A 261,436-nucleotide genomic window follows, 5' to 3' on the forward strand; every position below is an offset into this window, starting at 1 on the left:
CACGCGCACACACTCACTCACGCGCACACACGCACGCACCACCCCCTCGCCCTCGCGCGCGCCGCCGACAGCCGGGCTGCGCGTGCGGTTCGGCGTCGGGCGCTCCGCTACTTCCCGCGGGACCTGGGCTGCCGGCGCGCGCACGTGCCCGCCGACCCCACACACCCAGCCGCCCGCACTCAGCCGTCGCTAACTCCCCAGCCCCAGCCGCCGGTTCACACCGCGGGCCCGCCGCGCGCCGCCCCGCCCTCCCTGCACCTATCTGCCAACGCCACCCCTGGAACCAATCGTGGGGCTCCGGGGGCGGGGCCTGCCGCGCGGACCTTAAAAGCCACGCGCTCCAGCTCCGCCCCGGCGCGTGGGCAGCTGTCAAGAGGCTGGGCTCGCGCTCGCCGCCGGCTCGGTGCTGACAGTCGGCACTCAGGGGAGCCGCGCGGCTGTCTGCGCGGGGATTGTGGAATGCGGGGCCGCGGAGAGACCCGAGCTGGTTACGGACCCTTACCTGGAGTCTGGCTTTAACGGCTGGGATCTCTAGCTTTAAATGGCTGATTGCTGTCCTGGAAACCGACTTCCAAATTCTATGGCATCTTTGGCTAAGGCGCCGAGAAGGCAGTGGTGCTGGCTCTTGCACCCGACCTCAGGGCCTGACTCCCAGGAAGGAAATGGGGTTTGTCCAAATGCTCTCCCCTGGACTGATACACAGCTACAAATAGCCCAGAGGGAAATGACTCGTATAATATCCGTCCTGGGGTGTCTGGTGGTGGGATTTCTTGACCCTCCAGGTCCCCCCAGCACTGCCTGCAGCCAAGACTGCCCACGTAAAAACCAGCGCGGTGCTCAGTCTTCTGCACCCTTCTACTGTCCGGGGCAGCGACCCCGGAATTGGGTGGGAGCGGTGAGCCTCCTGGCAGTTTGGTCTTCCCCAGGGTGCTCGCTGAGAGAGGCAGGGAGGGCTACCTCGTCACGCGGATTCAGAACCTAGCGTCCACTTTTCCAGAGCTTCTCCCCCGCCCCAGTCTTACTAGCAGGGAGGTCCTAGCTTCCGGCCCTGCGTTCTCAGGCACCCACCTAAGTTGATGGGTCAGTTCACCTCCCTTTGCATATCCCTGTGGGACCTACCTAGCAGGTTCTCAATAAACATTTATTAAACTTAACTTGAAGAAACCTTTGGTATTATTTTACTGAAATTTTGGTTTGCGTGGCTCCAAAATCCATATAACTTTCGCCTCTGGTTTTGCAATTTCTCTCAAAAAATGTTAGAGGATATATAGTTTAGTGTAGATATCGCCATACTTTATGTATATTACATGTATATCAGGAGATACTCAATGTTGAATGCTTTCAAAATACAAAATTTTGTGTAATGACACTGTAGACTACTAATTTCCGAGGTCATAAAACACTTTTTAATCTCTATTTTATTATTATTTTCAAATATATTTTATTGTTTTTTTTACAGAGAGGAAGGGAGAGGGATAGAGAGTTAGAAATATCGATAAGAGAGAAACATTGATCAGCTGCCTCCTGCACACCCCCTCCTGGGACTGTGCCCGCAACCCAGGTACATGCCCTTGACTGGAATCGAACCCGGGACCCTTCAGTCCGCAGGCTAGAGCTTTATCCACTGAGCCACACTGGTTAGGGCTAATCTCTATTTTAAATCATCGGGGCAAAGACTGAGCCCTTTCAGCTACTAAATATAATCACAATAAGATAAAACTTTGTGCAAGAAAAAAATATTTGCCTTAACTATTTTACTATAATAAATAAATTTAGTTTTATATTAAAATTATAAGAAAATAAGTTAGACAGGCTTTACATTTTATATTTTACCAGTAAAAACAGGAGGGTTTTCTAGGTCAGCGCATGTGTTCCCAAACATTTCTTGTCTGCTCTACAGAGACATAGAGACTCATCAGAAGGATTACCCTCCCAGGAGCTCCAATTTAACTTGTTTCTTCTTGCTACCCCAAAAGTTTGCATTTAGAAGTGGCCATCTGGAAGCAGATGCACTGGCTATGCAGGCAAGTCTCAGCAAAATATTTGCACTGGCAATGACCAATGCTGTCTAAACTGAACTTGTTGTTTAAACACACATTAAAACTGCACAGGGAGAAGCGTGGAAAGCCATCAATTATCAAGAAAACTCCTAGACACCCGCTGGTTTGTCCTGAGGGAGGGAGCAAACACATACCTGAAACACCCAGAAGACAAAACCAAATGATCATGTCAAACAGAGAAAAGTGAGGTGCAATTATTCTCAAAATTAGCTTTCTAGACTCGAGTACAGATTCATGATACTAGTACTATGACTGAAATCTTGGTAAAACAACATCTTAGATGATTAGGTAAAATTTTATTTTTCAAATTTACTTTTAGAGGGATTCAGTTGACATTGGTACTTGCTAAACAAGATTTTGCTTTAAAACAAGCCATTTTTTGTACGTACGGTGTGTCATTAAACTACCACATGGGGGCCTTGTTTGATAAAGCGAATTTCTTAATTTTCCTGAGTAATATATCCTGGATCACATTCTTTCTCTAGATTACTAATCTGAAGATAATTAATCAATTATAGCCAGTACCAAGTACACTACTGCTGTAGTACCACATGATTTTTCACAGTGCTTCCTGAACTTCTTTTGACATGTTACAATTCTTTATTTTATTTATCTGAGTATGTGCACAAAGCTTATTCAGAGCTGTAAGAAGATTCACAGTAAAAACAATGAAAACTGTAAATGCCAAATTTAACCTAAAAGAATCCTGTAGAACTGAATGGGCAAAGCATATTCATTCACTATTTTCCCAACCTCCTCTTTCTCCTCATCAGAAAAGACAACCTTACAAGTATAACATATAGAATGTCCTCAAATCTAAAATGCTATAAGCCAGAGATATTACCAAACCATTGTTTATTTTAATCTCAAAGAAGTAGACTTTCTAAGTACACCCAAACCCAGCAGCCATTCAGAAAAGATTGATAAAAGTGAAGACACAAACTTTTTTAAAAACCCACAAAGCAAGTTTCTCCATAAACAAAAGCTAAAGTAAAATGACAGCCTAGAAAACATACTTGAAACTCATATCATGGACAAAAAGCTAATTGCCTTTATGTACACAGATCAATAAGTACTGTTTCAATAGAACAGTGAAGGTGGAAGCCAAATAGGAGCCAGTAAAAGCATCAATGGGAAGTAAAAATAATATAACTCTTAAAAAGTTGTGAACAGAGTCAGGGGGGCGGGGATGGGAGTGTCGTTGAGGAATGTTGAGTAGAGGGATGTTAGTATTTTATCCCTATTGTATTATTTTTTATGGAAGTGACTTGAGTACATTGCAAAGCTGGTGGAATGAAACCACTGAGAGGGAAAGGTTAGAAAAGCAAGAGAGAGAGAGAGAAAATTGATCAGAAGTGAGAATGCAGAAAAGCAGTGGGATTCAAGGCACAGATGGATGGATTGAGCTTTGGTTGAAGGTACCAATTCTCACTTGTCATTAGGGAGAACTGGTGAGAGTATGGGTGCAGATGTAGTTTTGATTTTTTATTATTAGAAAGTTGGAGGTTCCCATCTGATAGCTTCTGCTTTATCTAGAAATTAAAAGACAATGTCACCACCTGAAAGTTTTAGTCCCTCTTAGTAGAATAAGTTGACTAATAAAATTTAGAACTCCTGGTCAATATTTGAGGACTCATCGAAGATTGGTAATGATGAATTTACGAGGCACATCCACTTGATTGTGTGACTTTCTTTGACATTATTAGTGTCTTAGCCCAGGCTGCCATACAAAAAAAATAATCATAGTCTAGGTGGCTTAAACTACAGAGATTTATTTATTTTTTTTTCACAGTTCCAGCGGCTTGGAAGTCCAAGATCAAGGTACCAGATGATTTGGTTCCTGGTGAGGACTCTCTTTCTGGCTTGTAAGTGGCCACCATTTCCCTATGTGCTCCCATGACCTCTTCTTTGTGTGCAGAGGGTAAAGTAGGGAGTGAGAGAGAAAGAACAAACTTTCTGGCATCTCTTAAAAGGTCACTAATCCCATCATTAGGGACTATTCTCAGCATGTCATCTAACCCTAATGACCTCCCAAGGGTTCCATATCCAAATGACTTTACATTGAGGGTTGAAAGCTCAATGTTTAAATTTGGGAAGACACAGCATTTGGCACAGAAAAGCTAGACTGCTGGCATGCAGGTAATCAGGAAGATGTTGATTTCATGCAGAACTGAAATGTTACAGAGGGTAAAAAGAAAAGTCATAAATACAAGGAAGTCTGGAATATTAACAAGAGTGTGATTCGAATGCAATTTAAGTTGGATATGGAGGAAAAGAAGAGAGAAGTGAAAGGTTGAGGTAGAGAAGAGAGGGTCAAACGACTGGATGATCTGTTGAGTTCCAAGAATAATCATAATGGATATAGTAAACAAGCAAACAGGGAGACTAGATTAGAGGTTGTGGTCAGGTAGTGGCATATGTGAATGAGCAATTTTGGAATTAGAGCAGTTATGGGTGATGACAAAAATCCAAGGTTTGTAATCATGGTAATGTGTGGCAGTGGAGGGCTATGTCTGGTGATGGCAGGAAGTGAAAAAAAAATTCAGAAGTCAGAGTGTTGAATGGACATTTATGTTGTTATGAAGTCACCCAGAATTATGGCAGGATTTGGAATACACAACAGCTGCTGTGTTATCTTCAATAATTTAGGGGGAGTAAGTGGAAGATTAGTAAATGCCAATACTGTCAAGTAATATAAACCTCAAGGACTCAAAGCAAATTTTGTTGGTTTGCTTGCTTTTTACAAGAGGGTGGAGAAATAATGGTTTAGAAGTGACAATAGAAACCAGGAAGAACACTACTTCTCTGGCTCTGAGGTATGAAAGAGATGAAAATATTTAAAAACAAAACAAAAACATCCGTTTGAAAGTACAAGGGAACTGAAGCCATCAGGAGAGATCCAGGTTTCCACTGAGGAAAGAGGGTGGAGTGACCACTCAGAAGAAGTGGAGACCATAGGTAGTATTGGTCACAGAGCAAAAGTTCCAGAGGGCATCATAGAAGGAGGTGGCAGAGAGGGTCAAGGTCAAGGAAGTACAAAACATGTATTCAAGAGGGTATGACTGGTAAGGCTGGCATTACAGGCTATTAGTGAGGCAGGTCCAACAAGCTGTTCTTTGTAAAAGAGCTTACTCTTTGGGTAAAGACTGAGCAGAATTAGGTGGATTTGGTCTTACAGTTTCTTTAAGGAGAGCAATATGGGCCCTCATCTCAGAGAGCTTTTTCTTTTCTTTCTTTTTTTTTTTTTTTAAACTTGGAAAGGGGTGTTAACAAACCAAAAATTACTGACTGCAGATACTGCATGGAATATCATCAATTAATCAATCTTCAGAGCCATTCTTTGAAGTAGGGTCTGTTATAGTCTGCCATTTACAAACAAGGAAACAAAGACTTAGTTTTAGTAACTTGCAGAAAGTCACAGAGTAAGTGGCAGAGCCAAGATTAAAGATCTATTGAACCATGTCCAGCATGGCCAGTGGTGAACCTGAGGGGGTGCGGTGAAGGATTAAAACAGACAAGAGAATATAGCTGGGGCTAGGTGTGTCACTGTGCCTGGATGAGGAAACAGTGATACAACCTGTAAGCTGAAGCTTTATTTTATAGTCAGATCACACAAAGCAAAACAAGGGCAAGATATTTACAATGTTCTTGTGAGTTTCAAATCTGCTTCTTTCCTGTTGTTGCCATGCTCTGAACTCTATCAAGCCTTGTTTTGGCAGCACTTGCTTCACCGCCCACAGCCCATATATCCCTTAGCTACCTAGGACTGCAGGGTCGGACTATAAGGTCAAGCTTACAATCATAGCCTTTTGGCTATAATTGTGCTAGGAGGACTTTGCCCTCCAAGTTGGGATTTGTATGTGGCTTTGCCACAGTCAGTCCGAGGCTTGATCCTGTCCAAATGCTGTAGCCGCTCTCCACAACCTATAAGATGCAAAATGGATACATTCTTTCTTAAAATATATTTTTATTGATTTCAGAGAGGAAGGGAGAGGGAGAGAGAGATAGAAACATCAATGATTAGAGAGAATCATCTACTGGCTGCCTCCAGCATACCCCATGCAGGAAGCTAGTCCACAACCCAGGCATGTGCCCTGATCAGGAATTGAACCATAACCTCCTGGTTCATAGGTCAATGTTCAACCAATGAGCTAAGCTGGATGGGCAAAATGGATACATTCCTTTTCTTAACATGTTGTACTGCTTTATAAAAAAATAATGTGAAATGAGCCCTAGCCTGTGTGGCTCAGTAGCTAGAGAGTCGGCCTGTGGACTGAAGGGTCCTGGTTTCAATTCCAGTCAAGGGCAAATGCCCGGGGTTGCAGGCTCAATCCCCAGTAGGAGGCACACAGGAGGCAGCCGATCAATGATTTTCTCTCATCATTGATGTTTCAATATCTCCCTCAAAAAAAATACATATATTTTTTAAATGTGGAATGAATTTCACCTTTGGAGCTAGCAAGACAATCACCTGATCAACTTAGAGAGGGTAGCAGTTCTTTTATTTTCCTCCTCCCTCTTACTCTTCTCTTTAGATTAAGACCTTAGCCTCATATTGTACCAGATTGAATTATTTTACATCAAAGGTCTTGTCAGAATTCTCCAGCACATCAATTTCATTTTCTACCCACTCCCCTCCTCTTCTGTGTTTCTATCACATCTCATCAACATTTTTCTGTCACCTTAATGACAATAAATACTCTTCTACAATATAATAACAAAATAATATTCGGTAATGTAATTGTATTATGATTTACTTAATCAATGCTTCAATGGTGAACTTTTCCTTGATCAATCCTGCAATGTTGAACTTTTAGCATGTTTCTAATTATGTTATTATAAACAGCATTAGCATTGCAATATCTGCATATCCATGATTACTGCCTTAAGAGAAATTGTTGTATATACTTTTTTTTTAATATATTTTTTATTGATTAAGATATTACATATGTGTCCTTGTCCCCACGTTACCCTCTACCCCCCCACCCCCCCCACCCCCGCTCATGCCCTCACCCCCCCCGTTGTCCATGTCCATTGGTTAGGCCTATATGCTTGCATATAAGTCCTTTGGTTGATCTTTCCCCCTTACCCCCACCCTCCCCTACCTTCCCTCCAAGTCCCGACAGTCCAATCAATGCCTCTCCGTCTCTGGATCAGTCCTTGTTCATCAGCTTATGTTGTTCATTATATTCCACAAATGAGTGAGATCCTGTGGTATTTATCTGCTCTCAAGTTCCATCCATGCTGTGGCAAATGGTAAGAGTTCCTTTTTCTTCTTCCTCTTCTTAAAGAATACCTTTCAGCATTTCATATAATGCTGGTTTGGTGGTGATGAACTCCTTTAGCTTTTTCTTATCCGTGAAGCTCTTTATCTGACCTTCTATTCTGAATGATAGCTTTGCTGGATAAAGTAATCTTGGTTGCAGGTTCTTGCTATTCATCACTTTGAATATTTCTTGCCAGTCTCTTCTGGCCTGCATGGTTTCTGTTGAGAAATCAGCTGACAGTCGTATGGGTACTCCCTTGTAGGTAACTGACTGTCTTTCTCTTGCTGCTTTTAAGATTCTCTCTTTATCTTTTGCTCTTGGCATTTTAATTATGATGTGTCTTGGTGTGGTCCTCCTTGGATTCCTTTTGTTTGGGGTTCTCTGCGCTTCCTGGACTTGTAAGTCCATTTCTTTCACCAGGTAGGGGAAGTTTTCTGTCATTATTTCTTCAAAAAGGTTTTCAATATCTTGCCCTCTCTCTCCTTCTGGTACCCCTATAATTCTGATGTTGGTACGCTTGAAGTTGTCCCAGAGGTTCCTTACACTATCTTCATATTTTTGGAATCTCTTTTCTTTTTTCTTTTTCGGTTGGGTATTTTTTGTTTCTTTGTATTTCAAATCTTTGACTTGATTCTTGGGATCCTCTTTTCTGCTGCTGGATCTCTGTAAATTATTCTTTATTTCAGTCAGTGTATGCTTAATTTCTAGTTGGTCCTTTTTCATGTCCTCCATGGTCTCCCTATACTTATTGAGGGATTCATTAAATTTATCGGCGGTTTCCATAAAATTCTTGAAAAACCTTATAACCGTGGCCTTGAACTCTATATCCAATCGTTTGCTTTCCTCCATTTCTGCCATTTGTGACCTGTTTCTTTGTCTCCGCATTTTGGCAGCTTCCCTGTGTTGATAGAGTGGCCCTGTGCGCCAGGTGTCCTGTAGGGCCCAGTAGCTCAGCCTCCCCAGTTACCTGGGGTGGACACTCTTGGTGCACTCTTGGTGCCTTGGTTGTTGTAGAATCACTGGGAGGAATTGACCTCCAGGCCAATTGGCTGTGAGAATCAGCTGTGTCTAAAGTGGGAGAACTTCTGTGCTGAAGACACCCTTCTGGGGCAAGACTTGCTTCAGTGGGGCTTTGGTGCTCACTGAGTCTGCTCCCTGAGTGCGTCCCTTATGGATCTGAGGAGTTGCAGTCTGGATGGACCCCCTCTGACCACTGGGTACAGTGGCTCCTGGATCTAAGGAGGTGCTAATTCAGCCTCTGCCTGAGGCCACACAGCAGGAGCCACGAAGAGGCTCAGCTGTGAAGCAATGCAAGCCGCTGCGGGGCCTTGGGCCTTCTCTTGGAAGTTCCAGGTCTGCCTGGTTCGGCTGCAGTTAGGTACATTCACATGCAAAAGCCTCTGCCGCAGCCTGGGTGGGGCGGGGTCTCAGGGAGTCAGAGGGCGGAGAAAGCGGCCATGGCCGATTCTCCGCCCGGAGTCGCGCGTCTCAGTGTTCCGGTAACGGCTGCAAGCACCTCTGAGGGAAAGCCGCCCTCAAGTTCGCTCGCTGCCGGACAGACCAGCTTCTCCCCGTATGAGACCTGGGTCCCCAGAGACTTCCCGGAACCGGAGTTCAGAGCCGTCGGGAGTTTGTGATTCAAAAAGACAGCCGCGTCCTCAGGCGCCACCCCCTTTCCTCGCGCGCGCGCCGCCGTACCTCTGCACTTCACCTCCGCAGCGCCTCTGGCTCTCAGCGTGCTTTTCTTTCCTTCTAGTTGTGGAATTTACACTCAGCCAGCCTTCCTGTTGTTCTGGATGATGTTTGCTCAGTCCTTTGCGGTAATTTTCAATTGTTGTGTGAGGCGATAATTTCCCGGTGTTTACCTATGCTGCCATCTTAGTTGCTCGTCCGTGATAAAAGAACCTTTATTGTGGGTGATTTTCTATAAAACTCCTTTCAGTCCCATCACGGGTCCTGGTCATCCCAGTTCTTCCCTGCGGTGTCGTTGTATATACTTTTGAATCAGAGAATATGTGTTGAGTCAAAAGATATGAGAAATTTTAGTGGATACAAATTAAATTTTTCTATAGAGAAGTTTTACCAATTTATGTCTAGTAACAGTACATAAGAGCATTTTTCTACACCCTTGCTCTCTTGCAACTACCATTGTTTTTGCTGTTTCTCCATATAATAAGCAAAGAACAACATCTTATTCATACTTTTTATCAGTAGCACAATTGTGTACTTATTTCATGTGCTTATTGGTCCCTTATATTTTGTCTTTGGGTTTTACCTATTATTGTTCTTTGCCTATATTTTCCAAAAGAGAATTAGTCCTTTTTATAGTGGCTTATTTTCCACTGGTCTATTGTATGTAGGCAAATACTTTTTCTAGTTTGCTGTTACCATATTTTGGTGCCTATGAGAAGGCTAAAAAGGGCTAATTCCAATGTAACCCTGGTATTTGGGGGGCTAGCAATTGGAATCCATGCCGGCCAGCCCAGTGTATATTCTTGATAACCTATAATTAAGTCACTACCTCCTTCCCAGAAACTGGTCTTGCAGAACCTGTTACAGAGACCATAAAACTGTGAACAGTGCACTGCCCCGGAGGGATGGTTATTAACGCTGGTGCTGGCTCCAGGCCAAACCATCAGATATGGCCTGGAGACCCCCAACACCTGGGGGCCTTCTTGCAAAACCTGCAAAAAGGAACCGGAAGCATAATCCGTATTTGCGGGACAAAGACCACAGGAAGATATAAAGAGAAGCCCCCTGCATGTTACTTAGATTTGGCAAGTTATTCCCTGAGTCTGCTGGTGTAAGTAAACAATGTCACTCCTTTTCTCTAAGGTGTCACTTGGTTTTTCTGTGGTCTTCTGCAACACCTATAGAGTTATTATGAGGAGGAATATAGGAGGCAACCTGCGGCGGGGAGAGGGGGGGTAGCAATCTGAATCAGTGCCAGTGACCTGTGTCCTAGTGCACATTCTTATTAGCCTATAATTAAGTCACTGCCCCGTCCTTAGGCAATGATCTGTTTTCCTGTTTTCCTGGGTGCTCCCAGTTTGCAGGAGCCTCGGCCAGGAATTTGGCAGCTTGCCGAGGGTGGGGGCGCGGGGCGGGGGGGGGGGGGGAGGGGGATTGATGGCACCACCCAGGCCAGGCATTTAGCTACAACCTAACTTCCCCATTCTAGTTGACTCAGGAAGGTCAGTGAAAGCCTGCCACAAAAGCCTGGTAGTAAGGAAACAGATAGGAAACAAAGAAATTAAGGATTATATATATATATATATATATATATATATAGAGAGAGAGAGAGAGAGAGAGAGAGAGAGAAAGAGAGAGAGAGAGAGTGTAATCTCATTGTATAAGGGGTTCAGGCTTTGGATCTTCAAATCCCCTGAGCCAGCAGCACTGCTTTAAATAAAGGGTTTTCCTGAATCTCCAGTACTCCTTGTGTATTTTCCCGTCACCTGGTAAATTCTGCAGCAATTTTAGTACCAATTTATGTCCACAGAGAATTTTGGTTATGCAAGCTAAAAATATATCAAAGTGACAATGATAGTAATGATAGCTCCCTGAAATTTTTGGGTCAATTTAATCATATATATTGATACAAGCAAAGAGAAGAAAATGGTAAGACAAAAATCTTTGAGGGTTAAAGTGTATCCATATTTCTGTTGGTGTCCACTTTTGAACTTCATAGACCTGAAGTATTGAATTTTGAGGATAGGTTATTAAGCTAGAAATTGAAATATTCTGACTCTACTGTGACCACTTGTCAAAAGTTATGCGACCCCTTGGCAAATTGCTTTAATTCTTTGCTCCTAAATTCGTTCTCTAATACTGTGCAGCTGATATCTGTACAACCTACCTCATAATGTTATTATGAAGATACTTATTCAAAGGACTGTTACTGTCATTTGGATTTATAAAAATATTTAATATCCTCTACTTGCTCAATCCTCATTTAAACTGTCCTAAATGCTTTAGTAATTTTTTACTATTTGAAGCTAGTTTTCTATTCCCCCCTCCAAAAAAAAAAAATAAAATTATAATATGATGAAAAGAAAAAAACCTGATTGATATTTATGTACAGACTCTTACAAAAATTTCCAGATTATAGTATTTCAAAGTTCATGCATGACCTTGCATTACAAAGCATCAGATCAAATAAAGATATGCTTCAAGGTGAAATGTGTATTGAGTAAGAAGAGGGCTGCAATCGAAAATAAAGTAACCCAACGTGTATTCAAAGTCAGCCAGGTTAAGTATTTATAATAATTTCTTTTGGTTTTGGCTTATTTTTATGACTTGTTTGTTCTTTTCTCTCCTGCTACACTGTAAATTCACAAAGGAAGGAGCTCTCTCTTGTCCACTTCTATAATCCCCCAAAGCCTTTGACAGAGAGGAATTTAGTATATGTTGGTTAAATTAATTAGCGAGTAAGGTTGAGCTGTTGACTCCACTGAGGGTTAACAAGAGGCTTAGCAGTGAGGAAGGCAACAGCGGAGAGTTACTCTGAAATAACCCACCTGCTCCTTGCCTCTGATCTTAATCGCTCCCATTTTAATGTTTCCACTAGAGTGACCTTTCTAAAGTTGCTAGAAAAACAAATCCAACCTTGATACATTCCTGACTAAAATCTTTCAGTGTCTCTCAACTACCTACATGGTACAGTCCAAACTCTTTTGCAAACAAGGTTCTCTGAATTCTGGCTTCTGTCACCCTTTTCGGCCTTCTCTCTTGTCACCAGTCTTACCTAACCAGGTGCCATGTATCTAGCTATTGCTATCTTAGCATTTTAAAGGCATCAGTTTTCTTCATATTTTTGTATTTGTTTAATAAAAAGAAATTCATTAGTTGCTCACTATGTGCTAGGCTATTTTCATACATTATTTCATCTAATTCTTATAGACATCCTGTAAGAGACTGCTTTATCTCCATTTTAGAGATGTGGAAATGGAGACAGTAGAGGGAAATATAAATTTTTTATGTTAGTATGCTCACTGGTCAGTAAATATATTAACTTTTTGTCTTTTGTGTCTGCTTTAAACATTTTCCCTAGTCTGGGTTTGCTGTTTAATTATTTTTACAAACAAAAGTTTTATGTTGTCAAATCTGTCAAACTTTTCTCTAGTGATTTTTTTTCTATTCTAAATTTAAAGAGTCCTCTCTTTGGCAGCTTGATACATATCTAACTAACATTCTCTTCCAATATGTCTGCGGTTTGTTTTTTTCCTGTTTATTTTAATGCACATGTCTAGGATTACCTTGGTAGGTGATATAACGTTAAAAAAAATCTAAATGGATCTATTTTCAGGTAAATAGTCAATCGTGTAAATACAAGTTATTTAAAAATCCCCTTTACACCATTACTTGTGAGGTTTTCTAAAACATAACAGAATTTGTTTCTGAGTTGGCTGTTCTGCTCCCTTGATCTGATAATCCAGTTGGTGACACTACCACATGGCTTTAATTTCACTAGAAAATGCTAATACTGCCTTAATATTTTTTCCTTAGATTTGGACATCTTCCACTTTTAGAAATTAGTATGTCAGTTTTGTGGATAGAAACTGTAACTTTTAAACTAAATTATGTTCTATAAATAAACACATTTCAAAGACTTGTTGTACGGTGACCATTATCTCCTAGGGCCAATGTTTAAAACAGATTGCTGTAACATGTCCATAAACTGTAAGGTATCTAGGAGACAAGATATTCATTGACAATCTGATTGCATAAATTCAGTTAGAAAGATAGTGTTACCATTTATGAAGTGTATGATAGTTTATCATTAACTTGTTTTTTTAAAAAAAATCTTTTCTTGTTAAATTTATTGGCATGACATTGGTAAATAGGATCATATAGATTTCAAGTGTACATTTCTGTGATACATGATCTATATATTGCACCACCCAAAGTCAAATCATCTTCCCTCACCATATACTTGGCCCCTATATCCTTTACTACCACCTGACCCCCTTCCTTCTGGTAACCACCATACTGTTGTCTGTGTCTATGAGTTTTAGTTTTTTCCTTTTTATTACATTTATTGGGGTGACGCTGGTTAAGAAAATTATACAGGTTTCGGATGCACAATTTTAGAACACATCATCTGTGTACTTTACTGTGTTCACCACCCCAAGTCAAGTCTCAGTCCATCACCATTTATCCTCCTTATACCCTCCTCCATCTCTCTCTGACAACTGTCAGCCTGCTCTCTATTTATGAGTCTGTCACTGTTTTGCTTGTTAGTTCATTTTGTTCATGAGATTCCCATATATGAGTGAAATCATATGGTACTTGTCTTTCTCTGACTGGCTTATTTCAGTTAGCATAATGCCCTCCAGGCCCACCCATGCAGTTGCAGATGGTAAGATTTCCTTCTTTTTTTACAGCTGAGTAGAATTCCACTGTGTAAATGTATATGAGTTTCAGTTTTATATTCCATATATGAGTGAAGTCATATGGTCCTTAGCTTTTTCTGACTGACCTATTTCTCTTGGCATAATATTCTCAAGGTCCGTCCATGTTGTCGCAAATGGCAGTTTTTCTTCTTTTTTATGTTTGAGTAGTATTCCATTGTATGTATGTACCACATCATCTTTATCTAATCCTCTACGGAAAACACTGATTATCTCCATGTCTTGGCCACCATTAATAATACTGCAATGAACATAGGGATGCATATATCTTTGCGAATACATGTTTTCAAGTTTTTTGGGTAGATACCTAGGAGAGAGATTTCTGGGTCATATGGTAACTCTATTCTTAATTTTTTGAGGGCCCACCGGACTATTTTCCATAGTGGCTTTACCAGTCCAGATTCCCACCAGCAGTGAATAAGGGTTCCTTTTTTCCATAACCTCTCCAGCACTTATTATTACCTATCTTGTTGGGAATAGCCATTCTAACAGGTGTGAGGCGGTATCTCCTTATAGTTTTGATTTGCAGTTCCCTAATAGCTAGTGAAGTTGAGTATCTTTTCATTTATCTGTTGACTGTGTGTATGTCTTTCTGGGAGAAGTGTCTGTTCAGGTCCTCTGCCTATTTTTTTTAATTGGATTTTTTGTTTGTTGGATGTTGTATGAGCTCTTTATATATTTTGGATAGTAGCCCTTATCAGAGCTGTTGTTTGCAAATATATTTTCTAATTTGATTGGTTGCTGTTTTGGTTTGTCGGTTGTTTTGTTTGCTGTATAGAAGCTTTTTCAGTTTGATATAGAATGAAGCCAGAGGTATCACATTACCTGACTTCAAATGACACTGTAGAGCTATAATAATCAAAACAACACAGTATTGGCAGGAAAACAGACACACAGATCAGTGGAACAGAATTGAGGGCCCAGAAATAAAACCACATGTACCTGGACAAATAATTTTTGACAAAGGAACTAAAAACACACAATGGAGAAAAGAAAGCCTCTTCAATGAATGGTACTAGGAAAATTAGAAAGCCACATGCAAAAGAGTGAAACGAGATTAGTTTGTGATTTTATGAATTTGGCCCCAAAGGCAAGGGAAGTAAAGGCAAAAATAAATGAATTCGACTATGGATGAGATTTTCTTTTAAAAAATCGTAGTTACTGTCATCTTCCTTGAGAAAAGGCTTACTCTTGGCTGAATTTTTTTCTTACTATACACCATGTTCAGGACAGTGAGAATATTCACTGGATATTGTAGTTGTATAAACATTGTCTTCCATCAAGTGAAAGTTATGGGCTTAAGTAATGTCAGAATGTTAGGGAAACGAAGAAAAGGCCTTAATATATACACATTCGTGCCTTCCCATTTTATGTCTTTTCCCATTCCTCCGATTATTCCCATTTCCCCAGGCATTTCCTTTGCTTACTTTAAAGGAAATAATCACATAAATCCTGTAATCTTATTGATGTAAAAGACTTATTTAGAAAGAATAGGGGTGTGTGTGTGTGTGTGTGTGTGTGTGTGTGTGGTGTATGTGTGTTCATTTTAAAATGTCTAAGTTTATATCCTGGCTTGGACTGCCTCATCAGAACAGGAAAGGCAAAATTTTAATAAAGTTTCAGAAGTCCTTTTTTAAAAAATATATTTTATTGATCCTTTACAGAGAGGAAGGGAGAGGAACAGAGAGTCAGAAACATCGATGAGAGAGAAACATCAATCAGCTGCCTCCCGCACACCCCGCACGGGGGATGTACCTGCAACCAACATATATGCCCTTGACTGGAATTGAACCCGGGACCCTTCAGTCCGCAGGCCGATGCTCTATCCACTGAGCCAAACCGGTCAGGGCCAGAAGTCCTTTTTATCTTTCTTATGAACCCTGCCATGAATCTCCAATTATGGATGAAGGACCCTAGGAAGGACACTGAGAAAACTGACACCTAGATCAACTAAGGTTTAACTCTCCAGGATTTTGTTTCCTATCTGTTTTTTTCTAAACTGTAGAACTTCATTATGAAGCCACTACAGTAGGACACTGATGTTCCTTCATGATCCTATACATCCAAGGTAACCCTCTTAGTTTAAATTCAAGATAGGATATAGTGGTTTGGACAAAGTTTTTGTCACTAGAATATTAACTGCAAATTAAATGCCAGTTTCCAAAAAAGAGCACTGCAGTATGACTTGTCAGTTAGAAGGAGCACAACTACAAGGCCATGGCATGCTATATCAAGCAATAGAGACAACGCAGGCAAATATTTGTCAGAGTTACAGATTACCTCACTGGGAAGGACTAAAGCAAGGGAAACCAACTAAAGATAAGAAAAGGAATTCATCAGTGACTCACAAAAAGGTCACACAATAAAAGTTTTGCAATATTTTACACTACTGTGGTTATCATCATCCCCCCCCCCCCGTTTTCTATGTGTTCATATCATTTAAAGCCTTTTAATAGATACTTTTATTATTAAGCACAAAAATGCTACTTGTAATGAGCAATGTTTATTTCACCCCCTTTTCAAGGATTGTGCAATAAACTCAGGCCTCAGCTGGCCAGCTTCGGAATCTTAGATAATTGGAATGCAGATACTACTAGGGCACATAGAATGCACTGTAGAAGGAACCTAAAGCCCTTCTCCTGGGTCCTGAAGAATGGCAGTTAAAACAGGCTGAGACTCATGAAGGGCAAAAATACAAATCAAGATGAGAGAAACTTCACACAAAGGTGAAGTAAAACGGCTAGAGAAAATGATGCACCGGAGCCCCTAGTGAGTAACCCACACTAGCCAATCTGAAATCCCCAACATTTAGAATCTCCTCTCAATATGATAGGAAGAACAGCAACCTCACTGTGAGAAAACCTACATTGTAAACTTGATCCTCTTTCTGATTATGCGGCCTTGGTTAATTAGCATCAGAGACTTGGTGTAATGAATAAATAACATAAAATATCCTCTACATACATTGCCTAGGCATCCATGAATTTAGAGGGAAACACTGGAGCATGGGAATTACCTGAAATAACAGAAATAATTTTACAAGCATTAATATTCAAAAATTTTGAATATCTTAACTGCATTATTCAAAACTTTGCTCTATTCTGTCTTGGCACAAATGAGGACATCCTACTTAAGATTGTAATCTTTTGCTGACTGGCATACCCAGTCTCCTTCCTCTGCTGTTTTCCCCAATCGCACTTTCCAACTTTTAACATGCTAAATCACTTATGTTTTGTGCTTTTATCAATCTACCTAAATATAATATCTACCTGGGTGGGGAGTTTTGTTTATTTTATTCATGGATGTATTTCAAGCACTTAGAATAGTACATAACATACAGTAGGTACTCAATATTGTTGAATGGATGAATGAGTGATTTCCTAATACAATTTTAAGATGAAACATTTTCAAGTTAAGTAACAATTATGAAATCAGATTTAACCAAATATGCACTGATCCAATTAGTATGGTGTTCCTTTCATATGGAAGTATATTTTACGTAGATTTGTCTTTTGAAATTACACAAACCTTTAAAAACAAAACAAAACATGTATGAACATTGGCTCATTGAACTGAGTTGACCTTGTTCCCAGGAGAGAGTTCATTTATAAGATCAGGAAAGTTCAAAGTCAATGAATCATAAAGCAATAATAATAAAAAAGGAAATGACACTTTTTATGAACTCTGCAAGTTCAGAACCATTTAGGGTAATATTATTATATTAGAAATTCCTCAGAGCTGATGTCTTAGGGTGAAAGGTTTGGCTATAAAGAGAATGATAAACAGATATATACTAGGATTGATCCAACCAAATATGTATTGAGCCTCAAAGGAATTTCCCTTGAAAAATAATCTTCAGAACAAATTTACTAAGCACAAGAAAATTGGGCTCATTACTTTATAACCATATTTTTCATTTTTAACTGAAATTTCTCTCAAGTAAGCCGCTCACTGTTAGGTCTGATCAAGTAATTGAATCAATACCGCCTCCCTGGGAACTGACCTTTAGGCCTTTTGCTTAGACAACATTCCACTTGCTCAGACCATTATCTCTCCTCTCCGGACTTTCCCAAGATCTGGACTCCCCCAGAGAGTTCCCTGTCTAGAGTCCTTTAAAACCTCTGATTTTCCACCCGTGGGTGCTGGTGCCATTTGGAGGCTCAGCCCATCTGGTATCCTGACAACCTAATAAATTTATAATCCCTTACCACTTTTGGCTCTTGCATTCCTCCTTCGGCGACCCTAACACTCACTAATCTATATGTATAAAAGCTTAAGCAACCGTTAAGACTAAACAACCAGAACAACCGGAACAACCTGTTGACCAGTCGTTATGACGTGCACTGACCACCAGGGGGCAGATGTGTGCTCCCACAGCGGGAGTGCCACTCAGCCAGAAGCCGGGCTCATGGCTGGCGAGCATGCAGCTGCGGTGGTGGGAGCCTCCCCTGTCTCCATGGCAGCACTGTGGAGCAGCAAGCTACGAGCAGCGAGCAGCAAGCAGCGAGTGGCAGGTGGCGAGCAGCGCCCGGCCCAGCTGAGGCTCCTCCCAATCTGCCTGCTGCTTTGCATACTGCTACATCCCCCGAAGGGTCCCGGATTGCAATAGGGCGAAGTCCAGGCTGAGGTACCCCAATGGGTGCACAGATCCATGCACTGGGCCTCTAGTGTATGTATGTATGTGTGTATATATATGAAGCTAATATGCTAAGTGTCCCTCCAACCACCCGACCAGTCACTATGACATACACTGACCACCAGGGAGCAGACGCTCAATGCAGGAGCTGCCATGACGTGCACTGACCATTTACAAAGAAATGGTACCATGGACCTGGTGCTGACAAAGCAACACTCGACTTCCCCCAAGTGGGACACAGGCCCAGCCACCACCACGAAGTGACAGCCCACCAAATCGCAGCCAACACTGCCGAGACCCCATGGTGCAAAATGTGGCCCACAGTCCAGCCCAGCCCAGAAATGGTTGCTGTGGGCTCAGGGTAATAGCGCACACACACACACACACACACACACACACATAGCAACACCCAGCTTCCTCTCCCTAGCGACTAGCCTCCTTGGAGTTTCTTCAGCCCAGGAACATGACTTGCTTTATAGCCAGGTGCAAACATTGTACACTTTAACCAAATGTCTGTGAAGCGTTTTCACATGCCTCATTTTATTTGATCCTCACAGAAGTCCTGGAGTAGGTAGATAGGAGACTTGGTAGAATCCTATTTTCTTTTCATTAGCCGGAAAATGGAGATTTAGAAAGTTTAGAAACTTGACCTGACTGAAAAGAAGTAAGAAATGGTGGATCTTGTAAATGACTTCAGGTTTTCTCACTGCGCAGAATATAGTCAAACACTGCTGCAGTTAAATATTTTACCCTTTGTTGTTCCTGCGTGATCTACAATAAGAATCTGCTCCGTGTTGATATGTACTGCTGTGTTGCTGACAATTACTTGAAAGAGAAGATGGGGTGCTTCACTGGGCTGGAAAAAGTTTAGCTAAATCAGAAAGCAGGTCTCATTAAGCAAGTTTATTCTATGTAGATAAAAGGCTAAATTGACTTGCGCATGCGCGGTACATATAAAGCTCCCACTGGCGCCATTAGTACATGTGTTTTGATCTGTCATTGTCAATCGTGAATTTGGTTGACACTTCTATTATAGAGAAAGGGCAAATAGTGATATTAAAATATTTCTTCTGATTAATTTCCTTTCAATGTGCATGAATCCATGTACCAGGCCACTAGTCTATTAACAATAGTAATAATAATAATAGCAATAACAACAGAAGTAAAGGTTCAGAACTTCCACATGCAGGTAGTAAGCTCACTGCTCTACATTTACTGTCTCATTTTACAAATGAGGAATTTCAGTAGTGGTGAGAATAAATAAATTCTTCAATGTCAAATGATCTGAACTTAAATTCAATCTCAGTGTTAAAGCCCGTGTTCTTTACTGAAATGCTCGCTTGTCTCTTGTTTCTAAAACTTAAGTTTATCAGTAAAAGGCCAAATTTGATACTAATGAGCACATTCAAAACATACTTCTGTATATTCTGAAGACAAATACAAAAGTAGTTCAAACTACTTTATTTCTTGGCAGGCCATCTTGAAATCAATTCATAGCTACCTTCAGTATTGACTTGGGAAAGGATAGTGCTCATTTCTTTTTATTACTGACTTTATGGAGAGAAAGAGAGGGAAACATCAATGTGAGAGGGTAACATCAATTGGTTGCCTCCTATACACTCCCTAACCTGGGATCAAAACCACGTGTGTGCCCTGACCAGGAATACAACCCACCACCTTCTGGGATGATGCTCCAACCAGCTGAGCCACTCCAAGCCAGGGAGATAGTGCTCATTTTAAATGTAAACGTTCAGTTTTGTTTGTTAAAAACAAAACAATACAACCACCCTGTATACTAAAATTACACCAATCTTCATCCTTGAATGCAAACATATGACTTGAAGGACTGTGTGCCCATTCATCTTCATATTGTCAGCATCTAGCAGAGTACCTACCATATAATTAGTGCTCAATAAAAATATTAAGAAGAATCAAGAAAAATATTTGCTTCAGCTAAGTCCATCTTTTTTGTGTGAATATGCTTTAAAATGTCAAATAATGCTGTTAATGGGAATTTCTCATGTCTATTCAACAGACTAAAATGGAGTACAGTACCTGCTATCTATCTCTACTCCACCTTGTATTAGGCACTAGCAACACAGCACACACACACACACAACACAAGATTCCTCCCCTCATAGAAATCTACTTTTTAGGGCAGTGATGGCGAACCTATGACATGCGTGTCAGAGGTGACACGTGAACTCATTTTTTGGTTGACTTTTCTGTTAAATGGCATTTAAATATATAAAATAAATATCGAAAATATAAGTCTTTGTTTTACTATGGTTGCAAATATCAAAAAAATTTCTATATGTGACACGGCACCAGAGTTAAGTTAGGGTTTTTCAAAATGCTGACATGCTGAGCTCAAAAGGTTTGCCTTCACTGCTTTAGGGGAATGACAATCAAGTCCTTAGTCTTTCCTCCTTATTCTCTTCCTCAGTGGAGTTATGAAGTGATTTAAAGGAAAAGTACCTCCAGATCTTTTCATCTTCTGGATGATTCTTTGAGGTTGATATGGAAGCAGCAATTAGATATATGGAAGCAGCAATTAGATAAAATGCATCCAAGTTACCCATACAGTTGATGGCAGAACCAAAGCTGGACTCATTACTTCAGTCTACAGTATACTTTTTTATTAGCTTACGTATCACCTCTATTTTTACCTCTGTCTTTTCTTAGAAACATGCTACAGAAATTTTCAGGAATATGAGGATTTTTGAAGAAATGTAGACTATTGGGAATTCTTAATGTTACTTGCTTTAACCAGTTAATTTTGGCCTCCACTATATTTGACTGTTTTTTAATAAAGTCTCACTGAGAAATGAATAATTGTAATTAGGATCCTGGACTCTCTTCTTTATCCACATCTCCATGCCTTATAAAAAAAAATTTTTCCTTGTTAAAATAATACACTTTTAACATAAAAAAATTGTAAAATCGCCAAAACCGGTTTGGCTCAGTGGATAGAGCGTCGGCCTGCGGACTGAAAGGTCCCAGGTTCGATTCCGGTCGAGGGCATGTTACCTGGGTTGCGGGCATATCCCCAGTGGGAGATGTGCAGGAGGCGGCTGATCGATGTTTCTCTCTCATCGATATTTCTAACTCTCTATCTCTCTCCCTTCCTCTCTGTAAAAAAATCAATAAAATATATTTTTTTAAAAAAATTGTAAAATAAAGAACTTTAAAAAAAGATACTGACCTAAATTTCATCACTAAAAAACCATTCTTGTCTATCTACTGAACTTACTAGTATAGTCAATCTTCCAAACCCAACTGTGCTATAATAAAGAATTTGTCTCATCTTTGTCCAGGGTTCCTGGCATGGAGCTCCTAAGGCTTTGGAATTTCCGGAGTGGTGTCTTTGTTATGCGAATGAGGTGACTCAGGGTGAGCCTCTAGGATGGGGCTAATCACTAGAAAGTCCTACTACATGATTAGAGGATTGAAACTTTGGGCCAGTGCTTCCTCTGGGTAGGGGTTGGGGGCTGGAGCTTGAGTTCCATCACATGGCCAATATAATCAAGCACGCCTATATAATGAAACCGCCATAAAAACCCTGGCCACCAAAGCTCAGTGGAGCTTTGTGGTTGGTGAACACATCAAGATGCTTGGAGGAGTGATATGCCCTAACTTCATGGAGAGGGCACAGAAGCCCTGCATCCTTCCTATACCTCATCCTATGTATATCCTTTATAATAACACTATAAGATTAAGTATATAAAAAACAAAAACAACCCGTTTTCACATTTTGAGGTATTTCTTCCTATTATTACAGCAATTAATTTGCTTTACATAGCTAATATTATACAATTTCCTCCTGCCTTTTTCCTTGTATATTAACATAGATATTTTCCAATGTTATTACAAACTCTTTTCAAGCACATTTTATTGTGTCCATTTCAACGATGCAGGAATGAAGTTATGAAAGACTGAGCAACCTGTCCAAAGCCACTCAGCTAAGAGATGAAGTTGGAATTCAAACCCTCCTGAGACCCCACTTTATTCTCACCTTTTTCTTGATCTTACTCCTTTGTCCCTCTCCCATTAATTCCATAATTCATTTAAAAAATCTTGTGCTTTTAAAAATATATATTTTTGTATTTATTTCAGAGAGGAAGGAAGAGGGAGAGGGAGAGGGAGATAGAAACATAAATGCTGAGAGAGAATCATTCATCGGCTGCCTCCTGTACATCCCCCACTGAGGTTGAGCCTGCAATCTGAGCATGTGACCTGACCAAGAATGGAAACGTGACCTCCTGGTTCATAGGTTGATGCTCAACCACTGAGCCACACCAGCTGGGCTTCTTGTGCTTTTAAGGTAGATTTATTTTAATAGAGGACAGTGCCTCACTCAGAGGGATGATTCTGTAGTGAAGTTTTAAGGCTGACAGAGGTTATAGAACTTTCAAAGAACCCTAATGATAACTTAGGCAGCTACCCTACTAATCTGATTTCTATAAAGTTGTCTCTGATATCACACTCTTGACAATATTTTCAACAGGCATTTATTAAAGCTTTATTTTTGTAGGTTGCTGTACTGTTAAGATAGAAAGAGAAATTCCTCGTCATAAAAACATTAATAATAAATAACAAATGAGAAGTACAGATGATGAGCTGGGGAGGGCTAGAAATCATTTCTGACTAGTATAGACGGAAGGGTTCACAGAAGAGTAAAATTCAGGCTTTTATTTGCCATTGACTTGACACATAGCTAAGTCACTTAATTTTAAATTAAGCCAATTTATTATCACCTGATTACCACTTCAATGTTGCAGCATTGGCTAAATAATGTTAAGAGAAATAACCTCTTTAGAGATTATTAGAATACTAGAGGCCCGGTGCACGAAATTTGTGCACAGGGCAGAAGGTCCCTCAGCCTGGCCTGCACTCTCTTGCAATCCAGGACCCCACTGGGGATGTCTGACTGCTGATTTAGGCTGCAGGATCGGGCCTAAACTGGCAATTGGACATCCCTCTCGCAATCCGGGACCGTTGGCTCCTAACTGCTCGCCTGCCTGCCTGATCACCCCTAGCCCCTCTGCCTGCCTGCCTGATTGCCCCTAACCACTCCCCTGCCTGCTTGCCCTTAACCACTCTGCCTGCCTGCCTGATCGCCTCTAACCATTCTGCCTGCCTGCCTGATCACCCCTAACCACCTTTGCCTCGGCCCCCGCCACAGCGGCTTTGTCCAGAACGTCCGGAAGGACATTGGGAAGGTCGTTTGGCCGACTGGTCTAATTAGCATATTATGCTTTTATTATTATAGATTAGAGTTACAGAGAGTAAGGTGGGTTTTTTTCTTTTCTTTTAAGTGCACGTGTGCATAGAATCAATCTGATGTAATCCAACGTGAGTTTAGGTACAGTCATCATTCAATGTTCCTTGTCATCAAGTACAATCACATGTCCTTTATACATAAAAATCAATCACACCTAAATGGGTGGAGAGTGTGTGGGTCCTTTATTTATTGTTGCCACAAATGAGTCATTTGTCTTGCTCTTTGGACTGGAAATCTCAGGTATATTCTTTCTCTGACTCAGGTCAATTAAGTTCACCAAGGTAGACTTCTTTTAGAGTATTGAACTTTTCATTCATACTCAGATTGGCTAAATAGAGGAGCTTGGAGAAACAGGGGAAATGAATTACTGGAGTAATCAGGGAAAGAAACACATAGGATTGATAACAAAAGAAGCATGGGAAGACCCTCCTGAAGAATTTGTTTTCCTTCTTAGAAGTAGGGAAAGTAGATGGAAAACATAATAGATATGTTGTACATTTATTGACAACACATTTACAGACATTAAAAAGGAAGAAATTTGAATTAATATTCATTTGTGCATGTTTAATGGGCTATAAGAGAAAGACAACTAATGAGTATACTAAAACACTGGTGAACCTTCGACATCTAATATCTAATATTTCAATGCACTGGGAGAAACTCACTGTTTATGGAATTTATATGGCAAATACTCTTTCACATTTAAGATTGAGTTGTTCGATAGATCTTTGCATATTAGATTTGCTTAAGGTAGAGTAGAAATGTGTGTTTCAGAAAAGATTAATGGGTGGCAAATAGGTTCAAACAAAATAAGGCAACTAGCCTGTCAATAGTATTCATAGAATTCCTATCACTGGAAAAGCACTGTACTAACTATTATACAAACAAATAAACAAAACACAATTTCTGTCTATCTGGGACAATAAAACTTACAAATAAAATAATCTACACTATCCCTGAAGGCAAAATATAATGTTTAAATCACCTATCACTAAAATTTAGCACAATATTTAGCATATGGCAAGCACTTAGTAAATGTTTGTGGAACAAATATTGACTGAACTGAAGCCCAAATTTATGGAGAAATATCCCAATAAGTATAAGTTTAAATAATTTAAAATATTTTAAGCAGCATACAATATATGTAAAATATTCTTAGAATAAAAAGCTTTTATATAATTTTATAAGTCAATCTGCTCATTCATTTTTCCATTTATTCATGTCACACATATTTATTGAGCATTTACTATGTGCCAGACACTGTTTCTAGCTTCTTTGAGCAAATAGCATGACATTTTAATAAAAACCTGGAAAAAAAATGAGGAAATGAGCTATCCTGCACAGCTAACTTAAGGAGAAGGAGTTTCAGCCAGAGAAAATGTGAAGTGCAAATGCCCTAAGCTGGGAGCATGCTCCGATGTTCAAGGAACAGAAGGCCGATGACACCGGAACAGAATTAATAAGAAAAGAGTAATAGGAGATGAGGTCAGAGTTAAGAGGGGGGCAGATCATGTAGGAACTTGGGGAAAACCTTGGATTTACTCTGAGTACGAGGGGAAAATGGTTGGATAGTGACAATTAGACTTGACCGACTCTTAACAATACACCGTAGGGAGGGGAGGGTGGAGAGAGACTGTAAAGAAGGGTAAAGGTAGGAGCAGAAAGACCATCAAGTTAATCACATTCCCTTTATACATAAAAATCAATTGTTGATGTTATTTCAATATTCATGATGACAGATGCTAGGGGAAGTGGCAATGAAGGCATAAAATGGCATTGCATTTGTTCATTTTCCTCCACTGTAAAATGGGGGTGAGAATAATAGTACTTACTTCACAGGGTTCTTATGAGGATTAAATAAATTAATCTCTTTGGACAGTTTCTGGTATATGGCCATTGCTTAGTAAATGTTTTTTATTATTATTCCCACAGATATGTATAGGACAGACTGCAGCAGGAATGCGAATCTTGAGTATTGGGAGAGTACATACAAGTTTGTGAAAGGGCTACATGCTGGTGGAGGACAGGAAGATGCAGAATTATGGGGAAGCACACTTCAAAAAGGGAAAGTAGCTGCTTGCATGAAAGTGTGTGTGAAGACTTGGAAAGGAACTGCTTGGGCTTCCCTGAGGAATTGCCAAGTGCAGCTGTGACGTGTTCCCAGAAGTGGTGGGCAGTAATGTGAGACTGGAGTCCGTCTTAAAGGTCAAGGACTGTGGCATGGAAGTAGCTAGAACTGTCCATTAGTTTAGGTCCATCATATGTTATATCCATATTTTCATGACCATGGAGCAAAAAAACTAAAAAATACGTATTAGAAAAATAGAGCCCTTTTGAAAACTCTGGTCTATTCTGATCCTTCAACTATGTATGTCCTTGATAGAGATTTTTCACTTGAAGTTCAAGCATGTAGACATAGTATAAGCAGCATAATATTATACTTAAAAAAATATCTGCATTGTTTTAGGGAGGAATTAGGGTAGTTTACAAGTGTACACATAATATAACAAGATCTCAAACTAAAAGTGGGACAAGTAAAATAAAGATGGAAACAGAGCAGAGGCATAAATCAGATTAAAAATCCATGTGATGAAGAGGAAAGCTGTACCCATTTGCTCCAGGTGGGACCACAGGGTTGGTGGTAAGCCTGTAAGCAGTTGAACAGATGCTGCACACATGCATATCCAGTTAGAACAGAGAGAAAATCAGTGGCCTGTTAGAAAGTCTAACAGTTTGTAAAGAAAGAAACCTGACTATATGACTAAAACAAAAACCAAGGCATGGAAAATTTCGAGTAAAGAATGGAAAGAAAATGATGGCTTTGAAGTATGGCTTTAAAAAGCAGGGAAAATGCTCATACTATGCAGTTAAAAAAAAAGAGTTTTATTTTAAACCTTTGCAGTGAGCTGAGAGGCAACAGGCAGAGAATGCACTATTTCTATCCTAAAATGTCCGTTTCAATGTACACATTAACATTTTTTTCCTATTTATGTCCTTCCCTTGATCTTCAAATAAAAGACAGATGAACAGATAACCACAGAAACTGTCAAACACACCGAATAAAGTCTCTTGCAGAAAACGTCCCCTGGCTTATTTAAAGGTGCTGCTAGGAAGGAAAGTTTAACTTGTTTTAACTTCAAAATGGACCAGGTCGGAGATTGTTTTATTAACTATATTAGATGTGATGCCAAAGAAAGTTTCCCTTATCTCCTTCAGACCTGGGGAGCCAAATTATGTCTCTCTCGAGAGGAGAGAGAGAGAAGAGAGAGTTTTCTGGACATGTAGAGACATAACTCTATAAACGTAAGCGCCCCCAAATGATTCAGCTGGTAGGCGGTTCTCTACCGGCCCTTCTGTGGAGGGGCAACGGTAGCAAGGACATTCCTCCTGGAAATACAACCTGTTTCATAACTAGTGCAATCAGCAGTCAATCGAGCGGGGCGGGGAGCAGTCCTAACTGGTCTGGCTGATTGGCTGGCCAGGAGAGCCCCAGGGTGCTGGCTGCGCACGCCCAGCGGTTCACTCCCTTGGCCGCAGGAAGCCCCGGCGCAGTTGAGCTTGGGCTCCTCCTCACGCGCATCCGCTCGGGCTTTCCACTCAAATCGGCCTCTTTTCTAACAGAATTCACGTCTTGGTGGACAATCCGAGGAAAGCCCGAGGTAGGGGTGTGGGAAGTTGGGGGCTGGGTGGGGACAGGACGCAGAAAAGATGGGGCTCTCCAATTTCTTGAGTTTGGTACCTGTTGGAGAAGCGCTTCGGAGGGGATGGAGGCGGTGATTCCAATTGGGAAGTCCGTGGGGACCAAGTGGGGGTGAGACCTAGAGTCCCCCTGGGAGCTCCTGGAGCACCCCCAGCCCGAAGCTTTCGGCGCTAGCCACGCGTGCTGGACTCTAGTCCAGAGCGCGGAGAGCCGGCGCGGTGCCGATGGCGCGGCTCTGAGTCCGTGGCGGGTGGACCGGGGCGCACTGTCCGAGGCGGGAGGAACCGGGAGGGAGAGCCTCCTAGCCGGCGGGCAAAGTTCAGGTCGCGCCGCTGTCCTCCAGCTCTGCTCACGTGCGGAGGCCGGAAGCCGGGCGCGCACGCAAGCCCCCCGCGGCGCACATCACCCCGGGAGCGGCTGGGGCACTGCGGGGCGAGCGCACCGCTCTGCGGCTCGCCGCCCGGCTCCGCGCGGGACTCGGTCTCCCCTCCGCCTCCTGCGCATCACACTTGGTTCATCCGCTGTGGTTTCATCTCCTCAGGTCGCGATGGATCACGAAGAGGGCCGCAATGGCGGAGCAGGGGAAATCTTGAAAATGGACAAAAAAAGGTAGCCAGTTTGTTTCACTTTCGTATCTTCCATGGCCTGAGAGATTTGGGCTGTGTGTTTCTAGCCCCCGGCATTGAAATCAGTGAACAGGTGATGATGATTTTAATCTTAATCTAACGGAGCTAGCCATCGCTCTGTGGGTATTCACTGGCCGAGTTGAGCACCGCGTTTGCAGTTTCCCCTTCGCCTCGGTGAGCTTCTTCCTGGCCCTTTGAGCTTTAGGACAAGGCTCGCATCCTCTGCTGTGTTTGATGACCTTCTGCTTCACAAGCCTCAGGTCTCATCTGCTCCCTGGTTATGCTCTGCTCCCTGGACCATTCTCTTGCTTCTGGTAAAACAGTCAGAAGCTTTGCATTGTTGGCGGCATGGCAGGTGGGACAGAAGACCAAAACTACATTTAGGTGTGAGTGTTTTTAAAAGGGCAATGAATATCTGACCCTAGTTAGAAATCGTGAAAAGAGAAGACTTGCAGTACCAAAAACCGACTAGCGTGGTGTGATAATATCCGGATGTATAAAGAATTGGCCACTCGGGGAAAATAATTTAAGTAAATTCTGGTCGAAGTGCAGTGTCTACACAGGAAATGTTAAACTTCACACAGTGGGTTCATTGTTAGTAGAAAATCGTAAAATAAAAAAATTAATAAATATGTTATTAGAAACAGCTTTTTAGTGTTAAGAGAAAAGAAATATAAATGTGGACATCAAGTAAGTGTTTTTTTTTTACTAGTAAATGTTAAACTTTAATTGGAAACTTCAATATGAACTTATGGTTTTAAATAGTTCAATTTCTTTCCAGTGAAAGGGACAATAGCAGTGAGGACACGGAGTGCCAGATGTTGGTTTCTAAATACCATACCTCACTCAAAGAACTGTGGACCCCAGAGAGAAATGGCTAATTCCAACCAGGTCTGGACAGGGAAAAAGAGGGCTTGGAGTATCTTGTGCAATGCCAAAACAAGGGAGTGGAATTTAAGTTTTCAAAGGATAGGAGAATAATTGAACTTGATTGTGAAATACTGAATATGATACAGGAGTTCTTAATAAAATTCTGAGAGGAGGAGGAAAGTTAGTAAAGGGTGAGAGAAGTAGAGAGAATAAAGGAACATTCTTTTTTTAAAAAATTATTTTTTTTATTGATTTCAGATAGGAAAGGAGAGGGAGAGAGAGATAGAAACATCAATGATAAGAGAAAATTATTGACTGGCTGCCTCGCATGACCCCCACTGGGGATCAAGCCTGCAACCTGGGCATGTGCCCTTGACTGGAATCGAATCTGGGACCCTTCAGTCTGCAGGCTGACGCTCTATCCACTGAGCCAAACTGGCTAGGACAAAGGAACATTCTTTACAGAAAAACGCCAGTGGTCATTTTTGAACCTGCATTGTTATAATTGATTCAGGCAAGGATTGTAATGGATCCTAAACCACTAGTTATACCTAAGAATTACATGTTTTTCCTATGGGGAGATTTTGCAGTTAGTATTTTAACCCAGTGATCAGACTTGGCATCACTCATTGTAGAAATCAATGTATTAGTGACAAGACACCACCTAGGAAGTATGTTAGCAATCCAGTCAAGCTTCTAGACTGATGTTGTCCAATAGGAATATAATGTGAGCCACACTTGTGACTATTAATTTCTAGTAGCAACATTCAGAAAAGTAAAAAGAAACAGGTGAAATTACTTTGAAAATATATTTTAAGGAGCCCAGTATATACAAAGTATTATCATTTCCACCTGTAATCAGAATTATTAATCAGATAGTTTACATTCTCTTTTTCATACACCTTTTAATTGCAGGGGATATATTCCAAGACCCCTGGTAGATGCCTGAAACCAAAGATAGTACCTAACCCTATATATACATTTGATCCTTGAAGAGCATAGGGTTGAGCTTCACAGGTCTACTTATACTCACTATTTTTTCTGTTGACCCATTGTTGACCAATGCAGTTCAAACTTGTGTTGTTCAAGAGTCAACTGGTGATTGTAACCCAAGTATGCAGAGGGTTGACTAAAGTTATATGTAGGTTCTGCACAGTTGGCACCCTTCACCCTCCTGAATTGTTTAAGGGTCAACGGTACCATATTTTTTCCTATGCATACATCCTATGATAAAGTTTAATTTATAAATTAGGCACAGTAAGAGATTAACAACAATAACTAATAAAATAGAACAATTATAATAATACACTCTAATCAGAGTTATATGAATGGCTTTGGAGCCATTATTAAATAAAATAAGGGTAATTTGAGCATAAGCACTGCACTATCATGACAGTAGACAGCTACTAAGAAACTAACAGGCACATGGCAGTACAGCATGGGGACTCTAGACAAAGGGATGAGTCATATCTTCAGTGGATGGGTGCTAAATTTCACCCCTCTATTCACAGTGCACCATTTAGAACTTATAAATTCTCTATTTCTGGAATTTTCCATTTAATATTTTTGGAGAACAGTTGACCACAGGTAACTAAAACTGTGGAAAGTGAAACTACAGATATGGGAGCACTACTAAGTCTTCAAGTCTACTATGATTTTATACTTATTGCACATCAACTTGAATTTAATTTGAAACGGGCATATCCAAGATGTGGGACATTCTATAAGATATCCATGCGTGTTCCTACAAAAAGTCAATGGGGTGAGGGGGAGGAGCAGAAGGATTTACAGATTTTAAAAAGAGACTAAAGAGACAAAACTACGATATGTAATGTGTGGACCTTGATTACATTGGTTCCAAAAAAGGGAAAAGCTATAGAAAACTTGCTATTATTTTTTAGATGTGATAATGGTAGGAAAGCATGTGAAATGTCATGGTGTTTGCAACTTACTTTAAAATAATTCAATAAAATATTAACAATGAGCCCTGGCCAGGTGACTCAGTTGCTTGGAGCATCATCCTGTGCACCATTCCCCATCAAGGCACATACCTAGGTTGTGGGTTCCATTCCCAGTGGTGCACATGTGGGAGGCAACCAATCGATGTATCTCTCTCTCTCTGTCCCCTTCTCCCTCTGCCTCTCCCTCCCTCTCTCTCTAAAATCAATGAAAACATATCCTTGGGTGAGGATTAAAAAAAATTAACAGTGATAGTATATACTTTCTTATATAAAGAAAATATGCTCAAAAAGTTAACAATTGTTGAATTTAGGTGAACGTTATATGGGTAGTCATTACTATTTCAGTTTTTCTGCTTACTTAAAAAAATTTTTAAATAAAAAATTTTCATAAAAATAAAAAGGAAAAATATCCATAGAGTGGAAAGTATACATTTTTCTTTTGTTTTTAATTAAAAAACAAACAAACTTGGTACTTTAAAGAACTTATGACACAAACAGGGATATTGGAGTAAGAAATATTGAGGGTATGTGGAGGGAAATGGCAAAGAAATTGGTTCAAGCCAGCACATACCTTTATTTTATTACTAGAGGCCTGGTGCACTAAATTTGTGCACGGGGCAGGGGGGTGGTTTGTCCCTCAGCCCAGCCTGTGTCCTCTCACAGTCCAGGAGCCCTTGGGGAGCGAGCCTAAGCCAGCAGTCAGACATCCTTAGCGCTGCTGTGGAGATGGGAGAGGCTCCCACCACCGCCACTGCATTCGTCAGCTGTGAGCCCGGCTTCTGGCTGAGAGGCACTCCCCCTGTGGGAGCGCACTTACCATCAGGGGGCAGCTCCTGTGTTGAGCGTCTGCCCCCTGGTGGTCAGTGCGCATCATAGAGACCGGTCCTTCCGCTGTGGTCTATTTGCATATTACCCTTTTATTATATAGGATTGGTTCTTATTATGGCCTACAGACTTTTATTTTTCAAACTAGATTTTTTTTAAGTTAAATTGTGCTCATCCTCATTGATATTAATCTGTTCTTAATAAAACTATATCTTTTTCCCCTAGTTTTATTGAGATATAGTTGACATACAGCACTGTATACATTTAAGATATACAGCATAATGGTTTGACTTACATATATTTTGAAATGATTACCATGGTAAATTTAGTTAACATCCATCATCTCATACGGATACAATAAAAAGTAAAACTTTTTTTTCCTTTTGAAGAGAACTCTTAGGTTCTCCTTTCTTAACAACTTTTCTGTATATCATTGTTTACTACTAGTATAGTCATCATGTTGTACTTCTTCATATTTTTTGTTGATACATCCCTGGTACTTCTTTATTTTGTTGTTGTTAATCCTTACATAAGGATATTTTTTCCATTTTATTTCTTTCTCCTTTCTTTTTTTTTTTTTTTTTTTTTTTTGTAGAGAGCGTGGCGTGGAGAGAGGGAGGAGGCAGGGAGAGAGAGAGAGAGAGAGAGAGAGAGAGAGAGAGAGAGGAACACTCATGTGAGAAAGATACACTGATTGGTTGCCTCCTGCACATGCCCTGACCTGGGCTGGGGATAGAAGCTGCAACCCAGGTATGTGCCCTTGACTGCGCATCAAACCCATGACCCTTTGGTGCAGGGCTGATGCTCTAACCACTGATCCGCACCAGGCATGGCTTTGGTACTTTATCTTATAACTGGAAGTTTGTACCTTCCTCCTCAGTCCTCCTCCCTCCTCCCTGTAACCACAAATCTGATCTCTTTTTCTATGAGTTTGGGGTGTTTTTTTTTTAAACTATACAGTATATTCTCATTTGTAATTATAAAGAAGCATATGTCTTTGTTAATAGGTTTAAAGCTTGGATGATCAATCGTACCCCTTGGAATATCTGTATTTATAAATATTCTTATTTACAATGAGGTTTAATGAACGAGTTGCCTTTGGTCAGCCCTGTGTTTCAAGCTGATGGGTAAATGGGTAATCTAGTGGGGCGGAAAGTCATTGTGGAAGAGCATATCCTTGCAATGCAGTGACTCAGAAGGCTGAGGTTGCCCTGAATCTGTGGTGTTGAGAGGCTAGCCAGCCGTGGACAAACTACCGGATCCGGCCGTTTGAAATGAATAAAACTAAAAAAAAAAAAAAAAAAGACCATACCCTTTTATGTAATGATGTTTACTTTGAATTTATATTAGTTCACACAAACACTCCATCCATGCTTTTGTTCCGGCCCTCCGGTCCAATTTAAGAACCCATTGTGGCCCTCAAGTCAAAAAGTTTGCCCACCCCTGGGCTAGACTTTTCAGTTGAAATCTTGGCTTTGCTCTAGCCCTGTGCCCTTGGATAAGCTAGTTAATTCCTCTCGCCTGCAGTGTTCTTATCTCTAAAAGAACAGAAATGTGCCTGCCTCACAGAGATCAAAATTAAATGATTTTGGATGTTGAACACACAGTGAAATATACGGATAATGTGTTATAGACTTGTATGCTTGAAACCTATATAATTTTATTAACCAATGCCACCCAATAAATGTAATACAATTAAAAATTATTAAATGAGATTATGTATGGGAAGTGTTCACTTAGCTAGTGCTTCAGCACCATTATAACTTCTTCAAAGTAGCAGCAATATTAAGAAAAAAATAAGTAGAAAGCTTTTAGAGCTCAACTTCAATTATGTATGGCTACTTTTCTCCTCTCACCCTGGTCCCAGGGTTACTGAAACCATGCCTTTACTGGGCGTAGGGCGGGACCACATTTGAAGAGTTATGTTTGTGTATTTTGTGTGTTTATGTTCGTCTCACATCACTCCAAAGCCAAATATGGGATAAACTCTGGATTTTTTTTTTCGTTAGAAGTCTCTTCAGCTCTTTGACCTTGCTTAGTGTAAAGAACAAAGACAAAGATGAATTAACTTTTTGAACTTGAGAATCTGTGTAAAAATAATATGGTCATTCTCTGAGATAGTCTTTCTTTTGTACATTTGAAAATATAGATGCGGCGGCTGGGGATGGTGGGTTTGCCTTCATGTCTTTGGTGGCAGTTACGTAGAGTGGAAAAGGGTTGCAGTTAGATTCATTTGAAATCTAGGCTCAAAATAATAATTGACTGTAGCTTTTCTAGGTTACATTTATTGCCATAATGGTCCATTTAGGGCTCCAGACATCCTTTCAGAATTAGATTTGTTCATAGTGATTCAATTACTTTCTTATGAGGTTATTTTATGCTCAGTATCTGACTGCCAATACCCTCCATTAGCAGAGAGAGCGATTAAGGTTAATATCTGGGTAGTAGATGGAATATCTACTTCTAGAATTCTTAGATGATAATTCAGGAGATTACCCTGGGAGAGCATGAATAATTTTCTATTAGTAAAAACAGAAATCTCTCTTTTTTTCAGTAATTTTTCTAATTGCAAAAGTCGTGTGTCTCTGTATGTTTTTATCATAGAAAATTAGGAAATGCCAAAGGCACAAGGAATAAAATATATTGGTAAATATCTCAACACCCAATGATAACCACACATATAGATTTCTAGGACACATGTTAACATGTTTAAACTTCATAAATAGGATCAGACTATTAACCTGCTTTTTTACTGAATAATACAGTGGGGCCTTGACTTATGAGCATCCCAACTAACGAGTTTTTCGAGATACGAGCCGTCTCTCGGCCGATTTTTTGCTTTGAGTTGCGAGCTAAAATTCGGGTTACGAGCCAGCTTCAGATACCCCACCGCTAGTTGGCGCAGCAAACGTCACAGTGAACGCCACAACATCAGCCCAGCATCACGTGTCTCACTCGTTCACTTTAAGATTTGAAATACGAGTAATTTGAGTTACGAGCTCCGTCACAGAACGAATTAAACTCGTAAGTCAAGGTCCCACTGTATATTGTAAGCAAGTTATAAACTCTATGTTAATTTGGTAATTTACAATTTTATATAGTTTTAAAAGTTTTGTGTAATTCTATTGCTATGTTTTTCAGTAAAAAAAAAGAGAAGAAAGAAAAGAGACCAACTGTCAGTGTACTTACAATGGTGAGTTTTGAACTTATTCACTATTCAGAATACATAGGAATTGACTTCTCCTTACCTAGAAAAGAGATTTTTTACCTCGTATGATTATTTCTGGGAAAGCATTTGAATGGAGAGGTAAACCAAATTGGTTTAATTTAGCTTATTTTCAGGGTAATGCCAATCATAGCTTGCCATGTGAATTGAGCCTCAGTAGCCACCCTTTTTGTCCTAGGTTTCATTATCCTCCTAGTTAGTTATGTCACCAGTGATCTGTTAATCTGTGCCAAGCACTGGGCGAGATGCTTGCATAGATAACAGATCTCTCAGCCACCTGGATGAGACCAGCCACATAGGACACAAGGTTCCCTGTCTGCAGTGGCTCTGATCAGAATCCTGGCAGTTTTGAGGTCAAAGTCCCCGGTATTCATATAATAAAAGTTTACAATAGATTATTTATTACTGTGACTTGGTACATGTAATCATTCTTCTGTGCTGAATAATTGGCAGTTCTACAATGTGAAAACCTTAATTCTTTATCTCATTTTCTGGTTGCACAAAGGTTGCTCAGAAACTTTATTTTCATCAATTGAAAATAAGAGAGGGGTTTTATAGATGTGACTGGTTGATGGTCTCTCTCTCTACCTGAATTGAAATTAAATTCATTTTGAGACCAAAACATTTCTGTCTTTCATAGTTTAGTTTTTATTTTATTTGTAGCTTAAATTTTAGAACAAACCTTAGATTTTAGAAAATTTAACAGACTTAATACACAGAGGTAATACTACCAATACTATTCAAGGCACAAAAGAATAAAAATCTAGAATTTCAATGTGAGGTAATAACACACATACTGCTCTATATGCCATGTATTGTTCTAAACACTATATATATGACCTCAGTTTTTCCTTACATAGGTACTATTCCTTCAGATAGATATTATTATTCTAATTTTACAGATGAAGAAGGCCGCACACATTAACTTGTCCAACGATAAAGTATGGGGCCAAGATTCAGACCTGGGAAGTTCATGTTCTAAATCACAGTGCTCAGTATGGCATAGAAAGAATGTATTCTAAGCCTGTGCTAAAGTGCTGTACTACAAATATGGCTTTCCCTTGTGTCTTTTTCCTGAAGAGTTGACACAGAAAACTGTGAACTTAACTTATATGTAAAACCTATAAACACAAGGACCCATTAAGAAAGTTTAACAGTAAAATGCTGATGTGATTGGCATTGCATATTAATAACATTATCCGGTTAAGACAAAAACTTATGTGTGTCAGGGGGTTTCCAAGAACCCCAGGTTTGATGATTCACTAGAAGAACTCACAGGACTTGGCATGTAATTACATTCATGGGTAAGATTTATTGCAGCCGGATGCAAAGCAGAACCCGCCATGGGACAAGGCACATAGAGGGACATCCAGGAGAAACCAGACACAAGCTCTCCCAGCGAGTCCCACTTCATTCCCCCAGCAATGAGCTGTGACAACACATGTGAAAGGCTATCAGAGGAACTCAAGACTCAGCATGCAATGTTTTTACTGGAGGGGGAGGGGGAGGGGGGGCTGACCCTGGGGGCAGAGCACGTACTGAAATTCCAAACTCCCGGAAGGAAGGCAGGTTTTCAGGATCCACCACATTGTCCAAATAGTTCCGGCCTCTTTATCAGCTAGGGTGGTCATAACCCTCCCCAAATCTAAGTTCTAGGCACCAGCTAAGGGCCAATCTTGTATGCAGGCCACTCTTAATAGCACATAGCTAGCAAGTTCAGTGCTTCCTCTCCGCCAGGCATCTGTTAAGCACTCCCTATATATTATTTAACTTCGTCCTCACAACAACTCGATGATACAGGCACTTGTGTTGTCCTTATGCTCCAGATGATGAAACAGACTCAGAAAAGTTAAGCAACACATTCAGAAGTCACAAAGCTAGTAAAGCAGCAAGCCTAGAATGTTGCCCACATCTGCATAATCTAGAGCCAGTGCGTTTAACAACGTCATTTATGATCGTTTGTGGCGGGGGAAACGTTTATCTGCTTGGAATTGAAGAGTCCTTTGTTGATGCTGTTCTCTTCTGATCACCTGGTCATTTCTCAGTCATTGAAGACCACCTGGTTCATTATCTCCCTTTTTACCCCTGGTGCCCCTACTATCTTGGGTGACCTTTATAGGCTTATAGAGACCAACTCTTGACCTTCACAGATGCAATAATCTTGTCCTCCCCTTCACCCCAGCCATCACTCATATACTCACATCCTGGATTTTGTTATTTGAAACGGTTCTATTTCCAAAGTGACCAATTGAAGCAGCCAGTTTGAATTAGCCAGCCATCTCCTCTCTTTGCAATCTGGTCACTGGTCTCTCTGGATCTTGAGACTACTGACTCACCAGTTTCCCTCAGCCCCTCCCTATCTTCTTCCTCTTTCTTATCTAGCTTCAAGTAATGACTATCTCTTTAGTTATTCACTTGCCCAAACTATAAACTTCTTCTTACCTCTCTTTTATCATAGATAGCCCAGGCAAATGCAGATACCTGCTTTGGTGCTGGAGAAAAATCTCACAACAGGGTGTATCCAGCACAGACTGGGTACTGTTCTTCTGTTCTTTCCCCAGTGTCAAACCTATACTCTTCCAATTTCCTACCACTTCCTCCCTGGCCCTCAAAACTGCCTCTCACTCTTGGTGGATAACCTCTTATTTCACAAACAAAATGGAAGCCACCTGACATAAGTTTCTCAGCTCTTCTCTTCCAATCCACAGACACCTGGATCCGTTCCCTTTTCCTTCCCTCCTTTCATAACAGGGAAGCATCTGGTCCTTAAAACTCACTACTCACTTGAACTTTGACTCCTATATAATTTGCCTTCTCACGAACCTTATATTATTTAATATTCTTTCTTCTATGTATCTTCAATCTCTCCCTCTCAACTGGGTCTTTTCCATTGGCATTTACACATCAAGTGTCTAATTTTATTAGTGCCCCCCTCAATAGATTTTTTTGTATTTTCATTGTTGACACTATTACAGATGTTCCCATTTTCCCCATCTTTGCCTGCCTTCACCCAGCCCCCTGTCCAACCCCTTCCCTCTGGCTATCACTACACTGTTATTTGTGTCTATGGGTTATGAATATACTAGAGGCCCGTTGCACGAAGATTCACACAATAGGCCTTCCTTCCCCTGGCTGCCGGCACCGGTTTTCCTCTAGCACCCAGGACCCAGGCCTTTGGTCTGGCTGCAGCGGAGCAAGGCTTGGCTTCTCTGCTCCAGCTGCAGCAGAGAAGCCAAGCCTCTTCAGTCTTCAGTCTTCAGTCATCTTCAGTCTTCACTTGGGCCAGAGCCTTCAGTCTTCGCTCAGTGCCTATGTATGCAAATTAACCCGCCATCTTTGTTGGGTTAATTTGCACACTCATCCTGATTGGCTGGTGGGTGTAGCGAGAAATTTACATATTTCTCTTTTATTAGTGTAGCTGTTTGGCTAATTCCTTCACTTTCTTTCATCCAATTTCCCCTCCACTTGCCCCATTTAGCTAGCAAGGCTGAATTCCTTCTGCAGGCTCTAAGAGAGAATCTGTTTCCTTCCCTTTTTCAGCTTCTAGAGCAGTGGTTCTCAACCTTGGCAGCACATTAGAATCACCTGGGAATCTTTTTCAAATCCTGATTTCTGGGCCTCATCCTCCAGAAATTCTGTTTCTTTGTTACTGGCCCCATAACAAAGAAACAGAATTTCCGGAGGATGAGGCCCAGAAATCAGGATTTGAAAAAGATTCCCAGGTGATTCTAATGTACAGCCAAGGTTGAGAACCACTGTTATAGAGGCTGCCTGCGTTCCTGAACTCGTGTCCCCTTCCTTGCATCACTCCAGCCTCTTATTTCAGTAATCATTCATTGCTCCTGATTTTGATACATTTGGCTCCCTCTTACAAGGACCCTTGTGATTGCATTAGGCCCATTTGGATAATCCAGAAAAACCTCCCTATTTCAAGATCCTTAACATCTACAAAGGCCCTTTTCCCATGTAAAGAAACCTATTCACAGGTTCCTGGGATGAGGATGTGGACATGTTTAGGGTGAACAGGGCATTATTCCACCTTCCACTCCTGGTCTAGACTTCGTTTGCTCTCCTAACCACTCTCTTTACTGCTAGTCCCCCTCCTCCATTTCTGCTCGTCTAAAAACTTTCCTCCATAGTAGCCACATCACATCACCTCAGTTCCATCCTGAAGATGCTCTAGATGGGAAATTTAGAGTAGAACCCAAATTCCCTCCTGTGGCTATAAAAGGCTCTCCGTATGACCTCTGTCTCATCTCTGACTTCACTATGGACTCTTCTTCACTCTGCTCTTGCCGCAGTAGTAATTCCGTTTGGTCCTTGAGACATACCATCCCAGGACAAAACTTCGCATTTGTTCTTCCTGCCTGGAAGGTTCTGCCTCCAGATTGTCACATGACTGATTATATCCTTCCTGTCACTGAGGTCTCAGCTCATATATTGCCTCCTCAGAGAGATGTCCCTGGTCAGCCAGTCTAAGCCAGTAGATCCTGCGTGTCACTGTGGTCCAGGCTCCATGAAGGCAGGGGTTTCGTGTGTGTTCTTCGTTGATAACCAATCCTGTAGTTAGCTAACAAGGAATCTACAATAGCAAGCAATGGGAATAAGCTTCACTTTTTCTATCTGCTTTATGGGCTGCCATTCACTACCTCCAAGAGCTGTTCTGCTCTTTATTTCTCTTCTCCACTTGTCAATTCAATAACTTATTCCTATTTCTTGCTACTGTAAGTTCCTTGGTAGCTAACTATAGGATTGGTTTCTGTTTCTATAAAGAGTATATAGTAGTTCTAAAATTTTGCTTTTTGCTGCTGTGTTTTTTATCTTGATCTTGAGCTTTCTTTTGGTTTACATGACCTGCCCAGACCCAGTTTTTACTCAGTTTCCTCCCTACAAACCTCCTGACTAGCCCTACGCAGTTTGGCTCAGTGGATAGAGCGTTGGTCTGCAGACTGAAGGGTCCCAGGTTCGATTCTGGCCAAGGACATGTGCCCGGGTTGCAGGCTTGATCCCCAGTTGGGGGAGTGCAGGAGGTAGCCAGTCAATGATTCTCTTTCATCATTAATGTTTCTATCTCTCTCTCTCTCCCTCTCCCTTCCTCTCTGAAATCAATTTAAAAAAACACCTGCTGACTATATCTATATCTTGCATCCACAGAAGGAGCACCTGCCACAAATAGCCACAGCTGGCATCCTCCTGTTTCTTTGTTTTCTTCTATTTGGTTTTCTTTCGGTCCTTAACTAGTTCTTTGAATTATACAGGTGAAATATTGTTTCCCAGGTGGGCCTTTCAAAGAGCCTCAATACCATTTCCCTTACCGCACCCTCTTTCTGTCGCTTTTTAGATCCAGAGAAGTCTTTCTTTTCTTCTTGTGACTGGCCTGCAGTAAAAGAGGTTTTGCAGGTCTACACTTGCAGTCATTATGACCACCATCTGTCTTCTCAGGAAATCTGTTCTTTAACAAGCATCCATCTTAATTCATCATTTTCCTCTTCCCTCTCACTAGAGAGGCCTAATTACATTAAAATCACTTTACATTTATGCCAGTGCTATTATGCAGCAGATCTGTGACCCAAGCCACTTTCTTAGAGCAATAAAACGAGTGCTCAATGGGGTTTGCTCAATGGGGTCCTCCTAGGAGCCTCTGGCAATCCAGATTTTTCTTGACTAAAAAATTTTAAGTTAAAAAATGGCTTCTGTTCTTGGAAATCAGAGCAACATATACTATTACTGTACCATTAAAGATTTTACAACTCCCAAGAGGAATGTCTTATCCCTCTCATCAAACCTCATGCATAAGAAAAGGAGACATAATGAATTCAATATGAAGAAGTAGGTCAGAGCTCAGTAGAGGAATCAAATGCCCTTTTTTGTCGTTGTTGTTAATCCTCACCTGAGGATATTTTTTCCATTGATTTTTAGAGAGAATGGAAGGGAGGAAGAAAAGGGGAGGGAAAGAGAGAGAGAGAGAGAGAGAGAGAGAGAGAGAGAGAGAAAGAAAGAGAGAGAGAGAAGGAAACATCAGTGTGAGAGGTGTGAGAAACATTGATTGGTTGCCTCCCGCATGTGCCCAGGTATATGCCCTTGACTGGGAACTGAACCCTTGACCCTTTGGTGTGTGGGAGACATTTTAACTACTGAGCATACCAGTCAGGGCGCAAACACCCATTTCTAATTAGGCTATTGCAATAGTTTGGCTTGGACCAGGGTGGTAGTATAAAAAATGTTTGGGTTTGGGGTATGTATTGAAAGTAAAGCAAACCATCCGTGAAACTGTGCTAATTGTTCCTCTTCTCTTTTTTTTTTAGTTTCGCTATTCAAACTGGCTTGATAGATTGTATATGTTGCTGGGGACTATGGCCGCCATCATCCACGGTGCTGGACTCCCTCTCACGATGCTGATTTTTGGAGACATGACAGATAGCTTTGCAGATGCAGGAAAGTTTCAGAACACAACTTTACCAAACATAACTTTTACAAATATGACTAATCAAAGTAAGTATTATTTGTGGTTCTGGTTTTATTGGAAGCTTAGGAAAAAACAATGACTTAGAGTGATATTACTACATATGCACTAGTGTGTTTAGTGCGGTGGGAGGTGGAGGGATCTGAGCTACAGTCCATATTTGTAATGAGTTTGATAAGAGAATATTCATGGGCATTAGGATGCACAGTGGAAGTGCTGGCAGAGGTATATAAAAAAAGAGAGCTCTATGAAATCAGAAATGTGTCAAGAAGTTTCAGGAAGAGGTATAGGAACCTCATCTTGACCTTGAATGATAATTAGGAGCCAGTAAAACTCTCTGACATAGTGGATATGGGTGTAACAGACAGGAGTCCAAGATGGTTCTAAAGTTTATAGCCTGATAAACTGGATTGGGCTCTTCGGAAACAGATGCTAAAATGGAAAAATGGGTCTGAGAGAAGGGGTGTGTGTGTGTGTGTGTGTGTGTGCACGCTAGAACTGGGGAAATAATCGCTTGTTTGTATACAAATGGAAATGATCCAAAAGAGGAGAAGGTGATGCCTTAAGAGAGGGGAGAGATTTGCTTGCTTTTGCGATATCCGTGAGAAAGAATGGGATATAATGCTCAAGAAGAACCATTTGCTTCAGGTAGGAGCACAGGTGGTTCATCTATAATAACAGGTGGGAAGAGAGAGTGTTTGAGTACCAATGAGGAGGTGAGAATTTGTGAACATTTTCTTTTGATTACTTCACTTTGCTCAGTGAAGTAGGAAGCAAGACATTTGGCTGACTAAGGAGATCTAAGACAATCCTCTAGGACTGATTTTCAGCCCGTGTGCCACAGGAAGTTTTAAAACATGTAATACCTGACTATTTAATCAGGGACACTGACCTCTTTTTCCTTAGACTGTCAAATAAAAAAAAAAAAAATGACAACAGCCAACACAACAATAGCCATCTGGTATAAACACCCTGTCTTGAACCATAAATATATAGGTCATATAATAGAGTTGCACCTTACTGATCATGTTCCATAAGATTGCATATGATTGATTAATTCTTGATACCAGAAATCCTTATATGGGAAAGTGAATGGACTGTTAGAGTACTTTGGGTGTCCACAGATACACTCCCTCACACTTGATTGCGGAAGGGCTGTTTGATCGCTCTGAGCTTCCATGTCAACTTTGGTCACGCATAGATTGATTTAAACCAGTGATGGTGAACCTATGACACGGGAACTCATTTTTTTGGTTGATTTTTCTTTGTTAAATGGCATTTAAATATATAAAATAAATATCAAAAATATAAGTCTTTGTTTTACTATGGTTGCAAATATCAAAAAAATTCTATATGTGACACGGCACCAGAGTTAAGTTAGGGTTTTTCAAAATGCTGACACGCCGAGCTCAAAAGGTTCGCCATTACTAATTTAAACTAAGCTACCCAAAGACTTAGTTTAAAACTTGTGTGCACTCAAGTGGTAGAAATGTTGAAAATGCCTTTTTGAAAAAACACTTGCGAATATAGTGATAGCCTGTAGCTTTTACAATGACCCTGCCACCTTCCCATCTTTAAGTCTCTGATGAGAGCCATGAATCCTTTCCCCAGAAGCAAGCACATGAATATTCGTAACATTTTGGGGTGTTTAAGGAATTTTTATACCTGTCTGGTGATCTGGAGAACCCCTTCTTTGTGATCCTGAAGAGTACATTGTTTATCCTAAGGCAGGACTACTTCAATTCTGTGAATGCAGGTAATGAGTTAGGCCAGGCAATGCTACTGTATGTTTGAGCTATGTAAAATCCTTATGCATTTATTACATCCCTTTGTGGAATTCAAAGGAAGGTAACAAAAGGTTTGTGCCACCTTTGAATTGACACCTTACCACTCACCAAAAGGGGAGGGGGGATAGCATCAAACATTTTGATGCTGGACCTAGAGATGAGGGCAAATGAATTCTCTGATGCTTCTGGAGGGAGAGCCAGGCTACTGGGCCTCCAGATACTCTCAGACTGTTTTTCTTCTTGACGTCCCCCGGGTGTAGAACCTCATAACTTTGCCCTGGGGGTAGACTAGGTACCAGAGCCTCCTTGTTGGACAAGAAGTATTCCTTCCTTAAGGAGATTTGGATTTGCTAAGGCTCGTGAAAGTCTGAGCGTTTAAGCTAAACAGAGGGTTTAACTAGACAGCGCTAACATCTTTCTGAGAGCAGATCTTTCTCTGCTGTGCACTGGATCCCTCCTTAGCGCTCTCTCTTGATACCTCACCCTGATGGTCAGACACCGGCCTTTTCCCTGCTCTTTTCGTTGTGGACCTGATTTCCTGATACCCGACTCCCAACGCTCTCCATCTTCTTGCCACATTTGCCTTTGCCTTGAAGTCTCTGATGAATTGAGCCTAGGGAACTCCACTGTGTGAGCAAAGGTGAACCGCTGCTGAATTTCAGTAGGATTCCCGTCTTCCTCGGGACTGTCCACTGTCTGGAAGTGAGCCCAGATAGAGGTGATTTTGACTTTAGGCATTTTGCATTAAAGGTGACAGGTTGGAAACAAGTGTAAATGACATTCAGGCCGTTGAAGAAATGAGACTGAATCTTGGTATAAAGAGTAGGCCTAGAGATTTGGCAATATTTGAGTTGAAGGGATATTAAATCTCCTGTGATAGGATATGGAGGAAAGTAGAAGGAATTTGAGCCTTAAGCCTTGAGGAAAAACTCAGTTAGCAATAACTAAAGCTAACATTTACTGAGCATTAAATATGGACTGAGCACTGTTCGTAGTGTTTTACATGTATTAGCTCCTTTATTCATTTCATGAACATGAGGTTGAGACTACTTTACAGATGAGGACACGGGGCCCAGAGGGTTGAGTACACTTAAAGTGCCGGAGGTCATAGAGTTAGCAATTTTAGTATTTGAACCCATGCAGACTGGCCCCGAGTCTATACATTGAAGGAAATAGAGCAGTGGTTCTCAACCTTCCTGATGCCGCGATCCTTTAATACAGTTCCTCATGTGGTGGTGACCCCCAACCCTAAAATTATTTTTGTTGCTACTTCATAACTGTAATTTTGCTACTGTAATGAATCGTAATGTAAATATCTGATATGCAGGATGTATTTTCATTGTTACAGATTGAACATAATTAAAGCATAGTGATTAATTACAAAAACAATATGTAATTATATATGTGTTTTCCGGTGGTCTTAGGCAACCCCTGTGAAAGGGTCATTCGGCCCCCAAAGGGGTCGTGACCCACAGGTTGAGAACCGCTGAAATAGAGGGACCCCAGAAAGGAGGACACTGAGGTTAACATGCTAATCCAGAAACTGGAGGACACAGGGGAGATTTGCCAGGTCTCATAGTGGTTAAGAGTCAGAGATACTCTTTACATAGTTCCTGATTCTTTATTGTCTCTAATGATTCACTTTATGGCACATCCACATTGACGGCCTTTCTCTTTCTCTGTAACTATATTATGGTAGTTTCTGTTCAATCTTCTACCAGGTTGTGGGCCAAGGAAAGGAGAAAATGAGACACTCAAATTTTAATATGAGTTAATAATTCAGATAAAAAGGGATAAATTGGAACTAATTTATTTTTATATTTACCATTATAATCCCTACTCTCACTGCTCTAAAACTCATCTGAGAAACCTGGAAACTATTTGTAAAATGCCATTTCTCAAAATAGAATCTATATTTAGCTGCTAATCTATGAGTGCATGTATTGAGTGCAGATCTTGAATGTGTATTTCAAGACTTTAGTGTTGTAAGCAAAGGAAACATTGCCATCTGAGTCCTCAAGGCCAGCATTACAAGTATGCTCCAAACTCTCTAAAAATTTCCAGGATGGATCTGTTTTCTTTTACTTATTCAAGGCTTTTCTCTGCTGCTGACCATTTCATTGGAAAAATTCTTATAGATAGATTTCTAGAAGATTAGGTACCAAGTAATGGCAATATAATTCCAAGTATATTATTTTGTGTGGCAGTTTATTTTTTAAGTTTGAGTTAAAACTTAAAATATGACTAATTTTTCTAGAATTAGTGAAACATAGTCAGATTTTTTTTTTTTTAGTTGCTATCAAAGGAATGCTTTTCAGCCAAAAAGTAGATTAGTTACAACATGCTATCTGCAGTATATTATAAAAACATCAAAAAATAAATAGATAGGCAGCGAGTACCTGACCCATTCTAGGTGCTTAAAAGTGGGATGAATAAAGCAAGCCTGAATTACAGAATTGTGTGGGTGAAACAGAGCCTAGAAATTATCTTGCCCGAACCCATATTTTTATAGGTGTAGAAGCCAGTGCCCAGGAACTGGAAACCACATGGCCACGATGGAATTGATGGCTAGTTGACAGAGCTGAGTTCCTGAGCCAGGAGTCCTCCCTTTGAGTGTCTGTTTGTGTGTTTTTTCTGCTCTACTAGTGGTTTCAGACTCTGCCTAAAATTGTAGCAAGCATCATTATTTTCACTTGGTCTTTCCTTCAGGTGCCATCCTGGTGAAGTAGAGTTGCTTATTAGTAAGTCAGGTAGGTCAGCCCTGGGGCCTGAGGTGTGAAGCAGCACACACCAGGAGAGCGTGGCTCCTGGAGTCCTCTTTGTCTGCAATAGGCCCAGCCACACCCAGTGGCAGGCACTAGCCTGAGCAGTGCACAGGAATTGATCATCTAGGCCAGTGGTCGGCAAACTCATTAGTCAACAGAGCCAAATATCAACAGTACAACGATTGAAATTCCTTTTGAGAGCCAAATTTTTTAAACTTAAACTATTTATGTAGGTACATTGTTATTAACTTAATTAGGGTACTCCTAAGGCTAAGGAAGAGCCACACTCAAGGGGCCAAAGAGCTGCATGTGGCTCGCGAGCCGCAGTTTGCCGACCACAGATCTAGGCAAAAGGTCTAAATTTCTGCACAAGAAGACCAGAAAACTTGGAATCATGGTATTCCTGAGTTAGAAGGACCTTGTGGATCAAAAGTCAGGGGTTGACTATCTTCTATAATCAGAGAACCACCCTATGTAAATAACCTCTGTCACGGAAGCTTACCTGATCAGATAGTTGGAAGGGAGGCTTCCGTGGCTGAAAGTGGTAGATGGGAGCCCAGAGCCAGGATAGTCACTGATAGCATTCTCTCCCACCTGGCTACACCTGATGCAGAGACAACGTGAAAGTAGCAAAGAAGCTTGACTTTCACGTTCTGTCAATGCAACAATAAATGTGTCCAGGCTGATTTTTTTTTTCTTTATTAGTTATAAGATTTCCTTCTGCTCCAAAATTAAAACAGGATAATAAGTAGCGGGGTAAGGATTCATTTCCTTATCAGTCCTGGAATTTTCTATCTTATCCGGCTATCCAGGAAGTGTTTCTAAATGGTATTAATTCTCACTAGTGTGTATCACGACCAAATAAAGACAAACCAGCACTTGTTATTTGTTGATTTATTGATGGTAGCCATTCTGACAGGTATGAGGTGATATCTCATTGTTGTTTTAATTTGCATTTCTCTGATGATTAGTGATGTTGAGCATCTTTTCATGTATCTGTTGGCCTTGCCTATATTCTCTGTGTCTCTTTATTCCTGCCTTACTTTCTGTATTCCCCTAAGTGTGGTCTTCCCCAGAGTTCTATGCTTGCTAGCCGTTTTCTCCTTGCCTGCCATCCTGTCCTCACAGGTGAGGAGAGATGGCTTTTTTCTCTCCTAAATTTAGCTATGGCCAGTAGTACATGACTCCTAAGTCTTTGGATCTGAACTCTCTCCAGAACTGGAGAGCCACCGTCTGAATACTTATTGGACATCTTCAGTTGAATGTCCCAGGTACCACAAAAGAAAAATCTTCAAAACTGAACTAACATCTGATCAGACCTGCTGCTTTGGCTGACTGCTTATTTCCCACCATGACCCCACCCCGCTCCAGAAGCTCACACCTGAGGTCTCAATGGTCCTTTGTTTGGACTCTCTCGACTTCTGTTCTATCAGTTGCTGAGACCTGTAACTTCTCCCTCTCTAAATCTTATGGGCAGTGTCTGTCTTTTCTGCTCCCACTTAGATCCTCTTTCTTTACATAATTTCAGTAGCTCAAGTCTCTCAGTCTCTCCCTGTTTTAATCTTATACTTTGCTGGCAGCTAAATCATCCTAGATCATACCTCTGGTTATGGTTTGTCTTTTGTTTTTTCTGAACAAACTGCTAAATGACTACTAGTTTTTATACACCATACCTGTGGGGCCCAGATTATCTTTCCAGCTACATATCCACCTTTTCCCATCCTCAAAACACACCCCACACCCCAGTTGAACTGGTTCACTCATTCTTCAAACTTGCTGTGGACTTTTGTCCATGTTGTTCCCTTTGCCAGAAAAAGATTTCCTCCCCTTTCCCATACCTGTCAAAATCAGACCCATCAGAGCCAGGCCCTCTCATATCCTATCTACACTAATAAAAAACCAACATGCAAATTTACCATACCTCCACTATGCCTTAAGCCACGCCCACCAGCCAATCAGAGCAACTGTATGCAAACCAAGATGGCGGCTGGCAGCCACGGAGCTGGAGCGAGCAGGAGGCTTGGTTGCCCCAATGATGGAGGAAGCTAAGCTTCCTGCCTGCCGCGGCCGGCTCTGAGCTCCATTCAAACCAACAAAGTTTCAATTATATAAGGTAAATAAATCCCAGACACCTGCTTTCAGCCCGTCGTGGCCACGGAGCTGGAGTGAGCAGGTGGCTTGGGTTGCCCCCTGGCGATGGAAGAAGCCAAGCTTCCCTCCCTCCCGTCCTGGCTGGCTCTTAGCTCCTTTCAAGGCTACAAAGTTTCAATTATAGAAGGTAAATAAATCCCAGAATAAAAAAGAAAAAAAGGAGAGACTGGGAGCTTCCATTGCCAGAGGGTGCTTGGCCAGCCTGAAAACGGCCCTCAGCCCCTCACCCAGACTGGCCAGGCACCCCAGTGGGGACCCCCACCCTGAAGGGGGTGTGACCAGCCTGAAAACACCCATCAGCCCCTCACCCAGGCTGGCTAGGCACCCCAGCCCCCACCCTGATCCAGGACACACTTCAAGGCAAACCAGCCGGCCCCCACCCATGCACTAGGCCTCTATCCTATATAATGAAAGGGTAATATGCAAACTGACCCTAACAGCAGAACAACTGGGAATGACTGGTCACTGTGACACACACTGACCACCAGGGGGCAGACGCTCAATGCAGGAGCTTGCCCCCTGGTGGTCAGTGTGCTCCCACAGGGGGAGCTCTACTCAGCCACAAGCCAGGCTGATGGCTGCCAGTACAGCGGTGGTGGTGGGAGCCTCTCCCGCCTCAGCAGTGCTAAGGATGTCCAACTGCAGCTTAGGCTTGCTCCCCGCTGGCAAGTGGACATCCCCCAAGGGCTCCCAGGCTGCCAGAGAGATGTCTGACTGCCAGCTTGGGCCTAATCCCCCGGGGAGCAAGCCTAAGCCAGCAGGTGGTCATCTCCCGAGGGGTCCCAGACTGCGAGAGGGCACAGGCCGGGCTGAGGTACCCCCCACCCCCAAGTGCACAAATTTTTGTGCACTGGGCCTCTAGTACTATAATAAAAGCCTAATATGCAAATTGTCCCCTTGACCTGGAGGAGTTCAACTGGGAGTTTGACCACTCACTATGATGTGCACTGACCTCCAAGGGCTGTGTGGAACATGGCAGGTGTCGGCAACACCGCGCTGGCAGTGGGCAGCAGTGGAGGCGCTGCCAGCCCCGATGGGCACCAACAAGGGTGGGACTGTGGTGGGATGGTAGAGCAAGTGATGGTGGGTGGCGCCAGGCCAAGGCGGATGCAAGTGGGGCCCAATTGCCCTCCTGATCGCCACTCAGATGGTGACCAGAGGCAGCCGTGGGGGACAGGGCTGCTGCCCCACTCCCAGGCACTGAGGGAGCCTGGCAGGGGCCTGATGACTCAGGCACAGGGGGACGCACGCAGGGACCCGGGGGCCCATGTGCTGCCCAGTGTCCAGAAGTCAGCTGGGACCTTCCCTTCCACACCAGATGCTCGCGCTTCAATCGACAGCCAGGCCTAGGGAACACACCCATGCATGAATTTCATGCAACGGGCCTCTAGTTATATTATAACATAACTTTTTAAATTATTACAAGATTAAAGGTGTGCTTCCCCAATGATCCAGCAATCTTGATTATGTCATTTATTCTATAAAAATATATACCGTGTATTCATATGTGTGTGTGTAACTATGTTTAATGCAGCATTGCTTATAACAGTAAAATATTGGAAACAATTAAAATAGATGTAATTTTGAAAAAATAGAGGTACACATATAAACACACATACTGACATGGAAAATTGGCCACTGAATATGGACTGTAATTCTATTTAAAAAATAAGCTTGTATATGTATTTGTGTATCTGTATACATGTATTCAGAGAAGAAAACATGAAAAAATATACACCAAATATCAAATAGTGATTATCATGTGTGTTGGTGGAGGTGGGGTATTAAAGTTTTAGTGTCCAACAGTGTCAACATTTGCTAATACTATGTGATAAGCTCACTGGTGTTTATTACATTATCCTTTGTATTTTATATATTGTAAATAAAAATAAAAACTGGAAAAATGCAGTGTTAGATTTTAAATACTAAGTGCTTTGGTGTCAAGTCTGCACTGATATTTATTTATCAGGACAGAGACCCTAGAAAGACTTTTTCCTGTCATCTTTGAGTATATTTCACAAAATTATTTTAATTCAAGGATACTGATATTCCTGCTGAGAAACTGCTTCTTCTTAGTAAATGTATGTTTCTTCTTGCAAATAAGCTGCATTGAATTTGTGTGTGTGTGTGTGTGTGTGTGTGTGTGTGTGTGTATGATTGTTGCACCTGGTGTGTGTGTGTGTGTGTGTGTGTGAGATTGTTGCACATGGCCAGCAGTGAAGGATTTGAATGGATGCTGTAATGTTTACACACAATTAAAACTGAATCAGTTTGAGCCATTTTTTGTGTAAGTTGTTAAGTGACACAAATGTGATTCATTTTTGTATGCTTATTTTTAATGGAGGACGAAGAGACATAATGGTATAATGGTATTTTTTTTTTTGTTTTTGTCTGCGGTGATCTAGGTATGATCAGCATTACAGATCCCTACAAAAAGCTGGAGGAGGACATGACCACGTAATTTGACATTTTCCTTACTCTTGTTAAGCTTTTCTGTATCTAGAGTGATTGTGGCAATGTTTAAAAGTTTGCATTTAATAAAAATTTACAGTTTTGAGGAGAACAATACTATTGTTAGTTTTCTAGGAGGATATAATGCAGAATTTTTTTAAGAAAATGATTAGCTGCAAAAGATATAGGGTTACTAGTAAGTCTAGATTAGATTTACATATGCATTGGTAAATATAGAATACATATAAAGGGCAATAAGATTTCAAAGTGGCCTTTTGAAATGTAGAATCAATTAAGAATCACATTGATTTCAATAGCTTTGTAATGATTAGTTTGCTTCCGGGATGTTTTCAATAATGATGTAATAATGAGATCAGTCAACAGGATTTTTTAAAAACACAGCATGTAATTTTAAATAATTAAACAAAAATATCCCAGAATAAATATAATCACTCTTACCTTAACTCACCTCAGGGAAGCTTTTGTTAATGACTTACGCATCTTGAAGTTTGTGCCCAAGAACAGGTTATAAAAGATGTCCAAAGGTATGAGTTGATGAATCAGAAGATAATTCCACATTATCCTATAAGCGATCTGGTAGATTTGAAGAGAATGGATACGCTTGATCATTTATTGAAAGATGAGAAGCAAGTACTTCCAATATTCATATGGGAAATTTAATATTGGGGAAAATGAAACTGTCCTATAATCACCTTGTAAAGTCTTAAACATAAATATATTTATTTGAGTAATCATAGACTGACAGTTAAAATACATTCATTGATTTTCAAAGCATGAGTTCTACTTGTTAAATAGGATTCCTTTTTAGCTTTGCCTGCTAGATCATTCACACTTAGATAATAATTAATCCTTGAGTTACCTATTAACTAAAATTTAATATCGGAATTGAATCTTCCCTGATAGACATTGTAAATGACAAAGTGTAGCTCTGGGAGGGTCTGTTTACCAGGGTTCCTGCTGAGTCGTGAACAGTGCAATCAGAGACTGGTTATTACATAACCATTTTTATAGCTTTTGTATGGTTCATTCAAACATAGTTATTTGAGGATGGCAAGTAATGAACTTTTTAAAAAGTGGGAATATTGATATATTTAATTTTAGAATGTGTGTCTCAATTGCTTAGTAAAACCCAACAGTTGTTTGGCATTCTTAAACAGGAAGAGTCAGAGTGAGGAAACATAAATTCAGTATTTTTAGATGATTGAGGGCCTGGTTTTAGAAGATGTTCATGGTTTTCACTGTTAGAGTTTAAACTAGAAGGACTATACGGTTTGCTTCATTAAGCATTTTAGGCTAGCTCACGATGGCCAGTTGGGCAGATGATATAATAATACTTCTTATTTTCAGTTGTCTCTTGGCATCCCAGCTGTGCCAGATTAATAACAAAAAAGCCAGGGGACCATTTCCATCTCTTGGTTTCACTTTCTGGCAAGGGCTGTCACGTCTTTCCACGTGCTAATGTGCAAAAACACCACCTCAACGTGCGCATCAACTGATGCTGAGGTGTTAGAAGCAGGTAGGACAACCGTGGTGCTCTGATGCTCGAAGCCTTTCACAGCAACTTGCAGTCTCTGTGCTGGGCACTGGCCAAGTGTGTTACATGCATTACTGCATTACGGTTCTTAGTTCCATTTTACCAACTAGAAACCTGAGGCTTAGGCAGGTTAAGCAGCCTGCCTGAGATTGCACATCAGGCAAGTGAAGAGCTGGAATTGGAGCCGACGCAGAAAGTGCACTCTTAACCGTCCCACTCTACCAGCACAGAACATAGTTGGAGGTCAACCTGCTCATTACAGCCCCTTCCTATTTGTTAAGGACCGAAGGGTAGCCTGAGAGCCAATGAGATAAAATGAGTGGTGTGTTTGGGAACGGTGCCCTAATCAGAAAACAGTGTATGCAGTTCTTTTCTTGCGTTTCAGGTACGCCTATTATTACAGTGGAATCGGAGCTGGTGTGCTTGTTGCTGCTTACATTCAGGTTTCATTCTGGTGCCTGGCAGCTGGAAGACAAATATTTAAAATTAGAAAACAGTTTTTTCACTCTATAATGCGTCAGGAGATAGGCTGGTTTGACGTGCATGATGTTGGGGAGCTCAACACTCGGCTCACAGAGTAAGTACCTAGTTTTATGTTGAACTCAGACGTGGTTCTGATTCTTATTAAGATAAAAGAGATGTCATGACATCTGTTAGGAGATGTGAGTACATCACTTACAGTGGTTCTCAACCTTCCTAATGCCGCGACCCTTTAATACAGTTCCTCATGTTGTGGTGACCCCAACCATAAAATTATTTTCGTTGCTACTTCATAACTGTAATTTTGCTACTGTTACAAATCGTCATGTAAATATCTGATATGCAGGATGTATTTTCATTGTTCGCGACCCACAGGTGGAGAACCACTGACTTAGAAGTAATTGGGAGACTAAGTCTCTTCTGAGCAGCGGCCATGTCTTGTGCATCTTTTTGTCCCCAGAACATGAGATGGGACATGAGGGGGGGCATGCATGGCTAGCGCTGAATGAGGAACTGACTTCCCAGACAAAAGGTGGTCTGCCAGCGAGCAGTAGAGCAAAGCATGACACTTCCTGGGGCTAGAGCTGAGATGTAAACTAGTTAACCCCACATCCAAACCAACAAAAACTGGATTCAGGAGAAAAGTTCTGTGTTCACAATTCTGACGTTTGTCTCTAACACTGTTTGTTCTTTTAGTGACGTCTCCAAAATTAATGAAGGAATTGGTGACAAAATCGGAATGTTCTTTCAGTCAATAGCAACGTTTATCACTGGCTTTATCGTAGGATTTACACGTGGTTGGGAGCTAACCCTTGTGATCTTGGCTGTCAGTCCTGTTCTTGGACTGTCAGCTGCCATCTGGGCAAAGGTAGGTGACGCCTGTGAATCCAGGCCCTCAACCTATGGCTGCTTTTACCAAATGATGACCCTGACTCTGTACCTGATCCATGGTTTTAAATCTTCTGTTCAAAATCAGTGGGAATCAGCAGAGGCCACCTCACTGAGTTCCACCCCTGCTGGGACCCACGCTGTCCTGGGCTCTGGGGTTATTTGGGGAAGAGCTGAGAAAGTAGTAGCTCTCCTATGTCATCCTCTGCCTTCTTAGAAAAGGCATGCTCACCTCTTTAAAGAGCTGTGTTCTCTAGTTGACAATTCCATACTCACACAGCAGATAGAAACCCAAGTTTAGTGAACCACACACGTGTCCCATTCAATTAGCTTGATTAGTGTTAATGTTTCTGGTTTGGTAGATTTTTTAAATTTATAAATCAGTTTTATCAGCATTAGGAATGGTTTTATGTTTATATATATTTAAATCCATTGGTATGAAAATAATTTTAAAAAATACTTCCTACTCCGATGTGCATTGTAAATACTAAGCCTGTAGTTCTCTCTCCCGATCACAAAGGCAGAGTAAAACTTATTTTCCCTTTTAAGGCTCAGTGTGGTATTCATTTTAAACCTATAAGATGTAAGAGTGGGCTGTGGTGGAGAGATTGGCTCAGTATGTAATTTCTGTTGGGTTTAACACAACTTAAAGAAGGTGCTACAAATTCGTGTGGCAAAAAAGATATCAAATAAAGGAGGGCCCACCAAAGCTGAGGCTAACAACATTAATCAGGCTGCAAACATTCAGAAGTTTCAGATTTTTATTCTGTAGGATAGATGTTGTTTTGCTCTTGCACACAGTAACTACCAGTTATTGGGCATCTACTATGTCAGGGCACTACATGTGTTATCTTCCTGAAGTATAGCTATTAGATCATCTTACAGAGGAAGAAACTGAAGTTTTGAAGATTCTGTTAATTTGCCGCTCAGAGTAACAGGGTTTCAATGGTATTCTTGGTGGTTAAATTGCATCTCAGTATCAGTCAGCTGAAATATTTGGCAAAAGCTTTTCATGTTAATCAGTTTTTCTATTGATTAGAATATTAAGCGAGTCAGGTGACCAATTCTTCATATGAGTATTTGTTGATAAGCTATATAAAATGTACTGATGTCCGTGCTAGTTAAGTTAGGAAAATAACTCATCTTTTATTAAGTAATTATGCATTGCTTCAGATACTATTTATTTGATAACTTGCTTATTACTGGAGACATACATTTTAACCCTCACTCTGCATTCTCTGGGTATCAGCCATTTAAAAAGGAATGTGGTCCAGTCTGGAAAGCCTCTTTGCCCCTGTGAGCCTGAGGCTGTTGTACCCAACCCAGAGACACCAGGGCAAGAAGGAAGAACAGGAAGGGACTCAGTCCCGGCAGCCTTCCTGGTCCAGGACGCCTTTTAGATGGGCACGGGGAATCTCTTTCCCACCCAGGCACAAGTAGGAGCACCCAGCACGCTCTGCTCCTAGCAGGCGATACCTGGTGGAATTACCTTGAGAAGTCCCTTTCACTCCCTTAGGTAGCAGAGGCAGGCTCCATAGGAGCCCCAGCAGCTCCAGATAAACCCCTCTGACCAAAATAATACTAGCAAGGCTCTGAGTATTAAACTGCCAGTAGAACCACAACTCACAAAAGTAGGCCAAAACGAATACAAAAAAAATGATGAATGTGAACTGCAATTGAAAGTTTTTTAAAAAAAATAGTAGGCCAAAACTCACATGCTAAATCCAAAGAGGGTTACTCCTTGTTAAAATAAAGGTTTAAACAGGACTCAGAGTCTCCTAACATAATAGATAAAGGGTCCAGGATATAATAAAATTTTACTTGTCACTCCTAGGACCAAGAAAACCACAACTTGAATGAGAGAAAGACCAACTAAACTGACTATAAGTCAGATGCTAGAATGATTTGACAGGAATTTTAAAATAGCTAGTATAAAAATGCTCCACTAAGCCATTACAAATTCTCTTGAAACAAAAGAAAATATCAGCAATGAAATAGTTATTGAAAAAGAACAAAGTGAAATTAGAGAAATGGAAGATACAACAACAGAATAATCAGGATGGATGAGCTCTTTCAGTGCGTGGAGATGATAGGATAGGATCAGTGCATCTGGAGATGGAACAATAGAATTCATCTATTCTGAAACGGAGAAAATGAAAAGGCTCAGGGACCTGTGGGACAATAGCAAAAGATCCAAAAGACAATCGCATTTATTATCATTGGAGTCCCAAAAGGTGAGGAGAAAGAGAGTGGGACTGAAGGAATATTGGAAGAAATAATAGCTGAAAATGTCGACCCAACAATAGCAGGCTATCCTTCAATAACTGAATGGTTAAACGAACTATGGTACATGGATACCGTGGAATACTACCTGCCAATAAAATGGAAAAAAACTCTGGATATACTTAACAACCTCATAGAATTATACAGGGAGTGGGGGGTGAGGGAGGGAGAGCCAATTCAAAAAGGTGACAAACCATATGATTTATATAACATTCTTGGAATGACAAAATTATAGACAGAGAACAGATGAGTGCTTTCCTGAGGTTGGGGGTGGTTGGGGAGGGGAGGAGAGGTAAGGGGTAGGGTAAAGGTGGCTATGGCTATGAAAACTAACATAAGGGATCCTTGTAATGAAATTTCTCTGTGTCATGACTGTAGTCACATGAACATACAGAGGTGATAACATTGCTTATATCTAAATACATACACCCACACAAATGCATGTAAAACCGGTAAATCAGAATAACATTGATGGATTATATCAGTGTTAAATTCCTAGTTGGGACACTGTTGTGTTGTTTCCCAGATGTTACTATTGGGGACAGTAGATGAAGGGTATATGGGATCTCACTGTCTTGCTTCTTACTACATGTGAATCTATAGTTATTTCAAAAACAAAAGGTATACATTATCTCAAAACCAAAACTTCGTTGAGAAATAGAAAAATGAAGGTCAAAATATCTATAGTGGTAAAAAACATATTGCTTCCAAACACATTAGTTTGAATAATATAAAATTGCCTCTAGTAGACAGTTTTTAACTTAAAGAAATAACAATTTCATATGTCTCAAACTGATACTAATTAAGCTTTGTTAAGAAATTGTCAGCCTTTGGAAGGAGGGATGGGTCAGTGATTCTTCGTATTGTTTATATGGGTAGTTGTAATAATGGAATCATCACCATTTGATTACATTAGACTAACAGTGGAAGTTGCCTTTTTATATCCCCAAGAATAGTTTGGAAGGTTTCATTTTTTCTTTTAACAGGCATGATCTCTTCAAGTACAAAAGCAAAACAAAACACTTAATGAAGATTCTCCCATAGTTTTGCTTACCCATATGCTTACAATTATGGAATCTCATGGGGCGGGGGGCCGGGGAGGGGGGAGAGCCAGGTTTATTGAATTTTGTATGGTACTTGATATATTTAACAGTGACTTAAAATAGCATATTTTGAAACTCCTAATTCAAAAATATTTCTGTTAATCTTCTTGTTGCCTGCCTCAGTTGTGGGTGACTGTTGTGGGGTGATGTTTTAAGAGAAGCAGAGAAAAATAGCTGAAGCATATTGGATGTGCCTCTCATATTATGCAGCGTGTTTGCTCAGGGATGGCATTGAGCTCCCTGGCTCAGACCCAGCGTTGTGAATGATTCAGGCAGGTGCCGCCCTGGGAAAATGGCTGTGAGAAGTCAGCAAGGCCTAGTGTGTTGGGGGATATTAGATAAGTGCATGCAGCGCAGTATCTGCCCGTAGGACATAGTTAATAAGTGTTTGCTTGCTTTCACCCACCCATTCCTACATCTGCCACAGCTCCTTTTTACTTTGACACACAGCAAAGGAAGAAGTGCACTGTTAAAACTAAAACAGCTTTGAGCTCTTTATGACGAGAAGGAATAGATTCATAGTACTTATGCAAGTGAGTCCACAAATGCCTGTAAATTATTGATGAGACGGTGTAATACGGTTAATCAGTATTGTATTATGAACTGCTTGTGTGTAACCTTTAGCTAGATGGTTGACTACGTAGGCATTCCAGATATAAATAGTAACCTTGGCTCTTCGCCCATGCCAGGTGATTTGATTTTCATAATAGGGCCCATTAGGACTAGAGTTCACAGATGTCAATGGATGGTTTCAGAGAGTGAATCCCTCTAGGCGAGCAGTTCTCAACCTGTGGGTCGCGACCCCTTTGGCGGTCGAACGACCCTTTCACAGGGGTCGCCTAAGACCATCCTGCATATCAGATATTTACATTACGATTCATAACAGTAGCAACATTACAGTTATGAAGTAGCAACGAAAATAATTTTATGGTTGGGTCACAACATGAGGAACTGTATTTAAAGGGCCAGAAGGCTGAGAACCACTGCTCGAGGCTGTTCATTCAGGCCATATGGTTCATTCAGGCCATATGGCGTCAGGCTTGAATCCTGGGTATTTTCTTTCTTTTTTATTTTATTTTTAAATATATTTTTATTGATTTCAGAGAGGAAGGGAGAGAGAGAAAGAGAAACATCAATGATGAGAATCATTGATTGGCTGCCTCCTGCACACCCCCTACTGGGGATTGAGCCCACAACCCAGGCACGTGCCTCCAGGACCGGAATTGAACCCGGGACCCTTCAGTTCACAGGCCGATGCTCTATCCACTGAGCCAAACCAGCTAGGGCCTGGGTATTTTCTTTATTTGTAAAATGATGTAATCTCTTCATCCCTCCATTTCCTCACAGATATAGTGGGGGCAATAGTACCTACTTCACTGTGCAGTTGAGAAGAGTAAATTAGATAGATCCTGTGTATTTAAAGTACCCTGTACTGTTCCTTCCACAGAATAAATGCCCAGGAACCAGACAGAGGAATCAAAGAACACCCATAAAACAGAGCCCTCCCTGGTGGCTGCATGTATTGTTTTGCTCAGCAGTGCCAGCTTTCCTGGCATGTGAAACTTGCTTGTCGCCAGCATTCTTCTGGCTCACACTTCTGAACCAGAGTACCATGAGCAATTGCTGTGTTTCCTTGGTGTAATGCTTTTTTTCCACATTTGCTTATGACTACATGCATATGTTTAAGATCTCTCTAGACTCCTAGTTTTATTTATTCAGATGAGGATTCCTGAAACATTCAGTGAGAAAATAATATTTTAATGGAAGTTATTATATACTAGAGGCCCAGTGCATGAAATTCCTGCAAGGATAGGGTCCCTAGCGGCTGCCGGCTGTCGACTGGGGCCTTCCTTTGTTCCACGTCGCCCCCTAGTGGTCAGCACACGTCATAGTAATCGATCTAACTCCCAGTCTCAGGGACACTTTGCATATTAGGCATATATATATATATATATATATATATATACTAGAGGCCCGGTGCACAAAAATTTGTGCACTCGGGGGGGAGGGGGGCCCCTCAGCCCGGCCTGTGCCCTCTCGCAGTCTGGGACCCCTTGGGAGATAACGACCTGCTGGCTTAGGCCTGCTCCCGGGTGGCAGAGGGCAGGCCCAATCCCTAGGTGCAGCCCCTGGTCGGGCTCAGAGAAGGGCCGATTGGGGAGTTGGGGTGCCTTCCCCTGTCATGCACAGAGCAGGGCAGATTGGGAGGTTGCGATGCCACCCTCAGTCACACTCAGGGTAGGGCCGATTGGGGGTTTAGGGCACCGCCCCCTGTCACACTCAAGGCAGGGTCGATGGGGAGGTTGCGGCGCCACCTCCTGTCACGCACAGAGCAGGGCCCATCAGGGGGGTTGGGGCTCCGTAACCTGTCATGCACAGAGCAGGGCCAATCAGGGGATTGAGGAGCTCCCCCCTGTCACTCACAGATTAGGGCCGATAGGGGAGTTGGGGCACCGCCCCCTGTCACACTCAGGGCAGGGCGGATCAGGGGGTTGGGGCGCTGCCCTCTATCACCCACAGAGCAGGGCCGATCAGGGGGTTGGGGCGCCGCCACTCTCACACTCAGGGCAGGGCCGATGGGGAGGTTATGGCTCTACCCCGTCACACACAGAGCAGGGCCCATGGGGGGGGGGGGGGTTGGGGCGCCGCACCCTGTCACACTCAGAGCAGGGCCGATCAGGGGGTTGAGGCGCCGCACCCTGTCACACACAGAGCCGCAGGGCGATAAGGGGGTTGGGGAGCTCCCCCCTATCAGGTATAGAGCAGGGCTGATCAGGGGGTTGGGGTGCCTTCCCCTGTCACGAACAGAGCAGGGTGGATAGGGAGGTTGTGGCCCCGCCCCCTGTCACACACAGAGCCGCAGGGCGATCAGGGGGTTTGGGCGCTGCCCCCTGTCACGCTGATCCTGGTGCTGGGAGGCATATTACCCTTTTACTATATAGGATAGAGGCCTGGTGCATGAGTGGGGCTGGCTGGTTTTCCCTGAAGGGTGTCCTGGATCAGGGTGGGGGTCCCCACTGGGGTGCCTGGCCAGCCTGGGTGAGGGTATGATGGCTGTTTGCAGCTGGTCACACACCCTTCAGGGTGGGGGTCCCCACTGGGGTGCCTGGCCAGTCTGGGTGAGGGGCTGAGGGCTGTTTTCACGTTCGGACTGAAGCTGCCAACCGCTCCTTTTTTTCTTTTTTCTTTTTTAATTCTGGGCCAGCTTTAGCTCTGGCTTCAGCTCTGAGGCCTCTGCTGCTGAAAGAAGATATCTGGTTTGTTTCGGTTCTATAATCGAAACAATGTATAACTACAGCTCTGAGATCCCAGCTCACTGAAAGCAGGTTTCTGGGGTTTTGTTTAGCTTCTGTATTTGTTACATAGTTGCTTAAAGTTGCAGGTCAGAGGCCTGCAGTGGCAGGCGGGGAATGTTGGAGTCCTCTGTCACTGAAGCAAGCAAGCCTTATGTTAGTTTCAAGCTGCCTGGCTGCCGGCGGCCATCCTGGCTGGCAGTTAATTTGCATATCTCGCTGATTAGCCAATGGGAAGGGTAGCGGTCGTACGCCAATTACCATGTTTCTCTTTTATTAGATAGGCTATATCAGCTCAGTTCTAAAAGAATTGAAGTGTCTTACAGAGTGAATATCCATATATTAAAATTTAGAATGTCATGACCAAAACCAAGTAAAAGACAGATTTTGTTCAATGAATATATTAATGTACCAGCAGCATCTGTGTATATATTTGTATTTTACAAATGATAAAATGAACTTGTTAAAAAATTTACATGATCTGAAATTGCATTTTTAAACAGATACTATCTTCATTTACTGATAAAGAACTCTTTGCATATGCAAAAGCTGGAGCAGTAGCTGAGGAGGTCTTAGCAGCAATTCGAACTGTGATTGCTTTTGGAGGACAGAAGAAAGAACTGGAAAGGTTTGAATCTCTTTTTAAGTTTATAGGAATGTTAAATTCTGTGTCATCTTTTATGCCCTTCAGGTTGACAGTGTTGTTGACAATGTATATGTTTCTTTAAACAGCTTCATCCATATTTCAGCATGTCTAATATTCTGGAGAAGTTGTGATTCTAGTTGTACTCTTCTTTTTTGTTGTTGTTGTTAATGTCATATACTTGGGTGTGTTTTTTTAACCATTTAAACAATTTTTCAGTTACAGTTTACATTCAATATTATTCTGTATTAGTTTCAGGTGTACAGCGTAGTGGTTAGATAATTATATACTTTACAAAGTAGTCCCCTGATATTTCTAGTACCCACCTGGCACCATACAATATTATTGACTGTATTCTCTATGCTATAATTTACATCCCCATGACTATTCCTAACTAACAATTTGTACTGCTTAATCCCTTCCCCCTTTTCACCCAGTCCCTCAACTCTCCTCCCCCTCTGGCAATAATCAATCTGTTCTCTGTATCTATGAATTTCTTCTTATATCTGCTAATTCAAAGCATTTCCTAGAGTCTCCTACGTGGGTAGTGACATAAAAATAGTTCCTCGGTGCTGAACCATTTTATCCCTGGTGATAATGTTTCCATCTAAGAAATTCTTATTTCTTTCTGTATTTGATATAATTGACACATACCATCCTTGATTTTCTAAGATTGAATGAGTATTTTGTGTAATATCTATGGGGACATGTTAATTTCTGGTTCACTTCCCCTCTTGCCTGGCCCCTGATCAGTAGCTATGCTCCATGATTTAGAAAATAAAAATATAATTAAAAAGCACATATGTGCAAAAGTTCAAAATCTTTTTAACTGTGTGTTAATATTTCCCTTACAACTACTTATATTCCCTCTTATTAGATTTCTGAGAGTATACACGGTAATTTATTGAAATTTAGAATATCAGATTCATTGATTTCTGAGCAGCAATCGAATTTACTTAAAATGACATCTGATATTATAGTATTTTAGGTTACGAATATTTCTTTTAGAAAATAGGAAGAACTAAACTATATTGTTTGGGAGGTTATGCATTGTTTGTTAAAGCCATAAAGGAAAACGGGAATTTTTGTAACCAGGATAATGATTACCTGTCCAAGGGATAAGGAGTTGTGAGTCATAGTGGGACACAGAGCAGGGGGTTTCTGTGGGGCTGACGGTGTTTCATTTCTTGACCTCAGTTGTGATTACGTGGCTATTCACTGTATAAATTCTTTAAACTGTACATATGTGTTTGGAGTAGCCTTTTGTTCATATGCAATATTTTACCCCACAAAGATGTCCTCTGAGAATGATTTGTGATGATGCAGTACTATAGTCCAAAGGAAAGACCCATCTTGATTTTTTGCTAAGGTTTTTGCTCTTCCCTTAAGATACATCTGACTACTAAACTGAGAAGTCTTCCTTAGTGACCAGGCAAACATCCAGTGAGATAAATCCCTTCTTCTCCTAGAACTTAAATTCTAACAGGGCAGAGGAAGGGTACAGACAACTCCAAAAAAATAAAATAAAGCAGGTGGGATAAATATTATTGGGAAATAAAATATTTTTTTAGAGTCATAGGGGTTTCTGTGTAGAGATGTTATTCAGAAAGTCCTTTCTGAGCAGTTGATGCTTGAATAGACAGAGAATGGAGGTTTTAACTTGGGATTCTTTCCAGTTTTCCTCAATGGAAAGGTGGACCAGAAAAGTACGATGGCCACCAGCACAGAGAGACAAGCAAAGCATATCTGCATCTTCCTCATTTCTGAGCCAGAGGAAAGCATTTCCCCATAGAAATTAAAACCTCAGGCCTATACCTCTGCACAGTAGGGTCTGAATTTATATAGTCTACAGGCCAAGGAAACAAAGAGTAAGAATACTAAATAAAAATAAAAGCTATAATGATTGGAAAATAAGAAACAACATTTTCATTATTCATAGATGATATGATTGTATGCATGGAAATTCCTGTAGAGCCTGCAGACTAACAGCATAAAGTAAGGTCTGAGAACCTGATCAGGATTCAGAAAAATGGCATTCTGGGAACCAGCAGCAGCCAATTAGGAAGTAGATAGTATTGCACAGTTCTAAGGTGCACATTTTTCTGTCACAACTCATCTTCTCTGGCATTGAGATAAATCCTACGATCAGTGTCTTTTTACAATTGCTGTGGATCTGGATGGAGGTCGATTCTTCCAGGTGGGACTTGGGTTTGCGCCATTCACTGGGGTCACTGATCCGAGACCACCTTACAGTAACTTCTTTGTCTACACTGGTAGTATGAATGCACACTCCAGACCTGCATGGATACTGCCTTATGGTTCAGATTCTCAGGGGAGGTTTTTCCCTGCCTTTACCTATTGCCAAGGTTGAAACACAAGTTCTCCTGCTGTCACTTTCCATGTGGCATATGCTTATTATACTGAGGCTCTAGCCCTTTGGGTCCCACCTGTATATGAACTGATGCTACATAAAATAACAGAATAGGGCCTAACCAGTTTGGCTCAGTGGATAGAGCATCAGCCTACGGACTCAAGGGTCCCAGGTTCGGGCACAACCCCAGTAGGGACTGTGCAGGACGCAGCTGATCAATGCTTCTCTCTCATCGATGTTTCTACTTCTCTATCCCTCTCCCTTCCTCTCTGTAAAAAATCAATAAAATATATATTTTTTAAAAAAATAACAGAATAGCAATACTTCCTACAATTAATCACATCTTAAACTTGAGAAATATGATATTTTTGAAAGATTATTAGCAACAACATTATAATGAGATATGGGATATACCCTGGGTAGAAGGGAGAGGGCATTATGGGAGTCAAGTCCAATATGCAGAACTTAGGTGAATCTGATCATTTTAGTTCACTAAAAGTGTAAAGAAATCAAGATATTTTTTAAATGAAGTGTTTTAATTAGTAGGTACAGAAAGAATTTTGTCCCCTAGAGAAGATGGTGATCAACTTTTTATTATAAGAATAAGCAAGTGAAGTGGGCCTACATAGTCCTATTTAAAGATTCATTTTATATGTGGAAGCATTTCTTCAGATGATAAGTTACTGGGATGTATCTTTGAAAGAACAACCTCCCCTGGAAAATTGGAAATTAGTTTTGTCTGAGATTAAGAGTTGATTTAAGACTATAACCTGAAGGCCTAAGGTCCTTTCCAGCTTGCCCATTTCTTAAAAGTTCATTTATTCAACAAATTTAACCAGCATCTACCACATGACAAGCACTGTGCTAGGCTCTGGATTGTCAATGAATCAGAAAGAGAGGATATTTGCCCTTATGTGATCCTTAGTCAAAATAGTAAGGTAGAAAAAAAGGGAAGGAAGGAAAGTAAGAAGGAATATAAGAAAGACATCAAATAATCAGATTATAGATTTTTAAAACATGCAGTGAACTAATCAAAGAGTGTGCTGATGAAGGTGAGGAGGGCAAATTTGCTTTAAATATGGTGGTCAGGAATGCATCTCTGAGGAGGTTCCATCTAGGCTGAGACGGAAGGGATGAGAAATGGCCTTCCCGGGTGAGGGCCCGGATAGTAGAGGCTTTTGGATGTCCTGAGGTGGCAATGACTGTAGGAAATATAAGGCTCCTGTGGCTGGAGCTCAGCTAAGCCAGGGGAGATTGTGATAAGAGAAGCTGTTGAAGGTGGGTCAGGCCATAACGTGGGGAATTGCAAGTTGTGATGAGGAATTAGGATTTTATTCCAAGGGCATAGAGAAGGGGTCGAGGATCTTAAAGAAGGGAACGGGTGTCCACATCATGTTTAAAAGTAGAGGCCTGATGCACGAAAATCGTGCAAGAGTAGGCCTTCCTGTGCTCTGTACTAATCCGTGCGGGTGCCCGACGACCGTGATGCTTTATCTCACAGGCTTATTGGCCAGGTGAGGGGCACACTTGGCGTCACACATTGTCATGGTGCTCTGCCTCTTCCCTCATGGCTTGATTTGGACTGAAGGTAAGAGTAGGCCTCCCTTCCTCCAGCTGCTGGCACCAGCTTCCCTCTGGCACCTGGGACCTGGGCTGGCTTCCCTCCAGCCCTGGCTTTGTCTGGAAGGATGTCCGGAAGGACGTCTGGTCTAATTAGCATATTACGCTTTTATTATTATAGATTATTTCTCTGTCTGTAATTGGTCTGGTGAGTAGAAGAGAGCAGTTAAAGAGTAGAGCCAGGTGGGCTAGTGGGAAGGCTTCAATAGTGGTCCAGGTGAGAGGGCTTACTGTGGCCTTATTGAGACTGCTGCCCGGAGATGGGTGACTGGTACATAGATTTGGGATATAATTTGGTGGTAGAATTGATAAAACTATTCTGAGACCAAATATAACCCTTCAGTTTCTTCCCCTACCCTTCTCTGCTTCCAAATAGACAAGCAACTAAGGTCTCTCAGTCTCCCTCTTCAGATTAGCAGGTGCAGGAGGAAACTTAAAATGAAAATTAACCAGGATTTAAAATGAATTTAATCATTAGTAGAGAATTGTTTTGTTCTCCTTAATTAAATTTTTTTTCTCTCTGCATGTGTCTTGCAAATGTTTATCTATTAGTGTTGCTTTTTATTTGCTTAATTAAAATTGTTCCTTTTAAGCAATAAAAAAAAAATAAAAAAATTGTTCCTTGCTCTTGGAAGTGGCTGGTAAATATTTTTATAATATTTAAGAAGAAGATTTTTTTTCTAAATATCAATGTTTTTGTTGTGTAACTTTATTCCATTTTAGGAACTCCTGCTTTAATTACCATTTTCATACTAATGCTTTTAGTGAATTTAATAGCTGATTTTGTATTGTGACATTTTTTATGGAAATGCTAATCAAAAAGTAAAAGGAGTGTTGTTTATGTCTCCCCCCTTCCCTCCTTACCCCTTTCTGTTTTTTCATTTATCTTTTCTGGTATCTAAATGATTTTCTTCCTTGTTGCTTCTTCCTACGCAAATGTTTCCTCTGGCCCCATGCGACATCAGTGAAAGATTTCTACATTAGTCTCTCGGTAAGCAAGAACTGAAATAAAGGAGATAACAGGGTGTGAGTCATAATTGTTAAAGTTCCTTACATGTAATAATGTAATCACGTATAATTTATGCTTAGTAGTACTTTTCACCCCAGATCAACTCATGAAGTGGGAGATACATATATATATAGATACATAGATATATATATATATATGTGTGTGTGTGTGTGTGTATATATATATATCAACCATTGAAACATCTTTCTCAAAGATAATTTTTTTGTTCAAAGGTTAAAACTGGCAAGTTGGGGATTGACATTTTTGGAGGAAGAAACTCTAATAATATGTTACTATTTTATCACCATAAAGTTCTGTTTAAATTTGGTCTTCGGCGAACATGGGGGCCATGTAAATTTCATTCGACAGACTTTCCCACCTAGTAGAGTAGCTGGTTAAAAAAAGTCGTGAGGCCAGGAAAGAATGCATGTTTCCATCCAAGCAGGGCTTGAACCACTCTGTACATGCGAATGGAACAAACATCCAAAGAAAATTAGTATAACATTTAAATGGTCCATGTTTTTGTAGATTAAAGACCTCAAAATATGAATTCTATATGGAAGTAAGTTCTTTTATCACAATTATGAACTCCTTTCCATAAGGCAATGGTCTAAGTTCTGCAGGGCGTTGTGATTAAGAGGATAAAAACAGATTTAAAGCTTAATTATAATCTGTCCTATTTCCCTACTAATATTACCTTGATTCTATATTTTCAAAGATCCTTTCTTTACTTTAAATTTGGTCCCCATGATCTTATCTCCACATCTGTCTTTTTGAGCAAAATAGCCTGTTGTGTTCCTTTCAAATGAAGATGAAGTTACAGACAGCATCTCCTTTCACTTTAACATCAGATATTCACTGCTCCCCAAGGGTTTAAAAAGTATGAGAATTAACGTTTGGGAGAGAGCTTTACATCATTAGAACTGAAGGAAGAAAATCTTATCAGCGGACACCAACATTATTTTTGTTTTTTATTTGCTTCCTTGCTGTTGCCCTCTTTTGTATAATTTGAAGTGCTATGTAATACTCTTTACATTTAAATAAACTGTATGGTTTATCTTATTTCCAGAGTGATTATTTTTGAAATAATCAGTTGAAATTTGCTGTACTTTCTGTGAGAAGTATTCATGGGTATTCTCCAAGTTTGGCTAATATAATAGAGACCTTTGTGCTGTGAACAGGTTACAAGGTCCTCAGTGTGCTGAGATTTTTATTTTCTCAGTCCTTGAGGCCTGGGGTGGGTGACCCGAGCCACCAGGCCAGAGCCCCTTCTTCAAGCAGCAGGCAGCCATGACATGACCATGTTGGGAGCGGTGACTGAGGAACTAGGATGTAGGCAATGTGTAGAAAGAGTAAGAAAGGGGACACTGATACATAATGAGGGATTATTATATACTAGAGGCCCAGTGCACAAAAATTTGTGCACTCGGGGGGGAGGGGAGGAGGCTCCCTCAGCCTGGCCTGTGCCCTCTCACAGTCTGGGACCCCTCAGGGGATGACCACCTGCTGGCTTAGGCCCGCTCCCTGGGGGATTGGCCCCAAGCTGGCAATCAGACATCCCTCTGGCAGCCCAGCAGCCCTCGGGGGATGTCCACTTGCCAGTAGGGAGCAGGCCTAAACTGCAGTCGGACATCCTTAGCGCTGCTGAGGAGGCAGGAGAGGCTCCCACCACCACCGCTGTACTGGCAGCCATCAGCCTGGCTTGTGGCTGAGCATGTGAGAGTGCCCTGACCACCAGAGGGCAGCTCCTGCATTGAGTGTCTGCCCCCTGGTGGTCAGTGTGTGTCATAGTGACCAGTCATTCCCAGTCCTTCCACTGTTAGGGTCAGTTTGCATATTACCCTTTTACTAAATAGGAAAGAGGCCTGGTGCATGGGTGGAGGCCCGCTGGTTTGCCCTGAAGGGTGTCCCGGATCAGGGTGGGGGTCCCGCTTGGGTGCCTGGCCAGCCTGGATGAGGGGATGAGGGCCGTTTTCAGGCTGGCGGGTGACTGAAGCTCCCAACCTCTCCTTTTTTTCTTTTTTTCTTTTTATGCTGGAATTTATTTACCTTCTATAGCTGTCACTGGAACTGAGAGCCGGCTTTAGCTCTGAGGTTCGGCTCCAGCTCTGAGACCTCGGCTGCTGAAAGCAGGTATCTGGGTTTGTTTGGCTTCTATAATTGAAACACTGTTGCAACTCCAGCTCTGAGGCCCGGCTGGCTGAAAGCAGGTTTCTGGGGTTTGTTTAGCTTCTATAATTGCAACATTGTTTCTTAGAGTGCAGCTCAGAGCTGGGTGGTGGCAGGCAGAGAACCTTGGCTTCCTCCATCACTGGAGCAAGCAAGCCTCATGTTGGCTTCAGCTGCCTGGCTGCCGGCCGTCATCTTGGTTAGCAGTTAATTTGCATATCACCCTGATTAGCCAATGGGAAGTGTGTCGAAGGTACGGTTAATTACCATGTTTGTCTATTATTAGATAGGATTTTTAAGCCTGGTCATTTTTTCAGGTCAGTGATTTTTTAAAATAAATGTCAATGGAAATAAGATAAACTACATAGTTTATTTAAATGTAAAATGTATTACATAACAATTCACGGCTCTCAAAATGCTCCTACACCTATGTCCAACAAACTCAAAAGATTCTGGGGGCTTTGCTAGAAATAAATGACTAAGATTTATTCCTGGTTCTTATAGTATGCAAACTAGAAACACAGCGAAGCAAAACCCCAGAAGTGTTCTGATGAGGAAAGAAAAGTTAAGAGTTCTTATAATAAAAATCACATCCTTGAGAATAATCAGCCCTGCATTCTTAGCCCCACGATTGGCCCAGAACTGTTACCAGTCAGATGTCAGGTTATCTGGATGATGGATGCTACTTGGTGTGGAGGATAGGCACCAGGAGGTCTGGTCTTGTCCCGAGTTCTTTTGTGGATAGTCAGAGGGTTATCTGCAGTTAAGTAAATGTCTGGGCATTGAAGCAAGACTGGAAAGTTCAAAAGTTTTCGTTTCCCGGCTCGTTAAAGCAGGAATAGAAACACTTCATGCCTCAGCCTACTGGCTTTGAATGTTTTAGCAGCTTGACCATAGTGACTCCATTTTATTTCTTCACCCTTTTCCTCACTTTTTTCTTTCAGTTGGTTCTTCTAGTAGACACACAGGGATGCAGGATGGGGTGCAGACTGTCTCCAGAGCTTCTGTAATATTCAGAGACTTAAAGGACTTACTTAATGTTGAACACCATCTAGCATTATATCTTCGGATTATTAATACATTTTAAAAGCATGCAGATTGTAAGGGAAAGTACAGTGTTCATAGTGTCTGTTTTGTTTTGTGTATGAAACAATGCCAGTGTTAGAAGTTTGCTAACTATTATTCCACTTATTTCACTGTTGCTTAGGCCAACAGAGAAGGGGCTTTTAGAAGACTTCCCCCACCAACTAATCTCTGTAAGACTCAGTTTCCTCTTCTACAAAAAGAGATTAGATAGTTCTAACATCCTAGGGTCAATGTATGGAAAAAAAGAGAAAATATGTGTAAAACACCTACCATGGGGCTGGGCACATTCTAAATCGTCAACAAGCATCATGCTATATTGACCCATTTCACATGTTTATGAGTATATGTGATCATTTTTGTTACTCCTCCCAGGTACAACAAAAATTTAGAAGAAGCTAAGAGAATTGGGATAAGGAAAGCTATTACGGCCAACATCTCTATGGGTGCTGCTTTCCTGCTGATCTATGCTTCATATGCTCTGGCATTCTGGTATGGGACCTCCTTGGTCCTTTCAGGAAAATATTCTATTGGAAAAGTACTCACTGTAAGTGATATTATATTAAGAAAAGAATCACTGTTTAAAATGCCAATGAGATTGCAGTGTGGTCTTGGCTTGACTATTGGAGAATATATCTTGAAGAAGGAATGAATAACACAGACATGCACTATTAGGTTAAAAAGGAAATTAGATGTATTCAACAACCAGTTTTGTCTTTTTTGTAACCCCCCTTGAAAAGTCTATCCTGTGGCCTACGTTATACTAACATCACCCGTCTCTATAGCATAAACTTTTCATTAGTTGAGATTATTTCTTTGTGCCATACGCTATGCTAAGCACTTTATTTTTATTTTCTGATTTACTATTCATAACAATAAATGGCAAAATACACTTGAACTTCTTTTCAGGATCTTTTGAATGACAGCTAATACAGCAAACGAATTTTTGGAAGCATAGAGTGCTATTCTTCCTAAAAGAATGTGCTGTTTGGAGTTTCTCTGCCATATAGATCTTTGTACAAGTATAGAAAGAAGGCTTGCCATTTGATGCTATCCTTTTGTATTTAAAGACAATGAACTATTCACTAACCAAGCTCAATCTACATCTTTTTAAAAAAATGTTTTTATTGATTTCATAGAGAGGAAGGGAGAGGGAGAGAGAGAGAAACATAAATTGACTGTCTCCTGCATACCCCCTACTGGGAAACGAGCCCACAACGGGGCCATGTGCCCTGACCGAGAATTGAACTGACAGCCTCCTGGTGCCTGGGACGATGCTCAATCAAATGAGCCACACAGACTGGCCTGGCTCAGTCTGCATTTTGATCTAATAAAGTACATATTGTTAGATGTGTCACTTGGTCCCTTTTTGACAGGCTAAGTAAAAGTACCTATATTCAGTAAATGACAGACCCAACTATTTGGTTGAGTCCCTTAAAAACAGTTCCCGTTCTCAGGAAACAGGTTGGTAGTGTGGATCTGATAATTGTGTCTCTTGTTTTTTCAGACTGTTGCCTCACCCACAATGTATAGGGCTCTTCAGTTAAGAATGGTTTTAACCAAAAAGCTTTTATTAGGATAGTGATACTGTGGGTGAGCCTAGGTTGGCAAGAGAAGTGTTCTGCTTGCTTGTGATGTAGATAGGCAGCTTTAAATGCAGTATTCACTGAACACAGATCTGCCTTTCCAACTGGAACCATCAAGAGTAGGAGCAAGCACAGGATTTGATATTCAGGCCGACGTGTTTCAAATTCCAGCCTATAACTTTTAGCTGTAAGATTTGGGGCGGCCAAATACAGACTTTTCAAGCCTTCTTACCTCTTTTGCCAAATATAAATGGCAGTATTGTTGTAAGGACTAATTGATAAAATAAATATAGAATCACTTAGCAACATTCCTTGTATGTAAATTCTTGGGGACTAAAATTACTGTGTGTTTTAGAAAGAAAGGACTGGTGACATTAGTTCTCTTTAACCCAGATGAGAAACAAAGTCAAAGCCAGGTCTTTATCCATAAGACACTGATTTGGGCAAAATAAAACACTGTTTACCAGACCTCAAAGAGAACACAGTTTGGTAGGGGGATGGGGGGAAGACAACCTGGTAAAGAGTAATGCCTTAGGTGTGTGTGCTTTATAATTTACAAGATATTTTTATATATACTGTTTCATTTGATACACCAGCTCTAAGGTTGCTGGGTATGGAAAATAAAATCTTGCCTGTTTTTGCAAATGAAGAAATTGAAACCCAGAAACTCTAGAAGAATTGCCTGGAGACATATAGCCAGTTAGTGCTTAGCCCAGGATTCAGACCTAGACCTTGTGTGTCTCCTACTAGGGTTTATTTCCTCTATCCTCTGCTGATGATCTAAACCAAAATTCTTGGCCATTCAAGAAATATTAAAATGTTCTATTATACTAGTAATAGTCTGGTCCTATAGAATTTACACACTGAGCAAGTAAGACTAACCCTGCATTCTAAGTTGAAAAGTACTTAAACTTTTAAATATTTAAAAATATTTTTAAAGATATTTTTAACACCCAGTATTTATATGTTGCCTTGCCATTTTAAAATTTAATAAGTTGTATTAAGAAAAAAGAGTATAAAAAAATTGTCTAAACAGGACCTCGGTAACTTGACGATTTCCCTTCACATTTCTCAGGTCTTCTTCTCGGTGTTAATTGGGGCTTTTAGCATTGGGCAGGCGTCACCAAGCATTGAAGCATTTGCAAATGCAAGAGGAGCAGCATATGAAATCTTCAAGATAATTGATAATGTAAGTCTCCGCTGGCTATTTACCCAGATATTTAAAAGTTTTTCTAGTGATAAAGTAGATTTCTTTATCACTTGTTCCAACTCTCCACAAATGTCACTCAAAGTAGTTGTTGTAACCTAGTTAAATCTTCTGGTATTTTATTCTGTTTAGAAGCCAAGCATTGACAGCTATTCGAAGAATGGGCACAAACCAGATAATATTCAGGGAAATTTGGAATTCACAAATGTTCACTTCAGTTACCCATCTCGAAAAGAAGTTAAGGTACAATGATAAATGACTAATTAATGATTCAATGATGTATTGAATAAAGAATTTCTCATACTTTCCTTTAGAGACTTTAAAAGACTGTGAATATTTAAACCTCATTTTGAATTCATTTGTCCATTCATAGTCCTGTGCATTGCTCTTAATAAGTTTATTTCTCATTCGTCCTGCTAGATCTTGAAGGGTCTCAACCTGCAGGTTCGGAGTGGGCAGACAGTGGCCCTGGTGGGGAACAGCGGCTGTGGGAAAAGCACCACGGTCCAGCTGATGCAACGGCTGTACGACCCGACGGAGGGCATGGTGAGAGGGCGCTGGCTGGGCTAGATGCTGCAGCGATCACAGTACCATTGCAGACCACACGCTACAATGCCACAGTGAATAAAATTCACACTTTTCATTTCAGGTCAGTATCGATGGACAGGACATCAGGACCATAAACGTGAGGCATCTGCGGGAAATTACTGGTGTGGTGAGTCAGGAGCCTGTGCTGTTTGCCACCACAATAGCTGAAAACATTCGCTATGGCCGTGAAAATGTCACCATGGATGAGATTGAGAAAGCTGTCAAGGAAGCCAATGCCTATGACTTTATCATGAAACTGCCTAATGTAAGTCCTTTTTTAAAAAAATATTTTTTATTGATTTTTTTACAGAGAGGAATAGAAAGTTTGAAACATTGATGAGAGAGAAACATCAATTAGCTGCCTCCTGCACACCCCCTACTGGGGATGTGCCCGCAACCAAGGTACATGCCCTTAATCGGAATCGAACCTGGGACTCTTCAGTCCGCAGGCCAACACTCTATCCACTGAGCCAAACCGGTTAGGGCGTAAGTCCTTCTTGATCTTTGTCATGCTAGAGGTTCAGAGAATAGAATGCTGACCTAATGCTTAACAAGTTAGGAAACTGTGATCTGGAGGAATCTTCTAAGAAGGGAAATCCAGACGACTTCAGATTTTAAAGCTCTAGCAGCCAGTCATATTTTTGAAAAGGCAGGTTGGTTATTGATAAGTTTTAAGGAACTGGATTGTATTACCTGTGAGGCTGGCATGGTCTAGGGCAGTGGTTCTCAACCTTCCTAATGCCGCGGCCCTTTAATACAGTTCTTCATGTTGTGGTGACCCCCAATTTCATTGTTACAAATTGAACATAATTAAAGCATAGTGATTAATCACAAAAACTATGTAATTATATATGTGTTTTCTGACGGTCTTAGGTGACCCCTGTGAAAGGGACATTCGAGCCCCCGAAGGAGTCGCGACCCACAGGTTGAGAACCACTGGTCTAGGGCAGTGGTCGTCAAACCGCGGCTCACAAGCCACATGCGGCTCTTTGGCCCCTTGAGTGTGGCTCTTCCACAAAATACCATGTGCGGGCACACATGTACAGTGACAGTGCGAAGATGACTTAAAACTTTAAGTAAAGTTTATTAAGTTAATTTTAGGGAACGTTGTGGAGTGAAAGAAGATGTAGTGTTGAGGATTGAGAAAGGTATGTTGAGATGGTTTGGACATATAGAGAGGATGAACGAAAGGAGATAGATGAAACAAGTATACAAGATGAGTGTGGATGGGAGAGTTGGAAGGGGTCGCCCTCAGCGAACATACCTCAATCAGATTGAGGACGTTTTTAGCAAAGGCCAGCTTAGGAGTACCCTAATTAAGTTAATAACAATGTACCTACCTATATAGTTTAAGTTTAAAAAATTTGGCTCTCAAAAGAAATTTCAATCGTTGTACTGTTGATATTTGGCTCTGTTGACTAATGAGTTTGCCGACCACTGGTCTAGGGGATTCCTTCCCATCTTAAAACGGGAGCTGAGATAGCTTGTGCTTCTGCTAAATCATCCTGTGTTTTCTGCTGTAGAAATTTGACACCCTTGTTGGAGAGAGAGGGGCGCAGCTGAGTGGCGGACAGAAACAGAGAATCGCCATCGCTCGGGCCCTGGTTCGCAACCCCAAGATCCTGCTGCTGGATGAGGCCACGTCTGCCTTGGACACTGAAAGTGAAGCAGTGGTTCAGGCGGCTCTGGATAAGGTCTGTGAGCCTCAATTTAAACAACCCTGATTCATAAGTGTAAGATCATCTCACCATAAGTTATTCTTAGTATTTTTATTTATTGATTTCTTTTGAGAGAGTGCAAGGTAGAGAGAGAGAAAAAGAAGCATCAGTTTGTTGTTTCACTTATTTATGCATTCATTGGTTGATTCTCTTATGACAAACTTGGCGTATCAACACGATGCTCTAATTAACTAAGCTACCTGGCCAGGGCCTTAGTATTATTTTTTTTTTTTAAGTAAATTTTCAGCCGCTTCTAAAGTGATTCCTTCCACTATCAAAATAAAATAATCAGGCCTCTGGATCTGTTTGTTTCGTTTCTATTTATTTATTTTTTTAAATAGAAATGAATAAACTTCCATTAAAAGGTACTTGCACATTTTTAAAATTAAACAATGAGAAATACAGACTCAAAGGAAAATGGGTCTTTATTGTAATCTTGAAAATGTAGTTTTAGAGAAAACCTGTTATTGAGGTTTTGTGAGTTTTTACTTTTGTCGACAAGAGAGAAATATGATCCGAAGGTTCACGTTTAATTTCCAAGATGTTAAAGGCTTAATGAAGACTCCATGCGAAATGAGAAACCTCTTATCCCCCAGAGAGAGACCATGAAATGTCCTTGACTAGCAACAGGATTTTTAACTTCCTCCAATTCTTCAGTTGGTGTGACTCATTCACCAAAGAGGATTTGAGTGCTTCTTCTGTGCCAGGCACTAGGTGCTGTGTCCCTGGCATACAGCGTAACCAGGCCAGCTCCGTGAGGACGAGGAATGTGGAGACCTTTTAACCCAAAAGCACTCTGAGTGGAAGTGTCACAGTAGAATTCAAAGATGAACTTGTATTTGTCCCAACTCTTCCCCTCTCTAATAATAAAACAACACTGCATGTTCCTTTAAACATCCTGTCATTGTGCTTAATAGATTGTTGAGGGAGGAAAAAGGTTATAAAAATTGTGTGGTGTTTTCCGCCTTCGCTCTGGTTATCTGTAATTTCACATCTGTGCTTTCTTATTATTCTACAATAGTATTAACTTATAAATAAAAACTATTTTAAAAGGTTGCATTTAAAAATACTTTCTGCTGCCCTGACTGGTGTGGATCAGTTGGTTGGGCATCTTCCCATGCACTGAAAGGTTGCTGGTTCGATTCCCAGTCAGGACACATGCCCAGGGTGCGGGCCCAATCCCCCATAGACGGCTTGCAGGAGGCAGCTGATAGATGTTTCCCTTTCACACCGATATTTCTCTCTCTCCTGCTCCCTTCCTCTCTCTCTAAAAATCAACAAAAAAGTATTAAAAAATTTAAAAACACGTTTTTGTTATCCTTTCCTTGAAAACATCCAAAGCATTGAGAGCCATTGTCTTCTCTACTTTTTGGTGCCACTACCTAATTTTCCTACATGTATTTTTCTCCTTAGAGTTTTCCACTTTTTCTCATATTGATCTTGATATCTTTTTTGGTAATTTTTTTTGAGATTTTTATTGCCAGTTCCAAAAGGAAAATATAGAGTACCAAATATCATAAGCATTGGAAAAGTTACAAAACCTAAAGAAATCTCATACAAGTTCTGGTTATCTGGCTGTGTTTAGTATTAAAATAACAATGAGATTGACATTAAAATTATCTATAGCTCTTCAGTGTTTCCATAGTGCTTCACCTAGGCAAAGTATCATTTACTTAGAACTTCCTGTGTGTACGTCACAATGCTTCATGTGCATTATTTTATTTAGTATCACACTTATTCTAAAAAAAATGGGTACTATTATCATCCCCATTTTTTGTTTGAATAAATTGATCCTCACGCAGGTTAACAGATTTGGATAAAACACTGGAATTCATAAATGGAAGAACTAAGATATGAGGTGAAATCAATGTGACGCTGAAGTCTGTCTGGACTGTGCTGCCTCCTAGTTACTGTCTGTCTCGATCCTCCAGAAATCCTGTGAAATTGCTAGTGTGCACCAGTGTGGCACCCTGGCCTGTATCTGCTCTGATTGGCCAATGCCTGAGCTGTAGAGTTTTTTACTTTGAATAAGCCCTTAAACTGTAAACTTAGGGGTGTACATAATATTAACATGTGACTATCATATTTATACTTATCTTTATTATAAGTATAAAGCATCATTTAAGCCAGTATCAATTGACTGTATATTTACTAAAGCCAGAGACTACATTATATAGCTTGGATGGTTTTACAATGTGCAAGGCATTGATACTCAGTAAACACAAGTTGAATGAATAAATTTTTGCCTAAAATTGTTCATGTGTTCAAAAGACAAATTTTCCTCTCTTTAGGCCAGAAAAGGTCGGACCACCATCGTGATAGCACATCGGTTGTCTACAGTTCGTAATGCTGATGTCATCGCTGGTTTTGATGATGGAGTCATTGTAGAGAAAGGAAATCATGATGAACTCATGAAAGAGAAAGGCATTTACTTCAAACTTGTCACAATGCAGGTACAGTCTACCTCCAGATTTTCCTAAAGTACCTCAGGTATACACTGATTTTGCTGTGCTTAGTACTATAAGTAAAGGTAAGTTGATTTGATTATCTTGAGAAGTGAGGAAAAAAAAAATACTTGAGGGATTTAGGATAAGACCACTGTTTTAGATATCTTATTTCTCTTTAAAGGAGGGAAAATAAAGAAGGCTTATTAGAGAAAGTTAAAGAAAAGTCTAAAAAGGTTTAAATGTGGCTGTTGAGCAGAATAATGGTTAATCTGAATTGAAGTGTTTGTAAGCAGAAAATGCATTCCAGATTCTGAAGACTTAATACAAAAGAATGCAAAATATTTCAATAAATATCTGCACTGATTACATGCTCAAATGCTAATGTCTTCAATACATTAGGTTAAATAAAATATGTAATTAAAATTGATATTACTGGCCAAGAGACATATGAAAAATGCTCAAAGTCACTGATCATCAGAGAGATGTAAATTAAAACGACAATGAGGTATCACCTCACAGCTGTAAGAATGGCTGCCATCAACAAATCAACAAATGACAAGTGCTGGTGAGGATGTGGAGAGAAGGGAACCTTAGTACACTGCTGGTGGGAATGCAGGCTGGTGCAGCCATTATGGAAAAGAGTATGGAGTTTCCCCCCAAAATTAAATATGGAGCTGCCATTTGACCCAGTGATCCCACTTCTAGGACTATATCCTAAGAAACCTGAAGCACCAATCAGAAAGAATGTATGACCCCTATGTTCATAGCAGCACAATTTACAATAGCTAAATCTGGAAACAGCCCAAGTGCCCATTAGTAGATGAGTGGATAAAAAAAAGCTATGGTACATTTATAGCATGGAATACTACGCAGCATAAAAAAGAAGAATCTCTTACCCTTTGAGACAGTATCGAGGGACCTGGAGAGTATCATGCTAAGTGAAATAGATCAGTCAGAGAAAGACAAGTATCACATGAATGCACTCATATGTGGAATCTAAATAACAAAATAAACTGATGAACAGAGTGGATCCAGAGACATGGAAGCATGGAACAGAGTGTGGAATCTCAGAGGGAAGGTGAGGGAGAGTGGGTGGGGGAGTGGGAGGTAATCAATCGAAGACCTTATATGCATATATGCATAACCCATGGACACAGACAATAGGGTGCTGAAGGCCTGGGGCAGGAGGATGGGGGCGGGTTTAAGGGGGTCAATGGGGGAAAAGGGGGATATATGTAATACTTTCAACAATAAAGAATTATTAAAATCAAAATATAAAAAAATAAATTCACACAAAAAGATTGTTAGTACTTGTCTCACACTTTTTAATGTGGCCACTGAGAAAATTTAAAATGACAGCTGTGGCTCACAGTATGGCTTATACCATGTTTTTGTTGACAGCACTGGTCCAAAGCAAACATGATTGAGCCAAAAACACCCACAAAACAGATGACTAGATCAGCTATGTGGAGTGATGCCATGCCATTTTAGCATATTTAGTGGGAATACTTCTTATTTAGTGGTTTTAATTTTCAAATATATTATAAAAAACGAAATAGCGGTTTAACTTTACCCTTTCCTGTATGTTTACTCAGATTGCCATTTTCCTGGATACCTGATATTCAGTGATTAATTTTAATGGGTTAACTGAGCCTAACCAGCTTATGCATATATCTTGTTTATTTTAGACAAGAGGAAATGAAATTGAATTAGAAAATGAAACAAGTGAATCCAAAAGTGAAACAGATGCCTTGGAAATGTCTCCAAAAGACTCAGGATCCAGTCTAGTAAGAAGAAGATCATCTCGCAAGAGTATCCGTGCACCACAAAGCCAAGACAGAAAGCTTAGTGAAAAAGAGGCCTTGGTACGGAGGGCTAGGGCTGGGGTAGGAGTGGGAATAAGAAAGGATTACCCAGAATCCTCCTGTCCTATCCCCCAGAGTGTTCCACAAACCAAAATCTCAACATGTTAGACTTGGGCTAGAATTTATGAATGATAATTTATAGGTCAAGAATTATAGAATTATAATGCATAATGTGAAGAGAAATATTGTTATAGGGCTTCAAATATAAACATTTCTATTCTTGTATCCCTACTTGCAAATATTCTTGTCATGTTTGTGGAAATATCATTTAGTTCTTTAAAAATAGAGGAGTAACAACCAGTCAGTGCTTTTTTAAGTACTTATATTTTTTATTTTAGAGAAAGAGAAAGGGAAAGATGGAAACATCTTTGAGAGAAACATTAATCTGCTGTCTTCTGCATGCCCAACTAGGGATTGAGCCCACAAGCTAGGCATGTGCCCTGACTTAGAATCGAACCAGTGACCTCTTGGTGCATGGGTCCACGCTCAACCAACTGAGCTACACTGGCCGGGCATGCTTTTTTTTTTAAAAAAAGCTAAAGAACCATCAATTGATTAGGAAATAAGAATTAGATACATTCATTAAAATTTTTTTTGTATATGGAAGAACGGTTCATCATTAAATCAATTAAGTATCAATTCTTTTTCTTACTAGCCTGTTGAACTATTTTGTGTTTTCCAGGATGAAGATTTACCTCCAGTTAGCTTTTGGAGGATTCTAAAGCTGAATATCACCGAATGGCCTTATTTTGTGGTGGGTATATTTTGTGCCATTATAAATGGAGGCCTGCAACCAGCATTTTCAGTGATATTTTCAAAGATCATAGGGGTGAGTGTTTATGTTTACTTCTGGACTTACTTGTGAGTCCTGACTAAAGAATGAACTGTTTATATTTGTAATCCTATATAATAAAAGGCTAATATGCAAATCTACCGGACGTCCAAATGACCAGTCGCTATGATGTGCACTGACCACCATGGGGCAGATGCTCAACGCAGGAGCTTCCCTCTGGTGGTCAGTGTGCTCCCACAAGGGGAGCACCACTCAGCCAGTAGCTGGGCTCATGGCTGGCAAGCACAGCAGTAGTGGCGGGAACCTCTCCCACCTCCACAGCAGTGCTAAGGATGTCCAACTGCTGTCAGTCGAAATTCCCCCGAGGCCTCCCAGACTGCAAGAGGGCGCAAATTTCATGCACTGAGCCTCTAGGTGTATATAAAAGCCACAAAGAACATGTACCTTTTTATGAAACTAAGCAGCTTGAAGATGTAAGAATAGAAGTCTGGTAGTCGCTTTCTCTAGGGCCCAGGAGACCAGATCCCTGAAGTAGTCAATGAAACTGACTAGGTGACTGAACCTTACCTGCCATCACTAGGCTCTGAGTAAACGTCATGAGCTGTCCTATCACCACCAGGCAGAGAGAGTCCCTCGTGTATTTGTCAGAGGGAACTCTTCTCTGACATATGCACTTATCAAGACGTGAGCAGGCCTAGCTTGCTGCCTCCATAAGAAGTCCATCTCGTTTATTAAGATGCAAACAAATGGAGCAGCTTCCAAAAGATTGCAATTGTCATACGTTGGTTGCACTTGCTTTTAATGATGGCATTTTCAACAAAAAAGGTACAATCCAGGCAGGAATGCTTTCTTTTTAGTGACAGATATTCAGACCTCAAGCTGAGGATACCCTGGTCCTAACTTCTGGAAATACTATGGAAAAAGAAATTGATCACTACATAAAACATAAGCCAAACACTAACTTTTGATTATGTCAAAAACTGCCATAAATGTTCAGGCCTACCCATGCCTGGCTAACTTATTTCAGGTTGCCATTCATATGCTTAATATATTCATTCAAGAAATATTTTTCCAGTGTCTGCTTTGTGCCAGCTACTGTTCTAGGGGCTGAAAAGGTAGCAAGAAGGAAAACAGGGTCTCATTGCATGGAGCATATGTTCTAGGTCAGGAGTTTAGCAAATTTTTTTTCTATAAAGGATACGATAGTAAATTTTTCAGGCTCTGTAGGCCATATGGTCTCTGTGGCAAATACTCAACCTTGCCATTGTAGTGCAAAAGTTGTCATGTTAAAACGTTATATAAACATTTGGCTGGTGGCCTATATTTTGCCAATTCCTTTTCTAACATTGGTCTTGCAGGCAGAGAGGGAGATAGTGGTATCATTAGAGGGGAAAAAAAAGGAATTGGATTAGTTAGAAATGGGTTTTTGCTGTGTACAACAAAAACTCAATTTAAGCATCTTTTGTTTCTCTCACTTCTTGCATAACAATAGGTTTAAAAGCAAGTGGTCCCGCCCTAACCAGTTTGGCTCAGTGGATAGAGCATCGGCCTGCGGACTGAAGGGTCCCAGGTTCGATTCCAGTCAAGGGCATGTACCTTGGTTGCAGGCACATCCCCAGTAGGGGGTGTGCAAGAGGCAGCTGATCAATGTTTCTCTCTCATCAATGTTCCTAACTCTCTATCCCTCTCCCTTCCTTTCTATAAAAAAATCAATAAAATATATTTTTTTTAAAAATAAACTTAAAAAAGCAAGTGGTCCAGACTGACACATTAGCTCCTAGATATTATTAGGTAGGCAATCAGCCATCGGCCTCATTGAAGGTTTGTAACACAGAGTTTAAGGTTGTGGGCTGTGAGTTAGATTGCTTGGGTTTATATCCCTGGATCACCGCTTACTTGGCTGTGTTACTTTGAACACGTTAATTAACCTCTCTGTGCTTAGTTTTCCTCTGTGTAAAACAGTGATGATAATAAAACAAACCTCAGGAGGTGATTGTGAGGATAAAAGAATAGTATACAGGAATTTGCTTAGAATAGTACCTGGCACAGAGTAAGAACTCACTGATTGGTAGCTATTATTTTTGTTGGAATGACACGAAGAAAAATTAATTTTTTCCTAAAAAGCTTTTTTTCTTTACAAAGAATAAAATTGTCTGGGTTGGGTTAGGAATGTGGCTGTTACAACACTGATTTGGGCTCACTGTTTAGAGCAGCCGTGGGCAAACTACGGCCCGCGGGCCGGATCCGGCCCGTTTGAAATGAATAAAACTAAAAAAAAAATAAAAAAAAAAGACCGTACCCTTTTATGTAATGATGTTTACTTTGAATTTATATTAGTTCACACAAACACTCCATCCATGCTTTTGTTCCGGCCCTCCGGTCCAGTTTAAGAACCCATTGTGGCCCTCGAGTCAAAAAGTTTGCCCACCCCTGGTTTAGAGCGATGTTTGCTGTCTTCCCCTGTGGAGTGGTTATTCTCTGCGTTCCTAGAGCCCAGTACATCCTAGTAGCTCTTCTGCCCATCTCTGGGAGTGTCTCCATGTGTGGTGTTGGGTCGGCTGGCTGTAGCTCCCCACTGGCTTCCTAACTGGCCATGCTACAGAGAAGGCTGGGTCAAGAAAGCACCTCTCTTTTTTTTGCACTGAGTGAACGACCACCGCTTTCTGATTCACCCAAATCACATCAGCAGACTTGTCTCCAGACACCTTGGGACAATTTGAAACGTCCGAATTGTAAAACAGTGAATGGCCATACAGCGTAGTTTCCCACCAAAGCAGGAGCAGAGCATTCGGTCTCAGTTCCACTTCACAGAGTAGGTGTGGCACTCATGGCTCCAAGGGGGAGTCTGAGCAGAAAAGGGGTTGGGTTGATTTGGGAATGACAGACCCATTATCAGTCTCTAAGGAAGGGGATGCATGTACACCTTTCACTTTGGGATTAGGGAAGCCAACCCCAACCTTCAGTATGCCAAAGGCCTCTTGACCCCTGGTTACTGTGCTAGATGGGAAATGGGTCTGACTGTGAATGACTTCTTTAGTGATTGAACCCTTTAATTATTTTCTTAACAGATTTTTACCAGAAATGATGATCCTGAAACAAAACGGCAGAACAGTAACTTGTTCTCACTGTTGTTTCTAGTCCTCGGAATTATTTCTTTTATTACATTTTTCCTTCAGGTAAATGTCTATATTTTCACTTTATTGATTTTGAGAAATGCATCATTATTCCACTCTGGGAATTTAAAAACATCTATTTAATTTGCTTTCTACTAGAATTGCTCCTATACTAACTGGGCTATTCGCAGCTAAATTTCTTTGGGTATTAAAAAAAATGTTTTGCCTCCTCTGGCTCCCTTGCTTACCTCCTTCTCTTCACTCTTAACATCCCCAGCTGTAACCTTAATGAGATTAGAGGGAACAGAGCAAAGGAATTCAGTGCCCTAAGAGATGAGTATTGTAAGGCATTATGGGTTTTCGTGTTATACATAGGTCAAGTACAAGTTGAACCAGTTTTTAATGGCAAATAATTAATTTAAACTAAGTTTTCTCATTTGTTAAATAAGGATCATTAACTGCCCTAGATCCGTGGTTGGCAAACTGTGGCTCTTTGGCCCCTTGAGTGTGGCTCTTCCTAAGCCTTAGGAGTACCCTAATTAAGTTAATAACAATGTACCTACCTATATAGTTTAAGTTTAAAAAATTTGGCTCTCAAAAGAAATTTCAATCGTTGTAGTGTTGATACTTGGCTCTGTTGACTAATGAGTTTGCCAACCACTGCAGATGATTAAAAGAGATAACGTGACTAAGTGCCTAGGCCTGTGTGAGGTGGTTCTTTCTTCACTTGTGCTATTTGCATCTGTTTCTTCCCTCTCTCTCAGTCGTGCCCAGCATGCTACCCGGGAGCACAGTGGAGCTGTGGTTGCCTTCCTCCTCTCCTCTGATTCTGCAGGAGGCGCGGGCTGTCAGGACGGCCTCTGCTCTGCTGATGCCCCAGCCAGGCACTTCCTCTCTGCTTTCGCCATGCCACCATGCCATCTGCACCTCGGCCTCTGACAGGTCCCCTTCCTTATGGTGTCTTCTCATTCTCCACAGGGCTTCACATTTGGCAAAGCCGGAGAGATCCTCACCAAGCGGCTTCGATACCTGGTGTTCAGGTCCATGCTGCGACAGGTATGTGCATTGAGGACTGTGCCCTGGGATGTGCAGAGCTCCTGGGCCCGTGGATGCAGGTGGTGGGGGCGTTCTCACGTCACTCTTAGGAGCTCCTGCATTGCTCTTCCCTGGGTCTCGTGGGGAAGATGAGGCTGGATGCCGCCAGGTGCAGGCTCAGGCCCTGCCGGGGGGCAGGCTCAGGATGGCTGCGAGGCAGTCTCCAGAGCAGGTTCACCCCCCAGCTTGGCCTCAGCAGCTGTTGGCAGAGCAGGCAGAAGTGATCTTCAGTCCCCCTCCTCCCTCTCCTCTCTCTTTCCTTCTTTCCCCTGGGAAATCCAGGGGACTGGTGTTTCTTCCCAGCAAGGGATGCCCTCTTGCTTCCCACAAGGCACAATGCACCCCACGCCCATTTCTTCACTGCCCCGTTCCTTTGCTGGGGCCAGGCTGATGGACTAATGTAAGCTGCAGTGTTACTAGCTGATGATGACTTAATTTAATGGCGCTCGCATTTTACTCCTTCAAAACCCTAACTGATAGGGTGATGTTTTCCTGGGGAAAGGGGTCAGGAGATTCGAGGAATGTAGCCCGAAGAAGTCCAGTTCAAACAGGAAAGTTTCTTTAATAACCATCATGAACATTTTGCGTGTGACTTTGTAATGTAATTTTCCACTAGTCATTTACCAGTGAGTAAAAGGATGCCCCCGAGATGCCGGGGCACTGGAACCTGCCTGAGAAACATCTGTGTGCTGTCTTAGAATTCCTGGGTGATATTCGCTTTGGTTCCTCCGTGCTTTCTCACTCCTACCACTCAATGCCACTTTAAAAGAAGACCGAGTTATCAGACTGGCTAGCTAGTCACCCACAGAGCCAGGGCTGAATCTAATGAGCGACAGAACACTATTCGATGGAGGGCCCTGACTTAGGACCCTCAGTCAGGTTTTGATAGCTGAGATTCCTCTTTGGCTCGAGGCTGACCCTGGTCCAGGGCCAAATGCCGCGTTACCTCCTCGGCCCCTAGGCCAACTCCTAGGTCCAGTACACTTTGAAAGGTGAGCAGATGGTTTGTGTAATGCCCTCTCCATAAATTATGAAATCCAGTCATCATACATTTAAGTGTTTTCTGCTTACAATACTTAGTATTTTATAAGTCATTCAAACCTGAATGGACCCCATCTTCAAGGAAGTTAAGTTCCAGTGCGGGAGGCACCTGGGGGCTTGCTTTACAAAGCAAGTTGACACATGCTAGAATAAGTTATAATGCTGTTTTTTCTTAATTCTTTGGGCGGGGGGGTGGGGGATGATAGATACTGCTTTAATGCAAATCACCAGTTCAGATAACTTTTTAGGACCATAGTAATTTTTGTAACAGACATAAATGTATACCTCAAACATACAATCTTTTTCGTATTTGTGTATTTAAAAACGTAAGTGGTTTTACAAAGAAAATTCTATTTTACATTGAATGTGAGTTTTTAGTCTAGATTTCTTTTGGTGAGTTTTTAAAAATCTAACTCTTTTATTTTGCCCTGAACAATAGTTACCTAACTGCTCTTCAGCTTCTCCGTTTGGCCATCTAATAAACATTTCATACTTATTTCCAGAATTGAATTTTAGACTCTCCCCTCCCCACAGGGCCCATTCTTGTCTTGTCTTCCTCCATATTAATAAACAGCAGCTTCATTCCACCAGTTGTTCAGGCTAAAAGTCTTAGCGTCATCCTTGACTCCTTTCTCTCTGTTTAATATTACAATAGCCTTCGAACTAGTCTCTCCACCTCCATCTTTATCTCAATCCAGTAGGTTCATCTCCCAAGAACCAGAGTCATTCTTCTAAAATAAAATCAGATCACAAACCTCTGCCCAAAACCTACTGAAAGCTTCCCATATCTCTCAGGGTAAAAATCTGGAATCTTGGCAGTTGACTGGAAGGTCACACAAGGTGTGGCCCCCCACTACCTCTCAGACCTCATCACCCACAGCTTCACATATTTTTCGATATATGCACATAGTCAATATATGCACTGACTCTCTGAATATGAGAGTGGAGGAGTGGGAGAGACAACTGAGAAAGGAAATCTGTCTAGAGGAAGAGGCAACTTTTACAAATGCACACAAAGGTGCTTTTAAGACTAGTGGCAGCCCTTCGGACATTCTTGTTTGTGCATGAGCCTTTGCCACAGGGCCTTTGCACTTGCTGTTTCTTCCTTCTCTCGGAAATTCTCTTTCTTCTCTTTATGCAGATCTCTTCTCAAATGGCACCTTGGAGAGGCCTTCTCTGTCACCTCCCTGTCTATAAAATAGCACCTTTCCTCACTTTTATCCTTCTTACTCTGCTCTATGTTTTTGCATAGCATTATTACCACCTGGCATGGTATATATTTATTTGTTTGTGGCTTTCACCTCTAGAATTCAGGTTTCCTGAAGGCTGCAACTTTGTCTTTTGTTGTTGTTGTTGTTGTTCACTACTGTATTGATTGATCACTTAGAAATTATCTTTGGAACAAATTAGGCATTCAAAAAAATTTGACACATTTATGTGTTGGTCTGCTAAGTCCCTTTTCTTCTCTATTGAGTGTCAAATCCTGAGTGCTAAATGCAGGCGATATAAATGATAAACAGAACAGACCCTCTCATTGTCTTTGGAGCTAAGAGTCTTTGGGCTTTAAGAGAATAAAACCATTTTCTGTGCCACAGGATGTGAGCTGGTTTGATGACCCCAAAAACACCACTGGAGCATTGACGACCAGGCTGGCCAATGACGCTGCTCAAGTCAAAGGGGTACGTGCCTCCTTCCTGTGGGTGTTTGTCTCAGTGGCCACTTTGAATCTCAGCATGAAACTAATTTCCTCATTTCCAGTGTTAGTTCCCATTATATTTAAGAAAATGTTAAATAAACATATAACCTACACAGTATATCATGTGCCTGATAACAAAAATGTTAACTATTTAAACATCATATACTGTTTAGTGTATAGATAACTTAAAAGCTTTCTTTTGTTATTTGCTATCTTGTTTATGCTATTAACAGTATACACGTGGAAAGATGATTATTTAGCAAAGGTATTTATCAGCATATCACACAGGAATCAGTCTGTTTTAATGTTCAATTAATCGATAAAATTTTAATTGTCTCCAGAAAAAAAAATGTATGTAGTTGCTATAAGAAAGTTTGGGGGCCATAGCTGGTTTTGCTCAGTGGATAGAGTGTCAGCCTGCGGACTGAAGGGTCCCAGGTTCGATTCCAGTCAAGGGCACATTGCCCATGTTTGCAGGCTTGATCCCCAGTGCGGGGCATGCAGGAGGCAGCTGATCAATGATTCTCCGTCATTGTGTTTCTATCTCTCTCTCCCTCTCCTTTTCTCTCTGAAATCAATAAAAATATATTTTAAAAAATAAGAAAAAGAAAGTTTGGCACACTACATTCAGAGGGGAGGGAAGAAAACCTTTAAAAATGCTTGAAAGAAATGCATTGAAGCACATTAAAAAGGTAAAGCCAGGTAGAAGGAACAACATTATCTGACTATAAAGCTACATTTTGCTGCTGTATGAATCTCTTTAATTAATATAATTAGAAACTTGAACCAGGACATTTTGATTTATGGATGAAGTGACAATTCCTTCTACAACTACAACTGTTTAAAGCAAAAAAAAAAAAAGCTTTTATTGAGAAAGCACAAATATTTTGGAACTGGATTTCAAGCATTATGATGGTGTTTTGAGGAGGAAATAAATAGAAGGAGAGGGAAGAACAGGAAGAAGTGAGGAGAAAAATGAGTAGGTGAGGAAGTGAGATACAAATACATGGGGGTACAGTGGAGAGATTGCGAGGGGGCTTCATGCATTTCAAGTGATGAAGCATTTTTCTTTCCTTGCTTCACACTTGGACGGTGGTGTTTGGAGTGTTACCTCCTCTCAGCCCTACGTTTTGAAATTAAATTAAACCAAGGGGCTTAATCTCCTCCCACAACCCCCACCCCCACCCCCAGCTTGCAGGTTCTAGATCTTTTAGTTCATCTTTCATGAACTATATAAAAGAAGAATTTGTCATCGTTGACCCCTGTTACTTATTTCTGTGGCCTTGACTAACATCCAAAGCTAAATATTTATATGTGTGAAAGGTGTGCCCGGATAACTCATGGGCCCCGCACTGGGGGGAGGATCTCAGTGCTTCTCTCAGCCGTCTGCTGTGGGAATGAGCTCTGAGCAGGACCTGTAAATGCTGAGAACAGGAGCATTCTACATCCTTCCTGTACGCAGCTCTCTCCTCGTGTGAGAGAATCCTTGATCGGCTCGTAACTTCCGACTTTTGAATTAAAAATGTATAAATACAGAGAGAGCTGGCATGGAAGGCCACTCCATTCTTTGACTTATACCCAATTTAGCTAAGCACCCCTTTGATAGAAGCTCAATGACGACATCAAATACAAATAAATGCTCTGTTATTTATGCTGTCCCTTTCAGCCCCAAGGCAGTTCCCTGGTACGCAATTTAAAGTATAGAGGCTACTGGTAGTTGTAGCAACCTTTTCCCCTAACTACTGGTCTATTGTTTTGTCACATAAGTGTTGAATGGGTTTAGAGAGTCGATATTGGGGAAGGGGGTCTTATAAAGGATTCTGTCCTAAAATTCATAACTAAGAGAAGTTTTAGTTATTAATCAATGCACCTGTTCATTTCGGGGTTGGGAGAAATTTTTCCAAAGTCACAGAAGTGTCAGTGACCACCCTGGACTGTACTCCACCATAATCTTTACCTGCGACCAGCCCTACTCAAGCAGAGAAAGTTCTGAGGGTGGGAAAGAGCATAGCCATTTCCAGACAAAGCAGATCTGGGGGCCAGAGGAGGAATGTGGAATAGCTCTTGGGCACAGGGGGTTTCCAGGGTAGAGGAAGGGAAGTATGGAATGGTAGATGGAATTGACCGTCTAGTTTGACTCCTGGTCTAAGAGTTGCAAATCCCTGCACGCTACTGAAAGTCATGCTTCAGGCTCCCGCAGGCATTCAAACAGAAGGATCTGAAGTCTGCTTAATATCCTGAATTAAATTCCATAACTTTCAGCTCTCTGTATTTTTTCCAAATCAAATGCAGATTAAATTGCACACAATAAGCATCTCACATATGCCAACATACATTTAAATATTCTTAATAATGACAAATGTTATAAGTAATTCTGCAGCTAACATTGGAAATTTCCAACATTCCCAGTTTAATATACTTGTCAGACTCTTTTATCTTGTTAATTTGCAGAGCTCACTTTAGTGATCGTGGTTTGATTAATGGAAATTTTCTTGGTATTGAAACATCAGAAGAAATAGAAATATGAAATTGAATTCTGTATTATTGATCCTATACTTTCAGTATTTATTGTGAAGTCATGAAAATCTTCATTTTACAAACCAAGTAAACCTTTATTTTTTATGTTATTACTGAGAAGATAACTAATAGGTTTTCATGAGGCTAAATTGTCACAATCCTAAAGAAAATGTAAGCATGGATTTTAAAGATAATGTAAAAATGTCCATCTAATTTGTTTTGTTTGTTTTACAGGCAACAGGTTCCAGACTCGCTATAATTGCCCAGAATATAGCAAATCTTGGGACAGGCATTGTTATATCCTTAATTTATGGCTGGCAATTAACACTTTTACTCTTAGCGATTGTACCCATCATTGCAATAGCAGGAGTTGTTGAAATGAAAATGTTGTCTGGACATGCACTAAAAGATAAGAAAGAGCTAGAAGGTTCTGGGAGGGTGAGTTCAACTAAATTAATTGCTTACCTCAGTAGATTAAAATATTCTAATCAGTGTTATTCTGTTACTATAACTCATTACTACTCATAAGCTCAAAGAATGTTCTCAACCAATAAAAAATAGAAATATATGATGCAGTGATTCCACTTCCGGATTCTTATACAAAGATATCCAAAACACTAATTCAAAATGATATATGCATCCCTATGTTCATTGCAGTATTTATAATAGTCAAGATATGGAAGCACCTAAGTGTTCATTGATAGACGATTGGATAAAGAAGAGGTGGTACATATATACAATGGAACATTACTCAGCCATAAGCAAGAATGAAATCTTGCCATTTGTGACAGCATAGATTGACCTAGAGCAGTGGTCGGCAAACTCATTAGTCAACAGAGCCAAATATCAACAGTACAGCGATTGAAATTTCTTTTGAGAGTCAAATTTTTTAAACTTAAACTATACAGGTAGGTACATTGTTATTAACTTAATTAGGGTACTCCTAAGGCTTAGGAAGAGCCACACTCAAGGGGCCAAAGAGCCGCATGTGGGTCACGAGCTGCAGTTTGCCGACCACGACCTAGAGGGTATTATGCTAAGTGAAATAAGTCAGACAAATACATATAATTTCAAAATAAGTGAACAAAATAAACGAGCAAACAAAAGAGAAGCAAACTCATAGATACAGAGAATAAACTGATGGTTGCCAAATGGGAAGGGGGTGAAGGAATGGGTGAAAAAGGTGAAAGAATTAAGAAGTACAAATTGCCAGTTATAAACACAGTCACGGGGATGTAAAGTACAACATAGGGAATATAGTCAATAATATTATAGTAACTATGAATAGTACCCGGTGAGTACTAGACTTATCAGGGTGATCACTTAATAAGTTATATAAATGTCTAATCACTATGATATACACCCAAAACTAATATAATGTTGTATGTCAATTATAATCGAAATTTAAAAGAAAATTTTTAATAATTAAATGATAGAAACTCTCTGGAAAACAAATTAATAATATGTGCCATGTTTTTTTTTCAAATTAGTTTATTCTCTTTGACCTAGGAATTTCACTTTGAAGAACTTCTAAGAAAAAATTAAACATGGACAAACATTTATGTACAAGGATGATTATCACAGCATTATTTTTAGTTAAAAAAAGAATGGAAAGCCTTGTTCAATAATAAAGGCATTCATTCTTAAGTGCCTGGGATATTAAGTGGCCCATTACACATCCCATTATTAATGTATATTCAATGACCTTAGGAAGTGCTCTTGGTATTTGTTAAGGTAAAAAATAATGTTATAAGGCCAAATATGGAATTGTATCCCAATTTTGCTAAATATGTACATGCTTAGGGGAAAAAATGTAAGCTAATATCTAAAATATACCAATATGTGACTTTGTATCACTTTCTGTACCTCTTTTATATTTCCCAAATATTATTCAGTTGCCATGAATGATAAATACAAAGAGGAAAATATGAGCATCACATCAAAAAAAATAAAATTACAATAAACTTAAAATGTGACTGTCATAGAAGAAACAGCACTGCAGTAGATGTAAAATACTGAGTTCTCGGGTGACTTTTGCCACTGTAAAGCTGTGTGGCTTTAGGTAAATGCCTTTATCGGCTTAAGCCTTAGCTTCTCTTTCTGTAAAAAGGAGATTGAGTTAGCTGATCTCTCTTCCAGATCTAAAACTCGATTTGATGAATTACTTAGAATCCTTTTCCATAGTGAAGAAGCTCATAGGTCATAATAAGTTAATAATGTTAATTTTACTATGACATATTCTTTCTCTCTCTTATGGAATTCAAGCTAACTGCCCTCGTTTGTCTCTGTGCCCCTGGGTGACTGGGTGCTCTGTTACAGATCGCTACCGAAGCCATCGAAAACTTCCGAACTGTTGTTTCTTTGACTCGGGAGCAGAAGTTTGAATATATGTATGCACAGAGTTTGCAGGTACCATACAGGTAATAGCCACTGAAGAGTGTTTCGATCATCGGAGTGTTTTTCCGGAGGATTACTTTGGCCTAGAAGGTGGGGAACAAGTGGAGAAGCCACTAGAAGGGAACCGTTTGGGAAGTACTTACAACTATGCAGGAGAGAAATCACAAGACCCTGACCTAAGACAGGGGCATCTCTGAGGTAGAACCTGTAAGAACAGGTGCCTGATGGGAGGGGGTGGGAGAGAGGATACTGAGAATGAATCTCTGATGCCAAGTTTGGATACTGACCCAAGTATTTGCCTCGTTGGAAATTACTTCTTTGTGGAACATGAGGGGGTGGTGCATCTTAAAGGATGCCTTTTCTTCCTCTCTTGACCCTGTTCCAGGGAAGCCTGCTCTTCCCCTCATGAACTCATCCAGGGGGGGCTCTGAGAAGTGACCTAAGCATAAATAAGCCCAGCCTCGGAGTCTCCGTTTCTTCTATGGGAAAAGGAGAGAGCGCCACCTTATCGATGGGTTTTCAAACTTTTCTTTTACGATAGTAGAGCCTATGTTTTCCTGGGGAGAAAATTATTCGAAATCCCAATATGTGAAGTAGATCGAAGCAGAGTTGATCAGGTTGAAGCAGGAGGAGAGGCCCAAAAGACTGCCCACTTGTCGGCCTGCTCTTACCTTCACATTGCCCAGTCCCGGGTGACTCAGAAAATGCATGAATGGGAACTGCTTTGTGAAACCACTAACTCCCCATAGCATGTTATTCATAAGGTACCTCCATTGCATACACTCTAATCCAACTTGATTCCTGGGTCCCCAGTGGCAAGAACGTGCCTGATTCCTCTGTGCTGCCCCTCATGGTCCCTTCAGCTTGTAGGTGTTGAATAAATGTATGTTGCATGAATGTTTACGATAGTGTATATATGTTATACATTATATATCCAAGAGGAGGGGAAATGGGGAAGAAACTTCCATTTATGAATCTCTAACAGGCTCTTCAGGTTTTCCTTGGCTTATTTTAATTTAGCCTCAACACTTGGAAGTGTGGTTAATCCTTCATTAAAGACTAGAGGCCCAATGCATGAAATTTGTGCAAGAGTAGGCCTTTCTTCCCCTGGCTGCCGGCACCAGCTTCCCTCTGGCACCTGAGAACCGGACTTCCATCCGGCTGCTGGGACCCAGGCTTCCCTCACAGAGGGAGGCCCCACCCACCTGCCACAGCCCGCCAGTTGGTAGCCTGGGCCTCCCTCATGGGCCTCCCTCTGTGGCGATCATGGGGTGATGGCCGGGCCCCTGACCAATCGCATCGCACCCGCCTTGGCTGGCCTGGCGCCAGCGAGTGTCATAGAGTGGTCCCGGATGGTCGTCCACTGTTCGGCCGTTCGGTCGATTTACATATTATGCTTTTATTATATAGGATTATATAGGATAAAGACTGCAGCTCAGGGATTAGGCAGTTTCCTAAATTCCCACAAGTGGTAAAGTGAGGACCAAAATTCGCTGTTTGGAAACTAAACCCATCATTGCCTGCCATGCCTCCGTGCCCCACCACTGACCTATCAAAGGTTACGTTTTAAGGACTGAAACGTGAAAGCCAAGTAAGTTTCCAAATGTCTTCTTTTCAGAAACTCTTTGAAGAAAGCACACATCTTTGGAATCACATTTTCCTTCACCCAGGCAATGATGTACTTTTCCTACGCTGCCTGTTTCCGGTTCGGTGCCTACTTGGTGGCCCGTCGGGTGATGGAGTTTGAGGATGTGCTCTTGTAAGTAGTGGATTAATATTTACACTTAGACTCTAGAAATAAAGCTTAGGTGAACAAGCTTCGTGCCTGCCTGGAAAACTTCTCCTGTGAAGCCTCAGGAACAGATTTTCATGATTCAGAAGGTGTCATTTTGCCTCTGAGTCTTCGTGTATTGTCACTGAAGCACCTCTTTCATGTGGGGAGTCAGTGACTTCCTGTCCCCACAGTGCTGACTCACACATTTGACCTTCTGGGTCTGTGGTTTGTTGGGGTGGTGATTCAGTAAGGGGTTTCCAGAAGGCCTTGACATTTGTGGGGAAGCCTAACCCTGAACCAAGTATCTGGCCCTCTTTGATAAAGAAGAGGAGTTAGAAGGTAAGAGCTGGAGAACTTAAGAAATGACAAAGGAAAGCTAGACTTGGACTTCTGCTCCATCTCTTTGAATGCCGAAAACTGTACCTCAGTTGCGGGGACACAGGCCTGAACTTCATTATAAATTACTTAGATATGCAGTTTGTATATGAGTGTCTAGATTTGGTGATGGGTGAGATTCTGCCCTGTGATAACATACCATCATTGGTAGGAATATAGTTTTACATTTAAACCAGAATCACCTAAGCTTGGCAACATGATGCGTTAGTATAAGATGTTCATCCTATGTAGATATGGACATACACATACATTATAGTTTTCTCAGGCCTCCAGTTGGGAAAACTATATTTCCACTTAATATATCCATTTGACAAGTGATACGCTGGTGCTGTTTATGACCATGACCAGGAGAGGCATCATTCGCATCGGGGCTTTGATTAGACTCTGTGCGCTAGAGGCAGAGTCTGGATTCTGGAGGAGAGGCAGTGAGGGACTCACAGTATTAATCTGGGAGGGTTCCCAAGTTTTAGGTCAGTTCCAGGTGCACTGTTTCAAAAGGCATGTTGATAAATGTGTGCAGGGGAAGGCAGCTGGAATGTTGAGAGTATGAGAAGTCTTCAACGAAGCAAAGTTCCTGCCCTGTACCTGTGGTGTAGCCGAAATCCCAATCTAGCTTTCCCTTGCCATTTCTGAAATTCTCCAGCTCTTACCTTGTGCTGCTCTTTTCCCCCACAATATTCCTATACTTGAAGGATATCTTAAGCAAAATGATACAGATTTTTTTTTTCAATTCGAAAAACTTAACAGTAGACTTAATCAAACTTGCTACTTCCTAAAACAGAAGATAGAAGCGAATGTAGGGAAGTGCCTGGGCATAAACGTGAGAGCTGGACTAGATATCCTGTAGAGTCCTTCCCCACTTGAAGCAGTTATGGTTCCCATGTCATAGATGAAGAAGTTTAATGCATCTTGGGAGCAGCATGCTACCTGGGTCTGTAAGGAGCTCTTTCCTTACTGTGCAGCTCATAGGTTTTCTAAGACTGATGCAATTCCAGCATCCCTGCCTGTGTCCATTATTGATTGCCACAATAATGCTGCATAACAGCTAGCCATTACAGTGGTGTACAATCATAGACATTGATTTTTGCCCACAAGTCTATGGGTCAGCTGGACAGTTCTGCTGATGTAGGTTGGGCATAACAGAGCTCAGTTAGGCTGATCCGTGTCTGCAGTGAGCTGTGAGCTAGTTGGCTGGGACCCACATGCTTCCCTCCATCTGTGCCTTGTCCTCCAGCAGGCTGGCTGGGCTTGTGGTGATGGCAGAGTTCAGAAGCAGAGAGAGACAGAGAGCGAGAGAAAGCATACAGGGCCCCCTGAGTCATAGGCTTGGAACTGGCAACAGTCACTTCCACCACATCCTGTTGACCAAAGCAAGTCACAAGCCCAACCCAGATTCAAAGGGTAGGAAAACAAATTCCCCTTCTTAAATGGAGAAACTGCAAAGTCACATTGCAAGAAGATGAGGAACAGAGATGAAAAATGGGGCCATTTTACAGTCAACCTGTTGCACTTACATGACCTTAAAAAGAAAAGTGGTTTTTCTATTTTGTAATTGTTTGATGCTATGCTCTCTGGTTGTAAACGTGCCAGCTTTCGAGCTTCGCAGTTACAATTCTTTGCACACATTTTGTCTTTATTTTTTATAGGGTATTTTCAGCTATTGTCTTTGGTGCCATGGCCGTGGGGCAGGTCAGTTCATTTGCTCCTGATTATGCCAAAGCCAAAGTGTCCGCGGCCCACATCCTCATGATAATTGAGAAGACCCCCCTGATCGACAGCTATAGCACAGAAGGCCTACAGCTGGTGAGTTTGATTATAAGATCTGCTCCTAACTGACGAATGAAAGTATTCTGGAAGGAGCCCTGGCCAGTGTGGCTCAGTTGGTTAGAGTGTTGTCTCATACACCAAAAAGCTGCAGGTTTGATTCCAAGTCAGGGCACATACCTAGGTTGAGGGTTCAATCCCCAGTTGGAGTGCATACAGGAGGCAACTGATTGATGTTTTTCTCTTACACTGATATTTCTCTTCTCTTCTCTTCTCTTCTCTTCTCTTCTCTTCTCTTCTCTTCTCTTCTCTTCTCTTCTCTTCCTCTCTCCCTCTCTCCCTCTCTCCCTCTCTCCCTCTCTCCCTCTCTCCCTCTCTCTCTCTAAAACAGTATGTCCTCAGGTAAGGATTTTTTTTAAAAAAAGAGAGAGAACGTATTCTAAGAGGAAATCTGATAAAATCTGTGCTTTTAAAAATTTGCTGATGATAAAATGAAACTTTTTAGATCATGGGTTCATTTTTTTAAATGTTAATAATATATATTCACATCCAATACTTTTTGTATGACAGAGTTACTGGGAGATAGGAATACTGCCCACTTAAAAGCAAATCTTGTTAACCAAGTTTTATGATATGTAGATTATTCCTGGGGAACAGATTGAGTTATCACATTGTTTTGTATTAACAATACAGGCTATAAAAACACTGACTCTTTGAGACTGTATTTATTAAATTCTAGCAGTTACAAATGAAACCCAATTAAAATACAAGTTCACTACCTTTGACACCTGGAGCTCAAGGGGTTGGCCATACAATGTGTTTCCAGGATTATAGCAAAGGAACTTAATGGTATGGTTCTGATTTTAGAATACATTGGAAGGAAATGTGACATTTAATGAAGTCGTGTTCAACTACCCGACCCGGCCCGACGTGCCCGTGCTGCAGGGGCTGAGCCTGGAGGTGAAGAAGGGCCAGACGCTGGCCCTGGTGGGCAGCAGCGGCTGTGGGAAGAGCACGGTGGTCCAGCTGCTGGAGCGCTTCTACGACCCCTTGGCCGGCACAGTGGTGAGTACTCAACTCACTTGAAGTTTTTCATCGTCTAAAAACCTGGATGCATTTAATTTTTCACTGTAAGCCACGGTGTTTCAAACCTTTAAAGAACAGTCCCACTTAATTTCTGACATCCTCGATATGGTCTCCCAGCTCATCATCTGTCCCAGCCAACAACTCCAGCCTCTCTCTCAACACTGCCCCCTCCCTTCTCTCAGTTGGGTTTCAGCTTACATGAGAAGATCCAGCAAAAATTTAAGGAGCCATAAAGATAGAAGAGGGGTGGTAGGAGAGAAAAGGTGGGAGCCAAGGATGGGGAGTGTTTCAAGAAGAGAAAGGTGTCAGCAATGACAAAGGCATTGGAGAGGCAGAGTAAGATGAAGAGTGTAAAAATATATAGGATTTGGCCATGAATGGGCTACTTCTGGCAGTGTAAGATATTCTCAGTGAAGAGGTGGTGCTTGGAAGCAGGTGAGCGTTGCTGAGTTGTGGTTAGGAGGGAGAACAGATACTGGTATAGACTATCGAGGTCAAAGAAGAAGGAAGGTTATAGGAACAGCAGCTGGAGTGGGGAGGTGGAGTCTAGGGGAAATGGTGAGGGGGGAGATCTTGAGCATTTTTATGGCTGAGGGAGAGATAAAGCTGTTAATGGAGAAAGGGCATTGCAGCATTTTCTGAGGGGAAAATAGTAAGATCAACCAAGTTTGGAAATGGGTAAAGAATGTAGAGGGATTCCCTTTTGTTTCTTGAACTAATAGAATAAGTGAATGGTTATATTTATTTTTTCAACAGACCTTGCTGAGTAACTGTCAGGGACTATCTTCGATACTGGGGATGAGATAAGAGTCATGAAGAGAGTAGTAAAATTTTAAATAATTATAGTGGAGAATAGGGGGGGAAATAAGAGTAGGAAGGAATAGAATTTACAGCAAGAAAAGTGCATTATGATGATGTTATTTAATTATTGGTTGCACTCAGATGATATTAAAAATATTTAACAACTGGAATGGTAAGGGCACTGACCAACCAGAATGGACACCTGTTCCATATAGTCAGATTGATGCCCATCATCTCCCTGTGGGCCCTACTTGCATTAGTGACTGATATGAAAATAGCATTTTCAGCCTGTAGACCAGGGCATTTTTGTTTCCCTATAGCATTCATGGTTACTCAGCTGTATGTTTTATTGTATTCAAAGACAGTTGTGCCTTTACCCAGTCTATTCGTTCGCAGCTACATAAGCTTTGTTTCTTATTTTTTATTACCTTTTTTAATATTTTTTTTTTGGTGAATTCTGATTTCATGCTTCAATTTTGTGCCTAAAGTTTGAACAAAGGACTCCAAATGAAGACCTCGCTGACAAATGAGGCAATCAGAGGAGGAAATGCTAGCTCTCAGACACCGATGATGGCCCTTAATGGACATGTAGTAAGCCGTGTGTTAAATGTCGAGCTCTAATGAGTTATAGGGTCTGGTGTCTGTCCTCAATTGAAGAGATGGGGCACATACTTCCATGAGGTAGAATAAAGAAGGAGATAAATTTGAACCAGTTCTTAAGGGATAAGTAGAACTGGTTGCATAAGGGTATGAGGGTAAGCAGTCAATCAGATGCCATTTGGTGCAAGAGATCATGTGAGCTGTGGTTGATAAGTGATTTGTTCCCTATGCCCATATAGGCCCATTTGGCCGAAATAGTGGATTTAACCAGAGTTGTGGTGCTCATGCTTTTTTTTTTAATTCTTTATTATTGAAAGCATTGCATATAGTATTACATATGTCACCTTTCCCCCCCTCCCCCGCCCATTGATCTCTCCTTGGCCACCCCACCCTTCTCATGCTTTTTTATTATTATTATAACCCATTTAGGAAGGACAAAAAAATTTCTTATGGCCTCACTGCTGCACTCATAGTCACTTTAATGGAAATAGCTCTCGATAACAAAGTTGAGTTGAAAACAACAGTAATGGTAAACAGTACAATAATTAAACAAGAAGAACATAAAGAAATTAATTATTCTACACATTCAGAAATAAAAGGAAGCATAATTAAAAGCATGGATCATATCAGTGATGATTCAGCATATGAAACAGAAACTGCTGTAGGTATTTCAAGTAGATAAGTATTTAATAAAAGCAATTAGCTGCTTACAAAATCATTGAGAGAGCTGGAAAAGTAGAAAGGAAAAGTGGAAGAAAGTAAGTGCTCTAAGACAGCCAAATCACAGCACCACAGGCTGGGATCCTGTGGCCAGGAAGTTGCGTAAATTATGCCACTGTCACAGCTACTCCAAACTTGAAGACATAAGATCAGAGTGTGCCTTTTGCAAAAAGTCCCGTCTGCTGGAACATGTGTGTAAGCTTACCTCTGCTGCTAAAGAGAATTGGCCTCTGCCTTGCAGATTTTGCAAAGGGTTCCTCAGTGGTAGAACCTCAGTTATTTCCAGAACCAGAAGAGAGTCTGGGAAATCAGTTTTAGCCCTCCTGTCCCTTGATTTATGGAAGAGCAGACACAGAATAAAATGGTGATGAATGCTGAGTGCGTTGGACAATAACCATCTCAAGACGACACTGATAATGCACTGAAAGCAGTGACCTCATCTATTGCTTTATCTGCTCCTGTGCATTTGCACTAGAACTCTGAAATACTGCCAGTGGCACAGAGCAGCCAGACTTAGTGGAAGTGTCACCAATAAACACTAGTGCATGTGCCAAGTTTTGTTCATGAATACCAATTAGTAACCCTTAACTCAGTGGTTATTAGTAATTAGTCCTCATTACCTTGTAAAAATGGGGATGTGGGATTTGAGCATTATTTGATCTGTGATCATAAGAACTGCAAAAAGACCTGATCCTGAGCTCAGGAAATCTCATGAACATTACCCGTGTGGTGGTTCTCAAAATGGTGTCTATCAGAATGGCCTAGAGCAGTAATGGCGAACCTTTTGAGCTCGGCGTGTCAGCATTTTGAAAAACCCTAACTTAACTCTGGTGCCGTGTCACATATAGAAATTTTTTGATCTTTGCAACCATAGTAAAACAAAGACTTATATTTTTGATAGTTATTTTATATATTTAAATGCCATTTAACAAAGAAAAGTCAACCAAAAAAAAGAGTTTGCGCGTCATAGGTTCGCCATCACTGGTATAGAGGGAGGTTCCAAGCTGTGTGGAGCCTGGAGGTCATACAATTTTATGGACCCTCCTTAAAAGAATACAAAGTTATGAATACAAAATTAGGTACAGAAGTGAATATTTGCTTAGAGTGAAAAAAAATCACAACAAAATTTAACTAGAAACTTAAAGATTCTAGTTCCTTCATTAGGCAAATGATCATCAATACAGTACTTACCTGAAAGCGCTTCTTGACCACAGCCTGGCCTTCCTCCCACGCAGAACACTGTCCAAGACCCAGCATTTACCCGCAGTTGAGGCCTTTAAAGTTTAACTTCATTAGCTTCACTGTTAAACTGCCTCTGGTTTGAGTCTTCCCCTGACCTATCCTCTCTCCTCTCTCTGCTCCATCCCACACACCACTCTCAGAGTCCTCTGTCCTTAGGACAGTTAGCAGCCTGTCGTCGTTGTCTGGGTATTGCCCTGTGGGTGTCTGGGCTAACATGGGGGCATTCCTCTTTTGAGGCAGGACAGGAAATATCTTTCAATTATGAGACACTTGTGTTACCAAAACCCAAAAACTTGATTTCCTAAATTAAGTGTTTACCGTTCAAATAAATAAACAGTTAATTTGAACGGTACTCACTGATTTCCAAGAGTTCCTTGGTCTTCCCTCAAACCACCCCTTAGACCTCAGACAAAGAAGCTCTGCATTCATCTGTTTTACATTTTGGCTTCTAAACATGTTTCCCCCAAAAAAGAATTCTTCAGCTAACACAGATTTTAAATAGTTTGCAACTCTGGTGTATCGTGTGGGAAGGAGGAGGCCCAAGACTGTTATTATATTCAGTGTGAAGGAGGAACTCATTTAAACTTGCTGGAATCATTCAAATTTGTCTGATTATATTCGGCAGTATATATTTTCCTTCCAGGGGCATGCCCCTGGAAAAAAAATTTTTAAACACACAACTACTCTCTTCCCTCAGATTTCCATTTCTCACACACCGTGTTCCATTTAACAAGGTCTGCTGTTTTGCCACACGTTTGTATGGTTTTTTCCTGCCTCTCTCCACCTTCACTTCACACTGTAAGGAAGCCTGGGGCATAGATGCTTGGAACAGTCTCCATGGCAACTGGGCTTGGTACCAATAAGGTCACGGCTGTATGCCATTCTGCATCTGCGAGCTTCACAAACAGAAGCTGCCTTCCTGCAGCAGAGATTGTACCCTACTCCTGGCCAGCGGTCTCCCAGAGGTGCCCAGCCAGGCACACAGGATACAGAGAGTATTTATGGCTCTCGGTATATACTCGTCACCACTATTAGAAAAGCTTGAAGCTGAGTCACTCGTGTCTTTATCAGAGGGGATGAACAACTCTCTCACTCAAATGCCAGAATTCTCTTGCAAAGTAGATCTTTGCGGCAGACATATCCACATCAGAGAGTGAGGACTTTAATCAGCAAGGCTGTGAGGGGCACCACCCTGAGCATCTACAGCAGAATCCAGGGAGCCAATGACCAGAGAAAGGCCAGTCTCTCCTTGCTACTTCTTTGGCTCAGCATTATAGATGTCCATCCATCCTTTCATCCATCAACCATCTACCCATCTTCTTTAGTTCCAACGACAGCACATGCAGAGAGAGATATATTGCTGGTAGTCCTTGCGTGCATCCTCTGTGCCCAGCAACTGTGCTAGTGGGGGTCTATACATGATCTTGTTTAATCCTTAATTCCAAGAGTTTAGAAATGATCACAATTCCCGTTTTATCCACAAGAAATAAATTAAATTTATTTAAATTTAAATTAATTAAATTAATTAAATAAAAATTTATTTATTATTTTTTTAATAAAAAAAATTAAATCACTTTCCCAGCATCAACAGCTACTGAGTATAGCAGCCACCTTCCTCCCACTCTCACTTCTATTCCATTTCATTGCTACAGCCCATCCCTCAACAACCTGATCCTAACCAACTCGGCAGATCAGAACCCTGACCTGCAAACCTATTATGTGGTCAGAGTAGTTATCTATTCCCCATCTAACCTCAGCTACTTTTCCTCTGAAAAATTAATACATATGAATAAAGATGCCAGGAAATATTCCGGAAATATAATGCATTGTATTAGTTTCCTGTGGCTGCTATAGCAAGTTTCATCTAATTTAGTGGTGTAAAAAATAACAAATGTATTATGTTACCAATTCTGGAGGTCAGATGTCCAGATTGGCTCTCACTGGGCTAAAATCAAGGGGTCAGCAGGGCTGGGTTCCTTTTGGATGCCCTAAGGGAGAATCTGTTGCTGCCCTTTTCTGACTCCTGGCCCCTCCCCCATCCTCAAAGCCAGCAATGACCGATTGAGTCTTTCTCCTATCGCACACTCCGCTACTCACTCTCCTGCCACCTCTTCCATAGTGTAGGACCCTATGGTCACACTGGGTTCACTTGGATAACCCAAGATAATCTCTTCATTTTGGGATCAGCTGATGAGCAAATTTATACAATTCCCCTTTGCCGTGTGACATAACATTCATGGGTTTCATGGATTAGAACGTCAGTATCTTGAGCTTGTGTGTATGGCATTATTGTACCTACCACCTGCATATATCAAATACTAGGGTTAAAGCAGAAGAAACATGACAGCTCCTCAGAGCATACAGCTATGACCTTATTTAATTAACCTTGATAATAAAAAAACCCAACAACAATAAAAAGGTAGTCTCATAGTCAGTTGGCAGTTTTAATGTATGGATAATGATATTAATATTGCTAAATGCACAGTGTCCTGGCCATGAGGTTGATCTGTGAACTCCTGCTTTCAGCGCATCGACAGCAAAGAAATAAAGCAGCTGAACGTCCAGTGGCTGCGAGCACAGCTGGGCATCGTGTCCCAGGAGCCCATCCTGTTTGACTGCAGCATCAGTGAGAACATTGCCTACGGAGACAACAGCCGGGTGGTGTCACAGGAAGAGATTGTGCGGGCCGCCAAGGAGGCCAACATCCACCACTTCATTGAGACATTGCCTGACGTAAGTCTCCCTCCCACATGGGAGTCCAGGAGCCTGTGGCAGCCACCCTGACCTACAGTTTGATTTCTAAAGGGCTGGTTGCCCAAAGGTGAAGAAAATGAGCGACTATAACACACGCACACACACACACACACACACACACACACACCTCCCCAACACACACCCACACCTGAATACAAGAGTCTGGCCACATTGTCTATCCCCACCGACTGACCTTCCCTGTGAACAAGCCTGACAGGGCATGTGTCTGGGCGGCCTTTCCCTTCAAGTCTGAGTGCGGGCCCGCAGAAGCAGACATGGCCCTCCCTCCCCAAGTATCTCCCAACCTTCCTCCTTGCAGCTCTTCCCCAAGTCTCACGCCTCCCTGTGGAGTCAGGCCAGGGGACAGGACCCATGCCAGGAAGAAGGCTCTCTGTGAATAGGGCTGAAGCGCCAGGGTGGCAGTGATGTCGCGTAATCTCTCACCATTGCCCGTTTCATGGGCCCCAAGCTCTGCTTATAGGGCTGATTATTGAAACCTTCCCTGGGCTGTGGTCCCATGCTGTCCTCCGAATTCCTCCTGGGAAGCTAGATAAGCAGAACTTCTCACCCTCTTCAGCCCCTTAAGTCCTATATTTTATTTATTTTATTTTATTTTTTTGTTACTCCTCACTGAGGATATTCTTCCATTGATTTTTAGAGAGAGTGGAAGGGGGAGAGGGGAGACAGAGAGAGAAAAACATTGATATAAGAGAGACACATGGATTGGTTGCCTCCCACACATGCCCCAACCAGGGCCAGGGATTGAGGCTGCAACCGAGGTCCGTGCCTTTGGTCAGAATTGAACCTGGGACCCTTCAGTCCGATAGGCACTCTATCCACTGAGCCAAACCGGTCAGGGCTTACTAGTATATATATATATTAAGACCTATATTTTAAAGTGCATCTTGACGTAACTCGCCTAACCCTCTTCCCCTTTATTGTAAGGAAGTCTCCCCTGAGAAATAAAGCTCAGTAGCGTCAAACCAGCAGGGAAGGCAATCTGCTCGTGGGGAAGGATAGCAATGCCAGGTGGCCCTCTTTCCCACTGTTTTCTTTTCCTGAGACTCTTCTTTGGATAACAGCTGCCACCACATCATAGTCCCCAGGAGAGGGCATTGTCCCCCTCCCAGCCTTTCATCTTCTAGCCCCCCTGTGAATAACGCCCTTTCCACAGCTAGCACATTTTAGAATATAGTTTCAGTCCCTTTACTAATGACGAGGTTTGGGCATGGACCATCAGCATCTCCTGGGCCCTTGTAAGAAATGCAGATTTTCAGAGCCTACCGCAGACCTGCTGAATCAGAAACTCTGGAGGAGGAGTCCATCGTTGATGCTTTAGTAGCCCAGGTGATGCTGACGCAGGCTAAAGTTTGGGAACCACTGGGCCAGGGATTGACAAAGACAAACACAGAGAGTAGCTATTACCTAGCTTATTGATATGCCTGCCCTCTGGCATTGGTCTTTCACTGGGACGCCACCATTCTGGGTTCCTGGGCTCCATCTGTCGCACAGAGCACAAGTAGATCTTGTGAGTCTTTTTCTCGAACAAGGAAAGAGAAGGCAAATCCCCTGAGTCCCGTTTTCTATCTGAGGAGCCACTTCTTCTCCTGAGTGATTTGTACTAGGATTTACCTCGCCCTTCAGGGTTACAGCCCTGCCTTTACCGGCCTCAACAGGCTCAATACTTTATCAGTGCAACCTGGTCACCCCTGCACTCACATGGGACACAGTGCTCCTGCCTCCCCGGCAGATGTAGCCCTGGGGTAGAGCCAGCCCCACGCATCTGCTGGAACCTCACCTGGAGTCGCCTTATTCCATTTGCAGGTGGAGTCGTTGGTCTGAGTGCCACAGAACTAGGGTTCAGGTATAGCAACTAAAAATAGAGCCTGGACTTCACAAACTCTGAGTGTCAGAATCAGAGTCTACATTCTGACTAAAATTTTAGCCGGGAAGGGCCTGTAAATAAGATAGCATTGTTATCTAGGGTTACACGTGCTTTCATATCCTGTTTTGGTTCTCCCCTATGTACCCTCCTAACATCTGTTCCTATCATCATATTGAATAGTGACAGTTACCTAATGTGGGCAACAAGTGTGTGAAAACAAATTGGGGAGAGCCAGATTTAATGCTTAGCATCCATTAAAATTGTTGAAACATGGGAGATAATTTTATTAAAACAGACACCAAAAGGTGGGCATCCTAAGAAGTCTTCCCTTCCTCACTTTAAAATAATGCAGAGAGCGTCACCTACTGGTTATAAATACAATGAGCATCAAATTTGTATTTATTTTTGTATGCATAGCCCATTGAAATCAAATTTCCTTCCTCCTACCAATCTTTGTCTCAAATATAATGAAACCAGAAGACTGGAAGAAACTAAGATTGAGACAGTATTCTTCCTCCTAGACATGCTCACTTGTTTATACGAAGACATAACTTTGAAGACGTCAGTGTTCTAGTTTCAAGAAGAGAGGTCAAACCTGCCATTTGGAGCTATGTCTGTGTTTGTTTCATTCTCTATGAACCATTCCTGTTCTGAACCTAAACTTTTTTTATATGTAGGGAAGTGACTATCCTCTTTTCTGTAAGCAAACCCTTTTTTAGGATCTTAGTTCTACTTTTCATAATAACTCCACCTTATTTGCAGAAATATAACACCAGAGTAGGCGACAAAGGAACCCAGCTCTCCGGCGGCCAGAAGCAGCGCATTGCCATCGCGCGTGCCCTGGTGAGACAGCCGCGCATTTTGCTTCTGGACGAAGCCACATCAGCTCTGGACACAGAGAGTGAAAAGGTAAGAATGGAAATTGGACTCATTCACACGGACCTAAGATATAATGTGTGCTTCTACCTTCCACAGTAGAGAGCAGAATTCAGCCACGTATTTTGATTATCACTTATGTCACCTTTCAGTGGAACTCAAACACTTCCTGTAGCTGTTATTACTGGGAAAGGGAACTGAGATCCAACCAGGCACAACAGCCCTGGATCACTCTGTATTGACCTAAGAAGCTGCATTCAGGAGACGATATGTTTCCATTTCCACTGGCGGCATTTCCTCAGCGACTCTAGAAAAAAGGGGGAGGGCACTACGATATTAAAAGCTGACCGTACCTTAAGGTAAACATTAGTAATCGTTTTCAGTTCGAGAAAAAGTGGAGTATTCAGGCACCTGGAAGCACACTAATTCTGAGAGGTAGCCTATCTTAAAAGGAAGCTGTCTTTGTGCTCAGTCTTCCTGCATTTGCGGTAGAGCGGAACCAGAGGGCTGCTTTGAAGGATGTTGTATGGTGAGGCCACCAGTAAATGTTCTTAAACGATTGGATGGGCTGTATTTATAGTCATGTTTTGGAGAATAGATCACTCGTGCCTCAGGACTAATCCAAACTAGGATTTGATTATCTTCTGGCACGCCAGATCCCTTGCTTTGTAAAACCTGTTACATTTCGCCGATACCATTGTTACAGAAGAACCTATTGTTGGATAAATTAGTTTTGAGGGTTATTATGGGAGAGGATGTAAAGGGAGAGGGCTGTTTGTATCAGGATTAATTTACATGAATATTAAATAGGTTGTCCAAGAAGCCCTGGACAAAGCCAGAGAAGGCCGCACCTGCATTGTGATCGCCCACCGCCTGTCCACCATCCAGAACGCAGACCTGATAGTGGTGTTTCAGAACGGCAAGATCAGGGAGCACGGCACCCATCAGCAGCTGCTTGCACAGAAGGGCATCTACTTCTCCATGGTCAGCGTCCAGTCTGGGGCCAAGCGCTCGTGAACTGTGACCAGATAAGCTGTTAAATATTTTCTAATGTTTGTGTTAAAATATGGCATTTAGTCAGAGTTAAAAAGTGAGCACTTTACTGGAAACACTATGTAGAGCGACCTGTTTAATACTTCCTGACACGAGATCATCCCATCAAGTTCAGAGTCTTGAAAGACTTTATAGTGGAAGGAACCGGAAGAAACATCATCAGATGGAATAAAACGATGTTTTCAATTGCATTAGAAGTTTATATAATAATTCAAAGTAGATTTTGTTAATAAAATGTGTAACTTCTGTGTATATTTTCTTATTTGGACTGCAACTGACTGCCTTGCTAAAAGTACTATAGAAGAAGCAAAAAGTACTGAATGTTTGCATAAAGCGCCTATAATAAAACTAAACTTTTATATGACTGAAGTCATCTTGTCTAAAACACCTGTAAATATATTACCTCCTAATTGGAATATTGAAGATCCTATCTGCATTTTTTAAAAGGACTCCTTTAAAAACGCCTATTAATTTTTTATTTTTGTGAGAATGCTTAAATAGTGTAAATAATTCCTGGTCTACATATATTTTCACACTGGGTCCTAAAGAATTATCTACCTTCATTCTTGAAATTGGCCCTCCTGATTCTTGCATTTGCACATAATGATGGTTCTCAAACTGACCACACAGACTGATACAAGATTCATGGGCTTGGGTGGGACAGAGGATGCACAATGTGACATGTATACTCTGATGTTCATTACATGTTTTGCATTGCTCTTACAAAGGACTTTTACAGGATTTTAATATTTTTGTACTTTAAAAAATATAATTACTCTTTTCCTCTTTCAATAATGAATCACTTTTCCCAGTTATTGATCTCTCCAAAGTTGATCTTTCTGGTGGCAGATGTTTAAAATATCACATAAGCCCTAGCCAGTGTGGCTCAGTTAGTTGGAGCAACATCCTGTGCACAAAAGGTTGCCAGTTCAATTCCCAGTCAGAGCACATACCTAGGTTGTAGGTTTGATCCCCTTTGGGGGGCGTGTATAGGAGGCAACTGATTGACGTTTCTCTCTCACATCAATGTTTCTCTCTCTAAAATCAATATAAACATATCCTCGGGTGAGGATAAAAAAATGGTTAAGGAGACAAAAAAAGGTCCTTATATAATTTATATAATTATAAGTAAGATTATACATACACCCTACAAAGACTGAATCTTGAAGAAATATAAAATCTAAATAGACCAATGAGTAAGGAGATTGAGTCAGTAATCAAAAACCTCCTAACAAAGAAAAGTCCAGGAACAGATTTTTTCACTGGTGAATTCTACCAAACATTCAAAGAAGAATTAACAGAAATTCTTCTCACACTTCCAAAAAAGTGAAGAGAAGAGAACATTTCCAAACTCATTTTAAGAGGCCAGCATTTTCCTGATACCCAAGCCAAATAAGGACACTGTAGAAAACTACAGATCAATATCTCTGATGAATATAGGTGTAAAAATTCTCAACAAAATGCTAGCAAACTGAATTTAATAGCACATTGTTAGTATCATTATGAACAAGGGGGATTTATCTCTGGGATGTAAGTGCAATTCAACATATGCAAATCAACAAGTGTAATACACCATATTAACAGATTGAAAGATAGAAATCACAAAATTGTCTCAATAGATACCCCCCCAAAAAAACAGTTGACAAAAATACAACATCCTTTCATGATGAAAACTCAACAAATCGGGTATAGAGAAAACATACTTCCACACAATAAAGGCTATAAAGACAAGCCCACAGCTAACATCATACTCAATGGGGAAAGGGTGGAAGGTTTTCCTCTAAGATCAGGAACAAGACTGGGGTTCTTGCTCTCAACAGTCCTAGTCAACCTAGTGCTGGAAGTCCCTAGGCAGAGCAATCAGGCAAGACAAAGAAAAGGCATTGCAACCAGAAAGGAAGAAGTAAAATTGTCTTTGCAGATGCTCTGATCGTGTGTGTGTGTGTGTGTGTGTGTGTGTGTGTGTGTGTGTGTGTCTATCTGGCTTACTTCACTTAGTGCAATGTCCTCCAAGTTCATCTATTTTCACAAATGGGAGGATTTCCTTTTTATGGCTGAATATGTTTCGTGTGTGTTATGTGTGTGTGACATTTTCTTTATGCCTTCATATGTCAGTGGATACATGTTGTTTGCATATCTTGGTTATTGTGTGTAATGCTGCAGGAACATGGTGTTGCTAATTTAGGTTTTGGATATATAACCAGAAGTGGGATTGCTGTATGGTATGGTATTTCTCTTTTTAATTTTTTTAGTAACCTCTATTCTGCTTTCCATAATGTTAAGCCATCAAATAAGTGTATGGTTATTTCTTACAGTAGCCTTGGGAAACTGACACAAGCCTCAAATCAGGGAGGTTAAACAAGATGCTTTTATTTTTTGTTCAGTGTGAGGGTAATGAGCCTCTGAGTTGGGCTGGCTAGAACAGAGAAGAACAAGTGGCTCTGGGAAACAGCAGAGGTTAGACATGAAAGGTGGAGGGATGATAAGAGTTGCCTAGCAAAATGCTGTGACATTGATGGAGATAAACTGTTTTAGGAGGAAGATGATTTGTTCATATGGCTTAAAGGGGACATTATGGTAGGAGGCATTTGAAAGTGTGGCCTCACGTAGTAACTAAACAAGGATGGGTCCCAGTGTGTGCTGTTTGCTTGAGTTCAACTCTTTTATTTTCCTAGCTGCATTTTAGGATTGTCCAGCTATATCCAATTCTAAACAGTGATGGCCCTTTTCTTTGGTTCATCAGAATCAACGTCTGAATTTAGGCCAAAATGTGTTTCAATCTGTTTCTTGACACACAAAGCAACCATTTGTTCCCAGGTTTCAATAATGTCCTTTTTTATTCATTTTTCTTACTCACATCTCTGTTTCAAATGCAGCTCCCATCTGTGAACCATTTGAGGAAAGGACTGTGTCTTAGCATCACTTTGTTCTTGTGTTTGGCAAAGTCCTTAACATATAGCAAAGGTTCCATAAGTGTTTACTCCTTTGCCAAGTTTTTGATCTAGTATGTGCCTTCCTCTGGGTCAGTTTTGTTTGATCACAAATTAACATCTGAAAAGCCCTTTGTTAATATGATATGTTAAAATGATTCTTATATGAAGCCATATAATTTTATGTACCCAACATTACATAAGACTTGTGACCCAGCCTTGTCTGTTCAACAGAATAAAAGGTAAGGCCTTATGGCGATTGCATCCATAACTTTGTAAAAGAAAAAAATGTTTTTATGAAATTGGAGTAGTCTGGTGAAAGTATCATACCAATGCTAGTGTCCTAGGTTTGGTTTTATACTGTAGTTACTACATGACATTATTCAGGAAAGCTGAATAAAGGGCACATAGGACTACAATTTTTGCAACTTCCTGCGAGTGTATTTTATCTCATAACAAAAAGTTAAGAAAAAAAGAAATAAGAGAATCAGATGGTTCAACTTTACTGAAATATTTGCTTCTCTTGAAATGATAATTTGGGCTGAAATCTGACAAATGAGAGGGAGTTACCCTGGAAGTGGGCACCTGGTTCACCATTGTGCTGCAACACCTCTATCAATTCCTGGCACATTGAAAATCCTCAATAAAAATGTTTGTTAAATGAAAAAAAAATAGAGATTTGTTGCTCTTTAAAAAAAAAAAAAAGATTTCAGAGAACACCTTCTGCAACAGTCTTCCTTTGTTTCTCTTGGAACCTCTAACTCCAAGGTGAAAGGTCTCTGCCCTTGGATTCTGGAGCAATCAGAATATCAAATAGAAAAGCAGAAATGCTTACAGAGGCAAAGATATATGATGAAATATTTTCACCTGGATTTTTTCAAAAGAGTCTGTTTGAGTCATAGGAAAAGTGACCTTTGAGTTGTAAAGTACACGTTTTCACTTTCTCCACTGGGCAGTTACACTTATATGTAACCTAATGGTCATCCTTTGGTGTATGGAGAAGCACCTGGGTTCTCCAGTCATGAAAGCCTGGGTGTCTCTTTTGGCTTCAGATTTGTTAACATGTATGATTCTGTGGGCAAGTTACTTCTTTTCTTTTAGTCTTTATTTCCTCATTGGCAGTTCAGGGATTTCAACATCTACCTCTTTGGATGACTTGAGTACTAACTATTATAATAAAGTTTTTAAGATGCTTCTCAATACACAGAATATAAGCCAAAAAACAAACAAACAAAGCATGTTGATTGCCTTCCCTTCATATTTTTCTTGCTCTTCTAGTTTAGCAATTCTCTTGCATAAAATGAAGCTTTATTTTATATTTATTCATTTAACAATTCTCTTAGGTGCCTACTGGACTAGATAGTGGGAGCATGATGATATGACAAGAAGATCTCAGCTTAGGAGACAGGAAATATGTTTAGTAACAAGTATTGGTGCCACAATGAGAGACTTCTTGGGGAACCCAGAAGACGGCCATCACTTCTGAGAGTAGTTCAAGGGTTAAAAAATCTTCTTGGAGAACTGAGTATCTACTTGTCAGATGGGCAGTAGAGAAAGGGTGTGGTTGTGGAGAGCAGTAGGGAAAAGCCTGGAAGGCCAGACTTGGAAGTGACTCAGGGTTTCAGGTGCTCGGTGTGGCCACCCCAGGAATGAGTCTGGGAGGTCAAGTAGGACCTGAGCCTGAAAGCCTGGTGGACCAGAATAAGTTTATTTTCATTCTTGCAGTGGTTTATTTGAAATAGTGAGAGTGTTGAGATACATTTGTTCCTATTCCTCCTGCTAAGTACAACCAGAGACACATTATACATTATACAGGAGTGGGCAAAAGTAGGTTTACAGTTATTCATATGGAAAAATAATACAAAATTAATAAATAAGAATACAAGAATGAAGTCTGTGTTTCACTTACAACTGTAGACCTACTTTTGCCCACCTCCGTATATAAAACAAACGTAAGACTGAAAAGTGGAGAAAGACAAACCAGCAAAGGACCTTGGAATCCAGAGAAGGACATGGTGGTGAGTTTTCCATTTTTGTTTTTGTTTTGTTTTGCTTTATTCTTGCCTCATACATCTCAGACTGGGAGTTGTAGATGGCAAGAACCCAGAAATGTCAATGTAACAGACAAAAAGGAGCCCCAACAAACAAACAAAACAGGCCTGTTCTCTCTAGCAAAAAATAAAAACAAAACAAAAAACAGGAAGAGGCAGCCTAGCAAGATAGAATATGTTTAGAAAATAGCTGCTCTACTCTAGCCAAACATCATAGAAAAAAACTGTGGCACCACCCATGCCCATGCACAAAAGGCTGCATGGCAAGCCTCGACTTAAACCTTTGCTAGGCTGTAACAAGGCACCCAACCTCACTGCCTGCCTCCCGCCCCTGTGGCATCAAAGGAGGCTAAGGAGGGGCTGTCTTTCCATCCCCCACCCCACCCCCCATAGGAATGAGCAGCTCTCTCCCTTCCCTCTAGGGGGCTTATGGAGAATCAGGATTTCCACCACTGCACAGGCCACCTCCCCACCCTGTGGTGTCCATGGAGACCATGTGGAGAGCTGTAAGGATACACTCCTACTCCTCCCAGCCAGGAAGGTGTCAGTGGAAGCTTGGGGGGAAGGGGGGCAGCAAGAAGGACCCCTCCTACCTCAGGTGCCAGTAGAGACCAAGTGGGGATCCTGGACTTCTATCCCCACTTAGTAATGAGTCAATAATGACACCCCACTTCCCTGCTAAAGCAATGTCCAAAAATCAAGAAAACCCAAGGTTTAAATTAAGATCCAGAATCTCATAATATAATGCCTCAATAGTCCAATTTTCAGCCAAATATCACTCAATACACCAAGAACTGGGAAGATATCAAATTGAATGGGGAAAAAAGGCAATTAACAGATGCTAGCACCAAAATGATAGAGATGTCAGAATTATCTGACAAAAATTTAAAAACTACCATCGTAAAATGCTTCAAAGAGCAATTACAAACATGCTAGAAACAACTGAAAATCATAGAAAATATTAGCAAATAAATAGAATTTATAAAGATGGATCAAACGCAAATTTTTGAACTAAAAAATACAGTTACTGAAATGAACTCAATGAATGGGCTCACCAGCAGAATGGGCGATAGAGCAATTGAAAATGCCCAATCTGTGCAACAGTGAGGATAACAAACTGGAAAAAAAAATCACAGCGCCTCAGGGATCTGTGGAACTATGACAAAGATTTAATACTGGTGTCACCAGAGTCCCATAATGAGAGGAGAAAGAGAGTAGATCTGAAAAAGTGTTTAAAGAAATACTGGCTGAAAATGTCCTAGGTTTGTCAAAACCCACAAAGTCATGCATTCAAGAAGATAAGCAAACCCCAAACAGAATCAACCTAAAGAAATCCATGCCGAGACACATTATAACCAGACTTCTGAACACTAAATACAAAGACATTGAATCAATAACCTAAAACAGCACCAAGCCCAGTTGGGTTCACTAGTGAATTCTACCAAACATTTAAGAAAAAAAATTCTATCAACTCTCTACAATCTCTTTCAGAGAATAGAAGCAGAAGGAATTCTTCCTAACTCATCCTATGAAGGTAGTATTACTCTGATACCAAAACTGGACAGAGACATTACCGGAAAAGAAAACTACAGGCCAATTACTCTCATGAAATAAATGCAAAAGTCCTCAGCAAAATATTAGCAAATCAAATCCAACAATGGGAGAAAGAATTACACACTGTGTCCAAATGGAAAATTTCCCAAGTATGTAAGGCTGTTTCAACATTTAAAAATCAATGTGATCCATTACATATGATAAAAACAAAAAATAATATATGATCAGATCAATGGATGCAGAAAAAGCATTTGACAAAATCCAACACCCATTCATGATAAAAACTCTCAATAACCCAGTAATAGAAGGGAATACCCTCAATTTGATAAGGAATATCTACAAAGAAAGAAACCCTACAGCTAACATCATACTTAATGGTGAGAAGCTCAAAGCTTTTAAGTTTCAGGAACAAAGCAAAAATGTACCCTTTCACCACTCCTTTTTAACATTCTGCAAGATGTCCAAGCTAATTAAATAAGATTTTAAAAGGAAGACAAATTTGGAAAGAAGAAATACACTGCTTTTGTTCACAGATGTTAAGATGGTCTGTGTAGAAAATTCTAAAGAAACCACACATACACACACACACACACACACACACACACACACACACACACCAAACTCCTAGAGCTAATAAGATTTTAACAAGGTTGCAGGATACAAGGTTAATATAGCAGAATGAACAAATGAAATTTGAAATTAAAAATAGTAACATATACATTAGCACTCCGCAAAATGAAATATTTAGATATAAATCTAACAAAATATATACAACGTCTATATGAGGAAAATGATAACATTTTGGTGAATGAAATCAAAGAACTAAATAAATGGAGAGATACTCCACGTTCATGATAGGAAGATTCAATATTGTCAAGATGTCAGCTTTTCCCAGCTTGATCAATAGATTCAATGCAATGCCAATTAAAATCCTGGCAGTAACTACATGGCAGTAACAGTCAGTAAACAAGTTATTCCATGGATGTAGATAACTGATTATAAAGTTTATGTGGAAAGGCAAAAGAACTAGAATTAGACACAAATACAATCTATTACCATTGGGGAAACTAAAGAAAGGACACAGGCACTCTCTCTGTATTAATTACTCTTGCTACTGTTAAGTAAATTATGTGTCTCAAAATAAAATGTTTAATTTTTTTAAAAGATAGCAAAGAAGGGGGAAAAGAGAATCATAGATCTTACTTGTATTAGTAAGGTTCCCAAACTGATGCACAGTTGATTACAAACCCGGGTTTTTTTGCTTCAGTAGATTCCTAACATCATTTCACAACACCCTTTAAAGTGGTTGAAGAACTCTTAGGATGCCACAATTTTAGGGCTAAGAAAAAGTGCTATGAGTAATTGAGAACTAACATCAAATGCAAATCTGAAGTTACTGTTCTTTTTTGTTATATTATTTATAGATATTTTTAAATATATTCTTATTGATTTCAGAGAGGAAAGGAGAGGGAGAGAGAGATAGAAACATCAATGATGAGAGACAATCACGCCCCCCACTGAAGACTGAGCCCCCAACCCAGGCATGTGCCCTTGACTGGAATCAAACCTGGGACCCTTCAGTCCACAGGCCAATGCTCTGGCCACTGAGCAAAACCAGCTAGGGCTATTTATAGATATTTGATATGGTGTTAGCAAATACTTAAATTTATAGCAAAGTAAAGTACAATACTTCGAAAAGTTATGATTTTAGAATAGCCTTAAGGTGAAGGGACTAAGAAGCATGAATTGGTAGGTACAAAATAGTCACAGGGACGTAAGTAAAGCATAGGGAATATTGTCAATAATATTGTAATTACGATGTATGGTGCCAGGTGGGGTACTGGATGTATCGAGGGAACACTATGTAAAGTGTATGATTGTCTCTAACCTCTATGCTGTACACCTGAAACCAACACAAAGTGAAATGGGGAAAAAGAGTGGTTTTTGCCATCAACCAAAGTTAAAAATTGAATAAAACTAACATTCTAATTTGAAAAAAAAAGACATTAGAATAACCTTAAGTGTAAGTCAACATAAATGACCTAAAGCATAGTGACCCTAGCTCATACTTATTCATTTAATCTCTGACCTTAGCACCCTGAAGCCCTCCCTGTCCACCCAACAGCTCCCTTAACACTCACAGAACACAAAATTCCATTAGGCAATGTGACCTTTGAACTCTCAGTGTGTCATTACTCTATGCTGGTGGAAATGATATGACATTGATTGATAGCCAACTCTTCCCAACTGGTTCTTTAATTTTGGTCATGGCACTTTTGCCAGTCTACCCGGTTTAAGAGGATGTAAGAATAAGATTATTGGAAAAGAGAGTGCTGAATTAGCACCTCCCTCATATCAATGTTTTATGAATGCCTTCTAAATGCCGGGCTAGATTAGTTACATGAATTTTATAATGAACAAAAAAGGAGGGAGACTACAAGGAAATGATTTTTAGAAGGAAAGAGGTCCAAGGTGGAGAGGGATTTTTGTTTTGTTTTTCAAGCAGTAAGAAGCACTTTTTAAAAATAATTTGTGAGAAAAGTTTAAGAGATAACATGACTTGAAGGAAATAAAGACAGGAGAAATCAAGATTTATACTCTGAGAAGATGGAAGATTTAAGCATGAAAAGTATTGGTAGCAGAAAAATTGGAAACAGAATGTGGGTATGGCCATGCACAAATATAACTGTGGAAGAGAGCCTCTAACTGCCTATCTTCAGAGATAAAAAGTTGGAGAATTGTTAGACAGCCACAAATACAATATAATGACCACAAAGCATATTCTCATCAAGCTAAAGGTCAGCTGGAGGGAGAGCTGAGTCCATTAAACTCTCTTCAGAGAAAACTGCTGCAAATTAATTTATATTAAAATATAATTAGATCTATTAAATGTGGTATTAACATAAGTACTACAATATAAATAAAATATAATATATTAAATGTAATATTATATTTAAACTAGAGGCCTGATGCACGAAATTCGTACAAGGGGCTTGGCCCTCGCAGCCCTGGCTTCATCCAGAAGGTCGTTCAGCTGTCTGGTCTAATTAGCATATTATGCTTTTATTATTATAGTTATACTAGTATACTATATTTTTAAATACTTTGGTAGCTGGAGTTTGTTCTTCCTTTTGGCCCTTCCTTATAGGAAACTTTTTACAATATAAATTTTTTATACTATAGATTACAAATACTGATCTATTCAATATACATTTAATGAGCCTTCTAGTGCTATGGGGACTAGAAATATAGGTAGGCATGGCCTCTGCCTGGCTGTAGTCTTCCCCAGGGATACTGAAGGAGCAGCCGGGAGTCACACAGCCAGGGTGGGAGCCCTGATTCCATTGTGTCTCAGGTTTGTGGAAATTCACTGACTCTTCAGGAATCCCAGTTTCCACACCTTTCAACTGAGACTAGCTCCTTGCTTGTTTGCCTTAAATATGCTTTATGAGTCTTCTATCCCACATAGTAGACAATAAATAATAAGCATACTTATTACATTAAGTATATAAGTCAAGGGCCATTAATTTCATGGTGAGACCAGTCAGATGGTTTCGTGTTTTTCTTTAGCCATGTTCTGTAACAAGGTGGACGCTTGCAATAGTTGGGTAATTTAGATTAGCTAGGGTTGTGGTTTTACCAAGTGAGCCTGATAAAGGGAGAGGGGAAGGGGGCTGCAGATGCTTGCAAGATGGGTGATGAAGGAAGAGAGCACATCAAGAACAGTTAAAAGGTGGTAAGATCAATTGACTGGGGATGAATGTATTTAACCATCTGATACATTTGACCCCTCTTTTCCATCCTTACTTCCTGCCCTATTTAAGGTTGTGGCAGAGAACATTGCTTGCATTAGAATTCCAGTGGTGTCCATTAGAAGATCTCTATTCTGTTCCACTTTAATTTTGTTTATCCCTGTCCAAAACACATTCCCTTAATTACTATAGTTTCATAATAAAATTCTTGATATCCAATAAGGCAAATCCCCAAGTAACTTTTCAAAATTAAGATGAAATAAATTTTCAGGGGGGAAAGGTGAAATGATTCATCACCAACTAAGGGAAACGAAAAAGAGTGGTCCTCCTGTACAGGGAAAATGATCCGAGTTGGTGGCTCTGATATGTAGGAAAACATAAAGGACAAGAAAAGGATAAATATAGAGATAAATCTAAACAAATATCGACTTTATAAAGTAATAATATTATCATGAGGGTCATAAATAGAGAAAATTAAAACACTGTGCATGACAACAATAGTATATAAGCCAGGTGGTTAAATGAGGTTTGAGGGTTCTAAAATCCTTGCATTGTCCTGGAAGAGGAAAAAGTACCAGTGATTCGTCAAAGATACGTGTCATAATCTCTGGGACAGAGTTAACTATTAAATAGGTAGTAAAAGAATGTATACTTAGTAAGTAAAGAGGAAGAAACCTAAATATTAAAAATATTAAACTGAAAAAAAATATTCAACTGAGCCAAAAAATGCAGAGTTAAGATTAAAATGGGAAGATAGAAGAAATGGGAGAAATAGAAAAATTGAGCTAACACAATGGTGGAAGGGCATTAACTCTATGTCAGTGAGAACAGAGAGGCATCTTAGGATCCTGCCACGAAGAGAAAGTTAAGATTTCTTACAGCCTGAATGTCATCAAGAAATCCAGTGTGGCTTAAATATAACTCATGAATGAAGGAATCACCGGCCAGATGCACCACATAGAGTTGTTCCATTGTTGTCAGATATAAAACGTCCCCACGATTTGTCTCCCACACGGGGAGACACACAGTCACAGGCGTGGGCTCCTCGCTCTCCACACGCACCTGCTTGTCCCACAATCTTACTTCTGCTCTCAGACGCAGAAAACACGAGCATTTGTCAGAGGGACATCTCTGTGAATTGACTTAGACAGACAGATAGGTAAACATACTCTATTTCTAGGATGCTTTTTGTGCACTTTTGTTTTTAGTTTAGAACTTGCTACTTTCTCAAGCATCTGTCTTTTTCACTCCCCTAAGTTTTCTTTGATAGAAACTGTAGAGGCTGTCGTTTCCTTATAGGCTAATGTCCTCCACTCACCACCACGTCTTCTTTCAAACTAAACAATTCCAGTTGCTTTAGTCCCCAGAGTATCTTTAGTCACTCGTGACCTGACCACCTGTTAAGACTCATGAAGAGGAGGAATTCTGATTGATCAAAGGAAAGAATCCTCATGGTTATGGAAGACAGGATGAGGAGAAAAACATTTTGAGTAAAAATACTTAAAAGTAAATTTATTTCTATCACGTAATTCCAGATTGTACCATAATTTCAATCAACTCCCAGCATATTCTTCAAGTCATGTTCTAGCTCAAGGTAAGGGGCAGGTGGAGATGAGTGGCACATTTAAGAGTGGGTGGCAGAGCTGCTGGCTCCTATTCCAGTCTTTCCTCATCAGCCTCTTCTGATCTTTTAACAATAATTCTAGGTATCATTTATGAGGTGCCTCCTATGCCAGGCACTTTACATACATTATATCTAATCCTAATATTCCTGTTTTCAGGAGACTCAGCCAAGAATTAAATAAACTGCCCAGATGGCAGAGGTGAGAGTCATCCCTGGGTCTGCCCAACAACACCTGCTCTTGTACCATGCTCCACCTCAGGTTCTCTGGAAACCCAAGAAAACCGTGGGATGATGTTTGCATTAGTAAGGCATAGCAGGAGCAAGGAGCAGCCAGCAGTCCTGCTGCCCAATGAGGAAGGAAAGCCATATTTATTGAGCACCTACTATGCTTTAGGCATGATACTAGGTCCTTTTACCTTCTTAATTCATTTATTCCTCACAGTAACCTAATAAGGGAGATGTTTCTATCCTCTGTTTACATAGGAGGAAACTGAGGCTTTCAGAGGTCAGCTAAGTGTCCAAGGTCACATAGCTAATAAGATGTGAAAGTCTGGCCCTAACCGGTTTGGCTCAGTGGATAGAGCGTCGGCCTGCGGACTGAAGGGTTCCAGGTTCTATTCCAGTCAAGGGCATGTACCTTGGTTGCGGGCACATCCCCAGTGGGGGATGTGCAGGAGGCAGCTGATTGATGTTTCTTTCATCGATGTTTCTAACTCTCTATCATCCCTCTACCTTCCTCTCTGTAAAAAATCAATAAAATATATATATTTTAAAAAAAAGATGTGAAAGTCTGCCCTAGCCAGTTTGGCTCAGTGGATAGAGCCTCCGCCTGAGGACTAAAGGGTCCCAGGTTCGATCCCGGTCAAGGGCACATGCCTGAGTTGTGGGCTCGATCCCCAGTGGAGGGCTTGCAGGAGGCACCTGATCAATGATCCTCTCTCATCATTGATGTTTCTATGTCTCTCTCCCTCTTCCTTCCTCTCTGAAATCAATAAAAACATGTATTTTTTAAAAATGTGAAGGTCTGAGTTTGAATCCCACTGGCTTCAGAACTTCCATAACTTATCACCTGATGTTTTAGTAGACCCTTCCTTTTTGGATGAGTACAGAGAAATTAATCAGAAGGAATAAGAAAACCATACAGGGGACTCGCGGGTGCTAGGTAAGACAGTTTAGTATAGGAAGTCCAAGATCAGAGAGCAGGGAGCCGGGGGAGGCACTGGAGACTGGACCCTGTCCCGCTGGTGCAGCCTCAGGCAGGAGTAACCTCCCTGGGCATCAGTTTCTCCTTGCAAAGAATGCGGGTTTTGAATCACGTGATCGCTAAAGTCCTTCCAACACTAAAGTTCTGTCTCGAAGTATCAAGAGGGCGCCGACAACGCGCCTCTTCTCCAAGGAGCATAACGTGGTGCTTGGGGGCCCTGGAGGCGGTTGGGTTCGGTGCCATCAGGACCAGACCTAGGGATGCAGAAATGGGAGCGAGTCTATGCTCTCTCCCGGTCCTCGTTCTCCCCACCCCACCCCCCACCCCACCCTCCACCCCCCACGATTGTTGAGCCTCCTGGACGTGTCCCCGCAAGGGTTTAACGAGAAAACTGAGCGCCTGGAGCGGTGACCCGGGGGGCTCCGGCGGTCCGCAGGCGCGGCGCTGGGCACCCGGCGGCACGAGGCTGAGCGCGGGCTTATCGCCCACAGCTGCGCGGCCGGGCCGGGCTGGCGGCTCGCCCGGGTGGGCGGCGGCCGCGACGGGCGCCCCCGGCGGCGAGGGCGGCGCGCTGGGCCCCTCACCCGCGCCTGGCCGGCGGGGCGAGCGCGGCGGGCGGCGGGGGCTGCTCCGCGGGCCGGGGCCAGAGCCCCGGCGGCAGCGGGAGGCGTCGCTGGGCCCCGACGCGCGGGGGGCGGGGGCGAAGTCGCGCGAGCAAAGTCCAGGCCCCTGGTCGCAGCGCCCGGCGCCCGGCGGCTCGGCCAGAGGCGCGGGAGGTCCGAGGTGAGGGAGTCCGTGCGCGCGGGGGAACCCGGGGCGGCGGGCGGGGGGCGAGAACGGCGGGACCCTCCCCCCGGCGCCCCGGGCCCGCACCCCGGCGCCCGGCGGGACCCCTCGGGCGGGGGCCGCGGGGAGGCCGGCTGCCGGGGCGGGGGCCCTGGGTCTGCAGCTGTGCTCTCTCCCCAGGCAGCGATGGATCTGGAGGCGGGAAGGAACGGCACGGCCCGGCGCCCCAGGAGAGCAGGCGGCGACTTGGAGCTGAGCAGCAGCAGGTACAGCCCCGCGGGCACCCGGTCCCGTTACGCGCGAGTCGGCCGCGCCGAATCCGGCCGCGGACGGGAGTCCACAAAACCTGCTGGATGCCTGGGCCTGGGTCTCGGGGCCACTGGGGGGGGGGGGGGGTCTCGCCTGCGATCCCGACCTTTCCCGAGGAATGTCCCTGCGGCTCCTGGCGCCGCGGGCGGGCTCGGGAAGAGGCTGTCTTTCCAGGCGCCCGCTTCCCTTTGTCAGGGTGATTCGGGGAATATCTCTTGTATAACAATCCTGGTGTTATATAATTCAAAACTTTTACAAACAACTTTCGTAAACATCATCTGCTTTTTCATGCTTATAGAGCATCGAACATGCGCGGCGGATGGGTGCGCTTTTAGATCCCGGGCCGGGAAGCGGGCTCCCTCCTCCTCCTCCCCCTCCTTAGTCCTCTTCCTCCTCGTCTTACCCCTTCCCCCTCCTCCCAGAGCCGGGCGGGTTCCGTGTTTCTCAGCCCCGGGCCTTGAGGTGGGGAGGGGGGCCTTGGGCAGCCTCATTCTTCCGTACCCCGCGCTTCCAAATCAGTTTTTGTTCCAATACAAGGGGGGAGGGGGGAGCTCAGGGCTTCCTTTGCTTGCGCGTCTTTCTCCCCGTGCTGGCTCTTTGGTTCCCGGGGGCCCCTGTTAAGTGCACTTCACAGGCCTTCGTAGGAGCAGAAGCGACCGTTCAGTGGAGTGCTGTCTTTGTTTCCTCTTTCACTGTGGGAATAGTGAATCATTTTCGCCTTCAGCCTCGAATAGTTTATGAGGCAGTTATGTATGGCCTCTGAGTTCACACCAGGCCATCCAGAACTAAATGACCCGTGTCACGGAGTCATCACCCAGGGAGACCCATTTATCAAGTTCCCTAGTGTGTCCTCAAGCTGCAAGGGGCCTGATTAGCCAACTGAAATATGCCTATCTGATGTTGGAACCGAAGCATCGTTTTAGTCTGTTGGCTTCTTCTTCCAGTGATATTGCTCTGTTCCTTCTGAGTACCGACCGTGACACTCATTCGTGGAAAGTTTAGTTTGCCCGTAGAACTGGAAAACGGATGTATGGTGGAATTTCTACCGGAAAGATCCGGTATTCATCAGTTGGCACTTGAGTCTGGGATTGACTGTGACTCTATAAATAGGTGGCATTTTCACCAGGAAGGCTATTTATGTATTGCCTTGGCTGAACATTTGATAAGTGTACAAAGGAGCTACCCCTGAAGGAAAAAAAAAAAAAATGCAGTAACATCCAGAACCTAAGGAAGTTCTCAGAAATGGAGCTCACAGCCTTGTGCTGGAGAGAAGAAAACAGTTCAAAAGGGAATGCAGGAAGTTAAGAAGACAATAAGCCTGTAAAGTTATGAAATTAAATGTAATGAGGCTAATTTTTCTAAAAAGCTTCTGCATTCAAAGGAAGTTAAGCTCACCTCAGTCATCTAGGGAAAATGGAAACTTCGTTATATGCTTATTCCAGTCATGCGGCTATTGCCTGTGGCACGTTCTTATAAACATGGTTTGTGGCAGATGTCTGCCCTTTGATTTTAACAAATGTTCTAAATAATTTGGGATCAAGTTTTATGAGTTAACTTTATCACCTACCAAATTAAGCCAAGTAAATGAATTTTATAAACACACACACACACACACACAATTCTGCCCTCATGGAATGAACTGACATTATTGTGTGGCGGGCAGACATAAATAATACACAGGCTAAATAAGTAAACTACAGTAAATGTTAGAAGATAATGAATGCTATGGAAAAACACTAGTCAAGAGTAAGGACATCAAGAGGGTGACAAGGAAGTAGTGTGGTTTTAAATAGGGCGGTTAAGGTAGGTCTCATTGAGGAGGCAGTGTTTGAGCACAGATTCGAAAGAAATGAGAGGAGAGCGAGTGTGGGTGTCTGAAGAGAGCTTTCCTGGCAGAGGCGTCTGAGAGTGTGAAGACCCTGTGAGGGGAGGATGCTGGCTGTGTTCACAGGACAGCAGAGAGGCCAGGGTGGCGGGAGCAGAGGAAGCAGAGGTGGTGGTGGGAAGTGTGGTCGGAGAGGTAACAAGGAAACAGATTGTGTGGGGCCCTACTGGCCAATGTAGGGGTTTTGGATTTTACACTTGAGAAAAATGGGAGCCATTGTAGGCTTTAGAGCAGAGGCTCAGCATAGACTGACTTGAGTTTTTACATCAGATGAATTGGGCTGGCTGCTGTGTTGAGGTACATCAAAGTGGGAATGCTAGTAAGTGGAAGTAGAGAGGCTAAGCAGGCATTCTCCTGGGCTAATGGAATAGCAATGAAAGTGGTGAGCAGTGGTTGAATTCTGGATGTGTTTTGAATGTAGAGTAAACAAGATTTCCTGACACCACTCCCCACACCCTTTAGAAGAGTGGCCTTTCGTATTTTTAGAACAATATGTTTCTTTAGCCAAAGAAGAATTTACGGTAGTCCCCTTTATCTATGGGGAGTATCTTCCAAGACCCTCCAGTCGGTGCTTGAAACTTCAGATAGTACTAAACCCTATATTAGTATATTATGTTTTTTCTATACATACCTATGATAAAGTTTAATTTATAAATTAAGCACAGTAAGAGATGAACAATAATAACTAAATGAAATAGAGCAATTATAACAATATACTGTAATAAAAGTTATACAGGGTGGGGCAAAAGTAGGTTTACAGTTATTCATATGGAAAATAACACAATAATTAATAAATAATAAATAAGAATAAACTCTGAGTTTCGAGTACTCACAACAGTAAACCTACTTTTGCCCCCACAGTATGAATGATCTCTCTCTCTCTCTCTCTCTCCTCTCTCTCTGTCAAAATATCTTATCATACTGTACTCACCCTTCCTCTTCTTGTGATGATGTGATATGATAAAATGCCTAATTAAGTCAAGAACTTTCACCTTTTCACTTAAAAAAAGCACTTTATGGCTTCTCTTTGGCATATCCAAATTGCCAGCATCACTACTCTTGCACTTGGGCCATTATTAAGTAAAATAAGCTGACTTGAACACAACACTGTGATAGCACGACAGTCAATCTGATAACTGACAAATTGACCACTAAGTGACTGACAGGTGGGTAGCATCTACAGCATAGATACACTGGACAAAGTGATTCACGTCCTGGGCAGGATGCAGCAGAACAGCGTGAGATTTCATCACGCTACTCAGAACGGCATACAATTTAAAACTTATGAATTGTTTATTTCTGGAATTTTCCATTTAATATTCTCAGTCCACAGTTGGCTGTAACTGAAACTGCAGAAGGCAAAACTGTGGATAGGGAAGGGTGACTACTGTCATCCATTTGGCAGGCACTGTTAACATGCTCATCTTCCCTCTGTGTTTGAGCTCTGGAAGGCAGGTGACCATTGCTGTTTACCCAGACAGTCCTGTAGTACCTTGGACAGTTACCTTAGTTAAAAGGGAATTGCCTTTAAAGTATTTGTTAAACTGGATAATTTTTATAATTTGCGGCCATCACTGTTTTATATTAGAAATATTACAAAAGTTGAATATGATAACTACTGAAATTTATATTCAGTTGACTGTGAAATATTTGTAACAGTTTTAAATTAAAGCAATTATATGTTTTTTTCAGCAACCAAGACAGGAAGGAAACGAAGAAAGTGAATTTAATTGGACCATTAACATTGGTAAGCTATGGAATAGTAAATATGATCATTCTTTCCTTCATTCAGATTTGGTGTCTTGAATCGATAGTTACTGAGCCAGGACTTTAAGACTGTCTGCAGGCAGCGATAGAGTTTCCCCGCTGCACCCGCGCTGTCTTAGGTCGGCTCATTGCAGTCACGGCTCATATTCTCAAGGTGGATGATAAAAGAGGCAGGGGTAGGCTGGCTGTGAAACAGAGCAGAGCTGACTGGTTCACAGGGAATTGAAAATAGGACTTGTGCTTGTAGCACCAAACAAACTAACCCATTTCAGAAAAAAACATATCTCTGCATTTGTTTCACAAAAACCCACAAATTCAGCTTAAAATAAGATTGCATATAGCGTGATCATTAATCATAGAAAATTTAAAATAAGAAATCTGTGTTCACATTTGGCATCCAAGAAAACATTAAATATAGAGTAACTACTAGGGATTTAGATTGTGTGCAACACAATTCTCAGAGGTTTCTGCCAGTACAAGGCAAGCCAACATGTTTTTGGAAGAAGTCTAATCTGTTTTTCATTTGTAATATGTCTCAGAGAGGCAGCCCAAGAAAATGTTTGCTCACTTTTGATGAATATGTGTTTCAAATGATGACAGCCATTACTCGAAAGAAGTTGGTATTAAGTGGCATCAGTTGAATTCCCCACCATAATAAGTAAATGGGTGAAAAGACAGCAAAACGTCCTAGGTTTCGAGCCTCATTGAAGATTTCCCATGTCACAAAGCCCCTCTTCATTCTCTTTCCCTTATTCTCATTATGTTTTTGTCTCGATAAGAGGGGTTGTTGTTTTTTAATTGAATGCTTTAGAGAATAAATAGTAAAACTAGTTCTGGTTTTAATGCACTGCTTTTAAATCTGCCTCTTACATAAAATAAAATGCCTCAAACCTTAAAGTAGAAACATGGAAAATTTTATCTGAATTTAAAAGTTAAAATTTAAATTAAGTTTAAATGTAATCTTTTTCAAACTCTGAATAGATATTTTTTTGTGTCCTGAAAGAGGGTCAGGACAGAATGCTACTCTTTTTCTCCCCTATTTTTTCTCTCTTTTTTATTTTTCAATGACAGTTGACATACAATATTATATCAGTTTCAGGTATACAACATAGTGATTAGACATTTACAAAACTGTACTGTAAATGAGTTTGCAATGCATTGTTTTGTTGAAAATCACTGACAAATATCTAGGTTTACTTAGATATTGCTATGAAATTTGTGTCATTTTAAACTTAAATACAAAAATTTTTATTTAGCAATTTGGGAAGCACTTAAAACATTCTTCAATGTCATGTAAATGTTCAGTAAAGGGAACAGTACACCACTACCGATCCTGTGTTTGTCACTGTAGCCCACAGACCCAAGTGCTCTGTCTCCCTCCCCAGGAGCCACTAAATTGAACCTCGGGGACACAGTTCCCTTTTGTAGCAATTACAGGGACCCTTCTCCATTTGCTCTTGACTTTACCTCCTCCCCTTGTTTTGCCCCAAGCTCCACCTGGCTCTGACCCTTTGCCTCTGTTGGCACTCTGGGCGTGCCCTGTGTGTTTGATGATGGAATTTGGCCTTCCCATACGGAACTTTGGGAACTCTCTGAGAACAGTTTGCACACATTCCCCCTCCCCACCATGTGTGTCTGACCTCAGCCTGCCCATCATATTGGCCCTGTCTGACCCAACTTTCGCTCTCAAGGACCCCATGCTGCCAAGTCTGACTCATCACCCATTCTCCCAATGACCATTCCTTGTCCCCAAAAGGGGGATAGGTGGGGTGAGGAAAATGGGTAGAAGGAAAATATTAAAAAGGGGGGAGAGATGCAAGGGACAGAGGGAAGATATAGAAGTGGAAAATTAAGAGAATGAAGATGCAGTCTGAAAGGCAGCAGAGGAAAGAAGAATAAAGAAAGAGCCATAGAACCATTGATCTAAAATGCGGAAAGTGAGAAAATGGAGAGGACTAAAACGAGACAGTGAGGGAGAAGTCTTTGGAGCATTGTGACACTGATCAGCTGCTTGGTTCTTGGGTGTTGTGCGCTCCACTGTGTCCCCCCTCTAAGTGATAGTACTAAGTACATTGTACATGGGTAGTACTAAGACCAAGGTCCTTGGTGTGGCCCACGGCCTTTCTCCCTCTCTCTAATGTCATCTCCCACACTTTGCACTGAGCACTTCATGCAGTTTCTAGTCACCTCCGTGTTCTAAGTCTCTTGCATCACTACTCTTGCACTTGGGGCCATTATTAAGTAAAATAAGCTGACTTGAACACAACACTGAGAATTTTACACAACTATTGCAAATGTGCCAACCTTAAATAAAAATCCAAAGAACATGGAATTGTGGAAAAGGGAAATTCTATCCCACAAGGTAAAATAAGTATTATTTTATTTCCTTTTTTTAGTTTCGATACTCCGATTGGCAGGATAAATTATTTATGTCCCTGGGCACAATCATGGCCATAGCTCACGGATCAGGCCTCCCCCTCATGATGATAGTATTTGGAGAAATGACCGACAGATTTGTTATTACTGCAGGAAACTTCTCCTTTCCAGGTAAGCATTTCTCAACTTTTTTTTAATGAACAGTACTCTTTTAAGTACATGAAGGATTAGAAACAGATTTTGTTCTTCAGAAAGAACTTGTGTAATGCTTTAGCCATCTGGGTGACTTTAGATATTATGGAAGTTGTAAAATTCTCAGAAAATTCCTCAAATAGTCATTTAAATTTTAAGAAATAGGTGTTTGCTGTTTGAAAGGATGAGGAAATATACAGAATGCTTTGCCTCTAAATAAAGTCAGGCAGTCGCTCTATTTTAGGACGGGGGAACTGTAACAGTATCCATCCCATTAGTGATCCCTGGTGAATTTCAGAATACACCAGTTAGCCGGCAGTGCTTCCTAACTGTGCTCAGCTTATAGATATGTTTCTGCTTTTCTTTCTTCTCTTCCCCACCCTTTTTGTTAAAATTATAACCATTTTTTGTGATTAAATTTGGATCAACCAGGTTGGTTAGAACTTGATGTAGCACTTCACTAAAGGGTGAATGGATTCAATAGGAGAATGATGCAGACACACCAAAAGGACTATCATTACTGAAGGGCCGGAGGAGTCCCATAAGTTAATGTCATCTAAAGAGGGCTGTGGCAACAGCATGGGTGTGAGGTTCCAACGGACATAGCTATTTTTCATATTAGTCGAATTCCACATAGAGAGGAAGATTGCCATGCTTTGTACCAACCCTTAGACTTCATTCCTCTGTGTGAGCATTAGACTGGAGAAGACTGAATAGAACTTTATTGGCACACAGATGGTAGACTATAAGGGCAAAATACCAATAAAGGAAAGGTAGCTTTCATAGCAAAGAACCTAAGAAAAAGTGGACCCCCATCATTTAGAGAATATTCGGTAAGAGTTTTCAGGGTTCACTGACTGAGCACTGTAATATTTCGTTAGCACTGTAGAATGCAAGTGTGAATACCTAAGAGAGGGCCTATTTACATAAATAGTGATAAACATTAATGCCTTTTAGAAAGTAAAAGCATCCTTTGAATTTTAAGGAGAGCTCCTACAAAACCAGTGTGTGTGTGTTTTTTTAATTCTCAAGTACGTTGCCTCTGATAAGACCCTCTTTATAGTAAAAATAACCACAGTAATAGCAATCTTTTATTGCATTTTTTATCTGCTAGGCCCCGTTTCACTTAACCCTCACAAGAACAGTCCTACACAGTGGGTAATATTAGCCTCTGTGACAGATGAGGCTAGGAGAGGATAAATAACTTGTCCAAAGTTACTTAGTTGGTGAGCATGAGGACAGAATTCAAATCCAGGTCTCTCTGCCATCCAAACCATGCTCATCATGACCAACCATATAAATACAGTATACTGCCAGATGTGAATAATTTTGCTTTCTCTTTTAAAAAGAAACGTGTTTGAGAAAGTTAAGTGGATTACCTATGTTTAACCAGTGACCAGAATTTTAACATAAATACCAGAAAGGTAAAATTGGAGTTAATTTAGGAAAGTTTAAAAAATCTTTAAGTGAATGAGGGGTAGGAGTTTTCTATTGACTTTTTAGAAATTCTATAGACCTATTATGCTTGACTATGTAGATGTATAAAGCAGGATGATGTCCACATTCAGGCAAATTAATCCAAAATTGGTTTCAATTCAGGGTTTAAAAAATTCGCATTAACAGATGAATGGCTAAACAACATGTGGTATACCAGACAATGGAATAATAGCCTTTAAAAGGAAGGGACTCCCAAAACATGCTACAACATGAATAAACCTGGAGGACATTGTGCTAAGTGAAATAAGCCAGTAACAAAAGTACAAAGACTGTATGATTCCACTTCTATGAGGTATACAGGGTAGTCAAGTTCATTGAAACAAAAAGTAGAATAGTGGTTACCAGGCACTAGAGGGAGGTGGGAATGAGGAGTTGTTGTTTAATGCATTGAGTTGCATTTTGGAACATAAAAAGTTCTGTAGATTGGTTATACAACTGCGTAAATATGCTAAACGCTATTGACCTGTACACTTAAAGATGGTTAAGATGGTTAATTTTATGTTATGTGTATTTTATCACAAATAAACTTTTTAAAAAATCAAATTAAAACAATGCAACACATTCATCACAGATAAGTTAGCATTTGTGCTAACTTTATTAGTCTTGTTTTTAGAATATCACAATACTCCTACAACTTTCTTATTTGGAGCAGTTTGCTTGTGTTTTTTTTACTTGTTTCTAATTATGCAACTGAATTGCTTTGAAGCTGAACATGGCAGACAGGTGGCCCGTGCTGTGCCCAGGACCAAATTCAAGGTCTCTCTGGGGAATGGTACAAGCAAGTCACTTACAGACCTGTGACTGCTGGAGTGCTAAACTCAGCAGAGTTGCCAACTTATGTTCAGTAGCCTCCACATGCTGTGACCCTTGGTCTTCCACAGCCACGTTTGTCTCTAGGCCTATTGGCTGTCTGAGGGGACTTGGAAGGGGAATTTCCTCCAATGTTTCTAATTTCAATGTCCACTCTTTTGTAGTTTGTAAAAATAATATTCTCATATCTCTTTGGCGAGAGCAAAATCTTTACATTTCATACTCACTCTAGATCCAGAGAGATCATTGATATGTTTAGAGTTGTCGAGTTTAGCACCCATCTTGGAAGTTGGGAGAAGATAGAGTACTTAGCTGAGCTCCCTAGCTTATCTCATAGAGATCATGTTTATTTAGAGTCCATTCTTTAGAACTGTTGGATTCGTGGACACCTAAATGGGAAGGGAATGTTAGAAGAAAACACCAGTTTAAATTACAAGAGGGTCTGACAATGATTTATTGTGAGCAGAAACCGTCCCTGTCAACAGAATAAAGTCACTCCGTGACAAGGTCATTCCCTCACAATGACTCAGTTGTGCAGAAACTATGCATAAAACATTCTGCATCCAAAACCTTAAGGACAGATCCATAAGAAACAGTTTTCTGCAGAGTATCAAGAACTTGATATATTTTATGCCAAGTCTATGTGACTGTAATAATCTAGGATAGTCTGGGGAAATCGATATGTTCTGCATGTCCTTGCATTGCCCTCAGATTAAGAGGAAAATGCAGCCCTGACTGGTTTGGCTCAGTGAATAGAGCATCGGCCTGTGGACTGAAGTGTCCTGGGTTCGATTCCGGTCAGGGGTACATGCCCAGGTTGAGGGCTCGATCCCCAGTATGGGGGGCATGCAGGAGGTGGCCAATCGATGGTTCTCTCTCATCATTGATATTTCTATCTCTACTTCCCCCTTCCTCTCTAAAATCAATAAAAATATTTTTTTTTTAAAAAAGAGGCAAATTCATTTTGAGCCCCTTGATACCTTAACTAACTGCGTATGCTGCTAAGCTACCTGGACAAACACCGTCTCTTTGTTTTGTGCTGAATATTTCCATATGATAAAAGAAATTTTAGGCAGAATTGAAGAAGACAGACATTGATTTACTTTGAGACTCAAAAGTGACAGTCAGGACTCCCTATGCAATGTTTCCTTAAGTAATCCTTAAAGTGTATAGTTATTCTTTAGGCCCTTCACTCACCAGCTGCATGACCTTGGGAAAGTTACTTAACCTCTATAGTTCTCATCTTTGAAGGTAATCATAGAATTAAATGAGATGTATTATGTAAAGAGTTAAATGAGGTGGTTTATGTAAAGTGCCTGGAACATAGTAAATGATCAATTAATATTGGGGAAAACTAGTTGTGGGAACTTGGAAGTGAAATAACTAAAATTCTGTTTATTCATCTATAAAATGGATGAATGTTCTAGGAGGTCTCAAAAATGAATAGGCAGCTTCAAAGAATTCCCCATCCCCTTGTCATGGGAGGCATTCAGGCAGATGAGAGTGAGAGTCCTCCATGTGGATGCATTAGAATCCAGTGGAGGTAGTTTTAGGAATATGATCTCTAGACTCAGTCACAGGTTCTGATTTATGGTTTTGGTGGTGCCTGGACATCTGTAATTTTTCAAGCTCCCCATGTCATTTTAACAGGCAGATAGTGTTAAGAACTCCCAAACCAGATAACTATTTGGAGATTGTTTATGAGACAGAAGCATAACAGGTAGCATCTGAGAGAACAGTTCTACGCCCTGTCCAGATCTAGAATCCCAGGAGATTTTTAGATCTAGAACACCAGATCTGGAACCGGCCTGGGACTCAAGAAAGAAGCAGGTCAAATTTGGAATGCCCATAAATTCTTATTTCCTAGGAGGGGGGATCAATTTCAATTATAATATCCTCATTGAGAGAATTTAAAAGTTTGAGATAGGTGTTGGAGGAGAGTAAAACTCATTTAAGATTTCTAAGTTCAAGGAAAAAATTAGCCCTGTATACAGCCCTAGCTGGTTTGGCTTAGCGGATAGTCCGTTGGTCTGTAGATTGAAGGGGCCCAGGTTCAATCCTGGTCAAGGGCACATGCCTGGGTTGCAGGCTCAATCCCCAGCAGGGGTTGTGCAGGAGGCAGCCAACCAATGATTCTCTTTCATTGATGTTTCTATCTCTCCTTCTCCCTTCCTCTCTGAAATCAATAAAAATATATTTTAAAAATTTGCCCTGTATACATATACCTGGAGGTTTCCTAAGGTTTTGCACAATGATTTTACAAGTACCACAGCTTTAGGATAGCTTGTCTACCTCTAATTCCAAACAAAGCTCCAATTTGGCATATCAAAGGTACATATTTAAGAACTCAGAAGGAAATGAACACACAGAACTGAACTGATAAGAACGGGAGTAAAATAGGGCATATTTCCTCCAGGATCTGATAGCTGAGGGAGAGCTAGAGTAATAAGCACTTTACTGTGAACATCAGTAGAATTTATAATCTTGAGGGGAAAAATTATGCCTGGTAATTGATCCTTAGAGTAGTTTAAGTTTTAAATAAATTTCAACCTTATCTCCCTTTGGAAGAAGATAAGGAGGATACACAGAACCCAGAAAACATGACCTCTGGGTTGTTTACACATGATGAACAAAGATTAACTAGTTTCTCTCCTAGCATCATGGGAGATGGGAAATACCTACCCTGGTATGTTTCCTCACCAATACCATAGTGATGACACTTTATCCTATTATTCTGTGGATGCAATAGATATGGTCTGTTTCCTCCCCCCACCCCATTTGTGTTTTTTAAAAAGTGAAAATAAGTGATTACCACATGCATCAATCAGCATAGTATAGTGTTAGGAGCTGTACAGTACACTGTTGGAACTCTCAGCCTTTTGCTGGCTGTGTGACTTTGGGTAAGTTGCTTTATCTCTCTGTGCCTCAATTTCCTCACCTGTACAATGGGGATTTCTACAACAGTCCTACCTCAGAGGGTTGTTGTGAAAATTAAGTGAATTAATATATGTAAACTGTTTTCAATAAATGCTAGCTATAATGAAAACCAGGACAGCACGCTGACATTTTTATCAAATTAGCTCAAATTAATGGATAATATATTTCCTTCTAATTAATACTGCTTTAAAAATACCAGAATACAGTTTTGCTAGTAAGCAAGACATGGAACACAGGATGATGACTCATTGCCAATGATCATTAAGATCTTGTCTTGAGGTTTTCTTCCTTTACAATGCAAGTAATTCAGCCTTTTTATTACTTAGGTTATGAGGAAGCATGTCAGGGAAAACACACCTATATTAAAATAAAACTTACGGGAGCAAGTATCTGTCAAGTCCTTTGAGCCACTTAGAAAAGAGTGCCCCTTAAATCCTGTATTTTCTGTTTGGACCGTTTCTTTTTTCCTCCTCTGCCTTCTGAGGCTCCTCTACTGCCTTAGGAAGCTGCTTTGCTGAAGGCCGAAGACCCGTAGGGTGGGGGAAGAACCTGGGAGGGCTTATCTTCCCCATCTGGAGCCTCCATGTCCTGCACCTAAACCCTTGGGTTGTTTCCTTGAGTAAAGTGAAGAGAAAAGAGTTTTAAAACCCAGCAATATCTATTAATAGTTCAACCTTTCAAAAATGTCTCATTTTTGTTTCATTTTGTTTTTATTTAGTGAATTTTACATTGTCAATGTTAAATCCAGGCAGAATTCTGGAAGAAGAAATGACTAGGTAATTGGCTAATATATATATATATATACTCTTTACCTTTTGTTATACTCTTTAACCTATTATTATAATTTATACCACCCCAACCCCACCATTTGAAGTAAGTTGCATACATCAAGCCCTTCACTAATAAATACTTCAGTGTGGATCCTAAGAATAGGATATTTTCTTCATAACCATAGTACGGTTATCAACTTCAGTAAATTTAATATTGATACTCTATTTTGATCTAATCTACCACCTGCATTCCAATTTTGTTAGCTGATCCAATAATGTCATTTATGGCATTTCCCCACCATTTTAGCCTTCTTAGTGGAAATCTCAAAAGCCTGTAACATAATGTTTGTGTGTTTAACATATCAATTAAAGTTGCTGATATAAATGAGTACTGTCTGTATGTGATAGAAGGCCTGAAAGGCTCTATCTGGAAGATGTTTGTAAAATTATATACAAAGTAAACTTGAAATTATTCAAACTGAATTTATTATTTTTAAAGATACTAACTTTCGCTCTAGCTGGTTTGGCTCAGTGGATAGAGTGTCAGCCTGTGGACTGTAGGGTCCCGTGTTCAATTCTGGTCAAGGGCACATGCCCAGGTTGTGGGCTCAATCCCCAGGAGGGGGGGTGCAGGAGGCAGCCTATCAATGATTCTCTCTCATCATTGATGTTTCCATTTCTCCCTCCCTTTCCCTTCCTCTCTGAAATCAATAAGACTATATTATAAAATAAAAGATACTAACTTTCCTCTAATTTAGTTAAGCCCTCACTCCAAATTAATATAAAATTTTAGCACACTATTAAATACCACCTCCAAATTCTGCCAAATAGAAAGAGGGTTTTCTTGTTTCTTTGTGTGAACAATATTAGAAAACTTAACTAAGAAATATTTAACATGGTCAACCTGTTTATTCCTTCATTTGCAATATGTTGAACAGTAGTGAACTTTTTCAGTACAAGATATGCAAGTCTAGAATATTAATTGTAAAAAAAGAATCAAATTGTATCTATAAATTATCAATATTAGTTTTAAAATGATTCATTAACACCACTATTTTTTGCAGTTAGCCAAAAAAATTTATCTTGTTTCTTTGGCTGATAATTCAATTAAATCAATTTGCCTTTGTCTTCTTATAATCTAAGAAAAGAAAAAGAAACTTTAATATGTATTTGTTATAATGGCCTACATAATTTTATTTATTCCCAATTCTGAAGATTGCTCCTGAAAGAGATGAATAAAGAACAGTATATAAAAGAAACTTTCTAAATATTTTCCAGATATGCATATTATTACTCAGGACTAGGTGCTGCAGTTCTCATTGCTGCCTATATACAAGTTTCATTTTGGACTTTGGCAGCCGGCCGACAGATTAGGAAAATTAGGAAAGAGTTTTTTCATGCTGTTCTCCGACAAGAAATAGGCTGGTTTGACATCAACGACACCACTGAACTCAATACACGGCTAACAGAGTAAGTGTATAGTTAATGTTATACTTGTGTGAAGAGATTAACCACTAACTGTGAACGTTTGTCATGGGAGGATTTTTAAATGGAAAAAGTACTCGGTTAAGTATCTGATAGAACACCAAGAACAGATGGGTGATCTGACAGCGATTTCTAGCACTGACAGCCTATGCCATAGCATATTTTCTTTATCTGTTAGTTTTTCTCCTTAGTTATAGAGTAAGTTTATTTGAGGACTGAGCTCACATCCTGTATACTTGTTTATCTTTCATGGAGCTTACCACACGGCCTGGCAGACGTTGCATACTCAATTAAGATGGTTGAATGAATGAATTCATGATTGAATGAATTCACAAAGACGCTCTTCTTAGTAATTGCTGCCTCTTGACTTACTCATCAATTTGAGGGCCTACTATGTGCCAAACACGAGGAATTTGTGACCCAAAGACCTCTGCCATCTCATTGCTTACATTCCAGTAGGGGGAGATAGATGACAAACTTTTCTTACTGGAGGTCCTGGGGAGAGTGGAGTGAGAAAATGAGGTCAAAAAGGATTGACGGTCAAGGCATTTGGGGCCTGGTTGGCCTCAGTCAGGACTTCATCATTCACTCTGAGTGAAATGGGCAGCGATGGCACATGTTTTGATCTGAGGAGTAGCCTTTTCAGACTTCCCTTTTCAAAGGATCACACTGGCTGCCGTGTTGAGGATCGAGTGGATGGAAAACAGGGCCAACGGTAGATGGAAGGAGCACTTCCCGATTATCATAATGCTCTTCCTAACTTCTGCTTTTAGTCAGACTGGCTCATCTTCAGAATGTTAATGCTTCTTGTATAGGATTTATGAGTTTAATAGCATCCACTTTAATGATATTAATGTCTGAGAAGCATGAACTAATCCTGAATTTCTTCCTTTGTACAGTATTTAGGTGGGGAAAATATCATTCGAGAGGCTAAGACTCTGAAAGAGGCTTGCAGTGTCTGAACAAGTCTGACCTGTCTGTGTTTGTTAGATGTCTGCTTCACCTCTCTAACTGAAGACCTCCTGCCTGTAACCACTTAGGTGTGATCTTTTTTAGTGACATCTCCAAAATCAGTGAAGGAATTGGTGACAAGGTTGGAATGTTCTTTCAAGCAATAGCCACGTTTTTTGCAGGATTCATAGTGGGGTTCATGAGAGGATGGAAGCTCACCCTTGTGATAATGGCCATCAGCCCTATCCTGGGACTCTCTGCAGCTGTTTGGGCAAAGGTATGTGAAACGGGGGCATTTTCACTTGTGTGAACCCACATCTGCAGTTATTTGAAAGATGCAGGATTCCAGTGCTTGTAATTGAGCAAATCGGTGTTAAATGTCGGTCGAAACCATATTTAGAAGCAGGTTGTTAATCTGGTGCTTTACTAAGAAAATTTATTTCAAATGTGATTCAAAATGTCACTGTTTTTACTTCAGTTACAGATTTTTTACACTGCTGTTATTTCTTTGGTAAATTTTCTGGCACAATATCTTAAATTACATATAAGGTTTGTGTCCTTATTTGAGGAAACACAATTTTAAAATATACCTCTGAACTATTCTGTGAATATGAAAAATTTAAATAAAGTTTGGATTGATTGATTTTTAATTGTTACATTGACAATTGAGTGGCACTCTGCCAAATTTGCCTTATAGTAAAATACACATAACCCGTTCTACTTCAGCCACAGGTGAGAAATTTTACTGGCATTTTTTGCTCACTCTGGAATTGATCATTTACTTAACACATTGTGGACCAGTAGTTTTATTGCTAGCTTTACCCAGTGGCCAGATAAGTTTCTATTGAACGAGTACAAAAAACGCTTTACATAAATGTTAAAGGCACGCTTTAAAATTAAATACCCATTGCATTTTGAGGTTATTTATTGCATGTTCTTACAAACTAACATCTTTTTAAAGTATGGTACTTTATAAAACACTGTGTAATATGAAGTGGAACTGAACAAAGCTGGCAAATTCTCGTGATCCGTCCGCAATGTGTTAATAAACTACTGGTATCTATTCTATTTTTATTCTTCCTTTATCTTCCTCCCACAATATCTTGTTAGCCATCTTATTATTCAGTAGAATGCCCAGGAGTACATCTGGAAATATTCTTTCATAGTCATTAAAAATCAAAGCAAGCCGAAACCGGTTTGGCTCAGTGGATAGAGCGTCGGCCTGCGGACTGAAGGGTCCCAGGTTCGATTCCGGTCAAGGGCATGTGCCTGGGTTGCGGGCACATCCCCAGTGGGAGATGTGCAGGAGGCAGCTGATCGATGTTTCTCTCTCATTGATATTTCTGACTCTCTATCTCTCTCCCTTCCTCTCTGTAAAAAATTCAATAAAATATATTTTTAAAAAAATCAAGGCAAAATTAAGGAAAGGATGGGCAATCCTTTCAAAGCAGTAAAAATTTATTTTCATTTATTTTGCAATCAACAGAGAAAAAAACCGTAATAGATGTGGAACTTGAACTGTTCCCAAAAACGAGTTCTAGAGAGTAACGTGTGGACTTCCTTTTCCTGGTGCTCTTGGGGAGCATGTCACGAGGGTGGGTCTGAGTGGCCTGTGTAGAGGGGACGAAGCCCCTGCTGGTGCACTGAGTGCCGTTTGCTTCCTGACTTCCGTGTTTAGTAGAGGATAGGGTTGGGGGAGAAAGAGTAACTTTAAGGGTTGGCCTTTTAACGTCCCTCCCTTACAAAAGTCATGAATGTTTCTCTCCTGTCCAGATACTCTCGGCATTTAGTGACAAAGAACTAGCTGCATATGCGAAAGCAGGTGCTGTGGCAGAAGAGGCTCTGGGCGCCATCCGGACCGTGATAGCCTTTGGGGGCCAGAACAAAGAGCTGGAAAGGTCAGGAAGGTTCTTTGCACACTTTCACATTTTGTTGTTCATTCTTTTGTGGTATGTGTTCGCCACTTTCCTTTTCCTCATATTAAAACTCCCCCACAGTAGATAGGCACCTTCACTAATGGCTAGAGTTTAACGTCAGATTCTAAAACAGGGTTCTGACCCTCTATGTCCCATGGACTCCTTGGGCAGTCTGATGAAGCCCATGGACTCCCTCCTTAAAATAATGGTTTCAAATGCATAAAACAAAATAGGATTACCAGGGAAACCAATTATATTGAAGTTCAATTATCAAAATATTTTTAAATTGTAATCTAATAAATATGTCTCTTTTGTTAACATATATATAACAATATATACACTTAGCATATATATATATATATGGCTAAGTGACCGACCATACGTCTCTCTGACCATCTGACCCACCAGCCAGTACATAGGACACGCACTGGCAATTTAAAAATAAACATTGACTTGTGCATGTGCAATACATATAAAGCTCTCGCTGGTGTCAATTGCATGCGTGTGTTTCAATCTGTCATTGTTGATCATGAATTTGGTTGTTTTTGTTGCCATTCAATGTGAACCGCATCGTGATTTATTCATTGACTGTTCGACCTACTGACCGGCCGGTACATATGACGTGCACTGGCAATTTAAAAATAAACGTTGACTCGCACACTCTCGATACATATAAAGCTCTCACTGGCACCAATCACACACGTGTTTTGATTTTATAATACTATATTATATATACTATTTTGACATGTAATTTTTTGCGGTAACATAATTACTGCACAAATCTTTCTTCTAATTAATTTCCTTTCAATGTGCACAGATTCATGCACCGGGCCACTAGTTAAATAATAAGAGCTAACCATTGGTCTGACAGGTACTCTAGTTCTGAAGTTGGGGTGTGAGTAAAATATATTTAAAGATATTTGTAGCAATTGTAACATGATAGGAAAATGATCTGGGATTTCTATTGGCAACAGAGTCACAGTTACTGCTCATACTACCGTGGTTTGTTGCCGGCATTGATCATGAAAGGAAATGCTAAATTTCAGTTTAGAGGTTAATGAAAATAAATACGTAATTTTTTTCCCCCATTCAAGTTCCTTGACCTTGGATCCCAGGTCAATTATCTCTGCTGTAAAGGAACTTGATATATAAAAAATCTAAATGTCAGAACAAAGCCCACTGATGAAGGGTACGCCCTCCACCAGTTTTCTCTAAATAATAACACCCCCTAATATAGCCAAAGCATAATTTTGTGTAAAGCATTTTCTTTTGCTGTTCTGTGGAACTCCTGATACCCACAACTCTGAAATAGAAACTCCTGGAAATTCTCCAGCATGAAAAGCCAAGTTTCCCTAATTTCCTCCATTTCCTTTTCTATTTTTCTATTCCTTAAGCCCTCTTCAAAACCACCACGTTCCTGGTTCTCTAACCTCTCCCTTTTTCTCTCTTACTGCTGCTTCCTGTACACAATAGCTCACACAGACCACACTAACCCTCAGTTGGACATCAGGATGTGAATGTAATCAGTGCCGCTCCATTAGCTGCAGTAAGCAAGCCGCCTAAGCGAAGGTAACTACAGCATGTCCACCACTGTCACCGGAGCTTGGTGTCACATTGGGGCCGATATAACTCTCCCTGCACACGGCTGGCTCAGGGCCCAGCCCAGGACTGGACCTGGCCTTCTGGCTGTCTCCCCAGGGACACAGCTCTGCTAAGTGAGTGCAGCGCCCAACACAGAAAAATACACTGAAGAGTTGAGTGCTTCAAGTAATTAAAAGGACAAACACTTTTTGGTGGCAGTATGCATTTTTTGCAAACTAATAAGTTCTCAACATCTCATTGGGTTAAACTAAAAAAATATATGATGTTTGTTTTTTGTTAGAAACAGAAACACCCTGCTTTATATTTTTCCCCCCAAAGTCTCATTATGTATTCATTGAATTTTTTTCTGAAGTTAGGGAGCCAAAATAAAATTTTTATACTCTCTGTGTCTAGCATGAAAAGATAGATTTAATTTAAATTGATGTAAAAAACAACAACATTGCAATTTAATAGAACCATTCTAGATACTTGTGCTTTTGTATCAAATCATAGAAGCCAGTAGTATGAATTTTAATTACTATTCAGAAATATGATAATAATAGAATGGGCAATATTCAGAAAGCAATTACATTTGAGAACAGCACTAATAGTAATGGTGGGAATAGGAAGTGTCAGGTTTTGCCAACTTTGCGCCAACCCTGTACTAACTACTCTCTATAACTTGTGTCAGCCTCAGAATTACCTGGAAGGTAGGCATTATTCACTTCATTTTACAGATAATGAGACAAAAATCTAAAAATATTGAGTAAGAACCCAAATCCCACAAGTAGTGACCACTTTATAACTGTGTACCCTGGCTTGATAGTTGAAGGTCAATTGATCAAAAAACAAAACAAGAACAAGAAAGCAAAGGCCTAAGTATAAGAACATGTAAAATTCCTGCCCCTCACCCAGTGGGGCAACAAGGGAAGGATTTTCTTTTCTCTAGAGAAGAGAAATTAAACTGTGTTAAGAATCTAACTATTTTAAGAGTCCTGAATAGTATTTACATTTTGGTGTCATTCTTGGTTGGCTTGGTTTTTCTCCTTCCTCCTTAACCTTGACTTGTGATGCTGGCCATGGAGGGGGTGATGAAGCTCTTCCATATCCCAGGGATGAGAGCTCAGTTCTGGAATGGCTACAGGAACATTGGTTGGACTGGTGAGGTCCAAGAGAGAGGGGTCCGGGCCAGTGAAGAGAAGGCTCAGATAGGTTCTAGCCTTCTCGAGCCCTATCTGGCTGATCCTGAGTTGGTTCAGTTTCCAGGAAGCTGGGTCCCCCAAGGGATTTCTTACTTTGCTGGCTTTGTTTCTTAAACCTCCAACTATACAGGAGGTGAATATGGCTCAGATTATGGATTGTTTACTTTCTTATTATAACGTTTTCCCCTGATTTTCTGGTAGGTATCAGAAACATCTAGAAGTTGCCAAAAAGATTGGAATTAAAAAAGCTATTTCAGCAAACATTTCCATGGGCATTGCCTTCCTGTTAATATATGCATCATATGCACTGGCCTTCTGGTATGGATCCACTCTGGTCATATCAAAAGAATATACTCTGGGAAATGCAATGACAGTAAGTATTTTTTCTAATATTTATGAAGAATCTAAAAATATTATTTATCCATCTTCCTTGTCTTTACTTTCATATTCCTCCTTTTCGAAAGATGAGCCATGATTATAGGCTTTTTTTCTTTTGGTGAGTCTTTGCTCTGTCCTGTGGGCAGAGTTGGCCTAGACTACACAAGGCGTAATCATGAGTAGGGGCAAGAAAATAGCATGTAGTAAGAAACATATACAATATGCAAAGGAAATAAAAATTGAATGACTTTGTGAATAGACAAATATGAATTGGAGCCATCCTCATTCTGCCCTTGATTTCCATTATATAAGAAAGTAAACATTACATAGTGATGGAATGTTAAACTTATATATCATAAAACATCAGCTATCTGAAATAGGAGATGAAAAGTTATTTTAGTTTCCTTTTCTTTTTCAAAATGAAGATAGCTTTATTTTAAGATTATAAAAATAATATATTCTAGTTATTAAAAGGATTAGAATTTTAAAAAATAGGAATTACTTAGAATTACTCATAATCTAATAATATACATTTAATGAGAACTTTTGGCATATATCTTCCAAGTGTATATATTTTCTATATACACATATGTTTTTCTTTTAAAACTGGGATTGTATTATATCATTCTGCAATCTTTTTTTACAAACTAGAAATAATTTTATAACCATCTTTCCATGTCAGTGACAGAACAACATGTAACCGTTCAAACAGTAATCTTTTAAAACCCGAACTTCCCTATATTTTCAAACAAAGGATACTGAACACAGTTTGTCCCTCTGCTGATGACTTCGGGCCATTATGAAAATTGATCACTTCAAGTTGTTTTCTAGAGTGGTATCTTCAGACTCCACTGAGGTGTGGAGGGCTGTTTGACTGGATGAGCATTCGTAATTGCTGTGACTTTTCTTTTTTCTCTCATTTTGGTCTTCTCTCTGATTGTTAGCTTAGAAGCTCTCCACCTTTCTTCAGTTCCTTGCTTGCTAAATTTTATGAAGAAAGGAGACTGAATCCTGACTTTGCTATTCACCTTTTGTGCCAAGTGTGTCCTCTCTGGCCTTGTCTCCCCCTTGGCAGTACGTGGACAGCAACAGCTCCCTCATGGGGCTGGAGGGTGATATCCGCCCACAGTGCAGGGAGCCAGCAACACCCTCTGGGTAAAGGGCTCTAGTGCATTAACTTTAATAACATCTATTTTGGTAGAGACTTTTTGCTTTCCTACTGGCTCTTACCTTATTGCAGACAGTGGAGAGATAATGAGGGATATTTGAGTTCTGGCTATGTGAAGTGTCATTGTTCCTGTCTTCTGGGAAAAGCCAAACTATGTGTATAAGTTTCACCATACCCAGAGAGAAAGAAGTAATTTCTCTTCATTTATGTTTTCCTCAGTTGAGTTATGCTAATAATCTGGATTCCTGAAGCTATATTTTTGGCTTTTCTATATCAATTTATTTTCCTACTTAAAAAAATATAAAGGAAAATGTGTTAAGTTTTGTGTGGTATAGTACAGAATGATTATACAAAGGAATTATTCATCAGTGCACACAGATGTGATTGTGTTTTATAATGTGTGAACTAATTCTTATATTAAAATCTTATTAAAATATGTATGTAAAATGGTACTTTTTAAGGAAAATTCCATGGGCCCCAAACCTACCATGTTTCATCCTTTTTAAAAAATATATATTTTTATTGATTTCAGGGAGGGAGGAGAGCCAGAGAGAGAAAGAAACATCCATGATGAGAGAGAATCACTGATTGGCTGCCTCCTGCACACCCCGCCCTGGGGATCGAGCCTGCAACCCGGGCATGTGCCCTGACTGGGAATCAAACCATGACCTCCTGGTTCATAGGCCGACGCTCAACCACTGAGCCACACCATTCAGGCCCATGTCTCCTCTTGAACATTCTGAATATCATATAAATATATAGTTAGAGAAAATGAGAATAGTAATAGCGATGGAAAATGCTTCCCTCTGGTGGTATTCGCTTCAGAATCAAGGCAGTAGGTTTGAAGAATCTTTCTGACTCTGTATGAGTTCAGGAGAAGAGCAATAGATAGTTTCCCAAGCCGGACAAATATTTTTGAGGTTGAAGAAACACATTTGTGCAATGAAATGTTATAGTACCTGGTAACCTTGTACGTTTTGCTCTTTTGCTAAAACAATTTTAAAGGATAAACCTAAACGCAACCCTTTGTATCGTGTATTTCACACAAATCATGTTTGAGATCCTGGACCCCAGAATAGGGCTTATAACTCTTTCTCACTTTCTTTTGTTCAGGTCTTTTTTTCAATTCTGATCGGAGCTTTCAGCGTTGGACAGGCTGCTCCTTGTATTGACGCTTTTGCCAATGCAAGAGGAGCAGCATATGTGATCTTTGATATTATAGATAAGGTGAGTCAATTATTGTGATGCTGAAAAGTTCCTTGAGGCTTGGGTAACTAAGTCTGGCTTTAGGTTAAATGTCATGTGAACATTAATTATGTGAAATTAACAACCTCTTTTTAGTAATGAATGAAGCAAATGCCTCTTAGTAATATTTCTAAAAGTTTATCTTTAGTATAATAACCCTGATCTCGTTTTGGAAAGGTACGTCTGCACCTGTGTAATTATTAGAGTTCAGAGCACAGACGTTTGTCTTCCTAGTTTTTTTTCCCTTTTCTCTTTCCCTTTGTGGCCAGACTAAGAATAATATGATTTCTATACAGGGTGGAAAAATTATTGGTGGAGCCAAAATTGACAGTATGTTTTACTGGGTTGCACCCTTCAAAAAAAAATGATCACTGCATGTTTGATATCATTTTGAATTAACTATGTTGATTGAATAAGTTGTACTGATTGCAATGGAATAAAGAAAATAGTTTTGAATATTAAAATGTCACTGTTTATACACAGATAATCCGCAAAGAGGATAACTGAAATTTGATCATTTAATCTAAGCAATTCCTCCTGTTTCATTGATCCAAGTCATGAGAAAATTGTTCAGCTTCCGAATTTATTGAATGTTTACATTGGCCCTAAATAACTTGCTTTAACCAGTTGTTTAGTCAGTCTTCTTAACCCAATTCATCACATTTATTATTTAGGAATAAACTAATTTTCACTAAATGATGCTATACCTATAATAGTATGTTTTGTTGTATAAACATGAAAATCTGACCATTTAGAAATTTTATAAGGGTATGCCAAAATCTTAAAGTGAAATATTGTACAAAATAAAATGAGTATGTCACTATGATCTTTTAAGGAAATGCTTGTTTTCTGAGAATGAACATTTCCTTAAACACACACACAATCTCTACCTAGGGTTCTATCGTATGGGAGGGAGAGTGTGCCATTCCAGGTGTTATTTTTGGAATTTGCTGAATCATATTCCTTAAAAATGCAATTGTTTATTGTATGATAGAATAGTCATTGAATTTTGTTTTATTTAGAATCCTAAAATTGACAGTTTTTCAGAGAGAGGACACAAACCAGACAACATCAAAGGGAATTTGGAGTTCAATGATGTTCATTTTTCTTATCCAGCTCGAGCTAATGTCAAGGTACTGTAAATAGTATCTATAGGAATTCCTAACACAGGTTGAATGTTTAATCATCTTAAAGACTCTAACGCCTCTAATCTTTTGATATTTATGTGTTTTTTCTTTTGGGGGTTATATTCCTAGATTTGACATTTTTTTTAATGAAGAAGTTGAAAGTTTTATTATTAAACCGTTTCTTGTTTTCCTGCAAGGCTGATGCTTCACTGTCTAAGAATAGCACCAGCAAACACAGTATACTGCAAAATTAAGATAGTGTTGTTCATCATCTGACACTGTAACAACTAACAAAAGCTTTTCTCAACTACCAGTTATTTCCAGTGGAAAGATCATTCAGTATTTTGACCCAATCCTGAGACAGATGTAAGCAAGTTATAATACAAGTGGGGCAAAAGTATGATTATAGTTGTGAGCATGCAAAACACAGTGAATATTCTTGTATTATTATTATTTATTATTGTATTATTTTCCATATAAACAACTCTAAGCCTATTTTTGCCCCACCCTGAATTATATAAGGCTTAAGATAACAATGTTATCTTTGAATTATATAATTTTTATGGCTAGATTTTACCACAAATCATTTCAGGAATTCTTAATATTATACCTTGTAGCCTAGCCTAAAAACCATAGGGCAGTGATGGCGAACCTTTTGAGCTCGGCATGTCAGCATTTTGAAAAACCCTAACTTAACTCTGGTGCCGTGTCACATAGAGAAATTTTTTGATATTTGCAGCCATAGTAAAACAAAGACTTACATTTTTGATATTTATTTCATATATTTAAATGCCATTTAACAAAGAAAAATCAACCAAAAGAATGAGTTCGTGTGTCACCTCTGACACGCGTGTCATAGGTTCGCCATCACTGTCATAGGGTGTTGGGAGGAGGTACATATTGTGTTTATCTGTAATTGTTAGAAAGTTAAGGGGTATTTTTCTTCCAGTTGCATTGTTGTAGTTACTTTTTCCATTGGTACTGCTAAAAGTTGCTAAATCTTTTATCCACAACTAATTTTAGCCAACTATGCTGGACAACTTTATTTAGTGGAGGGGGTTTCCATTTTCACTCCTCGATAGATTTTATGTATTTCTCACATGCTTCTTCACTCATTGGTTCATCTGGTTCTGCAGGGTTACTCAGTGTCATCTTGGTCAGCCAGCCATCTCCATGACAAGATGTGCTGGCAAGTCCTGGCTTCCCTGCAAGAGCTGCATTAATTGCAGTTACTTCTGATAGAGGAGAATAGAGTTTGCTAGCAGCTTTCACACGTTCCTAAGCACCAAATTCATCTTGTTTGATCAATTTTGTCCCAATTTAAGACAGACTACAGTAAACAACGCCTCCCAACGCTTCCTGTGCAAAATTGCAGATTCTCACTGATCCAATACCATTTTCTGTTGTTATCCATTCCTGCTACTCAGTGAGGGCAGACTGGGGCGGGTGCACTGCCTCCTGATGCCACACACCCGTAGGCCCCAGGGCCGCGGTCTGCAGGCTCTGTGCTGCTCAGAGCACCCACAGGAGCACGTGGCCTGGGGGAGGAAACCCAACTCCTCAGTCACGCTGGGCCCATGGGGGCAGGGCCTATTTCATAGTTTTTCAAATTTAACATTGAATCAAATTACTCCCCTTTTAGGACTTTGCTGTGAAGTGTGTTCTTTTTTGCTCTTTTCCTCCCAGATCTTGAAGGGCCTCAACCTGCAGGTTCAGAGCGGGCAGACGGTGGCCCTGGTTGGGAACAGCGGCTGTGGGAAAAGCACGACAGTGCAGCTGATCCAGAGGCTCTATGACCCTGATGAGGGTATGGTAAGTGGGAAGAACTAAGTTCTCCAAATTGGGAAGCTGGGTGCCAATTAGCCCTTTGAAATTTTTTATTTTTTTTTAGTAAAAAATTTGCATGTTAATGTAATTTTGGTACAAGGGGTAGGGCTAGTTTAACAAAGGTATTCAAAATGATAAAAGCCAAAGAAGCTAGACAACACTCTTTTCAGTTCCAACTTAGTGCCTCATAACCTACTACATCATCAGAAACAGTCATCCAAACCACTGAGAGAATTATATTTGATGAGTGATTGGGTTTGGTCAAAATTATTTCATATCTCATTTGCTGACAATTTGGTAATCAGGGCCACAACAAATCTTTGAACAGTAATTAAATTCATCAGAGATAGTTCAGTTTTCTCAAATGTTGGAATATCAGAAGGGAAAAATGGGATAGTCTCATAAGAAACTTCTGGGGATATGAGGGACAGTAATAGCCTAGGGTATATATTTTTGACCTCTTAAATATTTTGTTAAATTCTGAGTGTCTGGGTGTCTCAGTGGATTGGAGTATCATCCCATGCACCAAAAGGTGATGGGTTCGATTCTGGTCAGGGCACATACCTAAGTTCAATTCCCGGTCAGGGCGCTTAAAGCAGGCAACCAATCAACATTTCTCTCTCACACTGATGTTTCTTTCTCTCTCTCTCTCTCTCTCTCTCTCTCTCTCTCTCTCTCTCTCTCTCTCTCTCTCTCTCGGGTGAGGATTTAAAAAAATGTTAAATTCAAACTTACAGAAAAGTTGGAAGCAGGGAACTCACTTTACTCTTTACCCTTCAGGTTTACTAATTGTTTATATTTTGACCCACTTGCTTCATTGTCCTCTCTGCTCTTGTCTTTTTTATAGCAGCCATCCTAACAAATGTCAAGTGTTATCTCATTGTGGTTTTGATTTGCATTCCCTGATGATTAGTGTGATATTGAGCACCTTTTCATGTACCTGTTGATCTTTTGGGTGGCTTCTTTGGAAAAAAAAAAGACAAGGCTATTTAGTTCCTCTGTTTATTTTTAAATCAGATTGTTTTTTATTTTGCTATTGAATTGTATGAGTTCCATATATATTTTGGATTTTAACTCCTTATCAGTATGTGATTTGCAAATATTTACTTCTATTCCATAGATTGTCTTTTTTTAATGTTTTTCTTTGCTGTGCAGAAGTTTCATGGGTTAATATAGTCCTACTTGTTTATTTTTCCTTTTGTTGCCTGTGCTACTGGTGTCATATCCCAAAAAATTATTGCCAAGATCATTGTTAAGGAGCTTTCTACCTATGTTTTATTCTAGGAGTTTTATAGTTTCAGGACCTACATGTAAATCTTCAATTCATTTCAAGTTACTTTTTGTGTATGGTGTAAGATGAGGGTCCAACTTAATTCTTTTACATATGAGTATGCAGATTTATTTTCCCTAAAACCATTTATTGAAGAGATTTTCCTTTCCCCATTGTGTGTTCTTGGCACCCTTATCAAATACTAGTTGATCATATATGTGTGTGTTTATTTCTGGGATCTCTATTCTGTTTCATTGGTCTATGTTTTCGGGGTTGTTGTTTTCCAGTACCTATGTATGTTTTTATACCAGTACCATACTGTTTTGATTACTGCAGCTTTGTAATATACCTTTGTGTATTGAGGATGTTGAGGTATCCCTGTCCCCACTGAGTGCTGGGGCTGGAGTCCTTACAATATCTCAAGAACAAGAACTTTCTGAGACTAGCATAGGAGGATGAATGATTTTTATTTGTGTGGCATTACATCCCTGGGTTTCCCAAGTCCCATTCCCTTTAGCCTAGTTCTGGAAGAAGTGAGCTGGAGATTCAGTAAAGCTAAAAGCAAAGCCAGTGTCCAGAGTTTCCATTCCATTTTGCAGCCGGGAGTCAACCAACATTCCATGTTCAGCATCAGGCTAGTTGCAGTCCATTAGTCCACTATGTGGATGAATTCAGGGAAGCAGGAGGAAGTCCCGCAAGCCAGGAGTCAACCAAGAGGCACCAAGAGGGTGAATTCCTTTGTTCAGGGAATTAAATATCCCCAATCTTCCCACGCTTGCAGTGGCCATGCCCTTTCTGACCAGTGACCTCTATTCTCAGGTGTGACTGAGAGCAAGCACCTTTACTAGCCCCCCTAACTTTACTGGGCATGCATCTACCTCCCTGCTTCCCCTAGCAGTCTGCAGGGAATAGACAGGTGGCTCCCTGGGGAGTGTAAAGCTTTAGCTTCCTGGTGAAGCTGCCCAAATGACATGCCTATAATATTTGGCCTTCCCTTTGCTCCTTTCCTGTTATTAATACCTAGGTTCATTACAGTGGTATCCCTTTGAAGTCAGGAAATGTAATGCCTTCAGTTTTGCTTTTATTTCTCAAGACTGCTTTGACTATTCAGGGTCTTTTATGATTCCATATGAATTTTGTATTTTTTTTTCTATTTTTGTGAAAAATGCCATTGGAATTTTAACAGGGATTTCATTGAATTTGTAGATCATTTTCAATAGTATGGATATGTTAACAATATTAATTCCTCCATGCCATGAACAAGAATATCTTTCCACTTATCTGTCTTCTTTAATTTCCTTTATTAATGTGCTATACTGGGAAAGATATTTGTATTCACTTATCCTTTTTATACCAACCAATTAACAATTTGAAAAATTGCAAGTTTTAGCAAGTATTTATTCCAGCATTTGAAAATATATTTAACTGTAGCAACATTATCTAGCAAGTAATATCTAGATAACAATAGAGACAGTTCAATCAATATTCGCTTTAGAATTCATTAGGCACTATAATCTTTATCCTCCATTTACTAAACTTTCCTCTTTTGAAATTAGAAAGTTAGAGGTTCATCAAGTTTAAATCAGGTTCATTGTTCCTGTCTTTAAAAGCTATTCACCACTACCACATACTCATTTTATACTCAACTTCATTCGGCTGTTTAGTACATGGATGGTCTTGTTTGCAGGCCTCGAGAATGAATGTTTTGATCAGATTAGAAAGTTTCTCATTGCTCTCAGCATGAACTGTTACTCCACTTGTTCATGTGGAGGCTGTGGGCCTGAATCTGTTATCAAGTTACACGTGTGGTTTCAAATGAGGTCCCAGGGAACTGCAGAAGCACTGGAGAAAGATTGACCTTCAGCTGTTAATACCCTGGGCTCCAGTGGAGGGAGGGCAGAGCGGCCTGGACTCCTGTGAGGAGAGACTGGGGCCTGTGGCTCTGGGGAGGGAGCCCAGGGGACAGCCGCCCAGAACCCTGGGCTGAGTCATACTCCTGCACCGCAATAGCCATCCTTCTAAAATCTTCTTAGAGGATTGTTTATTCAACCTTTATTCAGCAAATAATAAATGACCAACATATATCACTAACTGTTACAGGGTGTTATTAGAGAAGAAAAAGTAAGTCACACTCCTCAGCCTGGTAATTCTCTACTTCTACAATGACTGTCCTACAGTGTTTCTTGAAGGAAGTAAAATGTCTAGCAGGTGGAAAATGCTAAAGAAAGTTATGGTGTATTACATATAGTAAAACATCATAATGCCATCAAAACGATATGCAGACTCTGGGTAGGAAAGTGGACTTTTATTCACATTTACTAATGGTAAGCAAAAATAATACTATGCCAAAACTGTATAACCCCAAATGTTTATGGAGAAGTACTCATCCATGAAAAAACTGTATATGTAAGGGGAAAATATCAGGAGAACATATACTTTTTATTGTTATTCTTGCACATTGTTTTTTATTTCCATTCTCATTCTAACCACTGAAATAAGTTCAATATTAGCTAAGACTTTTTTCATAACCAATGAAAGAGTATTATGCTAATTGAAATAAGCCAGTCAGAGAAAGACTAGTGTCACATATCTCACTCATATGTGGAAGCTAATGAACAAAATAAACTGATGAACAAAATACATTCCAAGACATAGAAGCATGGAACAGACTGTGGAATCTCAGAGAGAAGGCAAGGGTGGGTGGGTGTGCGGGAAGAGATCAACCAAAGAACTTGTATGCACATGTATATGCATAACCCATGGACACAAACAATAGAGTGGTGAAGGCCTGGGGTGGGGAGCAGGGGTGGTCTAGAAGGGGGCAATGAGGGGGGAAAGAGGACATATGTAATACTTTCAATAATAAAGAGTTTTTAAAAACAGTCTTGATGCTTTAGATATCAAATGGTTCAAATATTTAATGAAAATATTCTTCTTCTTTTTTTCCAGATTAGCATAGATGGCCAGGATATTAGGACCTTTAACGTCAGGTATTTGAGGGAAATCATTGGAGTGGTGAGTCAGGAGCCAGTGCTGTTTTCTACCACAATTGCTGAAAATATTCGCTATGGCCGTGGAAATGTCACCATGGATGACATAAAGAAAGCTGTCAAAGACGCCAACGCCTACGAGTTTATCATGAAATTACCACAGGTAACAGCTTTGTTAATGCAGTTGCCCTCAAAGTTCGAATCTCACCTCACGCAACCGAGTTTTCTTCTAAGGTTAAGCTAATAATGTTTGAGATACAAGGTTGTCCAACTTTGCTGGGTAAGTCCCTTGAATTATTCAGTTGGAAGTTTAAGGAGTAGAGCCTGGTACACAAATCACATAAAATTTTATACAGAGTCTGCATTAGTAGTTTTTATGAGTTAGTATTCATTAATTTTATTATAATTTATGACTCACTGTGATGGTGAAAATGATGCTCCATGGTGTCTTCATGAATTTCTAAACTCTGTAGCCTTTTCTATTTAAAATATTTTAGGGAACATTTGAGATCTTGCTCCCCAGCACATGTCAGTTTGGCTCAAATAAACTCTTACAAAAATTCTCTAAAAAAAAGAGAAAGAACTTTAACAGCACAGCTCCTTCATGTTTTCTGCTTAGAAATTTGACACCCTGGTTGGAGAGAGAGGGGCGCAGCTGAGTGGCGGACAGAAACAGAGAATCGCCATCGCTCGGGCCCTGGTTCGCAACCCCAAGATCCTGCTGCTGGATGAGGCCACGTCAGCCTTGGACACTGAAAGTGAAGCTGAGGTACAGGCGGCTCTGGATAAGGTGGGTAGACACTAAACGCTGAAGGACCAGCCGATTGAAAGTTTTTGAAAATTCTTCCTAATGCTTTGCAAGTCCAGATTGAAACACATGAGAGCCAACGAAGCTCTCTCGTGGAGCTTTATTGATTTCCCCTCTGTCGGGTCACATTGCAGAGAGGTGGATGGCCCATTATCTGGCTTGCTGACCAAGGTACAGTGAGCTGAAATCCAGGCCTAGGCATTGAGCCACTCATCTTTGTTTTTCCCTTGCAGGTAGGTCATTGCTTTGATCCAAAGTAGTTGTGTAAAAATGTACCAAAAAAATATGGTTACCTAGACACTGGTCCAGCTGAAAAACAGTCAAAATAATTGCCTTATTTTGTAGGCAGTAACATCATTTTTATCTACTCACGAAGGCGAGTGGATGATTTTCTGGAAATAAAGTTCAATTTGTATTTGTCTAAACAAATAAATAAGCAGCACATTTTAAGGATGCTGAGCTCATGTTCCTGGGTCAGATATCCTAAATCTTTCTATCACATTTAAGCTGAAGCTTCACAAGAAGAGCCTTATCTTAGGACCCTTTGGGCATCAGTGCTGATGTCAACTGTAATAACAACGGAGTGTAAAAACCAGATTCATGTGGCACCAACTTACTGTGGTTAGCTATTTATTTATTTGCCTTCTCTCTCCCAGGAAGAATAAACCCCTTAAGAGGCAACATTAATAAATGTTTCATATCTGTATCTATATAACATGTAATCCAGTGCCTTGCACATAGGAGAGCCTAAATAAATATTATCATGATCCAATTCATTGAGACAATACATGTTTACAGTAAAAAAAAAGTAATGACCATATTAGCTTTTGACTCAATAGATAACAGCTATTTGTCAAAATAAATAATAGGTTTTTCAATATAAGATCTTAAAGAATATAAAAGTGGATTTGATATTTTGAAATTGTAAGGTAAGCCAATAACCACAAAGTTTTGTACCCACATGCATTCTCCTATGCACAGCCCCTTTTCCAGATTCCTGAGCCCTTGATGCTGGGACAAGAACCCCGGCATCTCTTTTTATGGTTTAACTCTTTTACATTTAGTTAATTCATCTAGTTTAAAATTTTAGAGTAAAGACTGATGTAGAAAGATCACATTAATTTTTTTCCAGGTGGCTATACTATTGGCTCAATACCATCCTATATAATAAAAGGCTAATATGCAAATTAACCAAACAGCAGAACAACTGGTCGCTATGATGCACACTAACCTCCAAGGGGCAGACACTCAACGCAGGAGCTGCTTCCTGGTGGTCAGTGCACTCCCACAGGGGGAGCACCGCTCAGCCAGAAGCCAGGCTCACGGCTGGTGAGCGCAGCAGCAGTGGCGGGAGCCTCTCCTGCCTCTGTGGCAGCGTAAAGGATGTCCGACTGCCAGCGTAGGCCCACTTCCCATAGGGAGCAGGTCTAAGTGTCAGTTGGACATTCTCTAAGGGCTCCAGACTGCAAGAGGGCACAGGCCAGGCTGAGGGACGCCCCCTCTGAGTGCACGAATTTCATGCACCAGGCCTCTAGTTTATTATATAATCTACCTTTTCTCTATTGATAGAGAATGCCATATTTATCCTATACTAATTCTTAAATGTTTTATATTTATTTCTGGACTCTATTTTGTTTTATTGATCAAATTGCCTATTCATGTGATAACTTCCCCTGAATTTTACTGTTTTAATTGCTGTAGCTTTTATCTGCTAAAGATATTCCCTTCTCATGAAAAACGTTCATAATTTTCATGACTGCCCTTTTTAAAAAATATTTTCATTAATTTTTAGAGAGAGAGGAAGGGAGAGGGAGATAGAGAAAGAAACATCGATGTGAGAGCGGAACATCCATTGGCTGGCTCCTGTACAAACCTTACTGGGGATCTAGCCTGCAACCCAGGCATGTGGCCTGATGGGGACTCAAACCAGCAACCTTTCAGTGCACAGGACGACACCCAACCAACTAAGCCATACCAACTAGGGCTCATGGCTGCTCTTTTCAAAAACATTGAGATATAATTTATATACCATAAAGTTTACCCTCTTAAAATGAACAATTTATTGGTTTTTAGTATTTTCATAAGATTTTGCAACCATCACCACTATATAATTTTAGAATATTTTCATTATCCCAAAAGGAAACCTTGAACCCACCAGCTGTCACTCACCATTCTACACTCACCCTAGCCATAGCAACCTCTAATCTACTTTTTGTCTGTATGGATTTGCCTATTCTGGACATTCCATGTAAATGGAATCATACAATGTGTGGTCTTTTTGACTCGCTCTTTTCACTTAGCATCATGTTTTCAAGGCCATCCCTGTTGAAACATGCATCAGAGTATCATTCCTTCTTACGATGCAATAATATTCTCTTGTATGGACATACACATTTCATTTACTCTTTGATCAACTGATGAATATGTGGCTTAGTCCCACTTTTTTGACTATTATAAATGTAGCCTCTTGTTTTTGATTTACTTCCTTAGCTGAATTAGGTTATACTCTAATAACTATCCTAATGAGGTTTTATTACCTCAGAGTAGAAGTAGTCACACCTGTCAGGATGGCTACCATCAATAAATCAACAAACAAGTGCTGGTGAGGATGCGGAGAAAAGGGAACCCTAGTACACTGCTAGTGGGGATGCAAACTGGTGCAGCCACTGTGGAAAACAGTATGGAGTTTCCTCAAAAAGTTAAATATGGAACTGCCATTTGACCCAGAGATTCCACTTCTGGGAATATATCTGAAATAGCCTGAAACACTAATCAGAAAGAATATATGCACCCCTGTGTTCATTGCAGTGTTATTTACAATAGCCAAGATTAGAAGCAGCCCAAGTGCCTATCAGTCGATGAGTGGATAAAAAAGCTGTGGTACATTTACACGATGGAATACTACTCAGCCATAAAAATGAAGGAAATCTTACCCTTTGCAACAGCATGGATAGATGAGTATTAAATACCTGGCGAGTGTTAAACTAACAAACAAAATAGAAACAGACTCAGATACAGAGAACAGACTGACAGCTGTCAGGGGAGAGGGAGTTTGGGGTGCTAGGTGAAAAAGGTGAAGGGACTAAGCAAAATAAACCTTATTAAAAATAAAATAAATCACATAGGGGGGAAAAAGACACCATTAACCTAATTCTTGACAATCTCTAGAGTATCAAGAAGCGTAACGATTATAAATAACATAGCATGAATAATTTGATGAGCATTTTTCAGGTTTTAAATTCCCATGAATAAACGCACCAAGCCAGCATGCCCATTCACTGAACTACTTAAAGGGATGATTTGCAGATTTTAACATGCATTTAAAATCACCTGGGCCCTTGTTAAAAATCAAAGTTACTGGCCAGCCCTAACCGGTTTGGCTCAGTGGATACAGCGTCGGCCTGTGGACTGAAGGGTCCCAGGTTCGATTCTAGTCAAGGGCATGTACCTGGGTTGCAGGCACATCCCCAGTGGGGGTTGTGCAGGAGGCAGCTGGTCGATGTTTCTCCCTCATTGATGCTTCTAACTCTCTATCCCTCTCCCTTCCTCTCTGTAAAAAATAATCAATAAAATATATTTTTTTTAAAAAGTTACTAGCCATACTCCAGAGGTTGTGATTCAGATGGACTTTGAACCATGTTTTGAACCGTCCAGACCCCAAGGTATATTTTTGCCTAAACCGCCAACATGCAGTCCATGAGAATTACAGGTAAAATCAGGCAACTTCAGAAGAAACCCTGCAGAAACCTCTGGAGAAGGCATATGTGGCAACCACTCCCTAACAGAAGTCTCCAGCATGCCATATAGCTCAGAACTAGGGCTCCTCAGGCAGGTATGACCACACTTGAGAAGAGTCAAACCTTTTCTCCTATTTCTTGAGTAAAGACTGACACTCCTTAGGCTTCCAGTTACCCATCCCTATGCTGAAAGGATTGGATTTCTGTCTGGTCCAGACCTCAAGTCTCACTTTAACCTTTTATGTATATACTAGAGGAGTGATGCCTTTGTGCCCTAATCACACGGCATGGGGATGGGGTGAGCTCCTGTCTCACCAACCGCAAGCGTGTCCATCCCAGTGCTTAACTGTGCCAGCTAATTGACAGTGTGTCGCCTTTGTAAACCTGCTGCCCCATGTGTTTGTCCTCGTCCCCTTTAGGCCAGAGAAGGCCGGACCACCATTGTGATCGCTCACCGATTGTCTACAATCCGAAATGCAGATGTCATCGCCGGCTTCGAGGATGGAGTCATCGTGGAGCAAGGAAGCCACAGCGAACTGATGAAGAAGGAAGGGCTGTACTTCAAGCTGGTTAACATGCAGGTATCTGCCTCCCGGGAAGTGTGCTGCTGTTGGCTCCTCAATATAGTATTTGTACATATCGATTAAAATATCAGACAGCTAATGCCATAGTGAAGAGTAGGAGGTATTCAGGGGGAGTCCTAAAAGTATGCATTTGAGACTTTAGTTCAGAATCGGTGAAACAGTCCTGAAAGAGAGAAGTGGAGAGGATGAAAATGCCCAAAACATTTTGAACGTATTCCTTAGGACAGAGATTCTTAATTGCCTAGGGAGCATGTTCAAACTAACAGATCCTTTCCACCATAAGATTAGGGATGCTCAGAGTGGTGGTAGGAGTAGGAGGGCAAGGCCAGGATCTCTAGCGATGGGGGGAGGTTTTATGTAATTTTAACACATTGTTTGCGGGTAGTTTTTATCGCGCGCTAACAGGTGGCATGGGCCATTTTTGCTAATTTTTTGCGCAAATGGCAACGTTCAGTAAAATTACGATAACTTTAGTTTACGTATTTATACGTTACCCGCATTCTACCGCTAGTCTATAAAAAACATATTAATACGTGTCCCGCGCTCTACTACACTGGTAGAATGTATAAATACGTAAAACGTGTAAACACGTTTCCCGCATACAATGTGTTAAAATGCTTCCCAGCCCTAACCGATTTGGCTAAGTGGATAGAGCGTCAGCCTGCGGACTGAAAAGTCCCAGGTTCAGTTCCGGTCACGGGCATATACCTGGGTTGCGGGCACATCCCCAATAGGAGGTGTGCAGGAGGCAACTGATCGATGTTTCTAACTCTCTATCCCTCTCCGTTCCTCTCTGTAAAAAAATCAATAAAATATATTTTTTAAAAAATGCTTCCCAGATGATTCTAATAAAACCAATAGCAAGACTCATAAATCTAGGAAGTGAATACAGGCATACCTCAGAGATTTGAGGGCTTAGTTCCGGACCCCCAAGATAGAGTATCACAAGGAAGCAATCGTAATCATTTTGCTGGTAGAGGGTCTTTCAATTTGTAAAAACTGCACCATCTGCGCAGCACAATAAAGTGAAGTGTGATAAAGTGAGGTATGCCTGTAGTTTGTTTTTGTTAAAAATGATTCACTCTAATTCCTAAAACAGGTGATATTGGGACTTATTGGTTTGTCTTATTGAACAAGACATTTTATTGTGCTTACTCACTTTTTAACTTTGCAAAATAAATACCCTAAAAATATTTTATCCTATAAACAGGATTCTTATATTTATAAAGGTATATGCATTTGCTTTGCTATAATTGTGACATAAGTATGTACATATATATTTTTGTTCTTTTTCAGATATACATCATTCAAATACTATGAGTTTAATGCATACTTAGCAGTCCGTTACATTAATGTGTAATTAATTGCTCTGTCATTTCTCTAAAGCTGGGTACATGCTTTCTTTCCAGTATTTCTCTATTCTAAATATTGCTCTTGAAGCATGTGGGTCAAAAAGGTTAAGTAAAAAATTTGCTTTATTTTCTGACAAGTAAATCAACTCCGCTGACCCTTAGTTTCCACGTTTGGAACACTAAACCTACCATGCAACATTGTTATAAGGTTAAGAAATAGGCACTGAATATACTAAAACACACACACACACACACACACACACACACACAAAATAAAAAAACTTCAAAGGGGTAAATTTTATAGAATGTGAATTATGTCTCAATAGGCTGTCATTTAATTTTTTAGCACCTGACACAAAATAGATGCATGAGACATGATAGTTATTGAAATGTAAAAAGTTCCCGAAGTGAAAATACCCAATGAAATGATAGAAAGTGTGATAACTCATGCTTCATTTTGCCAGAGAATGTTCTCCAGCAGGAGGGGATGGATCATGGTGTCTCCTATTTGCTGCTGGGTCCTTAAATGAAGTAGCCACTTTCTCCCCTGGCTGGCCTATTTCTGTGTCCCTGAGGGAATGACCTTGCACTCCCACCAGGACTTAGGCTGGGAGACTGCCAAGGGGATAGGACCACTCTGACCTTTCTATAGCTTCTCCCCTTAGCTCTCTTTCCTAGGAAACGCTGTATGATTAAAGCCTGGTGTGCCTGAACAGGCTGCTGCCACCTAAGCAGTGGCTTGGGCAAGTCCTTGGGTCTTGGTGCCCACACCTTTCCCACCTCTGACTTGAGTTTGCCTTACCTTTGACTTGCTGGTGCTGTCGGAGAGATGGAGGAAAGAGCCACAGTGAGCCTGAGGGCTTACGAAAGGCTCCCGCTAACCCTGCTTTCTTTTCCTCAAACTCCAAAGACCAACATATTGTCAATAGAGCCTCATCTTGGTTTTGTTTCTAAGCAGAATGATCTCCAGGTAGAGTGTTGGTTCTTAGTTGTTTCTTTTAACTATAACTTAATTTTTTCAGATTATAAATGGAATGCATTCTTATTTTACTTTTCTTAGAATTTTGTTATATTTTCTTTTTTAAAGATATTTTTATTGATTTCAGAGAGGAATGGAGAGGGAGAGAGAGATAGAACATCAATGATGAGAGAGAATCATTGATTGGCTCCCCCCTGCACATCTACTGGGGATCAAGCCCCCATCTGGGCATGTGCTCTTGACCGGAATCGAACACGGGACCTTTCTATCCACTGAGCCAACCCAGCTAGGGCCATTCTTATTTTTTAAAATCCAAGCATTTTTTAAAAATTTAAACTTAAGTATCTTAGAAATGTGAAATTCCCCCATAACCAATCCTTCTGCTGACAGCTATTTGATATTTATTTTTCATCTTCATAGCCTAAAAGAACTAAATGGTAACTCCATATTTCCTCAATTATTCATGAAATTGAGCATGTTTTCACATATTGTCCATCTGTATTTTTTCCTCTGTGAAAGAACCTTCTCCTGTATTAGGCTGTTTTTTTGGTTGGGTTGTTTATAATATTCTTATGCATTTATAAGAATACCTTGCATTAAAAGGAAATATGCTTTTCTCTTGCACATATTAAATATATTTTTTCCTACTTTGTGCTTTCAATTTCCCTTTATTGTTTGTTTGGCTACCATAAGAAGTGTTTAAATTGTACGTAATTAGATTTTTTTCTTCCATGTCTTCAGGATTTGGGATTGTTCTTTGAAAAGATATTCACCCATATTTCCTATCAACATTTATTGTTTTACCGGTGTTTTTTTAATCCTCACCACAGGATATGTTTTTATTGATTAGAGAGAAAGGAAGAGGGGGGAGAAAGAGAGAGAGAGAGAGAGAGAGAGAGAGAGAGAGAGAGAGAGAGAGAGAGAGAGACAGAGACATTGATTGGTTGCCTCCCATACACACTTTGACCTGGGATTGAACCTGTAACCTAGGTATGTGCCCTGACCTGGAATCAAACCTGCAGCCTTTTGGTGTATGGGATGATGCTCCAACTAACTGAACCACCCAGCCAGGGCTATTGTTTTACTTTTTACAATTAAATATTTGAGACAGCTGAAGTATATTCAAGGTGTAAGAAATGAGGGCTATTGGTTTGAAATATACTTATGTAGACCTCAGCACCCAATAAATGAGGGCTTTGGGCAATGCCCAGAAAAAGTAGTATGGGTGGGTAGTGTTCATTTGATTGTAAGAGGAGGCTAAAATCAGAATGGGCTTAATGGAAGAACTATCCTTGATAGTATGGGTGAGAATACAAAAGGAGGAAAAGGTAAGGGGAGGCATTCCTGAGATGTGGTCCAGTGTGAATTGCCATGAACTGAATTTGGGCGGAGCCAGGCTTGAGTTTGTGGCAGAGAGCTGTGGAAGACTTTTGAGCTGGGGTACAATTTGAGCAGAGCAACCTTTTATGAAAATGAGTCTGGTAGTAGTGTGTGAGTAGGGAGAAGTGAGGATACAGGGGTCAGTTACAAGACTACACCTTGAGTGTAGGTTGGATTTTTGTGGGGAGACAGTATAAAACCATCTTCTAGTTATAAGCAAGTAAGGAACTCCACCTAGCAGAACATACCTTTGTAGTGTGGTTCAAGGCACAGGGGCAATATTCTGTTGGGTGTTGAAAACACAAGTGAAAAGCTAGGATCAGATAATGTGCAGAGCTCAAGATAGACAGGGTACCATAGGTGCAGTAAGGCATTAGCCATAGGATCGGGTTGGGCCAGAACATGAAGGGCAGGAGCAAGAACAAGTCATTACTGCAGGGACTGGGGTCCTGGACAAACCACGAAGATGTGTACTTGGACATGGAGGAAACAAACAGGGAACTAGACAAAAATCAGACTATAGCAAGGTTGGCTTGATGTTCTCTCACTGGCATTAAGCTAGATAGAGGTCCTTAAATTACCCATCCCTCCCCCTTTAAGGAGAGAATTAATCCCAAAGCCTGCAATGAGGGTGAGCCTGCAGGTTGGGTCACCGGGGGTGAGGTGTGATGCTGAGCAGGACTGTGAGGAAGAAAGCTGATTGCACTCAGTCAAGGAAAGCAGCTTACTTGCCTCATGTGAGGGATTGACCAGCTTTTCCTTGTCCGTCGCTTTAAAAGTGAGCCCTTGGTAATGTTTCTTTGTTTTCTTCCCTTCCGTGGTGGCCATGCCTTGTTTTCTGGATTCTTAACATATTGAGGGAATTCCTACATACCTGCTAGATGATGAAAATTTGCCTTTTAGTTCTCAGAAAATACTTTTATACTCCAATTTTCATATTGGTCAAATCGAATTTAAGCTTCCTTTTTAACCTTCTTAACTTCCATGTGTTGATACACTTCTACAGTTTTCCAGCTGATTGCAGTGCTGTTATGGAATCTGTCTTCACACATATAATATTGAAAATGTCTTTATAGTTCTAAATTTGTAGGTTACGTAGGTCTGGACACACACATACACACATGCAATTTAACATTTTGTTCTTCTTTCAGACATCAGGAAGCCAGATCCAGTCAGAAGAATTTGAAGTTGAACTAAATGATGAAAAGGCTGCCCCGGGTATGGCCCCAAATGGCTGGAAATCTCGCATATTTAGGAATTCTACTCATAAAAGCCTTAGAAATTCACGAAGGTATCAGAATGGCCTTGATGTGGAAACCAATGAACTTGTAAGTTGTTTTCACTTAAGTTAAATCTTTTATTGTGTGTTTTTGCTGTTGAAATTCTTAGCCTTGCTAGTATCCTGCAGGCATAGGTGACTCCTATTATGAGCCATGCTCTTCTTAAGAAAAGGAAATTTCAGATGTTAAATGTTCTTGAAAATGAGTTGAAATCAATTATAATTAAAAATGAATTTCCAGTGGAAACAACTTAGTCTTTGTGCTTAAATGCTTACATTAAAATTAGATATCCCATTCATCTTTGAGATACAGAGATAAATACAGGCATACCTCGGAGATATGGCAGGTTTGGTTCCAGATCACCGCAATAAAGCGAGTAGTAATCTTTTGGGGGTGAAGGGTCTTGCCTTCAATTTGTTAAAAAAAAAAAAAATACAACATCTGTGAAGTGCAGTAAAGCAAAGTGTAATAAAATGAAGCATGCCTGCAAGGCTCGTCTAACGTCAGAGGCTCTGGTAGTTGCATACTCTATTAGATAGGATCACATTCAATTACCTCTACTAGGAAACCCAGGGCAAGAATGGTGGCTCACAGTTACCATGGCTGCAGGCTCCTTTCATCTTTATCATCACTATCCTGGCATGTGGCTTCCATCTTCAATGATGTGGCTCCTGGAGCTCCAGCCGTCACATCTGTGTCCCAAGCAGCAGGAAGAAACAAAGATTTTCTAGAATATAACACAATCCTTTACTTACATGCCATTGGTAGTGACTTAATTACAGGGCCAAACCTAGCTACAAGGAAGGGTTGAAGATGGAGTCTTTTTGCTGTATGTATGGCCACTCTGAATTAGATTGGATTTCTCTTCCTAAGAAAAAGGAGAGCATGGCCAGGAATAGCAAAATTGTGCATTTCTTAACATTTCTCACCTGAAGACTTGGGATATTATTTTTTAACATATTTTTATTGATTTCAGAGAGGAAGGGAGAGGGAGAGAGACAGAAACATCAATGATGACAGAGACTCATTGATCAGCTGCCTCCTGCACACACCACCTTCCCTTTCCCCTTCCCCCCGCCCCCCCACGCAATGGGGATTGAGCCTGCATCCCGGACATGTGCCCTGACCAGGAATCAAACTGTGACCTCCTAGTTCATAGGTCAATGTTCAACCACTGAGCCACACTGGCCTGGCAAGACTTGGGAAATTATTTATTCAAGTTAACAGAAACTTTTATAACAGCGAGGGAATCCATTCCTAAGAAAGATGTTTTCTTATTTCAAGAAATGGTTTGAGAATACATTTTGGTGTTATTTATTGATAAAGGATGAGTTTATTTTTACTCTTGTGTTGGCCTGAAGAAATGAAGCCTACTGAGAGTTCTTGGCATCCGGCTTTCTCTGCCCACAATATTATTTACTGCAGAAGTTTCAGGGGCTCTCTAGAGGTCTTAAGCTTGGTGTGTTTATAGAAAGACGGATAATACTCGAGCTGTCGTAGACCTGAGCTATCTATCACAAGTAAGATAAACAATTTCCCCCTTGTTGGCTGTGGAAGTATTCACTTTCTATTTCTCATTTGTCCTGAGAGTTATGCTGCTAGAGTCTTTGGAGTCTGGCATTTCAGACGAGAACTTCTCTTGGGGAAAATGCTCAGAGGGAAGATAAAATGCCAGTCGACAAGATTTCCACAAGTACCGTCATCGTGGGATAAACAGGGTATCCAAGGGAGGGATCTTGGAAGACCTGTTTGTGTTGAATGGCAGCCTGAGAAAATGGCCCATTTATCGGGCTGGAGACCAGGACTTGAAGATAATGTTAAACAGGGAGAAAAACTAAACACGAAAATGAGAAAATGGGTGGTTTGAATAAAAAGGGGCTGAGTAGAACCTACTCCTTTGCTCTGTTTCATAGAGACAAACATGACCCATTTGAACGACCATCAGTCTAGAGCATTCCACAGGCAGTTTTAGTATCTAGTTTAATGTTAACCTACCTCTGTAGTCAGAATAGTCTCCTTTTTGTGACCTAAATCTGTCATGCTTGACCAGACATTGAATCTGATATGTGCCAGGCGTGGGACTAGTTTCTGGGGATATGAAGATGTAGTCTTCACCTTTAAAAAGCCCACGTAGGAAAGGAGACATGAAAACAAACAAAAGAAAAACAACAACAACAGAAAATAAAACAAGCTAAGCCATGAGACGAGAAGTCTGCACAGGGAACAGTGGGAAGAGAAAGGGGCAGCATGAAGTTGGTTTTGTGAGCTGGGAGCCGGTCACAGAGAAGGCAGTGCCGGGCTGGGTTCTGGGGGCGAGGAGACCAGACCCATGTTCTCAGGTTCATCGTGGCACCCTACCCTTGTGTGGCCGTTTGGCCTTCTGTTTATGAGTATTGTTTCATTGAGTTGAGTGGGGACTTGAATTCCAGGGCATTTTGTGCACAGACCCTGCTTCTTCTCACTGTGCTGAGGCTGGAACAGAAATGCACTGATCACGCCATGAAGATTGCTTCTTGGGCGAGCAGCTCAGACTCAGCTGATGCTGTGGAATCATGCACCCTGTGGACATGGACAGTACACTGTCCTGCTCTCTAGTACACCGTTAGCTGGACGGTGGTTCTCTGCACTCAGTGTGCAAGTGCCTTCAGAGCGATGCAGTGTCTGTTTTCTATGTCTGCAAACTCTGGTGGCTGCTGTCTGATCGCCAGTCTATCCTGATCTCTTCTAGGATGAAAATGTGCCACCGGTATCTTTTCTGAAGGTCCTGAGACTGAATAAAACAGAATGGCCCTACTTTGTGGTGGGAACGGTATGTGCCATTGCTAACGGGGCGCTTCAGCCGGCATTTTCAGTCATATTCTCAGAGATGATAACGGTAAGTTTGAAACATTGCTTAATAACTTGAATTAAATTGCTTCATCATTAAATCAGTGCTCACGCCAGCCTTACCACTGGGTCCATTTTGGAGTAAAGCAGCCTCAAAATAAACTAAGCCAAAGGCTTTAATACCCTTTTGAGGAAAAATGTGAGGCCAAAGAAAAGTATGAACCATTCCAGGTTATGATATTAATGAAATTATACAGTAAACTGTAAAATCCATGAAGGAGGCATTCTAATGAGCTCTCTTCATTTGGGTCCAACTGGTATCAGGCAGTGATGTCCATCCCATCTGTGGAGGGAGATGCTGGTCTCACAGGAAGGCTTGGGCGGGTGGGCAGGGAGGGGAGGAGTGGGGGGTGCAGGGAGAGTAGTGTGCACAGGAGGAAAGAGTTCAAGTCATAGCGTTCAAGAGGCCAGGCTCTGGGCACAGACTGGCCTCACCACATAATAGCTGTGCAAACTTGGGCAAGATGCTTTTCCTCTCGGTACCTCAGTTTCTTCATCCATAAAATAAATGCACCATAGGATAGCTGAGGATGAAAAGAGATTATATGGGTCACTATATGGAAAGCATTTAAGACTGTCTGCTTCATAGTAAGTATTCAAGAAGTGATATCCACCAGACTTGGCCAGGAGCTCAGTTGGTCACAGCATCGTCTTGATATGCCAACATTGTGGGTTTGATCATCTGGTCAGGGTACATGCAGGATCAACCAATGGACACATGAATAAGTGGAACAACAAACCTATATTCCCCTCTCTCCCCCGCTCTTTCCCTTTTCCTCTCCCTCCCTCCCTTTCTCTCTCTCCCTAAAATCACTTTTAAATAAGCGATAGCCACCACGCTATAATTTCAGCAATCCTTCCATGGCTTGGGGAGTCTGAGACTAAGAAAGAAAACTCATGCGACCCAGTTGTTACATTCATTGAGGGGATATTTATAGGAAGTTGTCAGAAACACCTAAGGCTCCATAGAACCCAGTATTTATGTTGTAATAACCTTAGCCAACCACTTACATTTTTGGAGAGACTTTTTTGTTAAAGGCGACTTATTCTCCATCATGTTGAGTTCATTATGCTTGTGACATTGGACACTGGTCTACAACGAAGACCTCAAGCCAAAAGATAAATGAATTAGGATGTTTTTATATTAAAAATAAAGCAATTCCTAACTGTCTTCAATTTAAGAGCTATGTGGACTGTATCTATATATTGGGGCCTCTCCTATGTGCCAAATGCTGCTCTCGGCACTGGAGATCTATCGGGAAACAGAATAAACCGAATCCTGCTCTCAAACAGGTCACTGTACATGCAGAACAAAACAAACTACATCATGTGTCAAGGGATAACGAGCATTTTAAAAGTAGGATCTGGCGGGGGGCGGCGGGGGGCGGGGCAGCTAGAGGTGGGGTTGCTATTCCTGTAGGTTGGTCAGGGGAGGCCTCTCTGGGCAGAGGCCCTGTGAAGTGAGGGGTGGAGCGAACAGGCTGGGACAGAGGGAACAGCAAGTGCAGGGGAAGAGGAACAAACACGAAAGTGTGCAGCCACTCACAACCCATGTTAATAACCACATGTTCCTCAATTCACAGACAGGAACTAGAATAGTGGTTCCCAGAGGGCTAGGGAGGGTGGAAAGGGGTCTTACTATTTAGCAGGTACAGAGCACGTACTTAATGCCACTGAATTGTACACTTAAAAATGATTAAAATGGTAACTTGTATGTGATGCATATTTACCACAATAAAAACCCACGTATCTCAAAGCCCCGTCTTTAAAATGAGATGCTCCAGCCACTGTTTGTGGGAGGAATAAACAAGGGACCTGTAATGAGGCGGGCCCTCTGCATGTTCTTTCGCAGATTTTTGGGCCAGGGGATGATGCCGTGAAGCAGCAGAAGTGCAACATGATCTCGTTGCTGTTCTTGGGTCTGGGGATTACTTCTTTCTTTACTTTCTTCCTTCAGGTAGGTACCTACGATTTGGTCTTCTCATGGATATAGATTATCCTTCAATTAGGATATAGATTAATTATTAGATTTTAACTACCTATTAATGTAGATTGATTAATTATCAATCAGTCAAGACCTAATGGAGTTTCTGAGTCTGAGACTGAAATAAATGGCAAACACAGTTGACAGAGGACATTTTTAGAGGACAGGCCTTAGCAGGAGCAATTGTGACTTCCCCATTCGCTGAATTATGGCATGTCATAGGTTTTCCCTTAGCAAGGGCAAAGAGACCCAAGTCCCCAGGAGAACATGAGAACCAGTTAAACTCAACTAGTTAAAAACTGGGGTGGGGTGCGGGGGGGGGAGGGTTGAGAGGGAACAGTACAATAGCATCCTCTTTTTTTGTTGTTACTCTTTACATAATATCGATAACTTCTCTGAGTGTTTCCTCCTTAATCGATGAACTCTTTGAAAGAACATATATATTGTTTTGCATTCAGATAGTGTAGACCTGGCCAGAGGGAACTAGCAGACCTACTCCGATTGTACTTTTCTACCTAGATTTTTACCAAATACCTTTTGTCTTGTTAACTCAGTGAGCACCATGCAGGCCCTTCCAATACAATCCATTAATTCAGCAAAATGTTTCCTAGTCAGGCCCAGCATGATTCTCTCTCATCATTGTTGAACCAATGGTAAAAGTAAGCCAAGATTTTTATTTAGAAATCATTTATTTAGCTCTCAGTGATCCCACCCAGTTGCTAGCCCTGGTGTGTTAGGGAGTGGAGCTAGGTACATAAATGTGTTTTAGAGGCTGCACCGACAGTGGGCAGCCCACACTGGGTTTGAGCAATCTGCCAGCAAAGCAAGGAGGAGACCAGGGTGGTCTAGTCCCGGGCACCATCCCCCTGGGCACCGTCCCCCTGGTTTAGTGTCCTACCAGGAATGGCCTGCACACACCTACACCAATGCTCCGTGAGCCTGGAGGCTCCCACCCACCCCGGAAACCAGCCCAGCTGTGGGCATGTGAACAGGACCTGATTAGAAAGAGGGAAACTGCCTGGCAAGCATGCTTGGGGAGGGAGAGGGGCCTGGTCCCCAGTCTGAGAGCAGGGGGAGCTGTGGCCGGGAACCAGCCAACTCGCCTGGAGCTTCTTACTCCAGGCCGCCGCCCTCCCTCCCCATGTGGCCCAAATGCATTCCTGCATAGAATTTTGTTACTTCTCTTTTCACTGTTTTGTTTAAAGTAATAGGAACACATGAAAGTTGTGACTAAACACAGTATTGTCCTCACTGAGATGTTCTTGAAAGTGTTGAGAAGGAAACCTATTTAGAATGGTTCAGAAGCCAGACTGGACACTTTTAAGGCTTTTCATCTCGATTACATACCCATGACTCAGCAGTACGTGAACTTTAAGTTGGGACTTTGAATGAATGTTTGGTCACAGACATGTGTTACTCATTGGCTAATATACAAGTCACATAATAAATCAATGGGCAGGTACCCACTTGCGTCAGAACAGCAGGGATGATCAAAGGGAACAGGAGCTTTTGTTTTCTTTTCTCAACCAGGGCTTCACGTTTGGGAAAGCTGGCGAGATCCTCACCACCAGGCTTCGGTCAATGGCTTTTAGAGCGATGCTGAGACAGGTAGGCGTGTGCACTGGATGCCTTCTGCCCAGGTTTCCTACTTTCAGCCTCTTCTTCTGTTCCTATTTCATGTTGTCCCCCCTCCCCACCCGGCTGGGTGTTCATACAAGCACCGGTCGGGGCCCTGCAAATTGTCCTGGTCCATCAATTACCCAAAACCTCACAGGGTTTTTGTTGGCCTAGGCTTAATTTAGGGGGGTTGGGGGCTTATTTCACAACTACCTCTGTCTGTGTGGACACTATCATTTCAGGGACCCGTATCTCGCCTCTGGATTCTACACAAGCCCTGGCGAGTCATTTGAGACTCCGGCCGCCTCTAAACAAAGGGAAAAGAAGTTGATAGAATTCATGCACCCCAATCGACCATACTAGCTATAGGTTTTCCCAAATTGGGTGATTTATTCTGTTTCTGTCTTATTTGAGCTCTATTTTCACATTAGTTCGCTTATTCATTCACTAAACGGCTCCCTGCTGTGTCCCGGGCAGTGTGCTGGTAGCTGGGATGACAAGCATTGCCTGCTTTCCTAGGAAGTTCATAGAACCCTCTAGTTCAGTGATGGTGAACCTTTTGAGCTCGGCGTGTCAGCATTTTGAAAAACCCTAACTTAACTCTGGTGCCGTGTCACATATAGAAATTTTTTTATACGTGCAACCATAGTAAAACAAAGACTTATATTTTTGATATTTATTTTATATATTTAAATGCCATTTAACAAAGAAAAATCAACCAAAAAAATGAGTTCGAGTGTCACCTCTGACACGCGTGTCATAGGTTCGCCATCACTAGAGTCTAGTTCTATAAAAAAAAAGTCGTAGGAAAGGACCAGAATATTCACCCAATTGACAGGAATTGATTACCTTCTAGAACAGTGGTTCTCAACCTTCCTAATGCTGCGACCCTTTAATATAGTTCCTCAATTGGGTGACCCCCAATTTCATTGTTACAAATTGAACATAATTAAAGCATAGTGATTAATCACAAAACAATATGTAATTATATATGTGTTTTCCGATGGTCTTAGGTGACCCCTGTGAAAGGGTCATTCGACCCCCAAAGGGGTTGAGAACCGCTGTTCTAGAAGGTGTTCATAAATGGGCACACAGCATGAATCGTATTTTAGCAAATCTGAGTTTACAAACCTTTTCTCAGTATCTTTTAAACTGTGCTATGTAGGGACATTTTTTTATATGAAACTAAAAGATGCTGCAGATGAGTAGCTTATACTTAAAATCATCCCTAAGCAACACTCTTTGTGTTTAAGAAAACAAACATGGTGAGAAACCAGGGCTGATGCTCTCGTGCCCAGAATTTACAGGAAGCCATGTCCAGCCCAGAGCTTCCCCGCCTTTATGAGGGACCCCACCAGGCCCGGTCAGGAGGGAGTGTCCATAGAGCTAGTTGTCGGCATTGGGTGATGGAACGCCCACAGCACCTGCACCTCAGGGGACACTGGGAGGAAGCTGCCATCTGATGAGTGCACACACACACCTGCCCCATCGGCGGTGCCGTCCCTGGCCCAGCAGAGCCGCCTCAGGCTCGGACCCTGGTGGACTCTGAGGGCGTGCGCCCCGGGCAGGGACCGGGGTTCTGTGCTGCATGTGAGGGTCCCTGGAACTCCAGTTCCCAAGTCAAGTGTGGATCCTGCCTCAGCATTGAAGGTTTGCAAGGTTTCATCTGATTTCCTTCTCTTGTTTTCATCTTGAACTGATTGAAAGGTGTATTTTGTGCCCTAGGACATGAGCTGGTTTGATGATCATAAAAACAGCACTGGTGCACTTTCTACAAGACTCGCAACGGACGCCTCCCAAGTCCAAGGGGTATGTAGGCTGCACTCTAATCCTATTTTTCTTTAATGTGGCTTTGAATAGACATAGGGCAGTGGTTCTCAACGTTGGCTGCACATTAGAATCACCTGGGAATCTTGTTAAAATCCTGATTTCTGGGCCTCATCATTAGTAACAAAAAAACAGAATTTCCAGAGGATGAGGCCCAGAAACCAGGATTTTAACAAGATTCCCAGGTGATTCTAATGTGCAGCCAACATTGAGAACCACTGACATAGGGCATAGCTGCACCTGTTAAGTTGCTTTCAGCTGGAAATGACAACACTCAAACAGGCCTAAACAATAAAGACGAAGGTGAGACTTCAGGGTCGATGGGTCCACTGGCTCAAAAATGTCAGGAAGGACCCAGGTGCCCTTTGTCTGTATGGCTCTGAGTGGCTTTCAGTCCTGAGCATTGGCTTCCTGCTATGCCTCCGTCCCTCCAGGCCCGAGGATGGCTGCCAGGAGTCACCAGAGCCACAGCGTCCTTGTTTCCCACCCAGCGAAAGTGCACACCTGTGCCTCATTCACCAAACGCGCACCCTTCCCTTAAATCTGGTTTGAGCTCGTTTGGGTCATATGCCAGGCCCTGAACCAATAACTGTGTCTCTGGGAAATGCCACGCTCTCCCTGGCTTGGGTCCCCACCCCTGGAGCTGAGGTCTGTCGCTGTGAAGCCCACTGTGTCCGCACGGCTCAGGGGAGCGGGAAGAGTCCACTGCAGCCTCTGCTGCATCAACCCTGCTTTCTGAGAGGTGCCAACAGGAATTCATGTCCACGTGTGCCCTACAGTGGCTGGTCTTAGGGCGTGCACACTTGGTAACAGGTGGTCTCTTGAAGTATTAAATTTCCCTCCTGCACGTTTAAAGCAAATCGTCTTCAACATGACCAGAGAACACCGGGGTGAGTTTCCACTGTGAACGTTGCCCCACAGCCTGTCCCCAAAGCAGAGCCGCTGATTCCTCCATGCTGCCACGCTGAGCTCACATGGGCAGGAGAGGAGTAAGAGGTGAAAAAACCTGCAGAGCCTCTCGAGTGAAGCACAGGGGTCTTGGATTTACTGTAGTGAAAGGGAGCAAATGTTAGCACGGACGCAAAACCCTGCCATCCAGGAAGCTGACGCCTCTCTCTCGCCCTTCCAGGCCACTGGGACCAGGTTGGCTTTAATGGCACAGAACACAGCCAACCTTGGGACTGGCATTATCATATCGTTTATCTACGGTTGGCAGTTAACTCTTTTGCTGTTATCGGTTGTTCCAATCATCGCGGTGTCGGGAATTGTTGAAATGAAAATGTTGGCTGGAAATGCCAAAAGAGATAAAAAGGAACTGGAAGCTGCTGGAAAGGTGGGTCACATAAGGCTTCCGTTAGCATGAGCATTGTGTTTGGACATGTGTTTTATGTGTTAGTATGAGCATTGTTTTTTGGCATGACTTTTTGGAATTACGTTTTGCAACATGAATGTTTTAGTAACTAATGTTTTAATGACTAAACGTTTGTGCTCACTACAGCTAATAATTGCCAGCACTGTGCATGAAATAGTTGACTGTATTAAGAATGCCTAGAACTTGAACATGGAATAATGGAAAGCGTTTAGCCTGTAGAAAACACTTTACGTGGGGTCATTATAAAGAATTTCTGAATTTCCAAAGCTGATTTTACCTTTTACTTCATACCTTGATGCCATTGTTAGGACAAATATCACCCTTATTTTACAGATGAGGAGCCCTTAAAACAATGTAAGTGAATTGTTCAAGCTAGGGTACTTGCTGATACTCAAAAGTTCTTTTCTTCTTGGCTGTGATTTCTGTACTTGAGGGAGACCGCCACCAGAGGGCAGTAATGCTTCAATTTGTGGTTCTAACTATAATGGCAATTTAGGCAAACACTTGGTCTTTACTTTGTGCCAATTATTGTTCTAAGTATGTATTTATGTGCACCAATTCATTATATCCTCACAATAATCCTACGAGGCAGGCACTCGTGTTACCCCAATTTTACAGATTGGAACCTGAGAATCAAACAAGTGAAAGGCATGGCTGGGATTCAAATCCGGGCCTAATTTTGAAGCTCTTTATTACACAGCCCCTTTATATGTGTTTAAATGTGTCTAAGTCTACACATAAATATTTTATTCACATGTACATGCATTTAAAAATTTAAATGTAGGTTACAGCCAGGGTATATTTTACTCTTATTTATGTAAATATTATCCTTTATTGAAACATTAGGAGGTGAAGCAGTCATGACTATATAGTGTGATAGTTTCTACAGCATGAGACTTTACAAAGCCCTTTCACAAACATTGCTGCAACTGGCCTTTGCACAGTTAAGTGAGGTGGGACTGACAGTGTTCCCATCTCATAGGGCAGTGGTTCTCAACCTTGGCTGCACATTAGAATCACCTGGGAATCTTGTTAAAATCCTGATTTCTGGGCCTCATCCTCCAGAAATTCTATTTCTTTGTTACTAATGTTGTGGCCCCAACCCATAACAAAGAAACAGAATTTCCGGAGGATGAGGCCCAGAAATCAGGATTTTAAAAAGATTCCCAGGTGATTCTAATGTGCAGCCAAGGTTGAGAACCACTGGTATAGGGCATGTAGGGGTGAGCGTAGAATCCCAACAAGCCTGTGTCCACTAAACCAGTGATAGCCAATGAGATCCTTACCCCTTCGCCCTTAATGGCATCAGCTGAGTTCAAAGCAGCGTGGTCTCACCGCCAGGTTCCCATCAGAACGCTTCCTTCTTGTGTTCGTCCTGCAGCCTTTCCCAAGTCAAAGCGCTAGCACGGTGCATGGTGCCCAACGTGCTTGAAGAGCCTCTTGGTTCCTGGCTGTGGGGATTTCAGGGCATCATGTCCTTCTGTTTGTCACAGCTAACTGCTGAGAAAACATCCTGTGCGTGGTTTTGTTTCCTTTCTCCTTTGCACCCCGTGTCCTTTCCCATTTCAGAAGGGAGAATTGTCCGTAGATAGAATGAAGATACATTTTCCTTAGACTGGTGACATGAAAGAAAACATCTTGAACCTAGTTAAGACAATAGAGTCTGAACGCTATTATCAATGGCTAAATAACACTGAAAGTGGCCAGAATTCAGGCAGTGGAAGGCAGTTAGAATTGAGCAGTATGGCAAACCAACATGGCACCTTGGGTTAGTCGTCTTGGCTTTGCTACTCAGTGTGTGATACTAGAGGAGGTCTGGTCCTCACTTTCCACTTTTATGAAATGGGGAGTTGTGCCAGATAGCGTCCCTGTTCCTTTCAGCTATCACATACTCTGCCATTCTAGGAACCAGAGAATGAGCAACTCAGACTGACCATTCTGAAACTACTTTAACCTAATGAGGTGATTTTTTTTTAAGAAAATATGAGATTGAAAATTTTAAATGTTCATGACCAGAAATTTAATCACAGTTCAAGTTTGTTTACTTAGTCAACTCTTGATTAACACAGAATGAGGGTTAGAAAGAGGTCTCCAAAAACTACCCACATCACTGTAATTTTCTCTTTTTTTTTCAAAATGAAATGTTCTCATTTATCTGGTGGAGATTATTCATGGGTAAAGTACATTGGGATTTGGGATATCTTCCCATTTTCATTTTTGAAAAAGGGTTTGGTAGTGAGGGTGTTGATTGCTGGGCTGGGAAGGGGGGTGGAGAAGGATGAATAGTAACCCTCCCTTTTGACGTGGGCCCTGCCTAATTACTGAGCTCAAGGTCCTGCTGAATCAGAATTAACCCTCCAAGTAGTTGATCCACGACCAGAAAATTAAGAGTTGCGTGTACCTAGTCATTAACAACCAGTTCCTCCTTGTGTAAATGACAAAGCAGGGAGAGCAGAATGACATCATGAGTTAAGAACCTGACTTGGCCTTAGGTAGACTATCTTTGCTTGCCTACTCCTTAACTCCAGAGCTTTAAGCAAACCACTTAAATTTTCTGTGCATCAATTCCTCGCCTGTGGAACAGGAATAATATTTACCTCACAGGGTTATTGTGAGACTAAATGAGATCATGTCAGTTAAATGAGGTAATACCTGGCACATAGTAAAAGCTCAATAAGTGTTCTCTACTCCAGCTATTATTACTGTTAGGTTTTTTTTTGTTGTTTTTTTTCATTTATAATAGAGATACAAGGCTATTCAGCCTGAACTATCAAATATCTTGCTTTTTTCTGGCTACAGAAGCTGAGAACTAAAGTAGAAGTCATAAAGCTGATAAAACAACCTCAAGATAAGACCTGAAGTCCCTTGTGCTAATGGTTTAGATGACAGCTATAGTCTAGTCTATGACAGTGAACATTAGTCAAGGGGAGATTTGGCTGTCATCTGAAAACTGTTCTGGCTGGTTTGGGTAAAAGGGGTGTAATGTAAGGACACACAGAAATGCAGGGAACACCCATGGCTTATGTTACTGGAAAGTCATGGCTCCTCCTTTAGAGCTGTAAGCTCTATTGTCTTTGAGGCCCTCTATACATTTGTTCCGTTCCTCCATTGCTTCATATTCAGACCAGCTTCCCACACATACCCTGATGACCTAAACCTCCCAATCCAAGGACTTCTCAGTTCAAGCAGTTGCTTCCAAGTCCAGGAAATAATCTGATTGGCCTGCGTCAGTCAGGGGTCTGTCCCGGGTTTAATCAGGGATTTGTGGCCGGGTCATGTTATTTACAATTTGGATCTTCTTTCCAATTATGGGTGGACAGTTCCTCTACGTAGGGATGTGCTCATGGAGGAAATGATTGGCACTTCCCGTGGGCCCTCAGAAATCACTTAGCCTAACTCTCTAGGACTCCACCCTCTGGCGAAAGCAAAGCCATGAAAGGCTGTCACTAAAGCCAGTCAAGTACCTGCCTGGTGGCAGGGCTGGGAATAGAATCAGGCTCTGGTGCTCAGGCTACCATTCTTGCCCTAAGCTTGTCAGTCTCCCCCGGAATACAAAAGCTTGCCCAATATACTTGGCACAACCAGAAGTGCTTTTCAGATTGCCAGTTGTGTCATACAGCTCGTCTTAAAGAACACATTGTTATGTCTTTGCGTTCAAAATGAAGAAATTTCAAACCCTTCAGGATTCTTTTCAGAATGCCCTACGGTTTACATTTTTCATTGTTTCAGAAAGAAAAGCCCCATGTCTAATCAAGATCTGTTCTACATTACAGATTGCAACAGAGGCCATAGAAAATATTAGGACAGTTGTGTCCTTGACCCAGGAAAAAAAATTTGAATCAATGTATGTGGAAAAATTGTACGGACCTTACAGGTAATGAACATGTGATCGTTACTAAGAACCTAGTGCTGGCCTAAGGCTGAGTTATTGTACCCAAAAGATAATAAACCTCTGCTGTTCCAAACACTAATGCAACTGTAAGGATGACATCTTTTTTTTTTTTTGCTAATTATCTTACTGAAAATAAGTAGCTTTTTAAAAATTTCTTTATTAAGTTATTACATATGTGTCCTTATCCTCACATTACCCCCTATCCCCCTACTCATGCCCTCAACCCCCTGTTGTCTGTGTCCATTGGTTAGGCCTATGTGCTTGCATATAAGTCCTTTGGTTGATCTCTCTCCCTTACCCCCACCCTCCCCTACCTTCCCTCTGAGGTTTGACAGTCTGATCGATGCTTCTCTGTCTCTGGATCTGTTTTTGTTCATCAGTTTATGTTGTTTATTATATTCCATAAATGAGTGAGATCATGTGATATTTATTTTTCTCTGACTGGCTTATTTCATGCCACTGAGCCATAGGATCAAATTTTCCTATCTCTTTTAAAAACAATAGATTGGGTCTCCAAGAATTGAACGGTCCAGAAGACTGTGCAAGTTTTTATTCATCAGTGCAGGCAACAGAAACAACCCATCTGGCTGATTCAGGATAAACATTGTTTTAGGGCATTGCTCAAACCTTTATTTTCTTTGGATTGTGTAGACTGAATCAAAGAAGAGGCTTGTGATTTAGTTAAACCTTATGCATGGTTTTGCCTGCCATAGTTTCAGTAACCTAGTCAACCCCAGTTGAAATATTACATGAAAAATTCCAGAAATAAACAATTCATAAGTTTTATTTTATTTTTTATTGAAGTATAATTGACTTACAATGTTATATTAATTTCAGTTGTAAAACATAGTGGTTTAATACTTGCATATATTATGAAATGATCGTCATAAGTCTGGTTACCTTCTGTCACCATACAAAGTTATTACAGTATTATTGACTCTGTTTTACATGCTGCTGGTTATATCCTCATGAGTTATTTCTTTTATAACTGCAGATTTGTTCCCCTTATCTTCCTTCACCTATTTCACCCAGCTACATACCTCTATCCATGTCCTTCTGGCAACTACCACTTTGTTCTCTGTATCTGAATCTGTTCCTGTTTTGTTTGTTTTGTTTTTTATAGTCCACATGGAAGTGAAATAATATGGTATTTGTCTTTCCTTGACTTATTTCCTTTGCATAATACCCTCCAGTGCTATCCATGTTGTTGCAAATGGCAAGATTTCATTTTTTATTGCTAAATAATATTCCACAGTGTGTGTATATATCACCTCTTCTTTATCCATTCATCTATTTTTTTTTAAATATATTTTTATTGATTTTTTACAGAGAGGAAGGGAGAGAGAGATAGAGAGCTAGAAACATCGATGAGAGAGAATCATCGATCAGCTGCCTCCTGCACATCTCCTACTGGGGATGTGCCCGCAACCCAGGTACATGCCCTTGACCGGAATCGAACCTGGGACCTTTCAGTCCGCAGGCCGACGCTCTATCCACTGAGCCAAACCGGTCTCGGCTCCATTCATCTATTGATGGACACTCAAGTTGCTTCTGTATCTTGGCTACTGTAAATAATGCTTTAAGTGAACATAGGGGCACATATGCCTTTTCAAATTAGTGTTTTCATTTTCTTCAGATAAATACCCAGAAATGGAATTGCTGGGTCACATGGTAGCTCTATTTTTAATTTTTGAGGAACTTCCATACTGTTTTCCATCGTGGCTGCTACAGTTTACATTCCCACCAACAGTGTACAAGGGTTCCTTTTTTTCTACGTCGTCACCAACACTTGCTCTTTTCTGTCTTTTTTATAATAGCCATCATGACTGGTGTGAGGTCGTATTCATTGTGATTTTGATTTGTATTTCTCTGATGTTGAGCATCTTTTCATGTGCTTCTTGCCCACCTGTATGTCCTCTTTGGAAAAAATGTCTAATCAAGTCCTCTGCTATTAATAGATTTGTTTGTTTTTCTGATATTTGGTTGTATAAAGTCTTTACATATTTGGATATTAACCACTTATTGGATGAATCATTTGCAAATGTCTTCTCCCATTTGGTAGGTTGCCTTCTCATTTTGTTGATGGTTTTCTTTGCTGTGCAAAAGAAATAGTCCCAATTGTTTGTTTTTGCTTTAGTTGCCCTTGCCCGAGGAGACATATCCAAAAAGATATTGCTAAGAATGATGTCAAAAGCTTATTCCCAATGTTTTCTTCTTGAATTTTTGTGGATTCAGGTCTTATATTCAAGTATTTAATCCATTTTTAGTTTATTTTTGTATATGGCGTAAATAGTGGTTCAGTTTCATTCTTTTGCATATCCAGTTTTGCAAACATTCTTTGTTAAGAGACTGTATTTTCCCCTTTGTTTACTCTTGCCTCCTTGGTTGTAGATTAGCTGTATGTGCCTGGGTTTATTTCTGGACTCTCTATTCCATTCCATTGATTTATTTGTCTGTTTTTTGTGCCCACAGCATACTGTTTTGATTATTATGGTTTTGCATAATACCTCCAGTTTTGTTCTTTCCCAATATTGCTTTCGCTATGCCAGGGTTTTTAGTGTATCTATACAGATTTTAGGATTATTTGTGCTAGATTATTTGCAAAATATGCCATTGGTGGTTTGATAAAGATTGTACTGAATTCGTATATAGCTTTGGGTAGCATAGTCAGTTTGACAATATTAATTCTTCCAATCCATGAGCTGCAACTGCTTGCCAGCCCTAGCAGGGGGGCAGGGTGGTTTTGCAATGGCTGGCACTTGCAGACTGTAGCGGAGCAGCAGGAGAAGGCTGAAGGTTCCAGGTCACCCTCCCCTTCCAGGGAGTGGGGACATGTTCCAAAATGACTCACTCTCTTGTCTGGTGTTAGCAAGGCAGTGGGGGAGTGCCCTGACCACTTGCCCACTGAGTTAGCAGGTCAGGTAGAGAGTGCAGTCCGGCATCCACCAGCCCCTCCGCCTCTGGGGAGCTTTTCAACTCCTGGAGAGTCAGTGGTTTTCAGTTAGCAAGTCAGTCTCTTTCCCGTGTAGTCTGGGTGCTTTTTTAGGTGCTGTTTTATTGTTATTTTGTTTTGTTGTTGTTTTTGCTGGGTCTCAGGTCAAGTCCTTTAGGTGGGGAGTCTTAGTTTCCCATAGCACTTTGGGTCCCTCAGATATCAACATCAGCACCATGGGTCTTCTAAGTCAGGTGTTGTGAATATATTTTAACACTAACAAAATTGAATACAACTTAGATTACAACTCTGTAGACTAGAATAGTTTGAACACTTACAGATTTAAATTCTCAATTTATTCTATCTCCTTTTTATGTATACTTCATGCAGCTACATTTTTTGGTATTTGACATATACATGTGGCATTATTTATGACCTTGTGGTTTATTTGAAACTGCAAGAGAATTAAGGAATAATAGGACGCTGGAGCTAATTTCTAATTTGATTGTGATTTTAAAGATTCAATATCATGGTAAATTTTTCAGTAATATTAGTATTATAAGGCCATGATCACAGCACATAACTTAAAAGTCATCCAAGTCAGTAATACTTTGACTTTTCTGTCTTGGCAAATGCCTTCCTCCTAATCATTCTAATCTAAAAGTAAAGTGTTGTTTTTTTAGAGCAGTGGTTCTCAACCTTGGCTGCACATTAGAATCACCTGGGAATCTTGTTAAAATCCTGATTTCTGGGCCTCATCCTCCGGAAATTCTGTTTCTTTGTTACTGATGTTGTGGCCCCACCCCATAACAAAGAAACAGAATTTCCGGAGGATGAGGCCCAGAAATCAGGATTTTAAAAAGATTCCCAGGTGATTCTAATGTGCAGCCAAGGTTGAGAACCACTGTTTTAGAGGATTTAGAATAATAATTAAGTATACCAAGGATGGGATCTAATTAGAAATAGTACTAAAAACTTATTGGGGCTGATGGGAGCTAGCTGAGGAAAGATTTCCCAATGTGTTTCTATGTAAACCTCAGTGACACTACTTTTCTGAATCAGGAAGATGAGTTTTTACATAAGAGATGATAACTAGTCATAGAAGACAAGATAATGATATTAAAGAAATCACTTGCAGACAATTCAAAGGTTAGTGCTATCTTTGACATCCTCAATATTTTTAACACAATAATTGTGTTTACATCATAGGGGCTGACTGCCTGGGTCAGCAGATATTAACATGTAATAACAGCAACTACCATTTGAGCAACCGCTAAGAGCTAGGTTCTATGCTAGAGATTTATATTGTTTATTTAGTTCTCAAAACAATTCTGCATCATATTGGTGATCCTCATTGTACAAATCAGAAAACTGCTACATAGAAAGGTTAAGTCACTTACTTAAACTAATGTAACTGGGGGCAGAAGTTAAACCCAGGTCAACTAGACTTAGAAGCTATGCTCTTTCCACTGCACAGTGCTAAGAGTGGTTGAAGAGGTGGTTATGAATGCTCTAATTTGCTTTTCAGAAATTCTGTACGGAAGGCACACATCTATGGAATTACTTTTAGTATTTCACAAGCATTTATGTATTTTTCCTATGCCGGTTGTTTTCGATTTGGTGCCTATCTCATCGTGAATGGACATATGCTCTTCAGAGATGTTATTCTGTAAGTAATTCTTAAAATATTAAGAATATTCTATAGTAAGATTTTAATAGGTCTATGCAAAAGTTTAGAGAAGAAAAAACCCCTCTTGTAATAAGTTTAGAGAGTAAACTACAGAAATCTGATCTAATCAAAACTACAAGGACAGTTTAATCACTGGAGTGGGCAAAAACTAACCAAGCTCATCATAGACCAGAATTTTAGGAAAAGATAGAACTCCAGACAGGAGGATAGCAAATTTTCTTATTGTATAACTAGAGGCCCGGTGCATGGGGTGGGGGTGGGGGGGGGGGCGGAGGGGAGGGTCCCTCAGCCTCACCTGCACCCTCTCTAATCCGGGACCCCTCGGAGGATGTCCAACTGCTGGTTTAGGGTGGGATCAGGCCTAAACCAGCAGTCAGACAACCGTCTCACAATCTGGAACCTCTGGCTCCTAACCGCCCGCCTGCCTGCCTGCCTGATTGCCCTAACTGCTCTCTATAGATGTAGGCAGGTAGAAATCATAATTAGAAAGTTGCTGGTGACCATAGGCTGAAGACAGAGGGTTAAGTAGCTTGCTCTTTATGGGCAACCAAAGATGGCCTTGTCAAGGAGATGGGAATGCTTGCCTGAAGCCTGGCAAAGGCTCTGTCCCCTAACCAGACTTGGGATGACCTTGCCAACATTTGCCTTAGTCTCTCTCCTATTTTCTTGGTTTCCAAGACTAACTAGTGGTCTTTCTAATTGATACATTCCTCTTTTCAAAATATGCTAAATACATTCAATTAAGTTGCAGCCTAGTCTTGCCATAGGGACGCCATTCTTTTTTTAAGATCACTTGGCATATTTCTGCTCTGATGGGATGATTTTAAAGCACTAGTGAGGAACCATTAAAAAAAAAAAAGTCAAAACAAAGAAGGTGAAGTGTTTAAAAGCTGTTCTTTTCTTTTCATCCAAAATTGGAATAACTGTGAAAAAAAAGCCTTCTGTCCTCTTTGGTGGAGGGATACCAGCCACACAACAATCCAACAAGAAAGAAACCAGTACCCTGGCTTCCCTCTCCTCCAGCCCTCCCACCCCCAGCTAGTCCCCCTCATTGCCAACCCCCTCAGACGCCAGAGGACAAGGAAAGCTGTTGGTGCAGTCCACGAAGGGTCAGCCTCTGACACACTGGGAAGGTACAACATAGACATGGGTAGAGAGTAGAAAGTGGTTTCGGAAGGTCAAATGGAAATATGCAGCTCAGCTCTGGGGCTGACAACTTGGAATATTTCTGCTGTCTAAAAAAATATCACTGAGAAAATTGATCTTGTTTCATTTTTTACCATCAAAATGTTAAATTCTGGATAATCAGAAGCCAGTTTTTTAATCTTCTGTGCTAAAGCTAGATTATAGGTGTATAGGAAAGCTAGGCAGCTACATGTGGGTTCATCACTCTGACAATTTAGTTTTTGGTAACCAAACTTACCAAGTATTTGAGAGCCTTGCTATACCCACCATTCCTGTCCCCCTGTAATTAAAACACATTTTAATATCCTAGCTGTAGAAGCTTGGTAGAAGAAAGAAGGTTTTAAGTTTCCATTATTACTAGATAGAGGTTTTCTCCCTCTCCCCTTTCTCTGGGGGAACTCTGGTGCCAGAAGTAAATGGCTTTGTGGAGATGAAGGTCCTGGGAATCTTTGGCCCTTCATAAATGCAGTTATAATCCTTATCTGTCCTCTAAAGACTATTTACTTAGAAACGAGACCTTTAGCTTAGGACAGTTGTTTCAGGGTAGTATCAATAATTATTTTACTTCTAAGAGAAAAGCTATTTCCGGTAAAGGCTTGTTTTTCCTAATAAAAACTCTTTAACTCCAGTGGTCAGTATTGTTTGTGCGGGAGTCTAGCAGGAACCACACACTGGCAGTCAGGGCTGTAGATTCAAGAGGAAACATGACTGCTTGTCTGGCGCTGACCAATCCCCTTAATACGCTACTTCAGTTCCCTCAGCTCTAAAACGGGTATCTGTACTTATTAATATTCCTTGAGATTGCAAATCAGATTAAGTTATAAGCCATTTCCAAAATGAGAAGAACTGTGGAAAGGTAGAGGAACTCTAAGAAAGTAGAGGCTCCTAAGGAATAAAGAAACCCTCCATGGTGATCTGCCTCCCTGTGGATTTCGCTCCTTCGTTACTGGAATTTCACAGGAATGTGTGCCTCCAGGACGAGGTGGGGTGAGGTGGGGTGGGGGCATGACTCAGGGAGTAAAAAAATATCTGTACTGGTGGGCAGTATGTCTGTGGACTTTTAAACATCGTGGGGCTAATTATACAGGCTAATGTTTTAATCCCTCTTCTTCCGGTCTCTAGGGTGTTTTCAGCCATCGTGTTTGGCGCAGTGGCGCTAGGACACGCCAGCTCCTTTGCTCCAGACTATGCCAAAGCCAAGCTGTCGGCAGCCCACTTGTTCATGCTGTTTGAAAGACAGCCTGTGATTGACAGCTACAGCGAGGAAGGCCTGAGGCCTGTGAGTTCTCTGCTGCCTTATGCCGTGCTTGGTTAATTGTTTCCCCAAGGTCTGCTGTCTGCTCGGTTGTGGCCACAAGATAAAAATCTATAGTGATTACACTGACATTTATTTATCTTGGTGATATTTACAGATCTAGGATTTGGCCAACTTTCCTGGCATTTTAAAATTCCATAGGGAGTTTCAAGGATTCTGAAGTTTAGCACATCTAAAGTAAAAAACAGAAATAAGTCCAGATGTACCAGAACTGGCTAATTGTTATGAAAACTGTTAGTCACTTCTGCATTAAGGTATATCCATATAATTCTGTATGTGAATGCAATGAGCAATTTGGCTTTAGTCACATCTTGTAATGACTGAATTACAATTGGTAAGAAGGCCACCGTATTCACAGTGAGTCATTGTACACTTCGCTATTTCCAAAGTGAACTCAAACTTGGATAGGGGGGTTCTTGGCACAACATGAGCTGCTGTACATTTTACTGCACAAGAAGCGGTGTGGGTAGAGAGATAGGGACTTGATCTTTCTGGGACTTTACCAGGTGTTCATGTTCTGAGAAAATTGCTGTGTTGGTGAGTGAGAGAAAGAGGCTGCCAGGGCGTGGGACGGGCTGCCCACCGAGCCTGCAGGTGGAAACTGTTATGCCCAGAATTCAAGATCCCCAAGAAACCATGCCAGGGAGTCAGTCCGATGCAAAAGCAGAAGGTCCTTTATTGAGTTAGCTAACCCGACCCGGGCCTCCAGTCGCCGCAGCGACCGGAAACCGAGTGCCACCCGTGAGAATAGTGAGGGGAGGGGAGCCGGCTGTGGGCCCTGCCGATTGGCCAGGCGCAAGTCCGGTCTTGTTAAATCCTGGGCGTGGCCAGCAGGGGCCTGGGCTCGGGAAGAAGGCACTTTTCTGAGCACATGGCCTCTCCCCCATCAGAAACTTCCCTAAATTCCCACACCTTTGAATCTTTGGCTACTGGCTTGGCTCCAGGCTCCCGATTGTCCCTTGAGAACGCTAAATATTTGTCTTAAATAAACCAGAAATCAGGGTTAGATAAGCACTATCTATGAAATGACTATTTAATGTAACCTGTAGCCCATCTCCCATCTTCATTTTATGTAACAGTTTTCTGTCCGTATTAACGAGTGTTAGCCCTTGTACTGAATATGACTCTCATGTCTTTTTACTACAGCCTTTGGTCAAGTTTTCTTGAAATAATACTGTTTATTACTATAATGATCAGACCGATTACAATAGCAACAATAAAACAATGTTTTTCAGGATAAGTTTGAAGGAAATGTGACATTTAATGAAGTCGTGTTCAACTACCCGACCCGGCCCAACGTGCCCGTGCTGCAGGGGCTGAGCCTGGAGGTGAAGAAGGGCCAGACGCTGGCCCTAGTGGGCAGCAGCGGCTGCGGGAAGAGCACGGTGGTCCAGCTGCTGGAGCGCTTCTACGACCCGACGGCCGGAACCGTGGTACGTGCACTTTCTGACATCAGTAACCTGATTGAAGGCAGTGTCTCAAGTGGCTAAACCAATATTCCCACAATGGAAAAACCTGAGTAAGACCCACAGTCCTATCGGATAGAATGACCACATTCTGTAAACCCTAAACTGGCACCCAGAGTCAAACGGATATTGGAACAGTCAGGTAGAACATCTGGAATTTAGTGAAGTTCTGAAAATAGGGAAGATGAAGTTGACCTCTACCTGCCAGCCTTATCCTCCTAAGTAAACCCTCAGTTCCTGGCTTATAAAGGAAAGCCCACGCTCCTGCCAGAGTGTGATGTGGGCTGCCAGGACAGGCCAGTGCCTGCTGCTTCCCTCCCCACCCACTTCTGCTTTGCCTTCTCCAACCCTGCACTCCAGGCTCTCGGGCTTTGGCCCTCACCTTCAGCCCATTCGTGTTTGGCTTTCATCAGTGATTTCCTGGTCTCTAGCTCTGGCTCTCTTCCCTAAGTGAAGCCTCGGCTCTGAGAGTGCCTGCCTCCTCCATCACCTTGGGTAGCACCCACTGACCTAGCCCTGGGAGCCCACCCCCATGTAGACAGTCACCGAAGGGTTAAACCTTGTTGTTTCTTTTTGGAAAACCTTATGCTTCCACCATGACAGTCACTCGGCAGTTATGAACACAGGCAGACCAGCTCAGCACTGTGGCTATGCTGAGCTAATACTGTGGCGGGAATCTCTTCATTGAGGGGTCAAGACTAATGGAATCTGTGTCTGTTTCTTCTCTGGTGACTCTAACCTTGCGGGAAGCTGCGTTGCAGTCACTACATCACAAGGCTGCTCTGGAAGCATCATGCCTCCTGCTTACAGCAAACAAAAAATAATCGAAACTGCCACCAACAAAACCATTCTCCCAAGGACACCGCCCCCTGACCTTGTACACTTCCCCTTGAACTTTTGTCCTTGGTGCTGTCAAAGAGAGAACAGTTAGGGCTGGTAGATCTCAGGGGAAAGAGAAGTAGAAGTAGGTTAGGAAGTAACCAGCTTTCAGAATCTGCATTTTGTTCTGGTATGCCTGCTGGAGGGGGATAAAGCCAAGTTGAAAGGTTGGAGTGCTTCCAGGGACAGCAGGTATGAGTAGAACACCTAATTTCAGGCTTCCTAAAGGCAGGGGATGGTATCCTTGCCTGAAGAAGGGCAGATAGGGACAGAGGAATATGAAGATAAGACCAAACCTGCTGTCATTTTGCTAGTTAGACCAAGAAAGGGACAGCATGATCATCATAAAAATCGTTTTGCTGGCTATGTTGGCCTCCAACAGTGTAAGTGTGTAGGGGCTCTGAGGCTTGGTATTTCAGAAACTGCTGATGCCCACATGCACCCAAATCCTCCAGATGATTCATCTAGTAACTTACCGCCTAGTTCCTTTTTCTTTTCAAGCCTTTCTTATAATTTGTGGACTTTGGTTTTCAGCTGCTAGATGGTCAAGAGGCAAAGAAACTCAACATCCAATGGCTCAGAGCCCAGCTCGGGATCGTGTCCCAGGAGCCCATCCTGTTCGACTACAGCATTGCCGAGAACATCGCTTACGGAGACAACAGCCGGGTGGTGTCCCAGGATGAGATTGTGAGTGCAGCCAAAGCAGCCAACATACATCCTTTCATCGAGACCTTACCTCATGTAAGTTAACTGGTAACTTCTCAGGATGAAACCAGAATCAACCGCGCACTGTTTCCCTCCCCAACTCAGTTCCCAAAGTCAAACGCCACAGAATGTGTCTATTTACTAGCTCTCTGACCTTGGACAAGACATGGAACTTGACGATACCAAGTGTCCTGATGCCACGTCTACCTCATACAAATGTAGTGAGAAGCAAATAAGGTGATATTAACGCACCATATCGCAGGTTGCGAACTGGTGGGCTGCATTCAGACCGAGGCCAAGTATCCCTGGTGATACTTTTTTTTTTAAATTAAGCACTTTATTTTGAGATAAGTATAGATTCACATGCAGTTGTAAGGAATCGGGGGATCGTATATACCTTTTACCTAGTTTCCTCCAAAGACAAAATGGCAAAACACCATGATATTGACATTGATAAAATCCCTGGATCTCATTCACACTTTATCTTACATGTACACATTTGTATATGTGTATATTTAGTTCTGGCAAGTTTACTGCATTGCAGATTCATGTATCCACTATCAGTCAAGACACAGAACATTCTATCACAACAGAGATCCCTCATGTTGTCCTTTTATAGCACACTAGAGGCCCGATGCATGAAACTCATGCATGGGTAGGGTCCCTAAGCCTGGCCAGCAATCAGGGCCAATCTTCGGGGCGACTGGGCCCCTGCAGGCACCTGCCTTGGCTGGCCTGGGGCCTGCGGGCTGGGAGCAGCTCCTGCATTGAGTGTCTGCCCCTTGGTGGTCAGTATGCATCATTGCGACTGGTTGTTCCACGGGTCATTCATCTGTTCAATTTGCATATTAGGCTTTTATTATATAGAATACCCCTCCTTCCCATTCTCCCCCAACCTCTGCAACCAGTAACTGTTCCTCATTTCTGTAACTTTCCACCTTTAGAACATTATATAAACTTACAGTATATAACCATTTGCCATTAGCTTTTCTTGGCCTAATTCCCTGAAGTTGTGTTCATCACTTTTTATTGCTGAGTAGTAGTCAGTTTACTGTAAACTGAACCAACTCAATTTTTACTTTTATCCATTCTGTGCGTTTTTGGCTTAGAATGTTCTCTCAATATCAAGCTTACCAACTTTTCTACAAAAGTATAATTTATCTCCCCTTTCTCCTTCTCCCACCTTATCTCCACAATTTCTATTTCCCTCTGTGATCTTTCATAGCATGTTGCCTATACTACTCATTTGGTACTTAACTTGTATTGAATGCTGAATATGTATTTCTCTTTAGATTTTAATTCCTTCAGGGTAGGAATAAAGCCTGATTCATTTTTACACACTTCCCACAGTTCTGGGCATAACAGATACTCAGGAAATATTTGAGTGAATGAGTTTAAAAGAGAATAAACTGGGTTCCTTATTGGTCATCTGATTATATCAATTTTTAAAGAATTTTAAACCTTAGACATTAACATTTAACCTTTTTAGGACATCAGATGACATGATGATAATGGTAGGAATTTGAGAATTTGTTGCAGAATACCACTGAGAATTAAGGTCACTCGTTTTCTATTTGGATTTTGAAAACAAACTTTCTGTTAAATGTAAAAAAACATTAAATGGACAACTATGTCACTGTTACAGAAACTTTTTATTGATTCCAAATTATTTTTCCATATAAGTAGTACTGTCATATGTTAAGTAAAAGTTTACTCATTATAACATTAGTAATTTTGCTGGGTTAGGACCTTAATTAATTTTGTTGACCGACTTGCAGAAATATGACACAAAAGTGGGAGATAAGGGGACTCAACTCTCAGGAGGTCAAAAACAGAGGATTGCGATTGCCCGGGCCCTCATCAGACAACCTCGAATCCTGCTGTTGGATGAAGCTACATCCGCTCTGGATACTGAAAGTGAAAAAGTATGGCCTTCCACCTCACATCCCATTTAATTTGTAAAACAGGTTTTTGTGCTATTAGCCATGAAAAAAAAATAATATGCAAGCACAGAAAAAATAGAAATTTAGACAGTGGTTATTTTGAGGTAGAATATTTTCTTATTCCTTTCAGTATTTTCCAATTTTTCTAAAATGATCATTATTACTTTTAGAAACACACTAAAAGTAAAGCATTCAAAAGAAAAGGCTGCATAAATCATTTTAGCATATTAATTCTAATGGAAAACAATACTCAATAAAAGGGAACTAGTTAAGTAATATATTTTGTGACTAGTTAGAAATTTTAACTACTTGTGAAGATTATAGTGACAATCCATTTTTATTATAATTGAAAAGAACATAACTGTATGTAATGTCAAGTTATATTAATACACAGGTATAAAGGCAAATATTCAAAGAGATAAGAAATGAAAGAAATTTTATTGCTTGGATGGTAACATGTTTTAATTTCCTTTAATGCTAACACGTATTTATATAATTAAGGTAAGACTTCTGATCTGATTTATTAATAGGTTGTCCAAGAAGCCCTGGACAAAGCCAGAGAAGGCCGCACCTGCATTGTGATCGCCCACCGCCTGTCCACCATCCAGAACGCAGACCTGATAGTGGTGTTTCAGAACGGCAAGATCAGGGAGCACGGCACCCATCAGCAGCTGCTTGCACAGAAGGGCATCTACTTCTCCATGGTCAGCGTCCAGGCTGGGACGCAGACCTCATGAACTCTTGTTACCGTGTATCTTACAAAAATAAACTCAAATCATTCTACAACTTTTGCTGACTTGCAAAAGAAGTTTCTAAGTCATCGTAAAATACAGGTACATCCAATCGGGGGTTTGTTATTACAACATTTGAAATTTTGGAGTTATAAACCATCAAGACACATTTCTTGATGAAATATGTTAACAGCTTAGCTCTTCCTGAGTTTTCAGAAACATACGGGGGGGAAAAAGAGCAAAGTTCAGGTATATAAAGCTGTAGAGTTAGTAGAAGCCACAGACATAGGGACAATTATTATGGTCCTGAACAGTTGGGTAGATGCATGTTTTGAGAACATTTTCCCCAAGTACAAAGAAAATATAAATTGTTCAGAAGCCTACTCTCTCCCTTGGTAGGTTTCCAAATTATTCTACTGGGCATTGATTTTTAAAAATGAATGTATCCCCAGCTTTAGGACAGTCCAAGAGAAGATACAATTTCCCTCAGACAAGGTAACTCTGCAGGCACACATTCATTCTGTAAAGCAAAAAGAGATATCAAGTATTTCTTTTAAAGAAATGTTTAAACTCATGAATAATTATTGTACATATATCAGTACAATTTGTAACACTGGAAATATCAATAAAATTCTTTTTCTATAACAACTGTATTACTTTTTCCAAATAATACTAATATTCCCAGGATGTGAACCCACTTCTAACAAGAAAGAAATATATTTAGATATGAAGGGCTAACAGAAATATTTCAGGCAACCCTTGGAAACTAACCACATTGAAATGGTTTTTTTTCCACAGTTTACCTCAGCAAAATCAATTATTTAGGTCGGTATTCAAACCAAATTCTTCTACCTGTAATAAACCATATACTGTATTACCAAAGATGTTTCAAATGTGACCATGTGTATCATTAGACAATTTCAGATTAAACAAGAGGAGAACGGGGTAAGGGGCTCAATGTGAGCAGAATTCAACTTACTCTTGTGTAATTATTCCCAAAGTTGCCTGATGAGGATCATGGGGCATCTGCTCTGGAAATGGACTCAGTAGGTCTGGGTTGAGGCCCAAGAATCTCTCTGGAGAGAGTATTCCGGGTGATTTTTAACTTGAGGCAATGTAGGGAAACGTGTTAAAGCAGGAGTAAGGAGAGGCTCCTCTCTAGGAGGTGACCCATTGCTAAAATACTATTTAGATAATATTTAAAAACAATACACCAAATGACTAAAGTGCCTGGAAATTTAGTCTACAAAACTGTACTAGTGAGGAAAAGGTCCAGAGTTCATAGAAGCCAACTCTGAATTTTTTCACAAAGAAATACACCAGACTTACCAATTCAGAACATAGGAAAACATAAGAACAAAAAGGACATCCAACCAATCTATTAAATCTATTGTCATTTTTATGTGACAGATTGCTACCATTGTCATGTCCCCTCTTGTGTCTATTTACATTTTTTATAAGAGGGTCTCATTTATTTTTTAATATTTTTATTGATTTCAGAAAGGAAGGGAGAGAGAAAACATCAATGCTGAGAGAGAATCATTGATCAGCTGCCTCCTGCAAGCCCCCCGCTGGGGATCGAGCCTGCAACCCGGGCATGTGCCCTTGATCAGAATCGAAACCAGGACCCTGCAACTTCTACCTTTCCCCTTTAGAACACCCACTGCCAAGTATAGAAATCCAGTTAAAATACTGAAGGATCAGACAGCACGTGGAGAGAGCCCCAGCCACCACTCCCCAGACAGTGGGTAAGGCCATTTCAGACTTGCCAGCCACAGCCAGCAGCTGCATTCATGACATCAAACCTGGGACCCTTCAGTCCACAGGCCAATGCCCCACTCAGCCAAACCAGCTAGGGTTTTACTTACATTCTTAAAGTCATTTATGAAATTGACTTTGCTGCTCCTCTTAATCCAAAGGTGAGACTTTTCCCCTGACCCCTTAAATCTGGACTGTCCTTGTTACTTGTTTTAACCAACAGAATGCAAAAGATGTGACATCATGCGACTTCAGAGCCTAGACCTCAAGAGGCCCTGCAACTTCTACCTTTCCCCTTTAGAACACCCACTGCCAAGTACAGAAATCCAGTTAAAATACCGAATGATCAGACAGCACGTGGAGAGAGCCCCGGCCACCAGTCCCCAGGCAGTGGGTAAAGCCATCTCAGACTTACCAGCCACAGTCCAGCAGCTGCATCCATGACTCAGGCAAGACAGAAGCAGACCTCCAAACGGGCACTGTCAACTGACACAGTCGTGAGGAATAATACGTTGTCAGAAGCAGGAAGTTCGGGGTGGATTATTACAAACAATTTATAACAGGTCAGAAAGTATAAGGTCAAACAGGAATGAACCACTTATTCAAACACAAGAAGCTATATGATTTTGAGTTTTATTTTCTGAGGGTAGAAACTACAAAATTGAACAGAAGAGAAAAAAAAACAACCACTAAAATCCTGAGAATCTGATTCAATATTTAATCCTTGTAGTCATTAATTCTGATACCTAATTTTAAATATAAGTGCTTTAATTTTATATTCACAAACTAATGACAACAATATACTAAAATGAATTTTGTTAGGGGTTTTTTAATAAGTATCAGAGGGTAGAAACCTCCCTACTACAACTTACTTTTTGTCTGTTCAACAGAAACATTTTTTTTTTAATCCTCATCAGGAGATATGCTCATTGATTTCAGAAAGAGGGAGAGGGGGGAAGGGAGAGAATTAGGGAGAAATATGGATGTGAGAGAGAACATCGATCGGCTGCCTTGCATACATGTCCCGACCAGGGACCAAACCCACAACCTAGGTATGCGCTCTGCCCAGGAATTGAACCCACAGCTTTTCAGTGCACGGGATGACACTCCAATCAACTGAGCCACCCTGGCCAGGTCAGCAGAAACTATTTTTTGTTAATCACCATTAACTTGTGCTGGGGTCCAACCCCAGCAGGTCCAGGGGTCCCGAAAGGTGTGGACGGAGTTGGCAAAGAAGGAATGACACGGAGGCAGCCTTCGGGCGATCATCATAGCCAGGTTCCTCTAGCCAGGATCTCCAGCCAAGTTCTGTCTAGGGTCTCCAGCTAGGTTCTGTGTCCATGTTCTATCGCTAGGTTCTCCAGCCAGGTTCTGTAGCCATGTTCCCTCGCTAGGTTCTCCAGCCAGGTTCTGTCCAGGTTCTCCAGCCAGGTTCAGTCACCAGGTTCTAGTCAGGTTCTCTTGCCATGTTCTATCCAGGTTCTGTCTCTAGGTTCTTCAGCCAGGCTGTCTCTCTAGGTTCTGTGGCCAGTTTCTGTCCAGGATCTTTTGCCATGTTCTCTCCAGCGAAGTTCTTCTGTCTCTAGGTTCTGTGTCCTGTTGTCTTGTTACATCTGTATTTATACCAGTTGATTCCAATCCTATCAATCTCTATTCCAAAGGTTAGGGCGTTTCTTATCTCCATTCCAGGGAGTAAAGATTATGTAGCTTAAGCATGATTGTTTGTAGTTAAAGTGATTAATTACCCGCCTGGCACTTTAGTTAAGGGGTTTTATTCCCTCCCTAACTTCAGGGGAAAATCCCTACCTGGGGAAACAACCTTTCTCAGAGAGGTGACCTTGGTTAAAACACATAGTGCCAAGAAGGTGAGCAAACATATTAAGAAGAGTATGCCATATATGCCAAGTCCCTTGAAATAGCAAGGATGGACTGGCTCCCGGCAAACTTGTAGTGGTCTTTCCCAAATATAGCAAGCTTGTATCCCTGTGGTGAATGTGAAAGACACTGATTTCAGGGAAATTAGCATCCAACCAGGTATCTCATACCCTTTGGCAATTAGAAAATGTTAAAGTGCCTGAAAGATAGACTCTATAATAGTGATTTCCAACCAGTGTGCCGTGGCATTTTTAATAACTGACTAGTCAGGGACACTGACCTCTTTTCCCTTAGACTGTCAAAAAAAAAAGTGACAACAGCAAACAGAATAGCTGTCCAAGGTGAATGAATCAAAATTATACCTATTTTTTGGTCATACTGGCCAAAAATACATTTTTTGATGTGCCATCAGATGAAAAAAGTTGAAAATCACTGCTCTACCATGATGTTCAGAGAAGGAATTTATAACCTTTACAGGTATCAATAAAAATATTTAAAAGTTAAAATTAGAGTTGCATTGTTAAATTTTGTAGAATTGCATTGTTGAGGCTTAAACTTTGCACAGTTCTATAATCACTATATTAAAATTTGCATTGCTGCTGCATCAGAGGAAGCTTAAAAATATTTCTACTTCGTATGCCAGTATAGGTTTAGAGAGCATGACTCTATTAATTTCTACATTTCCTTCAAGTTGACCCTCCTCCTTACCTCCCCTCAGCAACCCACCCCCAGCACCCAGTTTACATGGTCTAACTGGTAAGTGCTTAGTGCATAGTGAGTCTCTAGAGATGAGCGGAGTTCATCAGCTGCATCATATCCTGGAAAGCATGGAAAATCAGCTGAACCAGCTTCTCTGCGTCAGTCTCCGCACAGGATTTCCAGGCTGAGCAGGCCACCACAAACCTGCAAAGAACAAGTCATAAACAATGAAGTACAAGGCGAAAATCACAACCCCGAAAAGCTCCCCATGGCTGGCTGCTAGCGTGTGAAGCGCGACTTCCGCCTGGCATGAGGTACATGGAAGCTGACGCATGGAAAGTACAGGCTTCGTTACACATAATGCTGGGAACACTGAATGCGCTACGTAACTGATGACTAAGTACAAAGGGGGACAATACATGAGCCAGAACTCCCAGTGCTTGGAGCAAGGCCTTGCTGTGTTATAGAAACACCCACCTCTCCCCTAAAACAGACCTTCCTGCACGTGCTCTGAATGGAATGAGGTGGAATACGAATTCATGCCATTGTTTGCAATAAAACCTGAACTTTTAAAAAATATGTATTTTATTGATTTTTTACAGAGAGGAAGGGAGAGGGATAGAGAGTAAGAAACATCGATGAGAGAGAAACATCGATCAGCTGCCTTCTGCACACCTCCTACTGGGGATGTGCCCGCAACCAAGGCACATGCCCTTGACCAGTATCGAACCTGGGACCTTTCAGTCCGCAGACCGACACTCTATCTACTGAGCCAAACTGGTTAGGGCAAGCCTGAACTATTTTAAGGAAGAATACAGGACCTGAAAAGAGTAATAAATAAATAAATAAATAAATAAATAAATAAATAAATAAAATAATAAAATAAAATAAAATAAAATAAAATAAAATAAAATAAAATAAAATAAAATAAAATAAAATAAAATAAAGAAATATAAGGTGGGGGGAGCTACTTCTAGGAAAGCCAGAGAGAAACTCTCTTGGGACCATCTTCCACATATCTCCTCCGTCCTCCTGATGAAAAAAATCCCCGGTCTGGCAAGGGGTAGAGTGGCCCTGGAAGCTCAAGGACATAGGAAATGTGCTTAAAGCAGAAACTGGGCTACTGACTGACTCTCTTGGAATTGGCCTTCTCCTTTCCAGATCCTCAAATTTATTCTAGCAAAACATACGTTAAGCTCAAGGTAAAACCAAAATGTTGTGCAATGTAAAGCCGTGGACAACCGTGCAATTTTCACAACACTATAAAGAGACAGTATATATCTTTGACATGTGCTTTAGTTCAGCAGAATGAAGTAAAAACGTGCTCTGGCCAGGATAAAATGATGAGACTAATATCCAAGGGGATTATATTTGCTCGAAGACACACAGGAACCTACAGAAAGACCTGCCTGTTTTCACCCAGTGGTTTCGCATAACTTGTCATTTTCCAGCTACACTGCATGTAATTATCAAAGTTAGCAACATCTAAATATATTCCTTTGCAAAGATCAACAATTCCTATTTAAATGTCAAATTTCTCAGAAATTCCGTTATCTTTCTAAATTATAGAAAGAAATAACTATCTTCACAAAAAAAATGTACACAGAGGCCAGTAACAAAGAAAAAATGGCTTGTTCATCAGTAAAGAATTATTTTTGTTGCTTTCCCCTATAAATTGGTAAAGAATGTTTTAGAATGCTTAGAGTTGGTAATGATGTGATGAAATAAGGAAGGATATATTATCATTATTTGTAATAACGAAACACTTGAAATTGTACATTAAGAGGTTAAATTATGGAAATCCTTAAGACTAGACATTATTCAACCATTAAAATTGCTCAAAGAATAGTCTATACATTGGGAATTGCTTTAAATAATATTAAATGAATAAAATTCACACAAAGGACATGAAAATATTTATAATACAATCTACAATTTTCATTATTGTACAGAATTTTTATACTGAGCATGTAGTACATTTAAAATAAGATGCTATTTCAAAAATAAACCCATTTTCTTTAAGTCATACCATTTCACACTTAACAATCAATGAGAAAACCCTTCCAGACAGTTTACATGCATTTTCCATCTGCAGTGCCACCAAGCCTGCTCACTTCTTAGTTGCGTGCTGAATGCAGCTACATTATTGTTATTTTTTTCTGAGTTGCTCCGGTATGCAGCTCTCAGGCGTGCATCCGTGTTGAGCAGGGACTTCTTTGTTGAATTTACAGGTGGTTGTTTTGTTGAAATGTCAGGGGAAGAGGATAGACACACCCTCACCCGCCACTCCTCGGCCGTCACTCGCCACATTATGTTTTATAAGCTCCCCAGGCTCGGAAAGGTCCCTGTGAAGAGCCTGCCAGGCTGTGAACAGGGCCTTCAAGCCTTTCTCTCAATTCCATGTGTCCTTTTTTCTCACCTCTCTCTCCCCTACCAGGCTTTAATATTTTCTTTCTTATTCTTTCCACAAACTTAACTCAAACTCCAGAAACACAAATGAAATACACAATCAATGCCTCAGTGGTAAAAAAATAAATAAAATAAAATTACCCATTAACAAGAGGCAGGTGATAAAACAATCGGAATAACAGTGTAGGAAAGACATTCAAACAACAAACATGATAGCTTTCTTACTCTACAGCAGGGGTCCTCAAACTACGGCCCGCGGGCCACATGCAAATACAAATGCTGTATTTGTTCCCGTTTTGTTTTTTTACTTCAAAATAAGATATGTGCAGTGTGCATAGGAATTTGTTCATAGTTTTATTTTTTTAACTATAGTCCGGCCCTCCAACGGTCTGAGGGACAGTGAACTGGCCCCCTGTTTAAAAAGTCTGGGGACCCCTGCTCTACAGCACAGGAAGAATCAGCGGAGTGCCTCACCTGTCGTCTCTGATGTGGTAGAACACCCCGTAGCCGCTGTGTACCATGGGCACCACCACTCCCTGGACCCTTAGGTAACCAACCAGGCTTGTCGAGAGAACAAAGTTTCCACCTCCTCCACTGCAGCACAAAGGAAAGAGATTACATGAGGCTTACAGAAGCTCACACGGTTTCTGAAGAGCTTTCAACACGGGGATGGGAGTGGGAGTGGGAGTGGGGAGGCGGTAAAGTGGTCCTGGAAGCTCAAGGACATAGGAAATGTGCTTAGAGCAGAACCCGGGCTACCGACCCACTCTCTTGGAATTGGCCTTCTCCTTTCCAGACACTCAAATTTATTCCAGCAAAACATACATTAAGCTCAAGGTAAAACCAAAATGTGCAATGTAAAGCCGTGGAAAACCGTGCAACATAAAGCACTACATTCTATTACCTTCTGGAGAAGAGTGGGTCGGTAAAGAGCTCTGGGACAGGGAGACCTTCCTCTCTTGCTATGAGTGAAAGACCTAAAAGATGACGGTCAAATCCTGCAACGAAACCCCCAACCCGAAGTTAGAAAATATTGTCAACATGAGAGAATTTTGTTGAAGTTAGAGTAATTACAGTGTGAGTACCTTTTCCAGTTGAACAGTCTTTCATCATTTTATTATGTTTTGCAAAAGCTTGTAACATCATCTGCTTCCTCTCAAGAGCCTGTGTTAAAAAAACAAGAGATACTTCAATAACAAACGGTAGAGAAACCAAACAAATAAAAAAACCTGAGCTCAAAGGAATGAGGCTGCGGGTAATGGGGGAGGGGCAGGGTTTTCCAGGAAGGCCTTGGCACACGTGCTGCCGTGTCTTTTCCTCGCTGTCGCTGCTTTTCCTTTCCTACGTGCCCTGCATCTCGGTTCTTTTTTTCCAGAGACAGGAAAACAGGAACTTATGGGCAGCACTGAAGCAACATTGTCAAGTGTAAAGAAAGAAGCAACTCTGACTTCAAACTAAAGAATAGTCATACAAAATGATAATGATGCAGTGCTATGAAATTAAAACAAAGTAACATATACTATGTCTATCAAAAGTAAAAAACAAATATAATGGAGTAGTGGGAAGGAACTATCCTGTTGTCTAAATGCTTCCAAAACATTTAGAAACAAAACAAAACAAATAAAACTGTTCTGGTTCTCACATATGAGAACAAGAATCTGTGATTTCAGAAACGTTCCACCACATTCAGAAAAACGTCCTCTCCTGAAGAGTCCCAGGTTTGATTCCCGTCAAGGGCATGTACCTGGGTTGCGGGCACATCCCCAGTAGGGGGTGTGCAGGAGGCAGCTGATCGATGTTTCTCTCTCATTGATGTTTCTAACTCTATCCCTCTCTCTTCCTCTCTGAAAAAAAATCGATATATTTAAAAAGAAAAATGTCCTCTCGAAACACCTTGGGGGTGTCTGCATCTCCCTGGTGTTACTCTAAAGGGAGAGCAATCGTAGTAAAATACTCGAGGCACTGACGATGCTGTGCTTAGAAAAGGCACCCATGGGCTTCCTCTCAGGGGCTCCCCTTTCCTGTTCTTTCCACCTATGTCCTTCCCTGGCAAATGAACAAACAGATGTTTCGAAAACTTCAGGCGAAAAAAGTCTGACAGCATTTTACTGAGCCAGGGGAGTTGAGGGAAAGAAGCTAGTTCTTTAAGGGTCAAGGCTCCCTGAGAACAAAGAAATTCTGTTCATTCTCCTTTTCAAACGCTCACACTGGCCGCAGGATCCTGCATGGATTGGCACCACCTGACGGCTTCCACTGTACACGATCGCACCGTCTCCGTTCGGCCATGATAAAAAAATCTTGTCATGGCTGTTTCATAGCAGCAACCAGGGCTACAAGGAAAAAAACGGAATAAGAGAATGTATTATTCTAACAAAAATGCTCTGTTATTACCTTACGCTGGCTTTAGTCAGAGACTAAGTTCTATTAACACAAGACTACAGTTGAGACTTCCAACAACGAAGATGCTAATTCCAATATCAAAGAATAAAAACTACCCTGGTACACAGGGCCTAGTGTGAAATGGAGTGTTTCAAAGGGTTGGCTGCAGTCCGGGTGTGCACACTGGAGTCTGTGGCAGGTGGCCCGTGTGACTGCCCCACAGTGATCCCTGTCTCTCGCTATTCGTGCCCTTCACTTTGAATGTGGGATGGACTTAGTGACTTACTTCACTAAGAGCTCACTCACTCTTACTCTCACCTCCTTGCTCCGAGGAAAGCCAGCTGCCATGCTGGGAGCTGCCCTGCAGAGAGGCCCAGGTGGCGAGAAACTGAGGGAGGCCTCTGTGCAACAGCCTGGGAGGAACTAAATCCCACAAATAACCACACGTGTGAGCCTGAAGCAGATCCGCTCTGAAAGTACCTGCAGATGAGAACACAGCCCTAGCTGACACCCTGACCATAACCTCACAACAGAGCTGAAGGCAGAGGCACCGAGCTAAGCCGCAACTGGATTGTTGACAGAAAATGTGAGGTGACATGCCCTGGTGGGTGTGGCTCAGTTGGTTAAGCATCGTCCCTTGTCCCGAAAGGTTGCCAGTTCAGTTTTTGGTCAGGGCACATGCCCAGGTTGCGAGCTTAATCCTAGTCACAGTGCATGCCGGAAGCAGTCAATCAATGTCTGTCTGTCTGTCTGTCTCTCTCTCTCTCGCTCTTGCTCTCGCTCTCTCTCTCTCAGGAAAAAAAAGGTAGGAAAAAAACACTGGGAGTTAGAATGAAGTAGCTATGGTAAAGATATATCTTTGGAGTTCAAGAGCCTGAAGATGGAAAATGAATGTCTCCATGCTCAAAGTCACTAATTATACAAGAGATGCAAATCAAAACGACAATGCGGTATCATCTCACACCTGTCAGAATGTCTATCATCAACAAATCAACAAACAACAAGTGTTGGAGAGGATGTGGAGAAAAAGGAACCCTCTGCACTGCTGGTGGGAATGCAGACTGGTGCAGCCACTGTGGAGAACAGTATGGAGCTACCTCAAAAATCTAAAAGTGGAACTCCCATTTGACCCAGTGATCCCACTTCCAGGAATACATCCCAAGAAACCAGAAACACCAATCAGAAAGGATATATGCACCCCTATGTTCATAGCAGCACAGTTCACCATAGCTAATATTTGGAAACAGCCTAAGTGCCCATCAGCAGATGAGTGGATTAAATAACTGTGGTACATCTACACAATGGAATACTATGCTGCGGTAAAAAAGAAGGAACTCTTGCCTTTTGCAACAGCATGGATGGAACTGGAGAGCATTATGCTAAGTGAAATAAGCCAGTCAGAGAAAGATAAATACCACATGATCTCACTCATTTGTGGAATATAGAGAACAGCATAGACTGATGAACAGGGACAAATCCAAAGACAGAGAAACAGCGATCAGGCTATCAATCCCCAGAGGGAAAGTAGGGGAGAGAGGGGGTAAGGGGAAGAGATCAACCAAAGGACTTGTATGCACGCATATAAGCCAAACCAATGGACATGGACAACAGGGGGATGAGAGCATGAGTGGGGGGGGGGGGGGGAAGGATGGGGGTTAATGGGGGGGATGAGGACACATTTGTAATACCTTAACTAATAAAAAATTAAAAAAAAAAAAGAAGAAATGAAAACTGCAGCAGGAAGGCCGGGGAGGGTTGGGGGGCAGAAGCGGGGGGGTAAGAGATCAACCGAAGGACTTATATGCATGCATATAAGCATAACCAATGGACATAAGACACTGGGGAGTAGGGGAGGCCAGGGGATTGTCAAGGGCGGGGGGAAAAAGGAGACATATGTAATACCCTTTGTAATACTTTAAGCAATAAAAAAAGAAAAGAAAATGAATGTCCCTCACCGTCCATGAAGTCTATAATAGGCCAGCTGAAGTGCAAGCTGAATAAATGTATCAGGGTGAAGCATCTTCTTCTTGGTTAGCTTTTTGCCAAAATGTGTAAAGGAATACGCCACAACCTGCAGATCAGATGCCTAACAAAAAGAATTAAACGGGAACGGTGAATAATCAGCTAAGAAGAACATCCCAAAGATAGCCAGGTTATCATTTACATTAAAGTAATCCAGACACAGTTATTAGAGCTATAATTTAAGTGTTTCATACTGTCATACTTAGATACTAGCCAAGTACACACTTATTTTTATATACAATAGTTAAAAGAGATAGCATGCCCTGGCCAGGTGGCTCTGTGGGTTGGAGTGTTGTCCAGTACACCAAAAGGTTGCGGGTTCTATCCTGGTCGGGTGAGTATGGGAGGCAACCAATTGATGTTTCTCTCTCTCTCTCTCAAGAAAAAAAAAAAAAAAAAAAGTAACAAAAAAACATAGGATAAAAAAAGAGAGAAGGCATTACTATCTAAAAGAAAAGTTAAAAAAAAAATCTACCTGCTTGAGATACTGGGCTTTAGCTTGACTGATGTCACTTAATACTTTCTCATCCACAGTGAAAACAAGCTCCTCTGGAAGTGGCATATCCCGTGCTTTTTCTGAACCCTGTGAGTAGGGAAGAATTAAGAATATTATATTTATAAAAACATGAGGAGAAAGAAAGCTAAAATATTTGTTCTAACATACCTTCCATCTTCCTTCATTCTCCAAAATCTTCTCATCAACATAATAGCTGATGCTTACCATAACCATTGCATCATAAGGAGCATGCTGAAATGAAATACACATTATTTTGAATACATTATATCCAGTTGAAACTTGACCCAATATTTTATTTTCACTCTTCCTCCATTCTTTCACACATGTGCCCTGACCAGGAATTGAACCAGCAACCTCTCGGTCCATGGGACTATGCTCAACCAACCGAACCACACCAGCCAGGGCAGTGGCCACTTTTTTTTCTTTTTCTTTTCCGCTGTGCAACCTGCTTCGGTTCCTGCAGCCCATGAGCAGAGGCCGGGCGATGGTTCAAGGCTGCAGCGTGCTCTGGCCTGGGGCATATGAGAGACCCTGGGGGACAGGCCTGCCACCAATCCAAACCCACGCACTCATTTTTAAACAGCATGTTACGTGTATTGCCTTCATATAAATGAAATAAAAATGGTCACACTTAGGTGGACAAATAAAGCAGCAGGAAAGCATTAGAATTTTTCTTATTTTCTAATTTTTTGAAAGTATTAGCTTTCCACCAGGGGGTGGATTGGTAGAATTTTAAGTTGAAGAGATGTATATCCATGAGTCTTACTCTTTGTAACTGGTTCCACTAAGAGTTAGAGATTAATACCATTATCCTAAATGAAACAATGTATGTGATGTCTGTGAAAATTCTTTGTAAATCTATAAAGCACTACACAGTTGCGAGATGCAGTTAGAAAAGGGGTTTGTCAGTTTGTTAGGTGAGCTGTTACTGACAGGTGGCCTCAGCTGCTTGAGCATCTTGTACTGACCTCCCTCATGAGCCCTTCCTGATATTGTGGCTGCTACCTACTTGGCAACATTACACTGTGCTCCGAGGCTCCACTGGGCCCTGGTCCAGGGCAGCAGAGCTATGCCGTGTTGGGCTGATATGTTAGACACCTTGTTTCTCCTTGTGAACCTGGGCCGCCCATGTGGGCTGTGTTTATAAGTTAAGCCCCCCTTCTTCCTCCCCGAGGCTGTCACGTTCAGTTCATGAATGGTGATTGGATTTAACATAAAGTGGTAGCAGCAGCACAGAGAAAAAGGCTGTCTGATGGAACTGCCATCAAAGGAACATGGAGAAAATATGGCAGAAAGTTTGTCCTTCAAAATAAACGATGGAAAAATTCATTAGCTGCAATTCCTTTCTCTAGATATAGCTTTCAAACCTGTAACACCGTGTTACCCAGCCCATCTCCCCACAGTCCTTAAACACTGAGCATTATTTCTGCCACTTCTGAACACTCATGGAGATATGTGAATGAAATTATTATGCTTTTTCACTCATCTAGTGGGCCCATGTCTTTACCTAAAGTTCATGACCATCCTCTATTTGGCCTTCAGATCGTCTGCCATCCCCCTATGCTTTTGCACAGTGCTCTTACAATTCCAGCTCACCTTCAATTGCATCCATATGCCTGCTCTGACTTCCAGTACAAAAAGCAAGTATTTTCTTTACATGGTTCATGTTTACTGCACACCCTCCCCATTACCTGATTCGGTGCTTCCAACTTTAAATATTTGTTCTTTCTCAGAAAATAAAATATGACAATTACTATACTTTACAATATTCATATTCTGATCACTAGATGATAAGGGCATTTGAGAATTCTGCACTTCTTTTCATGTTTCGGGCTGGATTCCCAGCAGGGAGCCTGCAGGAGGCAGCTGGTGATGTTTTTCTCTCCCTCTCCCTTCCTCTTTCTAAAATCAATAAAAACACACTTTAAGTAATAAATAACAAATAATAAAGTTGTGGACGTTGGTTCTGAGTCCACACCCCACTATCTGCTAGCTGTGCAATTGTGAGAAAGTTACTTAATTCTTTAAGTAAATTGCCTCTTCTCTTAGTAGGGATAGTAAGCATTATGATTTTCATAATGCTTATACAGAACCTGGCTCACACAATAATCAGTTAACTACTGTGACTATTAACAACTAATGTTTACTACATGCTTCTATGTGCCCTTCACAAAGCCCTACAACAAAGCCTATGTAGACAAAACAAACTCATTGACCCCAGGATTTTAAATCCCAAGAGGGAAATGTGATTAATTAGCATAATCACAAAAGCACGAATATATTCAAGTATCAATGGATGAGAACAGCCACAGGGGTTTGAATTAAGAACAGTTTTATGCCAAAACCGGTTTGGCTCAGTGGATAGAGCGTCGGCCTGCGGACTGAGAGGTCCCAGGTTCGATTCCGGTCAAGGGCATGTACCTGGGTTGCGGGCATATCCCCAATAGGAGATGTGCAGGAGGCAGCTGATCGATGATTCTCTCTCATCGATGTTTCTAACTCTCTCTCTCCCTTCCTCTCTGTAAAAAAAATCAATAAAATATATATTTAAAAAAAAAAAGAACAGTTTTACTTTACAGTATGTATATACTTACTAATGATGTTTTACATAGGTTAAATTGCATTTTCTGTAACATCTTAGGTTACAAGGGAAATCTACCTGGAATTTTAAAAGCAGATTACATGTGGAGATAATCAGACTGATTTTATGAATATATGGGTGTTAATGAATACACATAAGACATGTCCATACACTTACTATTACTGCATGAAAGCATTTCAGTTGTGTTGAGATGTACACTCATAATGAGACCAATATTCTTTATTCAGAGATAGAAAAGATCATGGAATTTCTTTTCATTCTGAATTTGAGCAAACAGCAGGATGTTTGTTGCTATTAGTAAAATAGTGCAAGGTGTTATTGTTTTGGGGGGGTTGGGGGTTGGGAATGAAGGAGGAAAGCAAGATGATGAGTTCTTCTTGATGATGAGAGCAACTCAGCCCCATGTAACAATATAACATACAGTGAAGCAAAACTCTCAAAATGAGAACAGGTAAAACTGGAAAAGTAGAATTGCAAGCCACCTACATAAAAATGGCCTTGAAAGTATTAAACCAGGGAAGACGGCAGGCACGGGGAAGAGGTATGACTATTAAGGTCAGTTTTAGAACAAACAAACAGGGAAGGACTGGCAAGAGGGCGGAGGCAGTGCCAGAACCGTATGAGGAGGGGTGTCAGCTGCAGCAGACAGGTCCAAGAGAAACGGAGGGCAAAGGGCAGGCGGCAGTCAGCTCCTCACCACGGAGTTTCCAGGGACTAGTGAGGATATAAACCAGACAGAGGAGATGAAGAAGAATCAAAGAGAAGCTGAAGAGTAGAAAACTGAGGCAATTAACAAGAAACATTTTGTCAACACTGGACTCCAAGGAAGAGCAAAGACAACAAAACTTCAAAATGACTCATGGCAACCTTTCACTCTGGTGAGCTACTATAATAGACACCTAATTTCATTACCTACTCATTAGTCACTCCACCTTTGTGTGATAATTACAACTTCATTTTCCTTTAGGCAACCACCACATATCTTTGTGGTGGTTTGAATAAGAGTGATTCTACCCCTAGGTCCCAAGGTTTGGCTTGTGACCCAGACCAGGTGAATCAGAGTACCCGATTGCCTGGAATGGGCACAGGTTCACATTTGACAATCACATGAGCGCTATCCCCAGGACTTCTGCTGGTACCACTGGGGGGAAATAACTGGCTATTTCCATAGGGAAGAGATCTAATCTGTGAAAAGAGCTGAGAAGGCAGGAGATTGTGGATACAACAATCAAATGGGATAGTCTACCTAAATATAAAGCCAAACATAGGAAAGCCGTACCAAAAACTGGAAAGAGTAATTTCTAATGAAAGTGTTGGGACACTGGAAGGCAGCTTGACCCAAATGTAGCTGCATACCTAGGCCAAAAAATATCTTCTTAAGCTAATGCCCATTTGATTTAGGTTTGTATCACCTAAAACTGAATAAATCACTGAACGTTAATAGGTCTTTTTAGTATTTTGCAGTCACTAAATGCTTTTAGAGCAGTGGTTCTCAACCTTGCTAATGCCGCGACCCTTTACTATAGTTCCGCATGTTGTGGTGACCTCCAATTTCATTGTTACAAATTGAACGTAATTAAAGCATAGTGATTAACCACAAAAACAATATTTAATTATATATGTGTTTTCCGATGGTCTTAGGTGACCCCTGTGAAAGGGTCGTTCGACCCCCAAAGGGGTCGCGACCCACAGGTTGAGAACCGCTGTTTTAGAGGAAGGCCATCAAAAACTAACAGAAGTCCCATTTGCTTTTTTTCTCCTTAGTTTCCATTGTCCTAGGAGCTGTAACGGTAAAGATATGTTACGACGTATGTCTGATATTTTGCTGCCTATGGATTCTTCTAAGATTTTTATGGTTTCCCGTCTTACATTTAAGTCCTTTATCCATTTTGAGTTTATTTTTGTGTATAGTATAAGTTGGTGGTCTAGTTTCATTTTTTTGCATGTATCTGACCAATTTGCCCAGCACTATTTATTGAAGAGACTGTCTTGACTCCATTGTATGCTCTTGCCTCCTTTGTCAAATATTAATTGAGCATAATAGGTTGGGTCGATTTCTGGGTTCTCTGTTCTGTTCCATTGGTCTATGTGTCTGTTCTTATGCCAGTACCAGGCAGTTTTGAGAACAGCGGCTTTGTAATACAGCTTGATATCTGGTATTGTGATCCCTCCAACTTTGTTCTCCTTGCTCAGGATTGCTGTGGCTATTTGGGGTCTTTTTTATTCTATAGCAGCACAATTTACAATAGCTAAGATTTGGAAATAGCCTAAGGGCCCATCAGCAGATGAGTGGATTAAAAAACTGTGGTACATCTACACAATGGAATACTACGCTGCTGTATAAAAGAAGGAATTCTTACCATTTGCAACAGCATGGATGGAACTGGAGAGCATTATGCTAAGCGAAATAAGCCAGTCAGAGAAAGATAAATATCACATGATCTCATCCATTTGTAGAATATAATGAACAACATAAACTGATGAACAAAAATAGATCCAGAGACAGAGAAGCATCAATCAGACTGTCTAACCTCAGAGGGAAGGCAGAGGAGGAGGGGTAGTAAGAGATCAACCAAAGGACTTGTATGCATGCATATAAGCATAACCCATGAACACAGACAGTAGGGGGGTGAGGGCATGTGCTGGGGGGTGGGAACAGCCAGGGAGAGGTCAATGGGGGAAAAAGGAGACATATGTAATACTTTAAACAATAAAGAATTTAAATTTTTAAAAAACAAAAAATCTACATCATACTATACTCTATGCCAAATTACATACTTTATGAAAAGTGTTACAATGAAATTACAAGTGTGTCCTGCAAATCTGACTAAGGTTGATTTTTAAATTTTCTTGATTCATAGACCTCCTGACTATCTACCAGAAGATGACAAAGTAGAGCTAATGAACAGCATGGGAGAACAGAAGAGAAATAAGCAAAGATTTTTTGTTGTTGTTTTATAAAGAAGGTAAAAATGGTATTAAATACCAGACATTTTAATATCCATAGTGAAATAAATAATGTTCCATAGAGCATGTGTCATTTTGGGAAAATAGTTACAAAATTACTGGTAAATCTAGAAATATCTACATATATTTCTCTGTGCATAGAACATATGCATAACGCTGTATATCTTTTAAAATAGGTTATAATTCTCAACAGTGAATTTTAAAGTGCTTATTCTACATGAAAATATATGCAAATTCAACTTTGCACATATACACCAAACTATCAGCTTTACTACAGATGAAAAGAACTTGTTCTACACTCTACTTTCACTGAGTAGAATTCATAACCAAACCTTTTATGATAATGACAGAAAAATGAAGAAGTGTTTACTCATATTTCCACACCATAGCATAAATATTGTAGCTTATTGCCATTAAATCAACCTAAAAGATAAAAAAGAAAAAATAACTATAGTAAGTTACTTACATCACAATTACAGCCTAATACTCCATTAGAAAAGGAAATCAAGTTATAGGATTTGTCACCCCAGCGTACTGTTGGATCTCCAGTGAGGACCATTGCAATTACCTAAAATAATTTAATATTTCCAAATTAAAGGGATTTTAATATTGATTTGTAAGTATTTTATCTTAAACATAAACACACACACACACATATATACATATATGTAAATATAGTCTCACTTTTCCCATTCAGCTAAACCAGTGGTTCTCAATCTTCCTAATACCGCGACCCATTAATACAGTTCCTCATGTTGTGGTGACCCCCAACCATAAAATTATTTTCGTTGCTACTTCATAACTGTAATTTTGCTACTGTTATGAATCGTAATGTAAATATCTGATATGCAGGATGTATTTTCATTGTTAAAAATTGAACATAATTAAAGCATAGTGATTAATCACAAAAACAATATGTAATTATATATGCGTTTTCCGATGGTCTTAGGCAACCCCTGTGAAAGGGTCGTTCGACCCCGAAAGGGGTCGCTACCCACAGGTTGAGAACCGCTGAGCTAAACCAAATTTAAATAATGATAACAGTTATACTCAAGAGGTAATAATTCTGGTCCTCTAGATATTTCTTAAAAATTTCAAGAAATCCTCTATAAAAGAGAATGCTAGTACAATGTTCATAAATGTTTCGAGAACATACAACTGAAAGGACAATGCTTTTGCAACTTGAATAGTGTTAAGAGGCCTTGATAAATTCAGTCATTAAAATTTAGTTACGAGAAAAATATTTCAAAATTCAGATCTCACCACACCTGTTTTTCAAACAGTAGATTTTGGCCCACTAGTTGAGTCATGAAATGAATTTAGTGTATCACAGTATGTATTCTTTACAAAAAGAAAGAATCAAATAAAACATAAATATCAGAGTACATCACAGATAATAAAAGTAATTACTGTTTTGTGAAACTTCTATTATATACATGTGTGTGTATAAGCATGTGTGTGTGTGCATGTGTGTGTGTAGTAAGCTGCAGTTTAAATGTATGTCTAACTGTAGATTGCAGTAAAAAAGACTGCATTAAAACATATTCTTCCTCTAGAAGTTTAGTGATTCTGCCGTAACCGGTTTGGCTCAGTGGATAGAGCGTCGGCCTGCGGCCTAAAGGGTACCAGGTTCGATTCCGGGCAAGGGCATGTACCTTGGCTGTGAGCACATCCCCAGTAGGAGGTGTGCAGGAGGCAGCTGATCAATGTTTCTCTCTCATTGATGTTTCTAACTCTCTCTCTCCCTTCCTCTCTGTAAAAAAAAAATCAATAAAATATATTTTTAAAAAAAGTTTAGTGATTCTTTTGCTAAATAAATAAATAAATGAGTTAAAGTTGGTTTCTAGCCACAAGTTTTTTCAATTCTGTATTATTTTATTGCTATAATTTCATACTGATGAATGCATTATGAAATAATTTAAGTGAGACTTCTAAAAATATGACTTTCACCTTTTATTATTTCCCAGGAAATGATATTTTCCCGGGGGGGGGGAAGGTAAAGCCACATTTACCCTTAAACTCACTACCATCAGTTTGTTCACTAACACCTAATGATAAAATAAATTACTTATAGTTTGATATAATTCTTAGGATAGAACTCAACAGCTAAAGTTTCAAGGCACACTGGTATGGGTCACAGGTAGGTTCTCATGTCACCATTGGCATGAGAAGCTCATTTAGCCCAGTGACCTGTGCAAATTTTCTGTATACGCATTCAATAAAAGTGTAGAGAAACACTGATATGGGATTTGCAAACAATAGTCATACTTCTTTAAACAACATACAAGATTTATCTAACTGGACCTAAACAATGTGGAAAGAATTCACAAAGCATTATTTATCTACTAGAGGCCCAGTGCACAAATTCGTGTACAGGTGGGGTCCCTTGGCCTGGCTGGCGAGTGGGGCCGATTGGGGCCAACCAGCCAGGGGGAGGGACCATGGGAGGTTGGCCAGCCACGGGAGGTTGGCTATGGGAGCGCACTGACCACTAGGGGGCAGCTCCTGCTTTGAATGTTTGCCCCCTGGTGGTCAGTGTGCATCATAGCTACTGACCGGTTGTCCAGTCGTCCGGTCGTAATCATTGCCTAAGTCAGTGGTCGGCAAACCGCGGCTCATGAGCCACATGTGGCTCTTTGGCCCCTTGAGTGTGGCTCTTCCACAAAATACCACGTGCAGGCATGCACGTACAGTGCGATTGAAACTTCGTGGCCCATGCACAGAAGTCGGTTTTCGGCCTGGGCAAGTCTATTTTGAAGAAGTGGCGTTAGAAGAAATGGGGGGTGTCGGTCGTTTGGGCAACGGGAGACGCAGCGCAGGCAGGCCGTGGGATATGCAGCGCAGGGGAGGTACACTGTTTTGAGGTACGTTCACTGAGGTCGACCCCTTCCAACTCTCCCACCCACACTCGTTTATCTGAAACAAGTATACAAGACGAGTGTGGATGGGAGAGTTGGAAGTGGTCGACCTCAGCGAACGTACCTCAATCAGATTAAGGACGTTTTTAACAAAGGCCAGCTTAGGAGTACCCTAATTAAGTTAATAACAATGTACTTAACTATATAGTTTAAGTTTAAAAAATTTGGCTCTCAAAAGAAATTTCAATCGTTGTACTGTTGATATTTGGCTCTGTTGACTAATGAGTTTGCCGACCACTGGCCTAAGCGACCTGATGACCGGATGACCAGTTGCTATGACACGCACTGACCACCAGGGGACAGATGCTCAACACACAGGTTCGGGTTCCCTCCTGTCTGGATTGGGCCTACGGGGATCAGGCTCCCTCCTATCTGGATCGGGCCTGCGGGGATCTGACTGAAACTGGCTATCCAACATCCCCCGAGGGGTCCAGGATTGCAAGAGGGCGCAGGCCAGGCCAAGGGATCCCACCATGCACCGGGCCTCTAGTATAGATTATAAACTTCAATTTGGTACATGTATATATACCATGTAAGAAAATGTAAGAAAACATTTTAAGAGCCTGCATATAACAAAATAATCTTCTCATGTTCAATACATACAAGAGTCCTTCAGAAAAAATTTGTGGGAAGAAATAACAAAACAAGATAGTTAAGTACCTGTGAATAATCTTCTGGTGTTACATGTGGACTGTCATCCTCTAAGGAATACACCAGCAAACTGCTCTGAATTTTTTCCAACCTAGTCAAGTTCTCTGGATCAAGATTAATCAAATAGTCTCGTGCCTAAAGGAGATAATGATTAAATGTTACAAATTAATACTATATCCAGGAAAGAAAAGGTTCATTAAGACAAGTATATAATTAATAATGTATTAGATATCTGAAACTTGCTGGGAGTAGATCTTAAAATTTCTCATCACAAGAAAATAAATTTGTAACTGTGTGACACGTTAACTAGCCACTGTGGTGATTATTTCACAATATGTACAAATATCAAATCATTATGTTATACACCTGATTACAGTGTAATGGTCTATGTCAATCATAGCTCAATTAAAAGAAGAAAAGTGTACATTATAACCTTTGCCCATCGAGTTCGCTCCTCGCTAGTTAATGCTGCCACCCCAGGTCCATCAGGTTCGCTATGGCACTTCCTGTGGATGTATGTCAGTTGCCTTACGGAAGATTAAAGAAAGAGGATTCAAAAAGAGCATAGGCAGGATCACTAGCTACTTTGGCCTTTAATAGGTCATGTTTACCGTGTTTAAATGCTTTGATATATTATCCAAAGAAAGGGGTTATAATCTCAACGGTAATGGATCTATTTCCAATACCACATCATTTTTTAAAAAGAGAACTACATGATTAATTAACACCAAAAGTGTATCTGACAATAAACTTAATAAATTTGGTGTTTGGCCGATATAATTTATGCTTTTAAAATGTACATGTACTTTCAGGGTTTAAGTAAATACCCCTTACACAACAGAGAAATTGAATTATATTCTACACATCTTATCTAGCTGAAAACTATGTACATAAATACAGCGTGTCCCCCAAAAATGTATACACACTTCAACCGCTGATTCTTTCTTTTCAGATTTAACCCATTAGAATAATTATTCAAAGTGCATATACAATTTTTAGGACACCTTATATTTAATGGAAGACTTACCTATACCAAATTAGTATTTGTGTTAAATCCAACAAACATTTAAGTACCATTTAGTCCATGTTGTTATTAGTTACAACCATTATATTTTAAAGACTCTATTAGCTAAGAATAAATTCTTTCACCCCATAACATTCTATATTCCCAGTTTGGTGAGTTTAATGTAATTTTTATTTTTATTTTTTTAAAATATATTTTATTGATTTTTTACAGAGAGGAAGGGAGAGGGAAAGAGAGTTAGAAACATTGATGAGAGAGAAACATCGATCAGCTGCCTCTTGCACACCCCCTACTGGGGAAGTGCCCGCAGCCAAGGTACATGCCCTTGACCAGAATTGAACCTGGGACCTTTGAGTGCGCAGGCTGACGCTCTATCCACTGGGCCAAACCGGTTAGGGCAGTTTAATGTAATTTTCAAACAAATGGCCAGTAAATAACAGGGTTCTTCCATAAAGAAATACATTTTTATCAGTCAAAAATCTACAGAGGTTAGTTTCAGCCTTACTTCCTCATGGAACATGCTAAAAAATTACCTCAATTAAAAGCTTCCAAGCATTTCTCAGAAAGTGAGCTAATGTAGCTTAAAATATGATCACAAGGCACCACTAGCAGCCATCCCTTATTTGTGACTTTTTCATTCCAAACTGGAAAAAAATACAACTTTCAATTGTATTTTTGTTCCTTAACTATTTCTGTAATACTGATGAGGAAATAAACTCCTCCTCCTTGATTTGAACAGGAGTGGAGTCCTGGGCAGCAGTTTCTTCACCAAACAATCTGCACCTATGGGGCCGGGGTAAGGGACATGCCCTGTCTGTCCCTGTTTACTGTCTTTGCTAAATCTGATTTTGCTTTATTTAAAATAAAGTTTCGCCCTAGCCAGTTTGGCTCAGTGGAAAGAGCACCGGCCTGCAGACTCAAGGGTCCCGGGTTCGATTCCGGTCAAGGGCATGTACCTTGGTTGCAGGCACATCCCCAGTAGGGGGTGTGCAGGAGGCAGCTGATTGATGTATCTCTCTCATCGATGTTCCTAACTCTCTATCCCTCTCCCTTCCTCTCTGTAAAAAATCAATAAAAATATATTTAAAAAATAAAGTTTCTACAATTGGTGGGTATGTGGTGAGCACAGTGCCTGGGCATGAATTCTGAATGCTAAAGTAATAAAATCTACCTCAGCCTTTTTCTCCACATGGTATTGGTTGCTGCTCTTTCCTTACCACCTCAAGTCACCAGTTTTGACTATGAAACTTTCTCCTGCTCCCTGATATGGCCATTTTTATATTCAGTGGGAAATTATCGCCTCATAAAACATGGTCATTATTACAAAGAAATTACCAGAGAAAATGTGTTAAACCTGAAATGACATTTTAAGTTTGATAATAAAAGGTCAGATAATAACTGCCTACATCTTCAGCATTAAGACGTCCATATTTCCTAAATCAATCTACTGATTCAATGCAATCCCTATCAAAATCCCAATTGCATTTTTCAAAGAAATAGAAAAAAAAATCCTAGAACTCACAAGAAGCCACACAAAAAAAAACTCTGAATAGCCAAAGCAATTTTGAGCAAGAAGAAAAAAGCTGGAGGTATCACACTTCCTGATTTCAAAATAAATATATTACTACAAAGCGACAGTAATCAAAACAGTATGGTGTTGGCATAAAAACAGACATATACGCCCTACCCAGTTTGGCTCGGTGAATAGAACGTCGGCCTGCAGACTGAAGGGTCCCAGGTTTGATTCCGGCCAAGGGCATATGCCTGGGTTGCAGGCTCGCTCCCCAGTAGGGGGTGTGCAGGAGGCAGCCAATGGATGATTCTCTCTCATCATTGATGTTTCTATCTCTCTCTCCTTCTCCCTTCCTCTCTGAAATCAGCAAAGAAATATTTTTTTTAATGGACGTACACACAGTGGGACAGAATAGAGTGTGTATATATATATATATATATATATATATATATATATATACACATATATATATATATATATATAGAGAGAGAGAGAGAGAGAGAGAGAGTCCACTGAGGTTGCCAAAGGTGCCAAGAATACACAATGGGAAAAAGATAGCCTCTTAAATAAATGGTGCTGGGGAAACTGGATTGCACATACAAAAGAATGGAACTGGACCCCTATTTTATAGCATACACAAAAATCAATTCAAAATGGATTAAAGGTATAAATGTGAGACCTTAACAATAAAACTCCTAGAAGAACACATGGGGGAAAAGCTTCTAACAACCTTGGTAAGTATTTCTGATAGTGGAGAAGGGCACCTATTAAGAATAGAGCCACAGTTGTTTAATAATTATTCACCCTGCCTGGCCGGAGTGGCTCAGTGGTTAAGCATCAAGTTATGAACCAGGAGGTCACAGTTCGATTCCCAGTCAGGACATATGCCTGGGTTGTGGGCTTGATCCCCAGTGGAGGGCATGCAGGAGGCAGCCGATCAATGATTCTCTCTCATCATTGATGTTTCTCTCTCTCTCCCTCTCTGAAATCAATAAAAATATATATTTTTTTAAGTCTATATGTACATATAAGTAGATACATAAAGCTAGAATACAACAAACTAGTAACAGTGATTAATTCTGGGACAGCAGATGAAATTGGTAGTATTTGTAATGTTTTCCTTTTCTCCAACTAAAATATATTCATATATGCTAATAAAACTAAAAATTAATTTAAATTAAAAAGATAAAAATATTTTTTAATTCAGGATATGTAAAATTCTTAATTTTCTGTCATCTTATAAATAGGCAATTCTGAATTTATTTTTAACTCGTGCAAAAGCTTAAGACCTAATAAGATTCAAGAAAGTAGTTTGAAAACCTGAGAATCTCTGGCGGGGTGATCAAACATCCTTCATGGATTGCATCAAAGACAAAAACGCGGCCTCGGCACAGCACTACAATGTGAGTTGGGGAATACCCTTCGCTCTCTGGAAAAAACAACAGAAAACACAAAACCAAATCTTTCAAAGTTAAACAAGAGTAAAGTTGCATATACATTCCTCCAATATTTTATTTACCATGTATTCAGTAAGTCACATGAATAAAACACTCATAAGGTGATGGAATTCCAATTGCTATGATATAAATGCGTGCTCCCAAAACCTGTCCGTGTGAAACATCTAGAAATCCATGGGAGTTTCAAGTATTTGTACACCTTGAAAATCATATAAATTCCAACTACTACAGGGCTTTCTAGTTTTATTTACGGATAGGAGGGAGAAGGGGAAAGGATAGCAGAGGGACCCTGGAAGAGAGCTATTTGAATTAGCAAGTTTCTCTTTCATATTATGTTAATGTTGACTGCAATAATATCTAGCTATTATTTTTCAATAAAATAGTTTTAGGAGAATAAGGACACTGTATGTCTGAGTGGCAAAGGGAAAGAATTCTGCCCAATCTGTAGTTTTATTTAAAGCTCTGATAATGCCCGGTAAGCCACTGGTATCTGATTCTGTGTTTCCTTTGGCACACCTTAGCTCCCAAGAACTAGTTTCCTATAAACCTCAGACTATTCTGATTTAGCGTCATTTTTTCAAGTACTAGTCCCTTTAACAAGGGTCTTCTTGTAGGACTCCTGCTCCTTCCCTCTAAGAAATGGGGGGGAGTGAAAGAACAGTTAGAAAAGACATATATTGCCTCTGGAAGGAAATTTACTGGTTGATATTATGTACACGGAACTGTGCCAAATGCTTTACATATATTATCTCATGAAATCTATTCATCAACTATTTATTTTCTGATAGGACTACTAATTCTTCCTTTATATCCTATTTCCTCAAGTCCTAAGAGGTGAGGCATGCATTATCCTTGTCCCTCATGGCTAATCCCAACCCATTTCTTCTCTCCTCCTTCAACCCTCCCCCTTTCTCTTTTACATTTACCACCATGTAAATGTAAAAGATTCATACAAAAATAATAAATAATAATAATAAATGGGAGGAGGGTGACAGAAGGGTGCTACCTCAGGATGAGCCTAAGATGGAATATTTGAGCAAAGGAAAAGAAGGAGTGAATCATGAAAATATTTGATAAAGAGAGTTTGCTTGAACTGGTTTGCTTAAAGGAAAACAAGATCAGTGCAGCTATAGCAGGCAGATATGGTTGGGACCAGATCATACTGGCTTCAAAAAGGCTTTCAATGTTAAGTATGATGGGTTTTAAGCAAGAGAATAATAATGTGATCTAATTAATACTTTAAAAAGGTCACTCCAGCATATATACGGAGAAGAGATTATAAGAGGAAAGAGAATACACAGCAAGATCAATTAGGAAGTCACTGTAGGGGTCCAGATGATAATGATAGAAGTGGAAGGTGATGGTGGTTTTGACTGGAGTGTGATGCGTGAAAGAGACGAGAGCTCAATTTTTTTCCCCCTTTGAGAAGATATTATAGATTGGAACTACCCACTAAGAAGGGGAAACTGATAACACAGCAGAGAGAGAAAAGCAAGGTCCTTGATTAGGCAAGAGGAGGAGGAATCCAATGCACCACATAAAAGGGTTGTCCTAAGGCAGTGATGGCAAAGCTTTTGAGCTCGGCATGTCAGCATTTTGAAAAACCCTAACTTAACTCTGGTGCCGTGTCACATAGAGAAATTTTTTGATATTTGCAACCATAGTAAAACAAAGACATATTTTTGATATTTATTTTATATATTTAAATGCCATTTAACAAAGAAAAATCAACCAAAAAAATGAGTTCGCATGTCACCTTTGACACGCGTGTCATAGGTTCGCCATCACTGTCCTAAGGAGTCAGACAGTTTGTCCATTTTTAAAAAGGGAAGGCAAAATATATGACTGCGCAATAATGCATTGCAAGGGGGTTGTAGGATGGGCAAATACTTAAATGAGTATATTTCTATGACTGCTGCAACGAATTCCCACTAACTTAGTGGAAAGTACCACTAACAACACAAATGTATGACCTTACAAGTCTGGGGACCAGCAGTCTGAAATGTATCTTACTGGGCTAAAATGAAGGTGTCAGCAGATCTGTGTTCCTCCTGGAGACTAAGCAACAATGTCTCCTGGAGGCTGCCCACCTTCCTGGGCTCTGCCCCCATTCCTCCATATTTGAAGTCATCGAGGGGAAATCTTGACTTCCTCATGCTGCTGTCTCTGGTTTTTCTCTTCTGCCTTTCTTCCACTTGTAAGAACTCTTGTGATTACTTTGGGCCTGCCTGAATAATCAGGATAATCTCCCCATCTCAAGGTCAGTTTATTAAATTCATCAGCAACCTTAATTTCATCTACAATCTTAAATCCTCTTTATCATGTAATCTAACACATCCAACCGGTTCCATACTAGCCAAGGGAGGGAGGAGCCGGGTGTAAATTCTGCCTACCAGAATGGTAAATTTGGGAATGGGAAGATTGCTTGACATTTGTTGAGAATAAGAAAAGAGCTCATTAGCTGAGAATAAGGAAGGAGAAAGGCATGAAACAGCCTTTTCTGGGAGAATAACCTGACAAAAGAATACGGCAAGATAGTAATGTGGGTTCACTTAAGGCAGCAGTTCTCAACCTGTGGGTCGCGACCCCTTTGGGGGTCACCTAAGACCATTGGAAAACACATATTGAATATATAATTACATATTGTTTTTGTGATTAATCACTATGCTTTAATTATGTTCAATTTGTAACAATGAAAATACATCCTGCATATCAGATATTTACATTACGATTCATAACAGTAGCAAAATTACAGTTATGAAGTAGCAACGAAAATAATTTTATGGTTGGGGGTCACCACAACATGAGGAACTGTATTAAAGGGTCACGGCATTAGGAAGGTTGAGAACCACTGACTTAAGGTTTAACTGAGAAAAGTAAGTGTGGGGGGGAGGGAGAAAGAAAAAGAGAGAGAAGTAAATGAGGTTTTGTGGTTTTCTCTGGCCAAGTAAATTGCTAGGATAGGTATCTTGGATATGTAGAGGTAAAACTAAAAATTGAATTTTAAACAGTGTTATAAATTTCAGGGGTGCAGTGGGGAGGAAGCAGGTGGGCAAAGATTTCAATGCATATGCTACAGAGTGATTACAGTGAAGAATCATAGAAAGAAGTGAAGATTGGGGTGGGGGGGGAGGGATGGAACTATGAAGAACTGTAGGGTAACTGAATTGTAAGTCACAATGTGGTCAAAAAATAGCTGAGGTGGACTACGAAAGGAAGTGAGTGGTGAAGAGAAGGTGGATATCAGACTGAGATGCTTTTAACTGTAATGTTAGAGATGATGGAGTTTTTGATAATAACAAGGTTAGGGCATTGCCATGGGAGTGGGTTGCTGCTTGAGAAGGAGGAAGAAAATGAAGAAAAGGAGAGGGCCTACATCATCTACAACTGGAAGCTCAAGTCATCAAGAATGTGACTGAGGTAATAATGGAAAGACAGTGAGACCGGTGCTTAAACAACCCATGAATGAAGGGGAAGGAGCAAAAGAAAGTCACTAAACAGAGACAAGCAGTGGTGATACATTTTTTCCAAGAGCTCCAATTGTAAGAAAGAAGAAAAAATGGACAAGGCAATAGGAAATAGAGAGGACATGAAGATCTCCTACATGCCTGTAGCACCAAAGTATAAGAGGGGAAAAAAATCCCTACTAGAGATGGTCATATGGAAAGCAGTACGCTCAAAGCATAACCAGGTCTCAGTACCAGTACCTTTCAGAAGGAAACAGAAACTTTCCAAAAATAGGTTAAGAATATAATGAATTTCTGACCACGAGCTCCATAAAGTACAGCAAAGGGTTTGGGGTGGGTCAAATTAGTAGTGGGAACTTGGCTCAAATTAGGCTATGCACAAATGCATGAATCCCAATGACAGGACACGACATAGGAAGTCTGAACTTCTTGGGCAAAATAAGGTGAACAGGATGAAAGGTAAGATTATGAATGAGTCTTAATGGTCTCTTTGGTCAGTGGTCGACAAACTGCGGCTCGCGAGCCACACGCGGCTCTTTGGCCCCTTGAGTGTGGCTCTTCCACAAAATACCACGTGCAGGCGCACGTACAGTGCGATTGAAACTTTGTGGCCCATGCGCAGAAGTCGGTTTTCGGCCTGGGCAAGTCAATTTTGAAGAAGTACTGTTTATATTTGGCTCTGTTGACTAATGAGTTTGCCGACCACTGTCTTAGGTGATAAGCAAAAAAACAAACAAACAAAAACTAGTTCTATTGCCTCCTTATTGAGACTAGCTTTGTAGCCACAGCAGCTTGCATGCTGCCCCCTACCCGCCCCTGACACACACACACACACACACACACACACACACACACACACACACACACACTTTCTTCAACCTTTACCTTATCCAGGAAAGATCCTAGCATCCAGCATTATAATTTCCCCCTTGCAAAAAACCTTAAATCCTTCACACCCTCTCCTCTGCACTTGCCTCTAATTGTTGAAGAAAAAACCACAACACACCATCTAGTCTAAGTTTAAATTCATAAACACACATTTCAAATGGGCACTCCACCCTGCTCAGCTACACTACATTTCTACAGTATGTGCGCTTTCCCCATTTTCCAAAGGGACCATCTCAAACCTTCTCCTTTCTCCTTAAATCTTCCATGTCAGTTCTTATTTCATCAGGGAAAACACAAAGAACACAGAGGACCTCATTTCCCTACAACAAAATTGCCTCATCTGTCTGCATCCAGATGCATACTTTCCACATTCCCTCTCATCCTTGCTCTTGAAGACCAAAGTCCAATCCCTCCACTATTTCTGTACTTGATCCTCTCAGCTCTTATCTTCTCAGTGACTTTGGCACCTTATCCCCTCCCCTGCAAAATGATTTTTCCTTCTGTCATTCTTATGATATAATATTACTCATCTTTTAAAACGGAAAAAATTCCACTACACATCAAAACTTTTTTCACATTTGTGAAAAAAATAAAGCAAAACACTTTTTTCACAAGCATTATTTCCAGATGCTATCACCACTTGTTTGCTTTCATTTCCTCCACCTGAGCTCCCTTCTCCAACTTCCACCAATGCTGCTCTTGTCGAGGCAGACTTTGTCCTCATCATGTTGACAGATCCAATGGTCACTGTTAATTTTTATATCTTAGTTGACCTTTCAAAAATGTTATATAAAATACTTCATTGTCTTGGCTTCTGGGAGACCAGTGTCCTTGTTTTCTTCCTACCTTGGTCTTTTTTGCTGCTGCTGCCTCCTCTGAGCACCAAATATTGTATTTGATTGTAATAAGAATCAGTCATCTTCATCTATGTATTCCAAAAGTAATCTCCGCTACTCTTATGGCTTTAAAATGATTTCTATGCTTGCTAATAATGATCCCTAAGTCTTTATCTGCAGTCCTGAATTCTCCCCCACAACTCCAAACTTTGCATCTAACTGCCTACTTAACATTTCCACTTAGAAATCTAAAAGGCATCTTAAACTTAACATAGTCTACAGGACTTTTGATTTTCCTCCCCCTCCAAATACCTCTTCTCCATTTTTGCCACCTCATGAACCAACACACCTATCTACCCCATTAGTTATGCAAGCCAAGTATCTTGGAGCCATCTCTAATTCCTGTTTTTTTTTCTCATATCTTATAACCAATCTATGAATAATTTTGCTAAGCCCAAATTCAAAATATATCCAGAATCGAATAACTTTTCACCACTCTATGCAACCACCCTAGTACAAATCATCATTATGGCCCACCTGGACTATCACCTTTCTAACTGACCCTGCTTCTACACTTGTCTGTCTCCTAAAAAATCTTTTCTTCACACAGCAGGTAGAATTATCTTCAAAATATCAACCTGATCACATCACGCTTTCTCAAAACCCACTAATAGTATCCATTCACATCTAATCTAATAAAAGACAAAAAGGGTAATTAACTGTACCCTCTGCTATGCTTCCCATTGGCTAATCAGGGCGATATGCAAATTAACTGCCAACAAAGATGGCAGCCGGCAGCCACGCAGCTGAAGCAAGCAGGAGACTTGCTTGCTCCAGTGATAGAGGAAGCCAAGGTTCCCCGCCTGCCGCGGCCTGGCTCTGAGCCCAAAACAACAATGTTTCAATTATAGAAGCTAAACAAACCCCAGATACCTGCTTTCAGCTGGCCAGCCGCGGCCTCAGAGCTGGGAGCACCAGTGATGGCAACAATGTTTCAATTATAGAAGATAAATAAATCTCAGAATAAAAAAAAAGAAAAAAAGGAGAGGCTGGGAGCTTCAGTCCCAGCCAGCCTGAAAACGGTCCTCAGCCCCTCACCCAGACTGGACAGGCACCCCAGTGGGGACCCCCCACCCTAAAGGGGGTGTGGCCAGCCTGAAAACAGCCATCAGCCCCTCATCCAGGCTGGCCAGGCACCCCAGTGGGGACCCTCACCCTGAAGGGGGTGTGACCAGCTGCAAACAGCCATCAGCCCCTCACCCAGGCTGGCCAGGCACCCAAGCGGGACCCCCACCCTGATCCAGGACACACTTCAAGGCAAACCAGCCGGCACCCACCCGTGCACCAGGCCTCTATCCTATATAGTAAAAGGGTAATATGCAAACTGACCATAACAGCAGAAAGACTGGGAATGACTGGTCACTATGACACACATTGACCACCAGGGGGCCGACACTCAATGCAGGAGCTGCCCTCTGGTGGTCAGTCGATCCCACATGGGGGAGCTCTGCTCAGCCACAAGCCAGGCTGATGGCTGCCAGTACAGTGATGGTGGTGGGAGCCTCTCCTGCCTCCTCAGCAGCACTAAGGATCTGACTGCAGCTTAGGTCTGCTCCCCGCTGGCAAGTGGACATCCCCCAAGGGCTGCCAGGCCGCCAGAGGGATGTCTGACTGCCATCTTAGGCCCAATCCCCCAGGGAGCGGGCCCAAGCCAGCAGGTGTCATCCCCCGAGGGGTCCCAGACTGTGAGAGGGCACAGGCCGGGCTGAGGGACACACACCCCGCCCCCCCCCCCCCCCGCCAGTGCACAAATTTTTGTGCACCGGGCCTCTGGTTTAAAATAAAAGCCAAAATCCTTAGTTGGCTTACAAAGTAGCATACGACCTAGTCTCTAGTCACCTTTCCAATCTGCTCCTCCTTCCTGCCTATTCTGCTCCATCCACAATGCCCTTCACACATGCCAAGTTTAATATGCCCAGGGGATTCCTCCGCAACACAAACAAATGAAAACAACAATAAATGAACTAAACAAGCAAACAAAAAATGTCAAAAAACTGTGCTTGATTATCTTATCATTCAGATCCTCAGAGAGGTCTTCCCTAACTACCTAGTCTAAAACAGCTACCAATTGCTCACATTATTTGAATTTTCTATATTGTATTTGTCACCAACTCTCTGATATTTTTCATATTTACTTATTACCTCAGATTTATCCCTATCTATACCTCTTCACATAGCCATAAGTTCAAGAATATACTAACCATGACAGCTTAAGCCACTGTATCAAGATGCATATCATTAATGAATCTCCATTTTACATACTGTAACTTAAAGGAGTTACCTTATTGAAAGATATAACTACTTGGTGATAAAGATTTAATTCAAAACCAGGTCTACTGATATTAGTTTTTACCTGATGTATATATTATCTCTCTTTGCTACTGCTAGTCTCATGTTCATCTTTTCCACTCATATTTAGGCATTAAACTTCATGTCATAAATAACCAGGTTCCTTAATCCTTTCTTTTAAATATTTCACTTGCAACCTCAAGGTAAATGTGTGCAGACTTGAGGACATTATCTCAAGCATTTAAAGAGGTTTACAAAAAGGAGTTGAGTTCTACATGAAAATAAACTCAGACCTCTCACACTACAAGCAAAGTTGGCTACAGAAAATTTACTTGTAAATGCAATTGGATGTACAAAAAATATCCATTTATAATTAAATTCTGTAGTAATTATAAATGGTCATTAAATTTATAAAAAATAAAAATTCCTGGGACTCTTTCCCCCTCCCCACATGGGAGTCTGTGCTGTGAGATTCTTTCCCCCTCCCCACATGGGAGTCTGTACTTGTTCTTCAATAAATTCCCACCTTTGCTATACAAAAATAAATAAATAAATAAATATTCCTGAAGTAACAAAACTAGCAGTTGCTACAACAGAATTTTCCATTGCAAGATATGCTAGGACACCAAGCGGACACTGCCATTAAACTGGCAGTAAAAACAAAGACTTTGATGAGTCAATCTGAACTCATGTAACCTTAAAAAGATTGATACCAGGCTCTCACCTCATAGACGACAAAGGAAAGCAAATTCACAATGAAGACGGGCATGATGAGCACATACAAGCAAATACTGAAAAAGAGCCTTTAGATAAGAAATAATGAGGGTAGAAACAGGACCCAAATTATATTCTCCAGATTTCCTAATACTCTGATTCGTAATTCTACTCTTTTAACTAAAATTTAAATGCTGTATTGTAAGCATCAAGTTTATATAAAACCATGTAAGACAGAGTTTAGGAAATCCATTCCCATAAATCACTTTCAACTAATCTGAATGACTGAAAGACAAGGTTCACAGAAAGCCTTTTATTAGTCAAAATCCAATCAGAAATATTCTCCAAAATGTTTCAGTGTCATAGAAACTACAGCGAAACTACCCAAATCCCAATGCCTTTACCAAAGAAAGTACCCGCATTTTCTACTTACCAGTCCTAAAATAATTCATAATTGAATCTCTAGAAATTCCTGGAATCTTACAGGTAGAAAATAGCATTCGGAATTGATTCATATCTAGAGGAGTATTTCCAACTTTATCAACAGGCAATTTTTCTCTATTAAAACAAAAAGTAAGTACTTTAAGAAGTAATTATAAAACTTATAAACCAAATAGTCACAACTGTAATATTCATCCCCATCTAAGTAAATTAAGCTTCTCAACTTTACCTGACACTTAAATCTTCATACTAAATTTCATACTAAATTCACCTTAAGTATCCTTACTTTCTTAACAGTTGCCAGTAGTTCAAGTTATGCCAAAGACTTATGCTTCCTCTTTCCAATTGCGTGCCTTCCTTTGGAGGCCAGTAGTGTTCCATATGGGGTGCCGGACCCCCAAAGTTGACATTCAGTTGTGATGGTATACGGACATCCAGGTAGGCAACATTCAGCCACCACTCTTCCAGCTAAAATAAAGAACATCAGATAATACATGAATATGTAAAAAATAAGTTACTGTCTACTTGGTGTGTTTTTTTCCCTCTCTTCTTTCCTTTGGAACTGTAGGGTCTTAAATACTATTGTGTTTAACTATGTTGTCAAAAACATGAAACAAAAAGCACTTTCAGGCAGATCAAGTTGAAGTCACAAATACCTGACAATGTATTTAGGTGTGTTTTCTCAGAGTACCTGAGAAAAATAGCTACTCAATAAATCCTCAATTAAGGGATTTACAATTTTCCTTTTCCAAGCAAAAACTAAAATACTAAATCAGAAATATAAAAACTTTTTGAGTAGGTTTAAAAAAACTAATTTGGGTTTTTCACAGACAATGTTCTAAATCCCTCTTTCACTATATGCACTTTTTTTAAAAATACATTTTATTGATTTTTTTACAGAGAGGAAGGGAGAGAGATAGAGAGTCAGAAACATCAATGAGAGAGAAACATCGATCAGCTGCCTCCCTGCATGCCCCCCACTGGGGATGTGCCCGCAACCAAGGTACATGCCCTTGGCCGGAATCAAACCTGGGACCTTTCAGTTTGCAGGCCGACGCTCTATCCACTGAGCCAAACCGGTTAGGGCACTATATGCACTTTAATTTCATACATCAGTAAGCATATCTTATCAAGTTACCTAGAGTTATTTTTGAAGAAACTGATGTTCTCAATTACAATGAGTCACTCAAAAAAAGATATAAATAAAAAGGATACAGGCAAAACAACTTGTTACCTCTACCCTAATTTAATTAAAATCATTCAAGGTTCACCCTGGCCAGTGTGGCTCAGTTGGTTGGAGCATCGTCCCATATACCAGAAGGTGGCAGTTTGATTTCTGGTGAGGGCACATACCCAGGTTGTGGGTTCGATCCCATTGGGGCATGTGCAGGAGGCCATCTATCGATGTTTCTCTCTCTCTCTCTCTCCCTCCCTCCCTCCCTCCCTCCCTCCCTCCCTCTCTTCCTCTCTTCCTCTCTTCCGCTCTCTGAGATTAATTTTTTAAAAAATCATTCAAGGCTCAAGATTGAGAATAAAGCAATCTGGAAATATAAAATTTTATTATTCCATTATAGGTATCAATGGCTGATGAAAAAGATAAGCTTGCTTTTTCATTTCGAAAACTAAAATAACTGTAATCATTATTTCTAGATTAAAGTAATTTTCAATTCAATCCTTTGGTTTACACTACACAAGTAGTTAAGCTGAAGAAGCCAAAGAAGATTCCTTGTAGAAAATTGATATCCTTAATGGCTATTATAGCAATGTGTCATTAACCTAATTGACACACAGAATACTCATAACCATTTCCCCTCCAATTTTGTAATGGCCCTTTCTCTCACATGCATTGTTTCAATACTTGTACACCACCGATATGACACGTGTTTTGATATTTTTTAGGCAACAATGACCTAGATAAAATGTTTCTCTCAAGCCTGGTTTATAAACCACATGGAGTAGTTGTTAAAATAAGGATTTCTGGGTTTCATTCCAGAGATACTGCATCAGAATGACTGGTCTCAGGAAATCTGCATTTTAACAAGTTTTCCATATAATAAGAGAGTAGCCCACCCACAAAACTCAAAACTCCAGTGTTAAGCAGTTCATTCATTCTTTTGAATGATGATCATGGCAATAGTGACTGCAAGAATTTTTACAGTAACAATTTTAAAATGAAAGCTATGTACATTTTTATTTTTCATTTTTTAAGCATCATCAATTTTCTAATCTTAAGTATAATAACATACATACCCAATTTCTCTTTTCTTTTGCCCTTTCAAGTAATTTCTGGTGCAATTTTTCTCCAATACCATTTTGAAATTTTTTGACAATTTCTTCAGTTTTCTTATATTCTTCTTCATTTGCAAATGGCTTTACTATAAAGAAAAAATATGCATTAAAGTAGTTAGACATCAGGTACCACAAACGCACCTCATTATTACTTACACAAATACTGAGACTCAGTTATGTAAAACAATTATGGACTATTAATTATCACAGCAGTTCAATAAATTAGAGTTTGTAACATGAAAATAGCTAAAGAGCAACAATAAAAAATACTATAAAAAATAAAACAGTGGAAATTATGTAATCTAATAACCATTTTCTAAAAAATTATTTTAAAATCATTATGGATGATGATAGTTAAAATGACAAAGGCAGGACCAGCATGTAGCTATCAGTCCAATAGGAAAGTAAATCCTGTTGAGCTACAAATAAGAGAAATTAAAGCATCTTTCTACTAATGTTCAAGCAGAGCCTTGGAAATGCAATGTGCAAGTATAATGCCTGCCAAAGTATAGTGCTTGGTGCCCTGTGGCCAGTAATGGTTTCCTTTACAAAAGAGAGAGAGAGAGAGAGAGAGAGAGAGAGAGAGAGAGAGAGAGAGAAGAAGAAGAAAAAAAAGAAAAAGAAAAAGAAAAAGAAAAAGAAAAAGAAAAAGAAAAAGAAAAAGAAAAAGAAAAAAGAAAGATACAGGGTTCTTAATCCATCATAACCTAGTGCTCTGAAAATTAAACTATATCTATAAGTATTTTACAAATTTTAGAAATCTTGGGACATAAATATTTACCTTTTGTCTTATTTTGCTTTTTCAAAATCTTATCTTAAAATCAATTTAAATATCGGTATGCATAAAGAGTACAAGTGAATAATCAAAAACAGTGATTAATCAGTGAATTTAAAAAAAAAATACTAGAATTTCCAGGTGAATGTAAATGAGAAAAAAGAAGAGAGAAAAAGAATTTAAAAATCATGTAGGAGAACCAAGATGGCGGCATAGGTTAACACCGGAGTTTGCTGCTTTGAACAACTACTTCAAAAGTGAAACCAAAAAACGGAAGGGACATCACCCAGAACCACAGGAACGCTGGCTGAGTGGAAGTCCTACAACTAGGAGGAAAGAGAAACGCATACGGACACTCAGAGGAGGTGCAGTGCTGAAGTCAAATCCTGAGGTGCGGAGTGCGCGGAGCGGGCTGGCGGCGGAGGGCGCGGTTGGCGTTTTCAATCGGGAGGGAGTCACAGACTCTGAGCTCCAGATCCCGGCGAGTCTTTAGGGACCCAGACTCAAACGGGAGAAGCGGGACTGTCTGGCTTCGGTCAGAGCGAGTGCAGCTTTCTCTCTGAGCTTTGCAGTGGGTGCTGGGACTCAGAGAGGCAGAGCCCCTGGGGACAGGACTGAGAGCCGCCATAACTGCTCTCTCCGGCCCACCCTGTTGATCCTGTTCTACCCGCCCCGCCCAAACCCTGCACAGAGGCTTTTGCCGGATAGCCTCAGGCAAAGGCTAGATTAGCACCTCCCTAGAGGACAGAAGTTCTCTCACTGCAGACACAGCTGATTCTCATAGCCACTTGGCCTGGAGGTCAAACCCTCCCTGGAATTAGCTACAACAATCAAGATTTAACTATAAGACTGCGCACAAAGACCACTAGGGGGTGCACCAAGGAAGCATAACAAAATGCGGAGACAAAGAAACAGGACAAAATTGTCAATGGAAGATATAGAGTTCAGAACCACACTTTTAAGGTCTCTCAAGAACTGTTTAGAAGCCGCCGATAAACTTAATGAGATCTACAAGAAAACTAATGAGACCCTCGATCTTATATTGGGGAACCAACTAGAAATTAAGCATACACGGACTGAAATAACGGATATTATACAGACTCCCAACAGCAGACCAGAGGAGCGCAAGAATCGAGTCAATGATTTGAAATGTGAGGAAGCAAAAAACACCCAACCGGAAAAGCAAAATGAAAAAAGAATCCAAAAATGCGAGGATGGTGTAAGGAGCTTCTGGGACAGCTTCAAGCGTACCAACATCAGAATTATAGGGGTGCCAGAAGATGAGAGAGAGCAAGATATTGAAAACCTATTTGAAGAAATAATGACAGAAAACTTCCCCCACCTGGTGAAAGAAATGGACTTACAGGTCCAAGAAGCGCGGAGAACCCCAAACAAAAGGAATCCAAAGAGGACCACACCAAGACACATCATAATTAAAATGCCAAGAGCAAAAGATAAAGAGAGAATCTTAAAAACAGCAAGAGAAAGAAACTCAGTTACCTACAAGGGAATACCCATACGACTGTCAGCTGATTTCTCAACAGAAACTTTGCAGGCCAGAAGGGAGTGGCAAGAAATATTCAAAGTGATGAATACCAAGAACCTACAACCAAGATTACTTTATCCAGCAAAGCTATCATTTAGAATTGAAGGTCAGATAAAGAGCTTCACAGATAAGGAAAAGCTAAAGGAGTTCATCACCACCAAACCAGGATTATATGAATTGCTGAAAGGTATCCTTTAAGAAGAGGAAGAGGAAGAAAAAGGTAAAGATACAAATTATGAACAACAAATATGCATCTATCAACAAGTGAATCTAAGAATCAAGTGAATAAATAATCTGATGAACAGAATGAACTGGTGATTATAATAGAATCAGGGACATAGAAAGGGAATGGACTGACTATTCCTGGAGGGGAAAGGGGTGTGGGAGATGCGGGAAGAGACTGAACAAAAATCGTGCACCTATGGATGAGGACAGTGGGTGGGGAGTGAGGGCGGAGGGTGGGGCGGGAACTGGGAGGAGGGGAGTTATGGGGGGGAAAAAAAGAGGAACAAATGTAATAATCTGAACAATAAAGATTTAATTTAAAAAAAAAAAAAGAATTTAAAAATCATGTAAAAACCAAATGGCTTCCAGTTAAAGTGAGCTAAATACATAGATTTACCTCCACTACTTCTAGCAAATCACTAAAATGACAGTAATTTAAAAGGTATACTAGTAAATCTGTCAGGACAAAAAAAGAGAGAGGACCGTAGATACATCAAGCTAACATTTTACAAATTACAAAAATACATGGGAAAATGGCAACTGACTTTGTAGAATGAAGCAAAGTATCTAAAGCGGGAGGTAGGGTCGAGTTAGGTACAAACCAAGAAGCAAGCCAATTCTTGCAATGTAATCCTAGAAAGGCTCAAGAATTCAAGACACATGTAATTCCAAAGGCAGGGGGCAAACTGAGGCTGAAAACAGTCTTTAGAAGCAGCTCACAATTGCCCTATCCACACTGGCATCTGTATAAAAAGACAGGGAACTTCCTCCAATGCCAGTAGAAATGTGGAGGTTTACTCTCAGGAGAAGTTAAACCAGACAAGCAGAATACCTAGGTTCTAGTTCAAACTGAAAAAAGAGGGCTGGATTATGATGAAAATGCATACCCGGAACAATAAGTCCTCCAACCCCTTCCCTCTTCTAAGCTCCCCACACACCAGCAGTCTGGCTTATGCCTTCTAAACAAATGATAACAGGATTCTTCTTTGGTAAAGCTGATCAGTATAAGAGAAAGGAGTACTGGTACCGACTTCTGCGCATGGGCCACGAAGTTTCAATCGCACTGTATGTGCGCCCGCACGTGGTATTTTGTGGAAGAGCCACACTCAAGGGGCCAAAGAGCCGCATGTGGCTCGCGAGCCCCAGTTTGCCAACCACTGTCCTAGAAGGCTCACTCTAAGGCTCACTAGTCACCACGCCCTTAGACCAGGGGTGGGCAAACTTTTTGACTCGAGGGCCACAATGGGTTCTTAAACTGGACCGGAGGGCCGGAACAAAAGCATGGATGGAGTGTTTGTGTGAACTAATATAAATTCAAAGTAAACATCATTACATAAAAGGGTGCGGTCTTTTTTTTTTTTAGTTTTATTCATTTCAAACGGGCCGGACTCGGCCTGCGGGCCGTAGTTTGCCCACGGCTGCCTTAGACCCATGCACCCAGAGCTCCTACTCAGTTTTTTAGGGTCTGACTCAAATATGAATGTCTAAGGTTTGCCAGATATTTGAGGAAAGTCACATGAGTCAGAGAGAACTAACAAAGGATTGGTAATATCAAAGAGTAAACAGACCAAAAAGGTGACGGCATTAATAATGACTATACATTCCAATTTTCAAGAAAGGAGATGCCAAGGTGTGTAGGAACACAAGTAAAGTGATGCTCCGGGTGATGCAGCAAAGACTTTTACCTTTCAGGAATGCTGGATGTTCAAGCTGGATTCAGAAAAGGAAGAGGCATTCTAATTGCAAGCATTTGGCATTTGCTGGATACTGGAGTGCTCCAAAGAATTTCAAAAGGTTAGTCTATGTGTTATAGACTTCAATAAAGCCTTTGACTACATCAATCGTAAAAAGCTATTGGTTGCTCTAAAATAAATGGCGTGCGTCAGCATTTGATCGTCCTGACACATAACTTGTATAGTGAACAGGAAGCCTCTGTCAGGGCAGAACAGAGAGAGACCAGAGAGTTTCCTACAGGCAAAGGTATCAGGCAAGGGTACACTTTGTCTCCCTATTTGTTTAACCTGTACACAGAGCATATCATACAAAAAAACTGGTCTAGATTCAAAGGAAGGAGGAGTGAAAATTGGTGGAAGAACTATCAATAATTTAAAATATGCAGATGACACCATCTCACTGGCAGAAAGTCGCAATGATTTAAAAGGACTTCTGATGAAAGTGAAAGAAGAAAATGCCAAAGCAGGTCTATATTTGACCAGCAAGGCAAAAATCATAACTATAGAAGAAATACACAACTTTAACAAAGACAATGAAGATATTGACATTGTTAAGGTTTTGCTTACCTTGGCTCAGTCAGCAATTCAAATGGAGACTGCGGCCAAGAAATCAAGAGAATGTGGAGACTTGGAAGGGCAGCAATGAAAGAATTAGAAAAGATCACCAAAAGCAAAGCTGTGTCATTAGAGACCAATACTTAGATCATCCACACCCTTGTATTTCCAATAACCATATATGGGTGCAAAAGTTGGACAGTGAAAAAGGCTGACAGGAAAAAAAACTGATTCATTTGAAACATGGTGTTGGAGGAGAGCTCTATGGATACTCTGGGCCACCAGAAAGGAAGAACAAGTGGATCCGGTAGTTTGCCTGAAATATCACTGGAGGAAAAAAGGACAAAACTGCATCTGCCCTACTTTGGGCACATCATGAGAAGGCAGGGTTCTTTGGACAAGACAATAGAACTGGGAAAATAGATGACAAGAGGAAAAGAGGAAGACCAGGGGGGACTGACTGCGTAAAATAAGCCACAGGCATGAGTCTACAGGAGCTGAGCCATTGTGGACATCACTCATTCACAGTCGCCAGGAGTCAAAGCTGACTCAACAGCAATTAATACACTAATAACGGAAGGGAAACATTTTAAAATTCAAAGCTTAGCCTAGAAGGATCCGGATCAGAGCAACAATAGTTCCAGAAACAGAAAGTAAGAAGTGAGGAAAAAACTACCAACGAAATATTTCAAAAATTTCCTAGAACTAAAGAATATTAACTTTTTCAACTAAAAGAACCCATTGGGTATTCAGAGAAATAAAAGAAACCTACATACTAAGCGACATCATTGAGAAATTCAGAATGGTAGGGATAAAAAAAGAGGTAGCCAGACAGTAAAAAACAATAGATCACATATTAAAGGACTGAACACCAGAACAGCATTAGACTTCTCAAGAACAGACAGTGCCTTCAAAATGCTTTAAAAGCATCATTTCCAACCAAGAATTCTACATTCTTCCAAACCATCAAGCATGAAGGCAGAAGAAATGTTTTTTAGGTCCTACATTATTTTCCTCCCAGACACCCTTTCTCAAGTGGCTACTGAAGATGTACTGCACTACAACCTGAGAAGAGAAAGGGGAAAAAAGAGGAAGACAGAATCCAAGAGCCAAGGGATCCAACAGAGGAGGGGGGAAGAGAGCTGCCAGGATGATGACCAAAGGAAAGCCCTAGGACAGTGATGGTGAACCTTTTGAGCTCGGCGTGCCAGCATTTTGAAAAACCCTAACTTAACTCTGGTGCCGTGTCACATATAGAAATTTTTTGATATTTGCAACCATAGTAAAACAAAGATATTTTTGATATTTATTTTATATATTTAAATGTCATTTAACAAAGAAAAATCAACCAAAAAAATGAGTTCGCGTATCACCTCTGACACGCGTGTCATAGGTTCGCCATCACTGTCCTAGGACAACAGTTGCCCCACCAGCTCTAGAAACGCTGATTGGAGCAGGAGGGTAGAGGTGTCAGTAGGGTTGCCTTCAAGAAAAAAATGAAGCTGAAAGAATATCTTATGTATTTAAATATATTCAGAGATTCTCAGTGTATTAAAGTGTTTGGGAGTGAATTCATTGTGAATACAAAGTAAACTAAGCAAATGAAAAATGGGGGGGGAGGGGAGGCAGGGGCAGGATGCAGCAAAAAGGTAATCAAAGTTCACCAAATGGTTCTCATGCGAATAACTGCAAAACCATAAACCCTAAATCAGTGGTTCTCAACCTTCCTAATGCCGCGACCCTTTAATACAGTTCCTCATGTTGTGGTGACCCCCAACCATAAAATTATTTTCGTTGCTACTTCATAACTGTAATTTTGCTACTGTTATGAATCATAATGTAAATATCTGATATGCAGGATGTATTTTCATTGTTCACGACCCACAGGTTGAGAGCTGCTGCCCTAAATGGTCAGCTCAATCGATTCAGGTAAATACTGATCTGTATCAGGTGAAACCCTAAGTTAAATCAGGTGAATACTAATTTAATCCCAACTGGTGATTTGTACAACTATATTGAGAAAATGAGAGGGAAAATGTGGGTATGTTGAATTGCATATATGTTGGGGAGGGGGAGAGGTTAGAGGGCGTAAGAGAGCTAAATCCACATATTTTTAGGAACTAATTCATAATATCAACAACCAAAAAATCCATGCAATAGTAGCATAAGAAGTTTAAGCCTGGAGATAACACAAGAACAGATAAATTATTTGAATATGCTAGCTTGAGAAAGTGGAATTTGCAGAGGGTGGGAGGATGAGGCAAAGAACTACTACTTTTTATTGTAAGCCTAATGGTACTATCTGACTTTTTAAACTATGGAAAAATTAACGTAAGAGAAACATTTGGACATTTTAAGGATATTTAATTATCATGAGTCTAAAAGAAAAAGCAATTAGATCTTCATCGACTTCTAACAATTTCATAGTTTTTTAAGTTGCTAACAATAGTTATACTAAAAGATTACAAACATACCTGACTCAAGGTATTTTTTTAATGATTCTTCAAGTGAAGGAACAGGCAGTGATGGAAGAGAATCCTGGTACTGAAATGTTCGTTCCTCAGTTGACTTAGCCAATTGATTTTCCATGATGCAATCACAGTAGGAAAACTTAAAAAAAAAAAAAAAAAAAGACAGCACTCACAACTTCAACCTCATAAATATTTTTATATATGGTAGGTCCAATTCACTAAATCAGTATTTAGGTACCACAGTATAGCCAGGGCTTGGTCCTCATCCTTAATAATTTCATAAACTTGTCAGTGAGAGAACCTATTTTTAAGAAGTATAGACTCTGAAGGAAAGCCAAGCTTGCCACCCCAAAATATGCCTTTTTTGGGATATTGATTATTTTAAGCTCGTTATTTTTAAGAAACAAAAGATTCAGGAAAAACTTTGACATTCCTTCAAACAACCTAAAAGAAGTTGATAGAGGACCTGCTTCAGGGAGGACAGTAATAGATAACTATAATTAAACTAGTGGCCTGGTGCATGGATTCATGCACATTGAAAGGAAATTAATTAGAAGAAATATTTTAATATCGCTATTCACCCTTTCTCTATAATAGAAGTATCAACCAAATTCACGATCGACAATGACAGATCGAAACACATGCGTGCGACTGGCACCAGCAAGAGCTTTATATGTATCGAGAGCTTTATATGCACGAGTCAACGTTTATTTTTAAATTGCCAGTGCATGTCATATGTACCAGCTCGTCAGTCGAACAGACTGTCGGTCATTTAGCCTTTTATATATACAGATATAAGTTAAGTGTGATATACAGGGCACTTAGCCTTTTAGATAGATAGATAGATAGATAGATAGATAGATAGATAGATAGATAGATATAGATATAGATATAAGTTAAGTGTGATCATTGCTAAAGATAGCCCAGCAAACATTCATTTACCAAACACTTGCTTTCCTATCTCCATGTTAATTGCCTCCCTGCCCTTGGAAGCCCCACACCACAACCTCCCACTTCTTTTTAGCTCAAGATGGCAAATAAGCCTTAACTGCCAGACCTGTCCTCAGGGCCCACATTCTTACAGAACCTCAGTATGTATATACGTAATAAATTTGATTACGTTCTCCTGTTACTCTGTTTCATGTCAATTTGATTATTGGACCAAATCGAAGAATTTAGAATGGCAGAAGTATTTTTCCTTATGCTAAGTGAAATAAGCCAGTCAATGAAGGAAAAATACCACATGATCTCACTCATTTCTGGATAATAAAGACCATTATAAACTTATGAACAAAAATAGATACAGAGGCAGAGCTGCCTCGAACAGACTGTCAAACTACAGCAGGAAGGCCGGGGAGGGTAGGAGGGCAGAAGGGGGGTGGGTAAGAGATCAACCAAAGGACTTGTATGCATGCATATAAGCATAACCAATGGACATAAGACACTGGGGGTAGGGGAGGCCAGGGGATTGTCAAGGGCGGGGGGGAAAAAAAGGAGACATATGTAATACTCTTTGTAATACTTTAAGCAATAAAAAAAAATAAAATAAAATAAAAAAAGAAGTATTTTTCCTCCCTACAACTCAAAGTGCTAGAAGTCAAGGAGTAAGCAGTGGGACCAGGAAAATTATCATGTACTGGGCACCTTCTATTTGTTAAATATTGCAGTAGGCGTTACAGAACATGTGTTATCTCCCTAAAATCCATATTATTTCTGAAAGGTGGCATTCACTGCCATTTTACAAATGAAGAAACTAAAACTCAGACAGATTTGGTAACTTGCCTCAGATCAAACAAACAACTCAAATCCAGAACTGTGACTACAGTCCTCCCCCTATACAATGCTACATAATAGTGGGGAGGGGACCTGCAGTAGATCTAAATGGGTAGGTAGAATTCAGATGTATAGAAGAGGATAATGGACTGAGAGAACTTTGGAGAGCAAATATCTAAGAATATTACAGAATACATAAAATCACATGACAAACTTCTGTAATCTAATTGTGCAGATGGTATGAGACTTACACAGAATGGTTTCAAGTTTCCCAAAGCAATCTTGAACATTTTCCACAACTGTACTAATTTTCATCAGAAAATTCAAACTAACCCAAAGTGTGAATGAGGCATACAAGTGCTAAATGAAAAATGAGATTTCTCAAAAAAGCCTTTATAAAGTAATTATATATTAAAATAGCAATTGAGAAATCAAGGACCCCTAATATTGAGTAAGAATTCCCTCTTCTTTCAAATACTGCCTTTTAAAACTAATATCAAAGACAAACAAAATATTCCACTCATAGGAGGTTACAGAATAAAAACATCAAAAACAAGGGTATGGTAGAGATTCTTTTTAGCCAATATAATTTCCCCTTCTTTCTTAACAGAATCTCGAGTTTTTTGCTGGACATGTAGCTACATAGCTATAGCTCTCCCACCCTCCCTTGGAGCTCAGCATGGCTTTGTGATGGGTGTGTCACCTCCAGGTCATGACCCTAGAAAGGGTTACATATGCTTTGTCTCCTCACTGCCTAGCAGGTAGTCCCAACTGGAAGAGCACCTTGGGCCCATTTATGGAAGCCATGTACATAATGTACAGGCATACCTCAGAGATATTGTGGGGGTTCGGTTCCAGACCACTGCAATAAAGTGAGTTGTAATCTTTTTGCTGGTAGTGGGTCTTACCTTCAATTTGTAAAAAAATCTGTGAAGCGAAATAAAACAAAGGATGCTTGTAATGACGTTGTCAGAATCTTCCTACTAGCCCTGTACTCCTCCCTCTAGATTTATGAAAAGAAAAACCAAAAAAGCTTTTATTTATACCATTGTATTTTGGGTTTCCTTTGTTAGGGTAGAAGAGCTTAGCCTATACCACTAATAAAAAGATATAATCCAAAAATGTGATACAATAGAGCTCTCACAGTTCCTTAGCCTCTTCCTGTCTGATGACTTTCACTGCACTTCACTTTGACTACCCATAAACATGGCTTTAGACCTAATGGAAATGTAGATCTGGGTTTAAATACCAACTCTGCACTTTCTAGACATGTGTCCATGGGCAACTAACTTTAACTCCATTTCCTTAACTGTAGAGAGCATCTATAATAATCAAAGCGTAATATGCAAATCGACCAAACAACCGAACTGCAGAATGACCCATCGAACAGCAGAATGACCATCTGGATGACCTTCTGAGTGACCACGCTATGACACGCACTGGTGCCAGGCCAGCCAAGACAGGTGCAATGCAATTGGTGGAGCTGGGGGGGGGGGGGGGGGGCAGCGCCACGATCGCCCCTCAGAAGGAGGCCCAGGCCACCCTCTGCAGGGCGATGGGGGGGAGGGGGAGGTCTCCATGATTAATCGCCCTGCAGAGGGAGGCCCAGGCAAGCCAAGCAACTGCACCTCACACCTGTTTCCCACAGAGGGAGATTGGGGGGGAGGGGGGCAGCACTGCACAGATGGCAAGCAGTGGCAGCGGTAGGGGCGGGGCCAGCTGCGGGCAGCCGGGGGAAGGAAAGTCCCCATAGGCCCTGATCCCTGGCCAGGCCTAGGGACCCTACGAGAGGGGTCCTGGATTTCAAGAGGGCGCAGGCTGGGCTGAGGGACCGCCCCCTACCCCACCTCCCCCAGCCCTGCACGAATATCATGCACCTGGCCTCTAGTAATCATATAATCAAACAAAGCTGTTGTGAGGTTTTGTTTTTTTAACACTGCACAAAATAAAAATAATCCGGTTCAGATGACCATATTATGCTAGCTAGGCAGAATTTCTATGAATGCCCCCCTGGTACCCACCCTCCCACCCCAACCCACAGAACCTGTGAATATGAGATTTTCACTTCCATGCTTGTGATTTTGTTATTTTACACAGCACAATCAACCTTAAAATAGGGAGATTATCAGGTGAGCTTCATCGAATCACTTGAGCCTTTAGGAGCAGAAAGCTTTCTCCAGCTGGTGACAGAAGAGTCCGAGAGATTAAAACCACAAAAGGTGTTCTCTGGCAGGAGGTCTTATGGAAGGAAGAGAGGCCCCGGCTGACAGCCAGGAAGGAAATGGGAACCTTTGTCCTACAGCTGCAGGGAGATGAATTCTGCCAACAACCTCAATGGGCCTCCTGGAGGTGGGTTCTCTCCCAGAGCCCCCAGACAAGAACCTGCACCTAAAGAAACCTTCACTTCAGCTTTGTGAGATACTAGGCCGAGTACCCACCCGGGCTTCTGATCTACAGAAGCTGTGAGATAATAAATTCGTGGGTTTTTTTATTAAGTTTGTGATAAATTGTTATGGCAGCAATAGGAACCTAGTACACATATATAGAAAAGCTATTCTCTATATTCCTCAGCCTTTAGGAAACTGAGACCAAGGATACCAATTCCATACCCACTCAAGTCTTAACTAACCAAGAGGTACACATTAAAATAAGAATTATCAGATTCTTTCATGAAGGATGCTTTTTAAATCCTCAATCATAAAGATTAAATTAAATAACATAATTCCAAAAGAACCTATATGTGCAATAAGAAAATGACGACACTGGATTTCATTATAGTGGGCTTCCTAGGAGCGAAAAGATGTAAAATCAAAGTGGAAAAGAGAACCAGGAACAAGAAGTAAAAATAATAACAATAATAATAATAATCTGATTGCCACATACCAGAACACCAAGAGGAGTTGTTTAGGAGTTCCAGGAGCCTGTTGCAACAATTCTGTTTTCAGATCACGGGAGCTGAACTAGGCTGGTGACTGTGGGAAGAAAGAAAGTCAATAATTGCGGATGGTGGGGGGGGGGGGGTAGTATTGGCAAAAACTGGTGAAAGAAGGTAGAAGACAGACAATCTAGAGGTTGGGAGGCCCCACGACTCAAACTTTTGGGGAAAGCACAGCAAACATACTCCAAAAGTCCATCTGCTAGAGAATCGGATAAAAACTACTACACGGCTCACTAGTTCGCAAACAACCGCACTGCCCTCCATTGGGTCCACAGGGTACAGGGCGACAGAGTTCAAGGCTGGGCTCTAGAGACGGAGGCGCAGAGAGCGACCCGAGCTCGGAGACTCCGCCCTCCAACCAAGGTCAGCTCTGCACCCTCGGGACGCCACCGACGGAGAGAAATCTAACCCAGCATCGCGACGGACCCGCCCGGCGGCCGACACCGGGGGTACCTCCCCGACCCCGCAGGCAAGACGCCTGCTGACCCCACCAGGCCGAGCCCTGGCCCCTGCCCCGCCTACACTATGTAACTCGGTTCTGCACCATTGAACTGCCCCCCACCCCGGGGCAGCTTCGGGGAACGGGGAGCGCAGTCTCGGGGGCCTCACTCACTCCGCGCCCTTCGCCCATTCCGCCGCCGCCGACACCCGCATCAGCCCGCTACCTTAAGGTCACCGGGGAGCGGGGATTGGGTGGAAAGCTGCGAGGGCCCGCCCCCTCGGCCACCGGGGAGCGGGGATTGGGTGGAAGCCCAGAAGGTCCCGCCCCCATTCGAAGGCGGGGCCGGGCCGAGCCTGCGCTCTGCCGGGACCGACCCCGCCTCCCGCGGGCGCCTCGGGCTGGGCGGGCTCCAGGCTGCGGGCCTGGGAAAGCCCGGAGGATGCGGGCGAACGGTGCGACCCGGCCTGGCGGCGCTCAGTGACTCGCTGCCGGCGGAGCACAGCGCCCAGGCCCCGACACGGCGGGTCTCGCCCCCCCCCCGGCCCCCCGCGCCACCCACACAGATACCCAACCCTGTGGGACGGGCGCGGGACACGATGGCCCTGACCCATTACTACCCAACTTGCTCAAGGCTCGGCGCCCCGTTTCCCTTCCTCTTGCAGCCACATCTCGGGTTTACCAGCCGCTCCTCCCCCTCCCAGAGCGACTTTTTCCGCCACCCCAACAGCAAGAAGTGATGCCAACGCCTTCTAAAGGAATCTCATTGTTCGCCCTGTGCGGGAACCGCCACGCGTCCCCACCTGCCTCTCTCACCTTCACCCGCGGAGGCGGGAGTTCGCCCGCGGGGCGTGCTGCAGCCCATCCCCGCCTCCCTGCCCTTGCGCGGGTCTGCACGGTGCCGAAGGTCCCGGGAGCCCCAGGGATGCTCGCACTGCAAGCTGGAAGTCATGTACGATCGCGCCAAAAAATAAGAGTTTTTTAACCAGAGTGGAACTAGGCAAGTTCTAGACTAGAGGAAGATCATAATGTAGTTAACTTAGTTTCACAGGTTAATCTAGTTTACATTTACTTCCTGAAATAAAATAGACTGTTTCATTTTAAATACACTGTGTATGTTGTGAGCCCTGACCGGTTTGCTCAGTGGATAGAGCGTCGGCCTGCGGACTGAAGGGTCCCAGGTTCAATTCCGGTCAAGGGCGTGTACCTTGGTTGCAGGCACATTCCCAGTAGGGGGTGTGCAGGAGGCAGCTGATCGATGTTTCTGACTCTCTATCCCTCTCCCTTCCTCTCTGTAAAAAATCAATAAATTTTTTTTTTTTTAAAAAAAGAAACAACAGTAATGTACAGTGGCTCTAAACTAGATATCAAATATTAAGAACAAGATTTCAAGTTAACATGTCAGATCGAAGGTCCCAATCCTTTATCTTTCCTAACTCCCTTGATGAAATCTGACCCGAAGGGAACTGAGGCTATGTATAAATACATATTCACTTGGTGTGAATAGCCGTAAGCTTCCTGCAGACCGCAGTGCAGTTCCAGCCCTCGTTGGAGAGGTTATCTAATATGTGGCAGACACGCCTTTCTAGTAAAAGTTCTGAATTCTGAAATATATCAGGCCAAAAGTTCAGATAAGGGAGTGTAAACTTGTATAAGTAATTTCTGAAGCAATAAAGAACTTTTCTCTTATAGCATATAAGTGCTGTGTTGTGAATAATGTTAAAATTCGCTTATTCTTAAACAATAATAAAAAGCTACTCAGAAACCTTCATGGGGAGGGAGGGGCGGGAGCGGTCTGGAAGGGGTTAATGGGGTGGGGGAAAGGAAGCCCTATGTAATACTTTCAACAATAAAGATTTTTTTTTTTTTTTAAGAAAATTAATTAGCCCTAACCGGTTTGGCTCAGTGGATAGAGCGTTGGCCTGCGGACTGAAGCGTCCCAGGTTCGATTCCGGTCAAGGGCATGTACCTTGGTTGAAGGCACATCCCAGTAGAGGGTGTGCAGGAGGCAGCTGATCGATGTTTCTAACTCTCTATCCCTCTCCCTTCCTCTCTGTAAAAAAATCAATAAAATATATATTTTTTTAAAAAGAAAAAGAAAATTAATTAAATGAGAAAGAAAAAGAAAAAGAAACCTTCATTGAATTATTGTTCTCCTTGCTGGCGAAGTTTAGCACCTCTTTAAAAGTTCATGCATGTTTAATGCCTGTTGGTGGCATAAAATTTAGGGTCACTACGTTGCACTGTCATTCTAGTCTTGATATTTATTTAAAGGGAAACAAGATACTTTTGTAAAGATTTCTGGATTCATGAGGGGGTTTCAGGGGAGAACTGTGGGACTGAATGAAAATGAGTTGTACAGAAACTTGATTGTATAGGAGCGGGGAAAAGGTTATTTTTTAAAATAGGTTTTAGGAAGTGTAGCAGAATGAAAAGCAAGCTGTGAAGAGATAGGACCAAAGAAGAATCTTTCTCTTTCACGAAGGAATTCATTACTGAAAGAGAAAACGGAGCTTGCTACCCAGGATGCCCTCCCAGAGCCCTGCTGCATTATGTTATATAGTTCCTGCATCGCTAAAGGCAAGATCAAAATACAGAAGTGCCTGTAGATCTTTCTAGGCATATTGTTAATGTTCCACTTGTTACATCTGTGTCCACTGAGCTGTCGCACCTGACTTGGAAGACAACTGTTTTCCATTCCTTGATTACTTCAGCTTCAGAAGTCGGGCAAATTTGATACAAATAATATGGATGTATACAAATATAAACTAAGGGTTTTCTTAGGGGCAACTTCTCCAGTATATTTAATAAAAAAATTCTCTTAAGTAGCAGTCTTTCCAGTGTCTGGTATAGGCGCTCCATATCATTACTACTTTTCAGGAAAACGAAAGGCCCTGAAAAAATGCCTTTTCCCACATTTTGAAGAGTGAGTTTTATGAATGAGTTTGGATAATATGAATTTAATGCTTATGTTTATTACTTGATACAACATATTTTTGAGGAAACATTCCATTTAACCAGGCATCAAAAGAAGCGCATAAGGGGTCTTCCTGAATGATATCTTTTCTCCTGAGAAATAGAAACTTGACAACGTCATGAAGTGTTTATGGCAAAACCTCAAATGACCTACTTTTAGATCAATAAATATAAAATAGCTTTAACGCACTAAGATTAAGGATACATTGCCGAAACCGGTTTGGCTCAGTGGATAGAGCGTCAGCCTGCGGACTGAGGGGTCCCAGGTTCGATTCCGGTCAAGGGCATGTACCTGGGTTGCGGGCACATCCCCAGTGGGAGATGTGCAGGAGGCGGCTGGTCGATGTTTCTCTCCCATCGATGTTTCTCACTCTCTATCTCTCTCCCTTCCTCTCTGTAAAAAATCAATAAAATATATTTTTAAAAAAAGATTAAGGATACATTATCACATTAGTGTTTACATAGTGATGTATCGACTTTTATTCAACGGTGTATTCTTGCTTTGTTGAGGAAAATAAATTTTGTATCAAGTGCTGAGAATGCCGGCCCTTTCCTGAGTCTCTTCTGGGTTCCGAGACTTATCCTGGTACACAAAGCCATTTATACTTTAGGGCTATCGCTTTTCCAGATAGAGTTTTGATGATGAGAATATAATATTCTTGAATAAACAGTGAACTGTTATAGATTTCAGAATAGCCTTCAGGAACCTCACAATTTCATAGCAGGGTCATTGTAATTCAGATAACGTGGGGGTGAAGCAGGGTAGTATATCTGAGCACTCACGGTAAGTAAGGTCTGGAAACCTCTTTCTGCTGCTCAGATTTGTGGATTTGAGCTAATCACTTGAACCCTAGCTAGCCGCCAGCATTTTGTGGGGAGTGGTTCTTCTCTAAGCACCATGATCCCCACCTTCTATATAGTTCTGAGAAAGTCGCAATGAGCTTTATGAGGTGCCCCAAAGCAGGGCTCATGGCGACCATGTCTCTTGCTGGGCAGAAATCCCAGGGGAAGGTGGAGTAGACATGGTGTGGTCTGATTGGCAATCCACCACAGGGAACTTGGAGGATTCCTTGGAAAACAAAACGGATTCCACCATGTCTTAGGTCTACTATCCATTCTTTCTCAGACACGAACTCCTACAGGAAACCTTTATTAGTGGTCTTCTTGTCCTCTTCTTACGTCTTCACCCCGGCTGACTGCACAGCCTGTTTCTCCACAGATCATTCCCAGTGTCCGTAGGTTTGTAATGGCGAGCCATTCTCCACTGCAAGCTCAGCCTGGGGGCAGGAGCTACTGAAGTTGGTTAACTGGGACAGCTACTGTGACTGGGCAATTTGATACACCTGTGAACACTGGCTGCCTAATACAGCGGCTTTCTTGTTAGCATTTCAGGTATTTTAGGCTCCACTCTGGTGTGCATAAGATTCATTGTTTTTCGTTTCTGTTTCACAGAGGCTGATAGGTAATTAGCTAACGGGGTAAAAGGCTATACAAATAAGTATTTATTGAGCACCCCTCCTTGCCCGGTATTATGTTAAATACAAATGCAAATCAACAAGTCAATCCTGTATTTTCCAGTTTTCTGTGTCCGTAGATATGACAGCTCATAGGTGGAAGGCCCAAGGCATTCTTTGTGGTATTTCATGGTAAGGCACGTATATTGTGAAAAGTAATCATAGGCTGCCAAGTGTGCAATTTCTACAAAAAGTGCATTTGACATTCTGCTGGATAAATATGTGTTGTGTGTATTTTTTTTTCTTTTCATTACTTATATAATTCTTCTAGACAATGTTATCCTTTGTCTTAATACCTGCTTTTAAATAGAAATTCAACATAGGGCATTTTATTAGACACACTTTGTATGTCTCTAACACAATGCCAAGCCAAAGTGAGTGCTGTTTGAATTTTTATGTGTGCGTTTGGGGGGGGAGGGGGGAGGACACTATATAAGAATCTTTATCTCTGAGTTATAAGAATCTGAATTATTTTTATGTCTTTACAGTCTTCTGTATTTTCCAGATGGCCTAACATAACTGATTTTAAACATACGTTATATATGCATGTTTGTATATATCTATATTCACATACATGTTTTTATGGGACCTCAGGATATCATACAATCAATCCCACGTCTTGCCTTCAGAAAGATTCTGTGCTATTATCTTCATAAGAGTTTCACCAACAGAAGCCCAGAAATATAAAGTTAATGTTAAATAATATAATCCCTGGAATTAGATGAATATGAGGAAATGATGGAGGAGGGATCAGAACTTAGATTTTTCAAGCTACTAGTTTTGTATTTTTCCTGTTAAAATGAACATGACAGATGGAAGTGTGGAACCACCCTTGCTTCCATCCGTGTGTGTGTGTATGCATACATATAGTGTCCCCCCAAAATGTATACACACACTCTGAATAATTGTAAAGGCAGTGTTTGTTAATATACATTTCATTTTCAAAATTGAGCTATCTGCTGTTAAAGTGAGTATGCATTTTGGGGGACACCCTGTGCATTCTAGTTGATGTTAAATCTCTGGTACTGTATTCCAGAACTTAAAACAAAGTGTGAAATCCAGGGGATTTTGTGTGTTTGTGTACTGTCCTTAATCAATTTGAAAATGATTTTTTAAAAAGTACCTCAGGATGTCTTTTTTTTTTTTTAATCCTCACCCGAGGATATGCTTCCATTGATTTTTAGAGAGTGGAAGAGAGAGGGAAAGACAGAGAGATACATCTGTGTGAGAGAAGCCTGCAACCCAGGTACATGCCCTTGACCAGAATTGAACCCGGGACCCTTTGGTCCACAGGCTGACTCTCTATTCACTGGGCCAAACCGGCTAAGGCTTAATATTTAAGGATGTCTTATGCAGTAAATGCATACATTAGATTCTCAATAATAATACCTTAAAGAAAATATAACAGCCGAAACCGGTTTGGCTCAGTGGATAGAGCATCAACCTGAGGACTGAGAGGTCCCGGGTTCGATTACGGTCAAGGGCATGTACCTGGGTTGCGGGCACATCCCCGGTGGGGGATGTGCAAGAGGCAGCTGATCGATGCTTCTCTCTCATCGATGTTTCTAACTCTCTCTATCTCTCTCCCTTCCTCTCTGTGAAAAATCAATAAAATATTTTTTAAAAAAAGAAAAGAAAATATAACAGAACATTAACAGTGATTTATTCTGGCTTGTGTGTTAATGTTTTCCTTCTCATTTACATTTTCCTATAATGACTTATCCTATCTAATAAAAGAGAAACATGCAAATAGACTGAACTGCAGAACAATCGAACAACCAATCAAAGCATAATATGCTCATGATATGCTAAGGCTGCTCAACCGCTTGCTATGATGTGCACTGACCACCAGAGGGCAGATGCTCCAACCAGTAGGTTAGCTTGCTGCTGGGGTCCGGCCAATCAAGACTGGGCAAGATGGGTCAGACACACCCTGGAGCCCTCCCGCAGTCCCTTCCCAGCACGATCGTGCACCGGTGGGGTCCCTCAGGCTGGCCTGTGCCCTCTCGCAATCCAGGGCCCCTTGGGGGATGTCGGAAAGCCAGTTTCAGCCTGATCCTGCAGGCTACTCCCCTTGGGAGGGTGCCAGACGCAGGGCTCACGACTGGTGAGGCGCAAGCTTCCCCAGATAGGGACTGATTGGGTGCGAGCCTGCAGCAGGCACAGTGGGGCCGGGATGAGTAGGAGCAGCAGGTAGGAGCTGCAGGCGGGGTTGGACTGTGGGTTTCGGCCCAATCCCTGTAGGCCACCCAGAGGGACCCCACCCATGCACGAATTCGTGCACTAGGCCTCTAATGTTCCATAATGACTACTTTATAGTTTACCATTCATCAAAACTGATTTCTTTATAAAAAGCAGGTTGATATCTGTGTTTTGATAGAGAATTCCTTGATGGCCAGAACTAAAACAACAACAAAAACCACCCCAGACTTTGCTGATGGGCTCTGTGCTAGGGCATTCCTTCAACACTTAGACTTGTGTTGACCTTTAGGGGTCAGCCTGATGCCAAAGCTTAAGGTCTTTGCAGATCTTTTCTGAGCATGCTTGCCTGCATGGTGGGCTTTCTAAATTCCTCAGTACGTATGTTTGCTTTGGAATGCCCTCATTTCCCTAAAAAATTCTCTTCTGACTTTTCCTACCAGTCCTTTGTGATCTCTTGTACATCTCAGCCATGATCTTTTGTTCTAGGCAGATGTACATTGTTTGCCTGCTATCCAATGTTAATGAGCAGTGCTTGCTGTTTCTCTAGCCTGGGGAAGTTCCCAAGGATGTGAAATAGACCAGCTTCTTGCCTCAGTCCTTCAGGTAGCCCCCAAAAAGGTTAGAACAAAACTCTACAATAATTATTGAATAAGGTCTGCTCTGCTCCCTCAGAACCAGGGACCACGGTCCCACCCTGGGGACACAGGCTGCTGTCTTCAAGACTACCTTTGACCCGGGGAGGGGAGAGGAAAGGGCAACTAAAAATACCACAAAGCTCTCCTAATGTTTTTAAGTTGCCTTTTTTATTTTATGCAGTCTGTAGGTGTAATGTGATTCTCATCAATGGTATACAGTTGAGCTTTTTGATCGAATCTAACAATTTTTGTCTTAACTGAAACATTAAATCCCTTTACATAGAATGTAAAAACTTATGTGTCTGATTTTAAATCTACCCTCTTTTATGGGCTTTCTAATTGAAACTCATCTTCAATATTTTTTTCTTTTTCTTTTGTTGCTTTTTGGTGTGTGATACAGCATGGTCCAACCTGGAAAACCTGTCACTAAGGTGAAAGGAGCCAAACACAAAGGTCACATAAGTAATATTCCGTTTGCTACATTTCATAAACATTACCTTTTAAAAGCAGGCAAATCCACAGGGACAGAAAATACTCTTGTGGTTACCAGTAGCTTTGTCTACTGTCCCCAACGGTCAGGAAACTGAGCAGAGAGGCAGGGGCTGCTGCTTCTTGGCAAGCAGTCCCGCTTCCCCAGAGAGCACAAGCCAGTTCAGGGGTTTACACCTCTTCACCTAGGCTTGTGGCTTCTACTTCTAAAGAAGCTACCTGAGCAGAAACAGTCCCCACCGTCTCTAATAGGGCCCAGGATGAATGAATAGGGTCTTATTATTTGGATTGTTCTTCAGTGAGCAAACAAGCACAGTCTATGTGGGAGGAAATGCTACAGCTATTGTAACTCTTTGGCAGTTAAGATACAAGAGGAAACTTGTGTCCTCCCATGCCAAGGACTCCAGAAGTTGGCTACCTACATCCGGGCCAAACCAGGAAATAAATAATCCACATTGTATTAAGAGTACAAAAGAGTGCAATGAGATGCATGCTCTTATGTAAGAAGTTCGAAACGTTTAATCATAAGGGAGCCATGAAAGGGTAGTGCCCACAGATTATTACTGATAAAAACATAAAACTTCCTCCGATTTATAACAGTGTATTTGAAGAAGGGTTTAGGAATAACGTTTCCAGTTTATGTTTGCTGCTGTTGTTTCTAATTAGAAAGTGTCAGGGAACCCTTTTTAGAAAATGCTGGTCTAGATCCTTACTCTCAATGGGTGGTCCAGGAACCAGTAGCACTTCTGTCTCCTGGTGAAACGGGATTTTGGGGCTGGAACCCGGATTCTTTGCCCGCCGGAATCGAAGAATGAATCCACAGACAGAAAGTGGTATAGCAAAGGTGGAGATTTATTGAAGAACAAGTACAGACTCCCACATGGGGAGAGGGAAAGAGTCCCACAGAATGGACTCCCAAATAGGGAGGGGGAAAGGGTCCCACTGAGTTCCTTTTCCCTATGGCTTATGAAGGCTGCAGATCCTGGTGCCTTGATATTGAAGTATGGTAGCAGTCATCTCAGGTAGAAACTGTAGTTTAACTCTAACCCTGCCGTTTGGCTTAACAATAGAAAAGTTGTTTTGATTTTCTGAATTGTATAAATCATCCCATTCGATCGAATGTCTTATTGATTGTTACGTGACTATCCCATTGATTGTGATCTTACTGGTTTTAGAAAGCAAATTCCTCTGTACCTGGGAACCAGGACAGCACAATTATCCCAAGACCTGAGGGTTCCAGATAATGTGTTTCTGTCAACTCAGTGGTCCAAAGAGATAACTAATCAGCTCAATCTCGCTTCTGTAACTGCTTTGTGCAAACCAGGGTCCTCATTCCAAACCCTGGGATGTAATCAATACCTTTGTGATTTTTGCCTATATAAGTCTGGTGTTTCGGCCATCTTATCACTTCGAGATTTGGGAGAGCGAAATGCCCTCTGGGAGTCCCGGATTGCAATAAATGTGACTCTTTAATTCGACTTCTTGAGGCATCCTTCTGTGATTCACGGGGTACATTATAACAATATCCCCTCTGATTGGTGACTATTCCCGTAGACTGGTTACTATAGTAACTCCTGGGCTCAAAGGTAGAACCTCACATGAGACATGTGAGGTTCTCCCCCACCTCCTTCCTTATTGTTTTCCTATTCCCTTTGGGCTTTCTTCCTCTCCTTCTGGCTGAAGGGCTTCCTTCTCTTTATTTTGTAAATATAGACCTTTTGCTGTTCCCAGCTCCCTTATTCTATGGAAATATAGCTTCTGCTGCTCTGCAGCCCTGTGCTTCCTCCATGGTCCCCTTAATTTCCAAAATTTCCTAAACCTATTTTACCACTAAAATTCCTGTTTCACTGGGAGCTCATTAGACTCTTGGGTCTCACCCCAGAACTACTGAATCAGAATCTGCATTTCCACAAGCTCTCTGGGTGGTTTCTATGCAATAGTCCAGACATAACTGATAACAGCAGCTGAGGTGGTGGTGTTTGTTCTCTGGAAATAGGGGTGGGGTGAGTGGCAGTAGTGGGTGGAGCCTAAAGTGATCCTCAGGTGGGAGGATTAATCCTGGGATAAGTGATTGGGCAGGCAAGGCCAGCAGGTGGACTTCCAGCTGAAGACATAACACTATAATATAAATATTTATTTTGCCCTGGCCAGGTATCAATTGGTTAGAGCACCTGGATATGCCAAGGTTATGAGTCCCATCCTCTGTCAGAGCACATACAAGAAGCAACCAATTAATGCATAAATAAGTGGAAGAATAAATAATGCTTCTCTCTCATCAATAAATTAAAAAATTAATATTTATCATTTCATTCAGGGAATCTTAAAATCTGACTAAGAAAAAATTTAGTACTTCAAAAAGTTAAAAGTAATCCCAAAATCTGATAAATCTCCTCTGGGGAATAGCATGGTGAAAATATGCACGTGGGCACAGCCTGGTAACTAATTACTTGGTTGTAGACAAAGTAATGGGTTCAGTGAGCTCCATCTTTCTGCAGGTGCCATCTGTGGTAGAGCGACACCTTCTGGCACGCATGGAGTACTGCATGCAGCTGGTTGGTCTTAGATCAAGTGCTCATTAACTGACCAAGTTCAATCAACTGACCAAGTTCAGCCTCATCAACAGGGCCAAAGGTAGATGAGAATGTTGGTTCGAGAATTAATAATTTACACTGCTCTCTATTTTACAAGTAAAAGACACTGGCCTTTTAGGGAGCTACAAAGCAGCCTCAAGCACAAAAATTATCTAGAATTAAGGGAAGTATTGGCCATATCCTCCACACCCTTCACTCCCTCTCCCACCCCAAGGGAAGATTTCATAAGAAAAAAATTCAGTGGAGTCTGCAATAGTCCAGAGTCCTTCCTGGGTGACACGGGTTGCTGGCCAGTTGTTAAAGGGCATTTCACCTCATATTATTCTGGTAGGCAGTGGGGGAAATCCCCAACACAGCAAGGGGGTTCCTGACTTCACAGGAGGAGGGCAGTGTGTGGCTATTTTAGTTTCTAGGGCTGCTGTTACAAAGTACCACAAACTGGGCGGTTTAAACAATAGAGACATATTGTCTCACAGTTCTGAAGGTCGAAAGTCCCAGATAAGGTCTCAGCAGGGCTGGTTCCATCAACGAGCTGCAGAAGAATATGTTCCATGCCTCTCTGCCAGTTCCTGGGGGGTTCTGGAAATCTCTAGTGTTTCTTGACTGGTAGGCACATCAGCCCCATTTTTTGCTTTCATGTTCAGATGGCCGTCTCCCTGTGTGCATGTATGTTTCTCTACAAAGTGTTCTTTTACAAGGATTCCAGTCCCATTAGATTAGAGGTCTGCCCTCCTCAGTATGACTTGACTTTACTTCATCGCATCTGCAATGACCCTATTTCCAAATAAGGTCACATTTTGGAGGTACTGGAGGATTAGGACTTCAACATATGAATGGTGATGGGAGACACAACTCAACCTGTAACAGTTTGTCCCCTGGTCCCCTAAAATTCATGTCCTTCTTTCATGCAAAATACAGTCAACCCATCCCAACATTAATCCATTCTAGCATCAGCTCTAAGTCCAATGTCTCATCTAAGTCAAGTATGGCTGAGATGTAGGGTGATAGTCATCCCCTGGAAAATTCCATCTGTGAACCTGTGAACCCAGCCACATTCTTTGCTTGCAAAAAAAAAAAAAAAAAAAAAAAAAGGAATAAAAAGTAATAAAGGGACAGGCATAGGCTAGACATTCCCATGTAAAAAGGAAGAATTTAAGTAGCTACATTTACCAGTATCTGCTCATGCCTCAATTTTTGTTTGGAAAATATTGGCCATGTCCTCTGTCTTACTTGGCATTCTATAGCAAGCTTCCTCAATCATAGAAATCTTGGTTTGCTCTCCTGTTATCCATACACAAATGCTCATGACTCTCCAGTTCTTGAATTCCTCTTGGAAAGTCGAAGCATCTTGAAATTCAGTGCTATTGCCACCACACTCCTCCCCTGCCACAGCTCACATTCTCATAAATATATACACACAAAGCAATAAATACCCTCAGAGCTGCTTCTTTTGAGCAAAGTATTGTTTTAAAACTGTAAGATTGGCCATGTGTTGGTGATCACAGAAGCTAAGTGATGGCCAGATGGGGCTTTATTATATGGTCTTCTCTATTTAAAGAAAAAATATATATATATATATACATATATATGTATACTTCGTTTTAAATTACGATTGATGTACAATGTTACATTAGTTTCAAGTGTACAACCCCGTGATTAGATATTTATATAACGTACCCATCTGACATCATACATAGTTATTATAATATTGTTGACTATATTCCCTATGCTGTACTTTATATCCCCATGACTATCCTAACTACCAATTTGTACTTCTAAATCCCTTCACCTTTTTCACCCATCTGCCCAATACCCCTCCCATCTGGCAACCATCAAAATGTTCTCCGTATCTATGAGTTTATTTCAGTTTTGTGTGTTCATTTATTTTATATTTTAGATTCCACATATAAGTACAATCATATGGCATTTGTCTTTCTTCATCTGACTCATTTCACTCAGCACAATGCCCTCTAGATCCATCCATGTTTTTATAAATAGCAATATTTCATTCTTCTTTATGGTGGGGCCATATTGCTTTATATATATGCACCACTTCTTTATCCATTCATCTATTGGTGGACACTTAAGTTGCTTCCCTATGTTGGTTATCTTAAATAATGCTGCAATGAACACATGGGTACATATGTCTTTTTGCATTCGTGTTTTGGGTTTCTTCAAATAAATAAATAGAACTGCTTGGTCTTTCTTTGTCTCTTGGTATAGCCTTTGTTTTAAAGTCTATTTTTTCTGCTATAAGTATTGCTACCTTAGCTCCCAGCTTTTCTTTGTTGTTTCCATTTTTATGAAATACCTTTTCCCATCTCTTTACTTTCAGTCTCTGTGTGTGTTTTTATCTGAAGTGAGTCTCTTGTAGACAGTATGTGTACAGGTTTTGTTATCTTATCCAATCAGCTACCATATGTCTTTTGATTGGAGTATTTAAACCATTTGCATTTAAAGTAATTGTTGATAGATACATAGTTGTTGACATTTTGTTATTAATAGTTTTATCTTGCTTTTTTTTCTCCCTCTTAAACAAGTTCCTTTAACATTTATTGTAATACTGGTTTGGTGTTGATGAGCTCCTTTAGCTTTTTCTTGCCTGGGAAACTCTTTATCATCCTCCTAAATTAATGTACTCATAATTTGAAAACAATTCTAGAAGAAACTCACCATGCTTGCAATACAGAACATTTCCACAAGAGGACACCACAATTCTAGCCAAACACATTTTATACCGAAGGCACGCCCTCTGGGGGAGGAGGAGGTCAGAAACGCTGTCTTTTGTAGAACACAACCAAATGGACCAGGAATGGGCACACGGCCCAACGACAGCCACTCTCTTGACCATGAAGCTGTCTGAAAGCCAGATACGAAAAGCCCCACCCTCTGGAGACTATCCAGGCTCCTCAGAGTCTCAGGAAACTGCAGAGATGTAAAGGATTGACAATGTAAAGGTAAAAATCCATGAGCTAAGGAGAAAGCTAAAAGGGTAATAATGAATCACTAATAAATAAATCAAAGGTTTCTATAAGCAGAAGTTATGGGAAAGAAGAAACTGAAAAAAACAAAAGATATAAGATGCTAAAAGAGATACATAGGGCAGGGAAATCTGTCAATGGAAAGAAGAGAGAGCAGCAACAGATGCAGAAATGCAGCCCCATTGGAGGTGGAACCCAGAGGGAAGCTCTCAGAGCTCAGAGCTCCCGCTCTGTGAGGCCTGGCCACAGGTGGATTTCCTTCCTCGGAGTTTCACAGATCCCATCTTCCTCAGTGTAGCATGTCCCTACAGAAAACCCTTTGCCTTTTGCTGACCTAGCAGCAGTTGAGTCTCTTGTTTATTTCTACAAAGGGGGGAAAGGAAGAAAGAAAAAGAAAAAGAAAAAGAAAAAGAAGAAAGAAAGAAAGAAAGAAAGGAAGAAAGAAAGAAAGAAAGGAAGGAAGAAAGAAAGAAAGGAAGGAGGGAGGGAGGGAGGGAGGGAGAGAGGGAGGGAGAGAAGGAGGAGGAAAAGGAAAGGAAGAAGGGAGGAAGGGAGGAAGGAAGGAGGAAGGGAGGGAGGAAGGAAGGGAGGAAGGAAAGGAAAGGAAGGTGTTCCCAGTATATTAAGTTAAAAAAAGGCTACCACTTAATAGCATTTCTTTACAATCCAATTTTAAAACGTGTAATATAATGTAAAACCTGGAAGCATATTCATTGTTACAGAACAGAAAGGGTTCACCCACCTGGCACTAGCAGAGCCAAACTCTAGACACCGAGAATTACAGTGGAGAAATATTGATTATTTTATTATGAATGGCAACCACCCAGGAGAAGGAGAAGCTAATGCTCAAAAGCCCAAGCTCCTGGCTAGAATATAGGTTACAGATTCTATAGGACAAAAATCACAAGACACCATGGATTAGGTTTTAGGGTTGTGCTGGGAGCTGATTGGTTGGAAGGGCAAGATATCATGTATTGAGTTCTTGAGGGCAGTTCTGAGGTGTGTACTAGTGTCCCTTTATCAGGTTCATGGGAAAGTAGCTGGGGGATCGTTCCACCTTAGGACTCAGGAGCTGAAATATAACTTAGGTCAAGATGTTATCTTTAGCCTGCTGGAGGTCCAGACCTTGTGATCATTAGTCAGGTCTGGGCCTCTGGGGTTGCTGATTATGGGAGAAAGGCTAGGTCTTTCTCCCTCTCTCTCTCTGGGGGAGAGAGAAAGGAGGGGTAAGAAGGGAGGAAGGGAGAGAGAGAGAGAGAGAGAGAGAGAGAGAGAGAGAGAGAGAGAGAGAGAATTCTAGAGAGCTAGGATTTAAAATTAAATTTAATCAAAGTCATAAAGACCCTTGGTTTCAACATCAAGATATTAACAGCAGTTATAGCTGAGTGATGATTTCATGAGCATATTTTTATGTGGCATCAGTATTCCCCCCCAAAAAAAACCCCACAAGAGTATAGTTTGTTTAATGTTTTAAGTGCAATTCTTATTACAAAGAAACAATTTTTAAAACCAAGATATTTTTTTTTCTCTTTTTTTTTTTTAATTAAATCTTTATTGTTCAGATTATTACATTTGTTGCTCTTTTTTTCCCCCCATAACTCCCCTCCTCCCAGTTCCCGCCCCACCCTCCGCCCTCACTCCCCACCCACTGTCCTCATCCATAGGTGCACGATTTTTGTCCAGTCTCTTCCCGCATCTCCCACACCCCTTTCCCCCCCAGGAATAGTCAGTCCATTCCCTTTCTATGTCCCTGATTCTATTATAATCAACAGTTCATTCTGTTCATCAGATTATTTATTCACTTGATTCTTAGATTCACTTGTTGATAGACGCATATTTGTTGTTCATAATTTGTATCTTTACCTTTTTCTTCCTCTTCCTCTTCTTAAAGGATACCTTTCAGCATTTCATATAATCCTGGTTTTTGTGGTGATGAACTCCTTTAGCTTTTCCTTATCTGTGAAGCTCTTTATCTGACCTTCAATTCTGAATGATAGCTTTGCTGGATAAAGTAATCTTGGTTGTAGGTTCTTGGTATTCATCACTTTGAATATTTCTTGCCACTCCCTTCTGGCCTGCAAAGTTTCTGTTGAGAAATCAGCTGACAGTCGTATGGGTATTCCCTTGTAGGTAACTGAGTTTCTTTCTCTTGCTGTTTTTAAGATTCTCTCTTTATCTTTTGCTCTTTAAAACCAAGATATTTTTAAAGAGACTGTGAAAGGCTGTAGAATGTCCCGGAAGGAGCATGTGATTTGGGTTCGGCCCCAGAGCCCTTGCAAAGTACGGGTGTCCTAGGAGCTTCTTCACAGGGGCCCTGAGTAAAGTGCAGAGGCTAGTGCCTGCAGGGAATGCCGAGAACAAGGAGCGGGCTAACTGCTGAGGGAGAGGGTACCCAGAGATTATACAGGACACAAAAAACGGAATGTATCTGGTGGAGATTGTTTTATTTTTTTAGACTTGTAAAAATGATGCACTGTTTGTTAGATACATTAGATGTAATATGTCTATGGACCATCTGTATGTCCTCTTTGAAGAAGTGTCTATTCAGGTCCTTTGCCCAGTTTTAAATTCAATTGTTTTATTATTACTAGAGGTCCAGTGCACAAAATTCGTGCACTGGGGCAGGGGTTCCCTCAGCCTGGCCTGTGCCCTCTTGCAGTCCAGGACCCCTCAGGGGATGTAGCAGTGTGCCAAGTGGCAAGCGGCCAGGGAGGAGCCCAAACCAGGGCTGGGCAAGAGGCTCCCACCACCGCAGCTGCACTCACCAGCCATGAGCCCAGCTTCTGGTTGAGCGGTGCTCCCTCTGTGGGAACACACTAACCACCAGGGGGCAGCCCCTGCATTGAGCATCTGCCCCCTGGTGGTCAGTGTGCATCATAGCGACCGGTTGTCCTGGTCATTCCACTGTAACGGTTGCTTAGGCTATTATATATATAGATTTTGGTGTTGAGTTGTAGCAATCCTTTACAAATTTGGGATATTAAACCCTTATCAGATGTATCATTGTGAAATATGTTCTCCCATTCAGTGGATTGTCTTTTCATCTTGGTGATGGTTTCCTTTGCTGTGCAAAAACTCTTTAGTTTGATGTAGCCCCATTTGTTTGATTTTCTTTGTTGCCCTTGTTCAAGGAGATATATCAGAAAAAAATTGTTGCTATGAGAAATGTCTGAGATTTTATTGCCTATGTTTTCTTCTACGTTTTTTATGGTCTTTAATACATTTTGAGTTTATTCTTGTGTGTGATATAAGAAGATGGTCTAGTTTCATTTTTTCTGCATGTATCTGTTCAATTTTCCCAACCAATTTATTGAACAAAATATATTTTGTCCATTGTATGTTTGTGCCTCCTTTGTCAAATATTAATTGACTTTAAAGGCGTGGGTTTATTTCTAGGCTCTCTATTCTGTTCCATTGACCTATATGTCTGTTTTTACTATAATTAGTATAGCTTTGTAGTATAGTTTGATATCAGGTAGCATGATTCATCCAAATTTGTTCTTCTTTCTCAAGATCACTGTTGTTATTTAGGGTTTTTTTTGTGGGTTCATATTGATTTTTGAAACATTTGTCCTGATTCTGTGAAATATACTATTGGTGTATTGATAGGAATTGCATTGAATCTGTAGATTGATTTGGGTAGTATGGACATGTTAATGATGCTAATTTTTCCTATCCATGAACATGGTATATGTGAACATGCTTCCACTTATTTGTACCTTCCTCTACTTCTTTCTTCAATGTCTTATAATTTTTTAAATTTATTTTGTTAATCCTCACCTGAGGCTATTTTTCCATAGATTTTTAGGGAGAGTGGGAGAAAGACAGAAACATCGATGTGAGAGAAACACATCGATTAGTTGCCTTCTGCAAGAGCCCCGACCAGGGCCTGAGTCGGGGAGGAGCCTGCAACCAAGGTATGTGCCCTTGACTAGAATCGAACCTGGGACCCTTCAGTCCTCAGGCCAATGCTCTATCCACTGAGCCAAACCAGCTAAGGGCAGTGTCTTATAATTTTTTAAGTACAGGTCTTTTACATCCTTGGTTAAATTTATTTCCAGGTATTTTATTCTTTTTGAAACAATTCTGAATGGGATTTTTTTATTTTATTTTTTTTAGTTTCCCTTTCTGATAGTTCATTATTGGTGTATAAAAATGCAATGCATTTCTGGATAATTATATTGTATCCTGCTACTTTACTGAATTCATTTATCAGTTCTAGTAGTTTTTTTTTTTTTTAAATATATTTTATTGATTTTTTACAGAGAGGAAGGGAAAGAGATAGAGAGTTAGAAACATTGATGAGAGAGAAACATCGATCAGCTGCCTCCTGCACATCTCCTACTGGGAATGTGCCCACAACCCAGGTACATGCCCTTGACTGGAATCGAACCTGGGACCTTTTAGTCCGCAGGCCGACGCTCTATCCACTGAGCCAGACCAGTTTCGGCAGTTCTAGTAGTTTTTTGGTGAAATCTTTAGGGTTCTCTATCTACAATATCATCTCATCTGCAAATAATGACAGTTTTACTTCTTCCTTTCCAATTTGGATGCCTTTTATTTCTTCTTCTTGTCTGATCACTGTGGCTAGGACTTCCAGTGCTATGTTGGATAAGAGTGGTGAACGCAGACATCCCTGTTCCCTATCTTAAGGGGAACACTTAGAGTTTTTGCACTTTGAGTATGATGTTTGCTGTAGGTTTGTCATATATGGTCTTTATTATGTTGAGGTATGTTCCCTCTATTCCCACTTTGCTGAGAATTTTTATCACAAATGAATGCTGGATTTTATCAAATGCTTTTTCTGCATTTATTGATATGAGCATATGGTTTTTATCCTTAATTTGTTTATATGGTGTATCTGGTTAATTGTTTTGCAGATATTGTACCAACTTTGCATCCCCAGAATAAAACCCACTTGATCATGGTGTATAATTTTTTAATGTATTGCTGAATTCAGTAATTGGTTCTGTTTCTATAGAGAACTCTAATAACACTTGCCAATAGGTTCTAAGGTCAGTTATAAAACAAGACCTTCAAAAATATGAAGATAGCAGCTTTACTTGGATGTAGTGTCTAAGGATGACAGTGTAGGGTGACACTACATTTCTGTGTGCCTATTAAAATTCAGGCCGATCTCAGACTGGAAAGGTGATAGGTTTCGTTCTCTACTCTTACTCCATTGTTCTCTTAGGACTCTTTTTACTCTGGGGCAAGTGGTTCTTCTAGAGCACTTACCGCAGGAGAAAGCTTTGTCAATATTAATAAATCCTTGTAACATCTCCAGGGAAGGAGGAAGTGGTTCCCAGCAGAAGTTCCCAGTATTTGTTTTGTAGGACTGTTGTAACAAATTACCACAAACTGGGTGGCTTAAAACAACAGAAGTTTATTCTGTCATAATTGTGGAGGTCAGAAGTCCAAAATCAAGGTGTCAGCAGGGTTGTGCCGCTCTGGAGACTGTGAGGGAGAATCTGTTCTGCATCTCTCTCCTAGCTCCTGGTAGCTGTCAGCAACTCTTGGTGTTCCTGGCTGTTTAATCACTGACTGTGTCTTTACGTGGCCCTCGGTCTGAGTATGTCTATTTGGCCTCCTCTGAAGAGTGTACTTGCCATTGGATTTAGGGTCCACCCTAACCTAGGATGATCTCATCTTGAGAGTCTTACTTTCATTACATCTGCAAAGACCCTTTCTCCAAATAAGGCCACAGTCATGAGTTTGAGGGAGACACTTCTTTTGAAAGTCCACCATTGAACCCACCACAAGAGGCAACCGAACACACTGTCTACAGATAGTCAGAGGTTCTGCTCATCTCTCTCTTTTAGTGGGTGGGGTGAAAAAACCCCATGCTGGGTGTTATCGATGAGATTTCTTCCTTTGTGTATTCTGAGTTAAAACCTTTCCCTTGACTAGAGGCTCAGTAGCAGATGTCTGCTCTCACTGGAGGGATTGTCAAGGAGCCCGGCCAAGGGGGGCAGTGGTGCTAATATTTTACTGGGGAGACTATAAAGGACTCTCTAAGGATGGAGAATATGTGTGCTGTTGGATGGACAGATTGCAAGATAATTTATCTTAGTTGTTATTTATATTTTTCTTCCCCATCTTCATGCCTTTCCTAAAACAAAAACAAACAAGCGAAAAAACTTCCCCCAAACCCATTCTCTCATGTTCTATTTGTTTATTTAAAAAGTCAGAAGTAAGAATGACAAATGTTAACTTTTTTTTTATCCTTGGTGGGACTTTTGTTTTGGAGGTTTTATTTTTTTCTGTATTTTTACAAAGAAAAAGGTAATTTGATGAATTGTCATAATCAACAGAGACATCATAGATGTGTTGTTAAGGAATACTATTTATCCTCCAGATGTTTATTTTTCACGATGAGCCTGGATTTCTAAGCAGTAAGATAATGGTATTCCTGTCTAGTCTGCCTTAAAAAAAATTAAAGTGACATCATTCTAAGAAAAGAAGTGTGATTACCCCATTGTTCCATCTATTTAGAGAACAACTTTAGTATGGAAAGAGCGACCATAGCAAGGCTAGCAGGTTCGGGCGTGAGTGTGGATGGTGCTGTGCTTACAGAACCAAAACTATCTTATCACAGAGAAAATACCTTCTTGAAAAAGATCTTACCGACCCCACCCCTCAAGGCCAAAAATATGCAATATTTCTATATCAAAAACTAATATAACTACACTGCTCTGTGGACCACATTTGCATTCATATTTTTCTTTCTCCCTTATGTTTAGGCCTCCCTCTCTTATGGCCAAAGAGTTACATTATTTTAGTGCCAGATATGTTTAAAAAGCTGTCTATCTATTCCATAATTCTCACTCCATAATTAGAAAATGGAAACTCTTGCCCTACCTGGTTTGGCTCAGTGAATAGAGCGTCAGCCTGAGGACTAAAGGGTCCCAGATTTGATTCCAGTCACACATGCCCAGGTTGTGGGGGGCGTGCCCCTCCAGTAGGGGGTGTGCAGGAGGCAGCCAATCAATGAGTCTCATCATTGATGTTTCTATCTCTCTCTTCCTCTCTCTTCCTCTCTGAAATCAATACAAATATATTTTTTAAAAATGGAAACTCTTAATGTTAAATAAATGAACATGACACAATCAGAATCAAAGCCAGGGTCTAACTAGCACATACTCTGCCTAACGCATCATGCCTGAATTTTAAGCAATTTACCAAAATTGTTCTCAGGAATATTCTAGATCTTGAATGAAATGACAAGAAATAACTGATGTCATTTTCATCATTTTCCCCTAAACTTTCTTGAGAAATGTATTATGGTTCAAAACGTAAAAATATCTCTACCTTGTCCTTGAATCTTTATTTTCAAATTCTAATTCATTAAATTTATTATTTAAAAACAACACACACACACAATTTAAATCCCAGAAGTTATTGTAGGAACTTCAGTAAACTGTTTACCTGCTCAAAAATCTACAGGGCGTTGCCCCAAAAATGTATACACACATCAACAGCTGCTAGCTCAATTTTGAAAATGAAGTGTATTTTAATAAACAATGTCTTTATAATTATTCAAAGTGTGTATGCATTTTTTGGGACACTCTATATTTATTCCTATTTGAGAGGATTAACTTAAATTGGCATATTTATTTAATTTCTTTGTGCAAATTTTGAACTTTCAAGTTGAGAACAGTGTTTTATCTGTGTGCAGATAAACAGTTATTAACACACCTAAAAAATCCTGTTTATCAGTTGTGGCTCATTGTAAAGAATAATATGTCAGGCCCTAGCCGGTTTGGCTCAGTGGATAGAGCTTCAGCCTGTGGAGTGAAGGATCCCAGGTTCGATTCCAGTCAAGGACAAATGCCTAGGTTGCAGGCTTGATCTCCAGTAGGGGGTGTGCAGGAGGCAGCTGATCAATGATTCTTTCATCACTGATGTTTCTTTCTTTCTCTCTCTCTCTCTCTCTCTCTCTCTCTCTCTCTCTCTCTCTCTCCCTTCATCTCTGAAATCTATAAAAATATATTTAAGAAAAAGGATATGTCAGAATTAAAGGTCAATTTCACCCACCATATCTTATTTAATTCTCACAACAACCCTGAGCAGGAATTTGTTTTCCTTATATTTTAGCCCATATACAACTGAGCCTCAGAGATGTCTCAGGGTCTCAGTTCTATATGACACATCAGCCTTATTTAAAAATAGGGAACTCCAACTAAAGTGTGTCATTTAGTTATTACTATAACAATGCTCATTTCTTAGGTTTGATAAATGTCCTATAGTTGTGTAAGGTGTTAACATTGGGAAGGGTATATATTGTACTATATGAAACTATACTATCTCTACAACTTTTCTGTAAATCTAAAAGTATTACAGAAGGTAGATATGGGGAGGAGGAGGTCCATGGGGGAATGAGGAGAGGCATCTGTAATACTTTCAACAATAAAGATATATTTTAAAAAGGTATTTCAAAATAGAAAGACTTAAAAAGGGGTCCTCTATTCTCACAGTTTACAAGCATTTTAGAACTGGCAGGGTAGAATATAACCTATCCTTTTGCAGCTGCGGATACCGATGCCCAAGCTGACACTTGTAAGCTCAGACCAGACCAGAGCTCCCCAGTTAACTGAGCTGGTTCTTTCGCAACACTGGCCCTGATTTGCAGGAAGTGTGTAGAAATCTCATCCTTCTATTTAAAAAAAAATGTTTATCAGGAAGTCCACAGATCACATCTAACCTTGTGAGCACATTCAGGCCGATATGCACAATCTGTTGCAATGCCTAAATTCATTGTCTCTGTGAACCAACTTTTCTATATCACATGATTATTTAAACACGTGCACCTGGTAAGGTCGCCAGCCATTATTCCCACCTGGCCCGTTTTGTAGGAAGACAAGTTCTCCCTCTTCTTGTTCTTCTGTTGCTTTTCTTTGACACTGCGGCCTTTCTTCACCTTGACTCCCCCGCGCCCCCCCCCCCCCCGCCCCCTCCGCTGAGTGAGGCGGTGAGGGTCACACTGGGAACAGAATTGTGAAGATGTGTGCTCCCCGACCTTTGAGAGACTCACGCATAAATTACCTGGTGTGCTTGCCTCTCATCCTTGAGCCCTGGGGCCAGGGAGAAGCACGTTTCTTCAGGAATGTGCTCTGTGACCCTTCCTAATACAGCTGCTTGATATAATTCTATACACCAGTGAAGGCTGCATGTGGGTAATTCCTTCCTTCCTACAGTGTAAGCCATCTCACTGATGGGGATTGGATTTTGATCTCTCCTAGTTCCGGTTTCCTGGGCTGACTTTGAATGCTGATTCTCTTCTCACCCAGTCCTGACCTCTAGTTTCAGTTTCTGAAAACTGCTGCCCTTGGCTACTGAAGGATCATATGATCCACTGTTGCTACTGAACATATATTAAGGAAAAGAAAGAAAAAGAAAGAGGCACTTATTATTGCATTATTATTGCCAGTTTTTCTACCTTCTCCCAAAGGCATGGAACTTCAAAACCACTTAGGAGAAGAGAGAAAAATTAATTTTAACAACCCTATTTTTATATTTACACATTCCCTTCCAGTCTCGGTTCACGTGCATAAACATCTTACACAATTACACGATAGAGATTCTGCTTTATATTTATTTTCCCTTTAATGTTGTCATTTTTTCCCATTTTGCTACAGTCTTCATTATGTTCATTTTAGTAAATTCATAATATGTGTAATTTATGGTGTTAACTGTGTGTCAGGTGTTTAACATATGATTTTATTATTTCACTAGAGGCCCAGTGCATGAAATTCGTACATTGCTAGGTCCCTAGTGGCTGCCGGCCAGGTACTCCCTCCCTTCCCCTGGTTGATCTGCCCCCTGGTCGAACTCCTGGACAAACTGCTGGTCAAGGGGACAATTTGGTTATTACACTTTTATTATATAGGATTCTTACTAAACCCTATAGGTCAGGTATTATTCTGCTCATTTCACAAGTCAAAAGTGGGGTTCAAGGGAGGTGAAGTAACTTGCTCAAAATCATGCATCCTAGTGAAGGGGTAAGCCAGGATTCAAATCAAGTTCTGTCAATTCCAAAGTCTGAGCGATTGACTTGTCAGAGAATGGGCCGAGGACCCACAAACCCCAGGCCCAGATGTGTAGCCCAGTACTCTCCCGTGAAACAGTGGCTCTCTGCGTGGCTGCATACCAGGATCATCTGAGGAGCTTTAAAAAAATATTGCTACCTCCTGGCCAGTGTGGCTCAGTGATTGAGCATTGACCTATGAACCAGGAGGTCATGGTTTGATTTTGGGTCAGGGCACATGTCCAGGTTGCAAGCTTGATCCTTAGTAGAGGGTATGCAGGAGACAGTCAATCAATGATTCTCTCTTATCATTGATGTTTCTCTCTCTCTCTTCCTCTCCCTGTCCCTCTCTCTCCCTATCCCTTTCTCTCTAAAATCAATAAAAGTATATTTAAAAAACAAACAAAATAAAAACATTTATAAAAAAAATATTGCTGCCTGAGTCTCATCTCAGAGAATCTGATATTATTGGTCTGGGGTGTGGCCCCAAGCATCATGGTATTTAAAAACCTCCCCAACTTGCCGAAGCCGGTTTGGCTCAGTGGATGGAGCGTCGGCCTGCGGACTGAAGGGTCCCAGGTTCGGTTCCGGTCAGGGGCATGTGCCTGGGTTGCGGGCATATCCCCGGTTGGAGATGTGCAGGAGGCAGCTGATCGATGTTTCTCTCTCATCGATGTTTCTAGCTCTCTATCTCTCTCCCTTCCTCTCTGTAAAAAATCAATAAAATATATTAAAAAAAACAAACAACAACAAAAAAAACCCTCCCCAACTATTTTAATGTCCAGTGAGAGCTGAGAGAACTGCTCTCTGACAGCTTTACAATAGAGACAACTAAAGAGGAGCAACACAGTTAAATCCCACCCAAAATGACTGAGAATCATTTAACCGCAAGGATTTTTAAAACATGCCATACCTGACTACTTAGGAGCACTGACCTTTTCCCCCTTAGACTGTCAAATTAAAAAATGACAACAGCCAACACAACAATAGCCGTTTGGTGTGAACGAATCAAAATTATACCATTTTTGGGGGTCAGATTGGCAAAAGAAATAAAATATTTTTTGGTGTGTCGCAGAATATTAGTAATTAGTTTATGTGTGCCGTGAGATGAAAAAAGTTGAAAATCGCTGGCATAGAGGTATAAATGGAAGCCATGGAGGTAGGCGAGCTGGCCCTGGCAAAGCATGTTGTGAGAAGGAAAAAAGGGCTGAGAACAGAGCCATGGGAGCGAATGTTGAAGAGATGGGCAGGAGGGAGAGCAGCAGAGCTATAGCGATGGCTTTCCCCAGGATCTTAAAATACTAAGTGCTGCCAAGAGGCCAGTAGGAGAAAGTTTGAAAAAGTGTCCAGTGGATTCAGCAGTCAGTCCTTCACTGGGCCCCTCACGGGAGAACATGGTGGAGCAGTGCAGTGTGGGTAACCCAGATTTCAGTGACTGCAGCAGGTATGGGAGGTAAGATACAATCTATATGGACCTTTTTATATACATGTTGGTTTGCAGTTAGAAGCAAACCTCCCTGAAAGCTCCAACAGACACATGCCCTAATGAGTCCCTGGCTTTAAAACTCACACCCCCACCCTCAGCTACAAGGACGTTTCATCAAGCGAACATCTGGAATTCTCCCTCCTTTATATTGGGAGGTAGATTCTGCTTTCAAGGAAGTAGGGGAAGAGAAAGATGGCTATATAGACAACCAAGAGTTCCACAGAGGGTATGGAGAAAGAGAATGTGGTAGCAAGAGGGAGACATGAGCTTAATGCAAGTTTTTTAACTTAAAAAAAAAAAAAAAAAGCAACACACAGTTGAAACTGAGCATGCTTAAATGCTTTTTACAGGAAAAATATAATCATAATAGTGTGACCCCTGTAATTGTGAGATGCAATGGGATGTAAAACATGAGAGGTGGACAGGCATCTCTCCCATTCTAATTGGAGGGAAGGAGAAATGAATGAGGGTGGATGAAGGTGAATGTGTAGGTTTGTTGGGAGGTGAGGGAATTCCCATTTGATGGCTTCCATTTCTTCCCCGAGAAGCTGGTGAATGAGTCACCTGGTGAGGGTAAGGGAGTATTGCCAGGCAACACAGGATTTCCAGCTGGTTTTAAGGCACAGCTGAGGTTGGCTGCTCTGAATTTAAAATCACTCTATTCAGGAGTGTGAATGATTTTCTCCCCTCCAGCTGCACTAGGCACCTGGTCACAAGTGTTGAGAAGGCAGGCAAATTAATATCTCAGGGGACTTTCTGCACAAGTGTGATAAAATAAATGAAACAAGGGAAGAGCATATTATCAAGAAAGCACTTGCAAGTGCTAGAACACAGGATCTAAGTTGGGAGAAAGTGAAAACAAGGGAGTAGATCCACAGGGAGAAAGTTAAGACAACAAAGGGTCAGAGACAATGAAGTTGCTGAAGGATCGATAAGAGAGGAAGGATTGGGGGACAAGGCACACCAAATGGTCTCTCTGGACATATTTCCAACATGGTGCAGTTCTGAATGATGACCAAGTTCAGAATGTTGCATTGAAATGAGTGGCGAAAGCACAATTAAAAAAAAAAATACCAGGAGCTATGGTATTTGGGAGTGTCATCTATATGGCCTGTGGCCCAGTATATAAAACTAGAGATATATGAAAGAAGTGCTTTTCAAACTTCAAAGTGCATACAAATCCCCTGGGAGCCTTATTAAAATACAGACTATGATTCAGTAGATCTGGGGTAGTACTGAAGCTCTGCATTTCTAACAAGTTACCAGGCAATTCAATTTGGGAACCACACTTCTAGTGGCAAGACACTGGATAACCTGTCATTGACTATCACACATACTCTGTGTTTTATTTAAATGTCCTCTATCCTGCTCTGCTGAAACGGCTGGACCTTAGAAGAGATGTTCTATCTGGTCCCAGCTTTAGCTGGTTGGGTGTGGAGAACCAGATACAAGTAGAAACCAATCCATAATCTGGACTCATTGGACCAAAGTTTCTCATGTGAATCTGAACTAAAAAATAGAGATGGAAACTCTAAAGCAGTGGTGGGCAGTGGCATTTCAAGATCCATTTTCCCCATTTAGTACCCAAAATTAAGCTAACGCCTTATTTAGGTTGAAGTTTTGGGGAGTAGTAATCATGACGAAAATGGTTCTTGGGGGGCCAAGGGGGGGGGAATGGAGCAAAGGCACAACATTGATATGAGACAAGAGACCAAGCTCTAGAAGGAGAGTGGTTATCCCTGGCACAACCTCTCCTCAAATATACCTTATACAGCATCTGGTCTCTCTGGCCAGCCTTCTGGAGTCTCTTCTTTACCTTGGCTAAATCACCCTCTTTTCTTGGGGGGTGTCTTGATTTAGAAGGCTCCTCCAGGAAGCTTCCCCTGCCACCTGAGGCTATGGGTGCCCTACATACACTTATAGCATCCCATAGTGTCCAGATCATAGCATCCATCACTATTTATGACAACCATTTGGATACTTATGCGATATATATATATATATATGCACATATATAAAGTTAGATATTCTAGTTTCATTTATTGTTATCAATCTTCCCTTTTTACATAAAAAGGAGCTCAAAAGAAGTTAGATAACTTGCCCAAGATCACATAGCTTGTGGAATTGAAGTTTGATGGTTGCCTGTCTTAAAAGTGTTTGTCCTCTAAAGTATTTGTGAAT

The 261,436-nt window shown here is 41.0% G+C and overlaps 3 protein-coding genes and 1 non-coding gene across 22 annotated transcripts; 2 read left to right on the forward strand and 2 right to left on the reverse strand.

Moving 5' to 3' along the window:
- Positions 1-27,175: 27,175 nt before the first annotated feature.
- ABCB1 (ATP binding cassette subfamily B member 1) lies at positions 27,176-106,360 on the forward strand. 3 transcript variants are annotated; one of them, XM_036328301.1, is made up of 28 exons: positions 27,176-27,319; positions 27,902-27,969; positions 34,784-34,835; positions 41,174-41,360; positions 50,440-50,491; positions 52,426-52,617; positions 53,217-53,388; positions 60,591-60,715; positions 69,358-69,529; positions 71,644-71,757; positions 71,908-72,018; positions 72,196-72,321; positions 72,425-72,628; positions 73,887-74,057; positions 76,373-76,534; positions 78,217-78,393; positions 79,076-79,222; positions 82,255-82,362; positions 83,278-83,355; positions 86,031-86,114; positions 88,883-89,086; positions 90,968-91,068; positions 92,664-92,804; positions 94,862-95,018; positions 95,847-96,044; positions 101,955-102,161; positions 104,830-104,976; positions 105,754-106,360. In XM_036328301.1, exons 2-28 carry the CDS (start codon positions 27,908-27,910, stop codon positions 105,958-105,960), a joined length of 3,858 nt encoding a protein of 1,285 aa, XP_036184194.1. In that variant the 5' UTR covers positions 27,176-27,319; positions 27,902-27,907; the 3' UTR covers positions 105,961-106,360. The 3 variants fall into 3 exon arrangements, with proteins under 3 accessions (XP_036184194.1, XP_036184196.1, XP_036184195.1); XM_036328303.1 differs by lacking the exon at positions 88,883-89,086; XM_036328302.1 differs by lacking the exon at positions 27,176-27,319 and having other exon boundaries at positions 27,902-27,968; positions 34,782-34,835; positions 105,754-105,960.
- Positions 106,361-119,714: 13,354 nt separating this feature from the next.
- On the forward strand, positions 119,715-186,769 carry ABCB4 (ATP binding cassette subfamily B member 4). Of its 8 annotated transcripts, XM_036328304.1 has the most exons (28): positions 119,717-119,894; positions 120,078-120,163; positions 123,784-123,838; positions 126,255-126,405; positions 132,389-132,446; positions 133,719-133,910; positions 134,982-135,153; positions 136,650-136,774; positions 139,777-139,948; positions 142,235-142,348; positions 143,389-143,499; positions 145,180-145,305; positions 149,540-149,743; positions 150,200-150,370; positions 154,545-154,706; positions 159,572-159,748; positions 162,429-162,575; positions 164,439-164,543; positions 166,101-166,178; positions 167,913-167,996; positions 169,144-169,347; positions 173,160-173,260; positions 177,739-177,879; positions 180,208-180,364; positions 181,636-181,833; positions 183,280-183,486; positions 185,229-185,375; positions 185,924-186,130. In XM_036328304.1, the coding sequence occupies exons 2-28, from the start codon at positions 120,084-120,086 to the stop codon at positions 186,128-186,130; spliced, it is 3,846 nt and encodes a 1,281-aa protein (XP_036184197.1). In that variant the 5' UTR covers positions 119,717-119,894; positions 120,078-120,083. The 8 variants fall into 8 exon arrangements, 7 of the variants coding, with proteins under 7 accessions (XP_036184202.1, XP_036184197.1, XP_036184198.1 ...); XM_036328305.1 differs by lacking the exon at positions 119,717-119,894 and having other exon boundaries at positions 120,084-120,163; positions 185,924-186,769; XM_036328306.1 differs by lacking the exons at positions 119,717-119,894; positions 120,078-120,163; positions 123,784-123,838; positions 132,389-132,446 and having other exon boundaries at positions 126,272-126,405; positions 185,924-186,769.
- Positions 186,770-189,699: 2,930 nt separating this feature from the next.
- CROT (carnitine O-octanoyltransferase) lies at positions 189,700-234,592 on the reverse strand. 10 transcript variants are annotated; one of them, XM_036328312.1, is made up of 18 exons: positions 234,529-234,592; positions 233,861-233,949; positions 229,208-229,343; positions 221,861-221,985; positions 219,897-220,078; positions 219,603-219,727; positions 210,779-210,887; positions 207,355-207,448; positions 206,931-207,056; positions 203,819-203,920; positions 197,931-198,014; positions 197,742-197,849; positions 197,200-197,330; positions 195,072-195,195; positions 193,951-194,029; positions 193,770-193,863; positions 193,340-193,459; positions 189,700-190,660 (listed from the first exon to the last, which is right to left on the reverse strand). In XM_036328312.1, the coding sequence occupies exons 3-18, from the start codon at positions 229,320-229,322 to the stop codon at positions 190,540-190,542; spliced, it is 1,839 nt and encodes a 612-aa protein (XP_036184205.1). In that variant the 5' UTR covers positions 229,323-229,343; positions 233,861-233,949; positions 234,529-234,592; the 3' UTR covers positions 189,700-190,539. The 10 variants fall into 10 exon arrangements, 8 of the variants coding, with proteins under 8 accessions (XP_036184205.1, XP_036184206.1, XP_036184208.1 ...); XM_036328313.1 differs by lacking the exon at positions 234,529-234,592 and adding an exon at positions 234,099-234,219; XM_036328315.1 differs by lacking the exon at positions 229,208-229,343.
- On the reverse strand, positions 198,218-198,350 carry LOC118666678. Its single transcript, XR_004971028.1, has one exon. It is a non-coding gene; the product is annotated as a small nucleolar RNA SNORA42/SNORA80 family (small nucleolar RNA).
- Positions 234,593-261,436: the final 26,844 nt, after the last annotated feature.

This window comes from Myotis myotis, unplaced genomic scaffold, assembly GCF_014108235.1.
Source record: "Myotis myotis isolate mMyoMyo1 unplaced genomic scaffold, mMyoMyo1.p scaffold_m19_p_11, whole genome shotgun sequence".
Taxonomy (NCBI): Eukaryota; Metazoa; Chordata; class Mammalia; order Chiroptera; family Vespertilionidae; genus Myotis; species Myotis myotis.

What these genes read in the sequence shown, in the direction of transcription:
- ABCB1 (XM_036328301.1), top strand. Translation starts at nt 27,908, where the DNA reads ATGGATCACGAAGAGGGCCGCAATGGCGGAGCAGGGGAAATCTTGAAA. An exon ending in TCTTCAAGATAATTGATAAT is followed by an intron (nt 71,758 to 71,907) that starts GTAAGTCTCCGC and finishes TATTCTGTTTAG; the next exon opens with AAGCCAAGCATTGACAGCTA. An exon ending in CATCTCGAAAAGAAGTTAAG is followed by an intron (nt 72,019 to 72,195) that starts GTACAATGATAA and finishes TCGTCCTGCTAG; the next exon opens with ATCTTGAAGGGTCTCAACCT.
- ABCB4 (XM_036328304.1), top strand. Translation starts at nt 120,084, where the DNA reads ATGGATCTGGAGGCGGGAAGGAACGGCACGGCCCGGCGCCCCAGGAGA. An exon ending in TTGGAGCTGAGCAGCAGCAG is followed by an intron (nt 120,164 to 123,783) that starts GTACAGCCCCGC and finishes TGTTTTTTTCAG; the next exon opens with CAACCAAGACAGGAAGGAAA. An exon ending in TGGATACTGAAAGTGAAAAA is followed by an intron (nt 185,376 to 185,923) that starts GTATGGCCTTCC and finishes ATTTATTAATAG; the next exon opens with GTTGTCCAAGAAGCCCTGGA.
- CROT (XM_036328312.1), bottom strand. Translation starts at nt 229,322, where the DNA reads ATGGAAAATCAATTGGCTAAGTCAACTGAGGAACGAACATTTCAGTAC. An exon ending in TATGAATTATTTTAGGACTG is followed by an intron (nt 210,888 to 219,602) that starts GTAAGTAGAAAA and finishes TGTTTTTTCCAG; the next exon opens with AGAGCGAAGGGTATTCCCCA. An exon ending in TGCAGGATCCTGCGGCCAGT is followed by an intron (nt 194,030 to 195,071) that starts GTGAGCGTTTGA and finishes TTTTTAACACAG; the next exon opens with GCTCTTGAGAGGAAGCAGAT.